Source organism: Scomber japonicus, chromosome 7, assembly GCF_027409825.1.
Source record: "Scomber japonicus isolate fScoJap1 chromosome 7, fScoJap1.pri, whole genome shotgun sequence".
In the NCBI taxonomy this organism is placed as follows: Eukaryota; Metazoa; Chordata; class Actinopteri; order Scombriformes; family Scombridae; genus Scomber; species Scomber japonicus.
The window spans coordinates 4,485,440-4,773,797 of record NC_070584.1 but is presented as its reverse complement, the minus strand read 5'-3'; the positions used below and the strand labels follow the sequence as shown (position 1 = coordinate 4,773,797).

General features: G+C 38.9%; 3 protein-coding genes across 6 annotated transcripts; 1 reads left to right on the top strand and 2 right to left on the bottom strand.

Annotated features, from left to right (window-relative positions):
* Window positions 1–85,331: 85,331 nt before the first annotated feature.
* Window positions 85,332–131,590, bottom strand: ect2 (epithelial cell transforming 2). Of its 4 annotated transcripts, XM_053321657.1 has the most exons (27): window positions 131,293–131,590; window positions 129,959–130,125; window positions 128,038–128,117; window positions 123,130–123,222; window positions 119,179–119,361; window positions 118,125–118,214; window positions 117,787–117,894; window positions 116,150–116,223; window positions 114,844–114,974; window positions 114,638–114,753; window positions 113,460–113,522; window positions 111,007–111,232; window positions 110,686–110,862; window positions 108,615–108,739; window positions 106,737–106,856; window positions 106,578–106,646; window positions 106,165–106,275; window positions 105,040–105,136; window positions 104,689–104,770; window positions 102,921–102,999; window positions 102,702–102,821; window positions 100,234–100,372; window positions 98,854–99,008; window positions 96,977–97,084; window positions 94,150–94,278; window positions 91,589–92,161; window positions 85,332–86,690 (listed from the first exon to the last, which is right to left on the bottom strand). In XM_053321657.1, the coding sequence occupies exons 2-26, from the start codon at window positions 130,089–130,091 to the stop codon at window positions 91,622–91,624; spliced, it is 3,348 nt and encodes a 1,115-aa protein (XP_053177632.1). In that variant the 5' UTR covers window positions 130,092–130,125; window positions 131,293–131,590; the 3' UTR covers window positions 85,332–86,690; window positions 91,589–91,621. The 4 variants fall into 4 exon arrangements, with proteins under 4 accessions (XP_053177632.1, XP_053177634.1, XP_053177633.1 ...); XM_053321659.1 differs by lacking the exon at window positions 91,589–92,161; XM_053321658.1 differs by lacking the exon at window positions 110,686–110,862.
* Window positions 131,591–151,724: 20,134 nt separating this feature from the next.
* On the bottom strand, window positions 151,725–280,628 carry mcf2l2 (MCF.2 cell line derived transforming sequence-like 2). Its single transcript, XM_053322313.1, has 30 exons — window positions 280,352–280,628; window positions 268,531–268,614; window positions 264,090–264,204; window positions 261,072–261,162; window positions 258,407–258,526; window positions 254,025–254,141; window positions 253,500–253,649; window positions 250,335–250,459; window positions 250,127–250,241; window positions 249,687–249,806; window positions 246,773–246,964; window positions 245,179–245,370; window positions 244,906–245,092; window positions 244,643–244,743; window positions 239,035–239,123; window positions 220,265–220,331; window positions 217,578–217,693; window positions 211,759–211,828; window positions 209,948–210,040; window positions 208,720–208,812; window positions 207,047–207,169; window positions 202,822–202,902; window positions 201,366–201,506; window positions 195,717–195,809; window positions 195,132–195,210; window positions 186,341–186,392; window positions 186,149–186,246; window positions 162,065–162,174; window positions 159,072–159,187; window positions 151,725–151,836 (listed from the first exon to the last, which is right to left on the bottom strand). The coding sequence occupies exons 1-30, from the start codon at window positions 280,374–280,376 to the stop codon at window positions 151,725–151,727; spliced, it is 3,267 nt and encodes a 1,088-aa protein (XP_053178288.1). The 5' UTR covers window positions 280,377–280,628.
* LOC128361273 (lactosylceramide 1,3-N-acetyl-beta-D-glucosaminyltransferase A-like) lies at window positions 224,552–234,263 on the top strand. The gene is made up of 2 exons (XM_053321661.1): window positions 224,552–224,764; window positions 232,376–234,263. The coding sequence occupies exon 2, from the start codon at window positions 232,982–232,984 to the stop codon at window positions 234,170–234,172; it is 1,191 nt and encodes a 396-aa protein (XP_053177636.1). The 5' UTR covers window positions 224,552–224,764; window positions 232,376–232,981; the 3' UTR covers window positions 234,173–234,263.
* Window positions 280,629–288,358: the final 7,730 nt, after the last annotated feature.

The window sequence follows — 288,358 nt, the reverse complement described above, 5'->3', positions numbered from 1 at the left end:
AAGGAAGGAAGGGAGGAAGGAAGGAAGGAAGGAAGAAAGGGGGTGGAGGAAGGAAAGAAGGAAGGGAAGAAAGAGAGGAAGGAGGGAGGGAGGAAAGAAGGAACAGTCAAAACAGAAGGTTAAACTGGTGCAACTTTGATTGGCAACCAATCAGATGAGATTAGTTTTGTCAATTAATTCGTCTTCAAATTGTCTGAAAATATACCCACAATATTGAAGTAAAATGTGGGTCTTTTACTATCCATGTTGCTAAATTCCCAATAGGCTCTGTGCCAGAATGAGTCAAAAGAAATGTCAAAACCAGCATGATATCTAGAAGAGACTAAATATATCTGATCAAAATGCACAAATCATTCACATAGTAAGTGTCTCATTTTTAGCTGGTGTTGACCGTCACATCCACCTGTTAAAATGGTAATCATGAAACTTTCCCAAAGGCCTACTATAAACACAGTTCAACAGACCAGTGAAAGCATTTTACTAATCTAATCTAAGGATAGTTTCCCAGTTATCCTTTAATGCAGATCATATCAATAATTTAAGCTTGCACCTTAACAGCTCAGGATCAAGACCTCGGGTGTTTAGATCAAATAGCTAAAAAATACAGTGTGCAAAATTAAGGAGAGGCTAGTTTATAACGTTATGTATCCCCTGTTATTAATCTCATTTTCAGGTTGTGAATTTTAATAAAGCTGCCCACTCAGAACTGTAGTATAGCCTTCCCAGACAAAAGTTACCTTTCATTTTAGTTTCTTATGAATCTTAAAAGTTAATCCCAAGTGGACTCACATCAGATTTGAAAGGATTCAGATTTTAAAAGTTCTTTTGATACTGGATCTAACCCAAACCACCATGCAAACTGCATTACAATGTACTGTTGTGTAGCAAGATAGATGTATCTCAACTTTACATGAAATGATTCATTTGACGGATCAAATACAAGAAAGAAATCCTGAGTAAACAGATTTAGCATCTGGGAATATTCATTTGATGTGTATGACATCTTATCAGCAACTCTTATGAATAACAATGGTAATAATAATACACTTTATTTATTCGTATATGATATTATATTTATTTATAGAGCACCTTTCATACAAGGCATGTGGCTCAAAGTGCTTTACAGAAGAAAGAAAAACTAAATAAAAGAGAATAAAAAAGAGAGAAAGGGTTAGTAAAATTAGACAATTAAAGAAATAGTAATAATAAAAAATAAATACATTCAGTAAAAAATAAAATAAAATGACATTAATTAAAAGCCAAATTAAATGGCTGTGGAGAATGTTTTCCTGTTTATAACCTTAGACTAAACCAAGGACTATGCAGAGCTACAGTATACTGTAGCTACTCAATTCCTTTCTGTCAAGTCTACTTCTATATAGCCTGTATGTCACTTCTACAGAATAAGGAGAAATAACATACTCATGTTGCTGTGATTTAGCTGATGATGCACACTTGTACGCATCTTTGTTTCCTAGAGATCTCTGTCCTCTGAGTCATGTGACTTTTTATTAGTTACAGGGGTTTACTTTCTGATTGTTTTCTGTCTGACCTATTATTTCTCTTAATTTATATAATGGTGTTCTTACCTGTATAAGTAAGGCAAGTAATAATGTGCTACATGATAATAATATGAGGATAAAACAGAGGTTGACAAATGCAAGAAAGAAAGTTCTTTTGTGTGTGTGTGTGTGTTGCAAGATGGCCTCCGGTGCCATGGGTGTAGCATCATCAAGGAATACTTTTGAACAGCGTGGTAGCAACACAGAGGCGAAAACTAGGCTAGCTTGTTTTAATAAAGTCTTGAATTATGCACAGCAATCAGCAGAGCCTGGACTTTAATATTTATGAACTGAGAGAATGAGAGAGAGAGAGAGAGAGAGAGAGAGAGAGAGAGAGAGAGAGAGAGAGAGAGGAATCACAAGGCAGAGGCTGGCCCTCTTTGTGTCTGCTGTTCAGTTTTTTTTTGTTGTTGTTGTTTTTTTGGCATGTTTGTGCATGTGTGAAGAAGTCACTGAGTAGGAGCATGTGTGTGTGTGGTGATAAGACTAAATGAATTAGAGGAGCTGTGTGTCAGAGAGAAACACTCTCTAGTGAGGAACAAATGTGCAAGTGTTTGAAACCAGAGAGGCAGGATAGAAAATATGAGTAGGTGTGTGTGTGTGTGTGTGTGTGTGTGTGTGTGTGTGTGTGTGTGTGTGTGTGTGTGTGTGTGTGTGTGTGTGTGTGTGTGGAGCAGTGTAAGTGTAGAACAGTGGTTAGTTCTAATTAGGGATATAGAAAACTGTAAGTGAATCTTTTTTAATACAGTTTCATACACTTCATTGTGACTAATTGATTTGACATTAGTTGACTGTGACTGATTGAAACTGTTCTTTACCTACCCATAGCTGAGCCACTGATTTATTAGGGCAAGAACATAGTAAAATTAATCAGTGAAGTAAAGTAAAATAGCATTAAGTCAGATTATAGCATAAGGAAGTTGACCACGTAACTGTTTAACATCTGTTCGCCAGACAGTAGGAACGAAGAAAAGAACAAAACTATAAAAGAATATTTCCATTTGGAATTTAATGGAGCTACTGTTGGAAATACAAAACACCCAATGAATTATGAATGAATATCTTACAACATACAACTGTTAATTTAATTATTCCCACAGCAGTAATTATTAAAATCAAATGAAGCTAAATGAAACGTGCCGATAAACTGACATTCAGCCCACATATTAAAAACATGAGGGGCCACTTGTAGGCCCTGTCTACCTTAATATGTGTGGGCAATGCCTGCAAGCTGACAGACAGACTGGGAACCTTGATCCATCAATGTAGATATTGTTAATAAATTCAAAGCACATACAGAGCAGGATATGTGAGTGATTTAAACAGCTGTCTGTGCAGATTAAGCTTCACTAAATCTACCATAAACACCAAATATATAGAAGAAATATGAAATATAAATTAATTATAGGTGTGGGCATGAGTTTCAGCGCCCAGGGGTCCTAATCCAGCCTTAGTCAGTGCAGATTGAAATATTTAATAAAATGGAAGTGTATCTGTTAAACTTAATTTTAAAGTGAAATATTAACCCTCAAACAGTCCATCAAAGTCTGTCCCCAAGTGTGGACAGGCCAAAATGTCCTCACTTTTAAAAAATGCCCTCACTCCACAGGTCTAAAACTGAAATCAGGCCTCCTAAAGATAGTAGAACACACACACACACACACACACACACACACACACACACACACACACTAGCCCTGGTACTCTTGTCCTCTTTAAAAGGTCAAATCTCTTTGCCAAAAAAACCTACTCCTCCTCCTTTTCTCCACCTTCCACTTTCCTCTCCGTCATTTATTTTCCACCCGAGTCGTCCTCTCTCCTGCTTCCCGTCCTTCTCCTTAGATCCGCTCCCCAACTATTACCCACCCTGCCCCTTTTTCTCTGTGGCTCTGAAGATAGCGCAGCAAGTTCATTTTCATGTAAGTGGACTCTCTTTGCTGCTTCGAGTGTTGCCTTTCTGGCCTCGAGCACATAGCGAGCAGCTTTATTCATCCTAGCAGCAGGGCAGCTCCATGGCTAAGATGTCAATTAATGACACACTCCACTGGTGCAAGGAGAGAAAGTGTGCAGAGGTTTCCATCTAATAGACGACATCTTGTTTCCCGCTAGCCAAAGTTTTCCCCGTGTCACGTCGGGGCTCTCTGAGGACTTATCAGTTAATAGCATTAAGTCTGGAGGGCACAGTGACACCTAGTCATTTAGAAGTTCATTTACAGTTCTCCTCCCAAAAATGCATGACTATGAGGCATCACTCATGTAATCTACAAGTGAAATAACATCTAATGTATGTATGGAAGTAAGTTCATCTTCAAAAGCATGTAAATATTAGAGAGGGTCAACATATGAGGAGTAATTTCAGGTGTCAGGTGGTTCCCGAAGTAAGACTCATGTCCTTTGCTGTGTCTCAAATCTCGTACTTCTGTATTTACATTTAATTCTTTGAGTACATAAGTGTGTACACAGAGAGAAGTATAGAAAAATGCAGTGCACTATGAGTACAAATAGAAGTTAAACGTGTTTTTTACACTAAGCACCACTATACTGTTGTCACATATAAGCCATCAGTAGGTTTGTTGGGTTCATTTCGGAGTCTGTAATGATTTCTTACTGCAAATGCTAACGCAAATACTGATGCACGATTGCTAACACTAGCTTAAGTTCATAATACCCGTGTTTGATTTGAGACAACACTAACCTGTCCAAATTTGTAGTAAGTGAGTAGTTTGTACACAGTGTACTACACAGAAGATCAGCAACTGTGACAAAAGTAGTGAGATTAAAACAGTAAAGCCTTTCTAATTTTTTAGGCTGGTTGTTACGTCCACTTGGTGACCCAATCATCAGACAATAACACAACAACCATAAAATCAAATAAGTCTCAGTGGAAGTGAACAATGTGGTTTATTGAAACAGAAAGACACACTGAAGTGGGGGAGGATGGGATAATGTGATTGTGCCAAAACAAATGAAAATAATATAACAAAAGGAGGCCTACCTAAACTACCTCTGAAGAAAATAAAGTGCAAACAAAATGCCTAACTGGCTTATCTAACAAAAGAACATCTCAAAACAGTACAGGAGTGGCACAACCAATAAACCTAGTGAGGTAACAATTTTCACCTACGTGTGTGTGTAAAAATGTAAAGGGTACCCCAACTTACCTAGCCCCAAAACCTCCCACCACATACAGTCCAAAACCGACTCAGAAAAACCACTATGCCAGACAAAGGTAAGAACATCACAAACAAAAGCCAAGAGGAAGAAGGTCTGGGATTTCCTCCTTTTTAAAGGCCTCTCCTCTGTTACCATAGGCCAGGTGGGAAGGTAGAGAGCCAATGAGCAGCGTTTCTTTTGCAAGCACCTGAAAGAAACACACAGGGGAGGAGACACACACACACACACACACACACACACACACACACACACACACACACACACACACACACACCTGCCTGGCATGTAACACTGGTACAGACTTTGATATTTGAGACTTTAGAATTCAGATAACAATATATTGGCCATTAATAGCTTTTTTACACAGTCACAAAGGTAAAATCCATGGCTATGTCTGAAATCACTGCCTATTTACCCTTCACCATTTTCTCCCAGAATGCTAAGTGTGTAAATGTTTCCATTATATAATGTCCTCAAATATTCCACCATGGAAAGAAAACAGTAGTGTAATGTACACTACTTTCTGCTTACAATCCCACAATGCAATGCTCCACATTTTAAAAGATGTGAAACTCACCATCATGTGACTCTACAGCTGATGGTGACGACACACAATTATAACAATTAGTTAGTGTCTGAAATCTTGTTTGCTGCTCACTACTGAGAGAACTATGTAGTGTTTATTATACAGGGAGCAGTGAATGAGTGAATAAGAGAGTGATTTTTGATGAAGCCAATTAGTTCTGGTGATAAAAGACTTGTATAAACTGTGCAGCACATTTTACTGGTGAAAAATAAACTTTGAAGTTTTCTCTGGTGGACAACCTGTGGCGATGTTGCTGTTTCTAAACGAACCCTAGACACAGTGGCGTTTTTTGCTATGGGCAAAGTGGGCAACCGCCCAGGGCGCAATCTACTTGGGGGCGCACAACGCTCTCAAAAAAAAAAAAAAAAAAAAAGAGTGCGTCCTCAAAAAAAAAAAGTTTTCTAGACTAATACCGTTCAATATTGTGCTTGTGTTGGGGGGGGGCAATGGTCGGTCCGCCCAGGGCGCAAAACTAGCCAGGACCGCCTCTGCCTAGACAGATCTTATTTATCTCTGATAAGCTTATATCGACGTGATGATATCAAGTCAAAAGGTAGACGACTGTGTACATAAAACTCAGCAGCTTCCACCATTTAGCAAATCCACTGTGTATGACTGAGACCTAGTATCACTAAGAAAAAATAAAGCTGCAGCAGCCTGCATGCTTATGGCAGTGACACTTTATGGTCGTTCATGTGGAATCACTGCACAAAAAGTATTAGAATATACTTTCATCACACTTCAGTAGAAATAGAGGCCTGTTTTTGCACCAACTGATAACATTGCCAAAAATGTGAGGCTGCATGTAAAGAAAATGTAAGGGCCTGTATAGATTATCTGGAGCGAGTTGTGTTTAAAAACAGGTGGGTCGATCAAAATGAATTAACTTTGGAAGGTAATTCTTCAGCTGTCTAGACACTACCTCAGAAAAGCACCCTGAATGAGGACTGTATCCTCAATTTTAAGCGTTTATCATTCCCAAAAGAGCTTTTTTTTCTTCTTTTTTGTTAAAGCAAAGAAGGTATCTTAAAAGTTCCCAAATGGGAAATGTGTTTATTTGTTCAATTCATAGTCCCAATACAGCAATCATGTGCCAGTCAAACTGTGATAGAGCCATGTCAAATTGCTCTCCTCTCTCAGGAGTTTTAATAATTCACAGCTCGCAACATCCAGCTCGACTAAAAAACAGCCTGAAGAAAAGCCAAACTGTGACTAACAAAAGTGAAAAATCTCGGTTCCCTCCTCCAGAGAAAAAGAGGTTTTCAATAGCAGGTGTGTTTGAATAGACTACACCTTGAGCATGTGTGTTGACATAGATTTTTCCTATTGTGTAAATCAAGGTTCACACAAGAATGTAAACATGATGAAAATCCTCCAAACTGAAGACATTTTGATTGGCCACTCTTAAGGAAGTACTTAGAGCTCAGGAATCCAGGTGAAGAGGAAATCTCTTTCTGGTGTGTTATTTCTACATGTGCCCTGAAGAATGAGGCACAATTTTTGTTGCATCCCACAGTTTCCTCTCTCGAATTGTGGACTAGCAATGCCATGGATGAATTAAAGGACCAGTGTGTAAGATTTAGTGCCATCTAGTGGTCAGGTTGCAGATTGCATCCATGTGAATAGCCCTCTGTTCTGTAGGAGAACCCAGAATTGATGCAAACCCTACAAAAAACATGAAGGGCCCTCTCTAGAGCCAGTATTGTCCGCTCTGTGCTACTGTAGAAACATCCCTATGCAAAAAAACACACATTTTATTTTCACATAGTTATAAACAAATTAAAACGTTCCTCTACATGCCACTAATTTTTACACACTGGACCTTTAACTTGAGACTAGACCTGTCACGATTACTAAACTCTCACAAATAATCGTGATAAATGATATTATTATCATTTGAATATCATTTTATACCACTGATATAATGATAATATAACAACATAATAATGCAAGGACGGTCTTCACTCAGGATGTACACAGTGGGGAATGGAGGACACTACTTGCTTAGCTAATGTGACATGAATAGCCTCTTAGCTGCTAATATGAAGTGTGGCAATACTGAGAGAAAAAAAATATCAAGGTCTAGAGGTATAGACATGATGATGTTGACAATTACGTTATTGTGCGATAAGTCGATAATGTCATTGTTGTGGCAGACCTACTTGAGACAGATGTCATTTTAAGTTTGTGGAAAAGATGACTGACATTTCTCATTTTTGCTCAGACATGAACATGAAACCTCCCTAGTTTCTCTCCCTACTTTATTTGACAGATACAGTACAGTACACTGAGCTGTCACTGGTCATCCTATCTTTAGAACAGAAAACATGGCAGCTGATGTCAAATCTTTTCACCAAAAGTTGATCCTAAATCAATCCATCGTCTTCTTACCTAAACAGCAAATTAGGTGCATCTTCTATGAGCATTCTCTGCATTCCTGTGATTAAGCTTTGGTTGAGTTGAAGTAACTAAAATGACTTTTTAAGGTTAGGTCCAGCTAACTCTTGGGTGTGTTGATTGCGATCTTGGTTGCTAACAAGATGGTAGTCTAGATGAAAGTATGAAAGAATTCACCACATGACTACAGTATATCATGATGAATATGTTTCTGAAGCAATATGTATAATTCAGAAGTAGATAAACATTTAAATGACCAGATGCTGCTGCTCCCTTATAAGCTGCTTTCTAAAGAACACAATTTAATTGGATGTTACTACTCTTTATAGCTTTTCTTGAAGCTGCATGGCACTGACCTCTCTCCATGCATCTGCTTCGTCTGCAGTTGTTGATGTGTACTAAATGTGCACTAAATTTTTTTTCCTCTGATTTTCCTTCAGCACCAATTTTGGCCAATTTGCTGTAATTTCTAGACATGTTTTTGGCTCCAGGCAAGAGAGCCACTGATACCCTTGACAACTATTATAGATTTATAATGTTTTATTATTATTTTAAACACAACCTCTATTCATCTTCATTCAACTCTTGTTCTGTGTCATGTTACCAACATCATCTGACAATTACACATTTACATCCAGACCAGTCCCTGTGATGTGCTTTTCTGCTTTTAATCATATTTAGAGAATGTGAGGATGTCTTGTAAAGAATATATACAGATTTATTATTTCTCTGTGTTATTTTCCAATGAGATTTCCACACTGTAACTTAATTCTTGGGGGACAACATCCAATACTGTGCATGTTTATGTCTTTGTTTTAAATACTTAAAATAGCGGAAACAGCCTGTTCATTAACCACTTCCTTAAATCCCCAAAATCAAAAAAAAGCACAGAGGACATCACCTCTTCATCCTCAGTGATAGCTATGACTCAGGGTGAAAGTGTATGTTCTCAAATGAGTTGTCAAATCCTCATCCAAAAAACACAATCTTTAATCAGGCCTAGGGCGACTTCTCTGCAGCTAACCCTGACCTTTGACCTCCCTGTGGAGGGCGCTAACAGAAAATACTTGTCCTACTACATGCAGGCACACAGGCATGTTTGTCTGTCTCTGAGCAAGTCAGCTCTGTAAAATCCTGTGTGAACAGCAGAGTGTTGGGTTTGGCGACAGCCTGACACACATTGTACAGAGCCCAGCAGGCTATGAAAATTAACACCCAGCAAATGGATTTTTAATTAGTTGTAAAAGTGTGTGTGTGTAATTTAGGGGAGTTATGGACATGCAAATTGCAGAAGTATAGTTCAGGAAATTGTATGTTTGTCTGTGTGTTCATTTGAGATAGTGTGTTCGGAGGGGAAAAAGTGGCACCACTCGACTTTCCATAATCTTTGTGTGTGTGTGTGTGTGTGTGTGTGTGTGTTTGTGTGTGTGTGTGTGTGTGTGTGTGTGTGTGTGTGACCCTCCACAGCTGCAGGCTCTACTGACAGACATCATGGATGAACTGGGAGGACAGAGGAGTAGCACTGAACGTGTCTGGAATGAAATGCTCGAGGTAAAGAGACAGTGTGTGTGTGTGTGTGTGTGTGTGTGTGTGTGTGTGTGTGTGTGTGTGTGTGTCTGTGTCTGTGTCTGTGTGTGTGTGTGTGTGTGTGTGTGTGTGTGTGAGAGAAAGAGAGAGGGAAGGAAACACACTGCTGAAACCTGCTACTGGTTCAACAGACAGAGCTGCTGATATTTGACAATTCTGCCAAACCCTGGATGTTTCATGAGCTGAGTCTCGCAGTACAACACATGCTTGTTTGAGACAAGGGGAAAAGGGGGGGCTGCATGACGACAACCTGTTTGGGGGGGGGGGGGGGGGGGGTTGGGCCCCAACTCCAGAGACAACGTATTACAGGTACGACTTGGCTTGTGTTAAACTGGCAATGAAAACACAAATCCAACAGCCAGCAGATCCAATAGTAAAACCTAATGATCTTTAAAAAGAAACTGTGTTGATTTACATTGAGTTGCCTTATGGGAAATGTAGGACCCAGTGGTTTTGGAGCTTGATCCATAATAGGGAATAGAAATCAGGATGTCTCAGCCTCTACCGCATTCATTCGACAGTTCTTTTTTGTAACCCCCTCTCAAAAGTCACCAAAATATACTAACTTGCTGTCATAACCTCTGATTTACCTCATGTGTCTCTTTAAAGTAAATATATCCATTTGATTCCAGGTAATGTCTGTAACTTGCATGGACTCTTATCTGACATATCCATTAGATAATAATGTCCATCCTGGGTAAATAATACAGAGGGTACAAAGGAAATAGCTGTGTAAGGAAGTATATAATAGTTTATAAGGCAGAGTGGAAACTGGTTTTCTCTCTAATAGCTGTTATGCATTTCCTGCTGGAGCCCAATCTGACAAATTGAAAATGGAAAATGATAGAAAGCGGAAGGTCAAAAATTCAGTTGCTATTCACAGATTTGTGAATCAAATTCTTAAAGCCAAGGACTGAAAAGAAATAAATTCAGATAGCGAAGAAAAAATGCTGAACTCAGTACAAACACTACTGTCTGACAGCCTGCTTCTTTGTCTCATTTGTTTTGGTTGAGCTGTTGTAAATGTGAATATAGGCTCTCTATTTTCCTCTATTTCCTGTCTCTTGTGTCAACATGGTCATTTTGTTCCCTGAGAATTATTTATATTATAAAAATGTATAGAGGAATAGTGCATTCATATTACTATAAGTAGATGTGGTCCTGAGGGAGCCTAAATCTCTGTGAGGACCATTAACATTCTAAATGTTTGAGCTAACTGAGAGCAGTTCTGAAGTGACCCATTGGTTCTTTAGTCAAATAACTATATGCATTACAGTTTTACTTATAGCCAAAATTCCATTTAGTCTTGACAGCAAATAAATGGTCATCATCCACATTGATTGGATATATTTTTGCATATGGTAAAATAAGAGACTGTGTTTTAACATTCAGGCCACTTTCTGACTGGTGTGTTTATATTGTCTCACGTATACTATATTATATTAAACTTGCAGTGCTGAACTTTTACATATAAATCAACATTCAAGCCCTTGTGTGATGATTTCAAACAATGCTGATTGCACCTATTACTGCCAGGTAAATCTCTCTGTATTTCTCAGTGTACAGAATTTTTAGTCTGATGCAGGGGTGGATTGGCCATAGGGAGTACCGGGACTTTTCCCGGTGGGCCGGTCAATAATGGGCCGGTGGCTGCCGTTTTTTTATTTTTTTTATGTTTATTTAGTTTTTGCTGCGCCTTGCCATGGTTACTCTCCTGGCCCAGGGGCAGAGACATGCACCGGCCCACAGAGCTCCGCTGCAGCCTGCAGACACAGCAGAGGCCCATTGGCTTGTCTGTCTAAAGAATACCTGGCCCAGTGGCCCTATGATAGGCTACAGAGGCCCAGGAGTCCCACCCACGCTGGTTCTTGACTCTCCCCCCTAACCCCCCTCCCTCGTCCAATCACCTTTGATGACAAGCAATCAGATGAGAGATAGTGAGAGATACTGCTACAACAAAATGGACAATGCGGCTAAAAAGCGAAAAGGCGGAGCGGAAAAACAAAGAGATAAAAAAAGAAAAGCTCTAGCAACCGACGCTGCTACGAGCAAAACTATTTCAGAAATGTTGCCATCGTGGCCGGAGCGGCTTCAGGAGTGGGTCCCTCTCAGCAGCAGGTGTCGGACAGTGAGTCAAGTGAGACTCCCGCTGCCATGGTGGTGCAGCAGCAGGTTGAGGAAGACTCTCCACCATGTGGAAGTGATGATAGAGTTTTAAGCAGGTGTGATCCTGCCAGCATGGTGTGGATAAACACTCATTAAATGTTCAGAATGGTTACTTAACTGTCTAGGATGAACTTTACTTGACATAATAAATAACTCTGCATAGTGTGGTGTGTTACAACTAGGCCTAAATCTAGTTATCTAAAGTATTGGAAAACAATCATATTCATATACTATCCTGATGAATTGATTAGTTGCTTTTATTAACCACTTAACCACTATTTTCATCAAAGGATGCTACATAATTACAAATCTGCAAGCTTACCACTCAACTCACATGTTGCAATGTGATGTGGTTTGAGCATGTAGATCTGCTATTTTCACAATTTTTGATAATTTCTACCTATAATGACTTCCCCCAGATCAGGTCACCAGAGTTAAAGTGTTGTAAGTGTCAATATGCACCTTTCTTTGTGCCCACAGTCCAATTTGTTCATGACGGACATTGATCTAACAACATAAAACATATGTAGCCTATGATACTTTACATATTTTTTTCAGTCAGTGTTTATGGTTTATCAGTTTCACATGATACAGTTAAAACTAATTCAAGCCTATTCAAGTATCCAGAATATAAGGGATATTGTTCAGTATACTACTGTTATTAAGGGCTTGTGTGTTTAAATGTACATCAACGTGAGTTGGTACAGTATCTGAGCATGGATTGCAGTGGGCCGGTCTGGACCAAAAAGTCCAGGGCCGAATTTTTGTCCCAGTCCAGGCCTGGTCTGATGTTGGCTTTGGCAATCCTACGCTGCCTGCATGAATGCATACTGCACATGCTCTATGGGTGAAGCACACCAGAGACATCTGCTGGCTGGGCCAGCTAACTTCCAGTTAGCTCTCTGCTAGCTTAAATGGAGATAAAATAATTAAATTGTGAGGCTCTTCTGGACTTTCCAAATGTTACCGACTGAATGGATCTGGATTCTGATAGTGAAACAAATAAACAAGTCATTTCACGAGGATTACATGATGCTTAAAACTATTTATGCACCATTTTACAGCTGCAACAGTAGCGATGGAGTAGTATGACTACAGTTTTTTTGCTTCAGTTTTAAATTGTGACAACATGATGAGCAGAGGTTGTTAATTACCATTTTAAAAAATTGATACAAAATATACCCACAAAATTTCAGTCATCTGGTTCTTGGTCCTATTTAAATATCAAATTCCCCCTCTGCTCAAAATGATGTTTTTCTTCTTGTTCCTTCAGTTGGATGTTTGAACTTAATTGTACAGAATGATGTATGTGCAGAGTTTGATACTAAAAGACTGTTTTCATTTTCATCTGCATTAATGGAAAGTTTCTCCGAGCTCACTGAATATCAGATTCTACAATCCTACAAGTAGGATTTGTGACATCACAACTAGTTTGGAGCCAATCCAAGTTCAACATGCAATTTACACTTAAAATTAAGTGTAATGTGGACACTTCAAGCCTGTGAATGAACTTCACAGTGTAGTAGGAGATATCTTCTGTCCAACAGTTCAACCTAAATATTTGCATATTCATAGATTGTGGAATTTTTAATGATGGAAAAAGAGGAGATGTTGTTTTAAGGACTTTAAAATCATACTTTTTAATGTTAAAAACCATACCAGACATGCATTATTGTTCCAAGCTGAATATGTATTTATGCATGTCTGGGGGGAATCTTTAAGAAAGTCAACAAGCTTAAGAGGCCTAAAAGACACATTATGTTTACTTTACTTATATTTAACCAAAATCACCTGAAGTTGTTTTGTTGTCTAAACCAAACCAGGAGTTGGAATGACAACTTTTATCTCTGGCATGCCCAACATCCCAGCAGGCCACCTCCCTAGGAACACTTCATACACCTGTTAAAACATTGCTATGGAACATAATTCAGGCAGCCGTCTTTTAAAGTGTGTTTAAGAAAGCTAATTATTGGTACAGTCTGGATTGTGTTGCGGTAGCAGTTCTGAGGCATTGTTTAAGCAAATTGTGTCGGGATTGACAGGAATGGTAGATATCAAAACTAACAATACAGCAAAAATAAAAACTGTCATGACAACCCGAAAAAAACCGTTGGGATCCAAGGCTTACTTTCAATGACCATCTTTATGAACTCACACACTTGATATTAATTCAAGTCTGTAGTACATCACTGGCAACCCTAACCCTAAATCACAGTTTTCTTCTGGCCCTTATCAGCCCTCAATGCACACATTCTGTAAGTCTGCACTTCAACGCATTATTGACACATAATTTACAGGTTCTAATATCTAACTGATTTTATGAATGCAAAGGCACAGTGAAAATGACAATAAACTTGAACTTGAACTTCTCCCTGCCATCATTGAGTGTGCATACATATCTCAGCAAGTGCTGCATTTAGTTCTGTATTATATAAAGACATGATCATGATTTGATCTTGCAAAAGTAAAGGAGCAACAAATGGTTGAGTTTATCATTTTAATATATAATTGTGACTGTTTTGGCCTTGTAACTGTGTTGTCTTGTGGAATGCCTTCTTCAATGAAGTATGATGTTCATTTGTGAAATTTTGGCCTCCCTGATTTTATATTTGACGATAAAGCAGGGTATACATTAGGGCGTGGCTACCTCGTGATTGACAGGTTGAGGCCATTTTCAAGATGGCGCTGCCCCGATTCGAAACTATTGGCTTCCGGGCAGCAGTCCACAAACCAATGGGTGAAGTCACGGATGTTACGTCCATTTCTTCTATACAGTCTATGGTATTATTTCATATTTGTTATGTGAATTTTCAGACAATTTACACAACAATTCACACATTACTATCTTTACAGGAATGCCTGTGCTCTGCTCAGTCTGTGATGTTTCAACATTTAGGGTGGAAATTGGAAGTGTGTCTGAATACTTTTGTGCTACCTGAACTATCTAGTGAATATGAGACATTTTTCTTAACTGTAGAAGCAGCTTACATTGATGAAACATTATAATTTTTGCCCACAGAATTTCACTTATCTTACTGAAACAGGCAAATATTTCTTAGTGATCCTCTTCAAAATCTGAGAAAGAATTACCATGAGTTCAAACATGTTGCTGAACAAACATGATACTGAAGACATTTTTGACTCTTAATGCGAATGGACATTTGATCCTCTGCTGAGTTTGATAAATGAGGCTTGTGGAATGTATGGTAAACTGGCGGCAGTAAGATAAGGGAGGGAAATGGACAAAACAGATTAACAAACTTTGAAGTGGAATGATACAGAAGAGGAAGACTAATTAATTGTCAGACAGTAGTTCTAGCCCTCATGTTCAACAACACATTCCTAACCATTAACAACCAGTCTCACCAGGTGGAACTTAGAACGTTTAAAATATTCATCTTAAATACAGAGAGTATGTTTTGCATCTGCATATGACTCCTTCAAAGAGCGCTCTGTTACCAAACTGCAGAGCTGATGAATTCAGAGCACTGTCCGAGTCCTTGTTCATTTATTCAGAGCATCAACCCGGGAGAGAAAGTTGGTGCAGCGAAGCGTTGTAGTGTTTGAAACAGCAGTGATGGGTATCAAACCAGCTGTGCTTTGTAACTTACTGTACAATGTCAGCTGACTTTATGTCTGTCAACACTGCTGTAATGTGTTGTTCTTCAATCAGTCAATCAATCTTTATTTGTATAGCGCCAAATCACAACAAAGTTATGTCAAGGCACTTTACACATAGAGCAGGTTCTAAACCGAACTCTTCAGGTTTTAACTTTAAAGAGACCCAACATTCCCACATGAGCAACAGTGGTGAGAAAAAACTCCCTTTTAACAGGAAGAAACCTCAGGCAGAACCAGACTCAGAAGTGGGCGGCCATCTGCCTCGACCGGTTGGGGTTGAGAGGAGAGAAAGGAACTCAATAGCTTTTTATTTATTCATTCCTGTCTTTAGTTCCTGGATTTAATTTGATTTTGGAAACCGTGATTTGATTGAGTGAATATGAAAATGTGTATTCATGAAACAAGCAAGAAAGTGAAACTACAAGTTAAGCATAAGCTGCAGACAGACACAAGCACGGCAAAATGCAGCAATGAATTGCTGCATTTTGCCGATAAAAAGTGTACGCTTTACAGCACAGACTTTAACCATATTAAGCGCTTTTCACTATTTACAGAGGAACAGATATTACGGTTTCTTTTATCTTGCCCCATATTTTAGCCCTTCAGGGTCTTCAGCTCCTTCTTCTTCCAGCTTTTAGTTATGCAGACTCACGTTTGCTCTTTTCGGTCTTTTATCAAGGACTGTAACCTTGAAATGGTGACTGACACCCCGCTCTTTCTACAGCATCATTTTATGTACACATTTTCCAATCCACCTACCTGAACACCTGCACACAAACTCCACAGCACTGCATCCAGATTTCTGACTACACACTCACCCTGTGGGCACACTTGAAAAGGAGGAGAGAGAGAAGACCTCCACAGCAGGAGACTTAGTTCAACCTCTAAGCTGTAAATGTATCTGTGACGGCAGTAAAACTTCAGCAACCATCAGTGGATGCTTTAAAGCTACACCCCTCTTTTCTAGAATTTGAAAGTAATTGAGAAATGTAAATTTTTCAGAATTACTGTGCCAATTAATTTGCCTATAGATTACGATTCATTTACTTACCACTGAGCCCATTTCCTGGGAAAGTGACCCTAGGCCTCTTGAAAAAAGACCCCAACCACATAGGACCCCAAAGTTTCTGCAGCCTATTATCAACTCCCCAAGGAAGAAGGTCAGCAGGTTAGCATCCCTGGAACGAGCCCCCACAATATAGTAGTAGAATTGCTTGATTGCTCAATAACACAGTGACAATAGTATAACATTGGATTGAGAACCTAACCTTGACATCAAATGACTATCACTATTTAAATCTCTTGACAAAAGGTATATGAATGGTAAAGACCAATGGTAACCTTTTGTATCTAGACTGACCCCCAAAAAGCGGGCTAACCGACTTATCTAACTTGTTGATAAGGCCCCTTTATTGAAACCTGCTTTGCTTAACACAGTTTCTGAAAAATCAACCACATTTACAGAATCCGGCCTAAAGAGACACTGTGGAAGCCACAAGGACACAATTGGGCAACTCTATACACATTCCTGTCAACAGTTTTAAGCTATTCCATTGATCAAAAGTAGATAGCTGTAATGCATCTGAGAAACATACCAAAGCGACAGACAAGGCAGGGTACAATAAAACTTCTTGCAGATGTGAACATGGATATCAACAATCTGTTTTCCCTGTAATCTGGAGAGGAGATTGTTCACCCAAGAAAAACAACACAAAGCTAATAATGTCCATCCATGAACAGCATAGCTACTGCCAATAGAGAGCGCCAGATTATAAAAACACTCCAAAGTGTCGTTCAGGAGTCACATGGTCAAACAACATACTTGATCCTATAATTTGGAGGACATGGTGGAAAGGAATGCATTGTGAACGTTTGTCAGGCTTCAACCACATACACAATAGGCAAGAACATATTCATATTCTTATCCTTTATCTTTTTTCTGTGAGGTATGAATTTTCCAAGTGGAAATTTAACTCTCTTCACAACTTAACTTCACAAACGTACATAAATTGTTCATGAAGAGGTGAGCTTTACTGAGATTTGATCACTGGCATAAATGCCCTTACATTACAATACAGTGTGTTCTGCTCTGATCGTGAGCAAATTTCTCACATGAAAATGTTCTCTAAAAATAAAAAGAATTTGACACTGCAGTGCTTCAAGCCTTGCTGTCAGAAACCAGCAGACAAAAACATAACACATTTATCAGTATCAGTTGTTGTATTAGAAGACCTGCAAATATTGGCCTATGACAGCTGCCAAAGACGTGTCACAAACAGGGGAAATATCCAGTCAGACGTGGAGTTAGATGCAAAAAAATGTACTTTCTAAAGCAAAGCATTTTATGACTCTTATGAGAGGTGGTCAAAGAATGTCAGTCAGAGAACTATGACCTGCATTAAGACCCTGAGGCTGCCGTCGTTTTTCCAACAACTACTGAGATGTGTTGAGTGGAGTGGACATATGAAAGTTTTAAGCTCTGACACTGAAACATTTAAATGGTACAATATATACCATACACCCTTACTAAAGACATAAAAATATGTATAAAGTCCTTATTTTGCCCACTATTGTAGGGCCCTATGATTTCCACGATCACGGAATCGCCGAATTGGCCGATTAAAACGGAATTGATTTTTAATGCGGAATATCGCAGAATTTGACATAATCTGACTGAAATGCTGTTTTCATGTGGAAGAGGAACGTATATCTGGGGAAACCTGCACGGAGGGAAGCAAATCTGGGTGGCACAACAAGCCCCCTCCACACACTGAGCCCATCCCACTTCAAAACAATGTAAGCATGGTAAAGCAGCTGGCCACGGCTCTGTCTTTGTCGGTGAAAAAACTCGACACTAACCCCTCATTACAAGCTGAGTAGTTCCCGACGGACTTCTACGTGTCAGGTGAACTGTTGTTTTGCAAAAACACAGTTTTTGTTAGTAAAATAACAGTAAAAGGTGAAAAACCCAGGATTTACAAAAATTAAAACCGAAAAAACGGAATTTGGGAAAAAATAAAACAGATTTTATAGGGTCCTACTATTGCATCCAGTGGAACCAGGATGCTCCCTTACATCCATTCCCTCACATGTTCCTGAATCCCCTTAAACCAACTCCCTGAAAGTGAAAGCTGGATGAAGCAAGAGGTAAAGATGTGAGAGACTTTTTTTTTGATTTAGTGCAGTTAAGTGATTTAGGAAGGGAGCAAAGAGAAGGCGGAGAGAAAAATGAAGGTGGAGTGGAGTTGATGGCCTCTGAGGCAGTGTAGCGTAGTGGAGGGGGTGAGAGTGCGGGCCGAGAGAAAAGAAGAAAAGGCAGAGAACTTCCAAATCCCTGCTCTCCTGCAACTTGATAAAGAATGGGGTAGGTGTGTATATTTGTGTATGTGTGCATCAATATATATGTGTGTTGGGAGAATGGCCAGACCAGTCTCTCTGCTGCTCAGTGAAGCGAGACCAGTGTTACTGATGGCCTGTATTAATCACACCATCAGCCACTATGCGCTATAGCTGCACCCTCCTGCCTGTCTGTGTGTAACCAGTGTTTATGTTGTAACCAATCATCTTAATGGCTTGATGAGCCCGCCATTTGCTTGCCATTACTGCATCCCTGGATTACAACGTAATTGCCTGTTGTCACATTTTCCACCATTTTAAAAAGGCCTGAGAGATGCCATTCCACCATATATCTAATTGACTGCAAATGTATAAAGTATCTGTAAGTAGGAAAAAAGTGCATGCAGTATAAATGTATACTTACTCGTCTTGCAAGATCCCGCACAGTACATCTAGAGATCTATGCGTGATTGCGCGATATTTCGACGGCATTATTAGTGGGGTAATTTACGAGATACACTGGTGGTCCTGTTAGCGCCTGTACTAAGCCATTCGGCTGATGGCTCTAACTCCACTATTTTCTCATGGTGCATATGACACAAGGTCGAAATTATGCTGAACCATCGCTTTAAATGGTCTTATGGGTCAGTATGACTCATGGATTTTAAAACTGATCACTTCCTGGCTCAAACTCTGAACTTCTTATATAACTTTTTGCAAGAAAGTGAATGAGCACATTTCCCGAAGTATTCAAAGGAAAGACTTCTGCTTCTGAGGTGTTCTCCAACATTATGTCTCAATTTTACGAGACTCTAAGACTCCAAAATGAGGACTGAATGATTGGAGAGGGTTTTGAATGACTCTCATAAGAAACTCTGCACACAGTTGACCAACTATGAAGAACCTCACTTGACCCAAAACATATTCCCACAGAATTCCCAACCTGAACTTCTAATGTTTGGACACAACAGCAGCCATATATATTTTACAGTGTATTTGCTCTGTGAGTTGACTGAGCCATTTCCTCATGTCTGCTGGCCCCTCGTTAAAATTCCATTATATAAAAATAACTGCAGCCCACGTCACCTTTTTTTTCCTCCTCTTCCTCTCTCCTCTTTTGGCCTCTTTTCCCATCCAGAGTTCTGGCCAGAACAGTGAGGGTGCATCGAATGTTTTCCGCTCCATAAAATATCTATAAGGGAATTTGCGGACTGTGCCGCTCTGCTGCAGTGGTGATGGTGGTGTTTTTTTATTTCGTCTCTGTTGGGTCTATTTCCAGACACTGGCCTCCCCACTTTATTCTTTTCTCCAATTCACCTTCATTTTTTTCCTTCCTCCTCCTCTGTCTAGCTCTTTATACTTCGTTTCCTGTTGTCCTCTGTTTCCCTTCCCTTCCCTCTTTGTGTCTGTTGTTTGTCTGCATCTTTTAAGCTTTCTCACGTTTCTCCTAAAATGCCTCTTCAGAAACTTCTTAAGATAATATAATATCTGCTTTTCTTCTACCTTAAAATAAGAAACAGAAACTAGATTGTTAACATTGTAACCAGGTTCTTACATGTAATCTACTGATTCTCTTTGATATCTGTGATAGTAAACTAAATATATTTGAATTTTAGGAGAGTGTGATGTGATGCACACATGAGAAAATGATTTTCTCAAGTACAATGAAGAGAAATAAACTAAATAAATTTTTAAAAAACTACAAATATACATATAACAAATTAAGACCAATGTAACGAGAGAAAATGATAAAAATGTTTTAATAAAATTAAATAAAGTAAAATAAAAAAGAGACAATTAAAATAAATTGAAAAAGAATTAACTAAATTCATTAAAATTCAAAAGAAAAACATTGAGACCAATGCAAGAGAAAATAACGATTAAAATGTAAATTTAAAAAAAATTACAGAATAAGAAAAACAAAAGTAAAATGAAATAAAAGAGATGAAGTTTAATAAAAGCTTGACGAAAACGCGATTAAATAATATTAAAAAGACAAAGGAAACAGACCAATTAAATCAATAAGAAGGTCAAACTTATAGAATCATAATAATATGTAGCATAAAATAAAGTGGAGCAAAATATTAAAACATTAGAACAAATAAAATAAAAAACAGAATAAAAGGACTATAAACCATCCTTAATCAAAAGCTTTTGGTACATCCAGTAAGCTTTGTAGCTGTGTGTGCAGTTAGATACAAGCAGGAGGCTGACCATCCACTGAGGCCACAGTTATTGTGTAGTTCCCTTAGCAGAAGATATCAGAGCAAATTTGTTCATATCTTGCTTGATAAATGAGCCCTGTGGTGTTTATTGATTGCTTTACCTGTTTTAACAATGTAGACACTATATAGAAAAGGTCACAGGGGCATGTGGAGCACTGCACTGTACGTGTGTTTGTGTGTGTGTGTGTGTGTGTGTGTGTACAGTCTATGGTCCTCACAAAGATAGGAAAACAAGAACGTGATGTGTCTGCATTTTTAAAGGAAACACATCAGTTAACCTGCTCATTAATTAGAACAGACTACATCTTTATGCCTGTGGTGTGCTGGTAGTGAGCTTCTGTTCTCTGTGAGCTCCACACTGGCACTAAACACACATCCCAACACAGTGCTGGGACTGCCAACTATTTTACTGAGGTATGGCCTTGCTGATGTGCTGTTTTTATGAATATCCCGCTGACAATACAAACTGCAGGAAATGGTTCTCTCTACCTGAAGAAGCAGGCACACAGACAACTGGCAAATGAACATGCCAAGATGTGCAGGAGGACAGTTTACTCTACAAATGTCTGCACTGATATCATTATAATAACAAAAATACTACACTTCTGAGTAAAACATAAAGTAGGCCTATAAATAAATAAGGCCAGAATGAGATATGATACTAAAAATCAGTTGTACAAAAGGGTGTGAAGTGATTCAAAAATTCAGGTTCCATTCATGGTTTAGACTTGTTCTATAAACCAACATAATGTGTGTCCATGTGGGACAACACTAGTCTTTAAATGTGTAAATCTGAATGAATTTGGAGTTTAAACTTTTTTTTTATTAAATGAAGTGATAGTGCGTGGTAGTTTCACAGTAGTTTATGAACATTAATCATGAGTAGTCATGAACATTAATCTACAGATTTGTGTACAAGGATGCAAATGTTTTCATGACACTAAGCATGATTTTCAAACTAAAGTATTTCAATTGGAAATATCTGTCATGCCTGCACTACATTTCTTCAGCCATTTTTCTGGGTTGGGAAACCTTTACAATGCACTGTTAAAAAGAAAATTGTTTCCTGTTTTTCCCTTACATACTGTTCATGTTCTGACTCATCTTAAATATTCCTTTATATTTAATGCCTATACCAAATTTTGAAAATCAAATGTATGTTTTCTCTACATTTGACGCTATTATAGTGCAAATACATTCATAATCATACTATATTATGTTATCTAAAATTAGAAAAGAACCGCCATAATTATTTCTGTTCATTTATAATGACAATATTTGAATATTAGGCGTCATGATACCCTTTAATATATTTGATGCGCAAAAAAACAGAATTTCAAAATATTTCTGTTTTTGGACATTCTAGGCCACTATAGGAAAAGTCTTAAAGAAGGCTCAAAGAATGTAATTTATGTGGCTTTCAAATATCAAAATGGGTCAAATTTGACATGAACAGTATGTAAGGGTTAAGGTAAATTTGTACTTTACATACACAGCATGGGTTAGGGCGTCTGTCAATCAAACGTAGGCATGAAATATACTTCCATTTCAAATACAGTACAGCTTGAAAATGTTCAAGTGTCCATGTACACAAATCTAGAGATGAAATTTCTTTTGTAATCTCAGAAAAGAAAACAGTCTCATAAGTGTATTAATGTTTAGATGGTGAACCTTTGCTCAACGGCAACATAATAGAAGTCATACAAGTTTTAGAAACCTGAAACATGATGCATTACAGGAGGAAATATTATAATTTAGTGGGGTTTGTTTTCAAAAGGTCGGTATATGCTTGTGGACTGCTACCACTCAACATAATGTATCCTTTTAAATTCAGATTCATTCTTGTCCACAGAGATGCTAATTTAGTTTGCGTGGGTAACGTACAGAACACTTCATGCATCCATTACTCATGCTCCCTAAAAATATTAGTGTGTATGTAGGAGGTCAGAGTGAATGTTGTCATTAAGTAGGCAATTACACCAGTTGGACAATTTTCCCAAATCTAAGTATTTCTTTAATGTATCTGCTGGAAAGGTCAGCAGGATTGTTGGGTAGTCTGAATGTGCTTTATTAACCTAGTCACCACTGTGCATTAGCCTTATTACTCTAGTACTATATTGATGCAGTAGATACAAGATACACATTCCAATGACCTTTCAGGTTTTATTGCAGTATCACTGCAAGTAATAGCAGATGTGGTAGAGGCCTTCTATCATGAGACTGCAATGATAGTTTTGGTGCCATATTTATAATCCAAAAATGTGGCATATACATCACACAGCTAAAAATGGATCATATGACAACTAAATCATATTGTTTTCCTTTACTTAAATGCCAGAGGGTCAAATTACATTAAATTGTCAACTATCAGATATCATTTGCCTGACTGAAAAACACTCAATCCTGAATCCTAGTCCAAAGCCAGAAATATCCCAAAATATATCAGTTTCTCTGTTTTAACATTGTGGCCCAAAGTAAACATCCAACCAGACATTTGCTCTTTATCTTGAAGGTTAGGTTCTGACTTTTTGAAGTCTATCTTCATAAAATACTCAGTGCCCATATGTATGATGAAATATTCATTGATTGTCTTAATTATTTCTTGTCTCCTTCCAGACAGTGAAGCCTTTAATCATTAACATGACCCCACTGTAATCTATAAATCTCATTGGTTTAAATTGAATGTTGACAAATGAAGGGTTAATGGCCATAAACGTGAGTACCAATATTTAATGTTCCCCACAAAATGAATTTAAATGACTTTACAACGTAATCCATTGACTCATCTAGCACCATCAAGTCAAATGTCACCTAGTCTTTTTCTCTATGACCAAATACCTGCAACACTAATAATCCAGCCTCCTCTGTGCTTTGTGTTCAGTGCTTAGTAGCAAGTGTTCATAAGAAATTCATAAAGCTCTGGGATAGCTACGTACAAATTTTGGAGCGACAGATTCATGCATTTAAAGGATGATCAGATGCCAAAACACCACACAGCAGAATGTAAATATTCTGACAACAATTTAATTTTTCATTGAAATCATCAGGAGGTAAACAGCAAGAACACAGCATTCAACAGGACTGCATACTTTGATGTGTGTGATTGGCCAAAGCAGCCCCTTGCCACATGACGTCAAGTCACACTGCAGCAAGAATTGAACCGGGTTCAACTTTTTTTGCAGACGACACTGCGTTGTTTTACCAGAATCCACTGCGAGTAACACACTGCATCCATTCAAATTAATGAAAGGGCTCATGGGCAAGGCCCCAAGGGGCCCCTGGGTACTAAAGCCCATGTCCTCCAAGCAACTTTATTCTGATTAGATAACGCTACCAACAGTTGGAAACCTTGTAACTCAATAACTCCATTGTTTTGGACATGCTAGTTTTTTCGACAGTGGCCATAATTATCAACATCAAGACAATGGGTCAAGTTTTGTGTCGTTTTTCTGTGGAGCTAACAACAAGAAAAAAGTGCACATGTTTTTTTCTCCCACGACTGAGAGCCCTGGGGCACTTCTAGAACCAGCCATGCTCATGGGAGGACAACCCCTCCGGTGGACTGTTTGACAACTTAAAATTTGGGGGAAAAAAGCTGTCTAATACATTAATTACTAATCAAACCATTAGTTACAACATGAAAACTGGAAGGGATCATAAGAAAGTCACACCAAAAATGCAGTTAAAGTTAAATGTTATGCTAAATAAGGAAAAAAAAGACTTGACTTCTTTGACTTTTGACTTCTGACTTTTAGTCAGAGTTACATAACAATATCATGTACAACAAATTGTGAACTGTTTTATACATGTTGGTCCTCTTAATAAGCGGAAAAATGTTTATTAATGCAAATGGTGCATTAGCATTAAATGTATATTTTAAAAAAACACTTTCTATGCTGGGCAGACGCTGTCGTGGTAGCTGAAAAGGTTTGTTGATTTTAATTTGCCACCTCCTGAACCACCCACACTGTTTGTTCAAGTGGACCTGCTTGCTGGTCTGCACACAGACTTAAGCGCACACTGGCTGAGCTGTGCACTCAGGAGTGGAGGAAGGTGGGGATATGTATGCAGGGCATGAATACCCCCAACCTCACCCCCCCAACACACTCTGCATTTGTCTGTGTGCCCCTCAATGATTTCAGCCAACAGATATGACTGTCATCCTGACATGTCACTCATCGCACACACTAGTGAGCATGTGTGCTTTGACACCCCCCCCCCCCAAAAAAAAAACAAAAATGCATCACTTATTCACTTTGAAATGTCTCTCCTCTTTCTGCTCCCTTCATTCATATACTCCAGCCTTGTGAAATGAAAGATGGGGGTACTGAAGCCAAAGCAGGCAGGTAATTACATCCCTGACGGACGGAAGAAAGCAAAGGAAAAGAGGAGGCGGTGGGGGGGCAAATAAGAAGGAAAGGAGAGGAAGGGCAGTGAGGAGTTAAAGCCATGTGTGAGAGAGGAAGGGAAGGCTGAAGGGAGAAGGAGAAGAAGTGAGAAAGAATGAGGGTAGAGAATGAGAGAGAGAAATGGGGGATTTATTTTGGCTCACAAACAGCCAATTCATAACCTGGTGCCTCCTGTCCAAACAGTATTACTCTCTGCTAGTTTACAGCCTGTAGTGGAAGAGCTCAGTGCTGTTCAGGCCTAATTTATACTGCGAGCAAAGCTTACTATACAGCAGAGCTCATGAATATACTTCCTATGTCTTAATAACTATGACATCTGTATTGTGGGCGACTTAGAAGTAGAAGAAGTTGAATTAAAAGGAACAAGAAGCTCGTTCATGAATTCTAAATCTAATGATAACACCAAATCCAACAAAAAACTGACAGCTTGCCAAACCCTGATATCTCATTTATCTCTGCCAGAAAGTTCCATTGTTGATTAACAAGACCAATACCAAAAAAGGAAAATGTGTCTTAAGACAGGATATAAAAGCAGTGTCAGCAGATTGAATACTAACTGCTTCAAGCTTCAAGCTTCAGCTGAGGTCCCAGGTACAGCAAAAGGTTGATCGCCTTTTAACCTTAACCTAGACTCTAGAACAGCTAGGCTCTAGAATCCAGCAGATCTAAAAGGCCTTTCTGGACACCAGAAGTTCACTGATGTACTCTGGCCATGTAAAGCCTTGTACAGTCCACGGTGATGTGATAGGATTAGGGTATTCCCCAGAAGTTTGGCTTCAGGGTTGTACACAGTCTAAAGGCATAGGTAATCAAGGTGTTACAATAGTCCAGGCATGAAAATATAAAAGTGTGAATACTTTTCCTGGTATTAAATAGTAAATTGATTGCATTGGACTAGAGGAGGTGGGGATAGAACCACCGATCTTCAGATTCGTAGATGACCGGCTCTACCTCCTGAGCTACAGCAGCCTATGCCTAAAAGATCTGATCTTGGAAATTTTCCTGAGTTGGTAGACACTATATTTTTTATTTGTCTTTTATTCAAAGCTTAGCTCCCTTTCGAAGATAACCTCCAGGTTCTTAGCAGTGCCCTTAATATTTGGGATAAGGGTACCAAGCAGTGGCTGGACGTGATTACAGAGGTACGCAGGGCCAATGATAAGCACCTCTGTTATGTCAGAGTTTAATTGTAAAAAAAGGTTTGTGACTTCTAGTCTCTCACATTATCTAAAGCAGGTCTGACATGTGGCCTGCTTGTTGCATTCAGAGGGTTGAATGGATATATATAACTCCGTAACGGTGAAACAAGATGTTATGGTGATCTTTGAAGTATGTTGTTTGGGCAGTTGAAGAGATGACTGGATCAATTCAGATGTAAAATGTTTTATTTGACAGACAAGGCCGGTCAAGAAATTCCAACCCTTAACTTATGTCAATTAATTAGCATATTTATTATTAGTATTATTAGTAATCCTTAAAAAAGCTGTTACAGTGCTATGTAGCGTGCTAAATCAAGATTGAAATTACTAACCAGTTTGCCAGGAAGTTTTGAAATGTAGGGCAAATTTGAGATTGATCTAATTTGTTTTTAACTGATGGATTAAGGGCAGATTCTTTTAGCATTGGCAGAATACAGACTATTTTAAAATAATCTCCAAATTGTAGCACATTAGAGCCTATTTTCTCCATCACTACTTCTTCTGAACAGTTTGAGCATGTTGGTGCTATCTAGTAAATGAGAACATGGATAATGAAGAATCGTGGGAGAAGTTGGAAGGGAAATGTTTGCGTGAATTTGATGATTTTTTTTTTTCTTGGAGAAGTTTCTCACAGTCAGCTGCAGATGAAGCAGAGGGACTAGTGGTGCGAGACAATGCAATTAATGATTGCAAATTAGAATCTGGGATTGTGCTGATTGGTGGTTATTACCTCAGAGAAATATTGGCCTCTCGCCTCTAATGTTTTGATTGTAGATGACCGGTGGATCTTTCATTTGTAGGTAATGGACTTTGTGTTTACTTGTCCTTGGCATTTTGTTCTCCTCTGTACTTTTTAAGATTTTAAATGTCCTCACTGATCCATGAAAAGAACTGACAAAAAAGGTTTTGTTGTAGTTGTAGTGGCCATGCTGAACAACAGGGACCATTTGTAATGAATCACACACTACTCTGCTGCCAGAAATACTCACCGGAACAACAAACGTGGATTAATCTGTGGCTGAAAACAGTTTTTAACAAATACTTTAAATGACAGCAGTAGAAAAGTTAATCTAACCCATGTGCTGCAGCAGAATGGATAGTTTTTCATTCTCTAGTTTCAGTCAGTATAAATGAAACAGAAATAGAAAAACAACCGTTTAGTACAATTTGGGATGAAAAACTATGTTTGACTATCAGGGGTTACAAATGGAAGTTATTTATTGCTATTTTATCCCAACTTCCTCCCACTATACTTTGAAACCCAAACACAATTCTCAGCTCCTCAAGATTTGGGGTTAGGGTTATGTTGGGTGAACCAGTAATTAAAAATATAATAAAAATAAGCCTGTATCTGACATGTGTGTCTGTGTGTATTTGTTTGCTCTCAGGTTGGTTGGTTGGAGGATGTCATTCATACAATGGGGAGGAGATACATCCGCAAGAATCCTCAAAGACATCTGTGCAGACAGAAGAATAAACACAAGGTAAGGGGTGGTCTGTTGCATTTTTTGGCTCTAAACATGACAAGTTTGCATTGGAAATGAACAGTTATGTTTGATTAAAGGAGGCCAGTTTGCTAAATATTCTTAAAAGAAAGCTAAAAACCTTACGTCTTCACTTTAGCCTTTAAAGGTGCAGTGTGTAAGATTTAGTGGCACCTAGTGGCGATGTTTCAGATTGCAACCAACTAAGCAGAGATGTCCCACTGTAGCCATGTGACTCGTTAAAAACTCCATGGACCCTGTCTAGAGACAGTGTTTGGTTTGTCCATTGTGGGCTACTGTAGAAACATGGAGATGCAACATGGCGGGCTCTGTGGATGAGGACCCACTCTCTATGTCCCCCATACTCAAGTAGCGGCCCGCGGGCCTTTTGTGGCCCTCGGGGTGTCTTTTAATGGCCCTCGAGCTGTTTTGAAAAGTTTTTTTAATTATTAAAAAAAAAAAAAAAATCGCGCTGGGTGCTCTTATTTTGAAACCGTGCGCCGCGATCTGTACCAGAGTCGCCTAACCAACGAGCACGTGCATCAGTGTGTCTCCCTGGCAATCACACCATATCAGCCCAGGTATGAAGCATTGGCCAAAGAAAGCAGAGGCCAATTCTCCCATTAAAGGGGACATGTGAGAAATGTGAAATAGTTTGGTAAACAAAGCACAAAAATCGGCTGTCTGAAGGGTATTTGTTTTTTTTGTTTTTTATCTTGAACAGGGTTATGTTTGGTTTTATTTAGTTATTTATTTTAATATATGCCCAAATTAAAATTATATTTTTATTTTAGGAAATATTTTTGTTTTTAATAAAAAGGAAATGTTATGTTATAAAATGTTGTAAATGTTATACATACGTTAATGTTATGATACGTTATCGGACGTACACGGTCCCAATAAATGGCCCCTTGAGTCACTGAAAAAAATGTTTGTGGCCCCTCATCATTTCTACTTGAGTACCCCTGCTCTATGTAGATATAAAAGATGGTTCTAAGTTATCAAAACACAGTGATTCTTATTCTCAGGTGATTTTACACTAATTAAAACAAACTTGTGAATATTATATTCCATTTCAGCCAAGTCCATTCTTCTAGATGCCACCAAATTCTACTCACTCATTATTATTACTATTTTATTATAATTGCTATTTTTATTTTCCATCTTATGTTACATTTTTTATTTATTTTTTTGCTACATGTTTTTATGTCCTTTTCCTATGAAGTACATGCATTGTATTTCTTGGTTATAAAGTTCTATAAGTTGTACAGTGATGGTTATTCTTGGATATAGATAAAGTTTTACTAGCTTGATGACAGTAAGATTAAAGTCAGAGCTTCTATATCACTACAGCTTATAAACAGCGCTCACATTAACTGCCATTAAATGTTAATATGTGCCACCGGGCAGTATTCATCCGCTGCACAAAACACAGCACACGAGGAAGAGAGTCAATAGGAATTTCAAGCTTTGGAAAGCTTTGTAGTTGTGTTTGCATTAGTCTTTTGGGGGGGTGGATGACTGCATGAGTCTCAAGTCCATGATATTTAAAGACACCATTGAATATTTATAGTTTTTCCTTCCCGCTTGATGCATATTTATGATGAGCATGTTTTGCTCTGACGATTGACATGACAGAGAAACTGAGCGCAGCCAGTGTCGACCTGTACGCTCACCCCAGCTATGAATATTTATGAGAACTCAATAGACCAAGAAGACTTATTATATTATTGTTCAGACTGACCTTGGTCATATCTGTGCATAGCATTGCCAAGCTGGATGTGTTGGTCCTGGCTGTGTTGCCTGATGCTTTTTTAGCTAATGGTAACAGCAACTTCATTAACTGTTAAATAATGTAGTATGATGTCAGAATGTAGAGTGTGATCACATTTTCTTTAGTCTGGTGAGTGTATTGGCTTCATTTACACTACACAGTGTTTAGCAGTGCAGCGCTGCTCACATGCTGAAGAGTCAATCTAGAAGATGTCATTGTCATGGATTGACCTACAAGCTGTTTGTTTACATGCACCCTCTGCAGAGTCCAATCTCCTGTGCAATGTGTAATACACACACATACACACACACACACACACACACACACACACACACACACACAGCAGCAGCAGCAGCAATGTTTTGTATTCTTTGTGGTCAGTAGCAGGTTGTACCAGCTGTCATAAATTTAAGTTTGACCTTGTTATAACTTAAATGTTTACCAAGTGGAGATTTATTCAGCTTTAAATGAAAACAGGCTACACTACAGTTCTTCTTACTTAGACTGAACCAACTGACAAAACTAGAAGGCTACCAACATTGTCTCAGTTACAACATATGCTACATATTAACTGAATTCAGGTAGGTGTAAATTAAGTCTCAAATTAAAGTCTTTTTGCAGTTAGTGTAAAGAAAGCAATCAAAGAGGAAATGATGTATAATGCACTGAAATATATCAGTCTAGCATTTCAGCACCTTGGACAGAGATTATGTCGCACTCTGCTGCAATAAAACACACTCTCACTTTTACTAATATTTAACACTTTGTTTTTTCAAGATCTCGAGCGCAGTCCCAAAATAAGTTTCATAAGCACACATTTATCTACTGAAGTGTCTCACACAGAGGCTGCGACATCGACAGAAGCACCAACTCACGGATACGAAGAGGCGCGACAGATCTATTTTAACATCTAGCAGTGTTAGGATAGCTGAGCTGTGCCGTGTGTAGCCCAGACATGTCCAAACTATTATATATCCAGTAGCTGTACAGCTGTGGTGTTTCCACTTTAACATCACCATGCTGGGCAGGTGACAGGTGTGTTTACAGTGTGTTTACAGTGTGTGTGTGTGTGTGTGTGTGTGTGTGTGTGTGCTCTGAAAGACTTCAGTGTAGATATAAAGTCACACAGTTGATGGAGTGTTAGTCTAACATGCTAATCCATGTAAAAATTATAACATCACAGACATCAGCAGAGAGAAGGTTTTAGGTTGATAAAACAGAATGTATTAGTTAAATGACTACATAACAGTAACCTGGGTGACTTCCTGTTTTTCTGCCTGCAGGTCAAAGGGAGGAGGGGATCCAGCGTCTCCAGACAATTATTTCCCACCCCTGCTACTGAGCACGTAACCCACCTTCTACTAAACGTCTGACTCCCATCAGTTCAAACACAGCCTCACACTGCAGCTCATCAGCACAACACAAAACATCCAATGACAGCTCTTCATCTTACAAGGAAAATCCCTCCCAGCTTTATTGAATGTAACCTGCCGTTTGTGTGTTTTTGTCAGGAATTTGAGTAAGTAATGAAAGACTTAAAATGTTAGATGTAGAAATCACTGAAAATAAAATATGTGCACATATTTTATAGTTTATGATTCATGACTGGGTTAGGGTTAGGGTTAGCTGTGCACTTATTGTCAGCTTGTATAAAAATGAAAAAAAAAGGTCTTTCCACTTCCTGTAAACTCACATCCATTTATTTCATATATGTGAAGTCATGAAAAAGGAGCAATCTAACAGCAGTTGAAAATCCATTAGTAGCACTTTTTTTGTGCCTGCTTATATGTTCAATCACAGTCAGGACTTCACTTTCAACCATTGAACTACAGAATCACAGTCAGGGTGTCAAATGTCTTCAAGTAAAACCCTGCAGCTCATGTCTCACATAACACACTCTCTCTTCATTTAAGTGTACATTATGTAGTTCTTCTCTTTTTAAATGTGCTTACACAGTGTAGACAAATTGAATTTAACTGCAAACAAATCTCTTTCTTAATGAGTAAACTTACCCAGGATGCCTCCTGCTGCTGCCATCTAGCTGTTGCTGTCTGCTCTGTCCACACTCAGTGAAATACTACTTCAACTGGGTCACATGTGTGATTAATCAGCTATTTTTAAACCCATTTTTTGACCAACAATACTATGGACCAGTGTCTAGATCTGCAGGTGGGTTTGGATGTAGAAGGATATTTTAAAATATACTGAAGCCCTACTTTTAGCTAGAAGATTGATACTAGAAAAATGGAAAGAAGCATTACCACCTGTACAGTATATGGACACTGGGTGAGAGAGGCCATGTACTATAGTTACAACTGGAAGAGATTTGATACACTATTTAAGGGTCAATTCAGAAATTCTTAAATTACTTTGAAAATAAATGTGAATGTGGACGAAATTAACTTTTAGTATGTATGTCTGCATGTGTACTGTGCATGTGTTCAGATGTTTATGTGAGATAGGGAGGGAGAGGGGGTGAGGGTTGTATATGAATATGTACAGTCCATGTGCATCTTTTTTCAACGCATTAATAAAAAGACCTTGATCAGCTAGCAATTCTACTGAATTTATTATCTATAACTTCCTGAAAATGGACTCGTTTTTGGACTGGAGTAGCTTCTTCTGCTAGTAATGTTTCTGCTGCTACCTCATTAATGTTACAGCTGAAGGGTGAGACTTATTTGCTCTACCCAATAGAAACTTTTTCTTGCACTAAACCAGCTGTAAGTGTGCACTGAGTCTGTCCTCACACAGCACACCTGAATATGACTGAGTGAGCCGTTAACAGTTCCTCACTTTTTTTCATGTTTTCAGACATTCCAGACAACATGCCTCTGTCATCAATTACCATGAAAGCAAAGCTAAAATGTGATGGATCGATCAGCGTCGGCTGCTAAACTGAACGGGACAGATCGTGTGATTAATCGAGCTGCTGGAATACGATGTAAACAGCCTCGCTCATTAACTGTCAGGGGAAGAGAGCACAGGTGATATATTACACATGTAATACATATGTGATCTTAAATTTTACAGAGGTGGAACACTTTTTTTCCACCTGGGAGCCCAGTTGAATGGAGAGCAGGGATCAAATGAGATGGCGGACCTTTCTATCAGCTCATTATCAACCTGCAGCAGATGGCAGCGATACTGTAATAAACTTGAATTTAATCTTTTCACACCTTTTAACTGATGACAGGGTCAGTAAATCTGAAAGCTGTGTGAAATGTTATTAATCCATATGGTTTACCACATTGTTAGTGCATGTATTATTTTGTAAACATAATATATAGTCAACCCACCTGCCATCATTTTATTAATCCATAAATACCATATCCAACTAATGGTTACTGAGAAAAAGTCAAAGCTCCATCAACACTTGTAGTATAGAACAGCTTTATTAAAAGAGCAATGCATTTTGGCTTGCACCCTTCATCTGGATCATCATAAAACACATTACAAGCAGTATTTAACCCTTTCACACACAGTGGTCTCTGCAGTGGACAGTTATTCAAAAGCTCTTTACTTATATGAATGGATGTTGATGGTATAGTTGAACTTCAGCCACCACAGTAGACACTAAAGGCCCATTTATGCTCAACGTACGTACGAAAATGTATCCGTCCTTTTCAAACGATGTTACCGTCACTGCTCACATATTTCCATGCGTCCTTTACGTTGGTATGGATGTTAACCAATACATCCACCAGGGGACAGCACAGAGTCAAATGTTTATGACAACAACAAACTCAAAAACAAACATGGCGACTGTTGAGGAGATATTGATAATGTTCCTCTTGCATAAAAGACAAAAACGATATGTTTAAAGTTTCTAACCAACTCACAAAACCTTTCCTCAAAAAGTTCCGCCATTGTTATTTCTTCTTCATGTCTCACTGGAGCTACGTATCGAGTAGTGACAGCAACACTTCCCCCCCATTTCCGGTGGTAGTGCTCCGTTTGGTCCGTATCCGTAAGCTTTATAAACGTGCAGAAATACGGACGAAATGAACGCAGAGCACGGACAGAAGGCTCCGCCTGTATCCGTACTAGCCGTATTTAATGATGAGCATATATGGGCCTTTATGCGTCATCCCACCACTTAATCTGCAGTAATGTTTTTGGTTGTAAATCAGTTGATTTATGTTATTATAATGTAATGTAATGTCATTTGATGAAAAATAATAAGATTCAAAACATTTTTTCATGCTTAAACAGGAATAAAAACACTTAAGAAAAAAACATCCTGACTGAGGTCATCATAATTCATGCATGAAAGGGTTAAATAGGGCTTAAATAAAAAAGCTGTGTGATTTTTTTTATATATATATAAAAATGATATACTGCATATATACAAAAAATTACCAATTAAGTGCATCCAGACATGTATCAGTCTATGGGTGATACTCCAGTCTGTGCACCTTGGAAGTAGGTGAAGTTGAGCCAGTAACCTCTATACTTCTACAACATTCTGCAATACTGAGAAACATAAGCAGTTCATGAGAGACTGTATGCATGAGGTCGGTTGAGTGCAAAAAACAACAGTAATCAACTCCATAGTTAACCAGTGTGCTAAGTAACTTGTTCTTTTGCAGTGTGTTGAGTTTGAGCTCACTGTGTATGACTAATGGATTAGAGTAGAGTCTCAGTCTCAGAGCAGATTCAAGTCAAAGGTGGAAATGAGGCTGGCCATAACCGGCTCAAACCAGCACCTTGCCGCCGTGTGTCTGTGATGATGAGTGTGATCGAGAGTCCGACACACTTTCAAAAAAAAACTGTATGGAATCAATTCCTGATACTGAATGTGAAATAAAAAGGTGTTGTAGTGCTGTTCTCATGTCTCGCACAGAATAACTAAAACCACATCCACACATGTGATCACTGGATGATTGATTGATTTTTTTGTCTCTTTTTAAGCACAGAATCGACACCAAGCTACCCTCAAAACATCTGTAAAGCATTGACATATGACTTATATTTGACGTGGATTTCACAAACATGGCTGATGTGGAAGTGGATGTTCTACAACACGTTCCACCCACAGCTTATTTTATCATTCCAGACCTCTCCAATCGGATCATTCTGACATCCAAACAGGATGGTGTTGTGCTCATTAATGAAAGCAAAACAACAACAGAAGCTTTGAGTTTATTGAAATCAATAAAGCTTTAGAAGTTGATCTTAGTTGACTTTAGCAATAACTATCAAATACTACATCCTACTTTCCATCAAGAGGAAGGTCTTGGCTGCCAAAAACTCCCCATCTTCTCCACTAAAATAACAGAACTTTGCCCTCCTACTCCTCCTCCTCCTCCTGTTGCTACTCCTCATTTCTCCCAGCTCCTTCTGTTTTTTTCTCCACCTTCCTTTCCTTCCTTCCTTCCATTTTATACTTTTCATTTGCCACCCTCTTCTCTCTGTCCTCAGTAGCATTACTCTTTCGTGGCACATATAAATGGATGTGCCTCAGCCTTGCTTTTTCTCTCTCTGATTTAAGCCCTCCATCTTTTCCCTTCCTTCCTCTTCCTCCTCTTCCTCCTCCTCCTCTCTCACTGGCTCTGTTGCTTGTTTACTACTTGTCAGGTCTTCCTCCGTATAGTGCCGAACCTTGATGAGCAGTCTGAATGATTGCATGTGCCTGTTAGTGTTCAGTCCGTGTATAATGAGCTGTTTATTCTGTCTCATTCAGATGTAAAGTGGCCTGGAGGCATTAATACACACACACACACACACACACACACACACACACACACACACACACACATGCACTAGTTTCTCTTTTTCTAATATAGATCATCCTTTTAATGAAGGCATCATATTTTCTACATGTTTGGCTTTGGCATGCTGTGCATCCAATTAAACAGCTCAGGTGTGTTTGGTGCAGCGGGGGTCTCACTGCAGGGTCTCACAGGGACTTAAGGACCCCTCAAGAGGCTTCCGTGGGACCACTGGCAAAATGAGGGCTAATTAAATGAGGAATTATTCTTAGTAGAGGATGCATGAGTGTAATTTTCACTTTTTTTGGAAGGCGACTTACAAACAAGCCAGTGTCATTGTGATCCTGCACATGCTCAGTGACGTCTGCCCTACAAGGATCTATTCTCCTGAGACTGGAAACAGGATGGCTGTTATTAGTCTTTGGAGCAGCTTCTAAATAAACTATGATAGCTTTTGCTTTCAGGGGGAAAGAACATGTGCCCCAGTGCAGCAGAGTGGCTCATTCATGTGTTTCTAATAGTTTTTTGGACAACAATGGAGACACAGAGGAATAAAACAAATAACTAAAAAGATCTAGAAAATCACATTTAAGTACATTTTTGCCACTGATATATATTTTTTAGGACATTTACTGCTCATGGATTTTAGATCAGCTGCTGGTCCATCACATGTACATTAAAATTTACTGTGACTTTATTTCACCTGCAGCTTCCTCAGGTTCACTCAGCATGACACACACACACACACACACACACACACACATAGGTGGGATAAATACATTCAGGTCACATGAGCAATCATAACCAAGTGCATGTATCTGACACCAACAATCATCAACAATCATCTACACAAAATAACACTGCAACTAAATCAATACTACACAATTCTGAAAATCATTCTGCATGATGTTAATGTCATAAGAAATAATAATATTAGACTCCCATTAACAACTTACTGTGTAGCAGAATAAACCATAAATCACTGCTAAATCGGGAGGGTGTGAGCCAGGACCCAGATTAACAAACAAGAGCTCAAATCAGGAGTTTCCTTCACGTTAACATTTTTATATCACAGAAAAGAACTCAAATCCTGTGTTTCATTAAGTTCAGGAGGTTCAATACTCATGAATCCAAAATGCTTCCCTTCTCTTCTGGAGGTTTTGTATACTGTGATATTCCTAATTAGACTAGAAATGTGCTATATAAGTACAATCCATTTACCATTTCAAAGGTTAGGATCTGTTTTCAGCAGATCTCAGACATTCATTTGTGATACCAGTATTATTATAGCTGATACAAACAAGTAGTAATACACTATCATTTTTTCAGTCCAGACTCTGAACTAACTGGAGAAACTCTCTGCTACCTTTGCAGTGCAGAGGACCTGCTGCCCCCTCCTCAAACACAAAGCACTGAATAAATCTGTAAATAAATGAATACGCAAGTGAAGCCTTTTTTTGTAAGATCTTAGTTGCAAACGTTGCTCATCGATACTGAACAAAGTCATCCTGCCCTCCTTCGTCAGGTGGAGGACGGAGAAGTATTTTTGAATGTACCTCAAGACTCCAGCAGAGCCTGTTTCCCACGGACTGAACCCCTCAGGAGACACAGGACGCCGATCAAACAAACACCACCACCTTTCTTTTTTTCAGTGAGTCAGCTACAAGTGACTGCTAAGCATCTGACAGCCACCCTGTCTTGTGTGTGTGTGTGTGTGCGTGTGTGTGCGTGTGTGTGCGTGTGTGTGCGTGTGTGTGCGTGTGTGTCTCAGTATTCGGATGGATCAATGCGTCTCCAGGGGCGACAGTGTGTGAGTAAACAGTGAGGAGAAGCCTCTTCTTGTGCACACACAAGTTGTCACTCACTACAGCAGAACCATCGACCCAACAGACAATCATTGGCTACTCAGCAGGCGGGCTTCCCCAAGGGGACAGCCAATCACGTGGCGGTACAGTGGCGGCATTGACACATGCTGCTGTCTTCATCTCACTGTGTCTGCTAATACAGCTAATATATCATTTATTAGTGATCACTTGTCAGTAGATATTGACTTTTTTATGTCTTTTTTAAGCCTCATATATTCTGCCTGATGTTACAAGACACAGCTGGATATCAAACACCAAGAATATAATGAGACATCTACTAATAACACAAAGAGAAACATGAATCATAATATTATTTATACTTCTATAGACTTTCCGACAGCATAATGTGTAAAATTTCAAATAAATTCTCCACCACCTATTAAATAAATATATACAGATTAGGACTTGTATTGTTAAAACATGACTAAGTCTTTAGCTTTCTCAACCCCTTTGGAAGAAATCAAATATAAAGACCATTTTCACATTAATCATCAAATATTAATCCTGTATTCATGACTCATTTCTCACTCACAGGACTCATCAAATAGTAGTTTGGAGTTGTGATATTGGAGAAGACAGAATAACAGGTAGAGAAATGTTTAGTCCATGTTCAATTCAAACATCAAAACAAGACACACTGCATCTTTGCTCATAGGTGTTTCCTGTTGTATTAGAAAGATATTTGGGAGTTTATGTGCCCCATATCATGAATTATGATCTTTCTTTGTGCCCCAAGTGATGTTTACTTGGCATGTTTCCTACTGTATATAACCTAAGTGATGAGATGAAAAAGGTGGCATGTGTGTTTGTTATGTGCAATCTAAATACAGTATATAATTGCTGTGTTCTTGTGAACTCTTAGCCAACAGCTGAAAGGATTGCCAATCTCACAATGAAAAAAGCCCCATGGCTCTGATTTTTGGGTCTGATTTAGCAATACAATGATTTTATTTAACTTAGAGTTGTGACTAAAGTAAAGTAAATAAAGGCTTTTTTCCACTTTTATGATTATGTTCTGTATATTTGATATGAAAAAAATGAATAAATACAAATGTTTAAAAAGTACACTACATGGCAGAAGAAAAGAAAAGAACTATATCTGCTACGATAAAATGTATTCTCTTTAATCAGATTATTACAATCCTGCATTATAAGAAAAATCAATCAATCAATCAATCAAACTATTTGAATAGCACTTTTCATGCACTGTGATGTAACACAAAGTGCTTTATATAGTCACAACAAACCAACGAACAGGAAAAAATCATTAAAAATAGGAACTCAGGAAACACTACCATAACTCTCAAGAATCTGCAATGAGGAAACACCAGAAGTAGATAAAAATGTAAAAATAAATCTGAATATTACAAATATATAAACAGAAAGAAGAAAATAAAGTTACTATAGAATAACGTGAGTAAAACTGGAGATGTTAAGATTAAAAGAGTTTAAAAAGTAATTAAGTAAAACAGACATGAAGAAGAAAACAATGACATAGAACAAACAGAATAGTCCAAGTAGTAAAAAAGGTTAAAATAGAAAATAATAGACAGAATAATAAATAACCAGGGCGAGTGATTTATGCAAGTGCCACAAAATAATAAATAATGTACATTTAAGTGACAGAAGCCTCCTAGTGGCTGTAGTGATTATGACAGCAGCAAAGGAGGAAATGAGTAGTGCTGTTGCCCCGTTGGTTTAGTTTATATAACATTAATCCTTCGTTCTTTACTCTCCGCTAACACTCATTCTACTATAACACTGATCTTTTTATTATTAAAGGATATCTCATCAATAAAGTGCTTATTTCTTTACCAGGATCCATTGATTTGTTTATGCCACAATATCTTGTCAGCCTGCTTTACATATCAAATAAGCCACACATATTTCACAGCAAACCTTGCTCATATCCACATATCTATAGACAAGTTTGAAAAAGTTTGTAATATATAAAAGAAAACTGTGATTCCTCCTAAAGCTCTGGCTGCTGATGCTGCAAAAAGCTGCTCATCAATACAGAGGCCTCGGTATTTCCATGAATCTGCAGAGTTCAACTTATTTGATCCAAGATTAAACTGTTATGTGTTGTGGGTGTAGAGGGATGATTATTATATGATACATTATGCTACACTGCTTGCCTACGGGAAGCTTTGTGAAACATTTAGACCCATTTTTCCAAAAGTGCAAAGATTTTTTTATTATTTTTTTTACTGTTTAATGGCAAAATACTGCATCAATTTTACATAACCGACCCTGAGAGCATTTTACGGTTGGTTTTCTTCTCTTTCTTTATTGAACGCTAACAGAAATAACAGAAAGAAGCAAGTGAGGTCAGCGAAGGTCTCCCACAGAACCTGAAACCTTCCTCTGTAAAACAAAGCCAGCAGGCAGATCATTCAGTCCAGCTAGAGTGGACAAGACTGGCTACAACTAGTGACATTCAAAGGATCATAAAGTTACACATGTGTAGTTATGGTATTGATTTATACACTAAAATAATAACACAATTAAATAGGATTCAGAAAATGTTGACCATAATGTGGGTAATAAAATATAGCCAGCCAGCATGTCCATGTGGGCCCCACAAGGGTTAAATGGGCTACGAGGGTACTGAGTGGACAAGGGCCTGAACTGGGCTAATTTTGGGGGTCCCATATTGTTTCAGAAACATCCCACTTAACAAACATATGGGGCCTTCATGGGTCTCACCCAGTTGGGCCCCACCTGCAACCCAGTTAGAACCATGGAAACTGTGGACAAACCCACTTGAGACCCATATATGCAGCCCAAATCTAACCCTCATGGGGCCCACATGGACATGCTGGCTGGGAAAGAACCCATACAGGCACAAGGAGAACATGCTAACTCCACACAGAAGGGTCCCAGATGGCCGGCGGGTTCAAACCCAGAACCCTCTTACTGCACCACTGTTCCTTAATAAAAATTCTAAATTTTGATATTTTTAATTACTCAGGATTCTACTAAACCACACTCTGTCACATTTACTGACTATGACTAGTGAGCAGTTAATGAGTATTTGGAGGTGACGTGGTGCAAAAAACACAACAGTGAGGGGCCAAGAAAGGGCCCAACAGCTCAGTTTTTCCCTCAGGCCCCACAGTGGGTTAACATGGTCAACAATAAACATATATCAAAAAATCAACTCTAATATATATATTAGAGTTGAATTAAGAAAAATTATTAAATATACATCAAATGTAGACTATATCGGCATAGATCAGACAACATATGCGCCAATACACCAATATATCTGCAATAGGTCAATATCGGCTGACCGATATATCGGTAGGCTCTACTAAATACAAATATTGTGGACTAACAGATAGTTATTATAGTGTCCTATAATGTCCTTTTACTATACAAACACTTTTTTTTTGGACTAAAGGTTTAAAAACTCCTTTTTTAAACAAAGCAGGCAGATTATTCAGTCCAGCTTCTATTGCTTTTATAAATAGAGACTTCAAAGCATATATTTATATATGCTTCTGCAAAAGCCTTGATGGGCTGCTATTACCCCTAAGGATTACATTTCAGCCCTTTTGTGGCTGAACATTCACTCAATACTGGACCAATTTCCAAAATTGTTGTCCCCATTAGTCACTTAGACACAAAACCTTTCCAGGTTGAAAAATACAAAAGTTTCCCTTTAAGCAGTCTAATGTAGTTCAAATTCATTACTGAGGTTTTAGACCTCTACTAGATTTTGCGGCTTGTTATCTGTGTTTCTCACATCTACTCTGAGCTTCCAACACACTGAATCCTTGTCTTAGAGGAACACTGAGCTGTGCCCTCTGTTGCTTTTATCCTTTCTTGCTCTCCATAGTGTTGGCTCCTTCCTCCCATACATCACCGGACACACTGTCGTCTCTTTAGCACACCTCACCTTCTACCCTTAACCTTTATGTTAGATCACATCCCTCACCTCACTCAACACCAGTACTCTGGTCTTCATTTTTCCTCACTGTTTTCAGCTCTCTCTCTCTCTCTCTCTCTCTCTCTCTCTCTCTCTCTCTCTCTCTCTCTCTCTCTCTCTCTCTCTCTCTCTGCCTTCCTGCCGTGGGACAGCAGACATACACATTGTGGCGATCAGCAATATGTGCATGCATTCATTTCACTGTTGAATAAATTAGTGGCATTTTATTGAGTGGTGAGACACAGTGAGGGGACTACGTTGGCATTGTTACTGTATTGGCAACTTAAAAAGATTAATTGTGCCCAAGGTGGTTTCCAATTGGTAAACAATTATTATAATTCTGCAGGTTTCATGTATAATTAATGAGCAGATTAAAAAGGCTGACGCAAGGCCTGGATTTCCTTGTCTGGGTAAGAGAGCAGAGTATAGGACAGACACAGCAGGTAGACTACTAGACTACATTACATCTCAAGTGCACTTTCAGTGGTAAGCTGCATGACACAGTTTACAGATAGTGTATAATGGGAGTGATGTAGAGAGCATAATGCAGCAAAGAACAGCACTCAGACAGAGCTTTTAAACAGGAGGGATGTGAGGCTGTTACTGCCCTCTAGCACCTTTACAAGAAGGATCAACAGCAATGAAAGATGGTGAAAAAATGAATTAAACACAAGATCTTTATCATTCAGCATTAAACAAACCATATAGTACAAGGTTATTCAAAATATAAGATTTAATATACTTCCCTTGCATCAACAGTCCAGTAATGATGGATTATATACATATACATATACACAACTCTGCACAATAACAGCATTTCTGTGTTAGTTGGAGATGAGACTGCTTCACTGTGCAACCATGTCCTAAAACTTGAGATTAATTGTGACAGCCAGTAAGTCATTAATGACTTCTTCACTGCATTCATTACAGTTTATACAATTTTAAAAATTATTCTGCTGGAGCTTTGATATCACTATTTTATTTCTTTCCATTTCCATTCTTATTTGTGTTTTTGGGATAGTTTTGTTCAAAACAGGTGTGTTTAGTGTTGTAGTGGTATTTTGTGTTCCCACTCTTCATTATAGACACTGTTTCATACAAATCAAGCACTAGACATTTGACTTCATCAGCCAGAGTTTCTACATTCAACAACAACCTTAGTAAGTGTGTAGACTAGCAGACAACTGAGTGATGACAGCTGACGTGATAGTGATGTGACTGAAATCACAGCAACACCTCAGACAAGACATTCAGTTACAACAAAAATGGAAATATGAAATGAAAGTAAAGTCAAAGAAAGAAAGAAAATGTGTCACATTGTCTCTGACTAGCTTATAAGAAGTCATTTATATTTTAAACACTTCTAAGTAATCAATACACACACAGGAACTGACATGCACTCATATTTTATACTTTACATATTTTGTATGGATTTATGGATTCTATGGATCTTATCTAATGCATGTTATTGATGAGGCAAAGATAAAAAGCTGTATTCTATTCTATTAGCTTCTATCTACGCTCTAGAATGAGTTTAGTCAAACCAGAACGTTCAAGAGTTTTAAAAAAAAACAGCTGCATAATAAGTTGGACTTTGTGACCTAGCCCTAACCCTATCTCGATTTTATGTGATTGCAGTTCATCTTATTCATTTTGTATGTGAAGCACTTTGTGACTGTTGTCTATTAAAGGTGCTTCATAAATAAACTTGTCTTACTTAAACTGGATGTATAATAAAGTGAGGTCGGCCCCATGCAGGAGAATCAAACTGTGCTTCTGAAAATGTAATGAAGAGATTTGGTTTTAGTGTTTCCATGTCAACAACCTCAACAAACTCATCGTTAAAATCCTGAAACACAAAAGCCTCCAAATGCTTCAGGTTACTTTAGAAATTCCAATAGTCTAATTATGTTCTTTGTTTACTTTGTGACTGAAGGATGCAATGAAGAAAGAAAAAACACTCAAATGATTTATGTTTGATGTCTTTGTTGTTGCACAGTTTCAGCTTGAATTCTAATCTCACACAGAGAAGAGAGAGAGAGAGAGAGAGAGAGAGAGAGAGCGAGAGAGAGAGAGAGAGAGAGGTAATAAACAGCAGCTACTTATCAATGATTAGTTTTTTATACTTCTTCAGTCAGTTGTGTGTTGAGTTATTTGGTCATTTTTGAGAACGTACTTTATTGTGGTACTTTTATAGTGAACTTTATTATGAAAATGTGATCTAATACATATTTTGTCCACCTATAAAAACTCCAAAAACTAGTTGGCTTTAAACTCACCCTGAAATACAATGGAATAACCACTCTAACATTACATAATTATACAAATATATGATTATCATTTTAATATAACACTGTGCAGGGATTTATATATTATTCATTTAACCACCCACTGAAAGTTTCAGACTCCAGAATAACTATAAAGCACCACCTGTAGAGTGAGCAAATATACAGTCATCTCACTCCAGACGATTACATCCAATTCCCATCTCTCCTCATCAGCCACAATTGTCCGCACTAATGACCACTAAAAGCTGGCTCATGATAACAGGAAAATTGGCCTCATCTACATCTCGAATCAGCGCTGTCCAAAATCTAACATTGCTTTTGTATGGGAAGATCTGAATAGGAGAGGGGTTAGATTTTTAAAACACAGACTGCAAAATAACAAATATAGAAAAAAGAAAACAAAAGCATGATTTGTCTGTTTTTTTGCTCATTGACAATCAGCTTATTGGTGCATTTAAAGTTTGTCCTCCATGAGCTAATTTATAGTACAACACAGAGACACATAAAAAAACCAACAATCCAAATCATCCACAGCAGCATTGCAATTCCATTGGAGTTCAAGAAGAAATTTAAATTAATTAATTACATGCAGAAAGCTCCACGTATATACGTAAATCACATATACAAGTCAATTACTAATATGTTTCACATTCCTTTGTATTCATTGTCCATAAATATAAATAAACGACATACTGCTGGTTGATTTTGGCCCTCATTTAGTAATGTTCAGCGAGATTCAAGGGGTTGATAGAGCGACTAAGACCCATGTCCATGTACTGGCAGGCCAGTATTGTATTAAGACAAACTTTAAAAAAGCCCAAACCTATCCATAACTTTGTCACACAATCCTGATTGAGTTTGTAACACTGTGTAAGACTGAAAAGCTATGTTGGGTATAGCTGGCAGTGGGCTTGGTAACATATAAAGGCATGTTAGGCAAGAGACAGTGAGAGTTTTGAAGTGCAAATGGAGGTAGTCTAGACCCAGTATGAATCAAAACTTGCAATTGGACCAGTCGAAAAAACTTGCTAAATGTAACATATTATGGGCCGTTTATCAGACTATAATGATAATTAATTACTTTAGTAGTGAAGCAATGAAGACTGAGTACTATATATATTTGCCAGTGAATGTTTATCACATCTAAATACAGAGCTGTGTACATGTCAGAAGGTAAAAACTTTTTGATAGATGTGTCCCTGATTTATAAACTCAAATTACAAATCATTATCTCAAAGTACCATTATCAGTACTCATTTATTTGTCATAATTTAGTCATTTGTACCATCAACCAACTTGAAATGATGAAACACCGAAATTAGTATACTGAGTAATTTGAGCCCTATGGTGATAGAAACTGTTTATTTTAAACTGCTGGCTGCTAGGTCAACTGCTGAATGTTTTTGTCTATGACCTCTTTCTTTTTTTCCCCAATCTGCTTCTCTGATCCTCGACACATCACGGCCAAACTATCAGATACCATCAGATCAGATTTCATATCTTTGCCTGCGGTGTGAATGCATCATGTCTTTCTGTCTGTCTCTTCTCTCTCTCTCTCTCTCTGTGGACAGCTTTAGAAGGAGGGAGGTACAGTTGAGGCACAGTCTATCTTTCAGTGCGATCCACCTGCTGGCAGCCACAGTAAATCACCAGGGATTACTGCTGGCACTGAGATACACCTTTGAATCCGTTTTGAAGACACATGCACACACACACACGAAGACAGATACACAGGACAGGCGCATATGCAGTAACATCGACAGCCTATAAAGCTGCTGTAGACTCAAGTTGTTGGATTTCAAAGAGGATATAGTAGAGAGTAGAGTAAAGCACAGGTTTTAGACATCTATTCCCCACTTCTAAAAGTTCATGGACAGGACAAACTGACATCATGTACCTGTGTCATCCTCCTACTTTGATGATCAGTATTCACCAAGGATTTTTATATTGAATCAGGTGTTCCAGAGAGATTTTGGTTAGGCTAAGAAAGTCTAATTCCTCACTTTTATAGAAAATGTCTTCAAAAACCAGCCTGTCTTGACTTTTATGAAGATAGAAAATACAGAATGAAGATAATAAGCACTTTTTTCATGGGGGCACAGCGACCAATGCAAGCAGCACTCTGATAGTTTGGTATTTTCTTGGCCTTGAAATTGGCTTTGCCTGTCTGTAGGGTGCATTGGTGCATAGGTGGGAGATAAAGAAACAACAAGTAAGTTCATTTATATAAAAGCAGCTTAAAGCTAGTTGTTGGTATTTTGGTGGAAATTGGATCATAGACGTGTCCACCTCATCAGAAATCCAAAGTGTTTATAGGTGTTCGAGACGGCTACGTTCAAAGGCAGCGGAGTCAAAAAGTCAGTTGGCACAGACAGCAGGGGAGACGTGATATCATTTAAATACAGAGATAACAGCACATATTATCAGACAGTCTCTGCTGGAAGACATTCATAGGTTGTTCACATAAAAAGTGACAGAAATAGTAATGCCGAGACTGAAAAATGAAAGCTACAGAGAGAGAAAATCAAACCCTGTCTGTTGGCTCACCTCCACACCGCTGAATGTCAGTGACAGACCTCACCAATTCAACAATAGAAAGTTGCTGGGGTGTGTGTGTGTGTGTGTGTGTGTGTGTGTGTGTGTGTGTGTGTGTGTGTGTGTGTGTGTGTTTCCAAAGCTACCCAACTGTCCAACAGGCACTTCTGATGGTGTAGTGTCATGGCTACTTACTCACCACTTTCGTTCACAAACTAGATGACTTTCTTGACAGCCAGCGATGTTCCACTAACATCTGGGACTGTTCTGACAGCTCGCTGATGTCCAAGGCATGTCAGAAGGCCGTGTGGTAGATGTGATCCTGACAGTCCAAGGTCACAGTGCAACAACAATATTCAAAGTCTTGGTCTGTTACTCATTCCACCCTCCTTAGAGGCATCAAAACTGGAGATATGACACAAGCTGCCTCTTCAGTTCCTTGTGGATACTTTCACCTGTTTTGGCGTCATCGTGAGGAAACATGGCAGTGGTGAGTACATTACTCTTCAACTTTCACTTTGACATAACCTAGTGACATGATCGTCATGTAACTGATCTTGCAGTAGTCATCAGTCCATGTCCATTGTCATCCCAACATTAACTAAACGCATTATATCTTGTCTCAACAGCAATCACTTCTCTTTTTGTTGTTGCCTTTTTGTGACATCTGTGAGGGGATAGTGTTGGGGTCAGGCAGCGACTTTTCAGCAGACAGACAATGATAGGCATATTAATCAGTTCCTGGACTAACTTTATAAATCCACCTGGCCATATGTTGTCACGGCAAAAATCCACACACTTCTCACTGACTTGAGATCCAGCATTAACTGGAACTTAAATTAGCCTGACCCCAACCCCAACCCAAAAAAATGGCCCAAGCCCTGCGTAAAGGTACTGCATTGGTACCTGTCAGGACCCAATGTGACCCGAGGGGCTTGCAGACCTCTACAATCTATGTCTACAGAAGCCAAGGGACTCTCTAGCAACAGAAATAGCACAATAACCTAAATAAACACCTGGAGAGAGTTCATGGAAACACTAAGCTAACTGAGAGAGACAATGTTGCTAGCAAACAGAAGACAAAGGCCAAGGACGAGAGCACAAGCAAGCTGAAGTAACAGATGTCTCTCTAGATTTGTCCCGAACCCGAAAATGTAGTATCGTATTACTCTACGCAGACGGTAATATTGTGAAGTAGCATTACTTTCAAATGAAAGTAATAGTAATATGACTTTTGATTTCATTACATTTTGAAAGTAACTTGGCCAACACTGGCTTTAACATAGGGCTCTTAGTGTGCAGATGAACGACAATGTCTAGGCAATGCAATGTGTTTGTTGCACTGCCTATCTGAGTCTGCCCAGTGTTGGGAAATGCTGTTAGCACAGTGCACCCAGGCACCAGTGACAAATTACAAGCAATTTGTCATTGTATTGTATCACAAAGTCCCAGAGGGAGTAGCAGCACTTTTAGATAAAATCTGAAAATTAATCAAATTAAAAGTTGCAACAAAAATGTGGTTCTTTAACAATAGAGCACTGAATATAATAATGGGAACATAATACCCTACTTATGTTTCACATGCTTGAGATCAGGTATAAAAATGTGGCTTCGACTGTGGTCCTTAATTTTGGCTATCAAACGGCCTTTTCTCAAACCAATAAGTTCAAACAATACAAAAACATTTTACACATTATTACTCTCTAAACTATCTGCTATCTATGGGATGGTTAAGGTTCAGGAAAGACCGTGATTATGGCTAATAATCTATGGTTAAGGTATGGTTCGGATTGGGACATTGGACAGTAGTCATGAAGTGCAAATTAGTCCAATATGGTTCCTTAGATACTGGAGGGCAGGAGGATCTAATGAAACTAAGCTTAGGATTCCTTACTCGGTCAAGAATTGAGCACAAAATAAATGTACTATGCAGTTTAGCTGTAAATGTACTGCATACCCATAAAAATCAGCATACAGTACTTTGCTAAATGGTTGTTTAACTGGTATGCAAACATGAGTATGAGACAACAACAACGAAAAAAAAAGGTACAAAGCAATGGTTCCCTTGTAATTGCTGCCGCTTTATGTGGCTAACCAAAACAAAGTCCATATTCATGGAAGTCAGTTCCCGTGAGTTTTATTTTCCACTTCCACTCCACATTTGGTGATTTTAGCTAGAAACTCCACAAAGACATGCAAACCCAATTGATAGGATTTAGGATTATCCAGAATGAATGACACTTGTCAGTGAGGCTGTTGCTGGGATCAAATCTATGAGTGGTTAGAAAATTCCCACAGAACTGCCATAACTATACTGTCAGTTCCTGGTATGTTAAGAGTTAAAATTATCAACGAATGTTACTGGAAATTGTCTGTACAGCATTGCCCTGCTCTCGTTAATAGCTTTATTTCTCGTTTGTATCCCACTTGGTTCATTCAGAGGTCCTGGACAGACCCCTGAACTGCAAGCTAGTATCCCATGATGGAGACCATCCCAGCTACAGCAAGGTGGGTAACTCCTCTGTTCTCTCTGAGCTAGGTGAACTAAAGAAAATTTTAAGGAGCTGAATCTGCTTACCAGAAGTCTCGCAGCCCCTCAATGCCCCGAGAGCTCAGTTGAATCATCATAAGAAAACTCTCATTTTATAGGAGATGCTATACCCTCCATACCAGGGAAACTTCCACCCCCTAAACTGTTGAGCCAAACGCCAAAAGTCTGGAGTAGAGGTTCCTGGAAATGTAGTCAGCTTGTCCAAACATGACCATATTAATGGTTAGGGTTAGGGTTCCATATCAGGTGACACAGGGTCAATCTACAATTTCTTTGTACAAAAATCTGAACCTTGGGGCCAAGAAAAACTCTGTCCTTACAACTGGTTACTGGCTGCTGCTAATGGGCTAGCAATACTGTATGTAGGCTATTTTGAGTTGGATGTGCAGCTTTGTGGTCAATTCATTGCACAGCGGGGGTGTTGGTGGTCAGGGATTCCCCACACAATCCTGGTGTGCTAGGAATGAACATTATACAGGAATATTTCTGGGAATTGTTTGTACAGCATGGCCCTGCTCTCTTTAACTTTGTCTTTGCAGGCTCCCACCCAAATCCAGCAGTATCACCAGGTTCAGGCTAATGAACGCTGACACTGATGTTGAGTAACTGTGAAGGGAGGGAGGGCCTGCAGAGTCGCACGGGGTACCATGAAAATTGTGTCAGCCACATGCTCCAAACTTGACGTAGATGGTTTTCTATCTCATTCATATAGTTCGCTCAACCCTCTCACCACTACATATGCATACTTACATACTCATGCTGGTTGGATGTTTAGTGGATAATACACAAGCAACTCTGTTGTTTAATGAAAATCAGAGACTAACTTCTAAGACATTATACTGTTGTTCACTCTACAGTTTCACTCTAAGTATGATTCAGAATGCACATTGGGGACTGACTGAGACGTTGCCAGGAACACAGCAATTAAGTGCACTAATCAGTGGAAATTGGTCAGATGAATCATCAGCTCCATCCCAGTGTTGACAAGCAGGCCTAAGAACTTGTTCAGTGCCTTTATATATTTATACAGGCATAGATGACAACGTGTAGATCTTCTTTTACAGCAACATAATGATTTACATCTATCCCTTCATTCATTAGTCATTTGTCAATTCATCTGCAGGGATGCATTCTGGACAGTCATCAATCTTTAACAGGGCTAAGATGCAGACACATATACACAGTTGGGGAGAAATCCCTCTACAGAAAACTATAGAGAGAACACCATAACTCCAAAGTCAAGCCATTTTTTTGTATAGTGCAATATCACAAATTTGCCTCAGGGGGCTTTACAACTGGTACAGCAATCCAACACCATCTTATTCTTTGACACTCCATTCAAACAGTGCAGGGTAGGCCACGGCTGAAATTCAAATCAAATCTTTCTTGCATTACCTGTAGTTGTTTCAAAATAAAAACCAGCCTATATTAGTTTGTACATTTTTAACATGGAGCAGCAGTAGTAGGATATTAGGTTAGTATTAGCAGTAACTTAATACAGGTCTGACACAGCGTAGAGTTAGTTGTAAATAGTAAGGCTGATATCAATTAGATAAAATTGCACTATATAACATGCTGCATCATTTCCTGTGAATTGGCCACTACCAATAAAAACTTGTACATACAATGAAGATAATAATAATAATAATAATTGGTACTGTATTTACTCAATGTAAATACATTGAATGGGTATTGCATAAAACTTCTGACCATAACAGGTAAAATCTTCAGGATTCTAACTTTAAGGGGACACCTGATGACCTCATGGGAGAAACTCTGTCAGAACTTTATTCTCCTTAAGGACATTTCTCTTGGGCTAAAAGTGCCAGGTGCAGCTGCATATATACAACAATACATCATAAGCAAAGAAAAACAAAACATACACGACAACACAAAATCACAAAAAGTGCTTCAAAGTGCTTTAAAGTATGCCAATGACAATATAAGACAATTTAAGAGCAGGGGGTAATAAGTACTTATTAAAATGGGTAAAAACAAAAAAACAAGGCAAGGCAAGGCAGTTTTATTTATATAGAGCATTTCATACACAATGGCAACTCAATGTGCTTTACATAAAACAGAAAAACATGTAATTTGAGAAACATTAAAATATACAATTACCCCCCCCCCCCATAATAAAAACAAAGTACAGAAAAATAGAAAAACATAAATAAAATGCTAGAATAGAGCATTAAATATAAGATTGCAGCATAAAATAATGATTTGCTTTAAAATCATAAAAAGGACATACAGTAGAGTGCAAATGAAAGATTAAAATGTAAAGTGCTTTAAAAGAGCTCAATCATAAGCACAGGAGAAGAGAAGTGTTTTTAACCTGGATTTAAAAATGATTTCAGTTCTGCTGGTAGTTTGTTCCAGTTGTGTAAAAGCTGCTTCACCATGTTTAGTTTGAACTCTGGGCTCAACTATCTGACCTGAGTCAGTAGATCTCAGAGCTCTACTGGGTTTATATTCTACTAACATGTCATTTAGGTATTCTGGACCTAAACCATTTGTAGACCAGTAGCAGAACTTTAAAATCTATTCTATAGCTTACTGGGAGCCAGTGTAAAGACTTTAGAACTGGAGTAATGTGCTCTGATCTCTTTGTTCTGGTCAAAACTCGAGCTGCAGCGTTCTGAATGAGCTGCAGCTGTTTAATGCTTTTTTGTGGGAGTCCAGTCAGAAGACTGTTACAGTAGTCGAGTCTACTTGAGATGAAAGCATGAACCAACTTCTCCTGGTCTGTTTGAGACATAAAACCCTTCACTCTGGATATGTTCTTAAGCTGACAACAAGGAAAAAAATAAAAGATACGAAGATAAAAAAAAAAGGCAGTTTGTTTAGTAGTGTTATGGATGAGGGGACCAATGAGAGTTTGAAACGGTTACTTTTATATCTGCTGGCTCTAAATCGTTTACCTGATGGTAGGAGTTCATATTCTGAGTGGAGGAAGTGTGTTGGGTCACTGAGGATCATTTTTGCCCGTTTTATTACTTTCTTATCGTAGATGGATTATTCAACTTTTGAAATAAAAAATAACATATTCTTTGCCTTACAAATCAAAATTTAATTCAAGCAAAAGACGTACACTCATGCTCATGATCATTTTACTGCTCCAGCCTTTCTTGGACTGGTATGACCAGTAGCATATGGTGGCTACTGTTAGGAAACTTTAGATGCTGTGTAACCAACATTACTGACTCAGAGTTACTGAGTTTTTTTTTTATCAGGACCCGTGTTTTATGAGTTTGATACTGGTGGCCTTCTCTGTTTCTAACAGGTGCCTGGCTTACCGGGAGTGTGTGACCTCCAGAGCCACAGAAGAAGCAGAGATTACATAAGTGGAGCTGGACTATACGTTACCTATATTCCGCAAAGACCACCCTGCATACTTCCCTTATTTCCACACAAGTACTTAAGTCACATGCTTTTGGTTTCACTACCATACTCCAGCCATTCATTCCACATGAGAGCCGCCTCATCTTCAAGGCAAGGAATCCCAGTCCACATGATCAAAATCATTGGCTGGTGGTGTTCACCTTTACCTCTCATACATTTGCCTACAAACTTCATGAAAAACACCCACATGCTACTGTCCTCTGGAAGATTTGGTGGGCTCCATGTGTGGGGGAGTCTCAATCCACACATATTCCCACGAGACCAGTACAGTATCCCACGCCTCCATCCATCCACCTGACACTCTGATTCCCACCTCATTTGAGCTGCTGCTAATGAATGAAGACTGCCAAACCAAATTTTGGGTTTTCGTTGTAAATGTTTTTATGCAATGACAATAAACATATTCATTCATCCTGTACCCTACACCCCCATCGCTTCATCCCTCCATCCCTCATCCCTTTGACCCTCAACTATTGTTACAATAAATCTTGAAATTCATAACTAAGTTGGTGTGGTCTTTGTTAGTGAACAGATAGATACTTTGAGGTTTTGGTCAAGTCGTATAGAGACAGTGCAACTCAAAGTAACTGACTCGAGAGAATCTTGGGAAATGAAGGGAATTTAAATGTGTATTATCATGTTAAGTGACTGCTGTTGAACAAAAGCACGATAAAAACCTGCCATCATAGATGCAAATATGCAGTCATAGCAGTAGTACCAATACCAATAATACAAATGTAGCCTACTCTGTTACAAGTAAAAGCGATTTTCTGTCCTGTAATGTGAGGAGATTATCTTCCTCAGACAATAAGTGGAAGTGTTAGAAAGCAGCATTGTTAAATTAAGCTTGAGGAGAAGTTACAGCTTTGTTGTAAACTAAGAAATGTACCACTATCACAATAAAATTCACAAACTGACTCATGTAACAGCTATATGGCTGAGTTCATGGTGAATAACAGTCTCTTTATCTAGGTGTTTAGGCTCAGGGGTATGAGTGCAGTCAGCATTAAAAGGATGACTAATTGTTACACAGTGAATAATCATATTTATACCCGTTTTTACTATACAGATCACAAACATAAACACACATACACACAATATATGCAGAACCTAGACATTTTAGTAGATTCATTCACCCAGTACACATAAATGCAAAGGCAACATTGATAAAAGATCAAAGAAACACAGTTAATGTTTATGCAGTTACCTTAAAGCTCTTTTGAACCCACTTCTTTAGAACAGCATTAAAGTGTGTGCGAGTGCATCTGTCTGTGTGTGTGTGTGTGTGTGTGTGTGTGTGTGTGTGTGTGTGTGTGTCTGTGTCTGTGTGCACCTGTCAGATGTCAGACGGAATAAAAAGGAGAAGTTGTATTTTATAATCATTTCAGAGCACAAAAGTGAGGAGGAAGTCAGCTTCTTGTACATTCCTGTTCCACAGAGCCTTAAGCAGGCTTTGAAAGGTTGTTCTGACTGGTTACATCTGAGCAGACATCTTAAGTCTTGAAACATCCAACTAAACATCCTGCCTATGTCTTTTCAGCAGTGGAACAAGGAAACTTGGGCAGGGAAACTGATAATAGTGTTTTCAATTGTCCCATACTGGCATTGTCAGCTAAACTGCTTTGTAAGTCAGCCCCTGGGTTCAGACTGTGTGTGAATCAAAGACACAATGACAAGCCTACAGGTATTTTTTGTGTGTTTGAACTATTCAAACCATGGTAGCTGATGGAACATGAGCCAAATTTAAAAAGAAATGAAAGTAAAATTGGTTTCTATCATTTTAGATTGTTCTTATCACTTTTTTCTGATCACTTTGTTTTTAATGAGTTATTTGCCAATATTAAAATGAAGTACGACACTATGATTGACAGCTACGACAGCCACTCTCAAACCTCCATCGGGACGGCTGAGGGACTCTACTGCGCACACTCTGGCTCCAAATGACATCACACATACAAGATGGCAGCTACCGGAAAGGAGATATTTTGGCTTCACTTATTCATTGTAGTAGATGGAGACGCATCGTCCATATACAGGGTATGGCTTGAACCTCGCTAAGTTGTTTTAGATTAATTATAATATTGTACCATATAAATGTATCACCCTACTACAGATACATGTACTTGGATAGATTTTTATATTCAACACCATCAATTAATGTTCATACCAAAAATTCAATCTGTAACAGACTGTTTAAAATTAAATGCTCGTATGACAGTGTTAGCATTGTATTGTTGTATTTAGCTCAAAGCACAGCTGAGGCTACTGTTCTTATCTGGGGATTCCATCCGGTGTGTATGCGGCACGTTTGGGCTGCACCACAGTTTTTCTCCTTCTTCTGCATGGCACACCACCCCAATGGGAGTGTTTCATTTAAGTACTGTTAATACTAGGGGTGTGACGATACACTCATCTCACATGACGAGACTAGACACGATATTGGGTTCATGAGATCGAGACGAGATTTTAACACTATTTTTAAGAAAAATTCAGTGACAAAATATGACAGGAAAAATTGCTTTTTTGACATTAATAAAATGCAAAACAGTTTGTGCCTTTTGAAATGTTTGAACTTCAAACATTAGTTTGAACTAATCTTGATGAACGTCAGGTATGAATTATTATATATGTAACCCTGGTTAGTTTCACCCCAAGATTGTTGCTAATTGTTAATTCAGGTGGAAGTAGTTATGTGCTATTTTCAGTATGACAAAAAACTGATGCGAGTAACCATCTCAACCTGTACATTCTTTGTTTTACCCCCTCGGCTGCTGCTTGTGGTGTGTGTGTAGATCTAAGAAAAACGTAGAAATAATTTGATAAAGAAAACAAGGAAGAGAAAGCTAGTGCAGAAGTAGATGATACTGATGAAGACCTGTGGCTTCAAAAGACACAACGTTGAACTTTTAGAGTTATAGATAATTGATTTCCCGATGAGTAACGATCGTAATCCACATTAGCATGCTAACTCTGTAGCAAAATGTTACACGATGCTAAAAGAAAAAAAACTTAACTAATTAGCCTTGTATTCTCACTAAAACCAGTCGGGATTTATTTGAAAGAGGTTGGAGTAATTGATTAATGTGTAACTGAAATGTGCTACATGGTTTATGAATCTTGTATTGATTATTGATTGATTTATTGTATGTGAATGCTTTATAACTGCAAAGTGCAGGTTTACTGAATATTTCAGCGGAGATTTCATGCAGATAAGCTATTTGAGTGTGATGAACAGTAAAACTAATGTGAATAGGTTACAGTATGTGTATTTTGAAATATGTCAATTCATGTTTTGTATATTGTGAGATATGATTTCTATTAGGAGGTTGTGGAAAAAGTAACATTTACACTGTAAAGCAGTAATTTTATTTAAATGTATATTAAAAAGGACTTTTAAGTATTAGATAATTAATTATTTTCCATGGCTGTATAGGCTGTTTTTTTTTTGTCCCTCGTTGAGTCCCCGGTTCCCCCTGTCACCTTCTGCTGTCATCCACCTTCATCTCCGTCCTGGTTATCCCTCACCTTCAAGGATCATCCACGCTCACACCTCACATATACGTAATTCCCCCATCCCCCCTGCAATACTCACCTTGGACATTCACTGTGAAAGAGGGTGGTAGGACTATCTGAGTGCACTCATATTTTTGTTATTTTTGGGGTCATTTGTTTATTTTTTCTAACTCAGTTGAACTTTTGGGACAAATTCTATTTTTTTATATACATACCTGAGATCTCAGAGAGGTTATATTTCATTTTATTTTGGTTGAAAGAAAGAAATCCAATTAGCAAATTGTGATGAAGAAAACAGTTTAATCCAACTGGGTATAGGTACTGATATATATATATATTTTTGATCCAGTACTCATTTTTTTGTTTATTTATGTTTTTTTGAAATACTATATTGAAGAATCTTTTTCTGGGTTCAATATATATTTTTCTCTAAACTAAATTGTTGTGTGTGTGTGGTATTTGGGGTGGATATAAATCTAATTCAACATTAGCCAGGACATATTAGCAGTCTCCTCATCAAATCTGGAACAGAGTCAACCCTCATTTGATATTTAGTATACTTGAGTCTATCACAAAGTGTTAGGAGAGGTAAGAAGGGTTACATATACATTAAAAGACAGAACAATATGTAACCACTGTGTGAAACATGGAAGAGTTTCTAATTTCTGACAGAAGCTGTATGTGACCTAACTGAACTGTTTTTCACAAATTGAACATAAATAATAAAAACTGTATAAATAACAAAAAAAACATATTTTTTAGTCTCATTTTTAAAAGTTTAAACAATAAGTGCAAACCATAATCAAAAGTGCAAACAGAGACTGACCTTACTTTTCTTCAAGTATGATACAGAGCTATGAGATAGTTACAACTACACAGGCCAGCTTAAGATATGTTAATGTTCTTTTTCAAGAATATAAGCATGTCTACATTTTCTGGCAGCAGTTGAGACCTTTGGGCGCTAACTATGTCTCCTGCAGTAGAAAAGACACGCTCACTTGGAACGGAGGTGGCAGGGAAGGAAAGGTATGCTCTGGCAAGTGGAGACAGCAAAGGACATTGAGAAGAGTTTTCTTTCCACCACTTCAGAGGGCAGCTACTAAGTGGGAGAGAGGTCTCTCTTCTGTAGTGTTCAATTTCCCTTTCAATCTGTGGCAATCTGTTGGACTGTTGTGGCTCAGAAGAGAAAGAGTCCCCCAGCAGATCCTCAAGTGCAGACTTTTTGGAAGCAGGTTCTGTCACTACCAGCTCAGCTCCCAGAGCCCCCTCTCCTCCATGTGTGGGATAGTGAGATTCACCTGCTGCTTCTTCTCTCCTCTCCTGAGCTGTGGTCTTTAAACAACAGAAACACTGACATTAACCTTTAATAATTAGCAAAGAGGCCTCCTGTCCCACTCAACACACATTCACTTTGATGCTTGCATGTTACACACACTGCATGAGCCAATAAACTTTTTTCAGTTGGTTCTGGGAACAAAAATTGAGTCCTTAGAAAAAAAATTGTTACACACATACAAAAGGAGGAAAGCAATTTAAAGTGGTGTATATACCTGATTTTGCTGCCACTGTTTCACCTTCTCCTGTACCCTCAGGAAGGTGTCCTCGCGCTGGTTATGGTTTAAGTGTGGTAGAGTCCGAAACCTTAGGTCCAGCGCTGCACTCTCCAGCAGATAGTTGTATGCATCACCACTGTATCTGCCTGAAATATTTCTGAGGATTGCGCTCTTAGTCCCGGCCACAGCGGTGGAATCGCCATTCTTCAGTGATCTTCAGTGGCACAATAAGAGACACTGTGGGGATCATCTCCTCACATAAGACTGTGGTGGCTGTCTTTAAAGGAGTTAATACCGCAGTTGCTGTTGAACTCTGATGGAAAAAAGCAGTCACATGTCTCACCCGCCCGAGCAAACGAGTGACCCGCGCTACACCTAGGCCAGCTTGGGTAGCAAGGTTTATCGTATGCGCAAAACAGTTTATGTGAGGTGTGGCTTCAATTGTGCCTTGCGCACTGCCACTTCCATATTTCGTGCATTATCAGTCACAATAGCCAGGCCATTATTTGGCCTTTTAGGCTCCCATTCAGTGATAGCTGCGTGTAATACTTTGGCTATGTTGGCCCCTGTGTGGGACTCGAAAAGTGGGCGAGTCTGCAGCACAACGTTTAGCAATTCCCAGTCACTGTTGAGTGTGAGGGCTGTGATAGTGATATAGCTCTGCATACCTCTTGAAGTCCAGCCGTCCGTTGTTATGGCGATGCTTTCTGCTTTTTTGAGGGTCTGTACAACATTGGCCTTCGACTCTTTGTTGAGGTTCGGGTTCACCGTGTGAGCAAATGCACACGTGACGGGATGGTGTACTTTGGTTCCAGTGTATGGAGGAGTTTCCGAAATCCCACATTTTCCACTACTGAAAATGGTCTCATATCAGCAGCAATAAAAACGCCAATGTCTTTCGTTATTCTAGTGGCTCTGGCACTTGTCTGGGGTAATTTTGGTGCAAAAACATCTGTCAGTGTTGTCTGACATTCGACTGTTTTTTTCACAGGCGCGGTGGATTTGATCAGAGAGCTGTGGTGGTTCTGCAGATGCTTCTGCATAGTGCTCGTATTTGCAGTGGTATATGGCACTATTTTTCTGCAGTGTTTGCATACAGTTTGTGTTTTGTCGGTCACTCTGTTGCCGTTAATTTTTTCCACAGGGAAGCCGAAATGCTGCCACACAAATGACTTTAAAGACGCAGGGGCGTCCTCTATTGTAACTTCCTCACACTCCATGCTGGTTTCAGCTGAAAATGGCTTTGCGAGACCGATTTCACCTTGACGAGAAATATCATCACGTTTTAGTCTCATGAGATCACGTGCCACCCCTAGTTAATACAGTCATTTTTGCAGCCCAATCAAATCCAAACAAGTAGCTTTAGGCTATCGTAATTACTGCTGTAGCAGCACAACTAAACAGCCCCATTTGTTAACTTGTTTAAAAATAGATGATTTAGTAATTTTCTTTGGTTTTTGTGCTTCTGTGGGTCAGTAATCCATGTAGTTTAAATGGTCTCTTCATTTGTCTGTTTTATTTGTGTTTATTGTTTAAATACAATCAAGAGTCTGCATGGGTTGTTTTATTTTGAAAATTGACCGGATGCTCTGTGCTGATTATGTCTCTGAATTCCTGTCCAGCTACATCTGCTCTGTGGAACTTGACAAATCTTTGAAGCAGCTTCTGTTGGAAATAAAATCAGTGCATTTTTATAGCGCAGCCAAATTGCAAGCTGCTTCTGGGACGCTTCTGAAACGTGCTGCGGTGCACCCAGTAGGATCACAATCATTGACTAGAGTGGCAGCAATCGGAACCAGAATGCGGTGCTTGGTGGAATCACACCGTTAGTCTAATTCTGCAAAGGTGGACACACTACAACTCAGACTGATGACATTTGAGCTGTTTCTGTTCATGTAGAATTTGAGAGGTGCTAAAACAGCTACAGTGTTCCTGTTCATTATAGTGAAAGTCGCTCATTGGGCACAGCAGCTGTGTCTTATTTAAGATAAGTTCCTTTTTTATATCTTTTTTCTTTTACTTTGCCTTTTGTGATTTTTGTTATTACATGTGACTGAAATGCATATATCCGTTGAGGCTTGGTTACTGTGTCTTTGACCATAATGTTTTAATTGTGAATTACACCGTCTGGAACAGCTGGTGTCCAAGAGGGCCAAACACAATAACAAGACTCAGGGTTTGCAACAAAAGTAACCCACTTATTAACAAAACAAACCAACAATCTCTTACCAAAGGTGATGGGCCGGCCAAACTGAACAAAAGGAAGTGAAGACACCAGACCAGCCCACAAAGGGCCGTAGGATCTGGGCTCTTCCCTCTTAACAACTAAACCTAACCAAAATAAAGCCACAAAAGCAGGACTACCAGACCAAACCAACAGAAAACTAACAGGTAACAGAAAACACACAGCCTGCTGCTGGGAAGTGGAAGAGAGAGTGTGATTCAGGTTTCTTCAACTCTTTGTAAGTCCTGTCACAATCAGCCTAAATCAAGACACCTAGGGAGAAACACCGCACATGAATGGAATGTCATGTTATACAAAGTAAGTCCAGCAGGGGGAGTGTATGTAACACTGTGGGAGCAAATAAATGTGTTTTTAAAACTATAGCAGGTAACTTTGTTGGTTCTCGGTTAAAGGTTCAAAAGGACATTCTAGGTTCTAAAAGGTAACTTGATTGCTGATGTTGAACCAGTACATATTCATCATGGTTTTACAACCATTTCCTCTATAATGATTGTATGTGATGAAAAGTCTGTCCGTGCCCAAGTGGGTCACATAACCTCCAATTATGATCCAGGCCATTATGCCAAAATTGCTGCACATAGCTATTTAATTATAAGTAATTTAACCCTTTTGCCTATTTGAGGAACTTATTCACACAAAGTAGAGTACAGGAATATGGATTCACTCTGGGGAAGTAGTAATGGCAGTAATCACTAGTGATGGCTGGGGCAATCAAAGCTGGAATAGTAGAGGCAGCAGGTCCACAAAGCAGTTAATATAAGACATGAACTATACAATGTAAAAAAAATATTTTTCTCAAGGTGAAGCATAGAGAGAGAGAGAGAGAGAGAGAGAGAGAGAGAGAGAGAGAGAGAGAGAGAGAGAGAGAGAGAAAGTTTTGTCTCTTAAAGATGATTTTAATGTTTAACATGCCAGTAGTTTATAGTCTTGTACAGGCACTACAAGGTTATCTCTGATGGGTTTTCTGAATTCAATTATTTTTACTTGATTCACATCAGTGTATCAGTGTAGCTTCTTTGAAGAAATAATCACAAAATATATATCCTGAAAAAAGTCAAATGTACTAAAAACAACTACAGTAGTATGAAAAGATTGCTTCACTAAAGAAATATGCATGTAGGACTGATAAGTCCAAACAAGGCATCAAACTATTTTGCTTTCTGAGTGACCTCTATGACAAAATGTCAAAAATGAATCCAATTTAGTTTTAATCAATTAAATTAAATTCAATCCAATTTAAAACCCATAATCACTTAAAATCAGTATTCCTGTTGAGATTAAAGTTTCTGTGTAGATATTTTTGCACTGAGGAGCAATATTTTAACCCTCAGCCTCCTGTTTTATTAGTTCCTGTTGTTCATTCATATGCAGATGATTCCACTCTATTCCACTGATCAACAGTTAGTGGTAGCATCATGCCATGAAATGTAGAAACTTGCCAACACAGGAAATGCATTAAATACAAGTCTTAGGTCTTGAGGATATGTGTTTTTGTAACAGTGAATGTAAATAGAACTAATTTACAAAACAACTTAAGGGTACTTGGGTAGCTTAGATTCAGAATTTGGAAAAAGATCAACTAATTTCCATTATTCAATTATACTAATATACAAAAACAATATCATCATAAATCTGGATAAAATCTACAGTGTATAAATCCAACCCTATCCTGCTGTGTTTTAATGCAGCCAAATGAATGATATACTGTATATATGATATGATGATGTCATTTACATATTTTCTATATGTGTTGTCAAATAATGGATGAAAGTATGTATGAAATATAGTATGAAATTTGATCTGCATATAAATGTAATGTTTGCTACATTGTCAAAAAGATGAACTACAACAGCAGTTAATGATGCAGCTGTATTGTGGGGTTGACTGTATTGATATTTCGCTATTAAAATCTTACTTAAAATGGCAAATATTGCAACAAAAAAAAAATCTTTACACAAATGCAGATTCACTTATATACATTTAGCATCAAAATTCAGCTTTCAAAGCATTCTTCCCGGAAGAAAAACAACTTCAATGGGATCAAGTCAGATTTCCACTCATCTGCTGTCTTTAAAATGAACAGATCAGCCCCAAAGCATGAAACAAAAGGAGGGATTGAGGATGCTCGCTGACATATAAATGTTTTCCTGACTAAGATGGTTTCTTTAGAAGACTTTAATTGGTGCTGCTGGGAGATTCTGCTTGATTATTTCACGTCTTTCTTAAAGTAAGCACTTCTTTGGCTCAATCGCTTCCCCTGTACCACATCTGCTTTTTCCCCTCGCCTTTTTTTCCCCTCCCCACCTCCCCATCCTCTGTCGACTCTCTATCTGTTTTGTTGGCTCTCTCTCTCTCTCTCTCTCTCTCTCTCTCTTCTCTTCCTCCCTCCTATCTCGTCTCGTCCTCTGGCCCCCGGCAGCACCTCCTTATCACCTCCCGCTGAATGAATATGCTGCCAGCTCATTTGTGAACAATCAGTGTCGTCAGTAGTACACAAAGGAGCGCACAAAGCTCCTCTACTCCTCTCCACAAAGTTTTTAGATGAGGCAATTACTGCAGAGGAGATTGGAGCCGGGCCAAAATGTAAAGCCACGACGAGAGAGAGGGAGGCGAGAGGTGAGGGGAGATGGGAGAAGAAAGAGAGAGAGAGAGAGGGAGGAAACGTGAGAGGGTCAAAGAAGCTGAGGGGCGGAGGAGGAGGAGGAAGAGGGGGAGGCAGGGGGAAGTGAAGCTCTCTTGATTTCATGAATATTTTGTCCAGAACAATAGAGGGAATCAAATATTCATGGCTCAGGTAAAGGCCCGGTGCTCATACTGCTTTAACCTGGCTCTATAAGCAGCTCCCTGACATTTTTTATTTACACAAACAAGCCGCTGCAGTCATTACGGACGCTTCCTGTTTGTTAAGAGATCACATCCTCACCCAGCTGTGCCTGTTGACAGCAGCATCAGACCAGCACCAGTATATTTAATGCCATTGACTTCCTGACTGGAGAATGTGCATCATGTTACAGTATAGCAAAACTGAGCAGTTATACACAATTGCTAAATTAACTGGAGACTAGGACTGAACAATTACTCGAAATTTGATCAAAATCACGATACCTGGCTACTGCAATTTTCAAATTTCAGCGGGTGCAATATTTGTTAAAAGGCAAAATGTGTCAAAATACCATTTTAACCCTCACATAGTGTTCATATTCTGACTCATAATTAGTCTGTATACCAATTTAATGAATTCCCCCATGGAAGCAAGACATTCACTATTTTATAGAACATTTTATAGATCATGAAGAATGTGTGAGAATGTTTTTTTAATAAACACAGGTCAAATTTGTACATTTGCATATATAAAAATGTACATCAGCTGCACAAAAATTTTAAAAACGATGCATATTTCCTTTTTTGTATACTGTGGATCACATTAGTAAAAAAGTCTGGCTAAAACTAGATGTTATAACAGCTCTCAAATGTAAAAAACATGGGTCAAATTGGACCCTGACCCTGTAAGGGTTAAATGAAATACTGTGGTGCAGCAGTTCTACAGACTTGCAGAAAACATCTATATTTGGTACAGACCCTAAAAATCACACCATAATCATTTTAATATGTCTTTCAATGAGAATAAGGCTGGTTCCACTGCAGGAACATCGGGGGAATTTTACACGGTTGTGACCGTTGATGTGTCTCTCCATAGCAGGATCCGCCCCTAAAGGACAATCTGCTGGAACTTTTACCAGGGCAAAATGAGTCCCTGCCTCGGGGTACGTACTCTGTGTGGCCCCAAAAAATGTATTAGGTATTGGGTATTGTTATGTTTTTGGTGTGTCGTGATTTTATTTTTATTTTTTTCATGACAAAAATAAGACTAAAATTAAATAAAATTTTCTAGGGGCCCTATAGTAGAATAATGAGACTTGTTCAGAAGCTGATTTAGCCACTTGACCTCTTGCTCTCCCATTAAATCATTTTGCATTCATTAATGTTCTCTGTCAGTAATGTTATCTGATGTTAGGGCTTCTTGGGCTAAATTCATGTAGAATCCACTGAGAATTACCCACACAGTCCTGGCACCAGCTCAGTACAGAAACAAGTCAGAGATCACAACAGAGGATGTAGTGAATAACTCAGCTCCTTTTTCAAATCTTCTTCTCCACATGTATTTAAGTTTTCAGGTTTTCAGTTTTCAGGTTGATAACTTTCAATAAAAATCATAAAAAATATATAACATCAGTATGTGGAATTACATTTCACTTTGCAAATGAAACCTATTGATAACCACAATTTTAATTCATAATCAAGTTAATTAAATTAATAATTAACACAAATACATTACAGTCATAATGTTCAAACTCAATCATACACCAATCATGGGCCTACACTATCATAATAAATTGTACTTAACTGTATAACACAAAATTACTAGATAGATAGATAGATAGATAGATAGATAGATAGATAGATAGATAGATAGATAGATAGATATTATTTCTTTACTTTTGTGTAATCTATAGTATAGTAACATCTCTGTTCCCCCTGCTTGTGTTCATTATCTGTCCATACAGGTAGAAATGTTTCCCTTTAGCATCATCTTAGTATGTGAATATGCAAAACATAACTTCCACACAGTAGGATGTGCACTATGTAACTCTGTTCAACTCCATACACGCCGTCAGTCACACACAGTGCTCAGCTGTACATGTCAAACACAATGAAGCAACACTTCTAGACATTCAAGCAATTAGCCCCAATGCAAAACATCTGATATAACAGCATACTCATGAGGATTGTAGAACAAGGAATATAAACGTGATTTAAAAAAAAAAAAAAAAGCTGTCATAGCTCTTAGCATAGATTTAAAATCAAATTAGAGAATAGGTTGAAGTTCCTTTAGACCATTATTGAAAAACATGTCTCTCTGACCTTTTAAATATAAAAATTGACTATTTAATGTTCCAGTTTGAGTTATGCCAGTTTTTAATTTGGGGTGTGTGTTTGAATGTTTACTCACATGGTACATGATCTACAGGATATACATCATGGATTCATTGAATGTTTACTCACATGGTACATTATCTACAGTATATTCATCATGGATTCATTGATGCAAAAAACAACATTACAAAACATGAAGAGTGAATGTGAAGGACACTTTGTTTAACATGACAGAAACAAATCTGTGTAAACAACCCTGAAACTAAACTTTCAACCTGATGTGAGATAACAATGAAGTGACCCTACATTCATAAGCCAGTTGAACCGATGTACTTCTTTGTTATACACTACCTCACACACAATGCAAGTTTGTTGATACTTTTCTTAGTGTGTTCCTTTTTTAAATTATATTACTATATTGTTGTGTGTATGTAAGTTCCCATGTACCTAACCCAATGTGTTATGACATTACAATTGTATTGAATTGAATGAATGTCTGTTGCTGCAGAAAATGACTGGATGTTATGTTATGTATACATATTAACCAAAGCACCTTCTCATTTAAATGGCTTTCAATGGGATGAAAGTGAATATAATACATTTTTATTATTGTTAGCATAAATTCACTGACTGTGATGTCATTACTTACAGTGGATCAATTATGTGTCACGAATCATTTCATTAATACCATTAACAGCTTTACTTCAAGACATGTTCATACTGCATATTATATTTCTGTTTTATGCATATATCATATATCAAAATGAGAATCAGGTTTATTGTCACACTCAGCATACATAGTTTTACGTTGTAAACAAGTAAATAAAACAAAACACATATTTAACACCTTTAAAAACATCAAATCATAAAGAAGAGCAGCTTTTAAAGTAAGGTACTGATGTGTTTACCTGTGCAATGAGGTTAAAGGACAGGTTGTGCTGGTGCATTTGTATCCAGATGTGTCGTCTCATGGTGTTGGAAGGGGGGGCGGGGGGGTGGGTGGGTGGGCAGCATATGGAGGGTGTTCAGAGTTCTGATGGCTTGGAGGGAAACACTATAGCACTATAGCATGAGTGGTGTAGATCTTGCACGGATGCTCTGGAGCCTCCTCATCTGCTGTTTGAGGTAACTTTTTTCTGTGTTCACTTCTGGTCAATGTAGAGATCATGTTTATGTGGGAAGCTGTAGGAGACTCAGCAGTTTGCCCTGATAGGAGTTGTTCTGCACCAGTTCTTGTTTCAGTGAATCTTTAGAAGGGTCAGTGACAAATAAGGATTGGTAAGATGAGCAATTAAAAAAATATGTTAAAAATAGTTTTAAAAGCAGCATCAGGTTTGTTCAAATGGTTTTGTATAATTTGAAATGACATTTGTACCATTTTTTTTTTACCAAAAGTAAGACTGAATGCTCCTGAAAATGACAAATGGTGTAACCACAAAATAATGATACATATTACATATTTTATCACCTACAGTGTATTTAAGTGGACTTATACTAATAATTTAAAAAGTGTAAATGTTTTCTGATCTCCATGATTCTCCAGATTAAATGTAATATTTATAACAATTGTATTCCATTAGCTTTATTTAATATAAAAGTTATAATGTAAGTGTATCATGCCAAACTAGTTGATATGGTCTTTTATTGAGAATTTACTGTTTTTAAGCAAATTTAATTATTTGGTACAAAGTTTTTATGGTTACACCACTTAGACATGTTTACCATAATCCTCTAATATATTCTCTCAAAATGGATTAAAAGCTGAAATTTGATGCTGGGTCCACCAAAAAAGAATGTGTGCAAGTTATTCATACGTTTATTTTCACATTTTAACCCATTTAAATTTGACTAAACCTATCATTGACCCAGAACAGAGCTGATGAGTGCAAAACTAATATGACCCAGAGAGGAAATAAAGGCCATACTTATGGGGAAATAATCAGGTTGAAATAAACTGAAATGACCATTTAAAGTCCTTTATAAGCCTTGTTCAACAGCTGTTTCTACAAAAAAAAAGAAAAAGGAAGACAGACATGCATGTTTCATTCAACACATGACTTGAGTCAGTATGAAGATGTTAAACCTCCACAGAGCTGTGCAGCTGCACAGGCTGAGAGGTGAATGTATAACACAGCTTCCCCTGTGTAACCTCTCTGACGGTCTGATTGCTGTGAAAACGGAAAAAAACGGCCAACATGAACATTCACGCTCGGGCTGAGATGAATGTTTGAGCCTCAGCCAAATGCATGTTTGTTCACTCTCCAGCTCCTCAGATAGCACCGAGCCAGCACTCACCACTCCTGACCCCCCCTCCCCCCCATACTGACATCTGGCCCCATCTCCAATGCTTTCAAAGTAGAAAATTTACCAGCAGATTTGCAAAACTTGGTCCTCGAGCGTGAACCCCTCGCAGCTACAGTTTGACCGTGTTTGGTGTCACGTGGTGATCTGGCGCCCCCCTTAGGCTCGGCACCCTCAAAAGAACTTGAACAAATGTTTATCCTCCCGCAGGTCCTCCACCAGAAAACAAACAGATTCTGAAAAATAAATGGCGCCATGTGTCTGATCAACCATCAGAGAGTCAGATAGAGGTTGTACAGGACTGTGCTGTGTACAAAACTCTAAAAAAAACACTCAAAAAACACTGCCATGGATAAATATGAGGAAGGTCATGTGATATTACCAACCAGGAGAGGAGTCAACACTCATTAACACATCAAGGTTAAACTCAGCCTCTCCCCTCTCGTCCTTTTCTTTGTCCGTCCCCCTGTGGCGAGATGTAACATCTTCAATAGGTCCCTCCAGGATTACATCATCAATAAGACATTAGCATCCTTATGTTTCATCTCACACACACACACACACACACACACACACACACACACACACACACACACACACACACACACACACACACACACACATACACACACAGAGGCATTTTTGATGAGGGCTGCTTGGGTGTCTTTTGATGAGACACGATTAGTAAATGAGTGGAAAACATCATTATTAACACTCTGCCTATTCAGCCTGTAAACATGAGCTGCTGCAGTAGTGAAGGAGAGATGGGAGCAGAGAGGAGGAACTCATACTGCATCATACAGCTGGGATGATGTCTTATTTACTGCTTTATAGAGGAAGTTTGTATCTTGAAGAATCAAGATTGAATAAATGTATGAAATGTTGTATTTGGAGATCAATCAGAGGTGGTTTTAACACTTATTTTAGGTGGGAAAAAAAGACTGACTTTTTCAATGACAGCTGATATTTGGTGCAGTTTGTATCCTGAATGTGTTTTAGCATCACAGTCATAATGGACAGTTCGTCAGAGGATGAAAATTGATGCAGCAGAAGCCGATAAATCATCCCGTTTATTCCACGTTCTTCCTTCAAAAATCTGGTGCCTACATTACCCACAATGCAATTCAAGCTTCAAGTAGGCTATAGAAGTGTGGTACGGTACCGTCACTTCTTGCTAACCTCAACTGATCCTGACTCAGCAGACGGTTTATAGCTGATAAAGGACTCAGCACATCCTTACTTCACTTTCATATCAGGATGTATAGAACTGCTATTACAGCTCATCTGTTGTTAAACCTACTTGCATCCCTCTGTGGGTCACATGATGGTGTTTGCATGTATACAGTATAACATACAGCATGTACCTGCACATTCATACATGATTGTGTGAGGCAGAGTGAGGAAAGGAACTGTGGGGCCACAAACAGAAGGCGGCAGGTTAACGATATGACTGAGCATCATTTGTGAGGAGAATATTTGAACATTGAAGCGCTTCTATTGATTCATCCCAGACAGACAAATTACACACTGTACATAAGCTGTAGGTTAGAGAGCTTGTGTGTGTGTGTGTGTGTGTGTGTTGACTCATCAGAGACTCCTGCTTTCAGTTCTCTATCTCCACTCTCTTTATTCCCTCTCACATTATGAAGCCCAATAATAAAGCTCTGCAATATCTGTATTTTCAACTCACACAGATGCACTTTGTGTCAATTTACACCGCTGCAGTAAATCTATCTTTTTTTCTTCTTCCACTTTGTATATAACACAGCAGCAAAGGGGGCTAATGTGACCCACTGGATAAGTTTGGTCTGTAAAAGACTGACACAATGTTGAAATTGAACTCATTTTTCTTCAGACATCTCAGGCTGTTCATCTGTTTTGTAAGTAGATGGTAATGTTATATATATATATATATATATATATATATATATATATATATATATATATATATATATATATATTGTTTGCATATTTTTGTGTCTATTGTCAGACAACAGAACGAGTGTGAAACAGTGATGTAATCAATGCTCATAAACTCTACCTGTTAACCAGCAGTCACTCTGCTAGATACAATCATTAGTTTATAATTACAACTAACTGACTGCCTTACAGAATCAACATGAATAGTTTAATGACAGCAGCTGTGTGGATGTTTCAAATGACTGATCACATGCCCCAAAAAACACTGAATTTTAATTAAGAATTGTTTAGTCTTTTTATTCTAATTGTTTTAATGTTTTAAAACTTTGCTCTACTTAATTTTATGTTATTATAATATTATCATCATTCTATACATTTTATCTACTTATTGATTTTATTCATTTATATTGGTGTCTTTTGTCTTTTTAATCTCTTTTTAACCTAGTTTTAAATAAATGCTCTTATTTATTTATTTTCTGTTATTTTACTTGATTTAATTTTTACACTCTTATTTGCATGCATTGGTCTCAATTTTTCCTTTTTTTCTTTGTAATTTGTTCCTTCATTTTAATTCCTTTTCTTTATGTTGTCACTTATTCTGTCTTATTATCAGCTTGTCAATCAAACTGTAAAGCACTTTGAACTACATTATTAACCTGAATGAAAGCTGCTTTAAACGTTACACACTGGAAATAAAAAGCTTTGTTTTGTGCGTTAGAAAACCTACTTTAGTCTAGAGATGGAGGGATGAAACAAAGGAAACAGATGCATTTAAATGATTTATTCTAGTAATCTAACATGTGCATTGGACGGCTCTCAGCGACTTCTTACCTCATATACAGACCCAACTAAAAAAGAGCAGCTCTGTCAGACTCCAGTGCCACCTTTAGAAGAAAAGAAAAAAAGAACATTTTGATTTTAATGACCTCATGGTATTTCATGAAGCAGCACCCTGAGGACAACCTTTACATTTAAACCCCCGTCTGCTGATAAAGCTGCAGCGGTTGTGTGCTGTAGCTGGACTGCACACCTTCAGTCAGTCTAGATGACAAAAGCCTGATAGCAGACAGTTATATCCCAGTCACATTTACATTCAGGGCTCCTTTTTTCCATTGTGTGTGTGGAGAAGAAGAGTAGCAGAGGAAAAACAGAGAGAGAAAAAAAAACTGGAGGAAACATGGTGTGTATCCTGCCTTACAGCGCAACAGACAAACAGCAAAATGAGGAGCAGACGCCCCCATCAGTTAGAGCTCATCTGGAAGCTGAAGCACTGAGCCAATGACAGGTCAATTCATCTGCTGCCTCTCCACTTTCATCAGCAGCGGCACCACTTCCTGAGAGCGCTGACCTTTTCGCACTTCTCTGCCGGAGCTGAAAAGCACCAGTCTGTGTGTGTGTGTGTGTGTGTGTGTGTGTGTGTGTGTGTGTGTGTGTTTGTGGAGGAGAGGTACAAGTGGGAAAAAAGGAGAAAAATAATGTGTTTGAGAGAGAAAAGTAAGAGAAAAACAGCTGTGGTGTGTGTTTGTTCACACATTAAGGTGGAACAGTAGACAGTAGAACACTTGATGTGTGTGTAGAGGGAGGAGATATACGTGTGTGTGTGTGTGTGTGTGTGTGTGTGTGTGTGTGTGTGTGTGTGTGTGTGTGTGTGTGTGAGCCCTTGCACTGAATGCTAATGAATGACTCATCATGAAAGCAAACACACAGCAAACCCACAGATCCTATCATTCCTGGGTTGACAGCACAAAGCAGCTCAAATGTACACACACACACACACACACACAAACACACGCTTGCTCGCTACGTGTCACTCTAGTCTCTCTTTAACCTCTTCTGGAGTCTCTGTGCACTTGATCAGGTAGACGGTCCTTTCTTCACATGCTGCAGTGTTCCTCTTGCATCAGCTCTGTGCTTCTAACAAGAGGCATGCGGTGAAGTGAAGAAGTGCATTCTGGGATGGACGTCAAGGGTGTGACCTTGAGGATTTAAAAAAAAGGTGAAGCTGGATTTGTTCATTCATGTCACGCTTTTTGGGTGAACATTAACGCACAAGCACAGAGGAGGGGAAATAAGTATGTGGACAGTTTGATTGTTAGAAGTCATTCAGACATTTGTTGGTTTTATATTTGTGTCTATTATGACAGCTGTAGTCCATGTGTCTGTGCAGTAAGATGCTGGATGTAGGCTACATGTGGTGAAGTCTGGTCAGAGGGTATATTCAGGGTGGTCCTATGCTGATTTCACATCATAGAGCACCAGTACATTTAACCAGCTGGATTTTTGGTCTGACTTGGTCAATCAAGTATATTAGAACTGTGGGAACATAGGACTGTGGGAACATAGAGCTGTGGGAACATAGGAGCTGTGGGAACATAGGAGCTGTGGGAACATAGGAGCTGTGGGAACAGAGAGCTGTGGGAACATAGAAATGTGGGAACATAGGAGCTGTGGGAACATAGAGCTGTGGGAATATAGAAGCTGTGGGAACATAGAACTGTGGGAACATAGGAGCTGTGGGAACATAGAAGCTGTGGGAACATAGAACTTTGGGAACATAGGAGCTGTGGGAACATAGAACTGTGGGAACATAGGAGCTGTGGGAACATAGGTGCTGTGGGAACATAGAACTGTGGGAACATAGGAGCTGTGGGAACATAGGTGCTGTGGGAACATAGGTGCTGTGGGAACATAGGTGCTGTGGGAACATAGATATGCTCCCACAGGGGCGAGGCAGAGGAAAAAATCTAAAGAATGAGGCAGGGTCAAAACACAAGAAGAACAAAAAACACTCACAAAACAATCAAAGCAGAAGAGAATAAGAAGACAGGTTGTATACTCACAGACAGGGAAGACAATGAGACACAGGTGCAACACAGAAGGGCGGGGCCAGGTAATCACATAGGTGGGAAACACAGGAGGGCAGGAAGTGACCTGAAATGAGACAAAAGTATAACAAAATAAAACACGAAATAATAAACTGAAAAGAGATGACATAAAATGACTTACTTTTTTTTATAGTTCAGCTCACATTAAAACAAAATCCAAAATATGAATTGATTTTCTTTAAATATTTAAACCTGTGCAGTCTGAATTATCAAATAATTGCCAGAAAATTCTAATTCTTTGAAACTCACCAGTGTTTATTGGACCTTCTGACAAATTATTAAAAAAACAATTAAATATATGAATTTTGTTTTGTTTCATATTTGATTAAACAAATAACATTAAAAGGTCCTGCATAGAGCTCATATAAGCCACAACATGAAATGCAATAAAATGACAGTTCCTTCTATACTTCTTATTTTATTTATTTATTTATTGTTCATTTGCCGAGGACAATGTACAGTATATTAATGGACAATTAGTGCAATGACCTCCTGTAAATATACCGGGTTTAGCTCAAGGCTAATTTCCACCCGTAGTCCTCACATTAAAAGACAGACAGACATACCATAAAAACAAACAACTTAAAATATAAAAAAAATAAAATAAAATAAAATAAATAAAAATATATATATAAATAAAAGAAGGCACAATATTAGCAATTCTATCCTAGGATACAGTACAGGATATGATATAGTAACAAATAAAGGCTACAGTAATACTGTATTAAAGTGCTAGTCAGAATGTTATTCATGGGTGCATATTTGGTGGGACAGTAACCATTCTTTAAGATGTTTTTTAAAAGCAATAAGTGTGGAACTATCTCTGATCGGAGTTGGGAGACTATTCCAACATGCACTGCCCTTGACAGTTAATGAGTTTTGGCCTATATGGCTACGTCTAAACTGTACCTCACAGTCCCCTCTAGAGGCAGATCTGGTGCTGAGTGTGTTGTCGCTCCGTCTAAAAAATTCCTCTAATGGGGGAGGAGCCAGCCCATTGAGGGTTGTATAGATAAGGCAGCTGTTTTTAAAACTTTTAAGATTTTCAAAACTTAAGAAGTTGTACCTCGCAAGAATTGGACAGTGATGGGAAGAATAGGATTTTCTGGCAAATACCTTAATAGATTTTTATATAGTTGTTTGATCGGTTTCAGTGTGGTGACACCAGCAAACGACCATACCACAAAACAATATTCAATGTGGGACAGAATCATACAGTGAAGGTAAGATTTAGCTGCATCAGACGAGATGAGGGGTCTGATTTGTTTAAAATTTTGCAGACTGAATCTTATTGTGTTGGCCACTTGGCCACTCTTGTATCTAATCTGATACACACAACAGGAATTTACCATCAAATAAACTTAACATATTTAGTAATTTAACATTGCATCAATCCAGTAACTATTCATATTAAAGTATCAGTAACTATTTGAGTTTTTCTTACCTTCACTTTTTCAAAGATTGGTAAAAATATCCAGGCCTCAAAATTGTGGCTCACTGATTGATCACATTCAAATAAAAAGTCCCCTAGTGGTTAATCTGTGCACTACATATATCTGCTCATGTACATCAAGTTTTTACACTGATGATGTAGAGCGCTCTAAATCTCATGTATCACTTGGTTTTACAGGGTTAACTTTATTTTCCAATTTTTTATTATTGATTATTTTAAAATGGAAGGTTGAACTGAGAACAGAGATACTTTGGACAGACAGCGTTCACATGCAAATGCAGTCAGTCAATACTTCACACTTTAAGGTGGTTTTGAGGAAAAAAAACACTATATAAATAAAAAGCTTTTATCATTATAATTAACTCCTGGTAAGAGCTTGTTTTCTTTTCTTCAAGCACTTATCCTCAGTGGATTTAAGTCATTTTTCAGAGGACGCTCATTGAAATCACACAGTGAGCGGCTTAAGGGTCCTATAACCTGCAGTAAATACCCAGCCAGCATCTAAGCTTGCACAGCATGTGCTCTATTCACACGGCACAGCCAGCTTATGTAAATAGACATCTGGTTAGCTCCGGCGTTCACAGCGTCACCTCGAGGGGGGAAAAGCATCTCTTTCTTGCATCCTTCATCCTCTCTCCATCCAATTTATTGCCCTCGACAAATATGTTTGTGCACCATTAAATGTCACACATACACACTTGCACATACGCACACACGAAGCCAAGACCTGCTCTGCTACACGTGTTCCACAGCAGAAAAGAAAACAGGAATCTCCATTTTGACTGTAATTAATTTTGGCCTGTTTGCTTCTAAAACTTGAAAGAGGAATCCATTGATGAACAGAAAGGGGTGCGTTGTGTTTTTTCGCAATCTCCCCTGAGCCCTGAGCTTATCATGGAGAACACGCCAAAACAACAAAGTTTATATACAGTATGCACACAACGCTCGGTCACGGTCTAAAAGAAAAAAAATGGAAAAGGCGAAGAGAATTGAAGCAGGAAGCCCTCGTCCTGTCATTACTATGGTAAAACATGTAAATAACCTTAGCCTCTCTCTGCCTTTGATGTCCTCTGTGTTGAATAAACACTCAGCTTAGCGGGATGTCGATAGTGTTTCTCACCTGTTTAAGGGCTCATAAGTAGCTGGAAGCCCTCGGTGCCATACAGCCATTTTTCTTCATTTGAGACATCGATCCGGAGTCATTTGCAAACATGTCTCTCGTCATCCCCCTGTCTCTCTATCTCTGTCTTCCTCTTTCACTTTCCCTTTGAAGGCCCCGTCGAGTGTCCTGTGTCATTTTTGTCACTTCGGCAAGAGGATTCATTCAAAGAGATGATGAAAGTGTAGAAAGAAACGAGAGAGAGGCCCGGCGACAGAGGGGAGGACAACATTTGGGCGCCTTGAGAGGGAGTGACAGAGGCAGAGAAAAATAGCAGTGTGTCCTAATTAAGTTCTCATCCATGTTAATTCATCTGGGCCTCGTTAGAGGGACCTAGACAGACAATACCCCCCTCAAGTCCTGAGAGAAACCTGGCAGCTGCTACCACAAGAAATCCATTAATTGATTTCAGGAGCCAGCCTGTTTTGTTGTGACAATGCTTCATCGTTTGAGGAGAATTCGCCGTGTAAATGCCACCCAGACCGATTGACAGGTGTGCTGAGGAGTTATTGTTGCCGTTCTTCGTAATGAAGCGCCAATTAAAAGCTAAAAGTAGGATCAACACAAGGCTGGAAATGAAATCTGCTCTGTAGTACAGGCAGGTGTGTAGAAGTTGTATGTATCAGGATCAACATGGAGCTAACAATTTATGGGTTTAGAGATGAGAGCAGTCAATGTATATGCTTACAGAACAACACAGACACAGGTTAGTTTGACTTTGAGTGGTGATCCTCAAGTTCCTAATTGATGCTAAGTGCTCTTACATCCTTTTACTGTATTAAATCATTATGTAATGGAACACAAAATGTTTTGCAATGGCAGTTTTTAGAAAGCCTGATTGTGGAGTACCACAAGGAAGTTGTTTGGGACCGCTGTTACATTCCCTATGACAGTAGTCTCCAACCCTGCTCCTGTAGAGCTACTGTCCTGCATGTTTTAGGTATCTCCTCACTCTAACACATCTGATTCTAAGTATTAACTTGTTATCACGCAGATGTAACTTGTCAAAGGGCTTGATAACAAGTTCATTATTAGAATCAGGTGTGTTAGAGTGAGGAGACACCTAAATCATGCAGGGCAGTAGCTCTCCAGGAGCAGGGATGGAGACCACTGCCCTATCGTTTATCTCCAGTGTCCACACACACGCACACACACACACACACACACACACACACACACACACAGGTGCCTAAAAATAGGTAATAACAGTACCTTTTTAAAGATCATGCTGTACTTACACTGACACTGTTAATGGAATGTGGTGCCTAAGTGCTCAAAATTTTTCACATTTCTGCCTCGACTGCTGTAAAATTACAGCAGCCAGGAGAACATGAACATTCACAGAAAGTCTTTGAGTAGTGTTTGTCTAGTAAAGCATTAATCCCTTCATTTGTGTTGGTGACGACTTTTAGTATACAACATTAGGTAATAAATCAGGTTTTCTGGCTTTTTTGTAATGTTTTAGGCAATAATTTGTCACCTTATTTTTGCTTAACAAAGTAACAGGTGTTAACTGCCATCATCATTTTGAATTACGTCTTGTGTTGAAGTCTGTTCAGATAGTGTTTCACTTCTGTTGTTATTGAGTTTCCTGTAGCACAACTTCTGAACTTTAGGTTAGGGATAGGGATAGGGATCTTGTTTTGATTAATTAATTTAATAATTAATGCAGCCCAATGAATACAACATCAGAGATCCTAACTCTCATTCGAGTGAGTAGCAAGTTCATCATGAGTCTGGCTTATAAACCAATCAAGACACAGCTAGTTTGAGCAGAATAAAGAAGGGAAAAGGTTATCCCTCTCACCTTTGCATCAGGAATATCAGAAAAGATTCAGCTCCATTTCACTCTTTGGTGATTCATTTGACTTTGAAGAGGTGTTTTTTGGGAGTGGTGTCTGCTCTCCAGTTGTTGTAAATGAGCAATGATGAGTGTGTGTAGTTAAAGGAGGGGCTTATAGAACCAATTAAGGAAGCAATTGCTTGTGAAAGGAGAGAGGGGAAAAACTGATGGAAGGCAGATCAGTGCAGGTCAATATCCAGCCAAGCTCTGTTCTCCATACAGTCTATTGATGTTCTGAAGGTCAGCTGTAGTCCACCGAGAGCCCCACACACACATTTCCTATTCAGGGTTAAAGTAGGTTGTGGAATATTCTAGGATGCTCTGGTTAAGGTAGGAAAACACTGCAGCTGTGGGACATATTTCACAATGATTCAAAAATGTGGATATGTGGATACTCTGGTTTCATGGTTTCCAGCAGATGTTTGAGCCCTGCAGAGATTTGAACCCATTTAACCAACAACTAACAAGCATCAGTGAAGTCAAACCATTCACTGTGGCTGTGTTCGAAACCGCATACTACATACTACATACTTCTATACTACATACTTCCATCCTACACACTACACACTAAAGGACCAGATAGTAAGCAGACCGTTTACACTGTAGTAAACTACACGATAACCCACAATGCATTTCGTCCCTGCCCGAGATGAAATCAGCAGGCTGAAGCTGATTTCATTTTAGCTCTAACTCTGTAAATATACCACTTTATCCACATTTCTAACCTTTTTAGGAAGAAAGTAAAGTAGCCCTTTAGATCCACAATGTGATGCTAATTTGTCCAAATAACACCTGTTTAAAGTTTTGTTCCTGCGAATTTGGAGCTAGCCGTAGCGAGTAATGCACTTCCGGTTATTTTCACAAAAATAAAACACCCGTTACCCTTTATTATTAAGAAAACCATAACGATTGGTGCTTTTATTTTGAAAACAGGAAGCGAACATACCCTCGCTGTAGCTAACTTGATCTGTGACATTTGTATTTTGGGTTTTTTTCAGAAGTTGTGTTGCATCTTGGGTAATTTGAGTGTGAGTAGTCAGCTTTTGATGCATACTCCGCATTTCTGGAGAATCTAGTAAAACATCCAGGAACTTCTCACATACTCTAAATCACATACTACGCAGTTGAAACACACTACATACTTCAAATGACGTCAAAGTTAGTATGAGTAGTAGGAAAGTATGCAGTTTAGAACAGACCCTGTATATAGCAGTTCCCAAATATGAAGCCAAAACATCTGTACTTGGTGGCTGGCTGCAGTATGGGTCATAAATCCTGTCCCCTACATGAGCCAAACTAAATGGTCAAAATAAATTTCACATAAAATGTTCTCAAAGATGGTTTCTGTCATTTGAGGTCGATCTTATCTTGTTGATGTTTGTCCAAGTGCTCATTTTGCTAATAAGTTTGTCTTTAATAAATTACTCAATGCTCACACTAGCAAGACGGATGGAAGCAGAGACACATCGTCCATATTTAGAAATAGTCAATGAATCCAACATTGGTGTTGGGTGATAAGGTCAGTCTCACAGTGGGCAGTTCATCTTGAAGGTGTTGGATGGGGTTGAGGTCAGGGCACTATGTTGCCCAGTCAATTACTTCCACATGAGACCGGGAAAACCATTTACCACCTGACTGCTGACACAAGGCTGAAAGAACACTGCAGCCTGAGTTAGACAGCAGTGTGAGTTAGTCATATCAAGTGATATCTGACACATTTACAGTCTTTTTAGCATCAAATTCCCTCTTAGTGTTTCCTGTTGAGCTGTGGTGGAAGTATAGTAACACAAAGAGGAACTTTGGCACTAAAAAGACTGTAACATTGAAACCTATCTATTTGGTCTGACTCGTTTAGAAACCATTATCTTTTAAATATATTTTTACACAGAAGGAGGACTGTGGATTTTGTCTGCCATCACTTCCATTGTAAGTGCATTATGAAGGGATCTTCTAATGGTCAGTATGAACAGGAGGAATAATTAAAACAGTTTTAACACAGACTTGAACAATTGTGAACCTATCATTTAAGAGTTTCTTTAAATGGAACTGAGGGGCCCAGATGAACCCATGAAAAACATCCTGAGACCATTATTCCTTCTCTTCCAGACTTTACAGTTGGTTCTATGCCTTCAGGCAGATTTCTCAATCTGCATAGACTTCAGACCAGACTGCCTGCATCACCCCAAACACAGTCTCATAGAAGCACAGGAACTGCTATTAACAACAATGAACAACTAGCACGAAGTTAGCATGATTGGAGTCAGGTGTGACAGTTCCCCAGTTGTTTCCAATGCAACTATATGGTGAATTCAGTTGTATTAAAAAATGAGACACAATTACAGCCTCACAGAGTTGCTGGCATGGCTTTAGAGGTTTAGAATGATCTCCTCACCTGGCTTCAAATGATTCCATTAACTATGAGAATATAATACCTGGTTTCACCAAACAAGCTGATATTTACAGGCCACTACATTTTCAGAGAGGTCCTGTTTGACTTATTTGGAGAAGACGTTCTTGACAATGTGATGGAAATAGAGCGCCACTGTTACCACAAAACTGGTAATTTACTCTTGAAGTGAAGTAATTTTAGGGTTTTTTGACAGTCTTCTGAAATGTTCTCATTTTGGTAGTCTCAAACAATGACCAGTTATAGTAGTCTCATTAACTCAGTCATTAACTGAAATTCTCACCAGCGCTGTTTCATTTCTCTGCAAACCAACACCTGTATCATTATAATCACATACAAAATTCTACACGTGGTGATTTTAAAATGAACAAAAAGAACAAAAGCGGAAGCATGGCTTTGCTCGACTTCTGAGAGAAAACACCAATTATAAATACACAGAGAGATGAATTTTCCTATCATGGTAAATTAGAAGAAGTTTGAGTGAGGAAACACCTTCACATGTGGATGAGGTCCATTCTCCACACACTCGCTCTCCACTGAGGGATTTCAATGTCAAACTGCTCACTTTCTTCCCGCCTTGTGCCCTCTGTCTAATCCATTTGTGCTGGGAGAAATGTATTTCTCTCATATGCATGAAGACATCTAGCTCAATCACAGTATTTAGTGACACTGTGCTGTATTTTCATGCCAGTCTGCATTTGGGTTGCATGTACTGTCCTTCAGGACCTTGGAGCCAGCAGACCCCTACTACCACTCCCTCCTTCGACCTCCTTTCAGCCCGTCTCCCTTTACGTTTCAGCCCTAAGCAGCCAGTCACAGACACTTTGAAGTGAAGGCAAAGGCAAATATGAAAAGAGAGAGCGTCCTCCATGAAGAAGTGCCTTTTCATAGAGGCTATTCCCTAGTCTCGCCTTGCCTCGGGCCTGCACGCTCCTCCACCTGCAGTTGCCAAACACGTCCCGTCCAGGAGACACAGATTATCTCTTAAATGCTTTTGAAGAGGCTGCATGTGAAGAGGACAAAACAGGATCTCCTCTGTTTCCAGCCTGCCAACCATGACACATTTACTAAAGTGGCTAGAAACAAAAAGCTCACCGTTGGAAATATAAAACACCTGACTCGAGTGCGAGGACGTCAACCGACTCCGGGGTCACTAATGTGATTACGGTTAAGCTGAGGGCAAGAGGACACACAGAGGGGAGGTCTGGCTGTGCAGGAGGTGTGTGAACTCACTGTACAGAGATGTGCCACTGTGTTTTTAACTGTTTTAGCCGCAACATAGTTCAGAACGCTTTTTTTTAAATTGTCTGTTTAATTTCCTCCTACTTCAGCTACATTCATAACTATGACTGAAGCACTTGACACATTCAGCATGTCACACACTTGTGAAAGTAGTTTAAAGCCTGTTTTGGAACATTCCAAATACTAAACTAGACATTCACACCTTCTCCCAGCACTCAGGACCAAGTAAAATACACACACTCTAATTAGCTTCATAATTTTGTGACAATCAGTTTTTTGCTAAATGTGCAGCAAATATTACATGTTTAACAGTCAGCAGCGTCAGACATCAATTACATCATCAAATCTAATTAGACCCACTAAGATTATGTTTTAGAATATTGACACTATTCGAGTGTTACTTTATTTTTATGCTGTACAAGCTATTTAATTAGCAACTTGTGTTATATTGGTATTTACATGATTACATGATGATACGGTGGCACTGAGATGTAAAACACAACTTTTCACAAAAGATGATTTCAGAAAGCACAATTACATTTCAACAGAAAAGGCAAGAGCAACAATTTTTGTTTTGTGAAATATTATAATGTACAGGCTCAGCAGCAGCATCATACTATTCCCCTGTAAACTGAGTCTTCTTACACATACTCAGAACGACTAAAAGAAACAATACCATCAGCCCCCGTTTGGAGCCCTCACTCCAGGGCCCTGAGTACATGTACCAAATCCCAAAGCAGTAACCATCTGAGTGTGTCCCCTATATGAGACTCACACTGACAGCTGAGATTCTCTGCAGTTGTAAATGATGTGTGATTCCATGTGGGACTTGTTAAGGCCTATAAGAAAAGGCCGATGAGTGTTTGATGTTATGAAGCTATAGTGCTCAGTGGTGGGGGGGGAGGGGGGACCTCAAAACACTCTATCAGAGTATCATTGGAAGTCTACTTTCCAGTGAAGCCCTGGTAATAGTTCAAATATCTAATACAGTAAATATACTTGGCAATAGATAATTGGATATCAGATGGAGGGATGTGTTGATATGTTGAAAGCAAGTTTTAATTGCTTTTTGTATTCAGTGGAGACTGTTATTGGCCTCATGTGTGTGTAATGAACAGCAACCCTCTCAACAACCTGGAAGTATGAGAGCTCCACAGTGATATTACATAAAACATGAAGAGTAACTGCAACCAGTCTAATTATCCTGCTGGCACTGCAGATTTTTAAAGCAAAGGCTGATATTTGACTAAATATAGATAATAAATATCGGGATAAAATAATTTTGGTTATTTACAATAGCCTGTCATCAGTGACTGTACAGCCACAAGACAGCATTTTCCAACCAACTTGTATCCATTGGTTGAAAAGTTAAAGACGTGCCACCGAGTCAACACAGCTGCAGAAACAAGACGGAGACATAAGCTGTCAGTACACTTCATCAGAAAATGCTTTTGATATCTTGGCCTGACAATACCAAGGAACCCAGACTCTTATTCAAACTAAATTTCTCAGAGTATGTGGCTAGGCTTAAGGGAAACATAGAGGCTTGGAAGATCTTGTCTATGTCTATGATCGGCTGTATTAATTCGATTAAAATGGTCTCCCTTCCCAGGTTCCTTTACCTTTGTCAAAACCTTCCTATTTTCCTAACATCAGCTTTTTTTAAAGAACTAGACTCCATAATTTTGCCATACATTTGGAATTATAAGAACCACAGGATCTCAAAAGCCCATTTACAAAAGGCCAAATCAGAGGGAGGACTGGGTCTACCTACAGTCAAGCCCGAAATTATTCATAGCCCTGGCAAATTTTTGACTTTTTTTGACATGCCACTTTTTGTTCAAATGTCAAACATGACTGACAAATATTTTTTTTTCCACAATGATGCCTCTTGTACATTGTCTTATTGTCTTCTGGGAGACGCCTGTGTCATTTCCGGTCAAAGAAACAACTTAAAGTTAAATTTTGACTTAAAGTAGCTTTAAGTCAAAATTTGCCAGGGGTATGAATAATTTCAGGCTTGACTGTATATTTAGACATTATTACTGGGCTGCTAACGTAAGGGCACTGATGTTTTGGCAGCTGGAATCTCCAGGCAGCTTGGCCCATGGGGCCCCCTCCTGGCTGAATATGGAGGCCAACTCGGTAGTCAGATCATCTTTATCTGCCTTGCTGTTCTGCAAAAAAAGGAGAAGCTAGCCGTTTTGAGGAGTCAAAGTTTTGTTGTTAAAAATGCTGTTAGAATCTTAAACCAGGTGAGAAAAGCCTTGGGTCTGCCAACGACATCCATACATACACCTATCTGCTTCAACCACTCCTTTATGCCCTCAACATCAGACAAACATGGAGTTTTCCATACCTGAGGGGTCTTACTTCTATAAAGCATTTGTACGTCGGTGGGCATTTTGCTTCTTTTGATGAACTGCGGGGAAAATTTGAGTTACCACGCTCACACCATTTTCGCTACCTGCAAATCAGAGACTATGTTCGATCCAAAATCCCTGATTTCAAAACTCTCCCTAAGGAGCATGTGTTTTTCGATGTCTTAAAGAGCCCCCCTGACTCCAGGCGTCTCATTACCAGATTTGTGCGTTTGTTTGATGATTGTAACGGGGCTGCCACAGACAGGGTGATGGAGGCCTGGGAGGGAGAGCTAGGCATTGAGCTGTCTTCAGAAACATGGGAGAAGTGTTTGGCTGTGATACAATCTTGCTCGGTTAACAGCAGACATCAGCTGATTCAATTCAAAGTTGTTCACCGTCTTCATTACTGCAAACTCAAACTGCACAAGATTGAACCCTCTGTCTCACCGCTGTGCGACAGGTGTAAAGTGTCGGAGGGCACACTGTCTCACACCTTCTGGTTCTGTCCCTTGCTGACTGGACTCTGGGACAAAATATTTGACTGGTTCTCCAAGGCCTATAAGAGACCCTTCCAACCGGAGGCTGAACTTGCCATCTTTGGCTGCTCACAGACTACAGCAGGCCTACCTGCAGCAAGACAGCAGTCTCTGATGCTGGGGATGATTGTTGCAAAAAGGCTAATCCTACTGGAGTGGAAGTCGACGTCTCCCCCTTGCTTTCAGAGGTGGTTGGCTGATATGGCTTCAGTCATACAGATGGAAAGACTCAGATTCACAAGGACTAATTCAATGACAAAGTTTCTGGCTATTTGGGGCCCCTTCCTTGCCTACCTGGATGAGACCAGGACAGATGACAAATAACTGGTAGCTTTACTACATATTTGTTTATACAATCATATATGTGTATGTGTGATTACTAATATCACAGGTACCTTTTTTTTCTAATTTCATTGTACGTGTCTGAGACGGAGTGTTGTTACTGTTGTTATTATGTCTGTTTTCCTTTTAAATGAAAATAATAATAAAAAAATTTAAAAAATCCTTTTGAGGTATTTGGAGATTTGGAGAAGAGGTCGTGTTAACTGAATATTCTCCATCATTGATTGAACTTTTAAACCAATTATGGAAAAATCGGAAAATGCCGAAAACTCAGAATGACGTAAAAGTACTTTTGGAAAACAAGGTGAGCAGAGGACGAAAGTAACAACTGATAACACGTGACCAGAGAGGACTTGATGAAAGTGAGGTAGAGACGACATTCAGTGAGGCTTTAGATGACGGCAAAGTTCCGTGACATCACACTCACGCAGGCGGACGCGCAGACTTGTTCAATTTTGCACTTGGAGTACATCACGGTGGCCATTAAAAGATTCTCTTTCAGAGCATGTGAGCATCAACGTTGACCTCCACACTGAATCTAACGCATCTCACTATCTGGGTCCTAACAGTGTGTTGAAGAGCTACACACTGGATGCTTTAGAGTGAATCTGTGACCACTAGAGGTAACAGAAGACTGCAGCTGTGCCAATTATTTAAAAGAATGAAAACAATTAAATATGTCTTATCATTGAAAATTAAAATAATGGGTCTAACACAACCGTTGATTTGCCACACAAGCGCACTCGCACACACACGCACCGCCACTCGAGAGAGCTGCTATTGTCACCATGTAGGCTAACGTTACAGGTGACTGGCCACACACTCATCCTGGACAGCAGCCGAAGCTCCATATCAACATTTATCTAACAGTCTGCCCTGACCTGGGCTCAAACTGCCATATCCTGATGATTTCTCTTAACTATCAAACATTCAAATATAGCCGACACTAACAAATCTACACACGGATATCTTGCACAGTATGTCCATAAGCATAACCATCAAGAAAAACACATTCCACTGAGTCCAGAGAAGCACTCGGCTGTTCTCATAGAGAGTATAGCCAGTCCACTGAGTCCAGAGAAGCGGGACGCAGCGGTCAATGCCGCTTCATTTACGGAGCTAGCTGGCTAGCTACCGCTGGCCTGCAGCGGCACGCTAGCTTTTGCCTGGGTTTGATTAAAAACATGTCTAATTTGGTCATTTTAGCTTTACCCTCATCATGCTTATTTCTTTCCTTCCTCTTTTGTGCGCTGCTTTTTTGTTTGGGCTCGCTAAACATGATACTACCTTTTCTGGTCAACTTTCATCCACTTGCTTTTTTTTTCCTACTGAAAGGAGAAACAACTCATGTCATGTCATCACAACTCATCATGACTGACAACTATCAAGGTCAGCCACTCAGCGTTGGCCTATCTTACTGACCCGCCCTGAGCTATTTCATTCACACAAACAATACAGCTGCTTTTTTTTTCTTCCTTCATGGGCCCCTGACGGCATCTGCAGCTGCACTGGTTGCACCGTCGATATGTATGCCACTGTTTGGAGGACGTTTTAGTTAGTTTTTTTTTATTTATGTGAAAAAAACTACAACTGTCGTGTTTTAATTTTGGTTTGACATCATATTAAAGATTATGAAGCTAACTGGCGATTCAACTGCATTTAGGACAATAATCCAGACTGCGCTGTGGAAGTTGTGGGCACTGGCAACAATCTGCAAAATATAAAACAACAGTGTGCTCAGGTATTATCAGTCTGCCCTACATTACTTGTAAACAAATTGTGATGCAGACTAACCATTTAACATGAAGGCTTTTCCTCCCTGCAAGATTTAATGCAAAATAAGCTGAATTAGCCTTTGATGCTTGTAAGTGACTGCTAAATGAGAACTGATACTGATATTAACAGGTACAATCACATTTAGTAAAAGGGCACCTCCAGTTTCATAGTGAGAAACTGCTTGTGTTCCTGGGGCAAGATGCTGAATCCTAAAGAGGGGCATCTGAAATTGATTCTGACCTCCCTAAAGAGGAAAAGCTAACCTATTTTATTCTGCAGTGATCAATAAATAATCACTGCATTAAACAGAGAATCTCCATGGTGCTTTGTGCCAGCTCCCTGGTCTAATTGTTACAAGATTAAACAGGCACTTTTATATATTTTATCACAGTCACACTCTCCCTTATAACATACCTGCTGGTTACCCAATTTGACCCATTTGTCAGTATTTCTGGACTGGGTTTACTTTCTTCAAAAAGATCCATCTGACTCTGTTGATTCAAAAGTGAATTTTTTAAACTGCAGCTCTGATTTATGAAGAAGGGGAACTGGGAAAGTGCACTTTGTCTAGGGGGATCCAGAAACTTCTGAACCAACTCCTACATCAAATGAGCAAGAAGTACAGACGGGTACTGAGGAGCATTCATGAGCATTGCTTCAAAGTCGTATGCAAATGCGTGTACGCAACAGGCCCTCAAAGACCACCAGACTCAAGCAGAAGCGCCAAGAATATTTTTACGCTTCAAACATAAAACTGAAGTGGTTTAATTAGTGAATTATCGATTATGTCCAATGATTGTACGAGATTAGAACTGACGTTTTCTGGTGACAAAAATTGGCTCTTTTTGGAGTGTTTTGTTTGACACCGACAAATACAAACAGTAGAATGCTTTACTCCAGGACATAAAGAGGAAATAAAAGAATTTATTTTCATACAAATGACTGCATATTTAGTCAGAACTCCATACCCCCTTCAATTAAAACAGAACAAATGTTCTGGTGATAAAAGGACGTACACAGGAGGAAGAAAAATCTTAAATCTTCAGGTACATGTTTAAGTGCATTTAATACAAGAGATTAAACAACAGGAGACAAAAACAGCATCAGAGAAACAACAAATATAAAAAGTGGAAACAACATAAATAGAAAGAGGGGGAATAAAAGAAGAAAAAACGAATATAAAATCTATTATTCAATGATATATATGCACACTGATACAGCATCCCTTCTTGAACGTTCACACAGACAGGATAAAGAATGTAAAAAGATCTTTTTAAAAAAAAAAAGGTGGACGGGCGTGCGGGAACAGGAAGTTGTCATTGCGTGCTTTTATTTTCCTCGACCTCACCTCTTAAATCAAACGAGTTAAAATAGAAGCTTTATAAAAGCTGGAGGCCAACAGGGGGTGGGTTAATTACAATAATATTATTATATTAGGTGAAATTAAGTCTACCCCACTACAATAAAAACCTTAAATGTCAGTTAATACAAAAGGTCTCTCAGAGAGTAAGTTAATTAAAAAAAAAAAAAAAAAAAAAAAGGCATAACGCAGTAAAGGGAAGAAGAGGTCAACCTTCTTAACATTACTACTACATAAAACACAACTATCTTAGCAGCCTGCATTTGTTAAACAGATACACCTCAATATTTAAGAAGAGTTATTTGACTTTACCGAGGCACAGTGAAGTTAAACTAGCATCCAGGGACAGACAGACATGGTGTTTACTTGGTCTGCAATTAGAGTTAACATGCTGTACAATGCTAACAAAGCTGAACAGGCATCATAAGAGCAAAACAATGTAACAAGTGTCTGGTAAAAGTACAAGAACAACAAACCAACACCCATTAACAAATGCAGACAAAGAGTAGAGTAGATCCTTCATTTCGTCAAGGTACGGTAGACCTTTCAAGATACCAGTTACCCCTCGCATGGTGCAGTACCGTTCCAGTCAGCGCCTAATAATACACTCAATTCAAGCATTGTGCATGTTTGACTCATTGCAGCTGATGTGTCACATGATAGGTGACACGTTGATGAACGACTGGTTAATTGTTTAAATGCTACTAGTCCAATTATCAGCTGTGAAGCACTTGAATTGGACAGTTCTGATACTGCCACATATCAGACTGACATAGCTTCAGTGCAGTTTCCCAATACAGTTCAACCCCACGTCTTCTGGGTGTGGACAGTCAGTGCAGAGCTTCAGTATGGACAAGTACCTGTTTGCCATACTTTACGGGTAGTTTTAACTTTATACACTCAGACCCGTCTGGTCAGATCTTGCTGTTGTAGCAGCAAAATCCAGAGCAGCCGAATCTCATATAAGGTGGGTCGTCGATCGACTGAATGTGTGGTACTTCCTCTCAAACATGGAAGGCAGGTTGACCATGGAGGGGGAATGGCGTGCCTGTAAAGAGAAAATAAATAAATGAGAAGAAAACAAGAGGTGAGAAAAACCTGGCACAAATTGGTGGTTTCATCTATCCTCCTTATCTGTAATAATGATGTTGTTCTGTCCAGGTTCATTACTGAGATCCAAGAAAATGGCATCACCGAAATCCAAGAAAAAGAAAGAGTCAAGAAACAAGTTACAAGCATCAGATCCAAACTAAACCCCCACATTAGATGTAGTTACTAGGAATGCAAAGAAAGGCACCGTTGTTACTCCATCCATCACCGTTTCTAGAACTATTTCTAGGTTGAACTTTGACCTGCAACCATCAGGCTTTACAACATCACTACATACATACACTGCAATCATCGTCTCCTTCATTTTCAACCTCAAGGTCTTTGTATGCATGTTCTTATTTATCTAGGTATGTCTGTATGAGCTACTAGAACTGAAGTACATGATATCTGAATTTCACCTATGGGGATGAATAAAGTATCTATCCATCTATCTATCTATCTATAAACTGATAATGTCACTGCTACTCAGTGTTTGCTGTACTGTCAAGCCACATTTATCATTTTCCCATCAACCACAATTGGCACCAAACCAACCATGACAGAAACCTTGAGGATTACAACGATAAATTCAAGTAAACAGGTTCGGCAAATTCTACAACTCAGACATGTCCACAACCCTGATTTGTTCATCAGTATAAAGATGGTGATTCAGTCTAATTATCAGGCGACTTTGGATTTGTTCATTACTTCTCCGACTGTTTGGCGTCATGTATATTCATTCACAGCTCGCTAGTCTCCTCCATTTTAAGTATGCGGCTTTGGCCCGTTGCTCCTATCAACTGTTAATTTTGAATTTAGACAGAACATCACAGATCAAACATTTAATATTTTCCCCACGCTTAAAAGACACTGAATTACAATTAAAAAGAGACAGCACTGGTGTGCATACAGTTCTCCATTTTGTACTCACTGATTTTTGGTTAATTAAAGTAAATTTGACAAAACTCTTGGATTGTTTACAATCTGTCTGATCTTTAAGCTGAATTCAAACCCAACTCTCCAGTCCTCCAAATCATTTGAATAGGGGTAGTTGGTTTAGGTTGTGGGAGTGGGTGTCACAAAGGTGCCACAGCTGCCTGTGGTGAGAGGGTTGAACCAGAATCAACTTTTGGACAAACCCTACTTGACGTCACGCTGTGGCAGCCAATCACAGCCGGCAGTGAGACAGATCAGAGGTGTACAACCTTGCCGTGAGGGAGAACCAAGGGCTTTGCTGATGGTGTCCTGAATGATTTAGAATATTTTGTGATTGTTTCATGTTGGTTACAAAAAAACATACCCACACCTCCGCTCGACCCTGCAGAGCTACACTGCATGTCAATGTAGTTCTCATGTTTGTTGACCTGCTGCACTTGGTCATAGTAAAATCTCTGTATTGAGACATGAACAAAATAACACCTAAGTTTGAATAAAGCAGAATATCTTTTAAACAGCCCTGAATGGCACAGTAGTGTAACGTCAAACAAGGTAGCAGGAGGTTTTGCTATTGGAAACAAAAAGAAACAGTACAGGGGTGCATGTATGTGATTTTCATGTTCACTCAGCCTTTTGACTCAGTTCCACATCAGTGACTCAACTCCCTTTCAAGGTGCACTTTTAAAAGCCTGCACAACAAGACAGATTGTCATGTGAGCATCTAGCTTGCAGTCAGGAGTGTGCGTGCGTATGTGTGTATGTGTTGGTGTGTATGAAGGACAAAAGGTCGGTTTATGTGCTCCAGCCTCATTTTAATTACTGAGCGCACAAAGACAAACGCTGTTACTAGCGGCTCGCTGCTTTCCAAGCCAAACCTTGGCACCGAACTAATCGAGACAGGCAACCTTTGCCAACACAATCACACTTCAGTAGCTTTCCACCTGGCTTTTACACAAACACACACACACACACACACTCTAAGTGCTCTTTCCCCCCGCCCTCCGTTTGTGTTAGCAATTGAATGGTAACTAGTGAATAGCGGCCTTGATTACATGTTAGTAAGTGGTGCTGGAGGGCTTCAGAAACACAGAGGATGAGAAGAGCCGAATGAATGAACAGATTAACAGGCTGCTTTCATTGGAGAGGGAGGCTGGGTCAAGAGGAGCACTGGTCACACTAAAAACATATTTGACCCTCATTACACACCTGCCATACCTAAGTCCGCCTGCTAATGAACACTTGTTTTGGACGAGTGTGCATGAAAATACCTCCATTTGAGATTGAGTCCACACACACACACACACACACACACACACACACAGACGTGTTCTGTATCTCAACGCTAAACTTTACCCAGATGTGGTTTTTATTGGAGCAAATTAAGAGGGGCTGATCACGACGCTGTCACAGCAGCCTTTTTACCAGCTATGCGGGCTGTACATCAAACCTGACGGAGTGTCGTCTGTATCAACAGTCTATGACAGACTGCAGGAGGAAAGCAGTGTGGTAACACCATCAAAAGAAACTTGTCTTACAGGTACAAAAGGCACTTTGACTAACAGGAGGAACTAGGACTACACAACTCTGGAAAGGTATCAGAAGTTATTTATCTTTGTAATGTGCACGTGCAAGTCTGATTGGCCAACGCAGTGCCTTGACCCATGATGCCATGTTGTGTTGCAGCAAAAGTTGAACGAGAACCTTTTTTTGCATTGGCCTCCCCAACCGCGTCAACCCACTTTTCCCCGATTCAAATGATTGACAGAGCTTGTTTTTTTCAGGGAGAGCCAATGTCAGTCTGACTGATGTCTGAGCAAATTGAAGAAAGGCACTTCAAATCTTCTGCTCACCACAATCACCAATGAATAAAACATGGTAAAGCGAGTGTAAGGAACAATCTCATATTCAGTATTGAAATAAGGCTGACCTTCCCGCCATCGCTTGCATCTCGAGTGAAGAATGAATGTACGTAGTTGGTGTGTAGAATATAATTAAAGCACAATGTGGCCTAATCGTGTACTGGTCAAAAGTAGGTTAAGTATGACTTATTAAAACCTATGCTGGAGGTATCTGTGGGGCTCCCATTAACCGTTTTGAAGTAGAACTCCAGCTTTTTTCAGATGTGTATTTAACTGTAAGCACTGAGTATAGACATGACTGTGGCTGAATGTGTGGAGTGCACACTGTGGCACTGCTTATGTGATGTGTTTGTCTTCACACATCTTCAGTAGACTGTGACTGATTGAGCTGATGGTCTCTACTCAGACTTTCTCTATTTTTTCCTCCTACAACATTATAACATGCCGCTCAGGTTCATTAGTCATCTCAGTCTGACAGATCCCGGCACATTTCGTCTCATGATTCATTTCGTTACTGGGCAGCCTTTGTGGTGGTCAATGTCAGTTTGGGTGGCCATTATTACAGGCAAGATGGAGTTCCTCAACAATACTGAGCATACAGATGGACAGCAGGTTTCTAAAGAGGTTTGAATGCTTGTTCCTGCACTATCTCTAACTCTAATCTCTCAACTAATAACTATTGGAATTCATGAATGTCCACAGTCCCTCTGACATGCAAAAATGTATTCCAAAAGATTCCTTCAGATTTCTGAAGCTAATATGAGACTTCAGTCAGTCAAATCAACTGACAGCAAGAAAAAACAGTTTCAATGCTCATTTGGGCAGCTGACTATTGTTTTAAAGACGAGACTCTATCCTTAAATATGTGACAATTAATGTTTGTTTATTTGGTGTGAATTAGTTTCACGGTTTCATTTAATTGAATGAGAAATAAAGATAGATAACCATCAGACTACCTCACTGACAAGCCTCAGTACATGTCAATGTTTAAAATCACATCACTACAAAAGACGGGTATAAAAAACTGCTGTTTGTTAGCAGGTTGTAATAAAAAGGCTTAGGTTTATTGCTCTCCAAATGCATAATGGCGCCATTCTGTCATTCCTGTTATTTTGGTGTTTTTTTTTTTTTAAATATCCTTTTCAGACAGGTAGAGCAGCGTTCATACGACTGGTAACTGGTTAAACGGCTGAGGTGAATATAGGACATAATGTGCCCGGTGACTCAGCCGTCAGAAGTGGTTAGAATGTAGGACAGATAACAGAGGTGACCTGCCACCACGCATTAAAGCTCAGATGAGAAGTCAGCCTGGCTCCCCATGAATACATTGACATTTTAATTCTAGTGTGCTGTTTTTTGTGTAAATTAGCCAAAACACACAAAGAGCATAGCATCTGAAATTAAAGGCATGACTTGACATTTGGATTTCTTTTTTTACTCTTGATATTTTCTTCAACGGGCAACTTAGATTAGTCATTCATGTACTTTCTAAAGTTTACTGCTTTTATTAAAACAAAGACATCTAACCAACTTAAAGTCACCAATACTGTTTTAACTTGCTTGGTGATGTTCATTGATCTGACCGGAAAGTCAAATATTCTATATGCTCCACATCACACCAGCTCCATTACACCCTTTACTTAAAGCAGCCACCAAGTGAATATTCTCAGCCACCAGCACCACCAACACCAGTTAGTAACCCAAGTGGATCCAGAGGAACAGAGCTATTCCAAATCAACCCTTAAAATCTCTGCCCTTTACACTTGTTCCAATCTTGAGTGGGGGGAGAGGCATTAAACTTCTTGAATCTTTCTAACCCACTCAAATCTAATCACTGGGGTCCGGGGTTCAGCTGTGGAGCAGACCCTTATTAATCTGATCTATCACTGCCGCAGGGTCTCAGCTTCTAAGGAGTTGATTTGGGACTAGGAATGCACCGGAGGTTAACTGGATGTTAAAAGGCCAGTGTAGAGTACAAAGTCGGTAACAAAGATTCATTTGAAATTAAATACGATATTGGTGCATCCCTAGTCGAGACGAGACTACAATAATATTTGCTCACATCATACTCCAGGGCTGGGCTTTTAGCAGGGGTTTAGAGCAGAGTCTCCCTGCGAGGACTGGTCAGGACTGCCTTGCGTAGGTCCAAGGGGACTTTGGTATCCTTGGGTGGCTCAGTAAAGGTTCTGCCTTTGACATCGACAGTATGAGGAGCCGGGCCCCTCGGCTGGAACCCTACAGAGGGCAGGTGTCTGGATGTGTACCGGCCAGATTTCAGCTGGGAGCTTTTAGAATTGAGTTGGGTGGAGTTTCGGGCAGATGGAGTGGAAGTGGAGGTGGGAGCAGTTGAAGAGGTGGACTGAAGCTTTGCTGGTTGGGTTGGTAATGGAGCGTGAAGAGTGGACTTGGGTTCTTGGACCTTGGGGTAATAACTGGCAGCAAGGCCTTGGTTGCTGTGAGGGGCAGTGTTGGGGCCGGGGCTATGGTTGGGGTTTTGGGCAGGGCTGCAGGGGGTACGTACACACACGGGGACCCTTGCTCGGACCGGAGGGTGATCCAGAGAGTTAGAGCGCTGCACCACGGCGCTGCTCTTGCCAGAATCGTTCAAACTGAACGTGGAGGCAGAGCGAGACATCTAGAGCACAATAACAGAGGAGAGATACACATGCAGCAAGGATTTACGTACATTTCATGTAGAAAACTAGACCAGGCGGGAAAAGAATAAACATGCTGAGAACTAAATGCAAGGAGAGAGGAAATCCTCAGCAGGTAAAACAAAAGACACAAACACTTGTCTTGATCTGAGAAAGTAAAGAGTGAAGGCAGGGAGAGAATGAATATCCCAGAATGCCAGGTTTCAAATGTACAGGCAGGGTAAAGATAAACAAACAAAGCAGACAAACAAAGAGTTTTAAATACTAAATTAAGTGTAGAACAAATAACAACCTGCTAATATTTGAATCCTTAGGTGTCCTTTTTTAAACAGCACAATATTCTCTAGAGGTTGTGCCAAAATACTAATGTGTATAAAGATGCAAATGTGTCTGTCCATGTCTACTGCTCGGAGAGGCAACACATGATGAGACCAAACTTCATTTCACAGAGACAGAGAAAAGACAGAAGTAAAAGAATAAATATCCAGGTCCTCATTACCTAAGTTTCTGTCTGCTGCTCCATTCGAGTTCCTGCTCTTCAAATGAAGTATGTATTTTTATGACTCACTTGCTTTACTTATATTAAAGCATGAGCCAGAGGCAAAAAAAAGGGATCTCCTAAAATAACACTCTCTGCTTGTACTGTTGACTAACAATTACAGGAAGATGTCTGACAATCATGAACTGATTTCACAATGTGTTGAGCCCAAATTGACCGGGGACCCGTCCTGCTTTATGACTCCAGTAGGTTTGTTCTGATATGAGCATGTAGACCAAATCATTGATTTCTTGATTGTTGAGTTAAACTAATTCACAAAATATAAGATTTGATTGAAGGGTCGGTATAGATGTCCACAGAATACTCTTCATCTTTACTATCTCTTTAAATGTACATGTTTGTTTGTTCAGTTGTAACCTTTGGGCTGATGGTCCGTGTGAACCCTTGCTGTCATGGGAAGATGATAAAATGTATTTTAGATGGAGCCTTGTGTCTACGAGTCATTAATTGTGCATAAGTGTATGTCTATATACGCATGCCTATACATAAAAGATGGCTCTGCTCAGTATGTGACTTTGCAGTACTCTCTTTAAATTGTTTTATTTATTGTAAAAAGGTTTCTTTTTTTAACCTGACTGAGTGAAATACACAAGAATTTCAATGTGAATGCACCCTCTGAAAATGGTCATAAAGTCTTTTGAATCTATATCCACCTATCTGTAGGAGTAGAAAACAGGAATGTGTGGCTACTTTTACAATGACTGAGATTTCTAAACAGAAGCACAATGACTTCAGTCTTTATGAAAAGCATATTTCTGTCTTTATCTGTAAAGCATTTGAGTCCTAAACCTATTTTAATGCACCTGGCCTTCTCTGCTATCACAAAGTCACAGAACTTTGTTGTGGAATGAATCATTCAAATACTGGCCATTACACAAAATGTGGAGGACACTGCTAAAATAACACAGTTTTACAAAAGAATAGAGAACATTCGAGTTGCAGGACATTTAAGAGTAGCAGCCCTTTTCCCATTTTTTAATCAAGTTACATCAAAATGAATGACACTGACTGAATACTGTTCTATCATGGATTCTCAATTAGACAAGAAAGACATGGAGAGTGTAGAAAGGAAATGAAGGATGAAACACAGACAGAACACATCCACCCAGTATGAACTGTGTTATTCTGCTCATGTGAAGGAGACAAAGTAGACACATTTTGAAACTTGTCTTGATCATTGAAAGACATATTCATGCTGTGAGTAGCATTTTTTCTGAGTGATATAATATACATGCTATCCAATACGTCTGTTTGTTTATTATGCGAGTCCTGAACAAGACAAGCAGATAGATGCTGAAAAGAAGGAGACTCTTTAAAATAGTGCGTCTGTAGCATCAGTACAGCTCATGTTGTCTTCCTGGTGACACAGTGATTAATTATTCAGACAGACAAATAAAAAGAGAGACTTACAGCCAGTGTGGAGCTGCTGCCGACACGGTGTTCACAACTCAGCCTTTTCTCATCTGGAGTAGTGTTGGCTAGGAAGGCCCTCTGAATCACACGCTTCGGGGTTTTTGTGAAAGAAAACGCCCTTGTGACCTAAAAAACACACACAGACACAGAGAATGTTGGTAATCATCGGTATTCTGTTCTTCCTAACACACCATAACATGTCACATCACTTCTTTCTGAAAGCAATCTGTCTTTACATGTACTGTATTTATATTGACAGGTGTCAATCTTTAAGCCACCGCTTTGCTATCAATGAGTGGAATATACTCAATACATATCAAACACACCAACAGCTTCCACAGTAAACATAATGAAGGCCCAACATAACCTGAGCATCATAACTTGTATATGTGTATATTGTTATCAACTGTCTTTAATTTATGTCATTCTGTATTCCATATTAATACATATTAACCAAGGCTGATATCATTATAGATATTTTACAGTTCACTGTTGTATAACATGAATAAAACCCAACATATTTAGTAAGCAGCATATACATTTGTTAGTTAGATCTGCAACAATTTATTCTAAGCTTCCAACTGTGAATTAATCAACTATTTTAAAAACAGATTCATCTAGGGCTGGGCAATTGATCGAAATATAATCGAAAACCGACATATAGAAACTCTAATCGACTTAATTTTGCTCATGTCAATTAATGGTGGTGTTCACTGTTGCCATGACAGTAAAGGTTGCATATCTTTAAGGAATTTGAAAACTTGTCTCCAGTGATCCTTTGAACCCAAACCATGATCTTTACATAGTTCTAATCAAGTAAACTAGACATTAACCACAGCGTCACACCTTAAAACATCTTTATTTTCACTCCCTAAAGATACTCATGTGTGAGGGCAGCAGTGTAAAATACTAAACTAAAGAAACTGTGAAACTACATCAGTGTTCATCAAGGGTGGAGATAATCCTTCATTAATCCTAATCGAGGTTAAAAGTTCAATTATCAATTATTCAATCATGATTTTGATTTTTGCCATAATCGCCCAGCCATAGATTCATCCTTTTGAGTCTTTTTTTTTTAAATCAAAGAAAAAAAGTCAAAATTCTCTTAAATTTGAATATTTTCTAGTTTATTTTGTCCTCTATGACAGTAACCTTGAAGCCTTTGAGTTGTAGTCTGTTAATTGTGACAAAACAAAACATATTGTTGATATTTTATAGACTAATCTACACATGAACTGATGCTGAAACTAACCATCAGTTGCAGTCCTATTTTCAGTGTTCTCTGGTGGACAAACTGTGTAATGAAGACACTTTTTAACCCTTACTTATATTCATATTCTACATGTTCAAGGTCCATTTTGAGCCAGTCTAAGAATCTCCTCGTAAAAAAGTGTCTATACCAAATATGAAGCAAAGATGTGTTTAGAAAGCATCAATATTGGATCTGACTGATCAATAAATGTGATTAAACCTTGATTAATGTTTCAGAGAGCAGAGAGAGTGTATTTTTTAGCTTTTACACCACTCATTTATGGAGAAAGAACAGCTACTATCACACAATATCATGTCCTATTTTACCTAAGACATGAAAATATAACATAGTAATAATGATGGAAATGTATTTTATAACTTTATGGAAGTGTGGGGTTTATTGTATAACCATTAGAGCCATCAGTCTTCACTGCTACATCATAAAAACAAATCCTCATAACTACTATCTTAATTACATTTTTGTGCATTTTGGGCCACTTTAGGAAAAGTCATCAAATTTCAGGGTAAAAAACATTTGGTGTATTTTTAAAGCTGCTAAATGTCAAAACGGGTCAAATGGTAATTTTAACGATATATTAAAATTAAATTCATGCATTGATCTAATTAAGCCTGCTATTTTTTAGCAGGCACTATATCATCACAAAACCAGTTCAATTCTTTCAGTTCTACTCAGTTTTAAATCTGGGCTGAAATGATCACTCATAACTGAAGTAATCTGAGTAATAAAAACAGTTGGAGATTTGTTTTATCATGATAGTATTATTATACTTCATGAGAGTGGAAAAGCTGAATGAAGAGCGAGGAAAGAAATAAGACAATTAAAATTTTAAAGTGGCTACCTTTTTGTGTTAGCTCATATTTAGCTACAGTACGGCTATCCCTGCTAGCTTAGCTTCTACAAAGTAGCATTTTAACAGCTACTGCACACTATCAATATGAGGTCAAACATTAAGTTGTATTATTATCTTTAATATAATATGCTATTATCTGTTTAAGTAGTAGTCACATGATTGAAAGAATAAGAGTTATTTCTTGAAGAGATAGCAGCTAACCTCTGCATATATGACTGTTTTTACCAGATAACTCTTCAACAGTCACAAACAGTTAGTCCTGTAACCGTTGTTTAACCTCTTAACCTTCACCGCTCTCTCAAACATTTCCTCAAGCAGCTTTAAAGTCAGATAAAGACTTTTTTTCTCCCTGTGCTATTTAACAATGTCACATTCTTTATCTGCTTGTTCCAAACAGATTCTTTCAGGCAGTATCACGCTTATATTCAGTTACGACATTCAAATCCTTTAGCTGCCCTATCTGGATAAGCTGGAGAGAGCTACTTTAAAAAAAGAGTCCCGCTTCATTGTTTAATGATTGCACTATTACATCAAAAGTGGGACATCGGCACTGGATGTATTGTGCATAATGTCATTCACTTTCTGTGTAATTCTGCATGAAATAGTTTGTACATTTCAAAAACTTTAAGTTCTGTGGGTTTGAGTGTGTATTTGGGAGAATGATCCACCGCTGGAGAAAGTGACTCCTCTGCTTTTTTTACCTTTTTAGAGGTCTTTTTGATGGCTCTGGAGGCTTTGCTCAGGGTGCTGTCCATATCCTTAGTGCTGACCTGCAGTGAGTCTGGATCTGTGCACTGAATCAGATCCTCCTGGTTACAAGACCAAAAAAAACCAAACATATAACATCACAGCCTCACTCTCTGTTTATTAAATCATTACTTGAAGTACGCAAATCATCTAATAAATGCAGATACATTTTCAAGTAGGATTCACACACACACACACACACACACACTCTTTATTTCTCTCTCCTCCTCACTCTGCAGTGGGATTTTTTACAAGTAGGGCTATATCTCGTTGGTATTCACATTGCGGCGCTGACCCAGTGAAAACAGCATTAGGAATGCAGCTGTGAGGCGGCAGGCGGACCCGGAGGCCAACATCGCCCCCTGCTGCTCCATCTGCTAAACACAGCCTGACAGCTTCGCCTCCATAATCTTCCAGTGGGCTCAGTAATTATTCTGCTCTTTATGAGGAGAAATGCATACATCTGCCTACAGGGATCCAATGAGCTTATCAGTTCATAACAAGCGTGTTTTCCTTTAAATTCCACAAACCATCAAAAGGAAAAAAAGGGTTTTCTTTTTTTCATTCTCTCAAAATATCCCATGAAAGGATCGAAACCAACAATGAATTGATCTGCTAACGAGTCTGATGTATGTTATTCCTCTGTGTCACACAGCTCTATAGTTATAAACACATTAAAAAGACATCAATGAGACACACTGTTGTACTGGCTCACATGAACACAGACGCACTGTAGTTCATTTTGACTCAATTTAACACCATCCCGCTGCCAGAAATATTCCAGAGCACCAACTGTGGATTAATCCGCTGCTGAAAATAGTCCCTAGCAAATGTACTATTTAGTCCTATTTGAATAACGTCTGTTAAAAACTACAGTAAGCAGCTGTTTTAGGAAATGACTGCACTTATTTTACAAACTACATCTACATATTTGGTAGATAACTACTGATGTATTTGACTGGTTAACCATATGTACAGTAACTTTACTATATTTCATTATAATTGATCCCAGTCTATAGTGTTCATTGCCCAACTGACATTTCACTCCATCTCACACTCATGCAAACACTGAGAGATTGAATGTGTGATTGAGACTACTTGCTACTACTACAGTGTTTTAAAGTATTGATGATTCATTTAGACTCCATTGTATCTCTCTGTAGTCTTTGCCAAAGCCTTTCTAAGCAAACTGTTGAAACAAGTCCAGCTCTGAAGCGGCTTCTCGGCCTTCAGCGAAGGTGGAGTTCCAGACGCTTGACAGATAAAGCAGAAAACTCTACTGTACTCACTCTGTCTGTCTGTAACATATGCAGGCTCCTTCTGTTCATTGTCCAAGCATATGGAACTTATGGAACAACATATGGATCTTACTTATATCTGTGTGTTTCTTCTCTTGCTTTTTTTTTTCTGAGTTACTTCAATGATGTTTAAATGTCAGTATGTCTATAGTCTATATGAATTTAGTGTAATTCCAGATAGATAAACTAGATAAAACCTTGCCTCTAACTAGACCTTAGAATCAGTAGTTGACTAAAACTTTAGTTGAGTGAGATGGAAAGCTTTAGAACGGCTACTGTTGTTGTCACTGGTCAAGTTTTCGGAGGAAATTAAGTTAGTTTTACAACAATGTATTTTCTGTGCATTCTATTTATGTGGCTTGAGGATGGTGAAGAGACTGGGTTTGACCAATTTGTGTTTTAGAGTTGAAAAAAGTTCCAAAGTTCCATTTATTCCTTGTAGTATATAAGCTGCTGTTGAGAAAGTCAGACCTATCACTACCTTCTTTTCTCTCCCTGTGTGTGTGTGTGTGTGTGTGTGTGGCTCTTCTCACCGCGTCAGCCTTGCAGATGGTGTTGGCGACGTGGCGGCAAAGTGTTCGCAGCCAGGCGCTTTTAACCGTTTCCTCTCCGGCCAGTTGGAAGCTGAACAATAAGTTCTCTTGTTCAGTTGGAGGGCGCACGACCAAGGCGAAGGCATTCACACATTCTGGAGGGAAGGAAGCGGGGGGGGGGGGGGGGAGAGAGAGAGAGAGAGAGAGAGAGAGAGAGAGAGAGAGAGAGAGAGAGAGAGAGAGAGAGAGAGAGAGAGAGAGAGAGAGAGAGAGAGAGAGAGAGAGAGAGAGAGAGAGAGAGAGAGAGAGAGAGAGAGAGAGAGAGAGAGAGAGAGAGAGAGAGAGAAGAAGTGGGGAAAGAAGGTTTGAATTGGCCGGTTAAGAGATGGAGATGAAGAGAACAGGAGGATGATAGAGGAAGTATGTTGGATGGGGTGAAAGGGAAGAGAAACAGATTGGGGGAATTAACTTTAATCAATCAATTATGACTTGTGTTTGTGAACAGTGTGTTCTCATATGAAACTACAGGTGTGGACAAAATAAAGAACACACAAAACTATTTAAGAATCACTTGCTTTGTTTGTTCCTGTTAGCGTGTTCTACTGAATCCTGGAATGTGGAGTACTGGAGCAGTTTATAAGCAACTCTTCTTCTAAATCCTGCTGATAATGAGGACTATACAAAGATCTCATCCTGCTGCTCATTAAAATTGTTGAATGGCATGGCCATCATAAAATATATTTTCCAGCTCACATCATTTATCTCCTCTGTTTTTCAGTCATTCAGTCTTAAACTTGATTAAAAGTTCATTACTGTTTGATATTTGACATGATTTCCCCACCAAGGATCAAACAGACACAATCATGGAATTTGATCATAAATCTGGATGCAATTTATAAAAATCAGGGTTTTTCCTACCTTTATAAAGACAAACATGCATGGCCTAAGCTTTTCACTTAGTGAGGCTGTCCGTCATTTTATGTAAAATGGAAAAAAAAAAGAGAATATACAAAAAAAACCACTCTAAATTCAATACTAAAACTTAACTGACATTTAAGTTACACAATCTGCACTATAAAACATTTTATTTCACTTCAATCTTATTACCTTTTGCAAACTAAAAGCTTCCTAAAACACTATTTTATATGACAATGATTATTTATTGGGACTATTTTAAGGCAATTAAAACTAAGTTTCATTGTATTGTTTTATCATTGCAATGACAATAAAGTTTCTAGTCTATTCTTAAAGATGGCATATTCAGGGAGAAACAAAGGCAGTGATGAGAGGTGACTTCATTACATCATGTCTGCAGTATGTGTGTGTGTGTGTGTGTGTGTGTGTGTGTGTGTGTGTGTGTGTGTGTGTGGCTGTCTTTACCCTCTGTATCCTGCAGGTCCAGCACTCTGCGTATCTGGGACAGCGGCATCAGTGCGATGTGTTTGAGGGGGGGTGGCGGTCTCGTCTGTCCCAGCGGACTCTTGAACGTATTGATCACTTTGTGTCGCTTTCTCGCAATCTACACAAAAATACACAAGTTAAGTGTAAATGTGAAGAAATGCAATTTCTAAATAATGTAGTATGTGTGTGTGTGTGTGTGTGTGTGTGTGTGTGTGTGTGTGAGCTTGTATCGGTTACTTGGCAAGAAATCAATGAGGCCTTCATAGAGGTAAACGATGCAACTCATTAACGTCACATTAATTAGACGGTAGAGGAGGAAGAAAGAGGGAGGAAGGGAGGAAAAGAGAGAGAGATGTGGGAGAGGATAAGATAGGACTCTACACAGGTCACTGTTACTCTGACTGTGTGGGTGAAGAGGCTGAGAGTGACTGAGTGAATATAAGAGGTAATCAGTGATTAGTGATGATGGAGGGGAGTGGAGACGACTCCCACTTACTAAACTATATTCATTTAATATACACAGGTACATGTGTGTATCTCTGGCTGTTCACACACACACACACACACACACACACACACACACACAGGCTCATTAGGAGGCGTTGCTGACACTAATCAGTGCAGCCACCCACCTTGTCCCATTCTTTTGCTGCCCCTTTGCTAATTAACTCTATTTCTCTCGGTCTCCGTCTCTCTCAAACACACAAACACACACACACACACACACACACACACTTCTTCTTTCCTCCTCACCACTGCTGTGCACGTGACTCTCAGCGTGTGTTTAACAACACACTGAGATCCATGCTGAGTCTCCTTTCACAAACAAGCTAGAGAGGAATAAAGGTGAAGGAGATAGAGGTGTTAGTGAAGTATTGTCCTAACCTCACTAGTTCAATGATATCAGTTTAACATGGCAAACAATGATGTAGACAGAAGACCTGGTGATCTAACAGACATAAGGAACAAGTTGGGTGGGGTATGTTGTGGGTAGTGTGGTAGGATGGGTTAACAAGTCTGTGGTGAAGAAGAAGGACAAGCAGAAGAAGCAGCAGGGCAAGAAGGACAAGAAGAAGGACAAGCAGGAGAAGGGAAAGAAGGACAAGAAGAAGAAGAAGGACAGGTAGGAGAAGAAGAAGCAGGGCAAGAAGGACAAGAAGAGGAAGGAGAACAAGCAGGAGAAGGGAAAGAAGGACAAGAAGAAGAAGAAGAAGAAGAAGGACAAGCAGGAGAAGGGAAAGAAGGACAACAAGAAGAAACTGAACAAGGACAAGAAGAGGAAGAAGAAAAACAAGAAGAAGAAGAAGAAAGACAAGAAGAGGAGGAAGAAGAAGAAAGACAAGAAGAGGAAGAAGACAGATAAGAAGAAGAAGAAGGAAGTCAAGAAGGACAAGAAGAAGAAGGACAAGCAGGAGAGGGGGCAAAGAAAGACAAGAAGAAGAAGGACAAACAGGAGAAGGGAAAGAAGGATAAGAAGAAGAAACCGAACAAGGACAAGAAGTGGAAGAATAAGAAGGACAAGAAGAAGAGGAAGAAGAAAAATAAGAAAGACAATAAGAAGAGGGGGCAAAGAAAGACAAGAAGAAGAATGACAAACAGGAGAAGGGAAAGAAGGATAAGAAGAAGAAACAGAACAAGGACAAGAAGTGGAAGAATAAGAAGGACAAGAAGAAGAGGAAGAAGAAAAATAAGAAAGACAATAAGAAGAGGGGGCAAAGAAAGACAAGAAGAAGAAGGACAAACAGGAGAAGGGAAAGAAGGATAAGAAGAAGAAACAGAACAAGGACAAGAAGTGGAAGAATAAGAAGGACAAGAAGAAGAGGAAGAAGAAAAATAAGAAAGACAATAAGAAGAGGGAGAAGAAGAAGAATGACAAGAAGAAGTCAGACTATATGTTATAGTATCATAATAATCATATGTGTTTCTTTTAGCTATGTTTAGTTATTTATTCTACTTCTTTTGCACTCTGGCCCTGAGAAAACTATGTAGTTCCACTGTGTGTATTCAATAGATATGGTTGTAATGATGAATAAATAAAGTTAAAGTCTAACTTGATACTCATTGAGCGTTCCTCTCAGCCTGTGAAATCAGTTAAATCAGGTGTTCTGTGGCTCTGAGAGGAACTTTCTAGTCTCATTCTAAGTCTCATAAAATAACACTGATGTCAGGAACATCTTGGTTTGAGCTTAACACTTGAAATTCTTGACAACTGAGTATAAAAGCTGAAAGATGGAGGCATTAAACAGGCTGTGAAGGTGTTGGAGGTGTTGTAGGATCCAGCATTGTTAGGGTTAGTGTAAGCTTGAACTGTATGAGTGGGATATAAAGTCAGGATGTCTCAAACTGTGACTTTTCTGCAGTAACCATTAAAAAGCAGCAGCTGTGTGTTAACAGAGTAGACTATGCTCACACAGGTAACTCAGTGGTGTAAACTTGTGTGTTCTCACCTCGAGGCAGTCGTTGAAGAGGAAGAGTGTGACATTTTCACCACGGTCACATGGCTGGTCTCCCAGAGCGATTGTTTCTACTCTGTGAACCAGACTGCGATGAGAGGACAGCAAGTTGGCCTGCAGGGAAGACAAAGCATGAGAATGTAGATATTAAAAAATCACCAAGTTTCATGAGTAATGAGATGAATTTGATTATAGCTCTTAGTTTAAACTTACAGGACAGCCATCCACCTCATAAACCACATCAAAGATCTGCTTCTGACCCTCAGTCTTCCTCTTGTCCTCGTTGATGTGACTGGTGGGGAGAAGAAATGATATTCATATACAATCATATTATTGCTCATCTCAGCAGTGTTAAAAATATTCATCAACAAATAATGAGTTAATATTCAGTCAGTAGTTGTAGCTGTGTGTCAAGCAAAAAGCCGAACATCAGCTTCTCAAATATGAGGATGATGGATGAGGATTGAATATGTTGAATTACATTTATAATTTTTGCTGTTTTGCTTTATTATAATTTGCAATATTTGTATGGAAGTATTGTACGTAGGCAAATACATATTTTACTTTGCATTGTTATTGTATTTTATCTCTTTCTACCTCATTCACACACTTGTTTTATTTTTACTTTACTATTTTTCTCTGACTTATTTTACAAATGTGCAAATAAACAAATAAATAAACCAATGAAACATTATCTTTTGGATTTAAACTGCTGGTCAGAAAAAAAATGCCATTTAAAAACTTGGAATTTCCAACCTTTTACAGGATAATCAATATTTGTAAATATAACTGAACAGAATAATTGTCAACGATCTCATGTCTCCACCCAATTAAGAACTTTAAAACCCTTTATAAACCAAAAAATAAAGATTAAATCCAACTATCTCAGATCCTGATATTGATCCTTGATTACTCAAATTAACACTAAGTGCCATCAAAGGGAAACTGAGCAAAGAAAAGTGAATATTTACTGAACTGTTTGATTTAGCCATCCACTTATAGATTAGATGGTAATGTTATTCCACTACCATTTTTTGATAAGCATTGTAAAGTTTCCTGCAATGTATTAATGTGAAGATGTCTCACTGTGCTTGAAATAAAGAGTCAGACGAAATCATTTAATTTTTATGAAAGTGGATAAGAGCTACTGACTGTTCAGACTATCATCTAGTAACCAAGTTAATTGAGCTCAGCAGGTGATAGATTGATCCATTACACTGGATGTTTGCTTTGCACCAGCTGTTAATTAATCAGAGCAGAGCGTCTCAATGTCTGGAAAAAATAGTTTAATCTTTTTTACAAGCAGGAAAAATTAGAGTGAATAACTACTGCTATTCATCCTTGATTACTCATTATGAAACACAAAGTGACATCCAATGGGTCGAATGTGGATAGTTTTGTATTGGATACTGTTTTTGATGGGGGGGGTGGGGGGGTGCAGGAAGCCATGACAGGAGATACCTCACTGTGTCTTTAAAGGATCAGGCTGCCCATTTTCTGTATTGTTTGTATTGTTGACAAATCTCAAGTGTAGGGCCAAACTAACATCCTAAACTCATCCTAGTTCCATATGAGTATTGTGTGTGTGTGAATGGAAAGCCTGATACAACTCATTCATCCATGCTGTAGACCTCTGTTGTTGTACAAAATCTATTAAAAAAACACATCAATAAGTCACACTGCTTACATCATCCTTCATCCCTGAAGACTGTGCTTACTATAGCTTGTATAGAAACAGCTGAGTACAAATTAAAAGCACACAGATACTAAAAAAATGCTAAATCTCATATACCTAATATTTAAAATCAAGTGAAATCATCAGTAGTTATTTTCTAAATCATGTTTCAAAAGTGGTCAGTCATTACAAGCTGAACATACATAGAGTAATTCATATGATAGTAGGGTTTAAACAGGGTGCAGAAGTGATCACTGTTATGTTCTAATCATCACAATAGAAGAGTGTAAGATGGCGCCGACTCACGTCATCACTTCTTTCAGAGACTCAATAGCTTTCTCCAGGGTTATCTTGTCTGGGTTGTCATCTGACGTATGCTTCTTTATGTCTGCCGCCGTGGAAGAAAGAAAAAATTTGGTGAGAAGTAGACAACGGATGAGATGGAAATCACAGAGAGAGAGAGAGAGAGAAAGACGAGTAGAGGAGAATAGAAAGCAACAGAAATTACAGATAGGTATCACGGGAGGAGATAATAGAGGGAGGAGGCAGGTGTGGAGGGAGGGAGATAAGCCCAGAAAGACAAGTACGGATGTAATTAGTGCGAGAAATGAACTTTTCTTAACTATTTTAACAATGGGGTGTGTGTGTGTGTGTTACCGTTAAGAAGGAGAGCCACGCTCGGCAGTCTCTGCACAGGTCTGATGAGCAGCTCCACTAATGTCTGTCTGCCACACTCTGGCTTGGCCTGGTTGATCTGTACAGTCAAAGTGTTACAGTGTTAACATGTGTGTGTGTGTGTGTGTTCGTGTGTGTGCATATAAAAAACAAAAAGGTAACAAAAGTTTGCACTGCTAAATGATTTCACTCATTTATCTGTTTTAATAGCTACATTTTTATAGCTAAAGCTGTGATCATTTCCTACAATTTAATTTTTCATTTATCTCAGAAGTGTATTTAGTTCATGTATTTTAAAATGGGAAAACACACTTGGCCAAAAAGTTAATGTATTTGATGTAATGTAAGATTACAACACATGTATAACCAAGAAAAAAAAATAGGCCAATCTTGAAAAACTCACTAAAAAAAAAACCTTTAATTGATGATGTCTTGGAGAGTATCATCTGAAATCATTATCATTATAACTGTCACATTTATCTCTATAACACTTCATGATGAATGGTCTTCTTACTCATTCTTTGTACTGAGCAATTACAAGAAAAATCATCTTTTTTTATATATATATATTGAACATATTCAACTCATATGTTAAGAACCCTTTTACTGTCACATCTCTTGATGAAAATGAGCAACACAGTTATGGCTCATGTGAATCTATTAACCTCCTGACTCTGTAAGCATAGAAGAAACTTCTTTACAGCAGGAGGGTGAAGTTGTAGTTGACTTCAGGGTCAAACTCATCATGACACACTGTTCTAAACACACACTGTGAGTTTATGTGACAAGCTCAACCTCATCATACTGTACATTCAGCTTATATTATCCTCTGACATTCTTCTATTGAAATGAAGCCACACAGAGAGACAGTGATTTCATGTTATACTTCACAAGGTACTTAACAGTCTGTCAATGTGGGATGAAGCAGGTCTGTTAGAGCATAATACTGCCTATATAATATAACATGTATATAATATAATGCCTATATAATGTCTATTATGATCAGTTTTCTGGAACAAGTATATATTCTAATGCAGTAGTTATGTGCTTGTGATCCATAAAGCAGCCAAACTCATTTCTACAGTTACAAATAGCAAAAAGTTATACCTTGAGAAAGGCGTGGAATCGTGGCTTTAGTTTCTCACATCTGACAATGGTCTCCTTGCTCATTTCAAAGAAGTTGACGAATGGTGGGTAGGCCTTCACCAACTTTTCAGACTGAGGACAGAGACATGAGAACAGGTCAGAAACAGCAAGGGTGGACTTTTGATTGTTCTGGGTAGAGACAGTGATACAATGTCTGATCAATGGCTTTGACCATCTCCAGAAGTCAGTGTAGACACTATCCTGTATAAAATATAAATGCACTTTTCACACTGGTCTGGGTGTGTAATGGCAACAGCAAAAGCAACCACATGTAATTACTTCCTTTATACAATGAATCAAGTCCATACACACATATATATGGAAAGTAAAAAAATTCAACATGTACATTTAAATAGAGATTTGTTAGTACTCACATATTTGAGGATGATGTCTCCTACACTCTTATCCTCTGACCAATCACTGAGCATCTCCTCCAGGTCACTCTGATTAACAAACAACACAGAAAATCAACAAAAACTACACATGGCAGTTATCTGCTCCACATTGATGGGACAGTGTTGTGAACACCCTACCTTTATCCTGGTGTGAACCTCGTAGATGTCTGGGATGCAACCAAATATTGTCTTCATTTCTTCCTGGGCCAGGATTGGTCCTCCCACCTGCCCCTCTTTCTCCAGTGGAAGCTTGAAAAGCTGCAAATAGAAACAGAGATGAGAACATGCATGTGTCATGTGTTATCATACTAAAAGATGGTAGCGTTTGAGGACACACAAGACATACAGTTAGATCTAGTTTTAAAGACATTAGTTAATTGATTAGTTGGTCCAAATTATCTGATTCCAGATGTTCTAGTTAGTCTTCTATTTAAGTAAACTCCATATCTTTGGGTTGGGAACTGTTATGTCACCTTTGGCTTTGGGAAACAATGACAGAAATGTTTCACCATTTTCTGACATTTTATGGATTTACCTAATTGATTAATCAAGATTAACACATTAATTGATAATAAAATAATTGTGAGTTGCAGCCTTATGAAGATTTTTTTTTCTAACAGAGATGAAAGACTTAATTCTTGCCTTTTTGTCCTACATTTGATTTGAATGACTTATTAGAGAACAAAGCAGGAGCAGTGAACATGACCTCATCTGGACTCACAGGTAACTCATTCAATGGACTATATTCCTAACTGTCATACATGAAAAAATATAATCTAATTTTGAAGACTGTTTCTCTCCTTTAGTTGTAGAAAAGAAATAACCAATTCTGAGCATTAATAAAGTGCTGCTAGACCTCAGATAATAAAACTTTTTATTGGAGAACTGCTAAAATACACACAAGAACAAGCTTCACACGCCTCTAACTCTCTGATATATCAACACATGCATGCGTTTGCTACTCTTTTGTAACTGCAGCTGTTAGTTGATTGGTGCTCCACCTGGGTGTACTCAGGCTGAATATATTTTGGGGTTTGGATTAATTACACTCAGGTGTATTCAGATCAGATGTGACTGACTAATCTTCAGCTCCCTTTTTGGATTTGTTCTGCTTTATTTTTTATTCATGCTGTCAGCTTTGGTTAAGTTTTCTGCCAGTCAGCTGTGGATTGACTTCAATCTACTAAACACTTTGAATCATATTACTTGCACTTACACTTGTAAAAATCAATCAACAAAATCAGCTTTTGTTCAAGTTGATTAACATAATTCTGTCAGTAAAAAAAAGTGAGTATAATTTAACTTGAAGCTCATTTCTTGCAGTCAACCTGTATAATAACTGCTGTGTCATGTTTGAAAAATGAAATCCAATTAGCGCTCTGCTGTCTGCTGCCCGTCTGAACGGGAGTTTAGACTATCTGCTGCCTCAGTGAATGGCTGGAAGAGCTGCACTCAGTTAGAGGTAAATATACTTGAGCTGCATTTTTTAGCTCAAAGAGTGAAAAATGAGCATGATTGAGTGAGAGAAACAAGCAGCATTTGCAGTAATCAACAGCATACAGTGATTACTAAATGTGTGAATGATGGAATCAGCTAGAACTGTGTGTTTTCCTTTGAGAGCAAGCTACAGGAGCATTATTAAGGTGAATTGAGCAGCATGTGGGGAGAGAAGTCCACTTTCTGCTTTTTATTGAGGACGAGGAAACATCTAAACTCAGGTGTAAGGGAGAGAGAGAGAGGAAGAGAGAGAGAGCGAGTGAATGAAAAGGAAGCAACATCAAAAATAGAGGAAGCCTAAATGAGATAGTGAAGAAAAGAAAGAAAAAAGTGAAAGATTTTGAAGAGGGGAGGGAGACTGAAAGAGAAATGGTCAGGCAGGTCATTTTCTCCCTCACTGGTCAGCTGTCTGACACAGAGACAGAGACACACACACACACCTCTTTAATGATTGTAGCTTAGCCTGAAAACTGTTGTCAGGGGCAACCACCAGTGTTAGAGACAGCTCATTGTGCTAACCTGTAGTATGGTGTTTAAAATGTCCACATAGTTGCTCTCGGTCTGGTAGAGCTCCTTGGAGACCTGCCACCTGGCCGACTGCTTGGACAGGACTGGGGTGGAACTCTTGGATGGCTTGGAGCTCTCTGGAGGGAAGAAGGATAAGGCAGGAGAGGAGGAAGGAGAGCTGTTAATATGACGGTTAAGCACCGACAGACTGTGCCAGGTCCACCTTAAGTAATTCACATAAAGTTGGATTATTTGGCTTGAATCAGAAAGACAAATCATGCTGAATTTGCTGCATATCCAAGTAAAACCAACTGTACATGTGTGCAAAACTACAGGTGTAAGACTATTTTATTTGTGTCACCTCAGCAGATGGACACACACCTCCTCACACACCTATTATCATTCATATGGAAGGAAGCCTAACAAAGCTACACACACACAGACTGTTAGTTTACAGCCACAGGTGTGTGAGCCAACAGCTATTTTTACATGAATAAATCTCATGTTCAAAAGGATTTTGTTTTGTTCAGTTGGTGCATTTCCAACATAATTAAAGATACAGTGAAAAACCGAGCTGTGTTTTTACTTCTTGTAAAATGGTTTAAATGTTGATGTTAATAAATCATCTTAAATTCAGAGGTATTGACAAAAAATTATACTAATCAAATGTGACTTTGGGAAAACTTCTAACCACACCCATGATTTAAACCACATTTGACCACTTGTGTAGGATAAAGTAGCTTGTATAGCAATCAGTGGGAAAAAACACTGACTGAGCTCCTATTCTCTCCCTCATCTAACAGGTGAGGGAAGTGTAAGCCCCACCCATTATAAAGTTGTCCATTAAAATGTTAAGGAGTTAATGTAAATCCCTCTTGTAACTGTACAGCGCTCACAGTACAGAAGCTAAAGAAGCTCAAATGTCATTTTAATTTGACTTTAAAGGCAACTAATGACTTCTACATTAGCTTACATTATGAGGGTCTTCTCATCTATATTACTGCATTACTGGTTGTTGCCTTTGTTGAAAATCTATCTATCTAGAGTAGAGTAGTTATTTTGTATTTTATCTTTAAAAATGGTAAAGGTTTCACGCTTTTTTTGATTCAATGACTAAATAATTACCTCAGCGAGACAAACGTGAAGTATACTGTGATGCTTCTATGCTGTCACTGTAGCATTCAACAACCTAAACCAACTCTGGCGTGAAGAAAATAACTCAGTGCTCAGTCGATTTCACCTAAAACAACACTGATGTCTTCCACCGGAGCCAACAGTACAGCAGAGAGGCTGCTCTCCACATGACATTAATAACACAGTGGAGCACTCCTTTGTTTGTTATTCTCATACAGGCAGGAGACTGTACTTAATTAAATCCTTTATTAATTAATAGAGGTAACTTTTTAAAATGGAAATGCTGTGGAGCACTTATCTTAGCCACCAGTTATGAGTCATACTGTATTTTAGTCTGTTTTCTGCCATCAGACTTTATATGAGTTCTTCAGCTATCTTTTTCTCACATTATTTGATCATTACCTTTAAATTGTACCTTTTACAACCACCCAGTAATCGTAAACAAATATATCTGACCAAACAATATATCTGATTGCAAAACTGATACATTACTAGTAAGTGACTTAAGACTGTAAGTAATATAACAAATCTATCCATTTGTATGCATTTGCAAATGTACTGTAGAAGTGAAAACTTTCTGTTGCCATGTATCTAATGTACAGTGGTGGAATGCTTTCATGGTAATCTAATCCCTGTCATGGTGCAGCGCCTCCTGGTGAGAGGAAGAAAGGAGCTTAAGGCGGTTTTATTTTGAGCGCCCCCCTGAGTATGACAACATTTCTCCAGGTGACACTGTGGTCTGCACAAATGCACAGTCACGCTATCTTTTACCCCCACTACACTCTGCTTGCCTTCGACATAATACAAGGCTTTTGCTTAAACTGAATAAACTGGGGCATGACTTATTTATCTTTACCACAGAGTTCTTTCACTTACTACTTTACATAATCCATGAACAGGCCTGATTATCTGTATCAGCTCAGTCCTACTCTGGAGGCAAAAACCTGACCTGCAGAAGTTCCTGGCTGCTGCTCCTCTAGCTGTTGAAGAGAACCTGAACTCCTGTAGGACCTTTTCCTCCTCTCATTCCTGTCTGTCCTAATCCTCCTCTGCCTGCTTTTCCTTCTTGTATTCCTGGTCATAGTATCATCTCCTTGTCTTCCTGATCTGTTCCCTACTGTGTCTTCTGGAAAGAAGAGGGGGGGGGGGGGGTTCATCTTGTTACTGGTCTCTTATGAGTCAACAACCAAATTTCAAATGGTAGAAAAAGTGATTGAGGGTTGGATCAAGCAGGTGTTCTCCTTCTCCATTCCATCTTTTTCCCTCTTACCTGCCAAGGCCTTGCATGTCTCGGGGGTGTTTGAGATGTCCAGCAGAGAACCCATGGACAAGGAGTGCTCTGCTGAAGGCCTTTTGCGTGGCGGAGGGAAGGGGGAGATCTCTGTCTCCTTGGTGAGCTGAGCCAGCGTGTCCCTCAGACGCCTTCGCTTACGGTTACTGTTGGGGGTGGTGAGGGAGAGGAGAGACACCGCCTTCTTCATGGCCGGGCTGTCGTTCTGAAATACGGCGGGACCAGATAGATACGAGGCAATTAATAAAAAAGGAAAGCAAGAAAGAAGCTTTATGGTTTGCTACTTATGATGAATGGAAGTGGAATAAATGTCAAGGCTGTGCAGTGTGAGGTGAGTTAGGTAACGCTGACTGGGACAAGACTCACACCCGATCCCTGAAACATAGCGCATGAGTAGATCTTAACACAAAGGGTGTGACAGCATGGTTAAAAACACATATGGGACTTAACTAGGTTCATTCATCCCTCTTTGCCCATATCGTCAATTAAGAATACCAACTATTACCATCCGGCAATCGTTACAGAACCTCCATATGCAAGTTTAACAGATTTAAATGTTCATATTAATTTTCATTTGAGTGAGTGAGTACATAAGTGAGTGACTGAGTCAGTGAGTGAGTGAGTAAGTGAGTGAGTGACTGAGTCAATGAGTGATTGACTGAGTCAATGAGTGAGTGAGTACATGAGTGAGTGACTGAGTCAGTGAGTGAGTGAGTAAGTGACTGAGTGAGTGACTGAGTCAATGAGTGAGTGAGTGAGTGAGTGAGCTAGTGAGCGAGTGAGTGAGTATCTATCTAAACATTAAAACGTGATTTTTCCCCACATTCTTGTTGTGTTGGACAAGTGTTATTGAACATTAGTACTGCTGATTTCAGAGAAGGGTACATTCCAGTCTCTGTAGCTGCTTCACAATAACAATTGGCAGCACATCCCACTCAACCTGCTGAGCCACAGTCACATCAATGTAGGAACAGAACCTCTAAATCAAACTGGAAATGTGTCTGCTGCACTACATTACATCTCTGAATGCTACCAGAGTCACTACGTGATGGAGCTGTGAGGCAGCTGGAACATCCAGATGGATCCGGTGGATAGGAGGTTAAACCTAGACTCTGTTACCAAGCCAGACCATAATACCATCGCTCAAAGCCTGCTTTGAGATCACATATGATTATCACAGCTTAGTGTGCTATGGCTGGAATGTGGTAAAAGTGCTCCCGGCACTCCCTCAGTTTTTCATCATGTTTTAGTGGGACACAAACATGAATTTCAACATTCATTTAATTTATTCAAAATGTTTTATGTGCAGAAGGCCTAACTTTCCAAATGAAATAAGGGCACAAAAGACAATCCTGACAATGGAATAACAAGAATTGAATAATCAGAATAATCTCGATTAATCAATTGGTCAATAAAACATTCACACATGAAATTTACTCTAACTTATGACGCAAGAAAAGCAACATATTCTCATATTTGAAACCTTGGATCAGCGAATGTTTCTGTTTGAAATATGAATTAAAAAGATTATTCCATTATCAAAATGGTTGCCGATTAATTTATTTTAGTCAACTAATGGACTGACTAATGGTTGCTTTGTGTGAAAAACTCAAGTAACCTTTATATAATTCTAATACATATGAAGTGTAAACTGCTAATAGTGATCACAGACACAGTAATCAACTGCTTATATGGATCCAAAAGCCTGGGACAGAATCATTTATATACAAATGCTGATTAATAACTTGCTTATAGTTATCAAGTAGTAGCCAATATTATTTGCCTATCACAGATATATTGGTATCGGCTAATATGTTGTCTGATATGCACCGATATTTCTTAAATGTGTTTTATAGTTATATGGGCAGCACTTTATGTAGATTTCATCCTGTTTTTATTAATAGCTAATTATAATAACTCAATTCCCTGGGGTGTTTAGTGTTACAGTGCACTGATGTCATTTTATACAATAAAGTTTAATGTTAAACTGTAAAATAACTCCATTACATATCTTTGTCACAAGTGTTTGATAACCACATTTGAGGGATCATTGAAAAAAAAGGTGCGTTTTTGTGTTTAATCTGTACATATAACACAAAACAAAAATGTTTTGCTCCCTAATATCAGTATCAGCATCGGACCCTTAAATCCAGTATCTGTTGGGCCCTAATGACAACATATGGGGGGAAAAAATGGAAAACTACAGTAATTCTAGTTTTTTAACATTACTTCTATGAAACATGTAGCTGTTCATACAAAAAAAAAATTGGTTATAATAATCTGCTTAAGTCAATTTGACTTGGACAGAAGTGATCACTATCAACAGTCCTCACTCTACACAGAAATAACTCCTCTTTGTGTTGTTGTTTGCATTGTGTCAGGTGAGTGTATGTGAATGTGCATTTGACTTGCATGAATACACCTAAACTCACCTTCTCATAGAGGTACATGGACTCTCCGGCTCGAGCGTCCATCTGAATGCTTCCCCAGAACCACTGCACAAAAGAGAGGAGAGGGTTTTGTTTTTTTTTAGAAAAGAGCTAACAGAAAGAAGAAAAAAAAGACTTATAGATATTATTATGACACACACTTCCCTTTGAAAACTGAGGAAACTGGCAGAGTAAAGAAAAGACTATTGATTGTGGGGTTATGACTACAGCTAAACCACCGCTCTAGCTTGGTTCAAATTATTCATCCGCTGGAAGGAGAAATCTATTGATCTCTGTCTCTGACAGCAGAGACAGAGCGAAGGGGAGCAGAGGCTGTATTGATTGAGGTTTATCCCAAAAGGAATCCTGATCAGATGATCATCTGGCATGCTGTTTAGAGGGGAAACAACTGATAGCACTCTTCACTTGTTTCTAGCCTCCCCTGTGTCTGTATCATCTTGTAGCAGAGCCTCAGAGTATACCAATCACTCTGATATGTCGACGTAGTACTTGACCGGTATCATGGATGTGTCAAACTTGCCTGGCTTCAGAAGCAGCACCGAGAGGGCTCTACCCAGTCTGTAATGTGTGTACTGTACTGTTGTTCTAACCAGGACACAAAATTAGCATCAGCCAACAGACAAATGCTAGTAAAATATAGAAATGGCTGTTGCTTCACTCACTAGCCAAAAAAACAACGCTGATCTATTGAGTGGACTTCTTTGACCACTGGCCATTTGGCTAGTGGTCAAAACTTCTAAAATACACATTAACAAGCCTTCACTACTCAATAGAGCTAGGCTACAGTTATGTTTAATTTTGCTAGATACCAGTAGATCAATTATGCATTTTGTTAGCATTCTACTAGCATAATGTTAGCTAGTTCACCTTTGTCTGGATGATGTGTAGCTAGACAATGGCCTCTAGAGATTTTTTTTTTAATTTAAAAAATGAAAGGTTTTATGGGTTGCTAATGCCAACAAGCACCTATTAGGCACCAACTTCAGTGATCAGGGTGGCAAGTTGCCGAGTTCCTTGGATATTCCTTGTCTCCTCATTCATAAGGACCTCTATCACTAACTTTAACTTTGTAATGAAAAACATTTGTCTTTGCTTCTCTTTATATGAGCATTTATCTTTTACCAATAGACACACCATGTCAGCATGTTCTGAAAGTGTACCTCCTGTTTGACCACAAAGAGTTTCTTGGAGGGAGAAAACGGAAGATCCTTCACTGAGTTTTCCTCCACCACCATGTGTGTACACCTCTCGTCTCCCACCTCGAGGTGGCTGCCACCTGAGACACAGAAACACATGGAGATGGTTTGAGAAGTGATAAACATTATAGTCACATATATACAATCTCCCTGTGTGCTGTGGCACTGACCGTGTTTGAGAGTCCTCTCCTCCATGTTGGCCTTCTCTTCTTCTGAGAAACCCAAAAAGCTGAGGATGCAGTCCTGGAATGGAGGCACTTTGAACTCTGTTCGAAACACCTCTTCTCCTGCATGTAATGACCTGAACACATGAAGGTGACAGAAAAAAATCAAACCATGTCATTGTTCTATGTATAATCACTCCTGTCCCTCAATGTGCAAAGTGGTCTTACATCTATGAAGTGCATAGAGTCCTAAAAGTAATTTTGGTCTTTTGATGAAGATAAAAATGGATACAAGATTCAGTCAATACTTAAAACAATAAATTAGTCTCATTCAATCAGAATTATTGGAAAACTTGAATGATATTAATCATGCATAACAGTAAGTAATGATCCTTTCAGATGCACATGCTTGTGCTGTTCACACAGGCTGTGTTGCTGCAGCTGCCAGCTCTATCTATCTACATTGAGTTTGACTTTAATAATAATAATGGCCACCAATAAGAATGTTTCATATCATTTCATTATAGAATTAATTTATATTTAGTTGAGACTAAATAAAGTTAAGCAGCGTGGTTTTTGTGATTATATCCACTAGGTAAACCCCAGCTGTCACCACCCCAAGTGATGAAAATCCTTGTAGATAAAACCTAGTTCCTCAAATGAGCCAAACACACTGGACCTCTACTCTCTAGATTACACTCCGCAGCAGCATTGCGTGAGGCATGTGTCTCATAGCTGATCTGTTAACATGGGTGCAGAAATGAAAAACAAGAGGATCCACGATACACACGCACTGCTGATGCTTCCTGTGTGTCCAGGCCCAAGGAAGTGGTTTTTGATATTGGATATTGATAGTAATTCTGTTATATTTAATTGACATTAAAAAAGGAACAACAAAAAATAAACTTCATCTCATTCATCTACAGTTATATTGTCTCCTGCATTATTGGTCATTAAGAGTCAACATTTAGTATCACCTCCTTGTTAGCGCCGAATCAATTTTATTTATAAAGTCCACTATCACAAATCAGTGCTGAAATTTTGTTTTTAGATGTGATGTCAGAGGCTCATATTGATGACCCTACATGATTATCAGTGACTCTGCAGCTCCTCTTAGCTTCATAGTGAGTTTCAGCTCATTATTTAGCTGCAACTTTATTTTATAGACAGTAGCCTAAGCTTCAACTTAAAAGGTGGTGAAATGTCAACGTTGTGACAATTGTGGCCAATAAAACAGGTTCAAGGACTATTATCTAATAACGTTTCAAAATGACAATGGTTCAATAGTTTATTTTAAGGATTTTCAGCTTACACATCGTCTCTTCTCTCCCAGGCCTTATGAATCCATAATGGGGTGAGGATGGGTGTCCCCATACACACTGCCAGCTACAAGATGAGAGCACAATAAGATACAGTGAGGATAGGGGCAAAAATAAAAACATCAATGAGAAAATGTGCATAATAACAGACAGAGGGGGCATAACATATGCAGGTATCTAAGCATAGTTTTATCACTATCAGACTTAATTCCATTGTCAATGTTGGTGGTACAACAAGCTCCCCAGTTTGTTTTCATTACTCCTGATCGCTCTGTCACTCACTATCACAAGATGAATATGACAAGTACAAACACTTTATACTTCAGGCACAATATAAAAAAACACAAGAATGAGAGGCCCCATGTTTGAAAACGTTTCTGCTTTAACTTTAAAAAAAATCGAAAAAAGCCTTGACTGCCTGTCACAAAGCAACACTCGGTCCTTGCTGCATTATGTCTCGTTCTGCTAGAACAAAACACTCCCTGCACAAAACTCTTGAGGAGGGGGAAAAAGGAGGAGGTGGGTGTGGTGAGGTGAAAAGAAGTAAAAGGAAACAACTGAGAGGAAAGGAGAAAATCATTGCCACAGATGATTGAAAGAAGTACGGCATTAATCATCTGTTCCTCTGTGCAGCCAGAAACCAAGAGAATGACTATTGTCAATCTATTCATCCACCCATCCATCTATCTACATCTATCCTCTAGAGAACGCCTTGTATTGAACTGCGTTTTCTTTTTTTAAGGATCCAAATGGGAATTAAATTACCACTTTCTGACATCAGACCCAGACACACTGGGAGTCAAGCTAGGCTGGGTGGAACTTAACATAATTTCCTCCTCATTCTGTTTATTCAAGCAGAGAGGAGGATAAATAGTGTTCAATAGTAATCCAGAGGGGGAAAAAAGAAGAAAGAAAGAAAGAATCACTGTTTTTTTTGGAGTTGGTTATGTTTTGGGTTTAATTTTCATTGTGACTCTTTTGTCTCGGTTTCATATCGATCTTACATCGTTTTCAGTTCTAATGTGCGTTTCTGTGCTGGCACTGTTCTTATCTTGATGGATTGTTGAGATTTTTGGACTGTTGTTCTTGCTGTGCAGGCCCACCAACATTGACTGAAGACAACTGAAACACTATACGATTACAACAAACTATTTATGTTGTTTTTTGACCTTTCTTCCAACATCCCTAGAAAGAGTCCTGCTGGCCTTTTAAGATGTACTGAAGAAAAAATGAATACAAATCTGAACAGTTGGGACTGAGGCTTCGATTATTCCACTAATTCCATTAAATATTGAACTACCGTATACCCTATACTGAGCATTATAACCAAGGATCAACATTATAATGGTTTCCTAGATATCTGATAATGTGTATTTTAGATATATTTTGCCTTAATTTCTGACTTTTTCCAATTATTTTTAAAATTTAAAAGTTAATGTATTTGTGCAGTTATCTAATACCTGATGTATCCACCTCATAGCATTTCATCAAAGAGTTTATATATATTATATACATATGCAAACTTAGAGATATTATTTGGAACAATACAGCTCTGCCCTTCTACACAGTGGTATCAGTGTCAAATAAAGGGAGGGGGGAAAAGTGAATGAAACAGTTAAGATGTACAAACCCTGTATTTCTCTCCATGAGTGGAGTAGGCGATGAGATGAGTAACCTTGGTGCTGAAGTCTTTTCGGATGGTTCCACCCATGTGATGAACCAGATTCACCAAGTTCTTCTACATGGACAACAAAAAACAGCAAAAACAAGCTTAACAGAAAGAAAGAAAGACGTATCATATGTCTAATGCAATGAATCTATTTCATCATCATCATCAGATAGGTCCCTGATTAAATGACAGCGTGTAAAGGCTTAATCCAATAGGACACGTTCTGGGTCCAACCTAAAATCTCATCCTCTAAATGAAGAAAAAGTGAAAGTTTTACATTGTTAAGTTGATAAACTCACCATTTCCTCTTTGTTTCTGAAGCCAGTGAAACACAGCGACAGGTTGAGCATAGTGGTGCAGTACAGAGGACGACATGAAAACGGGACAGGCTGGAAAAAAAAGTGCAATAAATATGTTAATATAAATAACAAAATTACATTTAAATACTTATCATTAGAGCCCAACTGATATATTGGCCAGCTGATATTATTGGCTGGCAGTAACCTATCACAGATAAATCAGTATCTGTGACTATGTGGTCCGATATGTGTTGCTATTTTTAAATGTTTTTATTCATAGTTAGGGTTACATTTCTTTGAGTTTGATAGCTACATTTGAGGGATCTTTCTTTTAATTTCTTTTCTTTATTAAAGGAGTGTTTATCTATTTAGTCTGTACATATATTATTATCTGCCAATATATCGATATATCAATATATTGTCTTCTAAAAATATGATTAACAATTCACTGGAAACTATAACTGCATACATTCATTCACAGTATGGACAAAGACAATGGTTAAATATATTAACAGACTGCAACACCTAATAGTTTGTAGGTAACATAAATGTCTGACATGTGTGAAAAACTGTAAAACGTAACATCCTAACACCCCCACCCCCGGATGCTATCAAGACATATACATATTTATGATGCTCTGCAATGCAGTCTAAACCTGTTCTTCAGCAGATAAATGTGCGGAGCACTCTGTCTTGTTGATAGCAGCCACAGTCGGGGCATATTGTTCATGTTTGACATTAGCATCCTATGTGAAGCCTCTGGCAGACAGGCAGCACAGCAGGCAGAGGAAACTCCTGTTCATCATCCTGTTCCGTTGCTTCTTCCCCCAAATCAAGGCTCATTTTAGGCTCGTCTCTGATGGGCCCTCCCAACACGCTGTATTTCCATGAGCCAGAATTTCAGAATGAAGCCACGAATATTTAATGTGATATTGAAAAGGTTTAAGAAACCAGAAAGCCAGAAACACTAAAGGAGACGCTCAAATCTTTATAACATCAGTATGTCTACGAATCTTGCCTGTGCCTCCATTCTTTGCTAATGAAAAAGACTTACTTCCTCCCTCGCAGCACAGTGCAGCACTACAGGAGGGCCGACGATGCGGTTGTCACGTTTGTAGAGGTAGCTGTAGTCTGGCGAATCAAAGTCTGTGAGGACGAACACCGTCTCGAAATCAGTATTCTCTCCGTCGCCGATCTCCTGGATGTTGTCTGTCAGTATACACGGAGTGTTGATGTCCTGAATAGGAGGAGTAACCATAGTACAGAGTAATGGAGCAGTACATGATGGACCGGTAAAGCAAAAAAGAAGCATTCGGAAGCGCATAATTAATCAGTGAATTACAGGAGTGTGAATAAAAGGCTGTGTTAATTTCATTAGTTTCATTGCATAGTTAGTTTCATTATTTCCAGCTGAAAATGAGGAAGTTTCAATCTGTGACAAATTCTCCGTGCAATGCTTAAAAATGACGAAAAAACTCTATACACTATCATTTTATTAATGTCAACAAATTCCACCAACAATGTGTGAGCCCATCAATTAATATGTTTCTACCTCCCTACACTTATTGGAGATACTTTTTTTTTTTTTTTAAGTTTCTTCATTAAAACTACATTAAGCAGAGTTTCTTGGCTACGTCAACGAATTGCACGTGTTTTATAGATTATGACTCTATGAAGTTGCTATGCTAAAAAGTTAGCAGTCTATTTACACATGCAAAAAATACGGAGCAACATTAGCTGCATATTTCGTGTAGCTTCTTGGTTGTAAACCCAATATTCACTCTCTTTTGAGCTCTGGTTTAGTCTCTACTGACTCCTATGCTAAATATCTAGCTCTAAAGCTGCTCAATGCTTCACTGTTTTCACTTTGTCCATCTGTTATTTGCTGTTGGGAAGATAGTGTACAGTGTGTTAAACTGAGCTGGAGACTAGATGAATGGGTAGATGTGAGATTGAACCAACAGTGGATTAGCAAAGACCAAAACAACAAGCTAAAAGATGCTAAAATGTCATAGAGCTGAGGGGAACTTTATAGTCAGGAACAAATGCAGGTAATAACATTTACATACTATTTGAAACATTTGAAACATGGCTAGTACAGCTTTATAAAAAGCTAGCTCATAACGAATTCTTTACTACTAAAAGCCTCTAGTTTACATTACTCAACGTAATTGTGGGGATTATTTTCTTCTGCATATTAATACATACTTTGTGCTCTAGAGAGTATTTTTTGCAGAAGAAGTCATTGTGTTGAAATAAACTACATTTGCTGTCTTCATCAATGTGCCTCTATGTCACAGAGGAGTAATATACCAAAGTCAAAAGGATTCATCCATTGGGGACATAAATGTACAAAAGTCAATCTGAGATATTTCAGTCTGGATCAGAGCCATTCCCAAAGCCACACCACCAATTTTATTAACTCAACTCAACTATTGACCTAACTTATGGAGTTAATTGGAGACTAAATTTGTCAGTTGTTTTTTTTCCCCCCCTAAAGATCTAAATCATGATTATAATTGTTACACAAGCCTGTTTAATACACTGGTCTAATATTTTCTGCCTGTAATAGGTTTAAACTTCCCTTAATTATCTGAAAGAAGGGCCATGTCTCCTCATCCAGTTAATCAAAGAGTCAATACAGCAAGGTCAGAGGAACTCATACTACCACTGCAGACATCTTCAATCCATCAAGAAAAAAATAGGTGTAGAACAGCCTGCAGTGTACAATCATTCACTCTTACACATACTGTAGACACAATCATATTCTCTCTCTCTCTGCCATATAGCAAAAAATAAAAAATAAAAAATTGTTCAGTGCTGCATGAAAACAATCAGTTCTGCCCTCTCAGATGAGACAAAGCGTTACTCAGAATCAGAGTAGAGTTGTTCGAATCAATGGCTTCAATAACAGAGAGCAGAAATTAAATCACAAACTAACTGCCGGGGCTGCTTATAGGCAGACATGGAGGTGCTGGAAGGGGTGAAATTACTTGTGCCACCTGTAAACCTGCGTAAAACAAATTACCTCAGGAGAATTAGTTCCAGTAGGTGACATAGGACGAAGGCAAAAAGAAGTGGAGAGGAATTGGCGTAGTGACACATACACAGTTAGAACCACATTCGTTATTACACTGTTAGGATACATATTTCCTTAGAAACATGTTAAAGGAATTTATTTGCTTTCTTTCTAAAGGTGAGATGACAGGATCAATACCAATCTTATGTCCGTGTGTTAAATACAGAGCTGCAGTCAGGACGTGTATAGCCTACATTAGCATAAAGACTGGAAGCAGGAAGAAATAGCTAGCCTGGCTGTGTCTGAGGTTCAAAAATACACCTACCAACACTTCTAAAGCTTACCAATTAGCAAGTTGTATCTCCTTTTTTTCTTCTTTTAAAAAAGAAACTGTACTAACCATAAACCCAACTAAGACAGTAACAAGACTAAGTCATGCGAGAGGCCCTGTACGGTTGTATTTAGGCACAGCTGTGAGTTGAGCTAAATGCTATAATCAGTGTGCTAACATTCTGATCTTTAGCATGTATAGGGCCAGTTTCTTGGACATATACTAAGACCTAAACTAAAGTCAGGATTCTGTGAAAACATTCATTGAAAAACAAGTCTAGTCTTGGACTAGACTTAATTCATGTCAGAGAAATCGATCCATAATGTTTACTGTGTTCACCTTTTTAGTTTAGTCAGCTGCAGTCAGGACACGTAAAGCCTAGGTTAGCATAAAGACTGGAAGCAGGGAGTAATAGCTAGCCTGGCTGTGTTTAAACTTCACCTACCAATACTTTTACAGCTTACTAATAAGCTTTTTACATCTCTTTTTTTAACTGTACATAAACTCACACAGTAACAAAACTAAGCCATGAAAGAGGCTCTATGAGGCAGTATTTAGGCAAAGTTGTAAGTTGAGCTAAATGCTAACATTCTGATGTTTAGCGAGTATAGAGCCAGTTTTCTCAGACAACAACTAAGAATCCTTTAGTCCTAAACTAAAGACAAGATTCTATGAAAATATCCATTGAGACACAAGTCTAGTCTTGGACTACCCTTAATCACCTAATATTTACTGTGTTCACCTCCTTGGCCACCTTCGTCTTTTCAATAATTTGGTCAATTTTGGACAATGTAAAAATTGAACCTGATGATGTTGCAGTATTAAAAGTTAAGATGTCAGTAATGTGATTAGAATTCATCCTGAGAGTATCCAACAGTTATTGAGACATTTTACTCAAAATGGAAGGATGACCAAAGTGATACGAATACTGCATCTGGGAATATTTCACTGAATAAAGTTATGTACAAATTGAACAAATGAGATAGAGCTTGTAAATAAATTAGCTTTAGAGGTGCTAGCAGGTTAATTTTTAAACTTCGGACAGAGGTTCGCCGTTTCCCCGAACGTCAAGCATTTATGCTAAGCTAAGCACATCTTGACTGTAGATGTGTAGAGACTAAAGACAGACTTTTATCAATCTCATCTCACTCTCAGAAAGAAAGCATACTTGTACATTTCTCAAAATATTCCTTTAAACAGGAGATGACACTCAAAAATCAAAGCTTCTTACGTCCATTGCTATTGATCAAACTCCAAAGCTGTCCAATGAAATCTTTTGTGTGCAAATAGATTTTTTTGTGGAGCTGCTTGAAACTGTAACCTTTGTATTTAACAGCTAGATATTGGCCATTTTCAAATGCCATGTGGCTAAATAGAAAGTATTTTAAATGACTTCAATATTACTTTTCAGCTAAGAAACTTGCATTGACATTTGAGTGCAAATCTCCGTCAGAGACGGTCCGGACATCAAGCATTACATGACTTACAGTTAAATATTCACCCACAAATCAATTCAGTATGAGTGACTTGGCCATGCACAATGATTGAGTGAGTCCCCAGTGTGAATTAAAACTCATGCAGCACTCCACCCCCCCACCCAAAGTTCCCATCAAAGTGTCAAACAGTCACACAGAGAGGCAAACACTATACTGTACCATATTGACTATAGATTTAATCATCATTTTCTCCTCGGCACCCGCCTCGCCTCCTCTTATCTTTACCACCGGTACCTCCATTACTCTGATGGCCTGTAAAAACCAACCAGCAGGAATCGGATGTCAAACACTGGCATTTGAAAGGACGACGAGGAGGAGGTGGGAAAAAAAAAGAGGAAGGACAGAAGCACAAAGAGAAGGAAAGAGCTAAGGAAAGAGAGATGGGGCCGGGTCTGTGTCCTTGCAAAGTGTACAGACGGTAACTTCAAACAAATATCAAGCTCCGGAGGGAGGGAAAGAGGGAGGGAGGGGTGAGCTGTGGAGGGAGAGAAATTTCTGTTAAAAATTAATATACAGAGTTCAAAGCCCTCGGGAGGGGGAGAAAGAGAGGAGGAAAAAGAGGAGAGGAAAGAAAAAGGAAAGGGGACATGGAGAAATGCTGGTGGTGGTGGCGGTAGAGGGAGGGAGGGTTGGCTTCTTTTTTTCTGTGGATTGACTGAGCAACGGCGGCGGGCGGTCGGGCAAGGCAATTGGGAGCGCTCTGATGGAGCTGTCGGCGGACGTCTGTGGATGCGGCCCGCGCTGCAGATTGGCAGGGAGAATTAGATGATTTAAGCAGGAAGCTTTCAGAAGTGACAGGACTCAGGAGACCTGGGGGAAGGAAGTCATTCTCGCGGCACTTAGTCTGCCACCACGTCTCCGAATCACCTTCACATGGCCGTACTCAAAGACACAAAACTGTGCTGCTCACTGGAGCGCACTGATACATACATAAATACCACCCTCAACAGGTATACACATTTTACTCAATGGTGCTTCAACAGCCTGATCAGATACACTTCTGTTTAGTTAAATGAAATATAGCATTAACCTGTTGTTCACTTGGTGATGTCACATCTTTGATAAACACCAATGACTGAGATACAGAGAAATGTGACAAACATGAGAGAAATCCTGTCAGTCAAAAATCATGTCACTGCGAGTCCACTGATGGCTGATTTACAGCTTTAGACACCAAAGAGAGTACAAAAAGTCCCTCCAATGCAACTCCTGCTATCAATACGAATATGACATGAAACGCTCATTTTGCTCTTATTTTGCAGGGTTTCCAATGCATAAAAATGCTGGGGCAAAGCCAAACCGTATTGTGTTTGCTATATTTTAAAACATGAGAGCGGCACACAAGTGTTGACATGTGATAGGTCTCGAAATTGACATCATAGTTTGATACAAATGGCAAGCGAGGCTTTCTTAGACATGTCTCGCACATTGGGACATGCAGTGAAATTGTAAGATTGTTATCTTGGTGTATGTCACCTTTAGCCAGCAGCTGCCAGTGTTGCGTGAGTGATAGATATATATGCAGCTTTTTCACTATCAGAGCCCTGTATTGATGCTAATATTTATCATACCACTTTACAATACCAGGCATGTCAAAACCATAAACCATAAGGGTCATGTGGCTGCAGGTTTTCATTCCAACCAAGCAGATGCACAACAGGCATGACTCATTTAATCAACTGATCTCAATCTTAAAACAGCTGATTGGTCGAATCGTGTGCTCCTGATTGGTTGGAATAAAAACATTCAGGCACACTGCCATTTATGGAATAGTTTGGACATGCCTGCTTTGAGCAATTATCTGCCTTAAATCTTCTTTACTTCTTTATAAATTAGGAATTGAACAAGCAAGGCAAGGACAGCAGTAATATAATTCAATGCAAGAATGTGAATAAGTGCAAGAGTAATAGAAATATAATAAAAAACCAACATGAAAGTAAACTATTACTTTTATATGAGCCGATAGTGCTGACAGAAAACCCTGATGACTAACTGTATTTTTTTAAACAGTCCAAAGTGCACTTGGCTTTGCAGGCTTCAAGCGCAGCAATAGCTTCAAAACTGAGGCCAGCATTTGGGACAGATGCAGAATGAGTCAGAACGACACAGACTGACCAAAGCCAAGCACTAATTTCACTAATTAAGATCTTATTGCTAAAAATCCATGAATTTGACTGAACATATTGTGCCTCTGAAACAACACAGTGTTGGTGGGTCGTGGATCTACTTGATCCTTAGACAGATACTTGATGATATAGTTGACACCAGACCTTGACCAATATATTTCTCAGCCAATATTACTCCATGACAGATATATCGGTATCTGTGTAGCTGGTTTCTAATATTCACTAACATTTTTGTACATTTTATCCTTACTTTTAATTCGAGTTTAATAGATACATGATATTTAATGTGTCAGTGCACTGATGTTATTTTATACGATACAGTTCATTGTTAAACTGTAATAAATCATGCCTCCATACATATCTTTGTAACAGATGTTTGATAACCAGTTCGGCCCTAATGCAGATGGCCTCACCAATCATGACTAGGGCTAGTACTCAATACCTTTAAAAAAAAAAAAAAAAAAAAAGGTATCAATCAATACCGAGTAATATCAAAACGTCTCCTGTCAAACGATACCTGCAATCGATCCTTCTTTTTTTTTTTTAACAATCCTCAGTCCTAACCATGACACAACATCAACAATTTCCCTTTCCAGTAGTCTGCTGTTGGTGTCCTGCCCACATTCAGTTCAGTTCACATCCTCAATAATCACATTTCCTTCTCATCAGTGTAGTAAGAAAACTGGGAATGGAATCATTTTCTTTTGGCCTGTGTTAATTAAGCACAAACAAACACTCGATGAGAAGCCCTCAGACTGAAGTGGAGTGGTGTTGTGAGCTGATAATCCCTGGTGGGCTCATACTATGAAAGTCAGAGAGGGGATGTAAACACACAGGCTGCAACCGCCGGCAGTTAACCAAAAATCACAAGACTCATTTCTATGCAGGAGCTACACTTTTATACTGTAGGTTTCCAAATATTACACCCAGACACCAGTATAAGCAAGCCTTATCTGCACAGACAGGAAGGTATATATGTGTGTGTGTGTGTGTGTGTGTGTGTGTGTGTGTGTGTGTGTGTGTGTGTGTGTGTGTGCGTGTGCATTTCACTCCTAAATAAACTTGACAATGTTACTGAAATAGGGAATAAAGCTCAGTCGGCTAAACATAAAGAAATGTACAGCTGGTGGTCTTTAATGTAGCTACGCCTTCCTGTATGCAGCAGCTATAAAAACACCAAAACACCACAGCTAAAGATGCTGAGTCAAACATAACATCATCACGTCCCAGATCCATTACTATGGGGTAAATCCTGTCGTTCTCCCATACATTTAACTGTAACTCAGTCTGGAGTGTTATCAGAGACATGTAATCATGTATACAGCCTGCTATGGTGCTTTGTAGCTGTGAGAAGCAGTATTAACGTCTTTATGGGATTATTTGAAGTTAAAGGCTGGGGATCATTTAAAAAATATGATGATACCAGTACCAATCCAACCCTTAAAGTGACACTGATACCAACTCAGTACTTCACTGGATACCCATTCCACATGTAGTGCTTTATCTTTTATCAGTGTAACAGGCGTGTAGTGTAGACACACTTTAGAGCTTTTAGGAAGCATCTTGCCCGCTGAACTGCTAAGCTGCTAACTCAAACTCACCACCACAGATGGGTTGTAGTTGCTGTGGCAGTGGACCAATCACATGTTGCATTAAATCGATGAACACGTGTTGATTGGCTGCGATCAAGTCCATACAAATAGTCATATTTTCTAGCTCTGGGTGCAAAAAGGATCGATAGCAGGTATCGTTTACCAGGAGACATTTCTATACTACTTGGTATCAATTTATTTCAGCGAATACCTTCAAGTACTAATATTCAGCCCTAACGATGAGGCAAAAAGTTCATCTGTCATTTGGATTAGGTCCTACGTTATTCCCTTCTTTCTCAATTGTTGTAACTGTGGAACTGAAACACACACACACACACACACACACACACACACACACACACACACACACACACACACACACACACACTATTTTCGACATCTATGCTGTTATATTTTTTTGTTTTCATAATATTGCTTTGTTCTATATGTAATGTACTTGTTTTATCTGTATTTAGAGAACTGTTATTTATATATAAAAGACAAAATGTTGAATCAGCTGATGCTCCTGCTGTGAGGTCAGCTCTGTGTCTTTAAATGCAATAAATTAAACATTTTAAAAATGATATTGAACTCTGTGCCTAGTTACCAAAGAGCTTTCCTAATATTATGTAGGAATGAGTGATGTGAACAAAGACTCAGATACATAAATATCGTCACCCTTGTGATCATATCTGGCATATCCAATTAAAAAGACTGCGCTGAATTTAGGTCAGTTAGCCTGGCTTAAAGCTGAGAGAACAAAACTTCGCTCAGCCAAACCTTCTGTCAACAAATGAAGTCAGACTGAAATGACATAGTTACACTGGCATGTACTGCAGACATCATAATCATGAGGTGAGGTAAAACCACAACCATTTCACATGATTCAAATTAAACATCTAAAATACTGCTGAAAATGTCACCACAGTATTTGTGCAGCCATGCATTTCATTTCAAACAACATATCCGCCTGAAAGGAAGTAGGTCCTTCCTCATAAGAATACAGAGCCAAGTAATCAAATGATATTCTTCAGCAGCCAGTAGGAAATACATGATTTAATATTTCAGAGGCATTCCCCACATGAGACAACATCTGGATGAAATACTGAATCCTCAAATATCACTCCCAGATATTCTGACAACTTTCACCGACAGTCAACACAGTTCTTATCTACTGACAGCTTTTAACCCAGAAGAATCAGCACCCTTCAAAACACAGTTTGTGTGTCCCACATATCAAACATGCAACAGCATTTATGTTGACAAGCTCAGATCTAAGGAGGCCTGCTCCATTAATAGAAGCCAGCGGACCACAGAGGAGCTTCAGGGTTAATAGAGTTATGATGTACCTGCAGGGCTTTGACCAGAGCTCCATTTCTCCCCGCTTCTCCCACCAGAACAACCCGGGTCTCCACTTTTGGCAGCATATCTGAAAGGAAGGGAGAGCGAGAGAGAGAGAGAGAGAACACTTTAGGAAAGGGGGAATTAGATAAACAGACAAAGAACTGGGATAGAGACAGATCAAGGATCAGGTCCTCTCTGGGAGGTGATGTGAGTTTTTCCAATTTGACTGACAGCAACATAACAGACATCCATCACTCATTAAGAAGGAAAGGAAAAAAACAGTTACTTTGTTTTGCAAAGAAATTCTCATAATTTCATGCTAACAACTGTGTTGGGGCAGGACTGTCTGTGGTGGGGGTCAAATGGACCTATTAGTTCTACCACTAGGGGGTCACTACTCTATCCAAGAGGGTCAGTCAACATGCTGTTAAAACTGCACACCTGGCACATGCCACAGAATGCTATTAAAATGATATTAGACAGTATTTTAGACACTTTAAAGCCAAACTAACTTACTATAAATCACATTTAATTACTTCTAGTCCAATTACTTTTTCATTATTCCAATCATTACCTTCAAAAGTGGAATCATATTTAGTGATAATTGCCACGTTTCGTTGTCTAATTTTGGAAATAATGACCAACATCTGGAAGGCTGAAGGTATCAAATGTTATTCAAAGTGATTCTATTTGATTGTTGAGCTGATGTTAGCTAATGTTATAGATTGACACACTGTCACTCACCGCTGAACATCCACAGATCCTGATTAAAGTCCTACTGTCATTTTAGAAATGTAATTTATTTATTATCTGCTTGCTTTAACACTGCACAACTCATTTAGTCTTGAGCCTGGAGTGATGAACAACTAACAAGCCCTGACCCCAACACCTCACATTGCTACTGGTGTTCTATGGCTTCAGTAACTCTTTAACGTAGGCAGGAGGTGTCTGACTGTGATTACATGGATCTTCAACTGGATTCTGAATTGAATGTGAAGCCAGTATAAAGACATCAGGATTGGTGTTCGATGAGACTTTTCGGGGACTTGATTGGGAGCTTAGCGGCAGCATTTTGGCCCGTTTGTAAACAGATGAGTGATGTGTTGAAATGTCCCATCTCAGCTCTGGATGCAGGATTCAGCCAAACAATCTAGAAACTGTGGCAGTGTGGAGTCTGTACACTAGACCAAAGATGACATTTAACAGAAATGTCTGCCATTTTCATATTTACACAAGATAGTGTCTTTTTTACAGTTCACAGAGAGAGCTGAGTCTGATCTAAGCTATGCTCTAGAATGAGGCAGTTATCTCCTATTCACTCATGTTTACATGGAGAAATGACCTGAAGAAATAAACTCAATGTAACTCCAGTTCTGAGTCAACTTTGAATGTCATAACTGCTTTTGACAATGAATTTAAATAAGTGAGCTAATTGATATGGCTTTCTAAGTTTTAAACTTCTTTGATGATCGTGTTCAAGTAAAATGCAAAGACAGAAATCCATATAATGATAAAACAATATCACCTTAGTGAATCAAAGGGGTTTACTAAAAAAGAAAAGTATTAATAGGCGCATTTGTCCTGCTGCCAACCGACCTGATAGACAATCCTGGATCAAACACCTTGCTGAAACTAAAGCAGTCTCATCTAAAAAGCACTGATCTTCGTGAAGGTTAGAATGGTCCGTTTTTATGGAAACTGTTGTAGAGAGGTGTCAGAAGTTTGTATGTAGTTCATTGTATTGAGGTGTTATGGTGGTATTTTGTCCATGCCTAATTATATTATATCTTCACTGTAACTGAGGATCACATAAAGTGTATCTCCAGTCTCTTTTACAGGGGTATCAGATGATGGTTTGTATATTTAGAGAAAAGTGGAGGAAGAAAAGCAAAAAACAAAAAAAGATGGTGATCCCTGCATACTGACCTTCCCCGTCTTCACATGCCATGCCCAGAAATACATGGTCCTTAGTGGTTTCAGCGATCCTCGAATCATAGACTGAAGAATCCACCAGCAGACTCCGAGCTGTCCCTAAAGTCACTATGCTGCTGTCAGCCATGGTGAGAAGCTGGGGAGGCTCCGAACTGTCCAAACTATCAAAAGTTAGAGAGAGAGATAAAGCATAGCAAAGAGGAAGAACAGGGTGACAACTGTCAAACTAAAAGCAACAGAAAAAAACAAACTTCAAACACAAATACTGCCCTCAATCTGATAATTCACCTCAGGAGACTGCCATGTATTTGTGAACGAAGATAACTTTGGTGGGGGGGAAAAAATTACAAAAATGTATGTAAGGTGGATTTAAAGTTTATACTGAAACTTTCCATCTGTTTGTTGTTTACATAACTGCAGCCATACAACACACTCTAAACCAGGGGTGTCAAACTCATTTTAGTTCAGGAGCCACATACAGCCTAGTTTGATCTCAAGTGGGCCAAACCAGTAAAACCATTGTATAATAAAATACAATATAACTTGACTATAATAAACCATCACTACAAAACAGCATAACAGAACAGCTTAAGATGAAAAATGGGTGTCATTTCAATATTATGTCTCAGCCCTTTATTGATTACTTTGAACAGATGCTCCTGATTGACAACATTTTGCACAATGTTCAATATAAATATGACCAAAATAAGTCTTCATTGTTTTGCAGACAATATGTATTACTTGTCAGGGTGGAAACCCCCTCTAAAGCAGCATTTTACATGACTCCTCACAGTTTAACTTGCTCCTGAAATCTGGCATCATACTTTACAAAGTTATCCAGTGGGCCGGATTAGACGCCTTGTCTGGCCGGTTCTGGCTCGGAGACGTATGTTGACACCCCTTCTCTAAACAAACAGAGATTAATTAAGACAGTAATCCTCAGGTTAAAGCTCTGCAGTATTTACAGTTATGATTGCTAAAGAGGACAAAAAGCATCATAGAGTCAAACTAGTAATGAAGTGAGGTGTTACTTACAAACAAAGCTAATTAGGTTAGACGCTTTACATAACACGAGCTCTTGAGACACGTTTCTTATCACGTTAAGGACATAATAACTGCATGTCTTAAATGAGTAGGCCAAGAGGAGAATTTAAGTTTGTACTCAACTTTATTTAAACCCAGGTAAAATTTGCTTATTTTATCACGGCACAACATTCCCTTTGCTTTACGTCATTAACCTGCTGGTGGCCAACGTCTAACACTAATTGTCTAGTGGGGGTGCGTTTTTAACGACACTATTAAAATACATAACAAAAAGTTCAACTTACCGCTTTGCTGGCTGGAACCACAGATAGGAGAATGACAAAAAGTTGTAACTAGCAGAGCTAGACTGGCTGCTTAACCAGTTAACCTGTGTTACAGACGCTCTCCTGCTAACTTAGCTAGCTTTCAAGCAACTAAGTCAACAATACAATCACGACGGGAGTTTGCTTTCGGTCCAAAACGCTGTTTAAAAAATCAGTAACATGTTTCCATTCTGTCTCAAGTCCGATAGTAATGCATGTTGCACTTGATGCGTGAAGATAGTCCAAGTTGTCGATTCGTCGCTGTTTTAGTTTGTTGACAGCTAATGGAGTAGATGGCAGCACAGAGAAGGTGTCAGCCTGCTGTTACTGCTCAATTCAAAAAGCAAGGCGAACAACGGAGCCGAGCGCTGATTGGCCAGAACAGGCGCTTCCGTCCTGCGTGGCCGCTGATTGGTCGTCTTATTCAAATCACGATGCGTGCAGCGTCTGATCTCCAGGCCTGCTACCTTCAGGTGCTGTGGGAAATATTAAGATTATTTTCAGAGAGAAAAATAAATAAACTTTTTTAGCTTCTTGGCTTTGTGTCGCTACAATACAACTCCTTCTCAGACTGTATAACCAGCGTGTGGGCCTTGAGACCTACCTAAAGCTCAATAAGATAAATTAAAAGAACAGAATTCATCAGTTAAATGCCTTGTGCAAGATTATGCTGGTGTAAAGAAAAGAAAGGAGGAGCTTTCTGCTCAGTGTGGCATATAACTGATCAGGAAGCATTTACCACAAGAGTTTTGTTTGTATTTTGTTACAGCAGCACCATGGTAACTGACATTTAGAGAAACTGAATGTCAGTTTAATATAGTTTACCAGTAGTCAGAAGGCAATATGTGCAGCCTGGGGTTCGTCTACTTTACAGAGATAAACTGTGGAATTTATATCCCAGATAGTTCAACTACAAAATCTGGAAAACTATTAAAATAAAAAAAGAAAGTCTAAAACCTTTTGGCATTTTCTATCATGACCCAAAGGCATATTTCTCAAGATTATTAGAAAGCATTGCTCAGAATCACTGCTTTCCAAATAACCTGACATTTCCTCTGCGGACCTGTCTAATTTTCTTCCTGTACGTTCCACAGTAGAACAAGCCACATGTTATTTTGCTGAGCCTGAAAAAATCAATAAAATATTCAAAATTATTCCAATAATAATATACTCCTCGGCCACTGCACTGTATTGTTTCTGTTTTATATTGATTTTATATTTACGTGAGGTGCTACTGTCTGTATAATATTCCCCTAGAGACGTGTGGTGTCTCAAGTATATTATAAAAGTACCCATGGTACTGAATGTTATCTGCTCTACTGGTATTCCTAAAATAACAGCATGTTAAATAAACCTTTCATTTTATTGAAAAGCATCTGTTACAGAATCATGAGTCTTTGTTTCATACCTATATGAATCACTCTCTTGCTGCTTCTGAGGCAACCTGCTCTGCCGCATTCATTCAGGTGACTGTAACACTGCTCAGAAGTAGGTGTATCAGCACAGCTACCCTATCAATAATAGAATATAGCTGCAAGCGGCAATCAGAGGGTTCAAACCTTTTCCCACTCAACAGAAGGAAGCAGCTCAATCGGCCAAAATTAAAGCCATGAGCAGCAATGAGCAGGTTTCAGGCTTCAAAAAGCACAAAATTACAGATTGATTGACTTCTGAATTGATCATAAGGCAAATTTGGATTGTAAGCCCTGGGATTTGAATCCATGAAGTTTGTCTCCCAAAAGGAGGTGACTTTCTGCCTGCATCTCTGGGAACACATGATCTACCACACACCTCCTGATGACATGAGGTAATGGCATCACATGTGCCACACCAGGGTCATTTAGTCTGTTTCCACTTAATACACTTACAACAGCCAAAATGTTGGTGATACAATTCTGGGGGGGGGGGGGTCACACTTCAATCTACTAATCTCAGATCTATTGTCAAAGATTTTGGTGAAGTTTTATCAGACATTTGGCATAATAGAAAATGTAATAATTTTGGTTGCATTTGAATGAAGACTTGTGGAAATTCATTCATTTGTTCATTGTATTTGCCGCTTATCCTCTAGAGGGACCCACCTATTGAATTTGGTTGGTGTAAGACTTTTGCTGGTTGTTGAGCCTCAGAAACTTCTAGCAGAGAAAAATCATTGCAACAGAAACAATAGGGTTCTACCCCGTCGGTGTTTGAACCCTGAGTATATGCAGGAGATGCTTGGCTTTCACCACTCAGACTAAAGGGAGGAGGTGAAGAACACATTTCCACAGGGGGGTTTGTGAGAAAGAATAAAGCATGATTTCTGAAAGGCTATGAGCTCTGTGAACCAGCTTTTGTTTTCCCAGCATTGTGATGAATTCAGTCAGACAGCAGCCCCTATGCCTTAGGTTAGACCCATACATACATACAGTATAAATCCACCCTTGTGTTACGATACTTGGCAGAACCTTGTGTTTTCTCTGTTCATTTCCTAAGCCCCTAATTCAGAATTTAGCATGATGAATCTCAATCTACATCTAATCAGGATTGGATCTCTGAAAGTCTGTATGATTGAATTATATTATCCCATCCAAGTCAACAAGGAGCCAACTGGGAGTCAGCAAGCACGAAAAGCAGATTGACATGGCTTGACCAAAGCTCCACCAAACAACTTTCGTAGGAGTGAACGCAGTATCCAATTCTTCATAATACATTGATGGTCTGTGCAAACCCTGTTGGGTCTCTTTAAAGTTAAAACCTGAAGAGTTCGGTTTAGAACCTGCTCTATGTGTAAAGTGCCTTGAGATAACTTTGTTGTGATTTGGCGCTATACAAATAAAGATTGATTGATTGATTGATTGACTGTAGAGAGAGGTTTTATACTGTAGGTAACTGTAGGTCCCAGAGGTTCACAGTGAAGCCAAAGCTCACACTTGTCAAATCTCAACAACACATCATGTGGAGATGACGTCAAGTGCGCTGAACTGTCCCCCCTTATGTTTGGGTGTTTGAGTTATTTACCTTTAATTCTTCTGCAGTCTCCACTCAGGACTTACACAGTGAGGAATGGAGGACACTACTTGCTTAGCCAATGTGACATGAATAGCCTCTTAGCTGCTAATGTGAAGTGTGGCAATACTGAAGTCAAAAAAATGATCAACGTCATGTCCATGTATCTTACGATGAGTCCATATATGCATAATGATACGGATAATTTTTTTATTGTACAATAAGTCGATAATTATTGTGACAGGCCTACGTTAAATTTGATCAGATGTCATTATACAGATTAAGCATCCAGATATAGTCTGCATGTTGATATAGTCATAATTTACACAGCAACATTCTAGCCAGCATGGGATAAGTTGGTTGTGTCCTTGTGGATAGAACTGGTGCAACATTTGGAATAATGCATTTCTGATGTCCCAAATTTTAATTAATGTTTAATCTTTTAAACAATAACACTATGATATAATCTGATGCAAAATCCTGTTTTAGCTACAACTGTGTCAAATTAGGTAAGCAAGAGGATTCCCACCACTTTGACCATTAACCTTAACTAATCACAGTTCTAATCTTAACTCTCAGAGCAAACCCGAATCCTAAACTAGCTGCTTGAGGATGTAGGCACTCATCTCTTTGTCCTTGTGAGGGCACTGGTTTCTGTTAACAATAGAGATACGACTGTCACATTACATGATCAAACACACACACAAACCCACATATATATATATATATATATATATATATATATATATATATATATATATATATATATACACGCACACACAATGGTGCAATCAGACAGACACAAAGTTAAAAAGATCTACAGGCACACATGTCCATATTGGTCCTCTGGGTAGCAGCATCCTCTCTTTCTCTTCTTTTACTTTGACTTTTGTGAAATCCTTAGTATGCTTGTCACATTCCTGAGGCTGTCGGACCGTTCCTCCAGTCATCTTACTGACACACACACACACACACACACACACACACACACGCACGCGCACACACACACACACACACACACACACACACACACGCACACACAATGTCTGTGTGTCTTTCTGTATGCAGCCCTCAGGAGGTTCGCTGTGCAGAACAAAGCTTTGTCAAGACCTTATCTTGCTTCTATGCAGCTTTGTCCCCTCTACACTTCCTAAAACCTTTATATTTCCAACACAGTCCTGTGCTCTTTGACTCATAGTCACCTAACACACACAAATATAAATACATAGGAAGGAAGAGGGAGACTGTCCATACCAGATATAGAAGCAATAGATTAAGTGGTAAAAGACTTTTTCTTTAGCTGATTTTACCAGTGATATAGGCTGTTTTTTCTCCAAATGTGGGATGTTTGACAAAATCTTGAGTGTACTTACTTGCAGTTTTACCTCTACGTATAGTGATTTAGATGATGTGGCGCACCTGTTGGTTGGTTTAAAACCTGTCTGATCATGTGCCTCCTCACGTATGTTGCTCTATTGGAATGTTTTTTTTGTGATGTTGCCATTTTTGGAGGTCTTACTTTAAACAATGCAATGCTACTATTGTATGAGGGACTTTGGGATCCAACAGATCTAGTGGATTAGTGGATGATTGGTGAAAATGGAGGAACAGGTGTGTCAGTGGGGGGTGCATAGGTAAGGAAACGGAAGTTTGGGGTGTAGTAGGCCTCTTTTTTCACTTCTTTGTTTACTTAAGGGTTAGGGTTATATAGGGTTAAATATATTCTTATTTAAGTGGGCATGGTGACTCTATCTATCACATCTGCCACATGTCTGAAACTAAAAACACTACCAGTGGGGGGCAGTATGTCAGGTTGTGAGCATTGATTTTTTTCCAGGAGATGCTAACACAGCTTGTCACCGCTCCCACTTTTTCAACAACAACCTCTTTGAGCATCATCAAGTTTAGTTGTGCTGATGTTATACAGAATCAGAAACTCTGAAGAAGGATATTTCAAATATTAAAATAAGAATGGATATTTTGCCCAAGACTGGTTCCAGACCTCTGAATCTCCAATTTAATCAGCAGTTTAAGTAGAGTTTGTGCATTTGGAGAAACAATCATCCAATCAGAGCTGTTAAGACATTATAATTACATTACTTAACTATAATAACATTTTAAATATAATTCACATATTTGTTTAATTAGTGTGAAAAATGTTAAGTTAACTGAAACCAAAGATTTGTGTTGATTGAAAATTATATGGAAGGAGGTCCCTTACAATTTGAATATTATTTTAATACAGTACATACATGTTAAGTTAAGTTATGGTAAGGTATCTATATTGATCACCCTAGGGAGACATTCAAAAACTGACATAATTGTGAAAGTGATAAAAATAGATAAAATGAAATAAAATATACAATAAAACATAAATATACAATTGTGCAATGTTCTAGGTTTTTTTATGCTTATCTGTTGGTAAAAAGTATATCATGATCCTAAAATGTTACACGGTTTATTAATGTTCAGGTTGTTCTATGTATGGCACAGAGGGACACACTGGATAAATACTGTCATATATTCTACAGCATTTTTCACATAACCTTCTATAGTATTCAGTCATCCGTGGGAGCTGGACCTTCAAAAGTGATCTCATCTACCAAGGACGTCTTGTTCCACTGATGTTGACTCATGGGACACACAAATTGACAGTATGTAAAATTTTCTCTTTTCATCGTATGTCTTCATCAGCACACGTTTGTACTCACGCATTACATTCTGTACAACTGTCACTTTACATCACAGAGGGAAACAGACTATCAGCAGCACGTCTCCTCGTGTATTTCATCATATTATGTTGACTGATGTTCTTTGCAGTATCTCTTTACCTCAGTTACTTTGCTTCCTATGGGGAATTTAAGTTAATATTTGCTTTGGGATAATGTGAACTGCTTTGGTAAGAATAATTTTCTTCACACCAATAAAGACAATTTGGAGTAGAAATTGGATAATACTGTGAAAGACTGCAATGCAGAGCTGAAGTTGTGTTTGCAATGGAAATTTGGGCCTTCTCTGTATCTGCATCTTTGTAGGAGGCAGCAGCCTGGGCGGTGTTCTGACCTCCGAATATACAAAGAAGACAATCAGTGGTTCAGCCAGTGTTATAGTCATTATCTGTAAGACGAAGGAAGGCACTTGATGAATCAGACAAATGTCAAAGTGCACATGTGGTGTTTAAGGATTCTGCTGGGGGGGTCCTCCTAAATGGTACTACAAATCACTATTCACACAGCTGCTAAAAGACTGTATCACAGATTTGGATAAAAGCAGACGGCCTATTTCAATTCTCTCCATGTCATACATGAAACAATGTAATACCATTCAACTGTCATCTGCAGCTGCTGACAGATGATTGTGAGTAGCTCTTAGCTCCTCTGAATTATGTCAAACTTCTTACAGTCTCTTAAACTAAAATGAGTTTTAAAGTTGGGATCTGTCATGCTGTACCTCTCAACCAGTTGGAGAAACTTAAGCCTTGAGGCTGGCCTCATGGTGGAAAAACTGCAGTCAGACCAAAATCTGGCTGGTGAATTTACTTATGTAGTGGATGTAAAAGTAGGAGAGAAGGATATAACATAGGGACAGAAACATCAACTGTGGGAGCTAACATGGCTATGATGCTTACAACAATAACTCACTTTCCAAATGATGTTTAATGAGATATGTATTGATGATAATTATTCATAATTATTGATGTGTAACAACTGTATTTCATTGTGTAATCATGTTTTTTATAATGACAATAAAACTGAACATTGAACCATACCTCAGTGATCTTGTAATCTAGCTTGTTATCTGGGTGACCTATAAGACAATAAGAGACATAAACTTATTTCAGCACATCCTCATAATTGAACAATAGGCTGATTGAACCATTCACTCCAGAACAACCCATAAGAGTTTTTTCCTAACATGCTGCCTCTCTCAGTGCTTTCCAAAACTGTTACACACCACTTTAAAATAATGTTTTAAGATGTGACTACCTTTGTTGTCATGGCAACAATAAACTACACAACAATCGTACAGTAGGTATGGTCCTTATTCTCAGTTAGAAACAGGAAGTGACCAGCAGTTTCCTGCACCTAAGTCTACGTTTTGCCGTCTCTCCACCTAGCCATTCACAAAACTAACATCCGCCTTATAAGGAAAATAATTAATATAAAGTCACCTTATATGACGTGATCTGGCATCATCACTTCTACATGTCATAATTACTATGACCACTAGATGGCGTCTGTCACTGACAGCGTAACTATAGGTCGTTTTTGCCGAACTATACTGTAATTCTTCTCTTGAGGACGGGCTAGCTAGCCTATTTGTATAACTTACTCTCTATAACTGTCTAAAAATCCTGCCTCTTTGTGGAGGAGTTTATACTCCAATAGAGTAGGTTAAAAAATTTTGCGAGGCAAAACAGTGCAAATTGGTGTTAATAATAATAAAGTGGCTACATATTGATATTGCAGAGTCATGTGATGCCCACTGACCCACACACAATCATTGTACATTCTTTACACCCTGACTTTCTCAGAATTTGATTTATTCAGCCTCATAAAATGTGGAAGAGCCTCATCATCAAGAAGTCCATGCCGTCATGTGTGCAGGAAGCCAGCAGGATGTCAGCTGGCTCTGTCAGAGGTCTCCAAAGCACAAGGATGAAATACTGCTTTAGAGTTTGAACCCAGTGAGAAACTTTCATGAGAATGAATAAGGCATTTTAGAGTGCAGTATCCAGGGATTAACTTTTTTTAGTTTTTGGCATACACACCTTTATTAGCAGTAGAGAGACAGGAAATCACGGGTGGGGTGGGGGGGTGGTGTGTGGGGGGTGACATGCAGCAAAGGCCGGGGTTTGAACTGGGGTCCACTGTGTATGTGGTGTGCGCTCTTGACCACTCAACCACCTGCGCAAAACATTGATCCAGGGATTAACCATGTCCCCATAAGTGAATCCATTGATTGCAGTCATTCCATTGTAATTCATTTATTCATTAATTTCACAATTTCAGATGACCAGGTCTTTAGGATGTATTGTGAATCACCCCTAGAGGCAAGAGGTTTATGTTTTCCCTGGTGACTGCCTTGACTGCCTCCATCCTCACACATTGCATTTTGTGAATAAATTCTTCAAATCCCGTTTTGGTGTCCTGAGCTTGGGTCCCTTAGTTTGCCAAAACATCTACTGGCATTTACAAATGTTTGATTAGAAACCTTTTAATGATATTAGAGATTTTTTTTAGAGTGGCAGATAGAAAATCAGCACAAGAAGGAGAGGCTTGTTAACTCTGTGGTGAAAGGTCTCATAATATTTGCCTCGGAGACCTGAACAAAGAATGTAAAGATATGCCGAAAAATTCTGTCTGTACCTTTGGAAATTAGTGCTGATTGGTATGGCACATACACACACACTTTCTGTGGGTTTCAAAGTTATTGCAGCAACATGTTTCTCTGTCTGTCTGAGGGTCTCTGACTAGATATTCACCATGTTATCCTCTCAGCTCCTCTCTATGCTGCTGGGCAAGACTGACTCAACTACAATCTGGCTTCTCTATACATACTAGTCTGGTATCTATATATATGTGTGTGTTTGTACTGTGTGTGTTTGAGTGTGTATAAGAACACATCAGTCTATTAATAGGCTGGAATCAGATGTTTATTGTGACTACTGGTTATTTTTAGAGGAACTGATTTGGAGCAAGTTGTGATGGAGAAGAACAAACAAACACACATATGTCATTTCAAATGAAATAAACAACAAAAACATAACATTAACATATTTTTAAATTGCTCAGCTTAACTATCCTTATTTGGAATTTAGTTCTTAATGTAATTACTCAAGTTGAGAAAATAAAACTCAAATATAAATGATTCAGTTTCTAGCAACACATTTTACTGCTCATACATCATTGCCTGCTGATGAAGTTCATGTAATATGATCAAAAGCTCCACTATTAAATAGAGCTTGTGGTGATATTCTTTTCTGAAATGTAATTTTGTTGCCCCCAAAACTTATGTGGAATAGCAAATTATAGCATATAAATATATTTAGTGTGAGGCAGAGAAAATGATTTTATTTTGCCTATCAGAGAAACATCAGCTGCTGCAATACTGAGCTGTCATTCAGTTTCTTCTTACAGGATAAACATACATTTTCACCTGGTGTGCTTACATTTCACACAGAGGGTCTTAGTGGCTGTTTCCAAAGTCAAGATTTAGCTTCCGACAGTCAAGAAAATCAAAAACAGGGCAAGTCTACAGCTGATAATGCTTTGATTAGTTCTGTTTTTTTGTTTTTGAGTCAAGATTCTCCATCAGCTCTGAACAATTTTGCTCCAGATCAGTTAAGATAGTCAATATCAGCCCAATGAACAGCTGATAAAAACTTTAGAGCTTAGGGGCAATGGCACTGAAGGACCGGACAGTTTGGTGCGTGGGACAGTGAGGAAGTTACAGTCGGAGGATCTGAGAGACTGAGAGGGAGAGCAGGGAGTCAGGAGTTCACTGAGGTATACAGGAGCTAGGTTATGGAGAGCTTTGAAGGTGAAGAGCAGGATTTTGAATTCTATCTGGGAGAAGCCATATTGTAGTTGAGTCAGTCTTAAGAAGGCAAAAAATGAACTTTGAACCTCAGTTTTTAGATGAACATGGACAAGAAATCCCTAGAATTTTCAGGGAGATTGGCAATTTGAAACAAAAAAGAAAGAGAGCACTGAAAACTGAATATGGTTGAGTTTGCACTGTGGTCAGTATTTTTGACCATTTGTAGACAAAATGATCACTCAGTGAATACAGAAAATAAAAACAATAATCAATAATAAAGTAAATGTTATTAGCTTCCCTATTGACAGGCTGACACGTTACCCACCAATATTTATATGCCAGTGTTATGCTTACAGGAAGTGGGGATAAATCATTTCATGAAATTTAATAATGTGTCACAAATATATATATATATATCAGTGGCGGCTGGTGACAAAAATGTTGGGGGGGGGGGGGGGGGCGCAGTTTGATGGTTGGTGGTCCTAGGGTTAGTGTCAAACAAACCATAGCACCACTTAATACCACAGCAAAAAAATAAAAATAAGAAAGGAAACCCTATCTAAAAACACTACACACTATAATGCTCCCTTGTTTGTCCCAGTATGGTATCTCAGACCACAGAGAGAAGAATAAAAAATTATGAGATTTGATAAAATGCCCATTTCACTCACATCACCTAAAGTTACCAGCAGTTAAAGCTGAGTTACCAATAAGGTAATATGCTTCAAAAGAGACACCACCTATATTTTAGTTATTGTGTTTTCAGTCCTGATTTCACTGTAATCTGTTAGTTATTGTAATACCTAAACAGGACAATAGATGGCGCATTAAACTCTATACACTGCTGTGATTAAGCATAACTTATTTTGACTTTCTATTTTAATAATGAAATGTACCCCAAATTAACTGTAACAGTCAAAGTTACTTCCATCATTTCTTATCCTGCATTTATGAATTTGAGTTTTTTACACTTCATCGTTATGTCTTTTATAAAGTATTTTTAACACATTACAATATTAATAACAGGAATGGAGTTACTACCTGATCTTTTGTATGTCCTGACTGAATCTATATTCCTCTTGTGGAGCTTGGCATAGAGGAGGGCCACATGTGGGCAGATGTGGTGAAACATGGCAGAAAGAGCTCAGCAATGCTAAGCCTGCTAAAAAAACTTGTATTTATGGCTGCAGCTACTTTAGTGTTTGCATTTTTCAGAGAGATGTTTTAGGTCTTGTTCCCCTGTCAATGTCCACAACGTTTCATTGCTGACACTTTAAATGAGCGAGCAGATAAAGCAATAAAAGGAATAACTCACACTGAATCCAGCTAGCCAGCTCCGTTTATCGTAATAGCAGTGGGAGAAGCTCCGGGTCTCAGCTCGTCCTTTATCACCTGTAGCTGCAGAAGCCAGTCGGTGCAAACTGTTTTATCCTCTTTTTGTCTTCAAGTTAAAGTCTTGTGAAATTATGTTTTGTAGAGAAATTACTAAATAATCTTTTTTAATTTCCGTGGCTCCACTTTAACGTCAGTTCCTGAAACTACCGTCAGCAGGAGTTTGAGTGACAGCAGCTGATGGGAGGGCATGAATGACAGCCAGAATTATCCAATCACAGTAGATTAAAAAACATAAAATAACAACAATTCGCTGCCAATAAAAGTGGGCGTGTCCGGGGCACACTGAGCTGTGCAGTGGGAAAACTGAAGGAAGCTTCAGAGAGCAGCTTCAGGTCATGTGCTTGTCAAAAGTTTGAGGGCTAAAGGCTGATTTATACTTCTGCGTCGGATCGACGCCGTATCCTGACGTGCACCCGCGTGCACCTCGAGAAAATCCTAACTACGCGTCACGGCAACGTGGACCGCAAGGGCTGTGATTGGTCCGGTCAAAGCGTCAGTTCCTCCGGCAGTTGCTTTATTTATTAATAATGAACAAAAGGTATGTGTTTTCTGTTATTAGAGCACATAGCGCAATGCTACATGCTACTGTGACCGGAAGATAAACAAGGATACAGATAGAGACTCCTCTGAAACCACACACACACACACACACACACACACACACACACACACACACACACACACAGTCACCCCCCAAGCAACATGTTCCTTCGACGCAGAACTTCGAAAGGAGAACAACGGTGTCGGAGCGATGCCGTCGGATCAGACTTTAGTTTGCCACCTGTCCCTTAAATACGGAATCGGGAAAAACAAATGAAATATGTTGACAGTGAACTATTAGCTAATGTATTGACTGCTAACATCCTGCATTGGTAGTTATACTGACATTATATCTTCAATAAAATTCCTTTTTATTATAAAATCTACTGCATTTATCACAAAATGGAACATTATTTGGTCAAAGTAGTTATTACATTAAACAGCCACAATCAGTCAGCTTCTGAAACCAGACAGACAATCTGGAGCATTTAAGACTTTATAACACATGTCTCCTCTCTTTAAATGATGGTTTCATCAGGGGGCAGTAGGAAGCAAATATAAAAGTTAGCGCCAGTCACAGACAGAGAGAATACATTATGCTTTAAGTCTAACATTAATAGCTTGTCCTCTTCCCCTTGACGGGGGAGGAGTGGCCCAGCAGGAATGGTAATGATGCAGAGGCGCCGCTCCACCATACCTGAGGAGCCATTGATCACTGACAAAAGAACAGAAATACACCAGGGCTTTTCATGACGCCTGTATTTCATCACATAGTTGAACGTATACGGAAAAGTCATTTACACTTATCACCTTGATGGCTGTGTCCGCGGCAAAAAACAGACTGAAGATACAGTCTGGATTTTCCACCTCCTCCCCTCACATATCTTTCCCCTTTCTTACCCAACTATAAATAATTACATTTCATTTTAATAGTCTTAAATCATCATAAAACAAGCTGCAGCGACTCACAGGGAGCATTCTTCTCAGACGGTGAGCGAATCCACCGCCTGCTGGCACAGACTTTAATAAAATCTCATTTGAACACCCATCTTTTCTTGACACGAGTCTTGTCTGGGAGATAAAGAACACAGCGAGGTGTTGGAAAAAGATCACATCTCTTCAATTCTCACTGTGCTTTCTTCTCTCAGTCTCTGGGCCTGTGCTTGCTGAGTATAGCCGCCTGTACAGTTAAATCTGTCGAGCTGATAGGAAAGCAACAATGTATTCCGGGCTGTCTCGCAGAAACGCCTAATTCACAGTTTCAACACATATGAAACGCTGTTGTTCATAGGTCTGAAATGAAAACTGACGCACAGAGAAAGTCGAACATGAAAGAAATTGTGGTATGATTATACCCTTGATGTCTTGAATGCCACTAAAAAGAAAAGTTGAGTTTACAGCACATGAATGCTAATAATTTAGTCCTTCTGAAAGAGTTGTCTGCTTTGAAATATTCATAAGAAAACAAGACTAAAAATGGAGATAAAATATTTTGGAGGATAATGACTGCAGAGAAAAAATGGTATTTGGTAGTAAACAGTCAAATGTGTCACATGGTTTACATCAAACACTAATGCACGTAGATGGAAGAAAATGACGTAAAAAGATGAATCAGGTTGCAGCATTATATAACAAAGCCGGCGTGACTCATGAGCAATCACAAGTCTCGTCTAGATGTGTGCGTTGGTTAAAATAGAAGCTTATCGCCTGCGTCAGATGCGCGGAACACACGTGACTGTCAAACACAAGCTGACGCATTCAGAATGTTGAACAGGCTCGCAGCTGTGTTTTAGAATTCTGTGTAGACATTAAGAATATGGCAAATTTCATGAATAATATTCAATAACAGTGAAGGAGTTTAAGCGTCGATCCAGACTGAAAGTGAAGCTCTCAATTTATCAGTCAATGGTCATGAGCTTTGGGTAATGACCAAAAGAATGAGAACATGGATACAAGTGGTTGAAAAGAGTTTTCTCTGGACAGTGTCTGGGCTCAGCCTTGGTGATAGGGTTAGGAGTTCAGACATCTGGGGGAGACTAGGAGTAAGATGCTGCACCCACATCGAAAGGAGGCAGCAGAGGTAGTTTGGGTACCTGGTCAGGATACCTTTTGGATACCTGCCTTTAGAGGTGTTTCTGGCACGTCCTGGCCTTGGAACACCTTGGGATCCCCCACGAAGAGCTGATGAGCGCTGCTGGGGAGAAGGATGTCTGGGTTTCATTGCTCAGCCTAATGCCACTGCGACATGGCCCTGGATAAGTGGCACAAATTAGATTTTTTAATGGCACAAACTGCAAAGCAAAAACTTTCTAAGATCTTGAAATAGCAAATGGGGAACAGTTGACAGACAAAACCTGAAAAATAGTCTTTTATTTTTTTATGTTGTTTTTTTGTTTTAAAAAAGTTTGTAGCATTGTTCCAGTTCCATTATTCTAACAACGTCCTTTCACCATGTTAGCTTTCCTTCTGAATGCATGGTGGCTGTTATCAAGAGTTGTGATCTGACTGTCTTCCTGCTCAGACAACAACATTCCTTTTACAACAGAAAAGTAACAACACACAGGAAAAAGTCTTCATTTCTGACCATCAAGTGCCACATGTTCCTCCAAGTTATGGTTACATTTTTTTTTTTAAAAACCACAATGGCAAATTTCATATTGTAAATGTATATTATCACAATGAAGCAATATGTACATTACAATGACAGACTGTACTTTATACAGACTCCATACATTCTATAATATGGTGAAATTGCAATTACATTGCAGCAGGATGCAGTACAATAGAAACTTTTTTCTTTACAAAGATACAATATTTTTCAATTAACAGAGGATACACAAAATGTACAGTATGTTCAAGAAGAGTATATTTCTTTACAGACAGTGAAATATATCAATTTATATGACCTTTAATAGAGTTCTGCCCTCTGTTCCAGATGGAAACCCAGTGTAAATATATCCATTCATTAATCCATCCATCCATCCAACTATCCCTTAGAGTCACACATCCGATCATCCATCCACCCAACTATCACCCATCAATCATCCATGCAGCTATGTATTCTTCAGTCCATTCATTCATCCATTCACCCAATTGACCATTCTCATATCCCTCCATGCAGTCACCTATCCATTGAATATATCTACCAAACCATTCAACCATCAACCACCTGTCAATCAAACCATCCATCCACGCATTTATTCATCTCTGCATCATCCATCCATCCCTCCATATTAGCATCATCCGTCCATCCATCCAACTAATCCTTCCAGTCACCCACCCAACCAACCAACCATCCAACCACTCAACTGTTAGCTATGTATTCGTCAGTCCATCCATCTATCCATCCATTCATCCATTCACCTACGTTTCTTTCCAGTCACCCAACCATCCATCCATCCACGTTTGCATTACACATCCATTCACTTTTGCACATTTCCCCTTCTTGTCCAGGTCATTGTGCTCATTTTGACATAAAATATTTTGCCTTTTCTTATCAAATGTGTCTGTTGTTCATTTATAATAAGTCACAGATAAAATGTAACTCAAAGGAGCCGTCATCTAAATTGGTACAAATATTAAACATTTGAGTTCCCTCCTTTGATGTGATATGGCATCTATCTGTAAATACAGTTTGACAGGATTTCTCAGTCAATAGTCCAGAGGATCCAATCTGTCAGTAGAAATGCATTACAATGTCAAAAAGCCTCTGAGGGAGAACTGTGTGCAACAATACAGCAGTCATACAGAAAAATTGATATTTACACACAAAAGTATGCAATATTAGAGCAACACTGATGATTATATACAACGACTGAAAATGTCCTCCCAGCCCCCCTCTGCAATGTAATGAAGGTTGTAAGGGGTTGTTCAGTGTATGGTGCTATTTTCCTCTCTGAAAATGTGATGTTTATGTCAGGAAACAGCTCAGGTGCTGCTTGCTAAAAAAAGAGAAGCTTTTCCTGAAAAATCACTTGCATTCCCTGGCTTTTTCCCACCATAAAGTTTACTCTAGACAAAAAAAAGGACATGAGCGCCATCTGTCAAAGAAATGCTTGTGACTTGCATTGGCAACACTCACAAATCGCTAATAAATGCTAATATCTCCATAACAAAAAAACACTGGTGTAAGGGCTTTCGATGCAGACTCTCATGAATCAGATAACGCCATTATGAAGCTGAACTATTACTTGGATTGAACAAAATGAACCAACACGCAAATCCTTCATGGATTTTCAAGGTGAGAATACAATGAGTCTAGTCTCTGAGCACTAGCTAGCTATGAGCTGAGGCTATAAGAGCACAGAGATAAATCAATTGTGTGCATGAATGAGTGTTAGCCACTAAAATTGAGCCTACTCACAATGGGGATAAAGTGTTTACATGCACACAAATCAGAGACACAAGGCTTTGAATATGTGCCGTCTATAGATAGCGGTGGCTGGCATGGAGTGAATCAAAGCTTGCTAGTGGAAATCCCATTATGCAGAGATGACTCCGAGTAGCATAACATGTCACAGCAACAAATCTGTATTCTGAAACATGATTTACACCCGCGCCCCATTCGTTGAAAAAAAAAGATGTGCTGCAGTGATGCTTAATTTCCATCAAAAGCCATTGGCTGCCTCTGTCTGCTTTTCACTCTGAATGTATAAAGGAAGATAATATGGGAAACACATTATGATTGATTTATTTCTCCACATGCATTTTCTGCTGGAAAGTAATTTAGCAGTCATTAGTTGAAAGAGAATGATTGCAGCTCTGACACTGTAAACTTGGATTTTTTTTTTTTTTTTTTTGTTAAAGCTGCACTTACCATGATTGTGATGTGAAAGGAGTCACTGATAGCAAAAAAACCCGGAGAGAGTCAGCACACGACTGCAGTTTCTCTCAGCTCAAGCTTTATAGCCTGTTCTACCTCTTTGGTTTGGTCTTCCAGACTGTGAATTTGCTATTTGGTTCCACCATTTTCATAAGTATTGTTTCTATTTTTTATTGACTCAGGAGGAAGCTGATTTTAGGAAAAGTAGCTGGCACAAGGCAGCAAGTTAACAATACAGATGGAAGAAGAATGATTATTTGATTTGGATTTGTCAGGTCACCAAAAACACGACTCCAAATGAATGCTACTGTGTAATTAGGAAAGTGGTTGCTAAACCAAGTCAAAACAAAATACGCTAAAATGGAGATTGTGACCAAAATATTTCCCAAAAAACAATCTCCCTGGACTAAAAGGAGGCAGCTTGTAGCAACATTTGTGCTTTTAATGGAAACTAAGCATTCAATTCTTAGGCACATAAAAACTAAAGGAAAAAGGAACATCATCAACACAGTTTGCGAGTGTTCAGTAACAATATAACAAACAAAATATCTTGTCAGTATAATTTAACATGTTGTAATACCTGTGAGACTATAACACATGTCCTTTCCAGAGAGTAAACCATATGTAAAAGAGGACTGGCTAATAAAGAGATATGAAAGGGAGATTCTCAGTTTCATAAGTTCATACAGATCAGGCTGTGAGTACAGGCACGCTCAGATAATATATGTGATGTAATGCGATGATGTTATGTAGGTTGCTCCACCAGAGCGAAGAAAGGCAAGCAAGACAACTTATAGGTTCTTCTGGAGACTGCAGCTATAAGTGTCTGTAGTTTGAACCTGAAAAGCTGAAGCAGGGCAGCAGAGGCAGAACCTGGTTTAATAAAGTCTTGCTTCAGAGCAGCGTAGCAGCAAAACAAGGCTCCTCACAAAGGCCTGTTCACAACCAGCGCATGCACTTTATCACATTTCCCTAAGGTTATCCTATCAGAGATGAGCAGTTTGCGGTTGAGGTCGCAGGTATCCAACCCAACCACTCACAAGTTGCATTTGTAGTTGTGTTACTACAGTACATAATCTGAATTCATCCAACACAGGATGTAAAGTTCAATGTGCAGATCCATGCAGTGTCCGCTTCTATGCAGACGACACCTCATTCTTCTGTGAATTCAAACTTGCATTTATGGCTTTCCCGCCGTGGCATCCAGGCATGTTAAGGTTCCAGCTTTGTCAAAAAGCTCCACTGAGAAGCCTCAGTGAGTCGAACATGAAAAACAGTTGAAAAACAAGAGCAGGCCATATTTGTAGTCCAATATATAGAACTACAATTAGAAGACTTGTAATTGTTGATAGTTAAAAGTCCAGCTTACATTTGAAAAACTACAGTAAGAAATGTCTGCCATGTCTGACATCCATCGAAAGATAGAAAATGTTTGTAGTGCAACATGTTTGTAGAACTACAAAAGTCTTCCATGTTTATCTGCTGTCCTGAGACACATCTCCCCAGGTACTAGCTTCATTTTCCTCCGAATCGGAGAGTGCTGCTGTGCACAGATCACTGAAGATATCTGGAAAAAGAAAGAAAAAGAAACACTTGAGTTAGCTGCAATGTTATAAGTTGTTTTTATAAATAAGTTGGTTTTATAGCAATAAATACACAAAACAAGCACAGGGGAAATGGATATACTGTGGCATTCAAACACAGTGTATCAGAGGGGGGGGGGGGGGGGGGGGTACACAGCCTGGAGTGCGGTGCCGATAAAACATAACGCACTAAACAATGCAGCTTTAAGAGGAGTGTAAAACAAGGAGACATAATAATGAGGCGTTCAATATCTGCAACAATATCAGCCAGGAGAGTGCATAAAGAATTATAGTGAAGGCAGACAGCCGCAATCAACACAGACAGGTGAAGAGGGCCTTTTGTTAATGGGCTCCACTTAACCAAAATACTGCTAGAGGGTCAACTGCTAGAGCGTGGAGTTCTGTCCTCCTCAAGTGTGGAGAAAAAAAACTCAGACAGAGATAAAAGGAAGAGAAAGAGATAGAGGGGGCAGGTGCGGTGAAGGGAAATGAGAAGAGGAGAAGGAAGAGGTAGTTGTTTTAAAGAGAAGTGGACAGAGCTCGGTAACAAAACAAGCAAGGCCACGACAAACACTTCAGAGATCAGTCTTCAAGCCGGCGTGAAAGGGAGGAGAAATGGTGGAGAGATGTATGGAGGACAGAGGGGACGATAAAGTGAGAGAGAGAGAGAGAGAGAGAGAAAGAGAGAGAGAGGGAGAGAGAGAGAGAGAGAGAGAGAGGCTGAGGAGTGGCTCTCTACAAGAAAAACCAAACCATGAACTCAATTATCTGAAGGGTGGTTAAGTTAGAGAAGCCAATGGTTCCAGAAGTACCGTTCCCTGTTTTAAAGCTGCCTTTTAACAACATCATCACGCTTCCTCAAAATTAAAAACACATTAATCTCATACTCAATGCTATATTTTCATCTTTGAGTCAATAAATTAACTGTAAAGTCACTTTGTACCCTACACACCTATCATGAAAACATCATGTTCTACCATTATTCCTACCACAATGCTGGAACTATTATTCTATGAAATATGAGCTGTCCACTTGATGTATGATCTGTCATTAACACAGCGTTTGGTGTAGGCAGCCAGACGGGGGGGGGGGGGGGGGGGGGGGGGAGGTGACGATGAAGAGGTGGTTTTACAGAGCTTTAATGATCAGTGTTAATGTTGCGTTCATGCTGGATAAGATGAACAGTAGAGATGAGAAAGATTCCAGTGCTCACAACAAAAAAATACATCTACAATATAAGACTAATTCCATTAAAAGAGGGTTTAATAGTTTGTTTTAGGCAGTTTAATATTATCAACTTCCAACTTCGATATGTTGTTTCCAACTTTGGAAGTTGATGTGAACAATATTAACAAGTAAGAATCTGGTAATTAGAGTACCTGTAATATTACAGGAGTGTGTGTTTCAGTGCAGTTTAAGCTAAAACACAGTGTTAAATTGCTCTTTAACCATGCCATCATTTTATGTTGTGGCCACTAGTTTTAATTATTCCAACTGTGTTTCTGTGAAGTTGCATTTTTTTCCCAGTTTGGCATAGTGAATGGCTCTAAATCAGTAGTTATCAGTTAAATCAGTTAAAACATTAAGTAGAGTCTGTGTTCATTTTGTATTTTGGCACCTATGGTACTGTGTTTTCTTCCAAATTGCAACAGTAAAACTCTGATTTGGGCTTTTGGGGCTCACTGGTTGTATCATTTAGACCAGTGGTCTCCAACCCTGCTCCTGGAGAGCTACTGTCCTGCATGTTTTAGGTATCTCCTCACTCTAACACACCTGATCCTAATTATTAACTCATTATCAAGCAGCTGAAGAAAAACAAAGTGCCATAGGTGCCAAAACTGCTGAATGTAGATGATAGTTTACTTGAAAAATGTAAGTAGCACAGGTTCTACATAGAATGACTTGTTTGACTAGTTGTCCTCTGCTGACCTGTAATGTTTTATGTTTACAGTCTTTCACTGTTCACATTTGATCAAGGAACCTGATAATTACTTCTGAGATTATTCATTTCATGTTAACAGTGTTTTTAGAAAGTGTTCCAAGCACCAGTCACCTATAATTGTCCACTCAAAAAATGAACAGGACCTTTACTTCTGGAACCCTTGATGCTCCACATGCTTTGCTGCTCCAAACAATACTTTATGTAGACTCTGATCAGACTAAATCTATATTTCTTTTCAAACACATTATAAATCTTGGCCTCTATTTTTTTTTCTTCCTACGTCCACTCCCAGCACACAAAGAAAAAGAGAGAGAAAGGAATCATGGGTAGAGTGTGTTGGAGGGAAAGTGCTACAATCAGTCACATCATGCTCTGATTATCCAACTCTTAAAAGCTCTTCCATCCTTCCATCCAACCCAAAAAACCTATCCAGCATTCCCTCCCTCTCCCAGAGCAGCGGCCCGCCCGGTCCCTCGGGCTCCCGGCCCCTGACCGCCATATGAGAGAGTGAGAGAGAGTGAGGGAGCGATGGACCAAGTTGGAATAAAGGAAGGGAGGGAGGGCTGGGTGAGTTAGTGTGTTACAACAAGGCTGCCAGTGGTTAGTGAGGAGTAGCAGAGTTGTTACTTAAAGAGTGACCTCCTTCAGATGCTGTTTGCAGTATACTGGACGGGACCAGCCCTGTCTCTTCTGTTAAAAGGTTCTTCACTAGCCTAGAACATGAGACACAATGCAAGGGGAGGGTCTTTATTTTACGTAACACTTTATTTTTCCAGTCGCACAGTATTCTAATGATCACCTAGAAGGAAATTGCGATGTAGTGTAACTGTTTAACCACAATAACCATATATAAGAACACAATCAAAAGGTCAAAACATACTGTAATGGAAACACACAATAATGAACTGGTTAAAAACATTGTAGTATTTCAAGAAGCAAAGTAATCAATATAATCTCACAAGTTTACTTTCAAAGTTGTCCCATATCTCCCTACTTGAAATGAGACAGAAGATATGACAACAGTACAAATAGTGTGACTTGTGATAATGATGGAAAAACATGGAAAGATGAACATTTCCCATGCAACATGAGACTTAGAAGGGAAACTGAAGAAGATATTGGGGAAAAAATGGAGATGGTATTTACATCTGAGATGATTGCATTGAAGTATGATTGCTTTGGATGGAGAACTTTGGAGAACTTTCCATGCTGGGATTTTTAAGTGGGCTGTGTGAATGTCCAACTGAGGACAGCTATGGATACAATGGTTCTTTCATAAAAACACTAATTAAGAAGTGTGTGCATGTACATACTGTATGCACTGTCTCTGAACATTGTCTCTTCTTTCTCTATAATTAGAATCAGATTTGAATACAGGACACTTGATTAAGAAATTACAAGATTTGGTCAAATAAATCTGACACATTCACACTTATTTTTATACAAGAATGTGACAATGCACTCAAATTAACATCCTGGAAACTTTATGATGCACCTCTCTTACAAAGTGAGTGAGCGAAACATAAAGACTGAAGGTTTGCAATCAGACTAAAACATGAAACAGAATATAAAAGACTAGAGGACTTCTTAGTGAGTACAGAACATAAAACAGAATGGAGTAACTGCTCTTCACTGATCCTGACAGCTTCTCCTTCATAGTCTTATGAAGTCTAAAGAAACACAACTTCCATAATGTAAGTCTTGTTGTGAGTGCCTTCTAGAAAAAAACCTCTGAAAATAAAAGAAGAAGAACTGTATGACATCACCACTTCTTTCCAGGGAGTGTGAGGGAGTAAACACTGGTGCTCTGGAAGCCTACTGATTCAATCAAAGTCTAGACAGGAAATGTATTTATGATGGGTTTTAAAAGTCATCTTAATGAGTGGCATAATTAGTTTTGCACACATAAACACAATCAGAGAGAGAGAAAGGAGCCTGGAATCAAGCCAAACACATTGAAAGTCCATCAAAGCATTAAATATGTATGATTGTGGCTTTTGACCAGCAGGGTTATTTTAGTTTTTTCATAAATTGAGTTAAAGCATTATCAGTCTTTTAGGATTTTCATATTATTCATTTTTCTCTGCTGATTTTTTGTGCTTCTTTATGTTTTTCTTTGTCTTCTAACATGGAACCATGATAATCCATCAATCACAGTCGCCTGCAGCAGCACCAGCTGAGTTAAATTCAACCACTAGGGGTCAGCAAAGATGTGATGAGCTGACACTTACATAAAGATCATCAAAACTTATAAATAGATTTAAAAAAAACAGGTAAAATTATAATTCATGTCAGTCACAGTCAGAAATGTAACTAACCAACTAAATAATTGCTTAAGACTCACCTATATGCATTTGGCTTTTAATCCTAGACATCCTGAATTTTATTGTGTAATTATATTTTTATATGTTGTGATTTTATAGTTCATTTTACTCATAATTGTTCTTTTTTTAGCACTTTGGTCAACGGAGCTTATTGTAAATGTGCTACAGAGTTAAACTTTGACTGAATCTGGTGAAATGATGGATGGAGACAGAAGGACAAACTGTGCAGAGAGTCGGAGCTAAGTGAACTTTATCCAAGCAAAGTGTGTTTCTGTTCATATGTGGCTCTGCTCTGCTATCTGATGATGCTTACTAAACAATTTGCCCTGTTAGTACATGTCTGTTTTCTCCCTAATATCCAGGTCATGTTGATGGGAAATAAACTATATTATATATTGAAGGTTAGACACCTAAAACAGGTTCATAAAAAGGTTAGATCCTGCATCAGTGCTGCATGTTGGCATTGGTCATGTGACTTAAAGAATGTCCTAATAAGGATGGAATTCCTCAACTGATTTTTATCTCTTCACTTTTTCAGCAGCATCTCAACACTGTTTGACTCGGTCCCATCACTCGTTATTCCCAAATCATGTAATCTCACTCTTCATCCAGCTGAGCCAGGGGCGGCCCTCTAACTTCTCCAAAAAAAGTTGACTTTGAGGATGTAAGAAGTCGCCTCCAGACTCTGGCATTAGACATCAAAGTGGAATAATTCCCTCTTTACTCTGCTCGTACTGTGACTTAGTGTTGGCAGGATATGGTTGGATGTGCTAATGTGTTCTCAGCCCTTATACAAATATACCACACACTGCCAACAGCGAGCCTGGAGGGGGCTGAGACAGGGACAGTGCATGTGTGTGTGTGTGGGTGTGAAATGACAAGCCTAAATCTGGAGAGGTGCAACCAGTACTTGGAAGGGGGCGGGGACAATAGCAAGTAATACTGCTTGTGTTGAGAGAAAAAAACAGTGACTGTCAGCAGTATTACACACATCCAAACACACACACACACACACACACACACACACACACACACACACACTTGTCTTAAAAGTTGACAATATACCAAAAAGCACGCTCATATCTGCCTGTGTGAATTCTGTACAGCTGCACATTAACTACCATCTAAAAAAAAACCGAGCCAAAAACACAGAAAAAAAGAGCAGGACTTATAAATTCATCATTTTCTTCAAGTGTGAGAGCGAGTGAGTGAGACCTTTTAGTTGCAAAAAAACTAAAAAAAAAAAAAAAGGCCCATAGATGCAAACGACAGGAGATGGTTTTAAGGGCTGAAATATGCATGAGCTGATGAAAAATGAGCGTATTCAAAGCAAGTGGAGCTTTTATCTAACAGAGTATTAGTCACTTCCAAAAAAATAAAAATGTAGAGAGCTTGCATGAGACCAAAAACACTCTTCCTTTCTTTCTTTCTTTCTTTCTTTCTCTCTCTCTCTCTCTCTCAGTGTTGGATTCCAGAGGCGTTTTTTTTTCTCCCCCTCCATAAAGGCGGTGGCAGCTGTTTTTCATCCCCAACGATAGATGGATGGAGAGATGCGGCGGTGGCGGCTCGGTGAATGAAACAGTGATTTATTATTCATCTGAGGCCATTGTGTTTTTCAAAGTGCCTCCCTTGATTTGGCAATAGACCATTAGTCACATGTTTTGTTGTTGTATCTCTCAGCGCTTCCATCAGAGTAATGTTAAAAGTGAATGAAATTTTAATTCTGGGCGAGTCGTGCTGAGCCTTTAATCCTCACACACAGAGTGGAGGAGCAGTTGTTGCACTAGTCTCATTTCCTCTCTCAGTCTGGGATGATTAATGTGGACCAAACTCCAGATAGACTTTTAACCAGGGAAGCCGTGGTATGGGTAATGATTACAGATAGGAAGGAAGTGGCGAGAAAAAAAAAGGTTTTCCTTATGTGAGCTTACATAACATCATCAACTGTGATACTATCTAGTATAAGTTAGAGCAGTTGATGCCATGGACAGATTGGAGCTCTTTTGTAGGTTGACAGCATATGTAGCCTCATCTAAATGAAATGAGTTTACACCAGGAGGGTTAATGCATGAACAAATGTAGTGTAGTGACAGATGAAATATAGCTTTTGAGATGTAGAGGAATAACATGGTGACCACATGAGGTGTGCCGTTAATAAAGTTTGAATTGAAATTGATTTGAAAACTTGAATCACTGATTAATTTGGTTCAAGTTGCTGAAAAAAATTATTATACTTGAGAATATGAACAAAAGGGAAAAACCTGGAAACTTTCTCAAAACTAAAGCGGGCACAACAACTGCCATTCAATGTAATTCAATCCAAACTGAATGGATACACATGTGTTTGGGTGTTTGGGTAACCTCATCAGCATTTCATCTTTATTTTGATTTCTTTATTTAATTATTCATTGTTTCTGTTTTGTATCTATGACTAGACCTTTTTATATTTTCTCTTGAAAAGCACTTTATGACATTTATCTGTGAAAAGTGCTATATAAATAATAATAATTATTATTACATTATTATTATAATTATTATTACATATTGTAGGTTGTCAGTGCAGCTTATTCTAAACCAGGGGTGTCAAACATGCAGCCCGTGGCCCAGAACCGGCCCGCCGAGGGGTCCAAACAGGCCCACTTTCCTTACTCTCTTTTTTTCCCTTCCTTCCTTCTGTCCTTCCTCCCTTTCTTTCTTTCTTTTTTCCTTCTTTCCTTTGGGTTTGGCTTTGTTCATCTTAAAAAAGAAGGAAAGATAAAAGAATAATTCTTACTTATTCTACCTACAATTTTTCTTGCATATGAAAACTTGTTTCCTCTAAAACTGTGAGGTGTGAAAACAATTAAAAACAGCGTGAGGCAGCGAGGAAACAGACCAACCTACTCTGTCATCAGTGAAAACAATCAAGTGACATAATTAGTCACCACTGTGAGAAGAAAGTGAGAGAAAACACATTCCACATGAATTTAACATAATGCAGATGACAATGAATGTGCATGTAACATAATGTGTGATATCCTGTAACACTGTATACTGCTTGACACTGATGAATCACGCACTCTCTGGTCTAATCACACTCCTGTCATTTCTTCTCATTGTTGAGACAGATAATCAGACAGTGCTCTGTTTTGTCTAAAACATATTGCTGAGGATGACACGGAGCTTCATCGTCACCATTAACGTCGCTGTTACAGCCGCCGTGTGTATATTTCAATTAAAATTTGGCTCTGTGTAGAAGCATGCTGGCACCAGGACCGATGCAATCTACCGCCTCATTTTGTTGCCAAATAACGCATGAATAAAAGGCCACAACGGTGTCATTTTTTCACCAAGTCTACAGCCTGAAGATTAGTGCGTTCGAAATAGCGGAGCGGCAGGTAGCACAGAGTACCATTAGGGTCATTTGAGCGGGTTCCTGGTGAAACATCCACACTAATATGGCCCACTGAGCTGTCCCATAGCAGAAAATGACCATAACACGGCTGCAGGTGGTTGATAGAGCTGCTGATAAATACCAATGAGTCAGTGATTGCTTCACCAGGTGCTGCCTGTTAAAAACTTTCTTTTCTGGAAACAACAGCTCACTCAACCAACCAACCAAGCCTCCTCCTCCCCCGACAGCCGGCTGCAAATTTAACACAGTGGTTGTTTTAGCTGCTCGGTTAAAGGACTATTACACAGCTGGTAATGTAACAGCATGGTGGTGTTTTCGCATGGTGATATATTACTTTGTTGCTTTGGATTTTAAAGTTGCAATTCCTTATTTTATTAGTAAGTCATTCTACCAAATGAGCTGTGAGCTGTCTCTGGCTTCCGAAAAATATCACCAGGGAGCTGTGAGGATGTTTGAAATGCATCCAGTTATACAGCTGCTGCTCCAGATGTTTCAGACCAAGCTCAGAAAAAAGCACAAGATAAACTTAATTCAGTTATTGCATACATAGCCAAGACAGTCCCTCAATTTACCATGTAGCCAGTAAAGTAAGATGAATGAATGTTGATGTAGGCACGCATCGCTCACACTGCATACAAACATCTGATATCAGCTTAACATTTTTCTTTTTTTTGGGTAAATGAACTGTACTTATATACTGTAGCAACTTTCTAGACTTTTAACTACTCAAAGTGCTTTTACACTACAGTACATGTAACATTCACCCATTCACACACATTCATACACTGTTGGCACAGTCATTGGGAGCAATTTGGGGCTCAGTATCTTGCCCGAAAAAACTGGGTTGGTGAGTAACTAGTTCCATGTAACAGCGTTATGTGATTTAATTACAAAATAATAGTGAGTGTAATCCGTTACAGTAACTGAGAAAAAATGTGTCATTAAATGACAGTTACTGATGAAAATGTTGATGATTACAAAGAAGGTTACATCTTAAGTCATATTTTCCTCATTTTTTAAAATATTTAACATGTTACTGAAAGCATATATTGATGTTTTTAATTCTTTGAAGTCAATATTATTTTTATATTTAGTAAATAAATCATGACGTGGGCTTATTTAGAGCACACATGGACTTCAATGGAGTCACAGTACCAATTAAGCTTACTTTATTCATCTAATATCTTTATTTTATACTCAAAATCTACATGAACTAATGAATACATTTTCAAATGAGAGATAAATGTTGCTTTAGAAGAAATGATCTCACTTATAAATCATGTCAGTATCCATGAAAAACAGCTGAACTTAGATTTTGGTAATGGTAATTGGTAAGTTACATTACTTTGATGAAGTCATTGCAATAGTTACATCACTTACTACATTTTAAATAGAGGAACTAGTAATCTGTAACTTATTACATTTACAAAGTAACCCAACCTTACCAAGGACTCATCATCATGCTGACTGGAGGAGCCAGGAATCGAACTGATGATCTGATGAATGGATGACCTGCTCTACTTCCTGAATCACAGCCATCCAACATTTAGGTGTGTGACATTGGGAAATTGAGGAATTTGTGTGTGCTGTTACTCAGTGTAATACTACCTGAACCATACATTTCCTCTGCTGCTAATAACTGACCTCTGACAGTTCTTCCTCTTTCATGACGAGCTCCTTAGTGCTGATTTCACAATGTTGACGGTAAAATATAAAGATGATAAAAATCAAGTACGTGGACGTTAACGAGCTTCTCAGCAACAAACTGCTGAGCATGCCGGGACTAAAGAGCAAATCTAAGCAGAAAAATAACAAAAGGACTCAATAATAATAATCAAAGTGTGAACCACACTTTCGGTTTGTGTTGCTATGGAGATGTGCTTCAGTTATAGAAGTGCTGAGCTAAAAATATAAAGTCCTTAGGAGAAGTAAAAAGCATTGTATTGCAATTATAATTTATTGAGGTCACAAAGTAATAATAAACAAAGTAAAATGCAATGTCAGACTGTTTATTTCAGTCTGAACAAACTGGTAATCCAGTGTTCTCGCACCTCTTTCTTTAGGTACAAGATGTGTTTGAACTGGCAGAAGTGGACCTGCACAGTGAGAGGTCTCAAATATAGTGTTAAGTCAGTAGGGGGGACAGTGAGAGATGAGGGTTGAGGGGGGCGGGGGGAATAAGCTGAATGACTTCATCACAGCAGCTACAGTGAAGCAGACTGGAACTCACCAGTGACCGTTCTCTGCCTCCTCTACAAACTGGACCAAGTCGCCCGTCTCCAGAGAAAGGTCTTGAGCTTCACGGGACTCGTAGGTCAGCTGCACCCGGAAACGACTGCTGTCTCCCTGCAGGAAGAAAAGATGGAGTCAAACTCTGATGGAACTATGTTACATTTTTGGATGTGACTGATGATAACTCCTTAACGTTCTGCTTGAAAAGATGAACGTCACCATCAGCAGATGAGCTCTCATATTTTAACATTTAATAAACATTTTCTCTTATTCACTCTTATTTTCTATTATCTCTCATTTATTTTACTTTATTTAATTTTAGGTTCTTATTTTCTCTTGGGCGCATTAGTCTCAATTTTTTCTTTGTCTTGATTCTTTCATCATTTGTATTCCTTTTCTTTATTTTGTCACTTGTCATGTTTTATTATCAGCTTGTCAACCAACTGTGAAACACTTTGAACTGCATTAACCTGTATTAAAGCTGCTATATTAATAAAGTTTGATGATTGATTGATAATAAATGTTGATTTGTGTGTCCAAAAGCCAAAATGAAACCTGACCAGAAACAGAGTGACGTCCCTTCACTTGTTAAACAATATTTGAATGGTCAGAATCTCCCTGTTAATCGTCAATAAACACAGTATGATATTAACATTAATATAAGATTAACAATTGAATAGTTCTGAACTGTTTGGAGTTATTAGTTGTTGAAAAATGAAATGATGATGGTGTCTTTACACAGGAATATGATTGTAGTGTCATTACTCATTTGACTTTGACTATATGTATATATGTACAGTCAAGCCCGAAATTATTCATACCCCTGGCAAATTTTGACTTAAAGTTACTTTTATTCAACCAGCAAGTTGTTTTTTGACCGGAAGTGACACAGGCGTCTCCAAGAAGATAAAAAGACGATGTACAAAAGGCATCATTGTGGTAAAAAAAATATTTCAGTCAGCTTTAATTTACATTTGAACAAAAAGTGGCATGTCCAAAAGGGGTATGAATAATTTCGGGCTTGACTGTGTATATATATATATATATATATATATATATATATATATATATTTCATGCCTTATTTCTTAAGTGTGGGTATTTGACTGAGGAAGACTTGCAGTAAATTGAAACATTGCAAATAAAGAAATGTGACCTCTGATTAAAAACATCTGGCTCTTTAGTTGATAAATGCTCCACTGTGTTCACCAGCTAATAGCTTACTGTGTGTCTCTGCTGTTAGAGCCATACTGTACGGTTTTGTTCAAAATTGTGCAATTGCAGTCATTTACATTTTTGAGAATATTCCTATTTATATTCTCATTGTATTTATATATTTAAGGTTATATCTGTGCTCTACTAGTCTAGCCTGCAGTGGGAAGATTTGGGGATTTTCTCTTGTTTGGTCATATGAGTGAGTCCGTGACTTTGTAGAGCAGCAAAGTAACCAATGGAGCACGATGTGGTGAAACAGTTTCATGACTGTATGTTGTACAGGTTGTATGTTGTATGCTTTTCTTAGGTCAATTGAAGTGTAGATAGAATAAGACTGTGTGTGGTTCTGCAGTGTAAAATAAATCTGTTTATTTTTGCATTGTATTTCTACCTTGTTTATGTCGTGTGTGTAAAATATGAATTATGCAGCTTTAAGGGATTCAAAATGATTCATATTGGACAGGCGGACTGCAAACCGTCTTCCTCTTGATGGATGTGGACTTTTGATTGGATGTGAGTGTTGAGTTCACTGATGAACACACCTTCATAGTGAGAGGACGACCTGAATCAGTTAAGTTGTCAGCTCATGTTTTAAGATGCCTGCACTCTCCCATAGCTTAGTGCTATTACTGAGTGTGTGATTGTTCATTTTGAATATGCCAACCAGCTCTTCGCTCTATCTGCCAACTTAACCACCATGGGGTCAAGAGCTTTCAGCCGATCAGCCCCCCGCCTATGGAACTCTCTCCCGCCTGACATTCGCACTTCAGACTCTGTCTCCACCTTTAAATCCCGCCTGAAAACACACCTATTCAGAGTAGCCTACTCTGTCTCCCATTAACTATGCAATCTTCATTCTTGTTTATTTATTATATTAATGCACTTTGACGTCTCGTTCATATTTATTCTTCTTTATTCTTTATCTTTGCACTAAATGTCACCTGATTTGTATTGTTTGATGTACTGTTGTTGTGTTATATGTGCCTTGTAAGGTGACCTTGAGTGCTTTGAAAGGCGCCTTTAAATAAAATGCATTATTATTATTATTATTATTATGTCATTTCAATTGAAAAGGAGCTCCGTTTAGCACAAGTTATTTTCACAGTGAGTAAATACGAACCCAGGTTGAATTGAAATAAATAAAAACAAAGATTTGTCAACTTTCGCATTATGTGTGTGTGTGTGTGTGTGTGTGTGTGTGTGTGTGTGTGTGTGTGTGCGTGTGTGTTTGTGTGTGTGTGTGTGTGTGTGTCTCTATGGCACATCACACAGATTATAATGGATCTGGAAAGGCTGTCGTTACCCAGCAGACCTGTGCTGCTGTAATCCCCAAACCTATTCCCCCTCTCTCTCCCCCCCTTCTTAAATGTCAAGTCGTCAGTGCACTGCTGCTAACGAGACACGCATCCACGGGAAGTAATTAAGTAAAGGAGGGGTCCTCTTTCAGGAGGAGGGTGGGTCGGGAGGGGATTTAGAGGAAAAGAGGGGGAGAGTGAAAGATGAGTAGAAGAGAAAGCAAGGGATGAGTGGAGAGCTGTTGAGGGACGGCGAATGATTTTGGAGTCTTGATGATTTATGGCGAAAGCTAACGGGACCCAGTAGGACTGGATCGGGTCAGGCTGAGCTACATTTTTCACTTCTGCCAACTAATGTCTTGCTTTAATTCATGATAAAATTCAGCTTTTTTATTCATTTTCACTCCTGAATACATTTTAGAAAGTTGTCCCAGTAACACTCCAAATGTCACCCAGCTTAAAACCTCTCTGAGCGTCACCTACGTTTTTATTGCTGCCTTCCTCCTCTGAGGAGTTGGAGGATTCTTCGGCGCTGGAGTGAATCGTCTCAAAGTCCTCTGTGTCGATGGAAGGGAGACGCCTCTGGGTCCAGCCTGCAGAGGATCAATACACATATTAAGTACCAAAAATGCAGCCATAAAGCAGAGGTTATTACTGTTCCGCTTGGCAGGTGATGGTGCTTCACTGACAGGAAAGTAATGTTTCTGAGCGTTTCAGTCATTTGTCTTTACACCATCGTGAAAGCTTCCTCGTGTTTGCAAGAAGCTGCTCACACACAGAATGACCCTGAACCTGAAAGCTTGTAGAACAAACCTCAACAATCATGTTTTGAACACCATGTCCAACATCTTTGCTTGACTGTAACAAATGAGCTTTAGTTTCCTTTAGGCTTGTATCGGTCACATCTACTGTCATTCAGGTATGAGGACTTGTTGGTCGAAAGTGCATTTATATAGGTTTTCGGAGAACCTTTTCTTTTTCTGAGGGTAGAATTCAATTTGAAGATAAAAATAAACATGAAAAACTCCACATGAACTCATTTTGATGACCAACAAAAACACAAGGAACCAAAATCAATTCCAGGACGAGCACAAAAATGACAGCAGGAGATGAGTCCTGTGCGGTTGTTACCTGGTTGGGAGGTGGATCTGGGGACGGCCGAGGTGCCGCCAGCTGTAGCGGTGGTGGTGCTGCTAATCATGCTCTGACGTTTCTTGACCGCAGCCATAGCACCGCGCAAAGTATCTAAGAAGGAAGTCAAATGCTCTTGACCATGATCGTCACTCAACATCATCAACCGATACCAAGAATTCCACGGCAAAGGAATGATTGATCAGAGATCAACTGACACCGTGACACAAAACACCTAGAAGTGCAGCTTGTCAACTCATGCAGAAACCAACCAAGCTGGCAACAAACCAAAAAAAAAAACCCAAAAACCCTCAACTTACCCCAAACACACACCAAAACAAGAACTAAAGATTGTATCTAGTGGTGATTTTGACACATCACAGCTCATCACAGCAGGCAAGACATGGAAAAGATAACTGAAAACACAACACACACAGCACAAAGCATCCAGAAATGAATAAAAAAACATCACAAAATATAAGTTGTGATAAATAACCGAAAAACAAAATGTGACAGTAAAAGGCCCAGCATGCTCAGAGCCTGCACATCACATACACATCCATGTACCTTCATAACCAAATGGAGTAGGATCGCTCTTTATCTCGTGTCTCTTGCTCTTTATGCTAGCAGAGAGGGGACCTGGCCGGGAATACATGCAATCAGAAGTTTAATTAGGTACAAATACTTTTAAAAAGAAGGCTGCACAAAGCATCATCCAAACCCAAATGCTAATAAACCCAGTCTTAGTTATGGCCTACAAACATTTCAGCCATTTCAATGTTTCTATCAGTGCTCATACTTACTCAAGTAATTGCTGAGATCTGGAAACTTCATCAAAAAGTTCATCAGGTCAAGAAACACAAGTGGTCAGAGAGTCGGACAGAAACATTTAGCTTGATTATCTAACTACTTTATTTGGAGAAACCAGTAGCAGTAGTCCATTGTAGCAGTGGAAAACTGATGGCCGTTGACAATGGACAGTTACCTTTGTTTTCTCCCCAAAATAACGCTGCGTTCCATTGACTTCCGAAGTTGGAAATTTGAACTAGGAATGGGAATTGCGTCACAACCAAGTTTGAAGCGTCCCAGTTCAAGAAGTCAGTAAACCAGTTCTAGCTAGGTTAGCCATTGATAGCAATACCAGTTGAAGAAAACACATGTTGCTGTATCTTGCTCATACAAACAGTGTAGCTACATGTCAACAGATAGAAGTTGGACAATGCCGTGTGTACGACTGATTTAATGAGACACAAATAAGACAGAAGTGCTAATAGCAGGATATTACTACAACTTTCAAACTGTTGATGACCAGAGCAGCTATCTTGGATATTGAGGTTAGGACTGGTGACCTACCAATCTTCCTAGTTAGAAATCTGACCTCAGTGGGAATTCCAGTTGACATTTCTGACTGGGAACTCAAAATCCAAGTACGAATGGAATGCATCATAAATCTTGCTTACATTTTAGTTTGTTTAAAATCCAGCTGACGGTCTGACTGTTTGTGTTAGACCTCTTTATAGCAACATCACTGTGTTCCCAGATCTCAACAAATAACTTGGTGAGAATGTTTTTAGTTCAGTTTGTGCATAGCAGAAAGGCAAATATAAAGCCTATAGTAAATCTGCATATATAGAATTACAGGTGGCATGTGTTTGAGTTTCATAAATCTACTATAATCTTCTATATTTTTGCCTGATATTAGCACACAAGGTGAAGGAGAATTAATATAAGAGGTGAAAAAAGTTCCACCACATTCAGCCTTTGTTACCCGCGGCGCTCTCATTGCTCGTATGTTATTGAAACTTTACTCGACTTGCACGCAGGAAAAAAGAAATACAATAAAAGTACAGAACAGACTGGATGTAGAGGGTTCAAGAGAAAACTTTAATAGCTTTCTTCTTTTTCTTTTTAATTCCCTGCTCTGCCTCTGCCTGCTTGAAAATGAACTTCTCATCTGTATTCCTGTGGTAAATTGCACTTGTACTGCCACTTTGAATGTCAGCCTATGTTCCAAATGTCAACTTATCAAAATTCTTATTTCCTCACGTCACTTTTTTAAAAAGAATATGTATGTCTGCTCAATTTGCTGACCCCCCCCCCCCCCCCCCCACTTTAACATGTTTTGATTCTCAGCAAAGGCTTGACTTTCTCTATGCATCTCATAATTTTCAAGAGAGCAGTAAATGGGGAGAAGGTAATAAGAAAATAGCTTTTTTTATACCTGCACACACAAAGACACACTTTTCTCACTAATGCTTCAGTTCCAATGTGGATTATGATTATGACTGATGCACAATTGTGCAATATAGCAAAAACTATAATACTAATTAAACTAAATAATAAAATAGAAACTCACCTTTTAATTGGAAGTGTGGTAATTTTTATATATTTTTTCTACCCCGATAACGTTGAATATATTTAAATTATCTTTCATCCTACTGATATAAACCTTTTCTGTATGTGTACTGTATGTCAATTGTATGAGTTGTTTTTTTATTCAAATTCAGGCATCTTAAAAAATAATTAACTAAAAAATGTATATTTAACAATTAAATGTACAGTTTTATTAATGAAAGAAAGAAAAACTAGAAATGGTTATTTTGTCTCCAAGTCTCTGAGCAAAGCTGACCCAGAGGAGGGAGCATCTAAAACTATTGACATTTGACGGAAAACTGTTTGGTCATATTTTGAGGGAAACAAGTTGAAACACATGAAATGTAACCATGTTTACAGATAACATAAGGTAATCCATTATTAGTCCCATGATGGGGACATTTGTGAGAATAATTCAAATTAGATATGAGCTAAAAAGCTAATAAGATTTAAGTCTCTTGTGACTTCTTATATCATAATAAACTGATTAAAAGTCTGAATTTACCAATTTTATTCATCACTGCACCACTGAATGAGAATCGAAATAATGACGCTTATACTTGTTGAGCTACACAACTGTATATGTGTACATTCATCAGTTAGTTGTGTGTGTGTGTGTGTGTTTTTGTGTGTGTTGGTGTGTGTGTTAAAGTAGTGAATGTGAACAGAACAGAAAATGAATTTTAAAGCGAGAGAAATATAGAAGTAGCAAAATGTGGAGGCTGGAAGACCTTGGATGGCTAATCAGGTACCTTTTGTGCGCCGCGTTGCGAAGGAGGAGGAGGAAGAAGAGGCGAGAGAGGAGGTGAGGGAGAAGCGGCGAGGGACCTCTGCCTCCTTAGCAGCAGGGTCTATAGCCAGAGAGGGGATTGGCAGGGAGGGACAGACACAGAGAGGCAGCGAGGGAAACGGACAACGAATGAAGGGAGGACACAGAAAGAGAGAAAGAGAGAGAGAGAGGATTACAAAGAAAAGACAAGAGAGAATAAAGTAAGGCAAGAGGCTGTTATTTCTTTGACTCTGTGAACATGACAAGCATCAAAACACAAAGCTTATGAACTGGTAAAATGAAAGTAGTCATTTATCTACTGAGTAGCAAGGAGACTGAAGAATATAAACCATGAAGTAATAACAGTGCAAGCAGACACACAGGAGAGGATGAAGCCATGAAATAATTAAATAAATAAAAAACTCTCATAAAAAGATTTCACTCTAAGACTTCACTCAAGGTCTACTTACAAGATTTTTTATATTTTTTAGTGTTGAAGCACATCTCATGATTTTCCTCAAAAGGTTTTTTTCTCAGTTGTCACATGATAACTGGTCTTTATCTAAGCTCCGAAGGAAACTCCATGAGAGTGAAGATCATGAGTGTGGTTGAAAGCTAGTAAATGAACCTTGAGTTGATTTTTTTCCCCCATTTTTGGGGGTCAAACTACTGTTTCTAGTAGTCAAGTCAAGAATGAAATGTCACGTTCAAAAAACCCAACTATTGCGAGGAAAAGCAAGTGTGTCGAGTGTGAAGATGGAGATACATGAGGAAGATTTGTGATGAAACTAGTTCAGCGCAAGGTCAACGTGTGCTTGAACTATGAATTTACACTTAAAACAACTGTCAATCCAAGCAAGTCTCATTGTCATAACATGTTGACTTTGTTGAATTTAAATGAATTCTTAAAACATGCTGATGTACATTGGAAGTTCTGTACTACACAGCTGTAAAGCGCAGGAAGCTGCACAGAACACTCCTGTTAATGGAAAGTCTATTCAGCAGCCGGACACCTGCCATCGACTCCGCATTGATTTCCATTTCATACAGCAGACAGCGCTCAGGAGTGTGTGCAAGATAAGGAGTGAGACTAAAATTTGGGGTTTGGAAAGTGATTGGAAATGTACAGTTCTGCTATGTTCTAGTCATGGAGTAGAAGCGCATTGTACCACTAGATGGCAGTCAGTGTTATGAATCAATCCTTTAAAAGAATATGGACTTTTCTAGATTAAGTCCAGAATAACAGCCAGCTTTTAAAACCACATTTCCCATAAACCCCACTGCTTCCTGCCTGAAGAGAAGGCTACCGTGATAAGCTTCTAGAATAACATGAAGGGCATTCATTTGATGCTTTCTACTACATGTTGGAACCTTTTGGGGGGTTATCATCCACATTAAAATTGCTTTAAGGTAAGGTAAGTAAGGTTGTTCATATACTATTGGCCTATATAGTGTACTTCCTCTCTTTCTATTCTCACATACATCAAGATGTCTAATCAATGCGAGGCCTTGGTCATATGCTAACAAGACTGGATGTATTGATGAGGCAGATTCAGCTGACTGTCTCTCAGTGGAAGTTGGGTAAAATAATATTGAGGGTTAGGGGTGGAATTACCTCCAATCTAATGACTTGCGGTAAATTTAGCATAATATACAGTTCATTTCCTCTAATCCAATCAGTACAACTACAGAGTCATGTCATTCTCTGCTCTGGGATCCACTTTTTGTTACTGATCTCATTCTTTGATTTGCTTTGAAGTTCTTTCATTTGCTGTTAATGAAACTCATAGCATTCTACAGATGTTTCACATTAGGTCCTTTAAGCTGGTGAAAACTTCTGTGCAGGTGTGTTGTGTTTCGTTGATAGTAGGTGTAGAAACTCAATGTCCTCACTGTTTCGTATGGTTGGACTTGAAGCTTTAATAAACTCTCACAGTAACATCTTGTACAGTAGCATCACTCGCTGTAGCAACAACTAACTCCGACCGTAAACACAACCTGACTTCCTCAGTCTCTTAAAGGGGTACTCCCTAATTCTAGGAACACTACATCCCTCCTTTTCTTTCAAATGAAATGTCTTTCCTTGGGTTTAGCTTTACTTAGTCTGACAGGACTTAATAAACAAATAACACTACCAAAACTTAAAATTTTCTAGGAGTAGCTGTGATTCAGTCCTGTGTCATTAATTCAAACTCAGATATATATAACATTAAATGAATAACTGAGAGTAATATCTCTATGCAATTCTGAAACCATGTTACAGTACAATTGTTGAATCAGCAACATAAACATAACTGTGATGAGAGGCTGTAGTGGGAACTAGGGCTGGGCGATATATCGAGTATACTCGATGTATCGCGGCTTGTTCTCTGTGGGATGTAGAAAATGACTATATCGTGAATACTCGAGTATACATTCAATTTACACGCAGTTTTTTAGTCGCGGCCCGTTGAACTACAGGTTTTTCTCACTCTCTCATCTCTCCGCACAGAGAGATAAAACAAGCGCACCTAGTTACGTACATCACATTCTGTTGTGCGTGCAACGTCATATGCCCGGCAGCATGTAGCAGCAGTAGCAGCGATCTCAGGTCTCGGGAGCAGCAGGTGATATGGACAAGTGGAGGAGGGAGATTTAATTCCCAAAGAAACAATTCAGGATCCATCATCTGGCGGTGGTTTGGGTACAAGAGGGAGGACGTTGAACAACAAACCGTAATATGTAAAGTATGCCATAAAAGCGTCACCACAAAAGCTGGTAGTACAGCAAAGTTATATCACCATGTGTGCTTGAAACTCTGCAAGAGCACATCGCCGGCCAGTGCCATATTGAAGAAAGTGCTGAAGCAACCAGCACTGACGCAACTGAGTCTAGCGTCTTCTTTTTCCAGAACAGCAATACGACTAAAATAGTCAAAAACAGAAGGAGATAACGTCCGCAGTAACACCACACAGAGAAGCCTGGATTCAGAAAGATCATCGACACACTTGATATAATCTACCTAGCAGAGACAGCTCTACCTTTATATCCTAGTGGCATTATGTACAAAAAGTGCACTTTTATTTAGTGTTGTTTTGAAATGTCATCTCAGTGACACCCTGCACAAAAGTGCATATTTTTCTTTTAAAATATCTTTGTGGCATTATGCACAAAATGTGCAGTTTAATTTAGTGTTATTTTGATGTGTCATATTAGTTACATCATGCATAAAAGACACTTTATTTGTTTTGAAATGACATGTTTGTGCCGCTGCTTAATAACTGTTTAATAAATACAGTTTTGATGAATTTGTTTAGTTGTGATTTACGCTTTTGGCATGAATGTTTAAAATCGGCATATATTAATGCAGTATGAACAATGTTTTAATGTAGAAATGTAGAATCATCATACTGGCATGATTGTATGCATCAAAGTGTTAATTCAAGGCTAAGGCAAAATATCGAGATATATATCGTGTATCGTGACACGGCTTAAAAATATCGGGATATTAGTAAAAGGCCATATCGCCCAGCCCTAGTGGGAACTTATCAAAGTCTCATCACTCTTCATAGCCTTTTGCTACAGTTCAGTCAAAAGTCTTTGAGGAGGTTGTCTGTTTACCCTCACAGGGTATCTCCTCCTGGCTTCAGGGTCAACATGTTCAGGATTACCTGTGTGTCCGCTAACACTGTCATCATCACTGTTGTCAGTGTTTTCTGTTGTGAGCGGGACTTCCGGTTTGTGTTTCAGCAGTTTTGTTGTATTAGGACAACATCACCCTCCTTGAGTTCAGAGTGTGATGCGTTCCTCCTTTTGTCTGCATAATGCTTCATCTTGTCTTTCCTCAATCCATCTGTCATGCGGAGAGCTTCATCGTCGGGAGGATGAGAGATGGATGGCAGCTTTATTGCTATGGGTCAACCATAGAAGATTTCAGCTGGAGGCCGGTTGGTGGTGTGATGAGGGGTTGCACAGTAGTTCCTGAGGAGCTTGTATAGCTCCTGTTTCCACGGTTTGCCTTCCACCGCAGCTGTGTGTATTGCTTTGGTCAGAGTCCTGTTAAACTTTTCGACTTCAGCGTTGGCCTGTGGCCAGTAGGGGGTGATCTTTCTGTGGTGGAGGCCGAGGTACCTTGCAAAATCTGAAAAGTCTTTGCTTGAGAATGGAGGGCCGTTATCACTTTTCACCACTTCTGGTATGCCCGCAGTTGAAAAGATTTTGTCCATGACAGGGATGAGTTTGCATGCTGATGTAGATTGCATAATCTCGACAAAGGGGAATCTTGAATATTCATCCAAGATGACTAACAGGTAGTCACCTGAAGGGAAGGGTCCACAGAAATCCACTGAAACATTTTTCCAAGGTTCATGTGGAAGTTCTGACATTTGTAGTGGCTGATGCTCAGTTTTGGGCGTGGATGATTGACAAGGAATGCAGCGGGATATCAGTTCTTCAGCCTGTTTGTCTATTCCTGGAAACCAGACTTTCTCTCGTAGCAGCTGCTTAGTTTTGACGATGCCTTGATGCCCTTCGTGAGCAAGTGCAAGTGCTCTGGATTGCAGGGTCTGGGGCATAACAAGTCTGCTGCCCCTGAGAACGAGGCTGCCTCCTTGCAGAGTTGTAAGCTCTTCTCTGATGTTGTAAAATGTTCTCAGGATTGACGGATCAAATTGTGTGACATTGTCATGCGGGCTGTTCCAGTTTCCTGAGTGAATCACTTTGACAATATGTTGCAGCAGTGGATCTCCTAATGTCTCTCTCTTTACTTCTTCCAGAGTCATTGCTTTGGGTATTGCATGCGCTGCAATGAAGGAGACATGCATCTCAGTGTCAACATCATCTGTGATGCTGGGTGTGTGGAGTGTTTGTGGATGGCGAGACATGTAGTCTGCCGGGTTTGATTTTCCAGCTTTGTGGATCACCTTGAATTTGTAAGGTTGCAGTCTGAGGGCCCATCTTTCTATCCGCGCAGGAGGCTTGGACTTTGGGTTGTTGAAGATGAGCTTGAGACCACAAACGATAGCCAGCGCCTCTCGTTCCGTCTGGGAGTATCGCTGCTCCACCGGGGTCAGAGCCCTGCTCGCATAAGCTACAATGTATGACTTGTTTTCCTTTTTGTCAGTCTGCGCCAGGATAGTGCCAAGACCAACTGGACTGGCGTCCACGATGACGTTTGTCTGTCTGTCAGGGTGAAAGTAGCTCATGACTGGATTGCTGACCAACCTGTCTTTCAGTCGGTTGAGGGCCTCTGTGTGTTCTGTTTTCCATGACCACTCTGTATCCTTCCTTGTGAGCTCGCGTAGTGGCTGGGTGATGGAGGAGAAGTCCGGGATGAAACGAGCGCTGTAGTTGGCCATCCCCAGTAGGCTGCGGACTTCACTTGGGTTCTGTGGGAGTGACATGTGTGTGATAGCATCTATTTTCTTAGGGTCAGCTGAGATACCATTTTTGGAGAAGACGTAGCTGTAAAACTCCAGAGATGTTTTGTGGAACTCACATTTGTCCCTGTTGATCGTGAGATTGTTGTCATGGAGACGCTTGAAAACTTCCTCCAGGGAACGGTCATGCTCTGCAGGGGTGGTGCCAAAAATTATGATATCATCACTGAAATTTCTGACTCCTTGTATTCCGTGGAGCACATTTTGGATTGCGTGTTGGAAAACTTCTGCTGCGGAAGAAATTCCAAAGATGAGTCGTGTGTACCGTCTCAGTCCAATATGTGTTGAGAATGTAGTGATGTATCTGGATTCAGGTGCTAGTTCCAGTTGATGATAACCTGCATTGAGGTCCAGTTTTGAGAACATGGTCGCACCGTTGAGATCATGCACAATGTCATCCACAGTAGGTGATATGTGTCTCTCTCTTTGCACAGCTGTATTGGGCAGGCGCATGTCTATGCAGAGGCGTATCTTCTCTGGGTTTTTTGGTTTCGGTGATGCCACGATGGGTGACACCCATGGTGTTGGACCCTCTACTTTTTCAATAATGCCTTGGTCCTCCAAGCATTGTAGCTCCTCCTCTACTTTTTTCCTCATGTGAAAGGGAATGCGACGATGGGGCTGGACAATTGGTCGCACGCTTTGGTCAATGTGCAGTTTGACTTGGAAGTTTTTCAGCTTCCCTATGCCTGAGGTGAGACTTGGATATTGCAGGAGCAGCTGGTCTGCTTTAGACAGGTCCTGTGAAATCACCTGAGTGCAGTGTACCACATGTATGAGTCCCAGTGTAGTTGCAGTGTCGTCGCCTAGCAGTGAGCCGTAGCTTCCTTCAACGACGTAGAATGTTGCCTGGGTCACGTGTCCATTAGCAGAGACTGTTGCGGTGGCTTTGCCACGGAGGGAGAGAGGAGTTTTTGCACCATAAGGATAAATTCTTTTGCTTGACTGCTCGAGTTTGAGTTTGGGTCTCAACATGCTGTAAGCTTTTCCATCCAGGAGGTTAGCTGAGGCTCCTGAATCAACAAGAACATCAATACTTTCACCAGCTATCATGACTGACCTCACTGGTGGCTCTCTGCCCTCTGCATCTTTTGTGATGAAAACATACTCCTCATCTGTGCTTGAGTCAGTAGCAGCTAGATGACTGATGGGGGCGGTTTCAGCATCGTTTGTGAGAATGGTTTTAACTTGTCTGCGTCGGTTAGGCCATGTCATCTTTTGTGTGCTTTGTGTTGGTTTCATTTTCTGTCCATATTGGTTTTGTTTTACCTTTTTGTTGGGCTCAGAGAGACAGCAGCGGGCGTAGTGGTTGAATTTCCCACATGCTCGACACTGGACACGTTTCGCTGGACATGCCGACTGACCACCTTGATGAGGGAACGTACCTCCGCAGTTCCTGCATTTCATCTTTGGCTGATTTCGCTGTTCTGTGTTCGCTGTTTGGGGTCCAGAGGTCCATGTTTTGTTTCTTGTGTTGGACATGGCTGCGACCTGTCCCGTTTCATGTTTGTTTTCCATGCCAGAGGCCTGAAGTTCTGATGTTTCAAAAGCTCTGGCAAGATCCAAAAGTCCTTTAAGGTTTATGTCTGGGTCCCTCAGTGCCCTTCTCCTGAGACGTGATGACGTGCAGCTGAGTATTATTTGAAATTTTATTTCTTTGTCCACATTAGCAAATTCACAATTTTGAGCTAACTGTCTCAGTCTGGTGTGAAATGCATCAACAGTTTCACCTGGGTTTTGTTTTGATTGTCGAAATATGTAGATTTCATATTCCACATTATGACTTGGGCTGAAGTATTCGGTGAGTAACTGTACTGCCTTATCAAAGTCATCTGGTTGTCCTTTTTCAGGAAAAGTCTCAAAGATGTCCTGCACTTGTTCTCCAGCATAGTACAGAAGCATAGCCCTTTTTCTTGTTCTATCAGTTATGGCAGCTGCAGTGAGAAATGTTTCAAATCTCTTTATCCATTTTGGGGAAAGTGAGGCTGGTTCTGCATTTACGTCAAAGAGGGGGAATGAGGGTAATTCAGCCACGCCAGCCATTGTTGTTGTTGTTGTTTCGTTTTTCCGTCTATCTTGTTGCTAACCTTTTGTTTTGTTTTTAGCATTAGCACGTCCCTCTCGACTGCGGTGCTGAGTGATGCTAACCAGCGGAGTTTTCAAGATGGGAGTTTAGTCCGTCTATCTGTGTCCCGGAGGTCCTTCCGGATTTATTTATTTATTTTCCACTCGGCCGTTTACTCACGAGTCCGTTAGCAACACCGTGGCTCTCCTGTGCTTCAGCAGGTAAAGCGGTCGTGTGTGGGAAGCAGTGGCGTAGCCACGGGTGTGCCAGGGTGTGCCGGTGCCACCCACGGAGGCAGCTGGCACACCCAAAAAAATTGCCGCTGGACTCTGGCAGCAATTTTTTATACTTGATAAAATTCTTGGAAAGCTGTGACAGAAAGCTAACAGCAGCAAACAAATCCGCCTCACATGTTTTTTTTTTTTAATATTAGTAAATGAAAAAAATAAATAAATATGACGTTATCAGTGAGTTGGCCAGACTCTGGCGGCGATTTTTTTGCCGCCACAGCGGCCAGACGATGCTTTACGACACCTGCACCTAGCAACCAACTGACCTGTGACCCTTGCCTAGCAAGCAGTGCGGGACGCGAAACGCTGCTAATAACAATGAAACAGAGTTCCCTGGCACACTTTTTCCACAAAAAACCTCGACTTGATGTCCAACAGGACACAACTGAGAATGATGCTCCCACTACAGCAACCAACAGGCCCACAAGCCCAACCCCTCCGACACAGGCTGGTGAGGCTGCCGCAAATAACGTGAGTAACGTTACAGTGCCAGACGACTCCAATACAGCTAACGTTACATCGGATGTCACAGATCTTTCCTCGGTTGGTGAGCCTGCATGCCAGCCCGAACTGCAAGCTTTCCCAGCCACGGAAACTGTCAGTGGAAAGAGGAGGACTTTTTCTGTTAAATGGTATGCCCGATACAGTTGGTTGGAGTACAGCATTAAATTGGATGCAGTTTTTTGCCAGTCCTGTCGGCACTTCAGCACAGACGTCAAGGAGGACAGGTTCAGAAAAACGGGAATGAGAGACTGGGGGCATCTAGGTCAGTTTTGTATAAAGCATGAAGCAAGTAAAGCTCATGCTTCTGCTGTGGCCCGACACAAGGGTTACATTGATATAAAACGAGCTGGAAACTGTGACATCATACACCAGGTGACAAAAGATCAACAAGAGCGTTTCTTAGACTCCATTGAAAGAAACCGGGCACACATCAAAGTTGTCATTGATATTTTGCTCTTTTGCGCAAAACAAGGCATTGCACTGCGTGGTCACAAGGAGGACACAGAAAGCCTGAACAGAGGAAATTTTCTGGAGTTGTTCAAACTGATTTGTGACTATGACCCTGAAATAAAAAAGCGCTTTGATGAGCTTCCAAATAACGCAAAAATGATGAGCCCTGATATTCAGAACGATCTCCTTGAAACTGCAGCATCACTACTCCTCCGAAAAATTAAAGCGGAGCTGCATGCAGAGACCGACACATACTATGCCATTCTAGCTGACGAATATAAGGATCTCTCAAAGAAAGAGCTCATTGCAGTCTGCTTAAGGTATGTGTATAACGGTAATCTAAGAGAGAGAGCTGTCGGATTTGTCGCAACAGATGACATGACATCATCTGGCATCAGCAAAAAGATTTTGGAAGTACTGGAACCACTGCAGCTGGATCCTGCATTGTGTGTGGGTTTCAGTTTTGACGGAGCAGCAGTTATGTCTGGTGAGAAATCCGGGGTACAGGTGCAGCTCAAAAAAACTTTTCCTCATGCTGTGTATGTACACTGCCACTCCCACCGCCTGAACCTGGTGCTTTCGACAGCTTCAAAAGTGTCCCCCACTGTGGCCACTTTTTTTGATGTTGTTAATTCACTGCATCATTTCATGACAGGGGTCAACAGACATGCACGATTTCTACAAATCCAAGAAGAACTTCACCCTGACGCACCCCGCCTGGAGCTTGTGCACTCTACAGATATTAGGTGGAATTCAAAATCAGAGTCTGTGCGCCGAGTTTTAACCTTGTATGATGTCCTATTAGAAACACTGAGTGAGTTTGCGGAGGGGTCAGGTCAGACTAAAATAGACGCAGAGTCTCTCCTGCAACAGTTACAGACGAAACGATTCATATTTTTTCTTGTTGCATTTTCTAAGCTGTTCAGTGCAAGTGATTTCGCGACAAAAAGCCTACAGTCCCCATCTGTGTCAGTGACTGACTGCATCCACATGATTGACGGCCTCAAGGAAACTTTTGCTACTTTCAGAAGTAACTCAGACGGGGAATTTGAGAGAATAATCAGGCTAACTGATGACATCATGAAGAAAAACGATGTTCAGAACTGGGATGTAGCAGGAGCACGGAAGAGAAAGCTGCCTGCCAAGTTTTCTGACTCGCATGTCACCTCTACAGTGGGCAGGTGTGCACCTATCAGGAGTGATTCTGATTTGCGGTCATTGTGGAATATGATCCTTGACAGACAGCTGGACGAGCTGAATAACCGTTTTCAGAGCGACTCATACGGTATAATGGAAGCTGCTGCATCCCTGCTGCCTGCATCTGAGGCGTTTTGCCAGCTGGACGCATTACACGCGCCGAGCAAGCATTATGGACTTGCGTTAGATGCCTCTGAATTGACTGTGTTTGGTCAACTGATCAAAAGGAAAGTGGACGGGGGACATCAGTTCCCGTCCATTATTGAGGTGTTGGACTCTTGTGACAGGGATGTTTTTCCAAACATGAACAGATTACTGCGTGTTCTAATAACACTGCCCATTACGAGTTGCACTGTGGAGCGCCTGTTTTCCGTTGTAAACAGGATCAAGTCCAACAGCAGAGCTACAATGCTCACGCAGAGACTAAATAACATCTCGCTGCTCATGTTTGAGAAGGAGCTCACAGAGAAACTGGACTCTGACGGAATAATAAATGCATTCAAGGCCAAGCCACGCCGTCTTGCCCTTTAAATAAAGAGCGGCGCAGTGCACACATGAGCCACAATATCCTTTTCTCTAATTTTTTTTACATACTTATGGTATGGGCATCAATGTATATTTTGCTGTTCATCTCGTTGGGAAGGCAACGGGTTAATTGTCTTTTTGGCGACATTGTGTTATTTTTCTGTTACTTTGCTGTTGTGCAGAAGAAGAGGGTGAAACAAGATGACGTAACTAATTTCTGTGTTTCATGTGTTCATTTAGTCTCCTCACTGCTCCACACACCTGACGTTTTCATCTGATGCTGTTTTCTCTTCTCTCTACGTTTAAGTCAAGTTTCATGATTTATTCGCCAAGTCTGTTTCCATTGCACTTTGTCGCATTTAGCTGTTATCGATACACCAACTTTTCACCGCAGCCTAGCCTAAAAAATTTTTTTGTGATATTTCAAGATTTAGTTAGAATTTTCTGCATTTCTACTTGATGTTTTTTTTTTTTGCACAAATTCTTTATTTGAGAGTATGTCACATGTTTGGATTTAATGTGAACTACCGTTGACTGTTATTGATATCGTATTGTTAATGTTGCATTCAAGGAAGATATGCCTGTATGTTCTTTTGTGGAGGTGTAATACTGTTCAAAATAAATTTGGCACACCCAGTATTTGCTGGTGCACACCCAATGTCTTTTTTCTGGCTACGCCATTGGTGGGAAGTAACTCCGTTGCGTGGATTCATTCACAATTATTGCGCAGCATCCTCGTCGCCATTGTAGAAACTCAATGTCCTCACTGTTTCGTATGGTTGGACTTGAAGCTTTAATAAACTCTCACAGTAACATCTTGTACAGTAGCATCACTCGCTGTAGCAACAACTAACTCCGACCGTAAACACAACCTGACTTCCTCAGTCTCTTAAAGGGGTACTCCCTAATTCTAGGAACACTACAGTAGGTTACAGACAGCGAAAAGTTTGTGGTGAATTTTGCCTTTGTTTGATGGGCAGAGGACGTAGAGAGGACATGGACCAACAGTGGATCTAATCAGAACTGCATTGCGGATGTTGCAGTGGTGAGGTATGCATATCATCCACTCAGCCACTGTACGACACCATGAAAACAGAAATTTCTGGAGAAACTCAGACACAGTGATTAGAATGACATGACTCTGTTGTTGCACTAATGGACTTAGTAAAGGTTTCATTTTCACTTCCTTCCCTCATGAGATTGTTGGATCGCTCTGGGTCTTCAGGACATCTTTACTCAACTATAGTCAATCGACTCCACTACCTCACCCACCCATCTCACTTCTAAGTGTCATTAGGGGCATGTGGGGCTTTATAAGTCTGGCCGGACCGCTGTGATATGGAAAGCAAAACCTGGAATCAAAAGCCCGTCCTCTAAAAATGTTAATACTCTTCCAAGTGTCAAGAGGGCTCGAATATTAGAGTGTGACATTTAGTGCTGCGCCGTGCTGCAGAATTTAGCCTCGTCGCAGTGTCACCACTGCTGGGACTCTGGCACATTCTCTCTCTCTCTGTCTATCTATCTATCTCCTGCTGTCTCACTGTCTTCAAGTGCTGTCTCCTGTCCCTCTCTTTCCTAAATCACACTTTACTTGTTGTAGTGTGGGTAGATACAGATGATACTAACACAAATAGATAAAAGAACGGAAAAGGGTGTAGAGGAAGACATGGCCTTCATTATGCTGAGATACCATCAGCAGTGGGACACATGGAGAGATCTGCCCGACGACGAGACACACACTGACAAGGAAATTTATATAACATAGGAGGGAGAAAAAAAAGGTTATGTAAGTGGAGATTTAAGACTGAAGCTGAAAGAACAAAGGCGAGGTAGATGCTGCTGCTGTTTCTTTCTAATAAATGACCAACGAAGACTTCCAAAGACACTGAGGATGATGCTGATGATGCTGACACTCTTGCCAACAATGACGAAATCAAAGAACAGACGATGAAAAGACATGGACAAAAGGTGGCATAAGCGAGCACATGACGACGCAGCGACGTCACGCCGTTACCTGCGGGGAGCGACCTCCTGTTGGAAAGGCCCTGCAAGGTGAAGCGTTTCCTAGCGTTAGCAGCCGTGTGGCCTGATTGGCTGGCTGAAGCATCAGCTGAGAGGGGAAGCAAGAGGAAGCCAGAGTTAGTATAGCAAGGACAGAAGAGTAGTAGGGAGCAGGATGGTTTTAAAATGTGTGCCGATACCTGAGTTTTGATCCAGACACCAAAACTACTTTATCTTTGTGATAAATAATATGATTAAGTCAGTATTTCTGTTGACCTTAACAGTTTTCTTACAGTTGGAATTTCCTAGTAGAAGATTCAAAGCCTGATGTTATATGAGCTGATAAAAGAGAAAGGCCATTTAAAAGCTTAAATTCTGCAAAAAATAAATCAAAAGTCTTCTGTCTTGTTAGTATAAATTATTCAGTTAAAATCCCTCATTTTCCAGCATTTGTATCAGTCTTTCATCTGTGATGCATTTCTTTCTTTGCAAGCGCTTTAAATGTATCCTTTAAAGAAAAGCTTGCCTCCCTCTGATATTCTATTAAGAGCATATCAAAGTTCAGCATTTTTTGTTGAGGAAATCTTTCTATTACCATCTGTAATATCATTGACACCCAACTATAAAAAAGAGGGAAATTCCTAAAAAATGTTTTGGTATCGTATTAGGTATTAGTATTAGGAATAAAATGGCATACAAATATCAACTTCTACATGTTATTGTGTGTTTGTTTCATAGTTGGGTCATGCTCAAGAAGACATGCAATTGAAAGATATGGAAAGAGATAATAAGTGGACCTTGAATTTATACCAAGTTGAAGAATGAACTCAATAATGATCAAACTATTCCTAAAATTAGAAATAGTTTAATCTAAAAAAATTACAGTATTTTCAAGTTCCATAATCCCCTCCTGCAGTGCAGACAGGTGCTTGAGAGTCAGTGGAATAAATGGTAAAAATGGTCATTTTGGCAGAATATGTCTATTTTATTCGGTCCCTTTTCCTTTATAACTACTGTGGGTTCATCACAACCACACTGTACAGACTCAGGAACAGTCTGGGCAGAAGTAATGACTGTACCTTACCCTCACTTAACAACTGTGGCTGAATAGCCCTTGAGCAAGATAATAAACCCCTGAAATCGTGAGTGAAGCTGCTCAATAAGAGAGAACGAGGCAGGATTCTGGAGGAAAAAGCCATATACACACGAGAGTATAGATGAAGGGAAGCCGAGGGAGCAGCCTGCCAGCAGAAAAAGAAAAAGACAGACGCTAAATCAAATCACTCATCCATTTAAAACTTCCTGTTCATCCATGAAAAAAGTTATTTAAAATAGAGTGAGTGTATAGTACACGCTTCCAGTATTCTGATCTGTACATCAAAGAGAGACTCATCTATTCCTGCTCCATCTATCCATCTGCGTGTGTGTGTGTCTGGGCTGAAGGGCACAGTGACCCCTCTGTGGGAGAGCCTTCAGAGTCTGTCAGCCCTGGTTAACTGTTCGAGCAGGTTTGCATGTGGACGGAGCTAACAGATGGAGCTTTATCTGTCTCGTCCTTAATGAAAGGGCCAACACACTCGCACGTGCGTGCACACACACACACACACACACACACTTGCATGGGTAAATGCGTGTGCTCGCACAAGTGATGAATTTAATTTTCCTTACAAAGGGAGGAGTAAATAAACACGAGCCATATGTGTTAAAGTGAAGCATGTTGAACTTACAGCAGAGAGGCCATGGTCTGTTTATTATTAAGAGTATGGATGAAAGCTAAAAAGTTATTAGAAGCACGTAGTTCAGTCCCTGCTTGTCCCTCATATAACTGACTTGAGACTTGACTCAAACGTGTCTCAAATGACATGAGACTTGAGTTGGAATTCTCTAAAATGACTTGAGATTTGCTCCATTTGTGTAGATATGGATAATCAACTATATGCCAATGACACCATCATATACACTCATGAGAGAAATACTGAACAAGTGGCCACTAAGCTCTCATTAACTCTTCATAAAATTACTCTGAATACAAAAAAACTAAAACAACAAACAAGTGCTTAGTGTTAATGGACTAATAATCAAAAAGGTTAATGTGGTGTAATGTTTGGGTATAGTCTTGGATTCCAATTTGACTTTTGAAAGACCCATTAAAATATTATAAAAAGAGTCAAATATATCATGCCTACATTTAGAAATATCAGCATCTCATTTACAATAAAGGCATCAAAAACATATTTGCATGCTTTTATTTTTTCACATCCTCTTTATTGCATATAATGCTGGTCCCAGGCCATTAAGACTGTTTTGAAACCAACTGAGGTTCTTTTTTAAACAAGCTTTAAAAGTGTTTGATGATTTTTGAAATGATTAAATCACTGTTAATATAACATTGTCCAAATACAACCTCTTTAAGTTTGAAAATCTCATTCCGTGTCAAGGAGTTTCAGAACTGGTATTCAAGACAATTCACAGTATTGGTCCTCCACCACTGAAGAACTTTTTTCCACTCTGAGCAGAGTCTCTCGATCTGCTCTAAGCTCAGACTTACACATCCCACTGCAGTGGACTGCCTTTGCACAGTCTGCTGTTTCATTTACAGCCATCAAACACTGGAATATCCTTCCAACTGAGCTGCACAGACTTTCATTCTTATTCCCCATGGTACAAAAACATGGATATTGAGCAGCACCATGTCAACATTAATTTCACTGTGATTCAGATTATAATGAATTATAATTCCCTGTGATACTGAATGAAAGTGCTGGTATTTATATGTCAATGTAACCCTAACCCTGACCCTAGGCCTGAGAAATATATTGATATATCGTGATATGAGAGATATAAGATATAAGAAAATATAATCTTAGATTTTGGGTATTGTAGTATTGTGGGTATCGTAATGTTGTGATATAAGTGTTGTCTTTTCCTGGTTACTGCATTACAGTAAAGTGATGGAACTTTCTGAATTTGCTGCTCTATTGTTTGTCTTTACCCAGTTAGTCATTATATCCACATTACTAATGATTATTTATCAAAAATCTAATTCTGAAAGTATTTTGTCATCCCTACGATATTGTTGCAAATTTGACATTGAGGTATTTGACACAAAAATATTGTGATTTCTAATTTTGTCTATATCGCCCAGACCGGCCAGTAACTGCCCAAGAACTAAATCTGGAATAAATCCTTACTTTTTGTGCATGGATTCTTGTTTAATAAAGTTGAAATTTCATCATCATTCATCATTGAGAACAACTGTAGAAGTGTCAACAGGGGGTTAGGAAATGAGAACCAGTTCAAGCACCAATTCTAACCCTAACCCTAGGCAAAGTAAAGATTCAACATGGTCAGACACTTTGCAATCAACTTTGCAAACACTGTGTCTGTACTGAGAAGGCAGTTTTCTACACTCAGTTATACTCAGTTGTTTCTAAGTTTTGGGTATGAGTCAGGTGTCATATCAATCAAGATAAATCCAAGTCTGAAGTCAAATCAAGTCTTTAGGGAGTCAGTTCTTAGAGTACTCAAACTCAAGTCCTTACTTTAATGAAGGCAATGACAATGGCTGATCTTACGAGCTTCCTGTCATTGGAAACACAGATTTCTGTTATTGCTTAGGATTCATTTCTTGTTGTATGACTTTCACATCTCAGCAGCTCTAAATGCTTTAATCCTTCCACCTAAACCCGATATTCATGCATCATCTGAACGTCATCACATCTATGTTTAGTCACTAATACGCAGGAATAACAAGAATTCTTCCAGCTATGTTTTGGATTTACCTTTTATAGTGAGGGATCATGGAGCATAATGAACAGTCACAGCAACAACATCGCAATTCTGTACATTTGTTTGATTTTCTGTTTGAGTGGGACGACATGTGACATCTTTATGAGAGGTTTTTGCGTTTCAAGCACAGACCTCAGTCTGAGCCCTGTGGCGGGATTAGCGCTCTAAATGCTCATGCTACTGCTGTCATGATTATCACACTGACACAGAAAGAAAACAAGGAGCAGCGAGGCACTGCAAGATGGTATACGATGAGAAAAGGCAAGAATGTTTGGCTACATCATAAGACGCGATGACTTATTTTGCACAGTCTGTTGGTAATAAAACGTAGTGTGCATGTGGATATGAGTGGGAATGCACAGCACAGCACAGCAGAAAGACAAAAGATCATTACAGGTGAAAATGTCATCACTGGGGTAAATGTTTGCACTATGGAAAGAGAGAACATTGACATTTTCTTCTTTAAAGTTTTGCTCTTAAAATCAACAGAAGCAATGTTACCATAGTGATGACATCATTGCAACATGTACTGTAGAAATACGGACTTGAGACTCAACTTGAACTGAATGCTTTTCAAAAGTTAACTTAAAGCGAAACCTTTTACACTTAAAATGATGACTTGATTTAGACTTTGCTTTAACTCGCTGTACAAGACTTGACAGTTTGCCTTGTCCCAAATGATTTGAGACTCAACTTGAACTGAAAAGCACAACCTTTCCACACCTGAAACTTAACAAGGACTTAACAAAGATTATGAAATGAAGTTGCCCTGAAGCACTTTGAGATTGACTGGAGATTTAACTCACATGTCTAAGAATGACTGTACTTGAGACTTGGACTTGTCTTGAACTGACATGAGAATTGACATGGACTTATTTGAAAGATTTGAGATATGACTCAGACTTGTCTCAAACGGCTTGAGATTTGACTTGGACTTATCCAAAATGGCTTAAAGTTTGAAGTGAGACTTGAGATATGACTTGGACTTGAACTCACCACCCTGGGTATGAGACAGGATGTAACTGGATGGTTTGTTAAAGCCCATCCTGATGCAGTGCAGAGTTTAATATCAGGTGTATATAACATGCTCTTTCACCAGAGAGGGAAATTAGCATCTTTGAATGCAAACACACTGCGTCACATGGCCTAGTACAAACTGATCAGACAACACCTCCTGAATCAGCTGACAAACACTGAGACATCAGGGATGCACGTGCATGTGTGTGTATGTGTGTGTGTGTGTGTTAATCATCGGTGGGAAACAGCTAAAAAGTGCTGAAAAGTCCGTGAAAAGTGTGTTTGTGTCTTCTCAGCATGTGTGTGTGTGTGGGTGAGAAACTCTACACCATAATATATAAAGTTAAACTCAAACAGTGCTGTAATTTAGAACCAATAATGCATCATTAAGGAAATAAAACAGTCTCAAGGGCAAAAGGAGATGCGGGGAAGGGGAGAGAAGATGCAGAATGGAGCGATGGATAAAAGAGGATGAGGTGAGAGGAAAAATAGAGAGATAAAAAGCAGCACACACACAACAGAGAGAGAGAGAGAGAGAGAGAGGGAGAAAGAAAGGGGGGAGGGAAGGAGAAGTGGTAGGTGAGAGGTTGTGACAGAAGAAGAGATAAACAGAGTTAAAGAGAAGGAGACAGTGGAGGAAGAGAGACAGAGAGAGAGGAGAGAAGGTGTGAATAGATATGAGGAGACAGCTTTGGGTTTGGACAGCTGGTTTTATAGAAGTGACCAGACACCCATTTGAGGGGTGAGACCAAAACAACAGCCACTGTCACCTGTCTCTAACCTTTACCTTCATCCCAGCAGTGGGGATGAGAGATTGATGTGTGTGTGAGTGTGTGGTGTGTGAGTTCTGACTAAGAGTAGGTGAAGTGTAGGAAAAAGCTGCATTATGGAAAGCAAGAGACACTATGTATGTATAAGATTGAAGAGCAACTCCAGCATTTTTGGAACATGTCTGGAGTTCCTAAATTTATAATCTCATACATGTATTTTGACTTATCTATGGATACAACTAACTATTATTTTCATTATTGATTAATCAGTTATTTTGGTTGTTTGGTTGATGAAACATCATGTCAATCACTTTTTCCCAAATGTCTTGAACTCAAAGATATTCAGTTTACTATCATGGAGGACTTAAGAAAAATATTCACATTTGAGAATTTACACTTTGGACTAGATTTTTCTCTAAAGAAATGACTCAATAAAATAAAATAACAAATAAATAACGGTGATTACTTTAATAGTTGGAAACTAATCAATTATTCCACTAATTGTTGCAGCTGTAGACAAATCTACACCGACTCTGAGAGAAACATGTTTGACCACTCACACTTATTCATAAATCATCTATCAAATATGTCAGCTGACATTTAAATTGCAGTAGGGACAAGTCTTATAATGTTCACTCACAAGCTTAGTGCATGTCTATACCTTTCTATGAGTTGACCTCCTCAGTTATAATCCTCTTTGGAGTTAGAGATGGACTGAGGCAGATGTGACATTTAATCATACAACTACATTATTAGTGAGTGTGATATTTTGTTATGTGCAATTTATTATTGTGATTGAAACAGTTGGTGCTGTTTTACTGTAACTGTGGAGGTATTTATGGGTGTAGCCTTCGAGTCCAAGACAAATTTCCTTAAGAGACAATAAAGTATATATCATATCGTATGGTATCGTACCGTATGGTATCGTACCGTATCGTTTCGTACCGTATCATTTCGTACCGTATCGTTTCGTACCATATCGCATCGCTTCATATCGTTTCGTATCATATCATATCGTTTTGTATCGAATCGTATCTTATCGTTTTGTATCGTATCATGCACTTCATAATATCACACATACTGGACAATTTTTCAGTTTTAGAAATGTATAAAATGATCTGAGCTGCCCTTAAACCTGACTTATGACCTTAGACTTTAAGTTAAGGTTTAAGTTGAACTCCGAATACAGCGACCTCTAGCGGCAAGTAAGTGATTTAAATGCTTTAAGACACACAGGTTGTCTTCTTCGTTTCCTGTCATCCCACCATTGTCACTATCCAGTACAGCCATAACATACAAAATAATCATTTTTTTTAAAAAGCCTTAACATCTAAGCTAATAACAGATCAATGGCCTCCTGCTGTCTGTTTGACTGTGAATTTATTAACTAGATGACTGATGATTGATCAAGGCCACCACTTTCACCAGGAGCTTTCAGGATTCATTGTGGGCATCTAAAGCTTTTTAGGGAGGTAAAAACTGCCCCCATGTTGTTCTCATTAGCTGCTGATGTTTTCATTTTGGCGTCAATTTCAAAGCTCTTCACCAGCAGATTTTTGGAACTTTAATATGGTTTGTGCTTTTTATGCTTTGAATTGAAGGAGAAATAAGGAGGCATAGAAGGAGAGAGAGATGTGCAGCAAGGTTGTAGAGAAGGAAGTGAGGATGAGAGGAAAGTTGATAGAAAGAGAGAAGAGGAAGGAGTGCAGGAAAAGGAGGGGAAAAGAAGGAAGGTAGGAAACATGGTAGATCCCTGGAGATGACTGTGGAGTATGCCTCCTGTCGCTTTGAGTTAGTCTTGGGTCTAGCACAAACACACAAACACACACACACACACACATTCACTGCTCTGGTCAACACAACCTTTTGTGGATACACTGTTGATATTCTCAGTCACTGGAAAGTAACACCGAGGGCTTCCTCACAAGCGTGAAATTGTACCCGTTATCTTATCCCCAACTGTGGTCGACAACCCTGTGTGTGTGTGTGTGTGTGTGTGTGTGTGTGTGTGTGTGTGTGGAGGTTGTCAGGCATCCCTGCATGCTTTTGGCCTGACTGTGTGTTTGAGGGTTGATAAGTGTCTTTGTGATTGTGTGTGTGTGTTTGTGTCAGAAGTACAGCACCCAGGTTCAGATAAGTTAACGTGGGTGTGTTTGTCAGTGAATGTGTGTTTGTGTGTGTGTTTTTATCATACATCATGTAAAATCAAAAAAAGAGATCGATTTTGGAGGTAATCCACTCAAAATTAACCCCAGCGCTGACACCTCACCTCTCTTCTGCCTCATGTTGGGGCTGGGGTTGGCCCGTCTGAAGCCTGACTCTGGACTGGATGAATCGGACTGCCTCAGCGCCATCTTCCGCATGTTCCTATTGGAGTAGAGGGACAGTGTGAGCCAATGAAATAGCTGAATCTTGATAGGTGTTGAGCTTTTAGTTTGTAGTTGTGGAAGTGGTGGCTCACCTCATCGGGGCTCCGTAGATGTGGTCTGAGATCTTCTGGTGGAGTTGGCTTGCTTCTCGGAACAAGAGACAGTAATTACATATACAGTATATAACATGATCCATGTGACATTTACAGAGACATTCTCTCATCTATTGCCTCCCTGGTGATAATAAGACTCTCTGGTCCTGTTGAATCAGTGGACAGGACAGCTACAAGACATTCATTATAGAGGGGAACTAACAGTGCACAACAAGATACATATAGGTTTGACCCTGTGCATTAAACTCAAACCTATACCTGTTCAACCTGGCTTTTGATTAACAATGGTTTATAGTCTTTTTATTCTATTTTTTAAACCTAGTTTTAGTGCAGCTTTTATAAACCTCCATCCTTTGTCTTTTTCATCTATTTTAACCTAATGTCTTGTTATCTATGAAAAGGAAGCTTCCTGGTGTCTGACTACAGAGCATTGTTACAGACTGTTCCCTCCTCTAACATTCTAACATTACACAGTTATGTCTCTGTTTAAAATCTCCCAAACTGCTGCATCAATGCTGTAAGCTGCTTTAACATCCTGATAGAAAACACTCTGTGACTCTATAAAGAGAGACAGAAACATCAGAATACTGAAGTCACCGGGGATTCAGCTCTGAATATCAACCCGTATCTAAACAAGAGGGTTCCTAAATGCAACGTTAACAAATGTGTCCTGCCACAGGATTGTGCTGCGTGTGAGGAAACCTCCAGAGAAGAATCTAGTAAAATAACTCCAGACAGTGAGGCGCGGGCCTAGGCTGAATTCACCGGCTCATGTAAGTGAAATACCAAGCTCTGTGAATGATCTGGCTTGTCACCTCCTGTTCCCGGCAACCAATGAACCTGTCGTGGAAATGCCGACTCAGCTCGGAGCCATTCCACATTGCTCCCCAAATATTGTATGCAGCACAAGGGGGTATATTTTTTCATCATGGATCTGGAGATGTTTTATTCATAAAGGCTGGTCACATTGAGGCGCGTGTGGCCAACAACAGAGGGAGAAGAGACACTTGTGAGAGGGCAGCAACAGCAGCAGCAGTAGAGGCAGCAGTGGCAGCATCAGCAGCAGCATCAGGAGCAGCAGAAGCATCAACAGCAGTATCAACGGCAGCATCATCATCAGCAGCAGCAGAGGGGGGGATTTGAAGTGAGAGACTGGCATCCTGTGTGGCGCCTCATTGGTTTGAATCTGTTGACAGCTGCAGGGTTGAGCTTGACAGTTCAATCTTAACCTTAGAAACAGCAGCTTTAAACCACATTGCATTGCCTTCCTTGGTGAATGGGCTTTTTCTAACCACTGAGGAACAATATGAGATGTGGTCAAAAGCTCTTAAAAATGTTTGTATTTATTAGTTGATTGTTGACACAATAATTATAATCATGTATTTACTTCTAATTAATTTATTATAATTTATATTTGTTTAATATATATTGTACTGTATATGTATTTATTATTAACATTTATTATTAACACTTTATATTTATCATAATATATTCACCTAATTACTAACATTTATACTTTATATTTATCATAATATACTCAACCAATTACTAACATTTATATTTTATATTTATCATAATATACTCAACCAATTACTAACATTTTAAATTCCAGGGGCTTTAACAATTAGAATGTAGTGGTTTTATTTGACACATTTATCATATTTTGGAATTTTAACAACTGTAAGAAGTGGTTGGGTCTTTATTAAAGCCGAACTGGAATAATACATCTTACCATATTTCAACAAGAAAGCTCTTGTTTTCTGGTCTGCTCCTGTTTTAAGTTGCCATCCCTGCCTACATGTTTACCTCTTGTCTTCTTCAGCACAAAATCATCACTCACTAATTATCACCCGTTCCTTCCATCTCTTTTATGTTATTGCTTCCAGTGAAAGTCAACGCTTCCTGCACAAATGTTTTACATTAAAAGCCTTAAAGTGGCTCAAAGGGCATTTCTAGTCGGGATGGGATTTAAAATTGCAACTCTGCGGGGAATGGTTCATTTTACTGATGTTAACTTAACAGTGATGGAGTATGGTGAGTATGTGTGTTGTGAAGATGGAATAACTGCAGTGGAAATGTACATTACACTGAATTTATATGAACTATTAGAGTGCGAGTGCCCCCCCCCCCCCCCCCTCTCTCCCTTAAGGTTTTCCTCTTATTTGTTTGTACTTCTTCTCTCTTTTACAGCCTGCTTAACACACTGAAATACTGCATTAATAAAAATGCATAGCATGTATTATATGTATTTTTGTGTTTGTATGACATTTTCTTCACCTATTGTCTCATTGTATCCTTTCAAATATTCTACAGCAGTGGTCCCCAATTTCCTCCAGGAGATCAATAAACTAATAAAGTGTCATATTATCAAATTTAATAACATCACTGCAAAGGAAAGCACTTTATAAATTCATAAGCTGTTGATGCGTGAAAAAAAAAAGCCACTGAATATATTTTGTAATGTGTTTGAGCTCAGGCCATGTGATGTTTTTGCATACAGCCTGGAGATGTCTGAGTGGAGCTGTGCACAGAGTCTGGAGCGGTGAATAAGCAGTGCAAGAGCGATCCTGGCATTGTAGATGAAATAAATACTGTCAATTCTGCTTTTAATGCTGTTTGTCTTTAACCAAGAATGTCTTAACCAGAATGTTTTCCCCTCTCAGGCGGAGAGAAAGCATTCTGTAGGAGTGTTATTGGCAACTACACCCTAAAAATACTTAAAAGGTAGCAATGCAAGATTGCAAAGTACAGCCCTTAGATAGTGTGACATATAGTTTCAGTGTCAGCTTAAAGGCTGTGTAAATTGAATTCAGATATTTTCTTCTAAACACATTAAATAGGTCATAAATGTTAAAATGTTAATAAATGTTTTCTAAAAAAGCTGTAAAAAGTGTTTAGATTTTAATTGTGGAGCTAGGCTTCACAAACTGTGTTTCAAGATTTCTGTGTTCAGGATTTAGTGGGCTGGTCTGAAAATCACCACCGCGTTAGCCCTGCTGCTGTAGAGGTATAAATACATTCAGCACACACTACTACTACTACAGTCTACAGTTAGCCAGTTAGCTGAGTCAGCCGCCGAGTTAGGTTCCGAGCAGGCTGCTGAGTTAGCCGCCGGGCTAGCCGCTGAGTTAGCAGCAGAAAGCTCTCACACATAGCCTCCATGTTTCTGGTAGAGGTGGTGACTTTGATTGACTTTGTAGCCCACCGCGTTTGGGAGCAGAGAAAAAGGCTGAAATTTACACAACTTTGAAGCCTAATTTCATATATTTGGCGATTTTTTTAATCATTCAAATTTGGCAGGGTGGTTAACAACACACTTTTCTGTGGTATGTCAAACTCAGAACACATATTTATTCTTACTTCACATGGACTTTAAACAAAGTTGTGAAAATTGTATATGATAATAACATAATAAAAATCTTACTTTAAAACATTCTCTTCAGTATCCCAGTGGTATTCATTATTGTGTTAGTCATAATGATGCAGGGATATTAGCTCAGGAGCCTCAGAAGTTCCTCAGGAGGCAGAATACACAATGGTCTTCATGCAAGAAGCCATAAATGAACAAATTCCCTATTGGACGATATATCGTCTCCGAAATAATCGCGATAAACGATATTATTGTCATTTGACTCTTAGCTGCTAATGTGAAGTGTGGCAATACTGAGGTCAAAATAATGATCAAGGTCATGTCCATGTATCATACCATCAGACCATATATAGACATGATGTAATCAAAGTCACATGATGTTTCAGAGTCACTATAATAATTGGATTGTTAAATTTGTAGGCTAAAGAAATACTATTGGTTGATTGATCCCAATTAGGACTATAATAACTTTAAGTTGATTTAACACATACTGTATATCTTAAGAGTTCATCTTCTAGCTGCCTTTTTTTTGGTGGCATCTCTCTGATTCCTGGGCATGTGCACAACACCTGCTCTTATATAGGTGTCTAGGGCGAGTTAACTATGCTAATAACAAACGATCAGCCACACACCTGCAATTTAAGATCAAGTGGGATTCATTATTCAGCACAGCTGGATACGAGCAGATTTGGGTGGTTAAGAACATCTGGTGCATCTGACCTAATTTTTTCTTTTTATAGAAATAAAAGAGAAATTTAAGAGAATGTTGCTGCATGAGGCTCAATGTTTGCTCTTTTAACACAAACACTGAGTGGTACTGTATCTAAGCATGCAGATAGCTTTAATCCTGGTGTTAAAATATCTGCGTGTGATATCAGTCTCCACAGTCTGTCACAAGTTCATCTCTATGTGCTATCTGTTAGTATCGATACCTGTCAGCTGTGGAATTCTACACACTTCACTGATAAACCACATAATCACTCTGAATCATATTACATGATGACATAATCAAGCTTCACTTCTACTTTCTGTCTTTCCATTCATCCAATCTCACTTGTGTGCACTTTGTCTCCATGTCTCTAATCCTGCTGACAAGCCAGGTTATAACTTGTAACTAAAAGCATTTCTTTTTATGGCTTGCTTCTTGTGGCTTTGGCTGCCGTTCTCATTGGTGATAATAATCTTATTGCTAATCGCTCACATTTGGCAACAGTGCTGAAAAGACTTCCACCAGGACATCAGACTGATCTAAACATCCAACATACTCCATACATAGACTGTTTCCTTCTATGTGGACCTACTGTACCTGCTGATAGTACTGTTTCTTTCCCTGTTACACACACTGTTATAATTACAGCATCTCATGCTCATATGAGGTCATATAAGTGGATGGAGTTTTAGATGAGCTTCGAAACAGTGAAAAAAAAGATGAAATGTGGTTGAAAGTTCCAGAAAAGCTATTAAGAGGTCCTTAAGTTACAATTATTTTGTCTATAGTTCCAAGTTTCAGTTAAATAGGCTTTATATTGCACATTTCTGTTTTTTTTATCAATATCTCCTCCTCTTCTCTCTTTCTTGTCACATTTACACTTTCTCTTCTGACTGCAGTTCCTCTTTGTCCTCCTTTCACTTGCCCTTCCCCTCCCATCATATTCATCCCTTCGTTCCCTCTGTGTTGCCTCTCGCCCTCCATCTCCACCTTCAAAATCTCCTCTATCTCTCTCCTCTCTCTCCCTCTCTCTCCACCATCACTCCACCACTCTCTTCTCATCTCTCCCCATCACTTTCAATCTCCTCCCTCTCCTTTTCCCAGAACAATTTCATTCTCTCCCTCTCTCTCTCCTCTACCCTCCTCACATGCAGTCAGAGATGTAAATCACACACACAAACACACACACACACACACAGAGGGGTTGTCAGTCGGGCAGAGTGTGCGGCTCACAGAGGGTGGTTTTCCTGTCAGTCAGGACCACAGAGTGGAACTGTGGACGACTGATGCTTACTGGTACAGTGAGGGGCGAGAGAGGTAGAAATACACAGGGAGAGAGAGAGAGAGGGGGGGGGGGGAGGGGGGAGGAGAGCCAGCAGAGACACAGAGGAAGACATATACTGCTGTGTATATGGATAGTATATATGGTATACTGTATGTTAGGTGTCCATGCATTAACTTTAGACTTGGGCTGCAGCTGTTAATGACTAACAGTTAAAATTATTAACCGATTGATCTATTGATTCTTATACTAATTAATTTATTACGTCTGCTATCTGCTATTTAAACAGCTTGTTTTTTATATTTCTGAAAACATTTGAGGCAGGAAATAGGCAATGCAGTAACAGAATCTTGATCTATATTTGATCAACACTGCCTGAGCTGACTGACTGATCTGAGCTTCATGAGCTGTCAGTTAAAGGGCTGCTTTCTTTTTTTGACCACATGTGCATTTGTTTTGGTGTGAGATGCTGGTACTAGTGTGACATCTAGTGGGGCTTAATATCATGTATTACGCCTTTAAATGAGACACAAGTCAGTCACTTTGTTGTCTTGCCAAACAAAACTAAGATACATGCTACAGTAGCAGCTGCTAGATTGTATTTTCCTTGGTGTGTGAAGATGATGTTGATCATAAGTCAGCCAGTATAACACTAGTTTTTAGCAGCATTTTAGCACACAGTTGCTATGGGTTCAGATGTTGACATCACAGAAATAAGATGAGCCAGAAGCACAGTGAGTAATGTCATAAACTGTACGTGTTTAAGTCTGTTCCCCTTCACATAATGTTCCCTCATTGTTAGTATGTATTTCTATATATGGTCAAGTGGCTCAGGCTAGGAGCCAGACAGTCTAGTATGTCTGTCATCAGAATGACATACATAGGACAAATTTAGTTGGAAAGGCCCCAACTGACCGATTAACGGTACCCCTCGGAAAATGCCTGACATACCAGTAAGAGTATAAGTGTCTTGCACTCTGGTCAAATCTTTGTCAGTTGTCTTGTGCATGCAGACCATTGTTCCCAAGCTCGCAATTAAACATTAAGTAAGAAATACTTCCTGATTCATCTCATCTTTGCATATACAAGAATCATCACAGAAAGAGTCAGACTATTGCTCATGTTACAATAGTTTGGTATCTTCACTGCAAGGTAAAATAAGTAGTTTATACTTCCTGTTGGAGATGTGCTGGTCATCTGTAGTTCTTCATCACACATCTCACTGTGGTTGTTTCTGTGTCTACTCTTCCTCTCTGTAACTGATCCACTAAACAAACTCAGAGCTCCAAACATCTACTAATCTAGTTTGCTTTTATTGAAGGATAGCACCACTAATGAAGCTCTGCTAAACATTTCATTTCCAGTTCTTTGCAATAAAAGCCTTCTGTCAATTTGTCAGTGGAAAGCTTTTAATATGAAGCAGCAGCAGCAGGAAACGGAGTTACATCCATGCAATCTGCAACCTCGCCACTAGATGCCACTAAATACTACACACTGGTCCTTTAAGATAAGATAGAAGCATAATGTTGCTTTGATGTAAGATGAAGCAATAAAATAATCCTCTTAGAAATGAAAAGTTAAATTGATGAGCAATAAAACACACCTTGCTCAGTAGAATACAGTTTTTTCGGCAATTATAATAATAATAATAATAATAATAATAATAATAATAATAATAATAATATGTTTCTTTACTGCAACTTGAGGTGCAACGTATTAGGCAAAGTTTACATCTTCTCACCTTAATGATATATGGATCATCAAAACTGCTTTCAATTAGAAGGGCGTGCCACTACTTTTAACCCTCCTGTTGTATTCGAGTCAAGGAAGGAAGGAAGGAAGGGAGGAAGAAGGAAGGAAAGGAGGGAGGGAGGGAGGGAGGGAGGGAGGGAAGGAAAGGAGTAAAGGAAAGAAGGCAGGGAGGAAGGAAAGAAGGCAGGGAGGAAGGAAGGAACGACAGAAGGAAGAAAGGGGGATGGAGGAAGGAAGGAAGGAAGGGAGTAAAGGAAAGAAGGCAGGGAGGATGGAAGGAAGGAGAGAGAAAGGAAGGAAGACAGGGGGATGGAGGAAGGAAGGAAGGGCAGAGGAAAGAAGTAAGTAAGGAAGGAAGGTAGGAGGGAGGGATGAAAGAAGGAAAGGAGGAAAGAGAGAAGAAGTAAAGAAAGAGAGAAGGAGAGAGGAAGGACAGATGGAAGGAAGGAAGGAAGGAAGGAACAGTCAAAACAGACGGGTCAGTTTGACCCGGGAGGACGACAGGAAGGTTAAATAAAATATGTTTTTAAGTTGCATTGTGGGAAATGTAAGATCCAAAAATATGATTTTTAAGAATAATGAAGACACCACCCCTCCTCCCCCATCCCTGTTTAAAATGATGCCCTTGACTTTTAGAAGCATTTAACATAATGCTACTATAGATTCATTTTAATGCATACATTTAGATTAGTTTATTCACTGTTTATTGGATGCACCATAATACGTTGTTGCCTTTGATGCTATATATATATATATACACACACACACACACACACACACACACACACACACACACACACACACACACACACACACACACACACACACTCATATATATATTTATGTCAGCAGTAATGCTGTATAATTGGAAATCCTCCTCCTGTTTATTGTTGTGCAGTGCACTTCCCTGAGGTCACTATTTAAAAGAGTTGCAACCAAAACAGAAATGTAAATATTACTGCCATGTGGTGACTGACTGTTTAGAGCTGCATAATGTTCTTAAACTGCTACATTATAAGTCACTGAATTGAATTGGAATCACTGATAAGAATGTTACTTTATCAGCACTGAAAGTCAGGGCCAGTTTTCATCAGTTGTTTTTATCTGTTTAAATAAAGACACTTAGCATTGCTATAAATGTCCCCAACACTGTGATGCATTTGTGTTCTGACAGCTCCTGAAATGCTAAATAGACTCTGATTATGTTTGTTACATAAAATGCCCCCCCCCCCCCATCTGCACACAACAGAGAGTATTAAAAAGAGGACATTTCCCTGAGTTGGCAGTCAGTGTGAGAGAATGACAGCCTATCTCCAGATTGCAGCCAAGGATGACTCTGAGATGTGTTGATACATGCTGCTGTTGACAGGAACATTTTTATGATAACAGGAAGGAATTGAGATGTTGCTGAAGGATAATAATAATAATAATAATAATAATGATGACAAATAATGTAATTATATAGATATAAGAATTGCAAATATTTTGTAAATATGTGGGACGCTTAGTTGGGTGTTTACATGAGTACGGGTTATAGTTTGTTGAACATACCATGTGTGAATGTGACGTGTATGTGATGTGTTTGATGATGTATGTATACCACACAGACACTGCAAGAGGTATTGGTGTGTGTGTGTGTATGTGTGTGTGTACATACCTCTGCATGCCTCTAGTTGGCCTGTAAGAACTTTACGAATCTCTGACACCCACATATTTTTCACATCCATGGAAGGAGCCTGGAGGAGAAGAACACACACACACACACACACACACACACACACACACACACACACACACACACACACACAAATCAAGTAACATATACAACAAAGGTCTCTTAACAGTAAGAGCACATTGGAGCAGCTGTGTGGTGCAACACTGCCCCCAAGAGGACAAATGGTGGAAAACATCACAGGATGCCTCTCAGTCAGTATTTATGACAAAATGAAATATTAATTGTTTTGTTTTTTACAATCAAAACATAATCAACATTTATGATAAATAACAGATCATGAAAACTGAAAAGTATTTATGTTCATTTACGTCAACGAGTGTTCAAATTGATTATTGTATTTCAGTTTGATTTGCATATTCAAAATAAATGCTTTGACTAGAATATTACTTTACAGATTTAATTACCACTGTCACACTGGATGAGATAGCTGCTTTCCCAGCTCTACAGTGTTCAGTGTTAAAAGTACAAACACAAGCTGTATGGAGGTGAACATAGAGAGGCTCGTACCTGGATGATGTAGACCTCCTCTCTGCCGTTGTACCACACCTCAAACTTCTTGCTGTCGCCTTTGACGTTCTCTGTGATCCCCACAGCGCTCATCTGTAAACAGAGAGAACAGCAGAGACATCTTTGACACACAGCAGTGACTGCAGCTGCATTCAAGATGAACCTTTACTTTTTAGAGCATGTAGATACTGTCAGCTGTATGTCACACCAACTGTCACACTAACAGAAATGACTAAAAATAAGCAAACATTTACCTGTTAGGGAACCCAAAAGTAAAATTAGATATTAAGTAGCCACTCCTGCATTTTTTGAGGTTTTAGGAGTATTTTTTAAAAAAGGAAATAAGGAATATATAGCATCTAGCCACAATATCAACTAATATAACTGGTGAAATCCTCTATTTTCCTTATTGTCAACAAATCTATTGAAAAAACCCAAACCAATAATGAGCTGACCCACTAACAAGTACTGCATGTGTATCAAAGTCTGATATATCTTATTCTTCTGTGCCTTAGACCTCCATTGTTCTCCTAAATCTATTAAAACACATGGATGACAGGACATGTGCCTTTATTCCCATGAACACACACACTGTAGTTTATTTTGACTGAATCACACACACACACACACACACACACACACACACACACACACACACACACACACACACACACACACACACACACACACACACTGTCCTGCTGCCAGAAATAAACACTAGAGCATCAAACATGTATTCATCCGCTGTTAAAAATAGTCCCCAACAAACGCTCAACTTCTTTCTATTTGAGTAACGTTTGTTAAAAATTACAGTTACCAGCTGTTTAGTAATATCATAGAACCTTTGAATGTAATAAAAATATTGTAACTGTATATTTAAATATTTATTATAATATATCTTCAGTGGGAATAAACAAAAAGGGTCAAGAAGTCAAAAAGTATTGAGAGAAAGTGTTTTGGTCTTTTCACTGAATATGTTGACATTAAGACAAATATAAAATATCAGCAAACATTGATTTAATACCGTGCTTCTCTGTGAGACAGAGACACGAGATATAATATTAATAATGCAGGCCCGTCTTTTTTGATATTGCGCTTCAGAGTAAATTTCATAACAAATCTTTAATCCATCCAAATGTTCATTTGTGAAGAATAATGGTATGTCAGCGAGTCCTTGTGCATCTTTAGAGGCATTAAGAGGTCTAAAACAAGAATTCAGTAAACACTTTGAGCCTCTACAGATTAGCATTCTGACTGTATAGTTAATTCCTATCCTCATCCACTCTCTCCCATTCAAACACAAGATGCTCAATTCTGCTGAGCTGTTCTTGTTCTTTTCATGGTCAAGAGGGCTGGAGCCTGAATGTGTCATCAATAACAGCTATGAATGACCAGGGGTCTCATTTATAACTGTTGCATATGCACAAAACGCTGCTTGAAAGACAAGGGTGTCACTTCCAATGAAAAAGTAGTGATTTATAAGAACAAACTGGAGAATGAGCACACCTGTATATAAACTCTGACCCACGTATCAACATATTGAATTCAAAATTGAAATATTGAGCAAAATGCACCATCTAGGCTGTACGGTGCTTACACTCATAGTCAGCTGTAGAGCAGTATAGTGCTGCTGTAATGCCAGGATGATACATGTGGCAGCATTCTGGAGAGTCTGGTTCACTTTTTTTCGTCTCACCTCAACCACGTTAACTAACTGATGAAATGATCATCATCGGTTGTAGCAATCCAAGATGATGAACAAATGTAACTTCAAAATAATTGCAGAACAGAGCGCTAATAGATTTTTAATATCTTCTAACACTGGGTATATGCCCAGTGTTAGAAGATAGTAGTCAAGTATGATTAGAGTTTCCATGTAGGTAATATGTGTACAATCTGAACAGGACTGTGCACAGAACACAAAAGAGACACCTGCACACTAGATTTGGAGTCATTATAAATAAATACAGTGTTATTGTAATCAAGATATTGAGTCATGCATGTGTCTATTTTCAGTAGCTGCTTTCCAAACATGAGGCAGTGAGTTTCCCTGACACTCTGACAGTGTGCAGCAGTGCGCTTCTTGACATCCACCTCCCCCGTCCGACCGCTTTGTTTAATTTCGGGAATCGCTTTGTTTGTGGTAGCGACCGCATGAACAGCTGCTGCGGCCTTCAGCCTCTCAAACCTTCCTGTGTTACCGCTGCCGTTCTTCACAGGAACAACATGTACATCAATACATCATGGAGGCTTCTGTGTTGACCGTGTATGGTTAATTGTGCGAATTGTAGGGGGTGCGGAAATGAGGTGCATCCATATGGCTTGCATTTTCAGCTTGATTGTGATTTATGAAGGGGAAACGTTACTTTCTGGCTAGTTTTGTGCAGGCCTACACTTTTGGTTTGGATCCTACACACTGTTTTATGAATGAGGCCTCTGATTCAGCTTCAGTTGGAAACTGGGTTATTTGTCAGAGGAGATACTTTAGGGGCAAACAGACTAGTCCAGTTCTAATGGGAGATACAGTATGTGAATGTGAGTGAATGTGAGTATGTGCCAGTCCATCAGCAGCCTATTGCAGAGATCACACAATCACATACACACACACATAAACACATACCTACCAACCGGGGACCCAGTGCAAAAATGGACTTAGTACAATAACAAACTCTGTGCAATAATGAACTGTGTATAACTGCTGTGTCTCATTGCCCCTTATTTATATATTTATTTATGTTTTAGAGTAATTAACACATATTTGAACGTTTTTATGGGTATGGGTATGAATGTGTATGTGGTCATGGGTTTGTGTGAGATGTGTTTGGGCTCATGCGTGTGTGTATTAATGTCATGTGTATATATTCTATATTTTTATGCTGTGATTGGACCTCTCAAACAGAGTTTCATTGTATACTTGCAATGCCAATAAAGATCTATCTATCTATGTTATGCAACGGTTTATGCTCAACTTGAGGTCACAGGATGCAAATTTTAGCACCTATGATGCCTGAATGCCACACTGCAACATTCATTAAATACGAGCGTGATCTACTGAGCTGTTCCGCCAAACAAAAGGATGAATGATTGAGTTCCTTTCATACTCCACTACCCCGGCGACTTGCCTTCAGTAGACTTGTTTAGTTGAGAACCTGAGGAGCTGTTCAGAATATGTATCAATGACAACTCCAGTTCCCAAGAGCTTTATATGGAGGAATGTTAGCAATCCACCGCTGGTAAAGAACAGCATTTGTTTATGTGCCACAAGAAAAAAAAAGTGCTTCTGCTGTTTGAGAGTAGAAATGCTTTTAGTTCAACTTAAAAAGCAGCACTGTTGTGAAATGCTCCAGGGAATCTAAATGAAGACTTCTAAATGTGAAATCCTGCTGTTGTCGCTGTTGTTATGTTGATGAAAACATGGGAGGTAAAACAAATGAGAACCATCTTCAACATTCAGAATAATGTTAGGATTTCAGTGTGTATTTTATTTTTTGGGGGGGAATTTTTTGCTCAAAGGACAAGTTCACATTTTTCCAACAGTTCAGTTCCCTATTCATTCTTTCCAAGGGTCTGTTCCATAAAGAAATGTATTCAATAATTAATAGAGAATACTTTGTTTGTAATGAAAGCTTCAACGGCCTTGTCCAATTGTTGCTTTAACCCTTACATACTGTTCAGGGTCAAATTTTACCCATTTTTACATTTGAGAGCTGTAAAAAAAAACCTATACACTTCTTAATTTTAGCCTTTTAGTCATCCTAATGACCCAGAATAAACAATAATGTGATTTTTGTATAATGTTTGACTGATACTTATTTTTAAAAAAAGATAGTTAGATTCTTCACATTTAATAGAATTAATGCTTTTTTCTCCATAAACACAAAGTGTAAAAACTGGATAATAAACTCTCTCAACTCTCTGAAAGCTTCATTAAGTTTTAGTTCTGTCTATCTGTGACTGATGATGACATATTCAGAACTAATTGTGCATGGGTGAAGTAATGTTCCCCCCACTTCCAGATAATGGCCCTACCAGTACTTCAGAAATTTTGAAATAGATCTGTAACCAGTTCCATTGAAATGTTTCACAACAGTCAGGTAGTGAAGGCCTACGGAAACTCTTTGCTTTTACCCATCATGAGATGTTTTACCTTGGTAACAAAAAACCTCTTTAAAGTTTCCTGGCCTTGGTGTACTGCTTTTTCTTTGTGTGTTAAATACTTTTTCCTGTTTCATTCCACTTTATTTACTTGATTTCTTTATATGTGTAGATTTCTTGAGTTAATGCCAAAGTCTGGTTGACGCATTCAATATTTATCTCTCCCACTGTTTATATAGCCTATACATATGACTATATATCGTAAATCATTTCTTTCAGGTCAGTGTCATGGCTAACCAGCAACTAAACCAGGTTGGTTTGCTAGCATAGGTTGCCATGGTAACTGAGTTTGAGCTATGCTGAGCTTGTTTTATGGAACCAGATCCGCTGGAAAATGAGCCAGACTAACGAAATAAGACTGGCTTATGTGGTAATCCTGCTTTATAGAACAGGACAGAGGACTTTGCAGAGGTTTTTGTCTTTTGTGACTATTGTAACCAATATAACCTGTTATTATTCCGATTTTTAAGTCCGGAAACAATTAAAGCATGAATTTTGCTCTCTCAGGGGCAGAATGACTAGTTCAGCAGACACTGAGCAACACAATCTACCTATTAGTCATGTTTCTAAATCCAATATTCAGTTTACTTTTAGATATTGTTTGTGGTTTCTACCAAATAAGGTTGGGCAGGTTGTGTACAACAGGTCTTCAGTGCTTCACTGCAGGAAGCTCAGAGTTGAAGCAGAGGTTGGTTCTAAATTATGCAATAAAGAGCTAAAATGTGAAATGTGAAAAACTGTTCGGGACAAACATCACATGCATATTCAAGAGGAATGTAACAATCATATGCAATTGATTATTCAGAAAGCCAGCATTCACAGCTTCATCCTGCTTTTATTCACATACACCACTCGTGTTAACTGGTAACTGGGAGTAAATGTTGTGACCCATATAGTTATTTTATATCAAGCTGATATAATGTTTACACCCTACTAGACAGTTAAAGCTGCACTAATCAATTTTGCAACTAGACTTTAGAAGCGAGTGATACACATTATCTCAGGATAAAACAGAGCTGAAAAGATAGTGAATATCGGACTTAAGTTGATAATATGGACACAAACACAACTTCAAATGTATGCTGATGTTTCTATATGTGTGCTTGGATGTGCAAATAGGCAGCTTTTACATGTGCATCAAAAAAACTTAAAAATGCGCCAACAGTGTGTTTTGGGCTTGCTTTGCTGCCATCTAGGGACCAAAATTTATACAACTTTCATCTATTTTTTGAGGGGTAATTCTCTTGAACCTCTTCCTAATTAACAATTACTGTATGAGTCTCTGTGCAACCAGAAACATGTCTTTTGAGAAACTGGAGATCCTTTGAAACTGTATTTAAGGTAATAAAGATTTTTACTTAAACATTTCACTTCAACTACTAGAATACTACTTCATCAGTAAAAAGTTTAGAATGTAGCTGAGGAACTTTTCAGTCTTGAGAGCAACAAAAGAGACGGCTAGAAAAAGAGCTAACAACACCATATGTGTCTGACCTTGAGGGAGTGTTTGAAGCTGTAGGACGGGGTCTTCTCGTGTCCGTCTGTGGTCTCGTCTCGTTTCTTACAGAACAGCAGCATCTTATCGTACAGGAACAGATGCCTCTGCATGGGCTTAAACCTGGCCAGGTCTTTCACCTGAAACCAGGAACAACAATCAGGTCAGTTAGTCATGACATATGCCTGTCCATCATTACTCCACAGTTGATGGTAAATGGTAAATTGGCTGTACGTATATAGTACTTTTCTTTTTGACCACTCAAAGTGCTTTTACACCATATGTCACATTGCCAATCTGCTTATCAGGAGGAGACTAACCATTCACACACATTCATACACCGTTGGTACAGCCATCGGGACAAAATCGGGGTTAAGTATCTTGACCAATGACACATCGATAATGGGTTAGGGTAAGGAGCATCTAAAATTGTTTTCAGGCTCTACATAATCTACTGATAACACGGTGGAAAGCATGACTCTGCATTTTGCATGTATATTTATGTCTTTCTCGCCATCTCGTCATCATCACCCCTCCTGCTCTCCCGCACCCTCAGCATTTGCCTAATCAGCCTGTAGCAACAGCTGGCTCTGTTTTGCATGTTTTAGCCAATCTACTTCAAGTCACACATACCTTATGACAAACTGATTTGCAAACCATGTTTATGTTTAGTAATAAACTAGCCAGTCTTTGGTTTCCAACTTATTTCAATATGGTCTGAAAATCTATAGACTATCTGTCACTGGGAATTTGCATTGCATTTACTTATCTTACAATGTTAATGTAAGTAATACAGTGGATATGTTTCTGAACATGTTGCCATGGCTGTTGTAAAGGCTGATAATGAGAGGACTAAAATGTCACTGTGATGGATTACAACCTCAGTTTCAAAGTTTTTCAGCCAACAGATTTTCCTACCAAACAGAAATTAATGGAAACCAACAGACACTGCTATGTTTTACATCCCTTACTGTAAAGTTAAAATGTTTCCAAAATTAAGTTCTATTAATTTGTGTATGGACAATTTGGGAGCATGAAATAACTCCAAATTAAACTAAAATAAATTAGTTTCTATTTTCTAGTTTTTTTCATGACATCTGGTGAGCTCTGTCAAAATCTACTGTACTATACCAGGCAAGTGGATGCCTGGTATAGTACATCCAAAAGTCTAAAAATGTGCAGCATACAACTCCCCACTCTAACACACCTGATTCTAAAAATTAACTTGTTACCAAACCGGTTGAAAAGCTTCAGCTGCTTGATAAGGAGTTCATAATTAGAATCAGGTGTGTTACAGTGAGGAGATACCTAAAACATGCAGGGCAGTAGCTCTCCAGGAGCAGTTCTGTTTACTGATGTTAAAATAACTGGTATGGCATTTTAAGTTTGTATTCAAGGGCCTTTAATGATGCTGGGAGAGTGAGACTTTCTGCTGGACTGTAGAGTTGTACCTACCTTGCTGTGGCCTTTCTTGTGGTCAGTCCACACATTGAAGGATCCCTGCATCAGCAGCTTCCCTAGCTCACTCAGGTTTCCCTGTGAACATTAACAAAAACACAGACAGTCAGATTTGTAGAGCACCATACAGCTATAGCAGCTTGCAGTAGCAGAAATGTTACATGTACAATCCCGTTTCAGTTGTGTTGGTATAGCAGATCACTCGGTAAAGTAGAGTTAATGGGAAGGGTGACTTTGTAGATATTTTGTAAAATTCTGCAGCTGTAGGATAAGATATGTGTTGATGTTTGTAAATTAGATACAGTAAGAAAGAGACTTTAGCAGGAAAGCTAATGTGGGTTGTTCAGAATCTGTGGCTCGTGTTGTGTATCAGGATACTATCAGGCTCAGTATGACCGCCTACTCTGCCTATGATAGAAAGCAAAGATGTTTTAATTGGCTGTATGGAATTAAGGTTTCCATCTTTGTAGACATCTACCAGATCAGGCAAGAATCCATCTTGCCAGGCTCTAGGTCAGTGGTCTCCAACCCTGCTCCTGGAGAGCTACTGCCCTGCATCTTTTAGGTATCTCCTCACTCTAACACACCTGATTCTAAGTATTAGCTCATTATCAAGCAGCTGAAGCTTGTCAACGGGTTTGATAAGGAGTTAATACCTAGAATCAGGTGTGTTAGAGTGAGGAGATACCTAAAACAGGGCAGTTAACTCTCCAGGAGCAGGGTTGGAGACCACTGCTCTAAGTTATGCGCTTATGTCTGGACCACCGCTGGTTTGGACCAATTAGCGTTCTTGGATTCGTGTGTGATCTCAGCTGATTTGTTGCTGCAGCAGACAACATATATGCTTTTTGGCATCTAGCTTTATGTAAAACCTTTTCTTCTTTACATCAAGACAACTTTGACAGCTTCAGTAACGTCTCCTCTCTTTTTGGGTCTGATTATACCAGTAATGACACAGCTAAAAATGTGATATGTTTTTATCTGCTGATTTATGAGAGCAGAATTTGAAGCTCTGAGATCTGAAGTTCTTTTTACTCTTTGTTGGAAGGAAATATTGCCATAAATGCAGCAGCAGGTAGCCTGATGTGGAGGCATTTTGGTGACATTAATCTAGTTGAAATGAGCAATGTAGGACATGTTTGCTCAGTAAAGAGAGTTTGCTGACTCTGATGTGGAACACTTGTACAAGGAAGCCTCACATAAAAAGGTAAGTGAAATCTCAGGGAGGAATACTAAAATGCTCTATGAAAACATACTGTACAGAAAATGTTGAGCCATCACAACCCTTTTCTCAAATATATTTCCAGAAAAATCATGTCTTAAATTCAAACCAACCATTCTCATCCACTGAAAATAAATGAAACAATGGAATTCCATTTAATCTCAATAGGAGACTACTGAGCAGCTGAGGGAGCTTGTGTTAAGAGAGGAAGTTTTTTGAGATCAGGAAACAGTACCACAGCTGCACAGCACGAACCTGGATCCATCCTGTGATGTCATAAATATTTCCCCTTCAGTGACACTAAACCCAAAAGTTTCACAGCCTTGAGATGCCCACACTTGAATCAGCTTTCATCAAAAGTGTTACTGACTTCCTCCATCAGCAGGACATCCTGCACAGCCCTCTTTCTCTATCACTTCTCTTCTTTGATCACACTTGTCTAACTTATTTTAACACTTTTTAATATGTGAACATACTTTGAAATAATGTATGTTCTATTCAAACAGACTGAGCTGAGGATAACCTGATGGCTCAAAGCTCTAATTTGACTGGTCAGTCAGATGGAACATGTGATGTGGCAGTCTCTGATCTGATCCTATGTGGCCAAGCAGGTCCGTAACATGATATGAATCACTACTTTCCTCTATACAGAGTGTTACTGGAGAAGCAGAATTGAGATCAAACACACAGGCTTGGATCAGCAGGGGAATCATAAGGAGATGCTGGGATGTGATAGAAACGTTCTTTACAGTAATGAGTGCTTTTCAAACTTCTGAATGGATTAATAACATGTTTTCATGGATGTGTGCATGAGGAAGCAAAAATAAAAGAAGTCAAATGCAGATTCTGAGTTAGGAAAGTTGATAAAGAACTTTACTGGAATGGGCAGTGACAAAACAACACCTTTCATTTAGCCACAGGGAAGCAGACTGTCTTCTGCCAGATCATCAATGTGGCTTTGTGTCTTCTTTTTTTTTTTTAACATTCCAGCCACCCTGAGCCTGACCCTGATGCTGAACTGTTTCCTGTTTTCCTGTTCCTGGTGTTGTGCCTGTTAGCTGCCAGTGTTTGACAGAGTGCCTGCTTTGGCCCTCTGGGTTTGTTTGCTTGTTTGGACTCCCCTCTGTTTGCCTGACTATAAACATGTTTTTTTGGAGCATTGATTTATGAAAGATCTTTTTCTTCAACCTGCTCTGCCTTCAGTGTCTCTATCCTGTTTCCTGGTACAATCCAATGACCATCGGTATGCTTTCAACTCTTTGACCCTCTCTGGAATGGAGGGATATCCCTGAGGGTGCTTGGTTAATAAATGATCTGGAGCTCAGCTTAAACTGTTTGTGTTTGCAAGGACCACTAAGAACCCCCCAGTTGATCAGTTTGAGACATTGAGATGCAAATAGTTTAAATATAAGTCACAAAATTAGTTAAACAACAAATATTTTCCAATCCAGCTCCATGAACTGAAGCTGATTAAAATGGAGTTGATATAATATCATATGATAAACCCTGGGCAAGATGTTTATTATTATTTTCATGATTCTATTCTATCCCATTCTTAAAATAAGACCCTTTGTCACCATCCAGCTGTTTACACACCATGGTAACGTGTGTGTAGAGTCCAAGTAGCACAGATACCTATGCTACTTGGTATACAAAGGTGTGTGCATACCAAGTAAGTATGTTGCAAGTAAATGGTTTATTGGAATAGAATGAATCTATAGTTAGACAGTTAAAGATAAAGATGTCGTAAATTCCTCGTATCCACTGACTTGTGACCGCTTCCCAGCAAAACCCAGGTAGTCTGGGTGGGAGGGTGACATGTTGCAGGAATCATTTTTATGACCTGATGGAGTGAAAACTGACCACATACACCAAATACTTAAAATATGTCTGTCTGAAGGATTTTATTAGTTTCTGACTCTGGGAAAGTGGGAAAAACATTAACACTCCCCAAAATGACCACATCCCTGAACTATCTCTTTATCACTCTGCACAAAATGCACACAAATTAAAACAGTTTAACATGTTTTACTTTTGTATAGATGCTACACAGTTTTGTCCATTGAGGCTGTTCTGGGTCAAATTTGACCCATATCTATTGCCATGTGTTTTAGTGAAATGAATAGTTAATAGTTTTAATCAGATAGTAGTTATGAGGATTTCTGTTTATGATGTAGCAGTGAAGACTGATGGCTATAATGGTTATACAATAAACCCCACACTTCCAGAAAGGTATAAAATACATTTCCATCATTATTGCTATGTTATATTTTCATGTCTTAGGTAAAATAGGACATGATATTGTGTGATAGTAGCTGTTTTTTTCTCTAAAAATGAGTGGTGTAAAAGCTAAAAAATACACTCTCTCTGCTCTCTGAAATATGAATCAAGGTTTAATCACATTTATTGATCAGTCAGATCCAATATTAATGCTTTCTAAACACATCTGTGGTTCAACATTTGGTATAGACACTTTTTATAAGTGGATTCATGCTGTGAATGTGTGGAATGTGAACAGTACATAAGGGTTAACCAAATCACACACATTGAGGCTATTCTACCTGATCTCATTTTGATAACTAATTTTTTTATTTAAACAGTTGGCTAACCTCTCACTTCGAAAACCCCTGCTCTACATAGATACATATACAATACTACATATTTATACATATTATACATATTAATTTTGAAGCAAAAATGTCAATTTTCTCAATATTTATTTATTTTTTGACAGTACTGGATCAGAACTAACCCAGAAAACCATGTCCACTACCACAAACCAACTGTAGTATTGTTAGTTCCTGGATCAGTGTCACTGATCTAAATGTGTTATTTAAAAAATACATACAGTAGATGTGTGTCCTTTGATGAAATGGCCTGTGACTTAAGTATTTGCCCTCAATTGGAAGGAGTTAAAGGAGAGTATGATTTGAAAACTGGAGGTGATATTTGTTTCAGTGTGGCAGTTGATTCAGGAAGTACATGGGATGACATACTGACCTCAAACCCAGTGATGGCTATCTGGTGCATGGAGTCGTTGACAGACTTGATGATGTCCAGCATAGTGGCTAAAGCTTCCTCCAGCTCTGCCGTCCCCTCACCCTTATTGCACTTCAACATCTCCTGCAAGACAAGAGGGAGGAGAACCATTCAATAAGACAGGATATAGGATAGAGATAGGATAGAAGAAGCCAGGAAGAATGAATCATTAACAGTAATATGCTGAAGTAACAGGTTTATCAGGTGTAGGATATCAGGATGTTGTTCAGGAAACAGCTGCTGTAGCATGAAGTACACACTCATCAGTGGCTGCAGTGGAAGCCTGAGCATTGACAAAGGTGTTTACAGGTTTAAAACTGAAAGACGAAGAGACTCCGAAGATTGTTGATGCATGAGAGCTCTTTTCTAAGTAAGACCTGATCAAGTCAAAGTTGTATTGTGAAGTCAAAAAACAGCAAGAAATCGACTTATTATTCTGTCAGTTATGTCAACAGCATAAATAAGGCAATGACTTTATTGGAACTTTCCAGCTGGGACTGGTCAAGCTGACCATTAAGAAAAGCCAAGACTGCTAAATCCTTAGCTCAAGCTTTTTTTCTTATGATCATCTCCTCTCCTATCCTGTTTCCCCGTCTCTCTTATTCCTTTCATCCTCTCCTTTTATATTTATAATCATAAGAAAAAGGGGTTCTGGTAAATCACATGACCGGAGAACCTGCAACTTGAATCTTCAGCTGTTATTTGACAGTGAGCGTTGATCATTTTGTGATTATAAGAACACATACTGCAACAATTCTGCGTATTCATTGAGTATACTTATTACTTTTCAAGAAGAAATGAAAGCAAATCTACTAAAAGCTGATCTACTAACGCAGCGCACTGAGGTTTGCGTCTTTCAACTGTGCAAGATAAATATGTGCTGTTATTTAGCACACACATTGTGATTAACCAAACTTGAAGGTACATTTTCTGACTGTAACTGCAACTATAAATAATATGTTTGTGTGCTGCATGCTGCACACAGATGACAGCTGTTACTATGTTGAGGAGGAGACAGAGGCACAATGACACAATAAGCACAGAATATTTTTAGAGTGGAATATTTTTTGGTTTACTAACTGCATTGACTTTGTCACAAATACTCTGGTAAATACTGTTGTCTGCACCTGCTGTCATTTACACAGTTATTCTTAGTATATTAGCAATTTAGTACCCACTATTTATTATTTTAGTCAATCAGGCCTTATGAGGTATGTAGCAGTAAATGTTTATAATCCTGAGTCTCATGATGAAAAGTGAAATTCTCACTGTGTGTGTGGGCTCAGATAGAGTTTTTCAGGACTCCTCTGGGGGATTATGTGAAGCAGGCTGAACCAATCACACAGATAACTGCCCACAATAATGTTATAGTTATTACTCTCATATTAGTCAAAACACATTTTAGATAGGTTTCAACAGATGTAGCAAAATCTAACTAAAGTATTCAATCAAAGTGACACTGTAATCTCTCTCTCTCTCTCTCTCTCTCTCTCTCTCTCTCTCTCTCTCTCTCTCTCTCTCTCTCTCTCTCTCTCTCTCTCTCTCTCTCTCTCTCTCTCTCTCTCTCTCTCTCTCTCTCTCTCTCTCTCTCTCTCTCTCTCTCTCTCTCTCTGTGTGCTACTACTACTATTTACCTTGAGCATGAGTTGGTATTTGGTGATCCTCTGGACAGGCTTCAGTAGGTAAGCATCCAGAGACAGTTTGTGGTCTAGCTTCTTCTGGCATTCCTGTCATCACAAACGGCACACATTCTCAGTCAGACACATGTCAGACACATGTCACACATACCTGACTTTGTCTTAAATGTCCCAGGAATCCTGTTTCAAAAACACACCCGTCCTATCAGGTTAAGTCACTAGTGGAAGGCATGTTGTTGTAAGAAGAATAGAATCAGGTTGGACGATGGCTTACTGCTGTGTGGGAAGTAACAAATAAAAGACTTTCATAGTTTACACCAAAACATTCCCATATTTTTCTCTACTGTAGATTAAAAAAAATAAGACTCCTGTAAATCCTAATTATTGTAACATAACTTTGTTATGTACTGCCATCCCAGCAGGAGAGGCATTAAAACAGTTTGCTGCATACTATTTGAACAGTGAATGGTGCTGATATTATGTCTAATAAATCTACCAGAGATTCAAGTTTAATGTGTCAATTCCACAACTTTGGCCAATGCAACCTTAAAGACTGTGTAAAGTGAATTCAGACATTTTCTTCTAAACACATTAAATAGGTCATAAATGTATTTCTAAAAAAGGTGTAAAAAGCATTTCAACCATTTAGATTTGAATTGTGGAGCTAGGCTTCACAAACTGTGTTTCAAGATTTCTGTGTTCAGGATTTAGTGGGCGGGTCTGAAAACCACCACTGCGTTAGCATAAACCCGCCCCTGCTGCTGTAGAGGTATAAATACATTCAGCACACACTACTACTACTACAGTCTACATTTAGCCAGTTAGCTCAGTTAGTCGCCGAGTTAGCCACCGAGCTAGCCGCCGAGCTAGCAGCTGAGTTAACTGCCGGGCTAGCAGCTGAGTTAGCAGCAGAAAGCTCATGTTTCGGGTAGAGGTGGTAACTTTGATTGACAGGTGACACTTGGTAGGGGTGGGGCTTCAGCCAACTTGGCAGGAACTCCCATAGCGTTTGGGAGCTTACTTTACATGGACTTTAACAGATTCGCTCTTCACTGATTGGCAGTTATTGACAGTGTTATAAATCTATTCTTCAGGTATTTAAAAGACATAAACAAAACACATAGGCCTGCATTTCCACTCTTCTAGTTAATGGCCCCGCAGTGTGTGTGTGTGTGTGTGTGTGTGTGTGTGTGTGTGTGTGTGTGTGTGTGTGTGTGTGTGTTACCTGGAAGAACAGACTGTCTCCACACTGCCTCCAGAGGACTTCAGAGCGGGGTTTATTCTGACAGTACTTCTCATACACCTGCAGCTCCTCTTTCTGACAACACAAAGACATGTCTGAGTGAGGAGACAGTCTCAAATCATCTCTGTATGTTTTTCTTTATTTCTTTTTCCTTCTTTTTTCTGTGGCTGGCAGTATGACACCTATTATCCTCCAGTCCACATGTCAATGTGTCCTTGGGCAAGATACTTAACCCCAAATTGCTCCCGTTGCCACTTCTCCTGATGAGCAGGTTAACACCCTGTGTGGTAGCTCCTGTCATCAGTGTATGCATGTGTGTGAATGGATGAATGTGACATGTAGTGTAAAAGCGCTTTGAGTGTTCATAACAACTAGAAAAGCTCTATATAAGTACAGTCCATTTACTATTTACTATCTAATCGAGTATTACACCTGTGCCTTGTGCTTCAAGTCAGTGTGTTAAACCAGACAACAAACTTTTCCTAAAAACAATCGAGTGCTTTAAGTTGCCTGATTATTCCCATGAAAATGTTATTAATGTTTTATTTTCTAGGAGTGGTTATTAGGCCTGGGTATCAGTATACTTTTAAGGCAGTGGTCTCCAACCCTGCTCTTGGAAAGCTACTGCCCTTCATGTTTTAGGTATCTCCTCACTCTAACACACCTGATTGTAATAATGAACTCATTATCAAGCCCTTGACAAGCTTCAGCTGCTTGATAATGAGTTTATTATTAGAATAATGAAGGGTAGTAGCTCTCCAGGAGCAGTGTTGGAGAACACAACTTTAAGGTATCAGACAAAATAAATTGATACCAAAAGTCTCCCCTCAAACGATACTTGCAATCGATGCTTTTTGCACCCAGAGCTAGAAAATATGACTATTTCTATGGACTTGATCACAGCCAATCAATGCACATGTTATTCAATTAAATGCAACATGTGATTGGTCCACTGCCACAGCAGCTACAACCCGTCTGTGGTGGTGAGTTTGAGTTAGCAGCTTAGCAGTTGAGCCGCTAAGATGCTTCCTAAAAGCTCGAAAGTGTGTCTACACTACACACCTGTTACACTGATAAAAGATAAAGCACTACATGTGGAATGGGTATCCAATGAAGTACTGAGCTGGTATCAGTGTCACTTTAAGGGTTGGATTGGTACTGGTATTGTTATTTTTTAAACAACACCCAGCCCTAGTGGATATCTTAATGTCATATTATATAAAATAACATAAAAAATGTAATCTGATTGACATTTCCTAAAAAACATATATGTTAAATATATATTAGTTGCATATGATTATCCATTTTTAGGAGTCTGGGTAGTATACTCTTACTTGTATTGTACAAATATATATAATGACATGGTATACATATACACTGAAGCACATACTAATTCAAACATTTATTCCTTTAGTATTTTTAGAAGTGTTCAAATCATGGGGAAAAGCAGCAATATCACAATATTAATGTACTCTATTGTGTGTAATAATACAAAATGAATATTAAAGTAGTAAAAACAAACAATGATTTGATTATTGTTACTGATGCATTCACGTGGAAGCATTTTTTTTATATAAACAGGAGCTAAACGTACTTCACACTGTTGTAGTTGACAGTAATGTGTTATATTTGATGTACTGCACAGTGTGAGGGAACTGAAGCTATCAGATTAATGTAGTAAAGTGTCTAATGGTTCACTCTGACATTAGTGGAGTAGAGTAAGTAATAAAATGGAAATAATCATGGAATGGATTGAGTTGCTTTCCACTGCATCTCTCAGCTCATTCACTCACTCTTTTCAGGAAACAGGTTCCAACCAGCTCTGGTTTCTCTGCACAGTTCTCCAGCTCCCTCAGAAATGTCCTGCAGGTCATTGAAATAAAAAACCAGAATAAGAACACAACACACACACACACAACACACACACACACACACACACACACACACACACACACACACACACACAGTGCTTGTCGTGACTAAGCCACTAAGCTAACCTAAGACAGTTCTGGAGATTTCTTTAGTGATGGGTGTGGGATGGGAGTGATAGGTGATCATTTTGGCAAATCAAATATGTCCACCATGTCACAACACCTTCCCTCAACTTAACACAAGGAGTGCCACTCTAAAATTGTTGTATAATGTGTGACGAAGCAACCCAGATGATATAACAGGGGTGATCTCAGCCTGGAGTAAAGATATGGATATTTACAATCAGGGAGGATCTAACACAAAAATATTATTGGTTGGATTTGGCAAACTATACGATTCAGCATTGAAGCTTGACCTATACTAGAAATGAGAAGTCTTGATTTTCTGGCTTCTGCTGACCTTTTTTATGAGTGTACAATACTAAACCAGTGGAGTGGTTCAAAACTGTGAGCCCACAAACCCATTTGAGTCAACATAAAAATAATCCCAGGAAGTGTAATGATGGTTCTATTTTACACCTGTTACTGTGCAGAGAGGTGAGAGGCAAAGCTAACAAGTAGGTATGGAGGGGAAAGAAGAAAAAATATAAAAATGAGAGGAGAGGAAGTGAGAGAAGAAAAAGAGTGGGGTGGATATAAAGGATGGAAAGGAAAAGGAAGAACAATTCTTTGGTTCTGGCTTTTAGGAAGTCTCTAATCTGCCTGGAATACCTGTGATGTCTCGCACTTGTTCTGCTTGCTGACAGTTGCTTTGAATAACTGTCTTATCTGTGCAGACACAATACACACACACACACACACACACACACACACACACACACACACACACACACACACACTCAGAGAAAAGCAAATAGTTTCCTAAGCGACGATGGCAATTCATCACAACAGGCTGCAGAAGCATGGAGTCAACACTTAATGTAGTGACTGCGCTGTGTCGGATGCCTCCATCAATCATTATCTCTCATGGCAACAGGTGACACACAAGGTCTATAAATTACAGGGTGGAGCCATGATTTAGATAAACACACTGTTTTGAATAAGAAGTATTTAGTTGCATGTTTATGAGACCGCTGCAGTTTGAAACATTTTACTTTGACTTTTTTTCCCCTTATTTCTATCATCATTTGAGCACTCTGTGCATTACTCTGTTTTGTGTTTAGACCTGTCATAATAAATACTATTATTGGATGATACACTGTCTCAGAAATAATGGTGATAAACTATATTATTGCCACTTAAAGATCATTTTATACCACTGATAGAGTATAATGATAATAGTATAATAATGCAAAGGGGATGGGCACTACGCTTCTGTAAAAACACAGACTGCCACATTCAAACTAATATTTTATTTTATTATAAACACCATTTATTTTGCTATCACTTTTATGTAGTCATATTATTTTCTGTAAAATTGTGAAATTTTAGCATTTTTTAGGTAGAGTCTTCAAATAAGCCCATTTGAGTTTTCTAAGGTTATGTCCATGTATCATATGATAAGCCATATACAGACATGATGATGCTGATAATTATATTATTGTGAGATAAGTTGAGTTATTGACAGGCATGTTCAGCTTGAAACATTTTACTTTTACTTTTCTTTTGCTTGGTTCTATCTTTAATTTGAGCACTCTCTACATTACTGTGTGTTGTGATCTGAATCATGGGGCAACCCCTGCAGGTTACCAGACTACTGTCTGCTGTGAGTTTTGAAAGTCTGGCCATTAAAATCACCATGATAGAAAACCAACTGATGGTAACTAGCCAACTAATGTTTTTATACTCCACATATGTGGAACAAACTCCCAGAAGACAGCAGGTCTGCTCCAACTATCGGTTCTTTTCTGTTTGCAGCTGCTTTTTATTCAATCACAATTTTAGGGTTAATATCTCACACTGCACTGTAACGTTGAATTCTCCTGTTTTTATCTGTCCTTGCTTCATTTTATTTTCAATTTAATCATATTTAAATGTCTTTTTATTTTCACATTTTGTTTTTATATCTTATGTAAAGCATTTGGCTTGCCTTGCCTAATGACGTACATTAAATTCCAATTTAATTTCAGCTTTATTTTGAAAGATATCATGTTTCCTGCACTTAGCTGTAAATAGTCACTTTGCTGTTATCTTGGCGTGACCTCTCTCTCCAACCTGTTTGTCAAACTCAACCAAAACAACAACCGGCCCACACTGATTACTCTGCAGTCTGGATTCATCACACACACATGGCAGCGCTGCCCGTTGCCATGGAGACAATGCTGACACTGCTAGAGCAAAGGTGAAAAATGATGTGTGGTACGACTCGTGTTTCAAAACAAAGCAGACACAGATCTATGTCTACCTCATATTCATTTTAATAACCAATGAATGATGAAGTTAATATGGATATAGAGGAGTGTGTGGAGGTAAACGTAAACCACAGATAACACAGATGAGCACCACATCAACAACAGCTGGTAATGGAAACAGCTGGGAAAAAATGTATTACAAAAGCAATTGATGAGATATGTTAATCAGATTTCTTCTATGTACTCAGTGGTTATCAAAGTTTTTAATCACATTGCATTTGTGTATGGTGTATGGAACAAAGATACAGGATATCAACGACCTGAAGCTAAACATCACTGATGCCATTGCCACCATTGATGAGGCTCTGCTACAGCCAACATGGCAAGAAATTATGTGCTTCGTGCAACTAATGGTGCCCATATAAAGGAGTATTAAATGATTACATTTCCACAGATTTGTCTATTGATTTGCTTTTGTAATAAATGTTTAAATTTTAAAGAGACTTTATGGACACCCTGTATAAAAGTTGAGTCCGTTTATGATGTATTATCCTTGCTGCATTTATCTTAGGCGTGGTTCAAGGTTGAGAAACTATCTGAGCAATAAAGAGCCAGATTTTAACAAAGGGTCAAAGGGTTACATGGCCTGGATAGTTTCATTTCATGTTGCTCCCGCTATTCAAATAAAATAGATCTACAGTATAGATAATATTGTCCTTTCATTTGCAATGACGTAGCTGAGTGTGTGTGAGATGTCTTCATTGGATAAGGCAGCTGTGGACAGAAGGGTGTGGGAGTGAGTGGGGAGACAATAATCAATAGTCAACACCTTTGACCACCGTTATTATAAAACATAACATAAAAACTATTAATGTTAATGTTTATTAAGTATATCTATCCATCTATCTCATACTATTGGTAACACTTGGTAACTTACAGTACTTTGAAACTACTGATGTACACTAATCTTATACAGTACTGGTATAAGAGTTAATAATGTTATCAAATGTTACTTACCCTAAACAAACACTACTTGAGTACTCAGTCATAGAACAGATTTTCCCCATCTGACAAAAAACTGCTCATCTTTAAAATGTTACAAAAGATGCTTAAAGGAACATCTAACTGCTGTTTTGTAATTGTATTTCTCCATCTATCTATGTTTCATTTGTTTAACTCATTGTTGTCATGTATCATCTTATCATATCACTTTTATGTAGTCATATTCTTTTGTGTAAAATCGTGAAATTCTAACATTTTTTAGGTGGAGGCTTCAAATAAACCCATTTGAGTTGTCTGTCTTTCTGTCACTGCACTATATTATTTGTTCTTTGTCATTTTATGTGTAATTTTTAATTTGTGCAAAATAAACTAAACTTAAGTAAACTAAACTAAAGTAAACCAAAGTAAAGTAAAGTAAACTAAAACTAAACTAAACTTACCTAAAGTAAACTAAAGCTAAACTACACTAAGCTAAACCCAACTAATGTGTTTTTAGTGTTAAACTACAGGTTTTATGATAATATGTGTGGAGAATAAAAGTAAAGTAAAGTAAAGTAAAGTAAACTAAAGTAAAGTAAAGTAAAGTAAACTAAAGTAAACTAAAGTTAAAGCAAAGTAAACTAAAGTAAAGTAAACTAAAGTAAAGTAAACTAAAGTAAAGTAAACTAAAGTAAAAGCAAAGTAAACTAAAGTAAAGCAAAGTAAAGTTAAGTAAAGTAAAGAAAACTAAAGTAAAGTAAAGTAAAGTATAGTAAAGAAAACTAAAGTAAAGTAAAGTAAAGTGAAGTAAAGTAAAGAAAGTTAACTAAAGTAAAGTTAAGTAAAGCAAAGCAAAGCAAAGTAAAGTAAAGTAAAGTAAAGTAAAGTAAAGTAAAGTAAACTAAATTAAAGTAAAGTTAAGTAAATAAAACTAAAGTAAAGTAAAGTAAAATAAAGTAAAGCGAAGTAAAGTAAAGTAAAGTAAAGTAAAGTAAAGTAAAGTAAAGTAAAGTAAAGTAAAGTAAAGCAAAGCAAAGTAAAGTAAAGTAAAGTAAACTAAACTAAAGTAAACTAAACTAAACTAAAGTAAAGTAGACTAAAGTAAAGTAAAGTAAAGTAAACTAAAGTAGAGTAGACTAAAGTAAAGTAAAGTAAACTAAAGTAAAGTAGACTAAAGTAAAGTAGACTAAAGTAAAGTAAAGTAAAGTAAACTAAAGTAGAGTAGACTAAAGTAAAGTAAAGTAAACTAAAGTAAAGTAGACTAAAGTAAAGTAAAGTAAACTAAGGTAAAGTAAACTAAAGTAAAGAAAACTAAAGTAAAGTAAAGTAAAGTAAAGTAAAGCAAAGCAAAGCAAAGTAAAGTAAAGTAAACTAAACACACACACACACACACACTCTCCTGCTGCTTGAAAAACTCACTAGAGCACCAAATGTAGATTCATCCACAGCTGAAAATAGTCCTCAACAAATGCACTATTCTATCGTGTGTGCGTTATGTTTGATAAAAGTGACAGCAACCAGCTGGGTTTAGAAAACAAGTGAGCGTCTGTAGAAATGAAAATACACATTTGTGACATTTCTTTTCAACAGTTTACATCTTCAGCAGGAACTGGCGGGCTTGTGACTGAGAAACACAGACACAGCAGGGAAGTCGGAAAGTATTAACTCAGCTTTTAGTGACACGAGTGATCATATCCCATCCTTTCTTTACTGTACTATGTGTGTGTTTTTGTCTACGGTGCAGCACTTTAACTGCTAAGTGAAAAAATACTTGAGCGCGCTGGTGTGAGTTATGAAAAATAAATGGATTTTAAACTCTGACGTTATTCAATCTGTTATAGCTCCTCTCTCTCTGTATAAAACATTCCAGTAGCAGCTTCTCATTTTTAGCCTGTGGATCACCTCTTTCACTGGTTCAAATGACAAATATGGCAACTCATATCATCTGCTTTAATTAATGTCACTTCCAGTATCTCCAGTATTTTGATTAAGAAGCACGTGACAAACAAAGTGAGCTAAATTCAGCCTATAGGCGGTTTAATAAATTCATTTCTATATAATGCGATTTTCAGGCATATTTTATTCTATATCCTTTTTTCAAATGAAGACTGTGCCTTATTTGTACATTGCTTAACATAAAAGCATCTGTCAAATGATTAATGTAAATGTATGAGCTGTGTCATTTAAATAGAAATATGTATCAGATCAGACTCGGTATAGGCAGATATTCGTTATCCAAGGAACTGGATCAAGGATTTTCCTACATCTTATGCATAAAAGGAAATAATCTAGCATCTTTATTTAGCATAGAGCAGTTTCTCATTCCTCTATATGCCAGGTTATCTTGTGCTCAGCTTCCAAGATACAGAATACATATCAGGGCAGTGTGCAGAAAAACATTCCGCCTACCTGTTGTGAAATTCATATATCTGTGGCAGGTTACCAAACAGCACATCTCTCTTGTTCTCTAGGGACGGGGGGATGAGGTGGCTGAGCTCCGAGTTATCCAGCTCTGCAAAATAACCCTGTGGAAGAGGAGGAGGAGGAGGAGGGAGGGAGAGGGAAAGAAAAAAGAAGGCAAATAGAAAAATTAGCCATAAATAAACTGGCACAGGAGCGGCAAAAAACGCAACCTAGAGATCAATGCCTGCAGGTGATGAGAATGACAAATAGACTAATATACACTAACACACTGTGCTCTGTTTGATGTGATCAATATACTATACAATCAGAATCAATGCCTTCCTGATGGGAGTTCCACCACTAATCCAACAGAAAGTGGATGGGACATATTCAACCCAGGAGATCATATGAAGTTCACACACTGGTAGGAAGCTGCAAGTTGGATTTATGAGGAGAACAAATGCAGTGTTCTTTTCTACTGAATGGCAATCGATGTGGTTAATGAGCTCGGAGACGCACCAATAGTCATGGTAGCTATTGGATATCTGGATTGGAGACTATTCCCATGGAGAATGTGCCTGCAAATCCAATACATAGAGCTGTGTCAAGATCAGAAATCAAAGACAACACATTGAGTTCTCTTCTATCATCTGTAACATAACACAACATTTATTTAATGATTACCTAATGAGGAGGAACTAAAGTGCATCTTTTGACTAATAACTCCATATGGATGCATATCTAATGATCACTAATAAACGTGGCGTTGATTACACTGACTGTCTGTATTGGATTAAATTTAAAGATTAGCACTGTGCATCAGTATGAGGTACTGTATGACAGCTGTGAGAGCTCTTTAAAATGGGGATATATACAGTATATAGCTATAATTGGAGCATTTACAGATCAAATGTGCTTTCAACGTAAGTAATGGAGGACAAAATACACAGTGTGATGCTTAAATGAGTCTTCAGCAGTCTGGGCTAGTTAAGTACATTAGGAAGGGATCTTCTGATTTCTGGCCTGGAGATAGCTCTTTGTACTGGGTTTGATCATTTCAGCAGTTTCACTCTTAGTTTAGGTACCTTACTCTTGTTTTGAAGCACACTTAAAAAATGTGAACTCGTCGGGGGAAGAAACTCAGCCTGTGAGTGACTATGTATGATGTCTTCTGTGGGTCTAAGAGAATTACACCAGTGACATAACCTGAGTAATCTCAGTCTGGGTTTGAAGACACAGAAAGCCTGTGATACAAACTAAGTGGATGAAGTTTGAAAGACGTGGGCGTTGGCAGGGAGGGTCTGACAAAAATACACCATCCATTTGCATTATGGGAAGTGTGGGAAACAATATTTTTGGACCCCTAATATGGACCTAAAGTCAAGATATCTCAGCTTCTGTTGCTTCAGTTTTGCCCATTCTTTAATTCAATCGGTTTTGAGTCCCTTAGTTACAATGTAGCTATTCTGTTAAAAGTAACTATCTTGTATTCAAAATGGTACTTATGTAAAAGTAAATAAATAGTATCAGGAAAATGCAGGTGATTCAATCAGAAATGGACAGCTGAGACACATTGCCGTTCACACCTGTCTCTATTATGTATCTAGAGCTGATCACTTGCATCCAGATTCCTATGTCACCACTTCTGCTAGAAGCTCAAAGGTCCCCACGCACAGTTATTTAGCAAGTCAGACAAGCGCCAGACTTGTTTATGGTACGGGCTAAAAAGAACTAATACACATAACCGGGTTAACCAAACCACCACTGACACCCTTTATCCAAATCAACCACCACGTCCTACATTGATGACATATTTTTCTGTTAGGTCCTTTATGGTCACAAATGAGGACACTTTACTACACTACAGAAGATAAGTGGTCAAGTGGTTGGTGGTCATTTACTTGTGATCGGACCACCTGAGACCCATGCTAATGCCAGGTATAAACAGGGTCTCTGAGAGGTAAAAGTACTCATTATGAATAATAGTCTATAGAAGATTCTACATAGGTTCTGTGTCATATTTTTGCTTTATTATTACTGATGCATTCATGTAAACAGATTTTTCAGTGCTGTAGCTAATAGAAGATGGAGCTAATTTTGCTTACTTCATATATTGGGTAGTTCATTATATACCACTGCATTATATTATTAACATATCATTCATATTGTGTAGGCTGCACATAGTGGAGTAGAATTAAAAAGTGTAAATTCTCAATTACAGATACTTGAAGTTAGTCTTTAGTGCAAAATGTTACTTTGATCATTAGTTAGAACATCTCTTTCTAACTATTAATATAGAAACATGGAGTGTTACCTGAACCAATATATTTAGGATGGAATAGATTGGATAGAATTTTTGTAGCACACAGTAAAGAGTTCATCAGTACACCGGAAAACTGTGCGAACAACCACAGCAAATACCTGAATGCAGTCCATATGGTTACTCAATGAATTGTGATGATTCATTACCTGTCTGATAGTGTGTAACTAAGTGACAATGCCCGAAAGCAATAAAATAATCTAAGCTGTAACAAGATGTACCAATAGCAAATATCAAAGATTATTTGGTTTATTTCTCAAGCTCCAGAGTAATCCAATTTAACAGTACAAGATTGCATCTATTTTGGCTGTAAGTGAGCCATCACACGTAGTGAAATGGTTGACAAAATCCTTTAGGAAGAGATATACTGTACCTCCATAATGCTTTGCAGCTCCTCCACATATAGCCTCTCGGTTTCAATCAGCTCAGTCATTATGTGTCTGCGGAAAAAAAAAAAACATTCATTTATTCATTCCCCCAGTGTTTTTGTACTCAGTTTGAGGGAGTCTGATGGAAAGTCTAATGTTGTCCTTTTGAACCCACTAACAGGCTAATGACAACAACATAAAAACACCTATAATGGCTTTTCAATCTTGGTTCGGCAATAATGCAACCCTCATTGAAAAGAAAGTGATTTGTGGGTGTTTTGGACGAACAGTGAGATCAGACTTCATCAGGATTTGTCTCCCAATGGACTAATGTGGTCCTATTACAGAAGAACAAGAGAGACTTGGGTACTTTACTGTGGATAGAGAGGTAGTAACATTACTTCCTTGTTTTTTTGTGGCAGCCACATGCATCAGACTCATTTATTGTCTACAGTCACCATCACCAATAGAACACAACCAAAAACACGATAAAAACAGGGTACAGGACTATTAGAAAGAAGTTAACAGTCTATGTTCACCAATACTTCCATCTTCATGTTCAATTAGCGCAACTTCCATGATCAATCATCAAGAAACCGAACAGTCACATCTAACTTTCTTGACTTGCTTAATCAATTCTGTGGGATTACTTCTGCTCAGAGGCAGTCAACCTTTGTGCCTCTATAGATTGCAATGTCGGCCTGTTGGTCGGTCCACAATGGATAAAGACATTCATGGTGCCCTGATTATAAATCTTAATCCCTCTGATGATGCCCTCACTCTTCTTCTATCTGTGGCTTGAAACAAAATGTCTCAGCAAGTTTTTGCCACAAGATTTGATGCAAACATTCATGTTCTCCCCAGAATCAATCCTAATCACTTCGGTGAAACCATAAACAAGGCGAGTCTCACACATTGATTGTGAGGCTCTGGAAATTGACACATTCTTTCACGTCAAACATCCACATGAGTATTGAGCCGACATCAGGTTTCACATTGTATAATGAGGTTTAATCATCCAAATCCAAATTGTGATGTCTTGTAAGGCTGATTCATTTACTTAAATTGTTCGTCTAGGTTTGACCAGTCGCCTGCAACCTAGGACCATGTTAGGCTGCAATGTTTTTATGAATATAATTTCAAATATTGAAACTTCTGACATTCATTCCCTGCCCTGATCCACCGAGTTAGAAAGTGTTCTTGATGCATTCCTGGTTTTCGTAGCAACCTCAATCTAAGTATTCTAGACTAGTGCAGGTGGTTGATTCTTGACTTAATCCAACAGGTTAGGTGATGTAGAAATGCTGGAAAAATCTAGTTTTGAGGTTTAACATGAAAACTCATTCTTGACTTTGGACACAGTATTTTGACACAATAAACAATCTTAACTGAAGCTCAAATAATGAGCGTTTTCAACCACATGGAATCCCCCAACAATTGAAGCATTTAAAGCTCAGGAAAGGTTAAATTTGATTGTTTGTTTTGGTCAAATTAGTAAGGCCTTTGTGTTTCTATGGTTCATATTCATAAATGAATGAGTGCATATTTAAATGACCAAAAAAGCAGAATCAGCACCAAAGCTTCAGTTTATACAATTCATACGTTTAGAAATTTATATTGATCCAGGAGTCCATGTACCAACACAGTTGCATCTTTAATGTTAAAACCAATCTCTGATTCGTACTGGCGAATCGTTATGCCCCTAACGTTCAGACACCACAAGCATTCCAGGTGTCTCTCTAGTTGTTGCTACAGATCTATGCTGCTGCTGCCAAACCTTCAGCAACCTTCAGCAAACTGTAAGTGAAGCACTTCTCTCTAACTTTGTTATAATGAAGAATGTGCACAAGTACAGGGACACAATGGGCTAGTCTTGTGTGCTCCTTGGTGTGTACAGCTGCACTGTTAGAAAGCGCTCCTAACGTAAGTGCTGGTGCTGATTTGTATAATTTCACCGATGCTCTCATGCACACAGACACACTTATCCTTCTAATGAGACTCATGGACAACATACAGCTATAATTGGGTTTACTGCACATGATGTGTGTATCAGCTGATGCAATTCTGAGGACATTCTATATTCTGCATAACATGACATGTTAACTGAATGTTCCTTGACGTCGAAAACAGTTTGAAGTAAATAAATAGTTAGATGAACCCTTTAGTATATTACTGCATTTGATCCAGGGCTGGGTATTGAACATATTTCGGACACCCGACTGAAATGTGTCTTGCAGCATTGAGTACAGATACAAATCAAGTATTCAAAGTTATTCTATTTATTTGATCACATTAGAGATGCAATGATAAGTCGATGGAACAAATAACTGATTAATCAAGAAAATTACATGTAATTTATGTAATTCATGAAATAAGAAAAAACACATGTTTCTACACACAAATACAAAGTAGACTTCATAAGCAATGTAATGCTCCCTTACTCAATTTTACACACTTAAGCTGCTACAGCTTTACTGGATCTGACATGACCAGGAATTTGGTGTGGCTAATGTTAGCTAGTATTAGCAAACATACAGATACAGTAGATTTTTCTGACCTTACTGAACTGCTTTTCTGACATTGTGGCTCCTTTTTATTTGTAAAACACCACGTTTCAGCAATTACCTCTATCCTGTAATTGCCAATTTTAGACTTTTACAGTATTTTATTAAATGACAGTTTCATCATTGTTCAAGTCTGTCTTAAAACAACAGCCAACAGTCTAGAGCCCTAATAAACAAAAAAAGTCCATATTTCCAGTCCATATACTGACAATTAGAAGATCCCTGCATAATACACTTACAATGGAAGTTCTGTGTAAAAATTTATTTAAAAGTTGATCTGAAACTAAGCTTTAGCCGTCCAAATGAGTCAAATCAAGTTTCAACATAAGTGGTTATAGTGCCAAAGTTCCTCTTTTTGTTACTATACTTCAAAACAATACTACAAAAAGGGAATTATATGCTAAAAATTGCAGATGTGTCAGATTTCACTTGATATGACTAACTCAGACTGCTGAAGCCTCATGTAAGCATCACACCTTTTAAATGCATTTTTGCACTTAATGTGGATATCAAAAGCACATTGGAAGGGGATACGGACAGGAAGAATGATTACAGCTGTCCTATACACTAACTACTACAGTATAGACAACATATACAGTAAGATGTGACATGTTTAGCTTCTTTTTTTAATGAAATCACCTTTGTGTTATTACAGTAGTACATAAATTCAGGTATAGTATCATTAGAATTTCTGATCATACCTGGGCTGGCTCTCACATGATAGTAATATGTGGGCTATGTTTTAGCATATGATCCGTGTTCAGGTCATATTATTGACTCTCAAGCTTCAACAATCCTAATGATTCAACAATAGTGACATCAGCTTTTATTGAAGTTATTAAATTTAAGTGCTAGAGCAAACTGAATGCCATTTGGGTGTAACTGAGTTCTAATTGTTTCCTGTTGTGGAATAAGCTGTTGCTTTACTGAGTTTTCAGTCTGTGAGCAGCGGGCAGCGGTTAATAATGTCTGTCTGTCTGGAGTCAGGATACATATCAGTGATTAGGATGGATGTTTATCTATTATCCATGTACTGTAATGAGTCACATAATGTTGTTTTTGTCCTGGTGGTGTGGCATCAAAACACTATGACGAACAGCTTTGTATTTATTATAATAATGTTATTTAAAAATGAGCTGAAATTAGAAAATAAACAGGCTGATACTACATCAGTTTAGACATGCAGTGCTTATTTTATATTCATCAGGTAGAAACTAAATCCACTTTAAATCAATGTTCATGTTGCTCAGCCTAGGCATATTTCCTAAAACGGTAATCCATCCTGCTGTAATAATACTCCCTTCACTCTATTAAACATTCATTCATCTTAACCTGAAGTATCTGTCTCATGCACACAATAGGCACATTGATACAGAGACACTAATAGAGGAGGGGGCTGGGATGTAGAAAAGGTTTCCCCCCCTGCATAGGTATATCCAAATATGCAGTATCTATAGGACACACCCGCTTGGTTAGGTTTAGGCATGAGGAGGGGGGATGGTTGGGGGTGAGAGGTTGTGTAGTTAGGTTGGGATGATCAGGCTGTAAGACTGCAGCTAGATCCTTCTCCTGCTGCCCCTCCCTCTCCATTCACACGCACACACCCACTAAAACTGTCTCTCTCTTTCCAGCACGCTCACACTGGGACCTTCAAAGCAATCATGGTTAAAACTCTCTACAGCAGCTGAACTGAACTACTGAATCTGTCTAGGGAGGGGGGGGAAAAAAAGAAGAAAATCTGATAAAGAAACCCGAGATGGTGTGAGAGAGAAAGAGAGAGTTAAAAAAAAAAAAAAAAAAGAAGTGTTTGAAAGAGCGAGGCAGAAGCGGTGAGTTTCAGAGGTAGACAAGGAGAGATTGAGTTTACAGGAGCTGAGCTGAGCAGAGGAGAAGGGTTTAACTGTACTTCCTCACTCATGGATTGGACTCGCAAACAGCCTGGTAAGTCAGGAACTCTCTCTCTCTCTCTCTCTCTCTGTGTGTGTGTGTGTGTGTGTGTTTTTGCTTCTGAAGGGTGTTGTTTTAAATGTCCAGTCTTTGAGAGAAAGGTATCAGCTTACAGACAGAGAGGTGTGTGTGTGTGTGTGTGTGTGTGTGTGTGTGTGTGTGTGTGTGTGTGTGTGCGCGCGCGTGTGTGTGTGTGTGTGTGTGTGTGTGTGTGTGTGTGTGTGTGTGTGTGTGTGTGTGTGTGTGTGTGTGTGTGTGTGTGTGTGTGTGTGTGTTTTGGAGGAGGGGGCACAGTGGATGTGTCAAGATGATGAGGTCAGACAAGTAAATAGTCTCAGAAACAATCTAATACAATCTAAATCCAAAAATATGTCTTTAGTTTCTATGTTAGAGGTTTACATGTGGGTTTGGATGCTTTTATTCTGAAATCTTTACACCCCCCCCCCCAAAAAAAACAACAACTTTAAAAACAGTCCAACAGATGTTAGCTAAAGTTTATCATGAGCTGGCAGCAGCAGCACAAGATGTAACAGGTGTCTGATACAGCTAAACTCTTTAACATTAAATATTACATTTTATATCAACTATATCTAAAAATTAAGGGAATTATATAAAATGTTGATTCAGGCATCCTGTTGTGAGCTCTATTAGCTTCCACAAATCAGTGCTGCTAAAACTCAGACACCTAAATAGCTACAAAATAGTGGGAACACACTTCAAAAAGTATGAAGTTAAAGTAGATTAAGTAAACATCCTGTATGGAAGGCAAAGTGACTCACGTGAAGTGCAACACATGCAGTGTCAGTACTTAAAATGTGATGAGTCTTCCATTCTCCTTTTCCTCTTTTTTTTCCCTCCCACAGTCTGGATATCTAAAGCCACACACAGACCACTATGTATGTTGGAATCCATCTTTATGTCATATAACCAGTTTCTGTCTAAATCACTGACTGCACATGTGTTAACACGTGTAACCCATAGCAACCCGCCATTTATTTCATTTACAACTTTGGCTCAAGGCTGAAACTTCCTTGCTTGCTTTTTCCCCCACAAAACTGGCTCCTCTGGGGAGTTGTAGTGACCCCTAACACCATGCTTTTTGTAGACCCACAGAGACTTGTGTCTATCTTTGGAGAGAACCATCATTCCAACCAAAGATGGATGAATAATAAACTACTTATTTGTCTTTGTTTTACATTTTCAACTAAAACTAACCATAAAATACCTTATGAATAGCTTATGAAAGCCTCCGACTGCTGTGGAAAACGCTTTTCTATTAAAGGCTGGTTTATTTAAATGCACCAGTAACTATTCATTTATAAACTCATATGTTTATACTATAAAACTTTTCAATTTACATTTTTGAAACATAATCAAAACACAAATATTACAGTGTGTCAGGTTAATGGTTAATGGTTAATGGTTAATGGTCTGGTAATGATTTTATAAACTGAACTGTACATGTATATTAACTCTAACTGGTTTCAGGTTAGGCTGAGTTTCAATTAAACCTTTTAAAAGAACACAGTAACTTTTACATATTTGATAAAGTGTGTAGCCATATGCTCACTCGAGTCCTAAAAACTCTTCATCAGAGCTCACTGTCCTCAGACTCTGTGTCAGTCCCAGAGTCAAACAAAGCATCATCCTCTGTTCCATCCAGTGGGAAAACATTAAAGTTAGGGAATCTTTTATTCTTCAGATCTGTGCTCATACTGTGTGTCAATATAACTTACTCATCTGTGTGCTTTTGCATACCATGCTTCAACATCTGCCGCGGTCTTGAACTAGTGTCTCAAAATACTTCTGATCAACACATTAGCACATCAGCACCCACCTGTGAACCAACCTGGTTTTAGTTTTTAATTTCCCGAACAACATACAACATTAATGGGTCATTAATAGTAATAGACACAGCTGGAGTGTGCAGAGCGTGCTTGACACCACTGTTTATAGGTCATACGCATGGATGCTCACATCGTTATCTTTATAGTTATTGCTATTGTTATTGTTCTTAGTGTTGATCCAATCTCTCTATATATTTTACCGTTGTGTATAAGACGCACCCCACTTTTAAATGAAAAAAAAAACACATTTAAGGCGCGTCTTATACACCGGTTTTATGATAACGTTCATTAGTCATTAATACATGTTTGATTAATCCTTAATGAAAAGTGTATTATATTTATTCATAGCGAAAAAAGTAATTTACAATCACTATTTTATGGTCCAGGAGAATATTTTAGCGAATAGAAAGAATACAGCACAATGATGAATGCTGGTTTTTGAATTTTGTAATAAAAACAAGTTTGGACATCAGCTGCACAAAAAGTAACACAAATTCTGTGTTATATTTCCATTTTTGTATAGGTGTTTTTACAGCTCTCAAAAAATGACCCTGAACAGAATGTAAAGGCTAACACACTTTGATGACATGAACATGATTAAGGAATTGTAATCAGGAATTGATAAGAACCAGAATCCAAAAGGATCATCACATGCATGAATGAATGGAAATGCACTCAAGCATTACAAATATCGACATGGCAAAACTGCCTCCCCCATTTCCTGTTGGGGGTGGGGATATTTTACCAATTATTATTTTAGCTCCAGGTTAAGAGTAGTAGGTACTAGGAGTGGTTAACATTTGTCATGATTTGTATTGCTGTTACTGCACCCTAAAGGCCTATTTCACAGAAAAAAGGTAGGCAGTAAGACTCTTATTTTGTTAAGTTTTACAGCCGTGTGGGGTTAATTTCTAAAACTTGCAAAATATTGTACAGGATATTATGCAGTATAATGGTATATTCTATTATTTTATTTTATTTTATGTGGAGGCAGGATGTCATACATGCTTGTATGTGCAGACATGGTTTTATAAAGTGTTACATACTGCAAATTCACTGCTTTCATCCAGCAAGTTTAGCTGAGTGCACTAAATTTAAAACCATTCTGTAGTATAGTATAGGAGACGGTTCAGCTGAGCTCTCTTTCACTTTTTCTTTCAAAGCGGTTTGGATAATGTCACCTATAACTGTCAGCTTGTTTCCAGTGTGCTTGATCGCATGACTTGATAGTGTTTGCGATAATGATGCTGAGCTGTCCTCAGGGTGTGAGAACTGACTTTGGTGAATGCACAGTTAACAGAGAGCAAAGTGGAATGATCCTTTAAAAATACTATGATTCATATGAAAAAAAAATGCAGTGATTCCTGTGGTGTTAGGGTTGACAAGATGTACTGTAGAGTGGAACTGTAGACACACTTAATCAAGGTGCCTCAGAGCAGTTAGCAGATTATACAGTAAATTCAGTGAATAAATATGTGTAACCGCGGCCTAAATAACAGAAATATTCAACATTCCTGTAATATTTCACCCCAGTGAACAGTACCATTCAATATGTAGTGAACTGACACTGTGTTCCACTGCAGTCACACTATAGTAAAGGAACACTAGTGGATAACACATGTGGTCTGTTTTCTGTGCTCCAGCCCACAGTGGAGAAGTTTCCTCTGTAAACATTAATTTACCGTTAAAACTGCTCATTTATAGAAGCAGGTCACATGAAGTATGAGTCAGACTATATTGGCTATGTGCTTCCTGGCAGCTTACACAATTCAAAATCAACTTCCTGTAATTTAAACTTTGTAAGAGGATCTCATCTGCATTGTCTGTTGTGTTGCAGGAACAACAGTAAAGGTTTTGGTACTGTGGGCTTTTCAAGCAGTAGGTGTTGCTCGGTGTCATGTATCAACACCCAAGCACTGATGTGATCAATGAATGCGGCTGCGATTACATTCTCGCTCTGCTGAATCACACTGCTGTTGTTTGGAAAGTTGTCTCACATTCTTAGATGCCCCCGCTTTTAATTATTTGCTAGCTGCTGGCTTCCCATGCTGCTGTTCTCTGATGGACAACTGAAAGTAAAAAGAAGAAAAACAAAGTAGTAGTCTGAAAACTACTGAACTACATTCCAAATAGGGCTCCCTGACCTTTGACCTTTGACCTAGAAGCTTCACACAGTCTTATAAGTCATGACGCTCTACACCGCAGACTAAACGCTCACTTCTTCATTTTACAGCATCACAGACAAACATAATGACATATTTAAATTTGATTTAGGAAATGAAAAACATGTGTTGAAACGTATTAAAAGTACTCGTTATGCAACGGGACGGCCACTGTCCGTGTTGTATAATAATATGTGATTTCAACCACCTTCCACTGTTTAAGCTATTACAATTAGTATTTTTAGGTTCATAATGTGAGTAAATAGTACGGTACGGTTCATCAGCGCTACATTAGCTTCCATTGTATCTGTGTATATGAGTTTTAATTTTACTATAGAGTCACTATGTGCAGTAAATATTGGACAGGTTTTAACACACATCTTTGGAGTGTATCTATATTGTATAGATGTAACATGATGGCATCAGGTTGCATTATTTACTACCTTAACCACCTCACTATATATTTCCTCATAGATATAAAGCCACAAGTTTCCCTCAAAGTGAAGCAGGCAGCAAAGTCCCAGTGTGTGTGGGTTGTGACCACTGAATTTAACTACGTGTCTTTTATTGATTCAGAAGTATAGACGGACTATATCACAACATTCAATCTGATGTTCGTTTAATCTCAAGTATAGACTGGCTGGAATCACCCATATCTGTTCAGTTAGAGCAGCTAATGTGTTATAATAATAGGCAGCTTCTGAATACATTTTAATTACTATTTTTAATTATCTGGCCTGAAACATTGGTCTAACTCCATACTCATTTACTCTTCTCTCTGTTTTTCTCATTTTTGATGAAATAGAGGGTGAACGCAGTAGACAAGACTTGGTAGATTAAAGCTATAGATGTTTATCTGGACATCCTACCTTAAGTAAAGAAGAAACGGAAAGGACCTTCTCTGTGGTAGAAGGTTTCCACTTTAAAAAACAACAGCAGAAAGTGTTTCTGAAACTCTTATTTTGTCAAGTCGTATTTGATAATGTTAAATGGTCTTCTATGACAACTTGAAGGGTCCCGATGTACAAAGCCTGCACAGTGGATCCTGTCGTGGTCACAAGACCCCTGTATTTGGACTCTGGGCCATGTGTTGTCAGAGCTCTCTATTGTCGGTTGACCCCAGCGTTCAGTCAAAATATGCTGCTGTGGAAATATGCGTTCTGCCTATTGTGTGGCAGCGCTGCACAGATGTCAGCAGCTTCTCTACTCTCGGGGGCTCCGCTGGGCTAAAGCCCCTCTATTATGATGCTTTTTGCTGGGTCGGCACTTACATTCACTGAATTCTCCACAGAGTTAAAGGCAGTTCGCCAACATGGTGGACAGGCTGTTTTGAGTGTTTACAGTAAACAATGTGTAATTTTTTTGTGTGTTTGGAGGGGTTTATATCAAGCATGTGTATTCATTAATCTTGTTTCACAAGAAAAGAAACGTAGCCTCCGACTGAACTCCACTTCCTTCTGTTATTTCCTCTCAGTCTCTCTTCTGTCTGCCTGTCTGACGCTATGCATAATTATTGCCTGCACTGTGAGTGACAGGTTGGCAACAGTTGGTTAAATAACACAACCATGACTGACTGACTAATGGTACAGTATGACGTGAGTTAATATGGGCTACTAAATGCCTCAATTTCATTTGGGATTAATAAAGTATATATCTATCTATCTATCTACTAATTGACCCTCTAAGGACTAAGATAAGTACATTTTGTTTTAAGTCTGTTTTTCACAAATGAAAATTAGCATTAGTATTATCACGGTTAACCATAGACTGTCAATGCAACGTGTTAACCAAGCTAGCAACTAGTGTTAGGGTGAACTTCCCTGCCTATCGAAGTCAGAGGCCTTTGTATTATTGGCCGTCGCCTTTGTTGGAAACTCCAATAGATGATGTTGACGGAGCCTATACTGTAAGTGTTGCAGGAACTTTGACTTTCTTCACAGTTGTTTTACTTCTCCTTGTACCTTGGAAGTTGAAGTTGTGCCTGAAAGCTCCACCCTGTTTCTACAGAATACCAATGTAGCAGCCACTCCTTAACAGAGTGTTGCATTATGAGTTGAGTTGTCTTGCAGTCAGTTAGCCCTAAAATTGTTCAGTCAGTCCAGTTTAACCTGCGAGAGTTTCTGAAGGCTCGTGATTTTTCTGCCGCAGGGGGAAAAGATTTATGACAAGTGAAAACGAGTCTAGAGTATTTTGCGACAGCTTTACTGCCAAGACAGAATCAGTCAAGCTGCCAAATATCACCGTCACAGATGATAAGAGATACAGGCAGTCTTGACTAACTCATTTATGCAGTAAAGTCAGTGGTGTTGCAGCTCTGGCGTGTACCTAGTGACCCTGTGTATCATGTCGACTTCTCTACACCGAGTATATAAGAAGTTGTAAACAATGCATCTGTGTCTTTTCAAAAGCGTCTGGGACTGTGGCCCAGAAAAGCCAAACTCGCTTTGTCTAAACACAACCAGTGAGTCCCCTGCGGCTCTCCGGATCCCGCAATCTACCCTGCATCAGTCAACAAAGGTTACGAAATATAGCACATACCGGTGCTTGCATTTGTCCCTGCCGTGCATCATTTAGGAAAGCAAAACCTTTACAAGCCTGCATGTTGTGATCTGCAGTGAATTCTGAAAAAAAAAGTATAAGTAACCTGGTCCGGGAATTTAAGTGAATAATAGTACTCACGCTAATCTAATGTATCAGGAGTCTTGCCCCAGTTTCTATGTGGTATTTAGTCTTTGCTGGTTGTATACAGTACACATCGCATTATAAACTTTAAAACGTCTAGTCTCATTTGGGGAGGAGGCCTTAAGGTTCTGTGAAGGAAGCAGCCCCAGACATAGAGACACTGCTGCTATTTATACTATAGAAGTTGTTTCATTTCATCACTAATTGTATCTAAACACAGATAAGTCTATAAATGCTGGTATAGTCACTTTTTCACCTTCGTCTGATGAAGACTGTGTTTGTGTAAAACGTCATCAATAATGAATTCAAATATTAATAAAGTGATATCAAAATCATTGTAGAATTGTAGGAATATTATTAACATATACTATAAATACCATAGTGACATTATACAGATACAGAAGTAGTGAAACTAAACACACTAACTTCCTTATTATATTCTAAAAATATTCTATAAATATTATATTCTGATAATAAGTGAGAGAAAAGCAAAATCATTCCAGGAGGTTTTTTTTTTTTTTTTTGTCCAACTTCAGCTTCCCATGACGATGTAAAGGATAAGCAGCTATAGCTAACAGATGAATTGACTGATTAATATGTCAATATTTTGACTGATGATTAAATTTGGTCTATAAAAATCTCCCCTGAGTTTTCTCCCAGAGCCTTGGACTGTACAACCCACAGTCCAACCCTGCCCCCCCAAAAAAAATATGTATAATGTATAATGTATAATATAAACCAAAGAAAAGCAGCAAATCCTCGTGTGTGACTGAATGAATGAATGGCATAAGGAATAATGAATTAATCAGCAAAATAATAGGCAATGAATGTGACAAATTTCAGGATAAATGTGTATCCCCTATGCAAAATCTTGTCTTTATCACTCTGATCTTAGTCGTTTCTCTCTTTTTCAGGAGCCATGCTTTACAACATGTTGATGATACTGTAACCACAGAAGAAGAGGGATACAGAAGCAGAGGAGAGGGGCAACACCAATCGGGAGTTCTTGGGGTAGAAGAAGGGTCATGGTGATTTTGTTTTACCTGGAGGCACACTGTGGACATTTCCTGTAGGTGTTTTCAGCCTGATCACTATGTTGGAGCAAAGCATTTGCTTCATACAACGCAGGGAGATCAGTCAAAAAGCACCCAGACTGCTGAAGAGCCATACAAAGGCCTTCTGGACTTGACAACATCAGATAGAGAGCCAGTTGCTAGGGTAGAAGAAGGAGGTCAAGAAGATACACATGAGGCGAGGTAGACGATAGAAGATAAAGTCCAGGAGAGATGATAAGGAAGATGACTAGGTAAATGAAAGGAGTGCTAGAGGCAAGGGTCAAAGGAAAATCAAGCTTAAGAGAGAAAGGAGGTAGAGATGAAATAACACATTCTTCTATCAGAAAAGGAGGAGATAGGAAAGACAGAGGAACATACAGCTCCAGGAGAGTAGTCTTTTAAAACAGAGTCAGAGGACAGGTACTGACTGTATTCAGAGGTCAGGAGGAATCAGCAGTAGTCGCGATGTTCATGAATTTCCGTCGTATCCATAAGTGCCAGTGCATACAGCTGCTGACCACAGGCCTGGTGCTGTGTATGGTGATGGTCTGCTGGGAGGAGCTGGACCACCACGTCGTCAGTCACATGAGATCCTATACGTACCGCTACTTGGTCAACAGTTATGATTTTGTGAATTCGTCCTTTTCCGTCAACTCCAACCATCACAATAGAGATGATGATATAAATGGTGGATTTGCGAACTATCCATATCTCATCAACCACCGAGGTAAATGTAGAAGCGGTAATCAAGATGGAGAAAACTGGGATGAAGTCCTTCTGCTACTGTTCATAAAATCATCTCCAGAGAACTTTGAGCGGCGCCAGGCCATTAGGGATACGTGGGGCAACGAGAGCTATGTTTGGCATGAACTGGGAGCAAGCGTGAGGGTGGTGTTCGCTCTTGGTGTACATCAGGATGTTGGAGAAAGATTCAGGGTGCAGAAAGCACTACTGGAGGAGGACCAGACCTATGGAGACCTGATCCAACAGGACTTTTTGGACACCTTCCACAACCTGACTACCAAACTGATACTGCAGTTCCACTGGGGCCACCACTACTGCCCTAAGGCGCACTTCCTCATGACTGCGGACGACGACATCTTCGTCCACATGCCGAACTTGGTGAAGTACTTGCAGCAGCTCCTGAGTAGCCAATCAGGGGCTAAAGACCTGTGGGTGGGCCACGTACACAAGGGAGCCCCTCCGATTCGCCGTAAAGACAGTAAATACCATGTTCCTTATGAACTATACCCCTGGCCCGCTTACCCAGACTACACTGCTGGTGCGGGGTATGTGGTCTCGGGGGATGTGGCTGCTAAGATCTACCATGCAACTCTGGCACTGAACTCCTCCATGTATATAGATGATGTCTTCATGGGGATTTGTGCCAAAGCCATGGGAGTCTCTCCCCAGGAGCATGTATACTTTTCAGGGGAGGGTAAGGCTCCGTACCACCAATGTATCTATGAACACATGATCACATCACACGGGCATGCCATAGATATTCGCTCTCTATGGCAGGAAGCAACAAACCCTACAGTATATAACCACTCCAGAGGATTTATAGGTAATCTGTACTGCACAGCAGTGAGAGTGATGCTTCTATGTCTGCCGTATTACCAGAACACTTATCCCTGTATTGCTGCTTTTACATAAGTATTTGGAATGCCAAATACCGAATGATTACTGTATTACTGAAACAAATACCATGTTTTCTCTTTTATGTACTGTCTCGCTGTTTGCTGCCTAAAATATGTTTTGGCTTTATCGTAATAAAAATCAAAGCTGTTCTGTGAAACACAAAGATGCATTTAGTTGTTCTTCAGTCATCAGCAGGTTCAGTTTTCACTTTGTTAGGGCTAAAGAAAGAAAAGATAAGCTAAACCTAGCTTACCCCAGTTCTATTTACACAAGTGCCCTTTGTCTCTGTGTACACACATTCACAGAGCTCCAAACTGTCAAAGTGTTAAAATTCTGAAGGGGTTTAGCTCTGTCTGGAGAATCTGACGTAACTTCTAAATTAGCTATTAAATATTATGAATTCTAGTGTCACTGAGGCAGCGGATACTTCATTTCATGCCCTGTATACATGAAATATTAAGCTAAATACAGCTGGGAATTGTTCAAATCTGAACACAAGCGTAACACATGATTGCTATTGTATGTAAGGTAGTTATATTCTGCTAGATAACACAGTTTTGCACCAGCTCTGTGCTCCAATTCATTTATTCTTTCATTAATGTTCAAGTGAGACAATAATCTTACAGACTTTTACCCTTTAACAGTCAGTTCTAAAAAGTGATTATTACTTATTTATTTATTTACTTATTACCTTATTTGAGACAGTATGGTGGAATCATCATTCAGGCTTGCCAAGCTATATTCAATGATAAGCATAAAGCATTGCAATTCTATCCGTCTAAAACTATTTTATGATCCTATATCAACAAAAGTGAATCATTTATAACAGTGTGCAAATAAAGCACACAGAGCAGTAAAAAGGCGGCCACAAAAAACCTTACACATGTACCATGTTCTTGCTGCTGTAAATGTGTCAACTCAACAGACAAGAACATCAAATGTAAAAGCTGGGTTTACATTATCATGAGTCTTAGCATTATCATGAGTCTTAGCATTATCATGAGTCTTAATACCTGCTTTCCAGGGTCTTTTTAGCACAGGCAATACAGAGTGGACCAAACTGAACAGGAATCATGTAAGGTCATATAAGGAATCAGGGTAAAACATTTGTAAATACCACCGGAAAAAAAAGAATGTGTGAGGAAGGGATGTGTTTAGCTTGAAATGTATCACTGAGGTACACGTTTTCTTTTGGGTGGTCAGAAAACACATTGAACTCTGTGTATTTTTAGTTGTGCACTGACTGACTCAGTCCCATCGGGCTGACACCAGCCAGCCTGTATAAAAAAAATAAGCCACATGCCACATCTGGCATCAAGTTAAACGATGCCAGATGAATGAATTTCCTCAGAGTAACAGTAGTGGTAGGACAGACAAAAAAAAAGTGTGTGAAACGACAGGGTTGCAGGCTAATTAAGCTTATTTACTAGCCTGCTGTTGCTCTTTGTATTTTCACTGTAAAAGCGAGTAGGTGGGAGGGGTTTTGGGGGGGGGGGCTTCGGAGTTTTCCTCCTACACACTTCTTTGAGCAGTGGTTCTCATTATAGAGGTCAGGATTTTCCCATGGGTCGCGAGATAAGTCGGAAAGGTCGCGAAGAAGTTTACAAGAGTCGGAAAGTGGGAAAAAATACTTATCCGATACATCATTATATTATTTTATTATATTACTCAGTATGTTTTTAACAAATAACTCTGCAGTCTCATCTGATATTCAGGGCTTCAATTTCATGCATGAGGATAATTTACTTATGGAAGACAGGCAGAGAAGAGTTTTTTCTATCTCTTCCGTCTCTGTCTATTTCCTGGTTAACCCAACTAAAATCTATTATGACACAACTATGTATCATCATCTAAAAAGGTAGAATTCATCCTGCTGGTATCTTAGAGATTTAGTGTCTGACCACTTTCTGCTTCATTTCCTTCTCTCTTTCTCTTTCTCTCTCTGCGTCTCCCCTTTCATTTCTACTCAAATCTCTTCCTTTCTGTGTCTCTCTGCACCGCCACTCTGCTGCATCCTGTTCCTCTGTGGTTCCTATAAAAATGTGGAGGCAGGCTGAATCACCAGGAACATGCAGGGGCCGTCTGGCATCATGACCTTATAAGGCACTTATTTACCGCTGGGGGAGCACATTTGACGCTCCGCAGATGGAAAACATTCAGCACTCAAATCATGCTGGGAATAAAGTGATGCGTTCCTACATGAGGCTGTGTAGTGAGTGTTGCTGTTTCTGTTGTGTGTTTTTTTTATTATTATTTGTGCTACTAAACCAGGACAGATCTCCATATGTGAACACTTAACACTAGTGGTCATTCTTTCTCTACAAGGTGCCACCAAATAAGACTTCATGACCTTTCGCTTGAAAGAAACAGAAAGTTTAAAAAAAAGTGTTTTCTGCTGCTGAGCCTGGAATTTTAACTGAAGAGAAGGCAGATTTGGATCAGCCAGCGTGTATTCAACCCACAGGAAGAAGTCTATATGTGAGGAAATTAAAAGATCAGTGGCTCAATGATTCATAAAAAAACTATGTGGGTGATGTTTTAGTCAAATTCCTTTAACATTCTTTATTGTGTGTCGCCATATATTTGCTAGTAACCGAACTATGCTGTGATGAAACTGTGCCCCCGCTTTCACACCTGCTTATCTCAGTACACATCTGCCACAGTCTGTGTGACATATCAGGTGTAGTAGCTGTTCAACTAGATTTTCATTCTCTCCTCATATATATATTTTTTTTCCCTCTGAGTAGGAACATTTTAAAAAGGGGAATTCACTGATTTTCCACATCAAAGTGTGTTCAGAGGAGTTGGGGAGAACTGTATGAAAGCTGATCAACTTTGACTCAAGGGATGCCACTACTACGATTGTAATGCACATGAATCACCACACTCAAGTGAATGGAATCCAGTTGCATTTTGGGTAATTGTGCCGAGCGGGTGTCATTTGCTTTGTTGTAACGGTTTTATTCCATTGTACACCACAGAACAGGAAGTCAGACACAGAAACAGCATAGATCTTCTTCTAGATCATCTAGGCCAAGATAAAACGACTTGTGCAGACTGCAGGTCGTATTTCAGCAAACAAACACGAATAAATCAGACAAATAAAGAGACCAGTTAACTACGTAGCCTACTGAATTTGATCTGAACTGGATTTTATTTTTGATTGATTTTTTTTTTTTACTTTTACTGAATATAATAACACACATATTTGACTATTCAAAAAGTGTATTGGTCAATCTCAGGCAACTTCATTTAATTACTTACAAGGTTTCTAAGTGGAAGTTTGTTGCGTTTTGACAGTTAAGACAAATGGATATAAAATCAATACTGAAAATACTGCTACATTGATTTTTTTTTTCAGGATCAAGGATGCTGAAGAGAGTATTCTTTCAAGACCAATGCTGCACCAAACCTAACATACCAGTAGTGCACAAAACCAGTTAAGTATTTCAGTAAATAAAAAGGCTGCGATAAACCCTCTCAGGCTTTTGAATGCATTATCATAATGACACTTTTACAATATCAGTGTATTCCTCTTTTGGTCATAACTTGATTTCACATAAAGAAGTCCCACGTCTTTATTGTCGGTCCTGTCTTTGCCTTGGAAGATAAAGCTGTATAGCCTCAGTGTTTCCCTGACCTGATTGAGCTCTAAGGCTTTTACAGAGCCATGTGATATTACTTATTCTATCCACTCTCCCCTCTCACTTCATTGTCTCTATGTTCAAATTAACGCAGCAAACCCAAAGTAGGTGATTCTCGCTGAGTCGGTAAATAAGGCCCAATGCAAAAATCCTGTTTCTCTTTCTCTTTCCTCTGGTCCATTTACTTTGGTAAAGTAAGCTTCCCTCTCCTTCTGGGCCTCAAGCCAATTTCATAAGAAGCTTCCAATTTTTACCCACAAACTCTCTGTGCTTTTTTTTTTTTTTAAGGAAGGAGTTACAAGAGAGCGATAAAAGAGAGAGAGATGGGATGATGAAGCTGTGCAGTAGATATTCAGACCTGTAGCTTTGCCTCTTTCTGGGACACACTCCATTTGGCATTTAATGGAACAATCCAACATTTGTTTAGGTAATTAATTCTGTTTCTGTAATCAAGGCTCTGTCCTGTTGTTCAACCTGTATCCAACATCTCACAGTGACCAGAGTACACTTAATCCAAAAGAAAACTGGATGGAAGCCAGGAAAATTTGATCACAGATCTTCATCACAGCAGATGGCAAAAGCCTGAGAAAAACACACCTCTGAAGGTGCAGCAGGGGCATTTTTTAGTGTTTTTTTTTAATTTAATCCACACATCCTAAGTATATCTTTTATTCTTTTAATTAAATTCTAAAGTTAAAAAACTAAACCCATAGTATTTGAATCATTTTTTTAATAGTTCTTCTTCCACCTCCTCTTATTCACACACTGTTTATGCACGAGTTCAGCACCCTGCATGCTGCTGCACATGCACTGCAAGAGCATGAATCTCGAACGTCTCACTGAAATGTTAGCTAGTCTCTTTGACGCTGCAGAGTCTGATCATCAGTGTGAATAAAGGCTTGGATACAGAAGGTTCAGTGTGAAGGAGTGTGTAACACTGGAGAATGCATATCATACAATTTCCCTGAAGTCATTCAGGAGAGGTTTGGAATCATTTCTCGTGATTTTCTCTTTTTAATTCTTTATTTTTTATCATATTTGAGAAAGTTGAAGTAATGGAAAATAGAAACAAACATAGACCGATTTTTTGATGTTAAGTTTTGCTTTTCCTTTCTGAGAAGGTTGATTTAGTACTGGAATCTTTTGTATTTTTAGTGTATCTGTGTTGAAGAAAAACATGTGTGAACACACTGCTACATTTAGTGAACCACAGCTGTGTATTTCTGTCCTTACCTGCGTCTGCTGGACAGACTCTCCTCTGTCTCATTGGACACTACGACATGGGTGGAACCTCCTTGGCTTTCTTCATGCATCACCTCAATCTGAGACACACAAACACAGACATACACATGTAGTTATGAAATAGGGGCTTTCTATATTATGTCAAAATTGCAAATAGAAACTAATGTAACATCAGTAAACTAAACACCTTTTTCTCAAGCTTTTCCCCCAATATCACTACTTAAAAGACCAGCGATGCAACCTCTTGCCCTCACCCCTCCTCTTCCAAGCAGTGTTTGGTTTGTCCATTCTGGGCCACTGTAGAAACATGGCAGCGCTTTGTGTATGTAGCTATAAAGGGCTCATTCTCAGCTAACAAAAACACAACGATCCTTATTTTCTGGTGATACACACCAAAAGTCTGTTTCACTAGATGGCGCTAAATTCTACACACTGCACCTTTAACAAAGCACACTTTGCAAACTTGTAAAGTCAAAGAAAATATCATGTGACCACATTGTCTTCACCAGGTGTTGGCATTCAGGTGGACATATATCATAGGTAAATATTTGCCTGTCCCAGCAGTAAAGTCACTGTTAGATTGCATCCTGATTCTTGTTCTTGTTAGCAGATGGCTTCACTGTAGAGTTTGGTCTAATGGTTTATAGTATTTGCTAGAATATATAAATGAGGGAAGGTTTATGGCCATTTCCTGTCTGATCACAACCTAATACAACAGCCCTGCAATAATATCATAACCTTACTCAAGGTATTACGATCAGCTTTTGTTGAAATTTTTTTCCAAAGGTCAATTTGTATGTTGTACTGATCAGCACTGGTTATAGTGACAGCTGTTTCAAACCTGTCCATCCACTCCATTTAAATGAGTGGAAACACCTCACAGTATATAAGCAAACGCAATTCAACAGTACTACAAACTACAAACTCCAAAATTACTGTTGAGTTGAATCAAGGCCTGAAAACTGTAACCTTGGATTTATTGCAATGGTGTTCTATTAGACTGCATTTGTTTAAGCTGGGTGTACCTAATGAACTGTTAACCATGTGTATTAACCTAACTTATCTCACTTGCAATGGCTTCTACCACTTTGTCAGTATAAAGTCTACTTTGTTAAGTATAAAACATTTTGGATTTGTCATTTCCCTGAAGATAGAAACGATTCATGCAGTTGTGTTGATATTTATGTATGTGCCTTTGTTAGGCGGATAACAGAAATAGTGTGATTGCTCTTACTTTTCCTGGTTAAGGCTCAAAGGACAACAAGCTCTACTCCAGTGCAGAGGGTAGTGGTATTGCACCTATAATAGCTTGGATACTTCCCAAAAAAAAAAGCCAGTAGATTAGCTTATGCTAAAATCGATTGCTAACATTTATCCCACCAATGCCACAATTTTACTATGCAATATTTATTTGAAGACCACTGCCATACTAGAATCATACATTTTTGCTATGTTTATCAAGAGATTTTGCCATCTTTTATGCAAGTGATCAGGAAGGTGGTGCCAGGAACTGAGTTAACTAATGCACCTGAAAGCATAGAAAACATCATTCCACCTTGGCTCGATCATGTTTAAAAGTTGTGCACACAAGAGAGCTCCATGGATCAACAGAACACATTTTGGAAGTTGGCGAGAGAATGTCTGTTTGTCAGAATTTGATGGTTCCTAGGTGCTATGTTGGTTGTCTTCCATTATGACTCACTACGTGCTATAAAATTGTCAGATCCAACCCTTGGTTTTGTTCCTGGTTCCATTGATGACTGGAATGAAGGAAGAACTACAGCTGCTTTCTTTCTATCACTTTAATATAATAGGGATAGTTTGATTCAGAACAGCTGTTGTTATCACAGGGGACTCTGTTAGTGGCTACTGACACTGACCATTTTCTGACATGTACTTACATTTGTGAGGATTGTGTATCTAAAGGCACATTTTCCCTGTTAAAGGATTATTTTAGGAGGTATTTGTTATTCAAATTAAGAATCTAAGGAAAGAGGATATTGCATACTGTGCATACTGTAAAACCCCTTGAGACAAACTTGGGATTTATGATATTGAACTGTACAAAAAAAAAAGACTTGATATGTGTCTTCCATTATTGTGTGTAGTGTTTTTGCAACACCTCTGTGCAGGTGGTGTACAGAAAGTTTTAACTTGTTGAACTTTGACCCAAACCCTAGTCAACTGCTGCTGACTGCTGAACTGCTTGAGCTGCAAGATGGAGAACTTCCAGAACTGTACATTATAATTGGCTTCATATCCAGACCAAACAAATAAGATATTTGCCGGGTAAAATATCATTGTTTGAGGTGAAATGGAGAACACTACGGCGAGTATTTAGCGCGTTAGCTTGTGGGATTTGACTCAGAAGTGGTAAACACTGTGCTAGCAAACGCAGTTGGAACAGAAAAACACTTCCGCTCAATGTGGTTTTTGTGGTTTCACAGCAAGTGCAATGGGACTGCATTTAATCTCTTTTGCTTGACAGCAGACAGCTATCTAATCTTTATGAAACACATGATGTGGAAGTGTAAGCTAGTCATTGAAGCACGAATCTGCAATTTAAGCTAATATGACCACTGTTTGTTAGGCATATTTCCACATAAAACTGCAGTGTCTGAAGTGCCTTTCATGAACATCTCAAGATGAATAGCTGAAAAAAAACTACTTGCTTATACCTCATCATGTGCAATTCAGGACAGGTTCATCTGAGCATGTTTGAGAAACTTGATGCAATGGACAACAAGAGCAGAAGTATTTGTTGAGCTTTTGATTTAGGATCTGATGTCCCACACAAGAGAGGACAGTGAAACATGACACCCGACAGGCAGCTTTCTTGCTTGGTCTACCCTTATAAATTATGGAGGAAGGTTTATAGTCTAACACACCAACACTATCACTACACAGACAGACTGTGTTTATCAGCAGTACAAAATAACCTGGGGGTGTGCATCCAGATTATGCATGCTGTAAACCAATGAATGAGATCAGAGCTAAATTGCAGCAAAGCAGCGTACAGTGGCAGCGTGGCATACTGATTAGTGAGTCCCTCCTTCAGTCGGAGGGACTTTATTTAAACCATGACCCCCTCTGCTGACAAAATACTGTGTCCCCCATCCAGCTACGAAGTGCTGTTCTAGCAGTTACCTCTGTCCTCCCTGAGAAAGGGTGGGAGTGGGAGCAAGTTCTGTGGGAGCAACAGAGTTTGATTCTCATGTTGCTGTTTTGCTCATTATCTTGATCTTGAGAGGCTGTTTGAGCTCACCTTTGTGGTTTCAGTATGCTAGAAACCAACAACACTTACAAGCGAAAAGCTTTGAACAGAATTGAACAATGTATCATGGTCAGTGGGTACGTAATGGCACTCTGCACTGCACAGCATATCAGAGGCTACAGACTTATCAACACATCAGTCCTACAGTATAACCAGCTGTGGATAACATACACTGTAAGAATCGCCCACATTCATTAACCGTTTAATACAGATGTTTTAACCACAGATGTTTAGATGCTTTTCTTGTTGATAAAATCACTAAGTGGCAGAGGAGCGGGTTTCCTCCAGAAGCAGATGTTGTTCTGAGATCCATTCTCCACAAATGGACTGCAGCGGCACTCTCCAAGGTACTATGTTTGTACTGAAAGTAATGGAACTGCATGGTCTCCACTGGTGGTGGAAGTCAAAATGTACAACAAGAAAAAACTTAATTATTCACTAGCCAGTCCAATTTGTTGATAATGAGTAGCGAGAGTGTATTAATGTGGTCTTTGTCGGAATGGAATGGAATGCACATTCAAGCCTTCAGTTAGGCCATTGAATTAGGCGGTTTGTTGACAGGTTCCTGTGACTTTGCTGTAAACTATTTTTATGGCTTCCTTCAGCCAATCCATCAGCATCACTCTTCACACCTATCTGTCTATCCATCCATCCATTCAAGCTATAGCAACCATAGCCAATGGCATATGGATTTCCTTCACATACAAAACAGAGTAATACATTGTATATTTGTTTATCCTGTTATCAGACAAGTTGAACACAGCTTTGGATGGATGGTACACAGACCAAACATTGTCTATTCCCTTTAAAGTTTCCTTTTAAACAGCATCAAAGTTAGATTTTTAAATATTCGGCCACTGTCTGGCAACATTAAATTCATCTTGTGTATCTCCTTATTCCAGTAGCTGTAGTGAAGCTATGCCACAGTTCAAAACTAAAACATAGTCTTTTTATAGCAGAACTATCACATCAGACAGAGCATTTAAAATGTCATGTTCACTATTAATTTCCCTGTAAAGCAAACATGTGGCGTTGTATAGACTTGTATATTTCTATTGATACATCAGGCAAAGAGTCTGTAGGCTTGACCGTGTTCCTATATAAAAATCCATATTGGTCAGGTATTGTAGTGGAAACATTGAATGGGAAACATCCAGTGATTTGAATGGGAGTACATTGTAATGGAGTACTACAATCACAAAAGCTTGATAAGCCGTATCAGCTGTACACACATGTTGTTACACTTATTGGTGTCCCTGCTCTTCACTCTTCCATTCAGGGGAATTTTCCATGTGAAATAAACACCTCATTACCACAGAATGTCAAACAAAGTCACTATGACCGCAATGCAGAGTAGTGATACTGAGGAACAAGTGTTTAAAAGGTCAACACACCTGAGTGATCAGTAAGTGGGAGATATGTGGGTAGAAATTTGACTTTTTGAGAAATATGGTAATTCACTTTTTTGCAGTAAATTACCTCACAAGGCCAATCTCACATTTGCGTGGTAAATATGTAGCTGAGGCCAGCAGCCATTTAGCTTAGCTTAGCTTAGCATAAAGAGCGGAACCAGAGAGAAACACCTAGCCTAGCTTTGCCTAATGGTAACAACATTGTCCTACCAGCACCTTGTATTATATCTTGTTTGTGTAAGCCATACATAGGTTGAAGCGTAAAAACGACATAGCCATGGTTTATGAGCGGTTATGTCTCAGGAAGCCTGTAGAGTTTTTAGGATATCAAAATTAATTACTTTACTCAGTTTTGTAATAATTGCATCATGTACAGTACCTTCTGGCCATATTTCAACATCCATAGATCACTGTCAACTGTGATGGCCTTTACTTTAGTTTTTCACCTATTGATTTTTCATGTCTCTTAGTGGTGGTGATGCACCTCCCCCCTATAGGCTGAATTTAACCTGGAGTTGAACTAATTTGCATAAAAAGTGTAAATGATCTTGTGTCAAATACAGTAGGACTAGGTATCTAAATTCCATATCTTTATGTTACAGGCCAGTCTACTTGAGTACTACTGAGAATGAGTTCTACATATCCATGTGTGTAATATCTTGGTGTAGGGCATCTGTGCATACAAACTATTGCCATAGATTAATGTTTAACTTAATTCATCACATATCTTGAAGACCAGAAAATTCCTATAGACTTTCAGGCTGAGACCAACCAGTCACTCATTTTTCTACCAGGTGGTACCTGCCAAGAAGTGTATCGTAGTCAGCTGCTTTTGGTCATTTTGAGACCAACATGATGTTAAAAATGATTAAAGTGGCTGGATAAAAATGCTGATGGTATGGGAGGACGGTACCTTGATGCCACCTTTGGCCTTGCGTATGTTCTTCTTCTTGTTGGGATCGGCCTCAGCCGGCTGCTTGCTGTTAGAGTTATCAGACGCTCTGCGGGCAAGAGCTGTAATGAATGAAGAGGACACAGCATGAGTTACCATGGTAACTCTTCAGATCAGACAGGTACAGACACGTACAAGCTTGCAGCTTCAGTTATCAATCATACCACATGGAGTTTAAACCATCTGCTATGTAAATTAGTTAGCTATAACAACATCCAACTCACGCTGCTGGCTTCCAGTGGTCCTGGAGGGATTCTTCAGTGAAGGCCGTTTGGGAGAGGACTCTGGCCTTGGGGCGACGGACTGGACAGGCCTCGTCTGTTTGGCTGACAACCTCTTCAGACTGACATGCCGCTTCTCAAACATCTCCTGGACATCCTCCAGTCTCTTCAGTGCCTTCAGGACACTGGCCTGCAGGCACAGAGCTCAGTACCAATCGCCCTTCTGATCATTTTTGTAACAGAGTATCAAAACTTAAACATTTTTGTGCTCCATACCTTAATATCCTCAGACAGGACGACCTCATACTGATTGTGGAGGTTCCTCAGTTCAGTCAGCTGGTTCTTTTCTGCCGAGTCCAGAAAAGATTCGATGTCGGTCAGTGCTGACTCTGCTCCCTCCTGAGACTGACATTTATCCACAGCCTGGGAGGCCAGCAGGTAGATGCCAGACTCACACCACTGGTTCACCTGTACACAGCAGATATTTAGACATGTTAAAACTGTGAAAGATTTCAAAGTAGCATTGAGCATCCATCCATGTGGTGGTCTACCTTGGAGATCCTGCATTTGGATGCCACTGGGGTCGATTCACAGTGGTGCAAAAAGTATTCAGATCCTTTACTTAAGTAAAAGTACCAATACAGCAATGTAGACATTCCCCATTAGAAGTATGAGTCCTGCATGAAATGTTCTACTTAAGTGAAAGTACATAAGTATTATGAGCTTGATGTATTTAGTACTGCAGTAAAAATAGTGGTTTGGTCCATCTGAGCTAGTTTCAACCACTTTATATACAGCTTTATATACAGCCTGTTTAGTTTAGCGTTTCCTAACCTAGAGGTGGGGCCCCTCCAAAGGGTCAGCAGATAAATGTGAGGGGGGGTGAGATGATAAATGGGTGTGTAAAGAAAAAAAAAAGTTCTGATACACAAATGTGTTTTCAGTTTTTGCACTTTCTCTCTAATCTTTGATTTTTGCTGAAATATTGGATCATTTGAACATTTATTGAAATTAATCTATGTGAGAAGTTCAGAGGGAAAAATCACTATTTGGTGGAGCTGTTAACAACTCATAGACATCTGAAATGTGAGCCCGACTACACACTGCTTTTTATAAAAAACCCACTGGTTTGATCTTTAACAATGTGTTGTGTTTTAAAAGCTTGTTATATATGTTATATCTATTGTGTCAAATCTTCATCTACTACTACTTTTATTCTGAAATCCCCAATCAAATCTTACTACTGTCACTTCTTCAGATAAAGAAGTCACGAGATGACATGCAGCAGTGCATCTGTATGTCCATATGACTTACATTCATCAGGTCACCAGACTAGACTTATTGAATGAATGAATTCTACTGTTGCTCCCTATCTGCTGCATGGAAAACTATTTGCTAGCCCATTTTTATGAAGTGATAATATGTCTGTGTTATGTTTATAGCTTCTTCCACTATCCCCAAGTGGCCAAAAAAACGTTTTAAAAGGTGTTATTAGCCTGACAAAGCACTGTTTTTGCCACACTAGCAGCGTGACTCCGGGAAAGTCGGTCAGTCACCATTGTGGTCCAGAAAGATTTACATATCAAATATCTTAAAGATTGCCATGAAATGTTCCACATTTATTATGATATTCCCATCAGCCTCATTTGTACCTTGTGTTTCATTCTAAATTGCAAATATTATAATAACAAGCTAAGCTAACAACAAGTAAAATCACAAAGGAACCAAAAGTAATGAAAGGTAGGAAATATAAAAGATATATGAATGAAAATATATTCAGAAGCCTTCGATAAGTTGAGCAAAGACTGATTCAAGGCTGATCCAAATTCAGTGTTTGGTCTGTAGATGTAGAAATCATATCATACGTCACCTTATCAATACCCATGTGTATCTGCAGGGATTTGGACAGGACATCCGTCTTCTTCTTGGCCTCGTTGCTGAAGTCGTCACAGACCCGTCTGAGCTCCACGCATTTGGGTCGGATGGAGTCCACGGCGTAGTGGTTGCTCTGGATCAGCTGGTCACCGTGCAGTGCATGGAGTTGAGCCTTTTCTACTGTTGGCTGGAGGATAAAAGTAGATCACATTATAATATGGGTGTTTTAAGTTGTAGGAACAAAATCTAAAGGGTGTCCACAATGAGCTGTGTTTGCTGAGGTATATGATAGATATGCAGATCATTGCAGATACTTTGCTGGTACTTGCAAACTTAAAAAAGCACAGATTTATGACTATTGCTTTCTAGTCAAGTGCCAGTTAGGCCTGTCACAATAATTACATTATCAACTTATCGTACAATAACATAATTGTCAACATCATCATGTCTATATATCAACTTTTCGTATAATACAGGGACATGACTTGGACAGGTAAGAGGCTATTCATGTCACATTGGTTAAGCAAGTAGTGTCCTCCATTCCTCACTGTGTACGTCCTGAGACTGCAGAAGCGAGTGGCACCACTTATATGGAATTAAAGGTAAATAACTGTCCCTAGTGCCCACTCTCCAATCCTGCCTCCCACCCCCTTTTCATTATTATGCTGTTAAATTATCATTATATCAGTGGTATAAAACAATCCTCAAATGAAAATAATATTGTTTATCATGATTATTTCTGAGACAATATATCATCCAACAAAAGTAGTTATTGTGACAGAGCTAGTGCAAATATACAGTTGCTGTCATTAGCTTCAAAAATGTGTCCTAAGAATTGATGTAATGTAGTATTACCTGGATATAGCTCTTTTTCTATTAGATTATCATTTAACAGTGTTCCAGTGAAGTCCACCATGTGTATTTTGTTAAACAGCTGTGTGTACACTACTATAATATTTCTTGTTAAGCATTACCTTTGTCCTTGTTTGTCACAGACTATAAAGTTAGATTGAATCACTATCCCAGTCCAGCCCTGATGATGGTTGATCAATGAAGCCCTTCCAAAGAATTCCCCCTTAATCTGCTTATAATGACTTAAAAAGCAAAGATATGGGACCCATGTGCATGAATAAGTAACACTGCCAGCTGGCATGAACAGCGCCTGAAGCGTTATTCTGCTGAAATGAACTGAGTCAGACAACACATGTTCCCTGGTCCAAAATCTCAATGGTTCATTTTGAAGGATTAGACATTGATTGCAGAGGAAATACATTTCTGTACAGAAAATGGAATGTAATATTTAAGCCAGTACAGTCTTGTGTGTAAGGACATGGATAAGGAACACACTGGACCATATGACTATGGGAAAACTTGTATACAGCATCTGTGATGTCACCACACAGGATTGTGAGAAGAGACTATTTGAAGTGCAGGTTTGAATTTATCACATGGGACCATCTTAGCTGTTACCGGGACCAGAAAATCCAAATTAGGTTAAAGAATGTGGCTAAATGGGGTGAACTAAAGTGAGGAACAGAGAAGAAGCAACAACTACCACTGAAGGCTTCAGTATGATTTAAAAGTGCTTGTGGAATAGTCTAAGTGCTTCTTAGACCCCGTGTCCCACAGTGTTTGACAGTTTGTGTAACTTTCTTACAATCACCTACACTTTATGCAGGAACTGGTTAAATGTGCACTGAATTTTTTTTTAAATTCTTTGTTTCCTCTTGTCATTTTCCCTCTCTAAGATACCAGACATTTCCCTTCACTTGTAAATGCATTATGTGTACTTTAGACCTAACCTGACCTCTCACATCTCAAGACCAGAACCGTCACTCATGCAGCACTCACCACACCACATGACCCAGGACACTTCTTAAATCCATTTTTCACTCCACTCACATCCGGTCACAGATACAGGTCACAAGATAACAGTATGTATCAGTATGTATCAGTATCAGACACACTTCAGTCAAGGAAATAGAAAGGTTTGACCAAACCTTTGACTTGTACTGTATGAAGTGACATATGTATCTGAAATGATTGACTTGTATTTATAAAAATGAGTCAAAAAAGGTTATAACACCGGCTTCTCTAAAGAGACTCAGTGCGAGCCCAGGAGATATGAAGAGCAGCAGGTAAGCAAACTGCCAATCAGACCCTCTCGTCTATGGATATGACTTAAACAGTTGAGTCAGTGAATTTGAATTAGCCAAAGTTAAAGTTGTATGAGACTTGATTATTCTGTGTAAAAATACTCAATTCATTATTGTCTAATGGAAAAATGTCTTTCCCATTTTAAAAATACACATGAACGGACATCCAAGTTGTCCAACAGCACTTAAATGGAGCATTTGTGGATCAGAGAGGATGAAAAGAGTCTAAAAACACTGTATGCAAGAATGTAACCTGATTCACATGTGTCATGTGATATACAGTATATGCATGGGAAGCCTTTCAAAAGCAAATTCTATCAAATTTCTGAACTTGGAGTTGAATACACATTCAGACAAACAGAATTGTCAGTAAATGGATGTCATTATTGGAATGGCCTTCCACTGACAATTAGGCAGTGTCCTACATACAGTATACCACCTTTAATACTAATCTCAACTGTGATCAGAGCTGTGATTACTTTTAACAGAACATGTGTACAATATATTCAGTCTTTTTCTACTTGTATTTGCACATTGTTACTTTGCTGTTTCTGTTTGTTACCTGCTTAGTGACTACAGATGAAATCAGCATTCTTGCTAACTCCAACACCCTTTATTATTATTATTGTAAAATACTGATATTAATTCAAGTTGTGAATTGTTAGTTTTCTATTTGTTTGTGTGTGTGTGTGTGTGTGTGTGTGTGTGTGTGTGTGTGTGTGTGTGTGTGTGTGTGTGTGTGTGTGGACTTACCTGAGCTTTCTCCTCCAAAACTTTCAGTTCCTGCAGAAGCTGTTCAACTCTGGCCACACAGTCTCCAATGTCTGATAGGTCGGTTAGACTTTCCATCAGACTGTCTAGAGACACTTTCACCTGGAGAAGAAGAGAGCAGGGGTCAGAGACAAAGAAAAGACAGAAGTGAAATTCAGTTTCAATTCATTATCCCAGTCAGTGGCACAAAATGGCACATGGTCACTGGAACATGACCAATTAAGAAACCTAACTCAGAACTTTTAGAAGAAAGGGAAGCAGAGTCATCGTATTTACAACCTCCAAACGTACTCATCCACTCATTATGTGCTCAGTTTGTTTTTCATTGTGTGATTTTACAAGCTGAAGTCTTTGGAATCTGTATGAGGAGGAGACACAGGGCCAGAGATAGACAGCGACACAGACAGATTCTACAGATCTACCTCTCTGAAGTCCTGTTCAAAGTGACGTAGCTGCAGGCACTGTTCCAGTTTCAGATGGTGTTTACACCAGAACTGTTCAAAGGCGTTCTCCGTCTCATCCAGCTGGGCCAGGAGCCTGAAACAGACGACAGGACCTTCGTTACACACCAACGCACACTGAGAGTTCCTGTAGGACCGCGTCACATCGTATAGAAGTAAAATCTCTCACCTTTCCACAGTGGTTTGGTTCTCCATCTCATCTGGGTTGAGTTTGTGGCTCTCTGATTTGGCTGCCTGCTCCTTGATGCAGCCTAATAAGGTGGTGCCCTGCTTCAGAGCTAGCTTCAGTTCATCCTAGTTAAGAGACACACAGAGGCATTAGAGAAAACATTCACGTCATCTGTCAAACAACAGCCGGCCACAGTGTGTGCGTGTTGGCCTGTCACAATAATTATGTTATCAACTTATCGTACAATAACATTATAATCAACATCATCATGTCTATATATAACTGTCCCCAACCATAACGGCAGTCTGTGTTTTTACAGAAGTGTAGCACCCAGTCTCCAATCCCACCCCCACCCCTCCTTACATTATTATGCTACTATATTATCATTGTATCAGTGGTATAAAATGATCTTCAAATGGCAATAATATTGTTTATCGCGATTATTTCTGAAGCAATATATCGTCCAACAAAAGTAGTTGTGACAGGCCTGTGGGTATGTGGGTGGGTGTGTGTGTGTGTGTGTGTGTGTGTGTGTGTGTGTGTGTGTGTGTGTGTGTGTGCGCGTGTGCGCATGTGTTTCATTTAAAGTCTGTGTAAAGTAAGAATAAATATGTGTTCTGAGTTTGACATACCACAGAAAAATGTGTTGTTAACCACCCTGCCAAATTTGAATTATTAAAAAAATTGCCAAATATATGAAATTAGACTTCAAAGTTGTGTAAAACTCAGTCTCTTTCTCTGATCCCAAACGCTGTGGGAGTGCCCGTCGAGTTCACTGAAACCCCGCCCGCTACCAAGTGTCACCTGTCAATCAAAGTCACCACCTCTACCAGAAACATGGACGTTATCTGAGAACTTTCTGCTGCTAACTCAGCGGCTAACTCAGCGGCTAACTCGGCTAACTGGCTAACTGGCTAACTGTAGACTGTAGTTGTAGTGTAGTAATGTGTGCTGAATATACCGCTACAGCAGCAGGGGCGGGTTTTTACACCTTTTTTATAAATACATTTATGACCTATTTAATGTGTTTAGAAGAAAATGTTTGAGTTCACTTTACACGGTCTTTAACTTCAGTTGCACTTAAAGCATTTTGTAATCTTATGATTTTTAAAAGTGCTCTACAAATAAAGTGGGAACCTAAATGCAATTGATTTTTGTTTGATTAATTAGTATGCAGTAATTTAAGTTTTATATAAAACAGCAGACTTAAAGAAATTAAAATGGATACTTACAAGTGGAAGTATTTGTAGTTCATATCTACAGTAATGGTTTGATTCTTTGTACTTATAATGTATGTGGATAGCTTAAAATATTATATTTGTAACATTTGTTAAAAGATGATTATTATTAATGTTGCTTTTGTGCAGCTTTAGGGAGGACGAGGAGGAGGGGCTGTGGCTATTAAGTGGATTGCAAAACAGTTTTTTGCCTTATCTCCTTTTAAATAACTATTTTTAATGTCTATATCTTTAATAACTTTGGAAAAACAATTGCTCTTTGTCATTTGTTTTGTTTGTTTCACACTAAACTGTTAACATTCTTTTATGACATAGTTTCAGAAGGGGAATCGTTAGAGCATCAAATTTAACGCTTCAACTTTTGAAAACTTCAATTTGATATGTTATCTGATCATTGGCCCTGTACTTTCCTGTAGCCTTTTAGCCATTTTAGCAACTATGACCTCTTAACACATTTATTGGCAGCACGACAGGATGCGGGTCATTGTAAAATAAACCTCAAAGCTAGGTATAAGCTGTGCAACATTTCTGCAAACTTATACTCAACTTAAGCTCATACTGTAAGATGTGAAAGAGAGCTGCTACTTTCAGTCTATATGTGTGAGGATGAGGGTAAGAATGTGATGAGGGGCTGGCAGGCTGCTCTGAATGTTGTAGTTGTCATGGCTTCATGAGTTTTGGACTCTTTGTGTTTGTTCTCTTGGTTTCCAGTGTTATACTTCTGCTGTCCAGTCATTTTGGTTGTTTAGTTTTGCTTATTGATATTAGGGTTGTTTGAAGGACTGCATTGAATTACTGGTTAGCTGATGTTTACTTGGGTTTATTTTCATGGGTTTTTCTTGGAGGGTTTAAAGTATACTGGGTTGTGTAAGAGGGCGTTTTCTGGGGTTTGATTTTCACTTAGCTATGTGATTCCCCTTCTTTATTCCTGCACTCCACCCAAGCCCATGTTTCCCTGCTCTCCTTCCCTTCATCAAGTTCATTAGTGCTGTCATCAGTGCTTTTCCCCAGCCTTCACACCTGCCCTGTCTCCAGTGTCCTCCCAGCCAGTCAAACTCCCAGCCTGACCTTGTCTAGTCACCTGTTCCCCATCAATGTATTAGTTCAATCTTGGTTTGCACTTCAGTTTTGTTTGGTCTTTTGTTCAGCTCACGTTAGCTCGGCCTACTTCTGGTTTTATGTGTGCACATTCCAAGAATAACTGCCTTTTTCTGCAGCACTGCTTTTGCTTTTGGTTCCACGTGCTCTGCCATCTTTGACAGTAGTGGCTCAAAGTGATGCTGCTGTGCTCTATGGCCTCTACTTATTTCTCCTTTGCAGACTCCTGTCGCTTTTAGATAGGCACCTTGAAGACTTCTTTACAGTTTACTGGCATTTTTGCTGCCTTACCACCTGTGTCCTGGTCGGTCTGATTATATTCTGATTTTAGTGCATTTACTTTTTTTTTCTTATATAGGCACAGTTCACAGAAATGGGTTCAGTCTGATTCTATCTGTATCATCGGTGTTTGTTTTCTGCTTGTGCTGTGCTTTCCCAGTGCTCCTCTTTGGTTAACCATCATGACAGTGCTAACCTTTGAGGGAACCAAACAGTCCAAATTGAACTTTGGCAACAACAAAAAACAAGCCACAACCAACCATAACCCTCTGCAATAAGTCACTGCACACCAGAATCAGTGAGATTTTACAGTGAATCTACTCTGCTGTGACAAGGTAAAATTAACAATTTGACAGTCTCCCATGAACTTGTTACCTTCAGGCTTGTTGACACATGACACTTGAAACTCAAGGCACTCAAGAAACATGTAATACCAGGCTACAGAGGCCTTACAGTCTGTTTAACTCTAACTGATAATCTACAGCATGTGTGTTGTCATGAATGCATACAGTATACTGTCTGTGTTTGTGTACTAAATCTAGTGAATCACCTTGAGGTTGGTGTGTTTGTCTGTATGTGCAGCGAGCAGGTCTTTGGTGCACTGGACGTCATTGGGCAGCTCCGTCTCTGCCAGGTCTGTCCCAAACTTCTGCAACATCTGGGCTGTGGTTTTCACCGTCATAGCAAAGTTCTCTATGGCCTAGAGAAGAATATCCACACAAGCGACTAAGCAAAGACTTTGGAAAGTACCGGTTATATTCTGGGTTTCTATAAAGATTGAGAAAGTTTGATGTATAGGCTGGAAAGTGATGACAGTTTTCAGGTGAAGGTATTGACTAAAGCAGACATGTCCAAACTATTCCATAAAGGTTCATGTGGCTGCAGGTTTTCATTCCAACCAAGCAGGAGCACACCAGGCTTGACTCATTTAATCAACTGATTTCAGTCTTCAGACATATGATTGGTCGAAATGTGCGTTGTTTTGGTTGGAACAAAAACCTGCAGGCACATGAGCCTTTATAGAATAGTTTGGATATGCCTGACCTACAGTATTGAGTTTCATATTTGTACTCACAGTTCGGTGGTGTATCCATTGACTGTGACAATATTCCAGGCTTCCTCCTAGCTCTCGGGTCAGCTGTCCTTTATCTACGTAGCCATGCAGGTCCGACAGAGAGTTCAGCATCACAATCTGCAAACACATCCAACACTTCGTAAGTGCTTTCGATCATGATGTTTGTTCTGTAGAAAACAGTCAAACATCTCATCATGTTCAGATTTTTGTCATTTTGTCATCAGTACTTTGAAATTTGGTGTAGAGACTAATTAGTCTCTTTGGTGTAGAGACTAATCAGTCTTTACACCAAATGTGTACATTTGCATATATAAAAATGTGTATCATCTGCACAAAAAAAGAAAAAAAGAAAAAAGATGCATTTATTTCCATACACATTAAGTCCATAGATGATTTTCTGGTTATTGTCTCAGACTTTGGAGGACACTATACAGCTGTTTTCAAAGTACTGATGTTTTTCTTGACCCTTACATACTATTTATATTCTGACTCATAATTATGAGTAATATAAATAGTATGTAAGGGTCGAGGAAAAACCTGTCAAAGAATCTTTCCAAACTTTTCTTTCCTGCTACTATCAAAATAGACCTACAGTGATTTACACTTTGGTAGTACCAATACAAGTACTGAAAGATACCGCAGTATGTAGGATGTAGTGTGTAGGCGAGATGCCAGTTGGTGCATTGAAACCACTTTCTTGACTGGCAGGTTTCACAGTGTGTCACAGTTTCAAACTAATTAAGGATAAGGCTGGATATCGTTTAAAAAATGACAATGCCAGTACTAATCCAAGTACCCTTAAAGTGATACTGATACCAACTGAGTACATAATTTGATACCCATTATGTGAATAGAAGCATTAAATTGTATAAAATGCCACCACTCCTCTACATTGAAATTATTTAATTTTTACACAAATGCATTTTGAAAGTCTTCAAATTATTAATATTTATTAATCAAAGAATGCTTGCATTGATTGGCTGTGAGCAAGCCCATACAAATAGTCATATTTTCTAGCTCTGGGTGTAAAAAGGATCGATTGCAGGTATTGTTTGACATTTTGATACTACTTGATATCGATTTGTTTTTGGTCAATAGTTTAAAGGTATTGACCAGCCACCGACCCCAGCTCTAATTAAGGAATAGAATAGTTTGAACAGTTAATCTGCCAATACTTTTTATTAGAATAGCAGAAAATTGTGGCAAAAATGAAAATCATCATTTCCCAGAGTCAAAGGTGATGTATTCAAAGGTCGAACTTTGTCCAACCAACAGTCCAAAACCTAAAGATATTAAGTTTACTATCAGTTCTGACAAAGAAAAGTTCAACCTGCAGCTATGTCTGAGATTTGTTGTATTGTATTTATTGGTAATGTTGGATACATGTATTTATTTCAATGGTCTGCATAGAAATTCGATTGAAATGAGAGCTTGCTAAATTTGAAAAACTTAGAGCATGCACAGATGTACAGGAGATGATTCCAGTGTTACAGCAACCTCAAATGGTACCATACCTCTACAGGATGTGTGGAGCATACGTTAAACCAACATATGTATGTATGAAACCACAGGAGAGAAAAAATAAGAACAGAAACCTTTGTCGAAATGGGGTCTCAAAACCACAGGTGGGAAAAAGTCACATACATTCAAGTCTCAAAGCACATCACAGGTCACTGAAGTCAGACACAAGTAGGTGAAGTCCCTGCTATCAAGTCAAGCATGTCACATGTCAAGTCACAGGAACATTGATGATGAATGTTTAAATCAGTTCAAAGAAAGTGGTCATGAAAAGAGTTTAATTTTCGTTAAACCCTTATAATGTTGCAGCCTGCTTACCATTTATATATCTTACTGATATTTGGCATTTTTTGGCAATCAGTAACAAGCCTCCTAAATGAATAACAATGAAGAGTGAGGCTCTAAAAATTATAATATAGCGCTATACCTTTAAAGGTCCCTAAAGTGGAAAAAGTGACAAAAGCTTTGACTTCACAATGTTAAGCCCTCCATTCAGGAGGGTCTCACCATCTCTCCATGTATATCCTTTTATCTCTATATTCAGCATCTGTCTAAAGGTGCTTCTCATTAGACTTTTAGCTGCTTATGATTTTAAAAAGCTCTGACGGAGCCCAGGATTGACTTATGGCTGTTTCATTGTATGCTGTCTCATTGTATACCGTGTGTACACAGAACATTGAGAAAAGCCTGAAACACTGGAAACTGCTCCACTCACTGTAGTAAAAGCCATATTTCTCCCCCTCCCTCTAATTCTCCATGTTATGTTCCGCTCTTTTGCATGAAAATACCAGTTTTGAGAAGCAGGAATATGCAGCTTGGCTCAAGATGGAACCACAGCTACGGTGCTACGCTCATAGCTGTTATTGCTGCTGAACAAAAACGAGATGCAGGTGGTTTTATGTGAATGGTAAACATCCAGTGTATTTAGAGTTGCTTTTTCCACTGAATACTGAGGGAACTATTTCACTTTCTTTCAGCCTCTGGGGAAATGTTATGTTTGGGCTAACCCCCTCTATGTCTCCTGCCTTGCCTTTTGCTGGTTGCATGCATTGTACCAGAAATCACTCACTCATGTTTCAAAAGCAGAAGTCAATTCTCTGTTTTATTTTATTTTTAAAGTGCTTTTGAGTCATCTGTTTCAAATCCTCATCTTCAGTCACAAAAGTCTTATATCTAGTCCTGATATTTCCAACTGTAGTCATGTGACTCGAGTCCCCTTCCCCTACTGCACACCCCGATATTATATCAGAGGACAAGAACTGTTTTTAAAAAAGGCGAGCACACACTAAAGTAGGATTTGAACAGCAGCTGTGACCCAGCATGTCACCAACACGAAATAAACCAGTTATCAGTACATTTGTGTTCACTGCTGCTTGTGCAAGAAACAGGATGTTTTTGCGAAGCAACGGTTAAGTTAGCAGATCTGTCAGATGAGAGTGGGTGAGTACTAAACAAGAAAAAGGAAAAAGTATATTCATATAGTTATTGGGAAAACCCTGTCAGATAATAATTGTTATTTAACCTGTAACACCAAGTGAATCATATTTGATACATGCATTTTAAAGAGCTCTACATCATCAGTGTGATAATTTTTTCCACTGAAAAACCTGATGTACATGATCAGATACATGTAGTACATTGAAAAAACCACTAGGGGACCTTTTTATTTGAGGCATTTTTGGAAGAAAAACATTCAAATAGTTTGTGATACTTCAATAGGAATAGTTACTGGATTCGTTAAATATTTTGTAACTTTTTTGATGGTGAATTCCTGTTGAAAACTATTGTGTGTATCAAATAGATAGTAGATAGAGCAGGTAAAGAAGCTCATTTATGTGTAAATCTGTCAACTGTCAATGTATTGCATTTCATGTTGTGGCTGATATGAGCTATTTGCAGGACCTTTAAGGGCTTCAAAATGTTGAAATAAAAAATGTTACATAGAAAAAGTTCCAGATGTATCAAATATGAAACAAAACAAAACCTATATACATGTTATTTATTTTATTTTATTTATTTTTTTAAATGATTTGTCAGAAGGTCCAATAAACTCAAAGAATTGGAATTTTATGGCAGTTATTTGGTGGTTCAGACAGCAGTGTTAAAATGGAAATATATATATATATATATATATACAGTCAAGCCCGAAATTATTCATACCCCTGGCAAATTTTGACTTAAAGTTACTTTTATTCAACCAGCAAGTTGTTTTTTGACCGGAAGTGACACAGGCGTCTCCAAGAAGATAAAAAGACGATGTACAAAAGGCATCATTGTGGTAAAAAAAATATTTCAGTCAGCTTTAATTTTACATTTGAACAAAAAGTGGCATGTCCAAAAGGGGTATGAATAATTTTGGGCTTGACTGTATATATATATATATATATATATATATATATATATATGTATAAACACGTCTGTAGGGGATTTTTAACAACTGGGTTAAGGTTGACCTCACACAGGCAGGACTCAGTATCCGCTCAAAGACACGTACACACAGACATTAAGACATCCCTCCCTCTGGGGGCAGAGATCTTTAAAAGAAAGGAAAAAATAACTTCTCCAAAGTGAAATGTATTGAATATATATCCTGAATACTGTATTTGATTGCACATGTACATGCTGATGTAACAAATGATGACCTGGGATTCAGATCTGTGGTGAAACTGGTGGACTCTTGCAGTTGCATGCTGAGTACACATGATGAAGATGTCATGTCAAAATGATGTAGATATACTCCATACATCTGTAGCTCTTCATTACCATTTATATCTTCATGCATTCATCTTTTCTACCATGACAGTAATGTTTTCCCTTTGATTGGAAAGATGGAATGTATTGAGTTGGTACTGAAGCATGCTTACCGGTACCTTCATTTTAAAGTCATCTCTGTGCAGTTTGATCCCGATGTCTGCGATGGCTCTCTGGAAGAACCTGGATGGCCTTAGCACCAAGACCAGCTGCAGGTTCCCTGGAAACGCCCCCTAGAGAATGCAACATGTCAACATACAGTACACATGTAAGCCATCTATTTATCCATCCATCCATCTAGTCATTCATTCAGTGATTTTATTTAACCTTATTGAATACACTGAGAGAGGTGTGTGTGTGTGTGTGTGTTTGTTTAAAGACCAGCGTATGACAGCAGGTGTCAGTGGAGATGAGTTCACTTCTTCATATTTGTGCACTGACTCATAATACATAATCACCCATAATCTAAATTATACTGCTTGTCATTTATCATTAAAACAGCACATAAACAGAGTCAGTGAATATTTTAAAACATCACACCCACCACCACCACCACCACCACCACCACCACCACAGTGATCCATTCTTAACATTTGGGTATATATGTCCTGCATCTTGTGATGATTAGTTATCTCATCCATCATATTGCACAATAGCAGAGGCTGCAGTGTTTGCATTATTCATTGTGTGAATTTAACCAGATCGTCACAGCAACTCACAAGAGTACACTTTAAAATTGTTGGCATTGATTGGCTGCTTGTGTAGAAAAAGGCGGGCTGGGTTTGCAATTTAAAAGTAATTTTTCACACACTGCCCTCTAGAGGAAAATACTATACATTACAGCACAGACAGAGGGGGGGGGGGGGGGGGGGGGGTTAAAGAGTTCATCTCAAAGTGACTCAATAGATCTTATTCAACTACCATCAGTGTGAAGCAGGCTAGTAAAATCAACACTTATGTTACAAATTATGTAAATGAAATTACTATAATAAATACATAAAACATAGTTATAGATTTCACCTGGAACCTGGAAATCCTTCTTTAGATCTAAAAATTCCCTATTTAGTTCCTCATGAGTATACACAGTGCATGGTTCAACACTGAATACGCACCTTCAAAACTCCTCACAGAGTCAACACCAACAGCAACACACTGTGATACATTTGCATTTTTTTCTACACTGAAAGGATTCAGTGACTGCAGCCTTCAAATTTCCTGAATACTTTACTCAGTCAAACACAAACCTCTGTAGCTCAGCAGCACACTTTACACGTGTTTAGATATCCACTTCAAATTCTGTCAATGCACTCATACGAGCAACAATCTGTCAAATCAAAACCACATTGCAATAAATCTGTATTCAAACCAAACACAAGAACAGCTGACAGAAATAAAGCCCACTGAAAACCTCTTGTATTTCTATGACTCATTCCTGTAGGATACACTGGAGTGTGTTCCATAGAGACCTACACATCTTCCTGTGCTTTATAATCAGGGTCGAAGTCTGTGCAATAATGAACAATTACAGGGATCTGTCTTTCTGTAGGTTTGTTAGAAGCATTTTCAAAAAGCTCAAGCACATCAAGATATCAGTGATGTCTGCAGGAAAGAGCAGAGAGAAGCTCTCTGCATCAGTTTTTATGCATTGAAGTTTCACATATAAAGAAGGGGGTTTTAACACTTAACAACAAGTTTCCTGTTTCCCTTTTAGATAGAGGTGGAGGAAATGACTTAGACACACTACCTTTCCCCCGTATGAGTACATTAATGTGTATGAATAGAGCAGCTTAAATACATTTTCTGTTATATAATGAAAAGTTTGCTTACACAATACACATTTTCTCACACTAGCAGTAAATCAAAAACATAGATTGGAATGTGATGCACTCATTACAGACATACCATGTTGCTAGTGTTTTTATCTCAGAGTGTCTGATTGTATAATTGTCTGCTTGAGGGCCCAGCAGTGTGCTGGTAAAGCTGACTGTGTGAAGAGTTATAAAGATGTAGACACAGTATTGGACCATGCATGCAACCAACTGCATGTAAGCCAATTAGATAATAATAAGAATACAAATGAGTTCAGTTTCTAGCCTTTTTGCTAGTTTGATGTGCCTAAACACTCAAAGTTGCAGTGTGTAGGATTTAGTGACATCTAGTGGTGAGATTGCAGATTGCAACCAAATGAATAACCCGGCTTTTCCAGGCATGTAGGAAAATGTATGTGGTGACCGTCAAACTCGCAAAAAATGCAAAAGGCCTTCTCCAGAGCCAAGATTTGGTTTGTCCATTCTAGGCTACTGTAGAAACATGGCAGTGCAACATGGTGGGCTCGCTGTCTATGCATATATAAAGGCTCATTCTAAGGTTATCTAAGGTAACAGAAACACAATTCTTATTTTCAGGTGATTACACTAATTAAAACATAGTACTTATGAATATTATATTTCTACTTCTACTACTTCTACCAAGTCTGTTCTGCAAGATGCCACTAAATTCTGCTGTTAATGTAGTATAGTTAAATCTTATTACAAGGGTCTCATTTAGACATAGGTGAAAAACACACATCTGTTTATTCTGGAGACCACTCAAACCTGCTATTAACATCCACACGATGATGTTTAACTATTGTATCTATAGCTAGAGGCTGCAGGGTTCTGTACTATTATTCTGCACTTACCTCAATAGGTGTTTAATCTGGTTGCGCTTGTGTTTAAATTGCGTGGGTTTGCAATGATGATCTATTGACATGGTGTTCAGATGTCTGAGAGAACTTACTGCAATCCTGGATAGAGAAGCCTTCACTGCGCTCCATTTGTCCTTCCGTCGGTCGATGATGATGATGAAGCCGATACTGGCAGCATCCAAGCTGGAGACATGAGGAGGAAGAGGGGATATATCACATGTCTGCTGCTTTGTACGTGCATGTGTGTGTGTGTGTGTGTGTGTGTGTGTGTGTGTGTGTGTGTATGTGTGTCTGTGTGTGTGTGTGTGTGTGTGTGTGTGTGCGTGTGAGCAGATGGAGGCTGACTGCTCCTAAACATCATTATCTCTCACATTGTAACCACCAGGGACGTGCACATGATTATTGAGGGGCAGGGGCTCAAAGGTAGAAAAGGCCAGAGCAAAGTGCACGCCAATTTTTTTTCCCCCGTCCATTACACAATATGGAAATTAATGTAAAATTAAAAAATAAAGTGCTAATAGAAAACTAACTACTTAGCTGTGTGTCCTGTAGGTGAAAGTGATATGAAATTGCCATTTATTTTGTGTCAACAAATTATTGTCAACATGAGTTCATTCACATTATCATAGGCTTGGAAGACATGCAAAGCAATAAAACACTGGTTTATTATTAGGCTATTTAAAGTTTAAATACAGATGGTACTATTTCAAACACAGATAACCTACAGCTTATATCCCCAGAATGCTGAAATTACTATGTTATTATTATTACTATTATTATTATTATTATTTTGTTAGCCCACACAGTAGTAGCAAAGCCACAATAAACTTTATATCTAAACCTCGGACCTGTACTTCAGACCTGTAGTGAAATATGATCCGCCGTGAACACGGTGCATTTTATTTTGAAAATTAACCCGGTGTTTTATTTTGTATTTTGTACACGATTTCCTGTCCCGCACGATCTGCTTTGTGTTACATTGATGCGCCGTGCTCCCACGTCCGGCAAAAATAGAAGCTGACACATTGATTAAAATAGAGCCTTTATCTGAAATATTAAACATATTTAAGCACGTTGAATAAGTGGACGGAGAGTTAGACCATAACTCACAGGTTCACGTTGCTCCACTGTCACGTCTCCTCAGTTATCCATGGTCTCTCTCTCTCTCTCTCTTTCTCTCTCTCTCTCTTTCTCTTCTCTCTGGCGGCTCTGTGACCGAGCAGAGCCGCAACGGACAGAGGAGCAGCGGCTCAACACACACAGCCCCGTATTACAAGAAAAGGGGTACAGTAGTAGTAGTAGAGTTTTTTTTTTTTTTTTTTTTTTTTTACATCCATAACAGGAATTTATTAATATTATTTAAAAAACAACAACAACACACACAGAGGGAACTTTTTAATACGAGGCAAAAATGGCAGGGGCTCAAGCACCCCTAGGGCCCTATGTGTGCACGTGCCTGGTAACCACCATAGGTTCTCCTCTATGTGCTAATGTTCCAGGAAGTTCAGGAACTGCATTTAGCTCCACAGTTAACACAAATGAGCCTGTTTAAAAATTAAGAAACTATTGTACACAGTCCTGTTGTTATATTGTCCTGTTGGCTCACTGTAAATGACTGGAACTTTAGTTAACATTATGATCCATGCTAACTTTAGTTTAGAGTTTAGCTTGTGCTATAATAACAGGCTATGTTGACAATTAAAGAAAAACACAGTATTCAACTTGAACATCAAACTTTGAAACCAACAATAAAACACAATTTTTGATAAATAATAAATTATTATTATTATTATAATTATCATTATTGTATTTTTTTACATTATATATTATATCATGGTATTCTTTTTTGTTTATAATCTATATATTTCATAATATTGTAGCCTATTATTTCGGTGTAGTGTGTATATTACTGCATATACAATATATTATCTGTGTCACTGAATACATTCACTGAAAGATATATTCACTGAAAGAATATATATTGGGTTTATCATTTATACGCATACTTGTATGACACATACATTAGGCTGCCTGTATTTGTTTTGCACAGTTCTTTTGTATAGTCTCATGTATTCATCTGTCATCTCTTTATTTCTTTATTCTATTTTTCATGTTATTCATTTAATTCAAATATTTCTTTCTGTGTACCTATTTTGCTGTCTCTGTGCTGCTGTAATATGTGATCAATAAAATGTGATTTTGACTTATTTAGTACACTCTATGTTGAATGGCTCCATGCCTTCAGCATTGACTGGAATGAGCAACTTGTTGAATATGAGAACACAATGCTATCTATAGATCATATGGCTGTTTCCTCTGTATGCCTGTTAGAGATATGGTCTGTTTTTCATGGTATTTTGTATTTATCACAGCTCACTCATCACTTAGCGGGGAGATGATTTCTTCTCATCACTGCAGGTAAACAGACCATCAGGACAGTCTGCCACAACAACTGGTCCAGCCTAGATTGCCAACCGGGCAACTGTTAACAAAGTTAAAGCTCCAGGCTCACAGTGTGTGTGCTTTGTGTATTTAGAAATATGCACCACTAAAGCCCAACATCAACTGACAGGATAAGGGTAGAAATCTAACTTTAAGACCTTTGTAATTTCACTTTTCTGTTTAAATGTTTATATGTTGCAATTTCCTAAATGACTGTGTGTGATGGGTGATCCATAATAGAAAAACTGTACACTTTGCTTGGAGTGTGATAAAAAGGGTGGGCAGCAGCTTGTTTTTACCCTAAGGACACCTCGACTTGTTCTTCCAGCCATACCACTGCAGTACAATAAATCTTGATTTTATATGGTCCCTCTGTTAAACTGTTTAATGGCAAGACTGGAAATACGCCCATCAGTGTAAATGTAATAGAAATCATCACATCCTGACCTGGCTTGTATGTTCAGCCATCACAGCAAATGATCATGTCATGTTTAATATGATTTGTAACGCTGGACTGTGTGTGTGCGTGTGTGTGTGTGTGTATGTGTGTGTGTGTGTGTGTGTGTGTGTGAGGCCAAATAGAGGTCTTGCACAATGTTAGTCATGAATGTAGACTAGAGTAGAAGAGCAGCAGTGTGTGACGATGTGAAGACAGTTTGTGTGAGTACCTGGGGATGCTGGTCAGGTATGTAACTACATTGAGGAAGTCGTCCTCTGGCACTTCACTGAAGCCTGAGTACTCTGGAAAGGTGATGATGGGGGCGCCGTCTATCCCTCGCCCGCCTGCAACACAAAAACACAAACACGGAACTTTGAATTTTAGTTTTTTCCATCCTCTTCATCTTTCTTAACATTAATTTCCTCTTTAAGTAGGTTTAAGGTCAGCATATACAGTATATTGTGATACTGTAAGTGTTATAAATCCTGAAAAAGGCTCGACATTAGAGCACTGCCACAGTTAAAGCATGTTCCCATCTGTAGCACCTCACTTACACAGAAGATGGCGACATTGAGCTAACAATCCTCTCAACTGAAATATAATGATGTTATATTACTGGAAGACGTGTGTCATTTTAGAAATCAGTAATGTGTAAAGTGCAGATTTTTTGACATGTAATATAGAAATAACCCCCCCCCCCCCCCCCCCCCCCACACACACACACACACACACACACATTTCACTTTCTCTGCTCTATCGCCCACACACGTCATTATTGACCTTGTAGAGAAGTGCTGCATACAGTACATCATACTGACCTACACCTGTCCCAGCAAGCTCATCATATACAATATACGGATCACAATGTTTGTGTGCTTTAGCTAAAGAGAAACCAGCCTCTGATTCCTCCTGTTGTATACATGCTGTATATTTTATCATTAGAACATAGTTACAGTTGAGTAACTGTAACTATGAGAGAAGGGGAATGTGACAAAACTGATCATGAGGGGTTACATAAACTGTAACTCGTGTTCACCCCACAGTTGAACTTATGTAACTCCAGAGCCAAGTAATGCTGAGAAAGGGATTTTTTTTGTTTTTTTTTTTAAGGTAAGAGTTGTTATTTTGGCTGTTTTGAGAGAGCTGAGAGAAGGAATGAGAAGCATCCCCTGGAGAACCACAGGGGCTGCCGAACCGCCGCCACCACCACGCAACACATCTGGAAAAGTCTGAGGGCACCCAGTGTGAAGACTGGTGTGGCGGCAAGCAATATAAAAGTCTGAGCTTTTAAAAGTGAAAGGATGCCAGTTTCCATCAGCTGGAGCTCAATGAGAAAAACCTCCGAGTGTTAAAATAACACAACTGTGATCAGTTTTGATGTTGTCATCCCTTTTCAGACTATGATAATGCAGTGTCAGTGGACACTTCCACATTGGGGACACTTCATTAGGGTGGTGATGTCATGATGACCATTCATTATTGGAGTGTATTATTTCTTTCATTCTTGGATTATTATTGTGTTGAGTTAGTTATATGGAAATCAGGTATTTCACCTTAAGTCTAAATATGTCTGTGCTGTTGTGTGCCTTTTGTCGGTCGGTCGGTCGGTCGGTCAATTGAACCCTAAACCTAACCCTAATCCATTCAAAATTCTCCTTGAATCCAAATGTCATAATACTAAATAGATTCAGTAATACCATCAAGAACCCTGCGCACACGCACATACACAGGAAGGCCAGGCCTGATAAATTTCTAACTAACTGCTGTGTTATCTGGAACTGAACCAGTCATCCACACATATCACTCCATTTGGTTTCCCTCCTCTATTCCACTCCAACAATCACAACACTACTCAAACAGTCAGCTGAAGGGCTTTGTGTGTGTGTGTGTGTGTGTGTGTGTGTACGTGCGTCTGTCAGAGCACGCTAGTCATTTCTGTCTGATTTCCCCTGTGAAGAATATGAGAAGCGAACAGCTGCGTTACACATAAAGTCCTTCCCTCTGTGACTCGTGCTGATGATATGACACATAACACCAGCTCAGAAAGTGCTGGGACTGAGCATACAGTGGATTCAGTGTATATCAGCGGGATTTAAAGGGAAAGTTTCAGTTCCAGCAGTCGTGAAGGAGAAGTGACAGAGGAGAAGTGGAGAAGTGGCGCCATGAAGAAGAGGATGATGGTAAAAACATCAAATACCAATAGAGCTGAACAAGGATTTGTTGCCATTTATGGAATAAAGTGAAGTTAAGCTTTGTTTGGAATGACATCATTACGTGACATAGCGTGTGTGTGTGTGTGTATGTGTGTGTGGAATTTAAGGCTCTGCACTTCTCTCTCTCTCTCTGCCCCACCAGGTACTGCCCTCCTCACTCTGCAGGTGATCACCACAGCTGGGCCCATTTAGTGTGTGTGTTTGTGTGTGTAGCTGTGTTGTGCGTGTTGTTTATTACCTCACTTTAAGTGATAGTCCTTTATTTTACAGACATTTCAGTTATTAATAAGATCAACTTATTTTTTAGTGAAACGTGTTTTCTGTTCATGATTGTTGGTTGAGTTGTAAGAACATTTCTTTTTGCTTAATTTTTAAGTAAATTCATGGTGTTGTACTTATATTTTTACTCCCCTCGCCCCCCTAAACTATCTCAGAGCTGATATGATTGAGATACAGAAATCGCAGCATACAGCACAAACCAGGATGGAAGAGAATTTTTTACACCTCACTAAACAGAATAAGATCAGGTGGGTCTGTTATAACATCAAGGATGGGGTGTAAATACTATACGGTACAATACAAGGCTAGTGTTGTTTGTTGTAAATACAGTAAAGACAGGTGTGTAATTATCTAAATGGTAGTTACATCATTCTAACAGTCAATATTGACCTAACTTTTTCATTCAACAGAATTGTCAGTTCAAACAACCTGTTAATCATTTCTCATACCTGGTCAAAACATCCACAACACAGATTTAAAAGTGTTTGATGTAAAGCTACATTGAGTGTTAACTAACTTACAGGTAGCAGCAGCAGCTCCTCTGGTGTTTAACTCATCTGATGATACAGGTGATTTACATTATTTGTATTCTTCACAAACAAAAAAATTAAAAAACAAAGCCAGCTGATTGATTGATTGGAAACTGATTTATCATCTGAATATATGCAGTGTGATAGTGAAGCTGACCTAATGGTGCTTCACTTTGCTTTCTGTTTTGTAGGAAGAAATATGACTCTTACTTAAGATATCATTTTATATACACATACAAATAATAAAACACTAACACTATGACTATCACAACCAGCTGATCTCAGTGCTGTGTGGGAGAAATTATCTAATTGGTGCTGCTGTGTAAACAGTGACTGATATTCGTCAGACTGCTGCAGAAGAAATGTTCATTTCACTCCAGCTGTGTTAAAAGTTTCTGTGAATTTAAGTGTTAACTTATAGAAAACACTGAGTAAGAGGAATGTCTTGTCACCAAAACTCATATGGTCAACAGACTTGGTTTCATGTACTACTGATTACAGGTGTGGTTAAAGGGCAACTCCACCAATTTACCTGTAAAGATCTGTCTTTTATAGTCAAAAGGAGTAATTTGTCAACTAATGGGGGAGGAATTTAGACCTTTATCCTACAGACTGACGTACCCAAAGACCCCAGAGCTATACTTTTTGTCATGTCTCATAGGTGCTTTATCAATTTGTTCCTAATTACATCATATTGTTGTTTTCTGTTTTAATTGGGGCTTTTTTTAAATATCAATATATTGGTAGATTAAAAGCACCCAATACTGCCTATGCAGTTCTAATAGCTGGATCTATTTATTCTACCTATTAATAGAGATCATGTTTACCATGGGTCCTAATTTTAAATATCATATGCTATTGAGGGGACGGGCGAGGCAGTGTGTTTAGACATTATGATTTTTTTGTTTTTATTTTGGTTGTACACATTATACAACTTTAACTGTAGCTTTAATAAAATAATAACAAAAAAACAAAAGCCAGATTTCACGGAAAATGTGGATCAGTTTAAAATGATTTCCACATTGATTTTATCCCCCACTCATTAACATGTGGTTTTGTTTCCCATTTTAAGAAGACACTGTTCACCACACTTTACAGTAAACAAGATCTCCCTTTAACACGCACTGCTCAGATCATGCTGCCAAATATAGAAGAAGTGAACGATAGAGAGAACAGAAACAGACTACAGATAAACCCTCAGTTATAAGACAATGAACAATAGAGCGTTTCATGGAAATTATATTTTTAAATCTTGTTTTCACCATTTGTTTTTAAATATTCAAAATAAACACCAACAAATTTCTACATCTTTTTTTCAGAAAACTAGAAATAATGAACCTTTAGTTTGGTGTAAAACACAATAGAGAACACCCAGCTGCTCCAACCTTACTGTGGGAAATGTCACCCTAAAGGACAGATCACATTTTTTCAAATGAGTCTTAAAACAACATTCAAAATGAAGCATTGTATAAGCTTCAGTTGATTAAGAATTGAGTTTGTGTCCCATCACCCAACATGGAGTCTCATGAAAAATCTCCTTTAAATGTGTATAACTCAACATATTGTGTCTTGTTTTGAAAATGTGCCACAGTCTTAGGCGTGATGTGTTTACACTGACTGTGAGACAGTGAGATGTTTTGTTACGTACCTGACAGCAAGGCAAACTGGCGATGAAGCTGCTCTATGATGTCGACAGCGAGCAGGGGCCTGATCTCCTGCTGCATGATCTCATCTGTGAGGAAAAGATACACACACTGATCAGACATACACAGTAAAACATATGATCATCCAGAGAACCATATGATCACAAAAAAAAAACTTCTGAAGACAGAACAACGAGAAGATGAACCTACTCTCAAGTGATGCTGAAGTAATATAAACGTAAAAGTGTAAAAAAACTGCAATAGAAAAGCCCTAGCCAAAAAAGTATCTACAACAGCATGGGATCAAAGTAGCTGTATACATCGTTTTAAGTCCACTTAAAGAGAGTTAGGTGAAATCCCAAAACTGCAGCCTGGAACACAACCTGCCTCTGCAGTTTATCATGTTGTTAAGACAAGGGTAGTCATTTTCTATCTAATGTCATTGATTATTCAATAAATGTTTTTTTGTTTGTTTGTTTTATTTTGCAGCTTATTGACAAACATAATTTCCCATGAGACCATCACTGGTTAAATGTGATGACTCAACAGATGCAAAGATCATGGGAAAGTTCAAAAGTTGAAACATTTATATCATGATTGTGTTTATGCTTTTATGGATACTTTATGGATATGGATGAAACCAAGTTCCTATGACATTAGTACCCATGTGACACAGTGACACAAAATACATTGGAATACATGTCTCTATCTGTTTTAATATACTATATATACTATTCTATACTGTCCTGTCCTTGTATTGTCTTGTGTTTTATTTATCTTCTTTAGTTTTTTGTTGATGTGGACCTCTGCAGAGGTGTCCATAAATAAAGCAGAGTAATAGCCTAGTAGTAGCTAGTAACCCAGAAGCTACTGAGACAAACCTAGAAGCTACAGAGGCTACTCCAGAGGCTAACCTAGAAGCTACAGCGGCTATAGAGGCTAACCTAGAAGCTACAGAGGCTACCCCAGAGGCTATACTAGAAGCTACAGAGGCTACCCCAGACCAGAGGCTATACTAGAAGCTACAGAGGCTACCCCAGAGGCTATAGAGGCTAACCTAGAAGCTACAGAGGCTAACCTAGAAGCTACAGAGGCTACCCCAGAGGCTATAAACTTCAGTGGCTAACTCCGAAGCTACAGAGGCTAACCCAGAAGCTACAGAGACAAACCCAGAGGCTACAGAGGCTAGCCCAGAAGCTCCAGAGGCTACAGAGGCTAACCTAGAAAATACAGAGGTTATCCCAGAACATACAGAGGAGAACTACATTGGCGGCTGGTCAATGCGGGGCACTAGGGCACCGCCCCCTCCAAATATCTAGAGACAATCTGCTTAAGCATATTAAGTATAAATTAATTAGATAATGCTTAATAATTATGAAATAAAAAGAATTTGCTTGTAAAATGCGCCAGTTAATCTCTCTGCACCTGTCAGCATTCATTATAAATCGATTGCAAATAGTATATTATATACTTCCTGTGTGTGGGGCGCCGGCTCTTAAACTTTTGACAAGTACATGACCTGAGGCTGCTCTCTGATTGGCCGCTTTCAGTTTTCAACACGCCCACTTTTATTAGCAGCAAATTGTTGTTGTTTTATTTTATTTTTTATCAACTACGATTGGGCAATTCCGGGTGAACATTATAGTGTGTTGTGTTGTTTTTAGATTGGTTTTCCTTTATTATTTTTATTTTTTTGCTGCGGTATGAAGTGGTGCTACGGTTTATTTGACACTAACCCTAGGACCACCAACCATCAAACTGCACCCCCCGCCCCCCACAACCACAGCTACTCAATGTGCACAGCAACTCCAAACATAAACTGGCTGACACCTAGACTAAATAATGAAGTGAAAACACAAAGGTAACTCTTATTAGGCCAGCACAGATGGTTAGACCATTCTTATGTCCCATCTCTACCTCATTAAAAGTAACTCCAAAAAAAGAAGCTCCAAGGAAAGCAGAACTCATGTCACATGTATAGCTTTCTGTTCCACTCCATTTCAGAGTTCTATCTTAATTGTCGATCCTCCTGACTTTAGCAGATGACCAAAGTTTCACAATTGCTGAGCTTCAAAGTCGTCTGATTTAAGAGCAGTTTCCTACCTCATTTGGAAACTATTCTTTGGTAAACTGGGTCATACGTGTAGCCTTTTCTGTAACTGACCATTACTGACTTATAGGCCTGTACAAAGCGTTCTCAGACACAGCATTGAGTGTGTATCTGTGTGTCTCCATACATTAGCTCCTCCCCTGCACTGATTTAATGATTATTATGGTTCCCATGCAGCCTGAAGCTCTAAGCGCAGTGTATGGTGAACAACCCTGTCTCTGTCATTGAGAATAAAGACGTGCATTAATACCGACTATGCTTTATTACTCTAAAACATGGCCAGCTAGGTTATGTGCTGGTGGGGGTTGGGAGAAAAAGAGAGAGAGAGAGAGAGAGCACAATGACTGGTATTTAAAGGAGTCAATATCAATACCTCTGTTCTTAATATCCCAGTCATCTGACCTACCAAGGATATAAAAAATCACACAAACACATGCACCACTTTCTGTCTTTTGAGCTCTAATTGTCCTTATTAAATCACGCAAATAATCATTATTAGAAAGTTAAGACTGTGAGGCATCATAAATACTCAAAGGGTCTTGATTATGTCATGGCACATGATGTAAAACTTCAGTGAAAACAGTAGTTTGACAAAAAAGAACTCAAGGTTCAATTACTGGCTTCTTCCACAGCTTTCAGTGGATATAGTTCAGTTAGAAGCTCTAGAAAAAGCAGGTACAGTAAGTGAGTAAAGATATAGGCTACTGTATGTATTTAGTTTGTTATAAAACCCTTTCAGGAATATGTGAAACCTGTCACTGAAAGCTTTGGAAACCTGACAAGGCAACACATGATTCAAACAGATGCAGGGATTAGCACTTGTAGCAGTGTCATTTTGATAATGTTCAAATACGAAGCTACTATCTGTATCAGTCTATTTCACAAACATGCCCAAGAACTACACAAAAATACGGTATTTTAACCAAATACCCAAATGAATCATATTTAAAGCAGGATTTATATTTGATCCCCACTGGTCCCTCCAAAAACTTCTAACTAACACTAAAAGTTGTGATGCTGGTCTTTTGTGGGAATAGTAGGAATAGAATGAGAGGTTTTAACAGTGGGAAAAGAATTGTGTGGGGTCTTGTATATATGTATATATATATAATGCAATATATTATGCAAATGTATGCAATATATATATTGCATACATTTGCTTGAAAAACTGAACAATAGGTTATAAATGCCAGTGGCCCAAAACATCCTATTTTTATGTAAAAGTGACCACATCCTCTGGTTCCCATAGGAAATTACAACTAGAACAAAGATAGAAATCAGATGACGTCAGTGTATAGTGACAAAGTCTACATTTGGAGGAGGTTGGGGTGGATGGAAGGCTCAACAAAACGGGAGACGGCTGTTCAATTTCCACAAGTTTGAGTGAGTCAACTTTGTTTTGTAAAAACCATGACTACAACCACATGGTTATTATTGTAACCATGGCAACAAAGGTTGCTTAACCTATAAGGAAGTAGTAAGCCCAGACCAAGCTTCCCGAACTTCACCAAAATGTTTATTTTTAAAACCATAGTGTTATCACATCTGACAACACTATGACTTGTACGCACTTTGGAGTCTGACCCTAACTTCAGTTTATCAGTTTCAATTCAAGTCATGTCAAGTTGCACAAGCAGCCAGGCCTCCACATCAGATCATGAGGTAAAATATCACCTGCAATGTACAATTCCTACAGTGAAAAATGCTTCAAAGTTACTACGGACAAAACTTGCTGACAATTGTAATATTGAACCTTAAATTATCTACACCTCCATGTTTTTAAATTTTGATGTATTCAGAGCACATTATCTGTTCTCTTCCCAGTAATGTTAATGTGCATTTGATACTTGTATTGATTAATGTCCACAGTGCAACTTTCAAACTGCAAGGTAGGGATTCCTGGCACAACTACTACTCCTGGCACCTACTTCCAAGAGGCATGGAGAGAAAAAGAAGTCTGAAGTCTCATAATAAAGTTGTTGCCGGAGTCTTGACTGCTTCATGAAATTCCAACTGGATAATTAATGACCTGTCCAACAATAAAATGAAAATAGCTGTGGTACTAAAGAATCCTGGGATACATTGTAATCATGGAAGTTCACTTTTACGGACAAAGCAAATGAGGAAAAAGGTACACATAACACTGTGTACACAAAGGATGGGACAAACAATCTAGGAAGTGTTCTCTAGCTGTCCAGGAACATAAGGAACAGCAGGGTTATGCAACCAGAGCCAGGCACTTAAACAGGGAGGATGCTCTGTATTGTTGGACCATCAAAGCATAAAGGAGTGGTGCCGACAGACGTGATGTATTGCCACTTCAAGGCACGACAAAAGCACTCTGTTTTTAGTAACTGACAGAGGATTGAAGAAGCGGAGAGGAAATGCAGGAAACATTAATATAAGCAGATGTCAGGTTGTGTTACATACTCAGGTACTTGTAAACACTAATGAGACAAGCAAGATTCTTGGAAGTTTCGAAAGGTTTGCTAGCATTGACGACAAAATGTGTCAAGGTTGCTGTATGTTTTGAACAGTGCACTAAAATTAAGCTGAAAGCTACTGTAGTTCGCTGTCATTTGTTTCTATGTTGGGAAGCTACTCGTGTTCATGCTAACCACAATTATGGTCCCATGAGGAAAGCTGGAAACCCTGAAGGGCCTCTTGAAAGGTCAGGACAGGGCTCCGTTTGACAAAAGGAGCTCCTACTTGAATGATGAATGACTGCTTCAGAAATAGATACAGTGTAGCAACTCATAATGTAATAATGGCTCATAATGTAATAACAGCTCATAATGTAATAAATTAAATGTAATAAAAGTTCATGATGTAATAATCGGCTCATAATGTAATAAAATCTTGAGCGCATAACGTAATAACGCCTTTGCGCATAATGTAATAATGTAACAATTTATTACATTATGAGCCCAACTATATAGCAACTCATAATGTAATAACAGCTCATAAAGTAATAACTTCAATGTAATAAAAGTTCATAATGTAGTAATCGGCTCATGATGTAATAAAATCATGAACACATAATGTAACAGCTTTGCACATAATGTAATAACTTATTACATCATTAGCCTTACTGATGATGCTCATAATGTAATAACAGCTCATAATGTAATAATAGATTATATTGTGAAAAAAGTGTTGCATTATCATCATTTACCTCTGAAATAAAGGTACAAATAAAGCCACCATTCAGACCCTGACTCTGACCAACCTTCAAACCCGGACTCTGACCAACATTCAGACCATTCAAAACCTGACTCTGACCAACCTTCAAACCTTGACTCTGACCACCATTTCAAACCTGACTGTGACCAACATTCATACCCTGACTTTGACCAATTTTCAAACCCGGACTCTGATCATCACTCTGACCCTGACTCTAACCATCACTACAATGATACTCATGATGACATGGTGTTAGGGTCACCATGTGATCTCCCACATGGTGACCTCAACACAGTCCATCAAACTGGCCCTGATATTGTTCCTTCTGTTCCTGATGATACCCTCTTGGTTGTTAGCCCAAACTTGCCTTTGCTGGTAGTGTCATCCATTATCCAGCATTGTCTGTTGATGGATATGACAATGCTGGGCACCAACAGAGTTTCCAACTTATTCAGAGAGCTAACCCGGCCATTCCTACCAAGAATTTATATACGTGGTTCTTTGGTTGAATGTTTAGATATTGAGATGGATGAAGACTGCTGTATAAATATTAGCAGGTTGTATAAAGCAGCTGGACGCAATAGTGGCCTTGCAACCAACATCAGGCAGCTCTTCAGCCAAAATGCCAGGTGGTTTACTGCATGGATTGTGATTCGACACATATCCTCTGGATGGTTCCATATAACTGACATATATTGGAAGAAATAAAGTTTTTTTTTTTTCTAAATCACCATTCACCTGATCAGCCCCTGATCTGTGTGATCAGGGGCATGAACAGTTCCTGACAAATGGAGCCCTGGATTAGATTTTTGTTGGCTAACTATAATTTCTGATTATGTATTATTTATGTGAATTGTTTAATTAAATCACGACTTGTGCTTTTTTTTTTTTACTTGGGTATCCTGACAGGCTGAAGAAGTTATGAGCTCAGCGAGCTGGTTCATGTTGAGTATATAGTTTCACCAGTTTCTAAATAAAGTGAATGATGAATGAACATGCTGCTTGTATCATGTATTTAATGTAAGTAGCAGGAAAATGTTTAAAAGTGTTTATTGAATTGGCATTAAAGACCAGCAATAAAAAAACAGCAACATTTTAACTCTAAGGTCGTCATCAGGCTGTGAAGGAAAGAGTGTTAACTTACTTATTTGAAAAGAACCATCTTAAATGTGTTTTTAAATGTAGAAGTTACTGTTTTCTGCATTTATTGTAGCAATAGAAAATGTTCTTAAATTACATGAACTACAGTCCCCTCCCTCTTCCCTTATCCACCCTATTACTGTAGTGCCACCTATGTACAAATCATAGACAAACACAGACCTCTGCCTGTAGGTGAATTCGAGTAGTCAATGTGCAGGTGTGGCCATTATGGACTTAATGCTCCACCACGTTTTTTACATACAGACAGATAATCACAGAGGTGAAAGCAAGTCCTTTCACCCTGCAGGAACGGCAACGGTAAAGAAATGGTCATAATGCAACACTTTTGTCACAGTTTAAGCCAGTGTTACATTATGAGCTGTTATTACATTATGAGTTGCTATATAGTTGGGCTCATAATGTAATAAATTGTTACATTATTACATTATGTGCAAAGGCGTTATTACGTTATGCGCTCAAGATTTTATTACATTATGAGCCAATTATTACATTATGAACTTTTATTACATTTAATTTATTACATTATGAGCTGTTATTACATTATGAGCCATTATTACATTATGAGTTGCTACAGGTAAGTTCGAATGTTTTTTTCCAGAATGGAGTGATAAAAAAGCTAAAATTATCCAATGCACACTTTAGATCCAGCCAAAGTTTAGTGCCAATACAATACAAAGCAACAGAAAGGATGTGGAGGCTGGGGTGGTGGATGAGAGTGTAGCACATCCAAGGGTGTAGTTGCCTAATCTCATCCATATGTTAACCATTTGTCTGAACCATAACCTTTTTCTAGCCTTTAACTATACCACAGTTGTCACGCATAGTTTCATAAACACTAGTATTGGTTATTAAAAACGTTTCGTCGGGGTAGGAAAAATACACAGCACAATCATTAATTTCAAAGAATTCCACAGCAAGGCTACCAAGACAAAGGGATCCATACAAAAAACACAGGTACAGTACAATGAAATGCAACCAACCAGACGTATAAACCAGAGGTCTTCAACAGGGGGTCCGCGACCCCTAGGGGGTCCGTGGAGGTACTGTAGGGGGGTCACGAAAGTTTTGGTTGATTAGACATTTTTTTATATTCTCCCTCGCAATTTTTTCCACAAATTGAAATGTCTTTAAATATAAATACAACATGTCTTTAACATGAATCGAACACACTGTAGTGAACAGATAAATGGAGGCAGAAGACGTCTTTCAGTCAGCAATGTACACATTCAGCGACACACAGGAGCTCTTTCAAGCTTGGCACCGATTCATTCACACCTGTCCGCCAACAAGGAGGACCCGCCCCTATCGCTGCTGTGCCAATCACGAGGCCGTACCTTGCACATGTTTAAAATAAAAACACGAATATATGAACCTGTGTATTACAGACATCCCAACTCTCCTGGAAGTTCCGGGAGTCTCCAGCATATTGATAGCGGCTCCCTGACGCCCGCAAATGAGATCCAATCTCCCGGAATCTGGTGTGAGCAAGAGCGCAAACTAGAGAGTGACTGCGCGCGCGCGTGTGTGTGTGTATGTGTTTGTGTGACTATAAATGCAGCGCGTGTGACAGCAAAGCGTCTTTAGCTCTGCGTTGCCGCTTATTAGACCGATCCACCCCCACCCCACCCGGACCAGCACCGATCGCAATGGCCTGGAAAATGTTGAAGACCCCTGGTATAAACCATGTAGGTGAATATTGTCTATGTTGGTGTAAGATATAAAGATAAGTAGGGTGTGCATTAGGCATTAAGAGTCCATGAAGCAGCAGCAGTGGTATGCAGTAGAACAGTGCAAAGCTTGGGTAGGTCTGTCTAATTTGCAATTTTGGAGACTCAGAGGAAAGACCACATCACCACAATAACTTTCATGAGTCACAAAAGGATTGTAAAACCTGTGTAGTGTTTTGGCCCGGATAATGGATCTATTATTTAAACCAGTTTTACTAAATCATATAATATTTTATTATATCGGTGGTATGACACACCAGTCTGAACTTCTGGTTATGGTGAGAGACAAGGGGAAACTGCAAGTGGTTCTGATAAACATATCCCTATAAACTAAGGTTTAAGGTGTCACACAAACACATCACTCCTGTATTAACATGAAATCTATATCCAGATACATTGTCTGGGTGATGCTATGCAATCCATTCTACCCACACTGTGATCAGATTTCAATATGAAAATTAGCAGGGCTGGTGGACTTGGCATGTCCCAGGTAAAGGGTGGTCTTTTTTTTTTTTTTTTTTACAAGTGAAGACTTTTTCCAGACTATGCAGAAGAAGCATAGTTAGGTGACCTTTTAATTTGCTGGGTGGACTTTCTCAAGAATGTGGTCACATCATACACACATTATAGCTGGCTGAGATCTGATCCTGATACAACCCAAACTCCCTCCACGTATTCAAATACAGTTTGTGCATTGTTAGCTGGCAACAGCTGGCACATTGGCTTGTGTTGCACATGAATAAAGCAAAGCTAAAATAAGTATTGCATGTGAAAGGATAGACGCTGACAACAACTGACAAAACAGTCTCATCACAAGGTCCACTGAGTAACTGTTCTGAAGTTTTTCGTCCTATCACACCTCATCTTTGTTGGCATATTAGTCATGGTAGATGTTTAAATGTTTGTGTGTCACTGGATCACTGTCATTAAAATTCTTGATTGCCCTAACTTACAATCTTCTTGGGTGCTAGGTAAATTGTTGAGGAAAGGTTGTCTATCTGTCTGTATCCATCCTAAGTATTACATGAAAGAAACATTTTTCTTTCATGTAATAATTACGAACAAATGACAGGGGCAGTGCACAGAGTTGCTAGATATTTTAGAGACAGAGCCTATAATTACATTTTGTGGATTGAACAGCTGCAGCCTCAGAATGAAAAACCAGCAGCAGCACTAAAACAGCAGTTATAGAGCAGGTGGATCTTGAAAAGCAGCTCATGGAAGCTCAAGGAAGCTGGTGACAACACGGCTGATTCTCTGTCATGCTGTCAGGTGACTTATCTTCACGTTCCTATGGCAACACACTGACGGTGCCAACACTATTTCACCCCCTGTCTGTACACACAACACACTGTACGCACCTTGGTTGTCACCTTCATCCATCTGCTCTAAATTTAAAAGGATTTAGCAGCAGGCTCCCACAAACTGTCAGTGCTGCTGCTACTGCTGGGATTCAAAGGCAGATTGAGCTCAACATTCAGGAGTTACCCCAATCAAAAACACAGCGAGATCTATGGCAAAGACTAAAATCACCTAGATTGCATACAGTGACACAATTTTCATGCAGTTTTCTCCACATTAGTTATGTTACCTTTCAGAAAACACATTCTTTCACTAGCAAATGTAACATTTTTGAGCAAATGACTTCAATACAGTCTCATCTAATAATGCATACAAGAGTTACTTAAGTGTGTGGCCTAGTACAGAAATTGGTAATATTTAGTTATTATAGATTAAACTGTAGAAAGATGATGTATGAAACATATCTTGATCTTAATATTTTGAATTAGATTAAACCAAAGGAATTTTGTATATTTTTGTCACACAGTCATGATGAGATGGGGTCTCTTCATAGCCAGGAGTTAGTAAATGTACAGTACACTTGAGAAAAATCTGAACTTATCCTTTAAGTATTACATCTGAAAGGTCTATGGAATAAGTAACAAATACAAACAACAACATCAAGTAAAATCCTCATTATGTAGAATGACTTCTTCTACAAGATTAAAGGCATGTAAATGTAAAAAGTATTTTAAAGTTATAGGTGGTCCAGGTGGTGATTGGTGATGTTAGAGGCTAAACACACTCATGCTGCACCCACACACCTGATTCCTGTGTGTGTGTGTGTGTGTGTGCGTGTGTGTGTGTGTGTGTGTGTGTGTGTGTGTGTGTGTGTGTGTGTGTGTGTGTGCATGTGCGTGTGCGGTGCATGTGTGGTGCATGTGTGTGTGCGTGTGTGTGTGTATGTAGTGAAAAACGAATTTATAATTGGATGTCGTGGTGCGAAAAGAGGATGCTGATAGTGCACAAGCAGACAAGACGGAGCCGCACCATCCAGCTTAGAGGTATTCGGAGTATCAGGGGAAAAACAAGGAACATACACAAATCTATTGTAATGTATTCTCACGCATGCTGCTCAGAGTCATCTCCGTCAATGGCTCTTAGCTTCCTCCTCACACACAGTGGGCACACAGGAAAGGAATGAGGGTGAGTTACTGTGGAGGAACAATCTAAAACTCTCACAATTCAACACAGTAGGTTTTAATGTAATCTACTACCATTTTAGGCTACATAAAGTTTTTATAAATGTAATTTTTGAATATGAGATAGCAACTCTCCTAATATTCATTTATTGCCCTGATCCTGACTTACTCCAAGACGTCAGGTGGTGCAGAAATGCAAGAAATGTGTTTTTTGTGATACAATAGTCTGGTGGTAGCATGTAACCAAACACAAGCCGCACAAAGTTAGCAACTAGCTAGTCAACGTAGCTCAGCATTTAGTAGCGAGTTAAAAGGCCAGTGAACATTGGACTTGCTGTGGTGCGGGGTGGGGTGGGTGGCAGCAACACATAGCAATCAGGACACTTTGCTCTCTGCATTCTCTAGCGCGCTCTTGCTTGCTCACTCCAGATTCCAGGAGATTGTATCTCATTTATGGGTGTCAGGGAGCCACTATCAATAAGAGGGAGACTCCCGGAACCGCTGGGAGAGTGATGTCTGCCTTTAGCCACATTCCAAAGACAGAGTATCCCTCAGGCTGACTACCAGAAAAGCTGCTTCACTTTATCTAACTGAAACACAATGAAAGAATCAGCTCCTCGTTCCACTTCATTGATATTTAGCATTGTTATGCCTCGACAAGACCATTTAAATATCCTCTAAAGTTAAAGCAACCATCACAGAAAGATCCATTATAAAGGACAAGTAGGTCAGTAGTTAGCCTTGGGCAGAGCCGTAACATAATGGTGTAGAGACTAAACTGAAATTCCATCATCAGCTGATTAAAAGTAAAAAGGAAATACTTGTTAAACTAAATCACCTAACCAGCACGCTGTAATGGAAAAGACTGGTGAAATGGAAAAAAGATGACACGAGGCAGACAGAGAGAAGCGTGGCTGGCAACAGACATGCGAGAGTTCCTGTCTAACAGTCTGTTGTAGTGTGTAAACAAAGCCCATGAGAACAAGACAGTGTGTTGTATGTTCATCTATTCCATACAGCACACTACATAAGTATATAATGTACAGCTTTACATAACTTTTCTGATTGGTTTTAAGTGTTATTTAAGTCATGAAGTGATACCAAAGTATTGATGTCTATGTGTGTGTTTGTGTGTGTATCTGTGTGTGTGTGTAAACATTACCTACAACATTTTTCACACTCTTCATGTTAACACCTTTATGCTTTAAGGACACACACGGTCGTCACCATAAATCCCTCCAGGAAAATCAGTAATCCCAATAATCTCATGATATCCCAAATTAGTGACGGCAACACAACATCCAGCAGAGACCATGGTCTGTCAACAGCAGCTGCTTCTTCATCACCATCACCGTCCTCCTCACCAGCTCTGACTGCTCCAGACGTCTAGGCAAACTAAACTGAAACTCTCCCTTTCTCTCTGTCTCTCTCCCTCTCTCGCTCTCTCTCTTCTTCTATTTCTTCTCTCTCATTTCACGCACACAATAACAAACACACAGCCGGTGCAGTGCCTTGGTCTTTGGTCTCGTCTGTGGTCAGTTTTTCCAGCTCCAGCTGTAACTGCTGTGAGCAACAAACAGCCAATCAGAAGTTAGAGAGGGAGGGCAGACCGACTGTCTATGTGTGTATGTGTGTGTGTGAAAAAGAAAGAGATGGAGGCATGAGGAGGGAGAGACAATGAAAACACAGTGTGGGGCTGAGCTGCAGTGTTTGTGTGTATGCATGTGTGTGTGTGTGTGTGTGTGTGTGTGTGTGTGTGTGTGTGTGTGTTTGTTTCATTTTCACAGGCTGGATGTTATGCTCATCAGAGGATCTTTAAGCTGTTGTGTCTGGAAGCTTGTAGTATTTTCATGAGGTTCTTACTGGACTGCCAAATGTGAGCCTGTAGAAGTAACTTTTATAGACCAGGTGATGGACTTGAAACATGTCCATTAAAACTCTTCAAAGAGGAGGAAAGAGATGAGAAGTGCAGGAACAAGCATAGACCTAAAATACATTTACCAAAAATAATAATTATTTGTAATTATAGTTTGAACGACCCAACAGTAATAAAAGTAGCTGAAATTAGCTCCTCTCTGACTAACAACATTAGAAGATCAGTAAAGTACTCCACTCTTTGATGACTCATGATGACAATGACAAATACATTGCCTTTCCTGTCACTGTTTCACCATTAAAACCACTGTGTGTTTGTCAAGCTGAGCTCTTACTGTGAAGCAGCAGCAGCAGCAGTAGGAAGTTGTGTTTTGCATTAGTGGTAACTTCATTTACAGCTCTGATGGTAACATGGAGGCTGTTGTCAATGAGATAACACTGATTATATTTACATCTGCATTACTGAGGTTTTACATAGACAGTCTGAACTGAATTGCCGACTCAGCCACCACCAATAAAGTCACTTCATTAGCATTGTAACAAAAGCATCATTACAAGTCAATCCATAAATAACATACTCTAATGATGATTTGAAAGCATCTACTATAGAAGCCAATTAATCACCAATATTTAAAATGATGAAAAACTATCACCAGACTTATTGTTGATGCGTGCATATGAATATGTGTGCATGTGTATGTGTGCATGTGTGTGTGCTTATGCTTAATAATACTTAAGGAAACACATGTGCCTTCCCCCTCCCTGCTCTGTTCTCTCCACTGTTGTACTGTTCTCACTGCGGATGAATGAACTGTACACAGTGACAGAGTTATATGTGTAAACACACACAATACACATGCATGAATACACACACACACATACACAGACACAAGGTCCAGCTGGACACGAACACAAACATGGAAACACATGGACTGTAGATAGTGACATACAGTAGGCACACAGAAAACTGCTATCCAGACACACACGTGCAGACACACACACATACACACACACACACACACATTGTTTTCAGCACAATGCCTATTGAGTTGTCAGATGTGTTTTGGGAACTACTTCCTACAAGAGCATAAACATTACAGTATCCCCAGGCAGGTTGTGTGTGTGTGTGTGTGTGTGTGTGTGTGTGCGCGTGTGTTTCTTCATTATTCTCTCCTATTGTACTCTCTAAAACAAGGGGTTTGAGCACAGGAAGTGAAAAAAGCGTGACTTGTGGTCAATTCTTTCATTAAACTCACATTAATACATCCCTTTAAAGCTCTGAGGTTTATCTAGGAACATCAGATTTACACAATGCCAGTTTCCCACAGGTTGATACACCCACAACCTTGATTACACCCATACACCACTAACTTCTTTTACAAAGAATGTTCTGAAGTAACCTCTACCTGGAAACAGGGGCGGATTTAGGAGTTGACAATCACCCAGAGCCAGGGTTAATATTTTACATGCGCAGAATTTAATTTTACAGCATTGTATGACTACTGTAGTAGTAGTGAGGGTAGTTTTTTTAAATACTACATTAATTTTTAATTGCATTTCACTCTTTGACCCTGCCTCTACTGAAAACTGCATGTTCACTGGAAACATGTTCTTTTTTTTTCCAATAAAGGAAGTGTGACATCCTTATACTACACAAACACTATAGAAATGAGGTCAGTGTCAATGGTTGGATGTACAAAGTGGTTTCCTGCTTCTTACATGTTGTTAGGGTTAGGCAATCAATTCAGCATAGAACACGTTATCCCATACTGTACATTATGTATTGTGTGGGTCCATAAAATAAAAAATGATGTTAAAAAAAATAGAGAAAAGTTGTCATCTTTTTTTTTTAAGTCAGTTTTTTTTTTGGGAACAAGGCTTTTTCTTTTGTTTTCCATTGTGGAATTGGAAGGGGTACTCTATGTTTAACTTGTAAACAAAGATTGTATACATTTTTATATTTTTTTTATATATTGTATTTTATTATTTTTCCCTAGTACCTACATATACGTCTGTGCCATTGTACCTGAAGATGTATTGATACTTGTGACTAAAAATAAAATAAATAAAAAGTGAATTTAAAAGTGCTGCATAAATGGAAAAAAGGTATCACCATGACAGCTCAATAACTCAACCCTCATGTATGAACAGCATGTATGCTATCAGTGGGGTTAGGTATGCGCTGTCTACCTTACCGTATCCACTTAGCAGCAGACCTCCCACACACTCACAATAGAGTCTGTGTTAAAAAGCTTACATAACAGAGGAGATTACACTGAGACACTGAGTCTCTATCTGAAGGCTGGTCCAGTGGTTAAACCACAGGGCTGATGATCACTCTGTGCTACACCACACTGTACTGCCATTGTTCACTAATAGGGCATACACTGCATGTGCTGCTTCACCTGGATGTTCAAATCGTCTTGGCAACCTGGTCACAAAGATGACTTATGTATGGTGTGATTAAAATGTCATTAAAATCATATATTGGGATATTAATGTAAACCATTCATTATACATGCAACATTATTAGTGACTTCTCAACTTTATAGTAAAACAGACCTAAACATGATTTACACAGACAGTGATGGGAAGTAGTTTATATCATATCAATAGCATTCTACTGTTAATATAGTAAACTGATGTACTCCAGTATATTGTAATGTAATTTTTTCCACACAAAATAAATGAGTCCAGTTGGTGGAGACTTAAGTCAGCACTGTACTTCCATACACTTCACTGCATGAGATTACATTAGTCAAGTTTCAGTTTTCACCTCTCTCCTGTCTATCAGCTCTTTCTCTCTCTCTGTTGACTTGTTAAATTACTTTTGATGTGGCTCTTTTAAAGGAGTATACACGTATTTTTTGGCAGTCTGACAGGATGAGGCAGAGTGAGGGTGGCCGACATCAGACTATAGCTCCCACCTCTCACTGTTCCATACTCGAGCCCCACCAATTTATTGGCCTGTTAGCTCATCACATATATATTGATATCAGCAAAACTGTGCAGTAAGTCAGTGATAAATGTACTCTTCAAACTGTAAAACCTATTTCCCAGCACATTTCCTCCTGCATCTCTTTGTCGTGGTTGGTTTCTGTACTTTATGACTTCATGACTTTGTTACTGTGTTACATTATTGCCCTCTCTTATTCTCTCTTATATATTATAAATTTCCACTAGGAGTTACAGTATAAAAAGCTTCATCATGCTGTCATATATGATTCTTCAGAGGAACTTCTAGTAAAAAATGTCTACTACAGTCCTTAATCAGAAGACAAGAAGAGAATCTGCACATGTGATGGAGGCACATTTCAATCATTCCTTAACTTTCTTCTTCAAAAGAAAAAAAATTATATTGATGTAGCATTTGGTCTGCATGTTTTTGGTCTGTGGGAGGAAGCTGGAGTACTGGAGAGAATCCACACAGGCACGAGGAGAACATGGAAACTGCCATAGTGGAAACATGAACTACATCATCTTGAAAGTAGCTACAGGATCCATAAGCTGCTGGGAAAACTAAATGATAGACAATAAGGTCTACTCATCTCTGTAGGCCTTCACCCTGCACGTCTCAAACACAATCTGTCATCCATAAATAGACAGTGACAGAGGACAGTCAATGGACATGCTGTGTAGGTTAGAGACTGCAGTGAGAGAGGAAAACTACTGCTGCTACTGTAGAGAGAGAGAGAGTGAGAGAGCGAGAGAGAGAGAGAGAGAGAAAGAGAGAGAGAATAATGTGCAGCAGTCTGAATGTGAAGCAGACGATCTCACAGAATGGACAGACATGTGACCCATGCAAAGAAAAAAAAAAAGGTTATCCAAGAGGAATCTACTTCAACTCATCCAAGAAATCAAAATAATTGTAACAGAGAATAAGAAGATTCTGAAAGAAAAAAAGTATTCTTGTTTCACTTTTTTATTCATTTTTTTATGTTGGAAAACGAATGTAGTTTAAAGCACATTCAGCTAATTTTGTCTTATTGCTCCTTTAATCTTTAAATAATTATGTTATATATATGCTAATGTTATAAAGACTTATATGTTTAGTACATCTCCCTGCTGCCTGTATTAAACTCATTTATTAATCAGTCCAAGTTTACCTCTTATTAAGCCATTTTCAAGATATTTACTCAATATAAAATCATGTCAAATTGATCATGGAATACGGCATATGGCATATTTCTCTTTGACCTCTTTATGTGTGAAGTTTGACTGTGTTGTTAAGCTCTTCTTCCCTCTGACAGGGGGAATTTATGATTTGAGTTGAGCAATAAAAAGCTCAAAAGTCTTTCTTCTCAGCAGGCCTGCGGTACTGCTGCTGGGAGTGTGTGAGTTACAGTCAACATGTGACCAACGCACCCTCACTCAGCCTGCAGGGCCTGAGCATCCCATGACCTGCAATGACAGTGGGGGGACTCAAAATGACATACACACACACAAATTGATACACTTCTTCATGGGTGTTCATAAAATAGAGTAAGAGGTTATTTAGGTCTATTTCCATAACCCTCTTTTTTTTCAGGACTTGTTTTTATTTAATCATCAGTTTCACAGTCATTGCACGTGGAGCTCCTCATTTCTGTATCTCAGTGTCTCAGTTCAGTGAACTTTTCCCCACAGCAGTTTTTAAGAGCTGTCTGCTTAATCTGAGTCCAATAAATATTGTTCATGTTCATATAATAGATAAATGACTGCTTATTTTACTGTTTGTGTTTAACTTTATTTTATTAAAATGATGATGTACTGTATACTTGCATTCATTCTTTAAAAGATGTAACTATGTGTTTGTAATCTTGCTGTCTGTAGAATGCCACCCTGGATCTACCATACTGACAATCTGGGGTGGTGACCATGGTGGTGACCAGGGGCCCTTGATTTTATTTGGTCGGGCTCCACAGAAATAGACGCACTCTCTTGATGTTGATCATTACTATTGCTTTCATGTGAGGAAAATCAAGCCTCGTGATTGACTGTTTCATTTTTCATTTTGACAGCTGGTCAACAGGTCACAATGCCCTGTGGTTAGTTTGTATCATCTGGTGTGTGGGAAAAATGAACACCTGATCTCTGACTTTGCAAAGAAAAAGGCCATGAAGAAGAACCTGTGATGGTTATAACTATTATTCGGTGTGTGCATTTAGTAATATTATCTGTTGTGTGTGAGCAGATAAGGTATTATTGTATATGTTATTGTGGATGAGTTTATGTGTTTTGCATCATTGTGGTGTGATGCTGCTATAGGCCTGTGTGTGGATGTCATGTGTATTATATGTTGGCTTTTGTTACCTCGCTCACTTAGTGACTCTTATTCTGAAAACTGCAATCAGCTGTGCTGTGTGTATGTCAGGATGGCATAGTTGTACATTCAGTCATAACTGTTGGGCTGAACACTGATATTAACTTGTGGGGGTCCATGATCCTCAGTGCCCAGAGGCCCCTGTAGGTACTAATCCAGCCTTGTTCTCACATGTTCTTACATCTACCAATCAGAGGTGGATGGCAGTGCAGGAAAAATGCTTGGCCTACTTTATATAAAAAAACATAAACCTATGTCTGTGACTCTCTTTTTGATAGAAGCAAACCATGAGTCACTGTAAAGCTCTCTCTCTCTCTCTCTCTCTCTCTCTCTCTCTCTCTCTCTCTCTCTCTCTCTCTTCTCTCTCTCTCTCTCTCTCTCTCTCTCTCTCTCTCTCTGTCTCTGTCTCTCCAGCTGAAGCTCATCCTTTGTTCTGTGTCAGTGGATTTTAACAACTGTGAGGTTAAAGGTTGATATTCTTACATTCTTTTCATTCCAGTGATTGAATTGTGCCTCTAGGTGTATGTTCGTATATACTGTATATGTTACTATTAGAAGATAAATGTAACAGCTCTCTCTTCGTACAACAACCGTTCACACATATGGTAAAGAGCTTGTGTTATTTTTGGGTGGTCGATCCTCAAGGTTCAGGGATGAGGATGAGGAGAAGGAGGGGGCGGCCGGGGGGGGGGGGGGGGGGGGGGGGGTTAGGAAGGTGGTGGTTTCCCATTGGTTCTCAGGAAGAAGGCGTCAATGCTAGAAGACAATCAGAGGATGTCTAATGACAGGATCCGCTGATAACAGGGCTCTCTCTCTCTCTCTCACACACACACACCCACACACACACACACACACACACACACACACACACACTGTTCCAATGAATATCATTATCGCTACATGAAATACACACTGCTAACAAACAGGCACGGGCCTGACGGCAACTCAACACCAGACACAAGAGGTTGACTCAGTGCAGACTCAATGTCATTATTCTTAAGTATGTGCACATGTGTAAATGTGTGTGTAGTGACACTTCCTGTTGTCACTATAAATCTGCCTGGTCTTGAACTCGGCGGTCACAGGGACTGACACGCAACAAACACATCAGGGGTTTGTGAGATTGTCAATTTACACGTTGAGTAATGAGAAGAAACACACAGCAAACACATCTGTCTCCAGTGTGTCTCCACCAAATCACTGAATGCAGAAGTCCATGCTAACACTTCAGCATACACAATCATATCAAGTAGCTCAGCATCCAAAGTGCATCAGTGTTACATTACACATATTATACTTATATACTTTCCCTCTTTTCAGCTTTGTGACAATGCATTCTAATAGTTGTGACTATTTTTCACATCAAACCAATATAGCCGTCTTGTATATTGAGTTGTGTGATGACATATTCAATCATATTTTCCTAGAAGTTGACATACATTCCAATAATCAAGGAGGACACTTTTAACAAGAACTAGCAAAAATTGAACATTTATGAGATATCACACTGACTGACTGACTGACTGAATGCCTAATTAAAACGTGTATTTAAATGAATTCCAATTAACCTATTGTTTTTGTTTTATTTATTTTGTGTTTGTACATTCCTGTTTATATATCTCTGCGAAAACTTAATAAAAACTTGAAAAACATATACATTATTTTCCCATAATTTCCCTCCATCCCAAATGACCCACATGCACTAGAGTGACGATGATGAGGGGATGAAGGATGGAACCAGTTACAGTGCAGGATGGTGTGTGTGGGATAGATATATTAAAAGAAATATAAAATATCACCAGTTTTATGCTTTAATTTGGTTGTGTGGTCCTTCAATTGTGTCTGTCTTTATCTCAATGACACTTCATGAGTAAATAAAGCCTGACTAACTCCCTAACTGTATTTCATTACAGTTGGATTATGTTTCTTTTTTATTTGTCACATCTGCTCATTCTCTTGTTAGAACAATGTGTTTGTGTGATCTCATTGTTA

Bases quoted from the DNA above. Each gene is read 5' to 3' on its own strand.
- ect2 (XM_053321657.1), bottom strand. From the start codon at position 130,091: ATGGCTGACAGCAGCATAGTGACTTTAGGGACAGCTCGGAGTCTGCTG. The intron at 119,362-123,129 runs GTACAGTATAGT...CCTCCTATTCAG, and splicing joins TTAAATCTATAGTCAATATG to GACATCAACACTCCGTGTAT. The intron at 94,279-96,976 runs GTAAAAAAAGCA...TGTGTTTTTTAG, and splicing joins TCAAAAAGACCTCTAAAAAG to GTCACAAGGGCGTTTTCTTT.
- mcf2l2 (XM_053322313.1), bottom strand. From the start codon at position 280,376: ATGAAGAGTGTGAAAAATGTTGTAG. The intron at 268,615-280,351 runs GTAATGTTTACA...TTTTCCTCACAG, and splicing joins GAGTGTGAAAAATGTTGTAG to ATGAGATCATGCAGCAGGAG. The intron at 186,393-195,131 runs GTATGTACACAC...TGTTCCGAGAAG, and splicing joins CCAACTAGAGGCATGCAGAG to CAAGCCAACTCCACCAGAAG.
- LOC128361273 (XM_053321661.1), top strand. From the start codon at position 232,982: ATGTTCATGAATTTCCGTCGTATCCATAAGTGCCAGTGCATACAGCTG.